This window comes from Nelusetta ayraudi, unplaced genomic scaffold (genome assembly GCF_046127955.1).
Source record: "Nelusetta ayraudi isolate G7.1 ecotype Tasmania unplaced genomic scaffold, CSIRO-AGI_Nayr_v1 ptg000070l, whole genome shotgun sequence".
NCBI lineage: Eukaryota > Metazoa > Chordata > Actinopteri > Tetraodontiformes > Monacanthidae > Nelusetta > Nelusetta ayraudi.
This window is the reverse complement of record NW_027466120.1, coordinates 4,305,405-4,560,140: the sequence shown is the minus strand read 5'-3', so window position 1 is coordinate 4,560,140 and position 254,736 is coordinate 4,305,405. Positions and strand designations below refer to the sequence as shown.

At 44.7% G+C, this 254,736-nt stretch overlaps 5 protein-coding genes and 1 long non-coding RNA gene across 12 annotated transcripts; 3 read left to right on the top strand and 3 right to left on the bottom strand.

Annotated features, from left to right (window-relative positions):
• Nucleotides 1–21,976: 21,976 nt before the first annotated feature.
• LOC142898708 (uncharacterized) lies at nt 21,977–25,290 on the top strand. Its single transcript, XR_012928629.1, has 2 exons — nt 21,977–24,551; nt 24,591–25,290. It is a non-coding gene; the product is annotated as an uncharacterized LOC142898708 (long non-coding RNA).
• On the bottom strand, nt 24,604–178,836 carry LOC142898699 (metabotropic glutamate receptor 4-like). Its single transcript, XM_076041800.1, has 11 exons — nt 178,265–178,836; nt 128,053–128,983; nt 67,151–67,367; nt 51,023–51,158; nt 47,222–47,376; nt 46,695–46,835; nt 39,988–40,188; nt 34,959–35,095; nt 33,021–33,956; nt 28,980–29,226; nt 24,604–26,024 (listed from the first exon to the last, which is right to left on the bottom strand). Exons 2-11 carry the CDS (start codon nt 128,554–128,556, stop codon nt 25,975–25,977), a joined length of 2,724 nt encoding a protein of 907 aa, XP_075897915.1. The 5' UTR covers nt 128,557–128,983; nt 178,265–178,836; the 3' UTR covers nt 24,604–25,974.
• Nucleotides 178,837–199,943: 21,107 nt separating this feature from the next.
• hmga1a (high mobility group AT-hook 1a) lies at nt 199,944–206,618 on the top strand. 2 transcript variants are annotated; one of them, XM_076041823.1, is made up of 5 exons: nt 199,944–200,106; nt 201,455–201,612; nt 203,069–203,149; nt 204,692–204,748; nt 205,674–206,618. In XM_076041823.1, exons 2-5 carry the CDS (start codon nt 201,514–201,516, stop codon nt 205,734–205,736), a joined length of 300 nt encoding a protein of 99 aa, XP_075897938.1. In that variant the 5' UTR covers nt 199,944–200,106; nt 201,455–201,513; the 3' UTR covers nt 205,737–206,618. The 2 variants fall into 2 exon arrangements, with proteins under 2 accessions (XP_075897938.1, XP_075897939.1); XM_076041824.1 differs by lacking the exon at nt 199,944–200,106 and adding an exon at nt 200,281–200,434.
• Nucleotides 206,619–207,653: 1,035 nt separating this feature from the next.
• smim29 (small integral membrane protein 29) lies at nt 207,654–211,809 on the bottom strand. Of its 2 annotated transcripts, XM_076041822.1 has the most exons (5): nt 211,447–211,809; nt 211,005–211,311; nt 210,841–210,866; nt 210,359–210,464; nt 207,654–209,383 (listed from the first exon to the last, which is right to left on the bottom strand). In XM_076041822.1, exons 2-5 carry the CDS (start codon nt 211,113–211,115, stop codon nt 209,315–209,317), a joined length of 312 nt encoding a protein of 103 aa, XP_075897937.1. In that variant the 5' UTR covers nt 211,116–211,311; nt 211,447–211,809; the 3' UTR covers nt 207,654–209,314. The 2 variants fall into 2 exon arrangements, with proteins under 2 accessions (XP_075897937.1, XP_075897936.1); XM_076041821.1 differs by lacking the exon at nt 211,447–211,809 and having other exon boundaries at nt 211,005–211,398.
• Nucleotides 211,810–213,567: 1,758 nt separating this feature from the next.
• On the top strand, nt 213,568–245,555 carry pacsin1a (protein kinase C and casein kinase substrate in neurons 1a). Of its 4 annotated transcripts, XM_076041888.1 has the most exons (12): nt 213,568–213,709; nt 214,213–214,423; nt 219,835–219,908; nt 232,960–233,089; nt 235,720–235,876; nt 236,287–236,522; nt 237,023–237,178; nt 237,396–237,571; nt 238,895–239,015; nt 239,101–239,207; nt 239,770–239,993; nt 242,862–245,555. In XM_076041888.1, the coding sequence occupies exons 4-12, from the start codon at nt 233,030–233,032 to the stop codon at nt 242,969–242,971; spliced, it is 1,347 nt and encodes a 448-aa protein (XP_075898003.1). In that variant the 5' UTR covers nt 213,568–213,709; nt 214,213–214,423; nt 219,835–219,908; nt 232,960–233,029; the 3' UTR covers nt 242,972–245,555. The 4 variants fall into 4 exon arrangements, with proteins under 4 accessions (XP_075898003.1, XP_075898005.1, XP_075898002.1 ...); XM_076041887.1 differs by lacking the exon at nt 213,568–213,709 and having other exon boundaries at nt 214,006–214,423; XM_076041889.1 differs by lacking the exons at nt 213,568–213,709; nt 214,213–214,423 and adding an exon at nt 218,268–218,286.
• Nucleotides 245,556–245,661: 106 nt separating this feature from the next.
• Nucleotides 245,662–254,097, bottom strand: LOC142898730 (SAM pointed domain-containing Ets transcription factor-like). Of its 2 annotated transcripts, none has more exons than XM_076041892.1 (6): nt 253,681–254,097; nt 250,293–250,692; nt 248,688–248,885; nt 248,482–248,526; nt 247,891–248,025; nt 245,662–247,278 (listed from the first exon to the last, which is right to left on the bottom strand). In XM_076041892.1, exons 2-6 carry the CDS (start codon nt 250,678–250,680, stop codon nt 247,100–247,102), a joined length of 945 nt encoding a protein of 314 aa, XP_075898007.1. In that variant the 5' UTR covers nt 250,681–250,692; nt 253,681–254,097; the 3' UTR covers nt 245,662–247,099. The 2 variants fall into 2 exon arrangements, with proteins under 2 accessions (XP_075898007.1, XP_075898006.1); XM_076041891.1 differs by having other exon boundaries at nt 247,891–248,028; nt 253,681–254,094.
• Between the last annotated feature and the right edge of the window lie 639 nt (nt 254,098–254,736).

The window sequence follows — 254,736 nt, the reverse complement described above, 5'->3', positions numbered from 1 at the left end:
GAAAATCTGTTCCATTGTTTGACTCCACTTCCTACCATCTCATCTGTTTCGGTCAGGGGTCGCAAGGACTGGCGCGATCTTAAACTTTCTAATCAAGCGGTCACCCTTTATCATCTCCTGCTGACAGTTTTAAGTAGCCATAAATAAGTGCGGCCAGACTTCTCATTTGTCATGTAAGGCACACCTCGCCATATATCTCCCCTCCTTCAGGGGCCGTAGGTCTTCTTTACAGCTCCTGCCTTAAGTAGGCAGTGCTGGGAAATGATGGCGGCAAATAATAATAACGGCGATAACAATACCCCCCTTCCCCCACACCCCCCAAAAAAACTGATGATGAAAGAAAGCCCCTCATAAAATTAACAGGATAGCCTTCATGGGCATCACAAAGTTTTTTGGTTTTCTTGGCAGGCCGTTGTAGTGAATTTATCACCTGCAAAAAAGAGAGACAGAAAATACACAGCATTATGTAGCCAGAGTCACCCAGTACTTTATGTTTTAGCCACATATTGCAACTTTAAAGGTCAGGAGGCTTTTGAAGAATCAAAAATGACTTTGTAGGAAAAACGCATTCATGTCATTGAATCCCTTTTCAGTTTTCGCAAAAAATGGTCTTGTCTTGTCAAAAGTGGTTTTCTCGTCACCAAAATAATCACGCTGCCATTGTATGGGGCCAATAAAACAAAACTTCATGGTTAGTTAAGCGTAGCTTTCATACTTAACGCTTCAGACCTGATGATTCCTACATTGTATACCAGGGAGAAACCTTGTGGTCTCCAGCCTGTTTTTACAGTTTCAATGAGAAGACAACATAGTTGTAGTTTAAAGTGCATATTTCATAAGAGACAAGAAAAGAGCAGTAACATTTGAAATCCCGCAAATCTGTGGAGAGCATCGGAATATTGAATCATCCATCTTTACCCTGGTACATCTTATCCTTACTTAGCCTCCACTGTGCAGAAACTGCAGGTTGTGAACTTGATTAAATATACATTGGATTAACCGGCATCTCACTGCTGCTCAGCAAAGGAGGCAGGCACCTTTTCTGGAATTGTTTAAAAGGCAGAAATAGCACGCAAGCGTTATAGAACAACTAGAAAAAGAATATTAGTTGAAAAACAGATTGTAGTTGTGTAAACTAACACAGCAACAGATGCTGTGTCCCTAACTCCAAACCTGTGTTATTACGCCTACTTTTTATGTCAAAGACATTGCCAAAACATTTTATCCCTCAACAACCAAAAACACATCATTGTCCACCAATGACGCGCTCCAGTGTGCTACTGAAGCGAAAACTTTTAGTAGTTTGCTGGTGCTACCATTACATTTAATGATGATGCCACTTCTGTTTTCAACACGCACTCAATAATTTTTGCATTGAAGGCACGGATTGTCCATGGTTCCACACACTGTTCTGATTGTGTGCATGTTGCACTGTATCTTCTCATTCCTCTCAGTGACTTCACTCTAATGCACTCAAAATAATAAGTATACAGCGCAGAAGTACCATCCTACAGTGCTATGCTGTGATTTAATTTTTTCACTGGAGCAATTTATCTTCCGACAAAAGTATCAAAGTAGTTGTTGGTAATTTGTTTTGGAGAGTGTTGGCCATTATTTCCATACATTGACTTTGGAGCACCACATGTAAGGTATGCAGGGTGATAAATCACCGATGGATACAGTGTGAGCGGGTAATTGTTGACTTCACACCTAATGGCTGTCTGAAAGACAGACTCCTGAGCGGAGGAGTTCTACTGTGTTAAATAAACAGCTATAATAGGAACCCTGACTGTATCTCATTCTGAAAATGGCATACTAAATTAGTTATAGGGCATAGTAAATCCAGGGGAAAAAAAAAACACCCTATGAGAGATCAAAATAATGCATCATCATGTTGAGTCATTCAAATTCAACAGCAGGATTTTCCTCCAGGAAAATCTCTTCTTTCAGCGAAGACGTGATGACTCCAAAACGTTTAAAGACAAATTTATTATTTACCAGTCTATGTCTCTAGACTGTCAATTTCCCCTGAACTGAGAAGGTGTGTCTTCTTTTCTTTTTTCTTTTTTTACTCGTTCTTGCCGTTCTGGGGAAAAGAGAGAAAAACAAGCAAGCAAGAAAACACCCCCAGCCTTTTGTGTGTCACAAAGGGCACTGCGACCTGATGGTTGCAACACTCCGAGCCGTGTGTTTGTTCTGCCATCTGACACGACCACCTTGTTTCCGTTCTTCCAGACATGTGGTGGGTACAACAAGGCATCACTTTCAGCAGGGGACAGTCATATGGAGCGCTGTAAACAAAGGGCTAAATATGCTGTTTTGACAACGACGTGCCTGAAAACATTTTGGTGCTGGTAATGCTGCAAAAAGAAATTCAATTCATGCAGTAATAATGTCTACTAAGATACATATTGATTAAACAGACAAATTTTCAAATTTGATGATTGCATTGATTTACGCATTGGATAAACGAATAAAAGTATAGCAAGTAAGCCTATAATTTATTAAAGACTATTTTTTAATCTCTGCCCCTGTACCTCCATATTTTCCCCTATAATCTTCACTTTATGCGATAACCCATCGTGGGGTTTTTGATAAGACATTTCCACACTTTTAAAACTGTACTGAAAAAGGAATGCAAAAAGGAAGAAAAAATATCTAATTCTCGGACAGCCTGAGGACTTTCAGAACTTCACATATCCCTTTTCTCAGTCAGAATAGCTCAACAGTCTGCAGAAATGATACTGAACTGAGCCCACAATGCTTCTGCATAATTCCCAGGAATTGCAGTTATATGCTGACAATACATCATAAAGTTGTATTAAAAATCCTCGTGGAAAAAAAGAAGCTGTGGCGCTCAAGACTGTAATTGATTTGTGGGTTAACCAGGTCTCCTTAAAGCATTGGAGGGGTCTCAAACTAGTCATGTCTTGTTAAAAGTGGAGTGAGAAATATTTGTTATTAGATAATTAGCAAATGTACCAATTATAATGAAAAATACATATTTTAAGGAGCTCTGCACAAAGTTCTTCCTGTGCTAGATGTTGTAACCAACAGTGCCTCTGACAGGTGGAGGCAGTGCAGCCTTTTAGTGTTAATGGTGCCAGGGTTGGCTGGTGCCGCTAGGCTACCAGACCAAATGATTGGCCAAACTGGTTAATTTAACCGCATTTGCAAGCTCACAAAGTACATGTTCAATTGTTTTTCTCCTTCCCATAGACTGACAGTTGTGGCAGTACAGACAGATGATTAAATATTATTGTCCTGGGGGCCATTCTGGTTTTATGAGGATTTTAAAAGAAAGCAGAAATCATCCGAGCCACCGCTACCACTCCACCAACTCTTGAAAGGCAATTTATGTTGTAAGTGGGTGTTCAGGTCTTGGCCCAATGCAAAACCATCTTCTGCATGCATTACTGATCATGGCTGAAAGTTTGAGTTAAGAGGGTGCACGGTGTGCAAAAGGCTGTATGTTGTTTGAACTGGTTGTGCAGCTCTTCATTCTCTAAACCTTTAGAACTGGGAAAGGTGGACATGAAGCACCTAAAATGTTCACATAATTGTAGGTCATTTAAGATAATTGGTTTCGATTGCGGTACATTCATGCTGACCTGGACATGGAGATAGAGAGATTATACATATTTACTGTCCCTTGACACAAAAATAGGGCAGAATATTGGCCAGCTGCTAGAGTGCCAGATTATTTTTTTCTTCCTTGCCATGCGTGATCCCCTGATAACAGTACTGATGGACAGAGGAGTATTAAAGTGTATGAGACTGGATGCATTAAGTGGTGGATGAACTCTGATCTCCAATATCTTGACTCAGAGAGTCTCTTATGAAGAAAGTTTTCCTGGATTTGGTTCCAATATCCAGTAATAAACCTTTATGACAGCAAAGACTGGAGGTTCGAAAACGAGACCAAATCCAAAAATGGTCGAGCAACACTGAACAGGGGTCGCCATTGAACTGTGCATGCCTTTGATTTTATCTTTTAAACAGTAAAAAGGGATGTGTTTGTCTTGACGTCGCAGTTTTTCTACCTTTTGTTTTGGCAGATAAAGAAGCGCGTCATGTTTTTGCTTTACGCACTTGCAACCTAGTGAGTACAGTGAGTATTGCTGTCAGAAAGAGGACATGGATTTATAAAACACAGTTTATTACTTTGCATTTAAATATAACTCTAATTAAAGACATGGCTGCTGTTTGGGCTAATGGGCTTTTAGTGACACTGAAGGTTTTGGTGCTTTTTTTTTTTTTTACTCAAAAGGCTTCGCCAAGTGTAATGGTGGCTGTTTTTGAGCGGAATGGTTTCTCTCTATTAACAGCAGTTACACACACTCTCCAGTGTGGCACTAAATACAGCAGAAATGAGCCCATCTCTGATTTTCATACTCATACACTTGATGTGCAGTGCTTCTCTGATGTTTACCAGATGGTGCCATTTAATAATAGAGTAATTGTTCCTCAATAATTCACAGTTACACCCAAAAATAAGTTTCTCTGCTTTTCTACAGAGGGCTCTGTGTGTGGTGTGCAAAGTCAAATGCAGACGTTGGTCCTCAAATTGTGAGTTTGATAACTCACATTAAACAAACATTTTCTTCATGTACAGCATCACTCTATATTGTTGTGCGTGTGTTAAAAAATGAATACAACATAATCCTGATTTAAGAATAGAACAATCCAATTTGTTGTGCGTAAATACGTACAACAATATGTTGTGTTTGTGTGTGTGCGTATGTGTAATTTATTAGGTTTTGCTTTGCTTTTTGCTACAATTGCAAATATGTGTGAGTTCTCAGGAAAAGGATGCTGTTAAATTTAATCTACCTCATGTAGAGAAATTAAAAAGAAACTGGCAAGATTTACGTCGACAGCCACAGATGACATTACACATTGCTGATAGTGGGACTAAAAGGGAGCTTTTGAAACAAACAGAGGAGGACCTGCTAGTCGCTGTCAATAGAGAATAATATGCATTCAGCCAAACCGAATGTGTGCAACATCTGCATGTGTTCCAACCTAATTTGTGTCCAAGCCAAGTTTGAGCTTAACATCTGCTCTGTATTTATGTCAACGAAACATTTGTTGACTTTTGCTTTGTTTGACTGATTAGCTGTTGTTGTTTTCTGAAAGCTCCAGCGATTGAGGCAGACCTCATTTCAGTAGCGATTGGCTGAGAGTGAAACAGTTGGAACCTATTCTGCACCCTGCTATTCCCTGTTTTAGCAGCCCTTCCCTTTTTCTCCCGATTCTTGGACACGGCCTTTGATTTTTGCTGAAATGGAGCAAGAGCTAACGGTAAAGTGCTTCACATTTCTTGGTCAGTGTTTATATAAAGTGTGAAGACACTTAAAAAAAGTTTCACAGCCCTGCAGCAGAAAACAGAATGTGTGAACTGCGACACCAGAAGCTTATACATTGTTTGAGAGGCTTCTGGAAATTGGTTGAACACAGACTCAGTCACGACATTTCACATATGCAGATTCTCTGCAGCCAACTTCAGTCTGGATGTGTTTGCAATGTTTGATGATTATTTGAAAAGTAACAAATATGACTTCTTTTCATTTTTTCTTTATTATCCAGTTTGACTTCACAAGAGCAGAAAAGGTGACTCCGGCATTCATTATCTTGTCTACAAAGCTGAAATTGGTCAATCGATGTTCCAGCTGGGGAAAATGGGTGTCAATAAGAACAACACAAGGCCCCATTGAATCGTTTAACGACTTTGAGTTGTGGACAATGATTGTGGGGTGTGAAACTGTGCCACTGGGAACCCACGTTGTCTAAGGGAATTTCATTATGGACTACGAGGACAGTAAAAAAGAAACCCCCAGGAGCACCGTAAGAAGTATAGAGTGGAAGGCAGTGGAAGAGAGGCTACAAAAGCAGAAACCTATTCATCGAGTCATTGAGTCACTGTCACCGAGGCAGCTCACTGTGCAGTGGCAGCATGTTTAAAACAAAACAAAACAAAACCAAAAAAACTGAAAAACTTTTTCCTGCATCCACTTAAACGTGCTAATCCTCTCACACATCGAGCGACGTTCAAACCTGTAATTGTAACAAACGTGTTTTCCCCGACAAACTTCCTTCCCCGTCGAAGGTCTATTATATTTTTAGAGGCGTGTGCTAATCTGCTTCACAGCACACTTTCGCTGCCTTTTGTCGGGCTAATTCCAATTGGAGATGACAACATCCACGCTTCTAATCCTGTTGTTGCGTGGAACATTAATTCATGAGTTGACTAAGCTCTTCTGATGTTCCCCTGGCACGTCACATCCTGTGCATCAACACGCACAGTGGACTGCTTGATGATGCCGTCAGTGCGCCAAGAGGGTTTAATCCACCCTGACATTAAATAACAGTTGTCGTTATTCAGAAAAAAAATGTAAATGTTTGGAGAACCTATGTCTTCAAGTGCAAAATGGAGTGGATTTTACATTTTACGCAGGATCTTGTCCACCTTACAAGGATGGTGTATGATAGAATGTGGATTTTGTCTTTTATATGTAAGAGGGAGGCATATTTCAGATTTGTTCTTCACTGACCAGTGGTGGCAGGGACAATGAGGTGGGCAGCGTACTGGTGTTGTCACTGTCGCCAGTGTCACTATGTGATTTTTGCGTTTTGCTGTCCTGTACCGTCACAACACCCACCAGTGTTGGTCTGCGCCCGCGCCTGCGGCTTTGCTTACCACGGCACACTCACGCAGGTAAAGCAAAGGACTGGCCACGTGGCGCTCCCGACCTGTTACATTTCATTGTAAGTTAGTCAGTGATTAAATGTATCCGAGGGTGTGTTCTGTCATATTACACAACGCTAACACTTTTGCCAGGGTCGACACAAAAACTTCAGCAAGATCTTTGTGCACACTGGAGTCAAGTTTTTAAAGCTTTGGCCATGGAAACCCTCCAATGATTGGTCAATTGGCTAATGGTTAATTAGCACATCTGTTTTTTCCCTCCATTTTGAGGATGTTCTGCTACATTTCCAATAAAGTGTGAGTGGATTGTCCTCTTGATAACTTTAACTTTGTGATACTAAAACTGAAAAAGAAAAGCACAGAAAACGACGTCCCTATTCAGAACATGGACTGCAGCAGATCAGTTTGAGGGCTGAGAATTAGAGTGTCATTGCAAGAAAACGTCATCAAATTTGCAGCATGGTGACGATGCTGTCGGCCTCAGGGCTGCCTTCTCTTGTGAGCTTCAGTAGGTTGATTGGAGCCTTACACCTTGTGTTTGCTGACAGATTGTTACCGCCCTCTGCCTTTATAGTGCTGACTGCAAATTCATTGGCAACGCTGCTGTTTCCATTGTTTACCAATTTCGTTGTTTTGGTCTCCATCATGCCCCTCACAAAATCTTTGGAAACGATAGATATGATTTTAATCTCGAAAACAATTTAGTAGGATGCAAAATTATTTCCAGCCAGAATTGAAAACCAGTAAAGGTAATTTTTCAAGGACACACTGGACTTGTGTTCTGTGTTTTCCATCTTGGAATACACATTATGCAACCGCAGTGTTTATATAAAACCTTAGGTCTCAGGAGCGAAGTTGATGTCCTGAAATATTGATTACAAGAGGGTTTTGGGTTCAACATTTATTCAGAGCTAAAGAAAAACCTTCTGTGTTTAGACAGCTTGTCGGAAACAAACTGGAGGGATTTAGACTCTTAAACCGATGCTGCAAACACTGAGTTTTAATATTTTAAAAAGCTGTGAAAGTCTGTGACAGTCTAACCAAAATCTCTCTCTTTAGCTCTTGTTTAACATAATAATTAGTCTTTTTCAAAAATGACAGTTTTTCAAGTCTTCAAATCAAATTAATGTGAACTAATCCATGTCAGTATGTAATTCTTTTAGTCATTCATTCATTTCATATTCATTATTAAAAATATTATTATTTAAAATGCCAAATAAACATATTCTAAAAAGTCTACTTTTAAAATACTTTTGCATGTATACTTGCTTGGGTGCAGTGCGGTTCTTGTCTCTGTTTCTAAATCTTCAGAGATCTGGAGCTGATGCATTATAGCAAAACAGAAGTGTGGCGGTGTGGATGTACAGCCCGGCTGCTGAGATGATATTAAAGGAGGCTTTGGAAAGCTGCAATGTTCAGGCCAGAGGAAATGTGGGTCCAAAGAGATACTTTTTTTTTTTTTAAATCCTGGCTGGTGGCCCTGTGCACCAGTGGGTTCATAATAACCATAATTAATAAGGGCTATGATATACTCCCAGCACTTTATTGGCAGGTCTTGGATTCTTTCCCTTTTAAAGGAACACCATTATTCAAACTGGAAGGAAGCCGTGGCTGCAAATAAGGGCTATCAAAACTGCTCTAGATGCTGCAGCTGGCTCAGAAAAGAGATCTTGGTCTCATGATACACCACAGGTGTTTTTTACATTCTTCTCTGAAAGAACCCCTTAGACTGTCTGGGTCTAAGGAGGTGGTCACCACAATCATTTGTTGCAATTCTACTGGACAACCCGTAACCAGGTGACAGAATATAACAGCGCAGGAACTGAGGCGAGAGACCTTCAAATGATATTGATTATGGAATGCACCTGTTGCATTGTCGGGACTAATTTTCAGTTTTGCATCGCACTGAAAACGAGCTCGCCACATTCCATCACCAGCAGAGCAGCCTGCAGCAACAGCATCTCGACATATCTGAAGAAAAGCTTAAGACCGGAGCTTGTGAAGATGAATTTGAAGAAAAATGAAGATATTTATCTCTATGATGGACTAAATCGGGCCACAGTTGTTTGTTGTCTGCTTGAGTTTGAATGATGAGGAGATCAGTTCTTTTGTGTGTTCAATGAGGTATATATCTATTCTTAACTTGCCTCTTAATCTGTGTGTTTGTGTGCTGAGCTTGATGTGACATGTGTTCTCGCCAGTTCTGCTCCGCTGTGTTGTCTTAAGCCCCAGGTGGGAGTCCTCCAGTGTGCCATTGTGGGATGTGTTTGATTTTACGACATGTGGTGAGACATTCCATCTTCTCATCTTTCCTGGAGTTTGGGGCTGCAACAGGCTTTGTAAACACAAACTAATCCAGCACCAGCTACACAATAGACTCCAAAGCTTCCTGATCCCTCTTAAATCCCTTTGAACAACAATGAAAATGAATTTTTTTCCAGACACCAGACACGGATTGCTAAAAAAACAAAAAACAAAACCCACATACCTTTTCACTTTATCATTTCTTCTCTTAACTAAAAGGTTGCTAATTTAAAAACAGAGAGCTTATTGGAGCTTTATTTTTGCTTAATTCTCACTTCAAGTGTTAAATATAAGTTTTTGTGCGTTCCAATGACAACTGCAAAAGATTACAGCAGTGATGGTTTTATTTGGACTACTTTAATTTTCACATGAAACAAAGAAAACATTTCATAAAACAATGGTGAAGGATAAAAGATGGTTTCTCTTCACTCCTAAATGGCTTTTGCAACTGCTTAACACAAGTCACCATAACAAAGGTGATTGGTCAATTTGAATGTAATAGACAGACGGTTTGGCCGCTCACTTTTGAACTTTTTTGGTCCGTGATTATGTTATTGTGTATGATATGTGCATGTTTATTTCATTTATTTGTATTTTTTAAACAGTTGGACACATGAGAGAAACTCAAGAGGAAATGAAAAGAAAGGTCAGGCAAAGTTCCATCTGGTGTGTCATGACACTCCATTTTTCATTTTAAACCTAACCATAAGTTGGCTTCATTGAGAGAGCTACAGCTTTTCTGCCATTGCCTTTTTAAGGTTAAAAGTTGCGCTTGCAGTGACCCATATTCAGCATGCAAAGAGGGCTTTCATATGATGAGAAAATCATATCTCTCTGAAACAGTTTAAAAGGATTAGGTTGCAGTTTATCAGCATGAAATTACAAGATGGAAGGAGATCTATTTCTCAGGCTTTGCTTTTGTCACTGCATGTAGTTTCAATATGTATTACTCAGATTGCATCACGCTGAGAAGCATCGGAACATTGCCGCTTCCTCTCTCCTGCTGGGTTTGCCTGTGGAGCGGTTACTATTTCCAAATCTGTCTGATAAATAAACTATAAATAGTTATAAAAGCAGATGGATTTTTCCGTGATCACTAAACTGTACTATTTTACTCTGTCCTGTAGAGTAAGTAATTGCCCATAATTGATGATACAGTGTGCTGTACCTACCTGATGATTTTGATTTAATTTTTAATAGAACAAAGTCACTAAAGACTCTGTGGATTTTTTAATCACTGCAAACTCTTTGGTCCGGTTACAGTTAATGACCTGCATCAGTTATAACTCTGTTGGCTTTTTGGCTCACTCTAAATGTGAATTCTGATAGGAGATTAATATGCGATGACTATCTTGTTAGGTAAATTTTTGTCAACAAGGAGCTGCCGGTCACTGCTTTGTCTGCGCGGACAAAGCGTGGTGATTACGCCAGTTTTAGTCTGTCCGCAGATGCCAAATTTCACAGGGGACTTATCTCTGGGACAAGCTCATATTCCTCTAATAAATATGTCAGCGTGGTGCAGATAGTGCAGGTGGTGGACCGGAATGCAAACTGTTTCACTGGATGGCAGCCATGTAACTTACATTCAAGCTGTTGCATACTGACTAAAAAATTGCCCCATACTAAGAATTATCATGGAGTGATACGGCAGCCCACTTAAGAGATGTTTCCCATATAGAGTTTCCACTATTCTCTTTGTTCCTTTTTCAATGTCTTGGCTAATTTATCCATTGGATTAAATTATTTTTGCCTCACTCTTGGAAAACCCGTGCCTTTGCCAATGAAAGGTTTGGACCATCTCCAGCTAACTCCTCAAAGAACATCACTCAGGAGAATGCCAAGTGGCCTTCCATGGTGGCAGATGCTCTATTTGTTGGATACGAGAGAGACGGAGAGAAGGCTAGTAGAACATCATAATTTCAAGGCAATCCAAAGCATTTTCGCATGGGTACAATGAACAATTTGAGCCTTGTACGTCACTTTGTAATGAATGGAGGGAGGGGGTCAGAGCCAATGACGTTCCCAACTGGTCCTTTGCAGTAACATTGTGCAAGGGACGCCTCCTAAACTTCCAGCAGAAAAGACTTGTTGGATTTTTCTCTTTCCAAAGGCCAGAAGCCTAAAATACAATCGGGCATGAATAAAATAGGGTGAAAGGGCTGCATGAACAGCTGAATGCATCAATGATTAATCAAAACTCCTTTGTTTCAATGCCCAGAGTTACATACAGGTACAAAACAGCTCGAGGTGGCTTCAAACACACATTTTGGAAATTGTTAGACTTCAGATTGATCAACTGTGGCAAACAGACAAAATCCTATTCTCTCTTTCCTATTTTTTTTTTTTTTAGAGGTTAGTCACTTGTGTGACAAATTCTGCACATTTCTGCCAGGCAGTGGGAACTGAGCCTGGGCTCACTCTGCTTTTTATCACTCAGTTTAAACTGTGACACAAATTTGTGTCATGTGGTTATAGTGGATTTACCTCTACACACACAGGGTTCTCCCCAAACCCAGTGATTTTTATGTAGTTCTGCTGTATGTTGGCTGAGTAGGACTTTGTTCTGACACAAACATGTACATTCACCGTGTGGTGACTTCTCAAGCGCTTTCATGAAAATAACAACCCTGAAAAATGAGCGTCAAAAATGAAGAGTGGGATCTTATATATTTTTATTTACGACCAATCCAAACCTGCAGCATTCAAAATATTTGTCATACCCTGGTTTGACCCAGCAGGTTCCGGCAGACAAGGACACAACAATGTTCTTTTTCATTTCTGATAGATTTGGCTGTTCAGCCGGTCCTCTACACTGCTTTATCCATATCTCTTTATGGCTTTTTGGCTTCAGGCGGGGAAAAAAAAATGTAATCCCAAGAACACCACTTTCGCATAAAAGCTACTGCTGAGAGCTTTGTAGGCAATGTACATAATTTCAGCCACTAACCAACTATTGGACAGCAACTTCTCTTGGATTCTCTCCAGTAGCACCACCTCATTTTACCTAACATTGCATTTCTGTTCCTTTTTTTTGCCAACACTATGTGAAAGGCCATGAGTGGCAGGGAAAATACTTATTGGAGGCAGAAAGGTGAGTATACTTGCTTTAAAAGCAGAAAAAATGGCAGTGTGCTGTGTATGTGATGTTTCCACTGCAGTCGGAGAAAGTGAAGTTGCCTTGTGCAACCTCGTTAAGTGTAACAAAGATGTGGTCAAAGTCAAGGGATGTGCAATATTAAAACAAAACAAAATATGTTTTTCCCCATCTTTATGATCTTTTGAAGGTCATTAATAAAATACCAACGTTTACAAACTAAAATCAGATGTTTTTGAATGATCAGTAAATTGCATGCCACTGCAAATGTATCTAACAATCACTGATTCTTTTATTTTTTTATTTTATTAAGATAACTGTCAGAGAAATGCTTTCATCTGCTGGAACAATTTGTTTTCCCTGATCAAAGCGCAGCTGCGGGAAATATGACAGATTGAAGTCAATGTGAGGAGGAAGTTTTTCCATACGCTGGTCTCTCTTGAAAAATATTATCCACTTCCCTCACGGACTCATATCTCACTGCACTCTTGCAGAGTATTGATGGTGTTGGACATGCATATTAGTTACACAAACAAAACAGAGCTCGGTTTTGCTCTGTAGACATTAAAGAGTGGCTATTCCAGACCTCATCATCGATTCAGACTGAGCACTGAGTGATTTGATGCCTATTTATAGGGAATTTATTGCCCACAGAAGTAGCTTTGCAGTCTGGCATGGGGATTTTTTTTTTGCTCAAAATATTTTAGCAGCTTTAAATATTTCACAGGGGTGAGATTTCATCACAATGTGTTACCTAATTTGAATCTTAATCGACACTTTGAACACTGTGGGAGTGTGTGAAACAGCCTGCTGATGGAGTTGTCTACTGAACCAAAAGGCCAGTAAACATAGATGAGTCAAATGCATTCAGATGTGTTTACCCATTATTACCCAACCTTTTGAATCAAACACCACTGAGACGTATGGTTTTCTCACACAACACTCCCATATATGTTTTAGGGTTCTATTTGAAACCGTTCTATGTATCTCTATGTAAAGATGATTGCTTCAAAATACAACCATTTGCACATTTCTGCAATGGATCAAATGAGACCTTTGCCATTTACACAGCACCCCCAGCTGGCCTGGTAGAGTGCAAATGAAATACATTGGTTGTCCAGTTATATTGGCTAATAGATAAGTATTTTTTCATGTGGCTAAAATTTGGGTTTCAAATTATTCGAAAGCGGTCGCAATCTTTAAAGTTTCCGTTCCGTTTTTATTTTGGTTTCCATCTGTATGGTTCTCCAGGTTGTGTTAGACTTTTCACTTACCACACAAAATTTGCTGGTCCACTGTGGCAGAAAATCCTTTTCAAAAAACTGTGTGGTAGAAAACCTTTATGATGACAGAATGCAATGGCTGCCGCACACTGAGCCGCTTTTGATGAGGACGGATTTCCTATTGCAAACAAAACCGTCTTGATGAATGGCAGGCTGCTTGTTTGCACCCCCCCCCCCTTTTTTTTTTTCAACATGTGAGCAAACGTCTCGTCGCCATCCTATCCACCCTCTCTGTCCACAGCTAAACTGAGATTGCGCGTCGGAAGGCGGGCAGCCATCGCGACTCTTGCAGTATGATTGAGGGACCACAACCGCGCTGTGATCCAAATGGTTGGGGGCTTCTCATTAATATAGATGGGGTTTTTATAGGAATGGCTGTTGGGTTAAATTATTCAGCGGGTTCAGGGAGACATATGGGCCGCCTCCTTCAGTGGCGGTGCTAGCTGAAAGCGTAAATACCTGCTGTGGGGCAGGTGAAGCAGAGCAATGAGCAGGGTGTCTGGCGTGTGCGAAGAAAAAAAAAAATGATGACATGGAATCGCGAGGGCCCTAAATCATCAGCTCTTAAAGTGTCGCCAAGGCAACGGCGTTCATTCGGCAGACATGCAAAAAAAAAAGAAGAAGAAGAAGAAAAAAAAGGCTTGGATGTTTGCTTTTCTTTCTCACTTTTGTCTTTCAATGCAATCTGACTTCAAAAGTGTGAAATGTGCCGTGTTTTGTCAGGTTTGGAATAAATGGCTGTAAAGATGTTGATGGGAGACACGTGCAGGAGGAGAGAGAATAGACGGCGGCCGAGAGGGGCTAAAAATAGCAGCGGGATCGCAGCTAAAGTCCTGTCAGGGCGTCTTCACGTGTGATCGACGGCTCCGTACAGACGAGACACGGCACAGCACACAACTCAATGCAAACGCAGCCCCCTGTGCCGTGTGTGTGTGTGTGTGTGTGTGTGTGTGCGTGCGTGCGTGCGTGCGCGTGTGCGCACCACCTGGTTTATTATAATGTGCCCGTCGTGCACACCAACGCACGCAGTCACTCACGAGCCCACATGCAAACTCGTGTTCACTCTCGCTAATAAATGAGGGGTTTCAGCCGCGGTTCAGGTCCATTAAGTCACGCCGTCGGCGTGGGCCGGACCTGTTATTATTGCGCCCAGAGTGACGGTAATGTGCGCATGATTCTGTCCGTGGCACGCGACGTGAAGGATGTGCACGCTCCGCGACACATTACGGTCGTGTGCAGCCCTGAGATCTGGCGGCGTGTTGGTGTTATTCTTCTTGGAGCAAACCAGCGAATGTTTTGTCCGCTTGATAACTTTGATTAGATGGGAACAGGAAGTTGATTCATAGACTTTCATTACCTTAGTGTCGCTTTCTTATGCATGCACTTACATGAACTTTATCACTTTATTTATTATTTTTTTTTATTTTTAAAAAAAGGTCCATGAAACAAGTTGGATTTATGCAGAGACGGCTGCAGAAGTGTTCAAGACCCTGATTAAAAATGAATACCACAAACTCTGAAACTCTGTGGCACTTCACACACTGCTGACTTTATTATTGATGCGGTTGTTATTGTGTGAAATGCCTCAGCACTGGCCCGCTCAAGCTCACTTCAATTCATGAAGTCGCAGTTAAAGAAATGCTAGAATCCGGGAAAACGTACATGTACTAATCCGGATTGAAAATGGCGATTAACAATCGCAGATCCTAATTGTTGTCATTCGACCTGTTGGTGTAATTTTAGATTGAAAACAGAAGCTTAACTACCTTTTTTTTTTTTTCTTTCTTCCTGTTAGCAGTGTAAAGTCGTGCCCACTGTTTGAAACTGTGGTTTAGTGGAAGGAACTCACGCTGGCTGATGGAATATTTATCTTTCCTCAAAAGGCTTCCATTAAGCTGTCACGCAGTTTGTAAAAATTACTTGAGGTCGAGGAAGAGGCTTCTATTATGCATAATGAGTTTCTTCCCACATGATTTAAATGTTTGTAGTAGATATGTGCTCATTTGAATTTCAATGATCAGATTTCAGTGCCACGACTTTATTTCTTCCCCCCCCGCCTCCGTCTAATTGTGTGATAGAGCGTGCCTGTGAATTTTTCCGCTTGTTAGGAACGATCACAATAAAATTGCTGTCTACACGCAGTGCGACACAATATCGCATTGCATCTTAAGATGGACCTGCAGTTAAATATTTATATCGAGGCAAACCAGTGCTCTTGTTTGAGCAAATTGGACTTCCTCCTATGAGGCATCACTTTGCATGTGCATACAGTGTGTTGATGGCTCTCCTTCTAAATTGGATTCATGAGACTCTGTATTTGTTGGAGGAATCTGCTGAGATGTTGCATGCTTGTGTCAGCAGCCGCACGCTGCCCCTGATTAATGTTTAATTCAGGGTGACAATATGATGACCGGATTAAATTTCATACTTTACAATCTAAACATAACGGTGCATACAAAGTAATTACTTAATATATAAGTGATATATCCAGATGTAACACATCTAAACTACGGCCGTGTACATATTTGTTCATTTCTGCTCATTTTGAATATCATTTTCAATGCCGCCACTAATATTGAATTCATCCCGCTATGTAAATTATTCAGTATTATTGTACTACAGCAGGTACGATCTTTAGATTTACAGACCATACTTTTTGTTTGTTTGTTTGTTTGTTTGTTTGTTTGTTTGTTTTTACGATGAGTCTGCAAACGTGGCTTCCTGTTACTGAATAATTCAGGCTCATGAAAATGAGGACTCCTCATACAGAGATGAATCAGAATAAGATGCGCTCCAAAAGCCTCTTTTGTGAGCACGCTTTCCTGTTGTGATGCTTTAAGGGTTGATTGTTGAACCTCGCAAGGCACATAGACTTCTGAGATTTCACTTTGAAAGATTCATTGTAGCTGGTAGCAACAGAAAGCAAGAAAGCAGGAAGTTTCCCCAATATGTCCTCCTCACTCATAGGAGGCCACTGAGAACTGCCCTCCACATTTGATGGACGAACAATAACACTTTTATAGTAGCTTCTTTTTTTTTTTTTATACGACTATTAAAGCCAAACCAAGATATTAGATACAAGCTTGTAAACACTATCAAGCATTAGCATGGATGCTGCACTATCTGCACCGTTCACACAAGTTGGCAACATTTTCTTCTGCAAAGAGGACAAAAGTGGGCATTGATGTTTTCTCCTTGTGGAAAGGGAAGGTTTCTCATATCTTCTCTTCATCTGATTGGTCCCCATGGATCGAGGCGGAACGCTTGTCCAGTCATAAACAAAAATGTATTTTCTTTTCTTTTCACTTTAACCTTGTCTACAAGTTGTTTCCCCGACTGATATACATTCCATGGATGTGTGAAACATTTCAGTTGGTGTGAAGGAATATTTTCCAAAAAAAAAATACTGTCAATATTGCCGCTCTGGTTCGGGGCGAAGCTCTGTAAGACATCCTGCTCCTTTTACTACTGCCTTTGCTTCTACAGAATAAAGGCGCATGATGCATTGCAGCAGTGTCCTGGTAATGCGATTGCAGTGCATCTCGTTCCTTTGCAAAACCATTTAAGCTGCTATGTTCTGTTCCATCGGCCTGGGTGGATGGACATATCTGTTGCTATTGATTTCAATGTGCAACATTTGCGGCACACACAGCACAGGAGCACTGGACCACCAGAGTCCAGAGCAGCTTTACCGTCCCTCCTACAGTCAGTTTGGGCGATGTAAAAGCGTTGTGTCACAGTTCAGTAATTTTAGTCTTGAAAACTGTTATTCTCCCTGGAGGGGAGGGACACGGCCGAGACACCTCGGAATAAACTCCTGCTAACAGATTACATGACACATTTTTGTGACTATTTAAGGGAGGTCCTCATAAAATTCCTGCTGCAAACCGGCTGTAATAGGCCACAAAACATTGTACAGGTTGTCACAATGATTTATTGTGCACCACAGGAAAATTCCCCCCTTGCAGTCTCGTGTATTTTATGTCCCTCTCCCTCCACACTGTGCGGCTCTTGCAGTCTGATAACTTTTCTGCCCCTCCCCTCCCCCCGCCACCAAACTGAGCAACATAAATTTTAGAAACTTGAGGGTGATGTCACATTTTGGAATAGGCTGCCTCTGCAATCATACACCAAAGTTAATGGCATACTACAATGTATTTCATTGGCATGTTACCAGTGTGCTCTGCATGTGCAATAACCAAGATGTAAAGTTTTGAAGGTAAACAAGAACCGTTCTATTAATGTGTGCAGGAAAAAAAAACAACTCTTAAGTGGCAATTTAGAATTACCCATTAGCTTAATGTGCATGATTTTAGACTGTGGGAGGGAGGCAGAGTATCTGGAAGGGGCCCATGCACACAGTGAAAACATGCACAGTAAGACCCTGAGTGGGAATCAAACTTGCAACCCTCGCTAGTCACAAAAAGTGAAATGTTTGGAAAATGTAAAACAAAGTTAGTGCTTAAAGATCACCTTCTACGTGCTCCATGCTTATAGTGCATTTTATTTGTGTTCTGAAATTTCATCCAAAAAGCTTGTACACTTTGTATGAGTATTCTATATTATCTGTACACACAGCAGTCCTCCACTCTAAAGAGGTTCTTCCAATTGGCCTAGTTTCATTCCTTTTGTTATTAGAGCTTAGCAGCCTTCAGGCTCCATCATTCACAGCAAACCCCTGCCTGGTGCCAGCATTAGTTGACAGAGGCTCCATCAATCACACAGAGTGAGACACGTGAATGGAGTTAAGATTAATGAAACATTGTGTATAGCCTCGGTAACCAACAGAGACTGTTTAGGTTAAAAAAAAAACAGGACAACCTCAGTGTGGTGGGCTATTGGAAGAGAACGTGTGATTTTTCGTTCCCCTAGTGGCCAAACAACTCCCCCCCTACTTTCCAAGGCCAAATATATTTCCAATCTGCCAGTCACAGCCGTATAGTGCAAATAATAAAATTACACAAAATGAAGGAAAGCATTTAGGGCAAAATGGGCTCACAAGTACTTGAAAGAAATGGATTTTCACAACAGGGTCGTCAGTTTAGTGATGTTACGATTAACAGGCAAATTCACAAGATGTGATGTTTTCTTTGTAATTTTGTGGGAATCATATTGACAGTGTGCAGTCTGTGTCGGTAAACCATGCGCAAAATATTGAACAGGAACATTCAATATAAAATCCAAGTGCGTTCCATTTGAACAGACAGTTGGGAGCCTACAGCAATAATAAAAAAAAAGAATTGTGTGTGTGTGTGGGGGGTGCGGGGGGTTACTGTGTGGCTGCCATTTAATCAGCACAGCCATCCATTTTCTATACCTGCTTAACATTTTACTTAAACTCCGATATACTGTACTGTGCGTCCGTTAGGCCACACAGGCCCTTGGCGACGTCGCAAAGGTTCTGCCGGGTAGAACTCTGATGTTTCAGCACACTTTCTGAACAAAAGTAAGACAACTAAGGGTGGACTTCTCATTTCTTTGGAGCTTTTAGTCAGGCTAGAAACACGTATTCACGTCATCACCATTAGACATTCTAACCCTATTGTTAAATAATTCATTGCTATATGGCTGGTTTCCTCAGTCCCAGTGGAATCCATCACTTTGCTTTTTTCTTTTTCTTTTAAGAAACCTTCTCCCATGTCTGTCTCACAGACGTAGAGAACGATATCATACATTATTAGGGAACATTATGTCGGGAAGTGTTGCCAGAAAAATGATCATTAAAAATTTCCTTTGACAATGTTCAACAAGCGACATGGCGTTAAGATAAATAACTCTTTCTTCGCAGCTTTCCTCTTAAGGACTTTTTTTTGCGACTGTGGAAGATCAACAACACCTGCTGTTAATTAGCGGGAGCTCCTTCCAGCACGCCAGGGAAGAAGGCAATTTAAATTTTTCACTTTTTTTTCTCATTTTCTTTTCAGGTATTTTGAATTAAACGCCATTCTCCTCTCATGTTAACACATTTTGGTTGCATTTTTCTCCAGGCAGGTACTTGTTCCAAACTTGCCATGCTAATCCCACAGAATAGAAATCTCCGCATTTGTAAGATCTGCTAATACAACTGCATAGTTTAAGCAAAAAAACAACAACAAACAGACCAAAAAAAAAACAAGAGTCTAGTATGAAGGACTCCAGTTGTTAATGCAGCTGCCTGTTGATGTTCATTGCAGGAGAGTCCTAATTAGAATTTGAAAGATGTCCGTTTCCTCCTCGGGAAGTCCCCGATGTATCACAGAGGAACCCACTAATGTGGTGTATATTGCTGTGTTGCTAATAGCGCCAGGCAGGGGTTTCACTCAGAAAAGAGAGGGCTTATGATAATGCTTCATCAGCGATCAAGCAGGTGGCCGTTTCATTCCTGCAACGAATCCCTCTAAACAATGCTCCACCAACTCCACTTGTCATTTGTGGGAGGTCAGAGCAGCGTTCAAATGAACAAATGCACATGCAAGAATACGCGAGTGTGTTGAGGGTTTTTCTCTGTGAATGTCTGTAGCTGCAAAAATATTTTTCAGTGCACGCACAAATACAGGGTTGCTCAATGCAATTACGATACACATGCAAATATTTCTGGATTCCTTGCTTCATTCCATCAAAAGCATTTTGAGTTTGGTGTGACACAAACTGTTGGAACCGCAATTACAAAATCCTTGTTGTTCGTCCACTTTGGTATCTCCTGTCTTTTTTTTTTTTTTTGTGCACGCAGAGAAATTTCACAATTTATTTGTGAACCCCCATGTGTGTATTTCATTTATTCTAAGACCATTCTGACACTTTTTCAAATCAGTGACCGCTTTGCATTTTCTCAATCTGTTCCAAGGTTTATACTACAGGTGGGGCTCAGCATATCAATCCTTTATCAACCCCAAGGTTGAGGCCGTGATTCCCTAATAGCAAATGAAATATGCATAGACATGCAGCAAGGCACAATCCATGTTTATTTGACTTCTTTACGTGTTTTACAGCTTTTGCACGGTCAAGACTGTCACACAGGGACTCAACAGGAGTCAATCTCACGTTGGCCATGAGATCTTTCGCCTTTCATTCCATTCTAATTTCTTTATTTATTTATGTATTTGGACTGACAGTGAAATCAATCTGTCTGCAACCCCCTTCTGACAGCTTCTCCTACGGCGAGCTGTGTACCTCTGCAACAGAAAAGGCAGAACACCCCTTTTGGACAAATGTCCTATGAACCAGTTGGGGGACACAAATCCCATCACTGAAGGAGGCTTATTATCTCGTGCAATTAAAAATCTATTAAAGAGTTCTGCCAAAGAGGCGTGCATGATTCATTGAAGCAGTGGCTGACTGACTTTCTGTTGTGCAGTAAAATAATATCAGAGAGCAAAACCAACGGAGAATACAAAGAGCCAAAATGACGCCTCATGGTTGTGGTTTCAGTTTGTTTTCTCGGGCAATCGAGAAAAAGAATTCAGCCATTCTAACGCCATCACTCTTTTGAATGCCATCAGCATGATAAAAGAATAGGCTTATAAATCTGTCTTTCCATGGTAAAGGGAACATGATTCATGTATGAGCCTCAGCTTATGCAGTGCATAATTCAAATGGGATGACATGCTTCGTGTGTCGCCTGTCAGCGCTGACTGTGGCTGACTTAATCAGATGCTCATTTGTGACCCTGTGTGTCTGGGAAGCTCTTAATGGTCAGTGGTGCCCCTTGGAGAATATGTTCTACAAAAGCGCTTTTGGACGAAAATCAGAAAACATGTTTGTGTTGTACCTTGTTGATAAAAAGACATAATGGATTGATAAGGATTCTTCTGTTGCTTTTGCTCCAAGTCCGTGTTTGCAATTTGTTTTCCCACTAAGATACCAATGATGGAGTTGTGGTAGGTTTTCTTTAATTATATCCAGTGAAAACCTTTGATGCCGACAGGTCGCGGCACCTCCGAAGCTCAACTCTCAGGTCAAGGGCTCTCAGGTAACATATCTCACAACATCACAACACAGCCAAGTTCAATGAATTAAGCTGGCTGTCTTTATTGTCATTGTACACAGCAAGTTTCCACTAATGTCACCTCACAGTTTCTACACAGCCCTGCTTGCCTTGGTCACAGAGCGGACCGTCCCATTTTTCTAAATACCAGTTGAACCATTTTAGCAGTAGCTTTATATTAATGGGAGTGGTGATATAAGACAGAAGCGCACGTCCCGTGGCAAGCAGCAGTGAGCTTGTGATCAACCAGTCAGGAAAAAGCAAAATAATTTCTTCGACTCAGAGAAGCCTTCACTTTTGTCTCTCTTTCAGATTCAGAAGAACTTTATTTATTTCCTGATTAGCTATATTAAGAGCACGAAGGTTCACTGTCATTTCTGCTGTTCACTTTGTCTTCTTCTGTGGTATCCAATGGCAGTAAATGGCAGTTGCTTCCTGCCTCTGTCGCAACCAAAAGGATGCTCACTGGAATTTTTAGATTAACTGAAAATGCTTTTGATTGGAAGTTAGCAAGATGGATGAATGATTATCAAATCTTGAAAATGCTCTTTTGACTGTGCTTGTTGTCGTGGGTGGATATGTTCATATAGCAATGCAAATGAAAGCAACCACAGCATTAGCAAAACCATCTTTTTATTAGAAACATCTTGTATAAAAATGAACATGCTCTACACATTTTTATTTTTTTCTCTATAGATGATTCATAAATATCCAGGCACTGTAAATCTTTTTTCATATTTCTTTTTTTTTTTTTTTTTTTTTTAAATAATTCGGTACATAAAGCAGACATGATCAATCCAATTGAATACGTACATTACTTGCCATTTAATTTCAGTCAGCACTTACATATTTTCTATTTTGTAACACAGAAAAAGTGTTTTTAGCCAAATCAAACAGGGTTGGGGGAGAGGAGGTGGTGGCAGAAAAAGCTCACAAACACAAACAATCCCACAAACAATACTTGATCAAAAGATGAGAAACCAACATTTGCAGCAACACTCTCAACTCCTCCCCTTGTACCCGGGAGCTCGGAGAATAATCAATTCAACCAAAATATTTTTTTTATTTGCTTCTTTATTTTGTAAGAACCCTCTGCAGTAGTTTTCCTTCTGGACTTGACACTTTTTACGTCAAATTGTTCGTTCACATAATATTTTTTTTCCCATGAGTTCTGACATGCAACATATATATTTTTGCATTTCTGAGGATAACATTGTAATGAGACAAACTCCAGAGTCACCGTTGTTCATGACAAATAGTTTGCAGACGGGGGAACGACAATGGAACTCTCACAGGCACGAGCGCGCGCGCGCGCACACACACACACACACACACACACACACACACACACACACACACACACACAGAAAGACACACACTGCTATAAATTATACAGGTCGTCGTCATTTTTGAACAAGAAGGATGCAACACAAAACACACGCCTTGAGCATCCACACAGAGCGGCAGAAGTGGTTTAATGGATATGAGGCACGCAATGAAGGCACTGGCCCTTATTTATCAAACACTCAGAAAATTGAAATGTAGAAAAAAAATAAAAAAAGTGAAAATATCGGTTGTCGCGGAACTTTGTTAATTTGACTGCAATGCAGAAGTGCAAGGCTGAATTGAAACTGGTTTTCTTTCTTTTTCGAAACGCCATTCTAGTTTGAGATCGGTTGTCATCGGGTATCAGATTAGCTGCGTCAAGGAATTCCACAATATTTCTATCCAGGATTCGTTCTCAGCATGGCTTGCTGATGAACTTGTTGAACTTAGATAGTACTTAAAATCACTGAGCTGATAGTTAATCATGTATTAGAATGCCTTCTTAGTGTCGTACTCCTACTGGTTCTACATTAAACGCAAAGCTCCCTTGTTATGCATATTTTTTATAGGTTTGTTTTTTTTTTTTTGACATCAGAAGCAGAAAAACACTCCAGATGTCCCTGAAACCAAACATTTGTCTGCATGATGAAGCCACAAAGCAATCAGGAGGAACATCTGTCTGGGGCTGTAGTCACAAGGGAGAGTTGTCAGTTCCCCTTGTGACATCATAGATTGGACAAATACTCTTTAGCACTTGATTTCTGAAAAGTATAGTGAGCAGAGGAGGTAATGATAGATACTTTTTCAATGTCTTTTTTTTTTTTTGCATGGTCGCTGAAAAGACAGACAGAGACACTGCTGTTGTTGGAAAATAAAATTGGATTGTATTTTGAATTTGAATTTCCATCCATCCATCCTATTTTTTTTTTTTCCCGTGGGGTCTACAGGGATAAATAGTCCAGTGTTTCAAAGTATCAAAACTGTGAATAATGGCTTTGTCCCTGTGTGACCCACAATATGGGAATATTAAAGGAGTCTCACGAACTTGGTGGCTAAAGTTAAGATAAACAGAAAAGAGAAACCTCTTCAAAAAAGACACGTCGTCCTTCCAAATAACTTTAAACACTGTTAGATGCCACTGGGCATGAAACTTTCTTGCTCATCATTCTCAATAGCTGCATGGGCGTACTGGTTCCCCGGAAATCGCCTTCCAAAGCCTCAAAATGTCTTTCCTGAAGGAAAAAGGGTAAAAACAAAACAAAACAAAACATATAAGCAAGAAACAGCTATTTCCGCTGCACTCAAAACACTTCTAAGAAAATGTTTTTATTTTATTTTCTACTGCAGCATCAGAATGAATCTTCAGGAAGAGACCCCAAACCCCAGGCAGCTCCAGTGTTACCGACATTAAAGGGGACTATCCAAAATCTGACGACAATCGCCATGGTGTTTCCATCCAAGTAAGTCTAATTTCACTTCTGATCAGTTCTGGTTCCGGTCTTACCCACCTTGAATCTGGTTGAATCTAATGTGTTTGATTTCAAACCAAGTTGTGGGCACATAAACCTTCAACCAAACTTGTTCAGTCTGGAAGCAGATGGCTGTTCCCATCCCTTTAATGAAACACTTGTCTTGCTTGTAATTGGCTTCAGTTCACTCACCAACCCTCAGAGGCCAGCATGGCTCTTATTCCTTCAGTTGCATATTAGTGTTTTTATGTAGACCTGCATGTTACATCTTATCTTTGCCCTTTTCACCTTGTGACAACAAGAGACCAACACAAAAACACAATTTAAGTCATGTTGCACGGCAATACTCTACAGAGCAATCCTAGCCAATTTTGAAGATGTGTATTGCTGGCAATACAACTAAGTAAGAACAGAAGGCAGATAAGTCACATAGAACAACAAGGTCCTGCGTGTAGTATTGGTTGTAACTAATTATCATCCTCTGGAGTTTGTTCAATCACAACAAGTCACATCCTCTCTGTCTCCGTCTTGAAACAAGACTGAAACATTTGCTGCTGTTATACTCACATTTTGCACTTTGAGTACCTGTTTCTTTTGTCTTTTCAGTCGAGATGAAAAGCAGGCTTTTTCTGTGGCTTATCGATAGATTAGCTTTGAACCTGAACAATGGTACAGTATTGAAATAACAGACTGTTGTGGAAGTTGTAACTCATCTTAAAAATATCACACACTCTTGCAAAGGTCCACACGTCTGCTTCTAATTACAAAGGTTGATAGATAAGGGCCAATAAATCAACAAATGTGGGTTTTGGAACCCCTGCCTGACACTGGCGGCGTGCATCGTGAGATAGTCGCACATGACGATTCGTTTTTAGCTTTGCTCCTCGAGTATCTGCAGAAATAGTCTTTGCTCGGCAGAGGGTTACTCAGCGGGTAATGATCCAAAATGACATCTCCACTGTGAATGACAACCATGACAAATGTTGCATTCCATAGACGTCGACGACACAGCACAGTACACGTGATGCTCCCACAAGCATGCTCTGGGACTGTACACTAGGTCTGCCAAGCGGACGGCATCACCATTTTCATGAAACACACACATTTTTTTTTGTCATAGAAAAGAAAAACAAAAAAAACAACAACCCGAGGGCGACCTGTTGCGTCATATTCCGGTGTTTTTTCTTTTTTTTTTTTCGATATGTAGGATACTGAATGTACTGTTGTAAGGCAGTTTGCAGAGCACTGCTGCTGTCAACCCCAAAACAAGTAAACAAAAATAATGACTATATCTCTATACAGATTCATCTTTTTACGGTGTTTGTCTGGAGCAAAAACGGAACACATTTTTTTTTCTCTCTCTCCCCCATTCCTGTTAGAATAAGACGACAGACTGAGCCGCAGCCAACGCTACGGTTGTGTGCTGTACACTTCAGAAGGGAAACATACTGTAGGTTCCAGGTGCTTCACTCAGCCTGCATCTGGAAACACCGACGCTCGCACTCGCACATCTCTCAGAAAGGGTGGGAAGAGGAAAATTAATTGTCCAATCTCCCTTTCGTCTCCAGTCTCCTTTCTCTAAAACTGCTTATTCCTCGTACGCTGGCCGCTCGAGCCGTGATCCCTGAATCTGTTCCAAAAATATGACATCCTCTCTGTTTGTGGAGCGACAAATTCCCTTCTTTCCACCCCCAGCCCTCTCTCTGCTGGAGCAGCCTGAAGTTGTCCAGTGTCCCCCCCGCCCCCCCGTTCCCCCCCCCACTCAGAATCAGGTGATATTTCCTCAGGCCGGCCCTCACTTCACTCCCAGGGTTTGTCTCTCTGGCTTAGATGGCGTGGTTGCTGTAGCTTATGTAAGTCTGCTTGGAGGCCAGCGCTGCAAGGGCGGCAGAGGGGTAGAAGAGGAGAGCGTTAAAAACACAGTCGGGGAGATACGAACAGGTGTAAAATGGACGGCTGGCAGAGCAAAGAACCCACTTTCATGTAAATTCAGTCAACTGCACGTGCCATGATCATCGTGTTTCAGCAGTGTTGTACAGATAACACTGTGGCTCATCTGATGTTGTTGTTGTTTGAAATGTGGTTGAAATGTGTCTGAAACCTGGACTTAGATGCCTTTGAAAATTAACCGGTCTATCTCAAGGGGCTACCTTTGAAATCAAGGATTGAAAAAAAGAGTTAAATATGAAAATGTGGATCTGTAATCTGTAATATATGGAAAAGCTATGTAATTGTCAATTAGTCAGCTACTTCCTTTATATATATGTTAGATTGGTCAATTAGGCAAATATCCCAATGAAAGAATATTTCTTTCCCACAAATAGATAGAAAACACCTGACATGTATGCATTAATGAAAAATAAATGAATTATAAATCAGTTAAATGCAATAAAAAAAAAAATCAACATTTTTTTGACTTAAAAACATTATCAGCCCAATTTAACACAAGCAACACAATCAAAACGTGTTCCCTGTTGATAAAGGCAGTGATGCATATAAGGAGCTAATGCAGTGGGCATCACATCCAAATAAGGACGTGAGGCGAGTCTGCCAGAACAAGAAGGGTCTCAAATGCATAAAGTGATTCTCAAGTTGCAGGTCTCTCACCTGCATGCAGAGACCTGAGATTCCTCTGTGCACCAAGCAACGCATGCAGCCAGTCAGTGAGCGGGCGACCATTCAAACCCGCTCTTCGTACTAGACGTCAAGTGCTCTTAGGGGAATGTGGTGTGACTCGCCCCCAGTGTCAATACTCATCATACTTCTCATGTCTGTTTTGTGTTTCATGGGATTTTCGATAAATAACACATGGACGATGGACTGCTGCCGGGCAGACCACTGTGATAACCTGACAAACGCCGGTGAGACGTGTCTGCGATACCGGACGGTACGTGCGTGCAGCGAACACACAGTGTCTCCCTTAACGCGTGTGTCACTGTTTAAAAAGTGGGGATCAGGCGCCTGCATGCTTTCTGCCAGTAATTGCACCACCAATCTGCCAATCTGCCCACAGCAGACTTGGCTGACTGAATATGTCAGGGGGGAATAAAATCCAATCAGAAGACAGCGAAGAGAGTTGGGGCGAAAGTGATGAAAAGCTTGTTGGGTGTGAGCGCGCATGTGTGTGTACATACACTACCAGTCAAAAGTTTGGGTACTCCTTCTCATTTGATCATTTTTCTTTCATTTTAATGACTATTTATACAGATTCTCACTGAAGGGATCAAAACAGTGAATGAATGAAACATATATGGTTTTATATAGTAAACAATGTAGAAAGGAGTAAAGATAAAGAAAAGTCCTTGCATGAAAAGGTGTGTCCAAAATTCTGACTGGTAGTGTATATGCACATATATGTGTGCCTGTACGTGAATGGTGGGCGTGATTCCCGCCACTTCATCCGAGGCATCGCCTGCAAGAGAAACACTGATAAATGAACCTTATTTGAATATTTATGAGCTGCAAGGCCAAGATAAAGAATAGATGGTCCAGAAAGAATTGGGGCTGGCAGAGCCATCTGTCTTTTTCCTGTTCACTCGTATTGTTGTTATTGTCCCATTACAGCAAATTCCTTCTTTTGTCAAATGTGGGAGGGGGGGGGGACAAATTACAGGGGACACGTGGCTATCGCTTGTCTGCTGCACTCGGCCAGAGTGGTGTCATCTTCCGACGTTAATAGGCTTTACCATGGTGATTGGCCACTTTAGAGAAACGCACACACACACACACACACACACACACACACACAAAAAAACAATTGCTTGTCCAAGTTAGTGTCTGTTGCTCAAGGGTGGTATTTTTTTTGAGGGGCGTGCACCGGTGCGTGTCATGGCCAGGGTGTGCAGCCAGGGAGGTTTGTGCATAGTAACGGCAGGTGCAAGTGCTCCACTGAACATGAGCAAAAGAAAAAAATATGCAACCACAAAAAAGGGGGGGAGGGAAAAAAAAGTTGGCCAAAGTCAATGTCTCATAATTAGGTTACCTGAGAGTCTATAGTCCCTCACAAGGCTCCCCTCCCTCAACACAGTCTGACACATAAGCACAAGAGGCACTTGTTAGATTCACAGTACATGCACAGGGTGAGAATCAACACCGGAGATGTGGGCTCCATAATTGGATAAGATATAACACTTCTTTCTCGGAGGTGATGAGCGTACATGCGAGCGTGGGCGTGAGCTTTTTAGCCCTAATACACGTGCTGCCACAGCGCGGCTCAGCCTGTCAGGGTGTAAAATCAAGACCTTCAGTAATCGGAACACGTTGGCCTGCCTGCTTGGGTTTTAATCCGGCCCCCACACATGGACTGCCTACACTGTATCCGGGTGATTGGAATATTCTCCGTTCCTTGCTAACACTCAGCCACCCGTCACTTTTGTCCCTTTCAAAATCAGACTGGCGTGGGCATCGTGTCACACCTCCCGGTTCGCAAATCCAGTGCGGCGCCAGAGTTTGTCAGAATGGAGCTACCCTTCCAGCCGGCTGATCTAAATTGCAGCCTTCTCCTGATGAAAAACACAAGTGACTTTCTCCCTCATCCAATCACTTATGCTTGTTCTTTTTCTTTTATTTTCTGCATTGGCTTATAGACATGTGAAGAAATACTGTATATAGTGACAGTATTGCGTGGTATCTTTTCCAGATAGCAGTCAGGCAGCTTAGGGCCAGGCTGTTTGTCCCTTCAATCAGTTTTCCTAATATTATCAACAACGCTTATGAAGAAAATGTTGTCATGTGAATAAAAGAGCCAAACTATTGTCCTAAAATCAACTTGCTGCCCTGAGGAAAACTTTTTATCCGCTCCAGTGACTCCTCAACCCGTTGTGATACCAACCTTGTGTTTCCAGACTTTCACAGAGCTCAGATTTTGCCTCTCCGTTGGGCCTCAGGCCACCTTTTGGGTTGAACTTGTTGGACATGGTGGCTGCGGTGACCACAGCCTTCAGGCTGCGCTTGCGCTTGGGCACGTTCTGCTCCGGATGAAAGAGCACCACGTACACTTTGGGCATGTAGAGCATTCCCAGAGAGACGGACGCGCTCAGGCTCACGGAGATGGTCAAGGTTGTGGTCTGGATGTACATCTGTTTGGTGAAGGAGATCAGGAGACGGAAAACAACTTGTTGAAGCTGCATGTGTTGATGTTCGGGTTACACTGTTTATATTCAATGCATTAGAGAACATATTAATCAAAGCAAAGATGTATCTCTATCATTTCTGTAATTCTACATTTAGGACACTGACTCCATTATTCTAAAAAACAAACAAAAACTCTACATGTTGTCGAGGTTGGTGCTTATGTATGAAACAGTCAACTGAAACATCAATGACAACATCACGTAGTCACAGTGACTTCTATTGCTCTTATCTGCTGGAGGGCCTGGCGATATATTCTGTCCGACAATTGATAAGAATCAATCATTTCCTAGTGGGCTGTGTCATTTATTTTGTAATTCCATCTAATCACAATGGCCTGAAGGGCATTGCCAGGCCAAATGGCGCACGGTAAACAGCAGAGCTCTATGAACAGATCGTAACAGGTAAAAGAGAAGAAAACAAACAAAACAAAAACAAGGCACAAAAGGAAATATTTAGGTTGCTGGAAATTGCTGGTATTCAGGATCCAAGAGTCATTACGTCTAACTTGGTTGGTCATACTAAACAGCTGAATGCCTAAGAAACATCTTTGTATATACATGAGCACGAAAGACATTATTGTGGGAAAATGAATCACAACAGATTTGCATTCGGTTGGCAAACTAAACCAAACTGTTACCTCCAATGATCTGAGGACACGTGAAAAAGGGAAGACATTCACAACAGGAGCAAAATGATTTGACGTTTGTTTTGAACAGAACTTAAATAGTTTGAAGATGTTTTTGAACATCAATTAGAGAAAATAGCGGCAACAACTGTCCTTGGCTAGACACCAGTATATAGTATGAGTTTAATCTCTTATGTTCCTGGAAAAAGTCTCTGTCTGTCGAGAAAAAGCACAAATCTCTAAATTGCTACAATTTTGCAGAAAAGTGCCAAATGAGTCATTCCTGAAATACCACATTTCATTATCGGGGAATATAATGATTCGCACCAATCTGCAAAATGTCGACTATAACGGCTGGCCCTTATGTACGTTCATCACTCCTGAGCTTCGCTTCCACTGGGGTGTTTGTTATTCTAACTGATAGAAGTGCCCTCCTGTGCTGCCTGCATACGGGATGTTTCCGCCTTGAGGTTTTAGACAGCGGCGTGCGGATTGTGTGCTGTCTGCCGCTGGTGACAGCTGCAACACACAGCTGGGCAGCAGATAAACAGTACAGCTACAGGCAGCAAGTGTGGAGTGAACAAGAACATCCTATAGCATATTAAAAAAAAAAAAATGCCTGCAAGTAATTTATTTATTCCGATTCAGAACCCAGACGTAGCCCACCTTTAATACATCAGTACCAGAGTCGCAAGTTCCTGCAGGCGCTGTGGGATTAAAATAGGTTAACTCCCATGTGTTTGCATTACTCATGCGTAAATGGCATTAGATTGGAATAACAGCGCACTGCGGTGGTGTTATTCCGTATGAGGAATTCAAATAAAAGAAAAAGAATCTGCAAAAAAGTCAGTTTTTAACTTTACTTTTAAAGCCGTCTCCAGATCACTTTACACTGCTGCGCTTTGAAAATATTCGCAAGTCATAAAATAATATAAAAAGGCAAAAAAGAAGGCAAGGAAAAATACAATGTCTCTGAGACGTGATGGTGGAGGTCCTCTGAGGTTGATGAGCACAGCGTAGAAGGCAAAGAGTGTGGAGCTGTTTCGCAGCTGGCAGACATCTTTCAGACAGATGCGCCCGAGGTTTCCTCTGACATTACATGTTAAGACATCACAAATGACTGAGTCGTTTGGCATTGGAATAGCCCCTCGGGCTGCTAAAACACAGGGATGTTTAGGGTTATGAATTAGGTTTCCCCCTCATGTGGTTATGAATTATGTTGTTTGTATGTAAGCCTATACGACATCTATCATCTTCCGGAGCGCGCGTCATTTATTTTTATCACTTCATAAGGCCTTAGGGGCAACACAGCTGCCCAAGATTTCTGTAAATGTCAAATTTAACATTTCTTTGTTAAAAATGTTTCCGTGTTACTAAAATGTATATGTTTGATTATATATCTTTGGCGTTACAATTATTTTGCAAATGACACCGAGGTACACTTTGTCCTCCTCATCCGTCCAGACAGATGTGATAATGCCAACGGGCATGTTTCCCTGCTTGTTCAGGAAACCTATGGAAAGACGCAAGCCACATAGGTCATGTGAGCTAAATGTTCACTATGTCAGTTACTTTGGCTCCAAAAAAACAAAGTAAAGAAACATGCCCATTGACTCTTAAACGAGTGCACCAACTTAAATGCAAATTGGTATTGGTAAATTCAAATTATGCCGCCTACACAATTTTCTCTTAATGCACCTTAAAAGGTTTTATAGAAATGCAAATTTTTCTTGCCTCCTCTTTAGAATTTTAAAGGTTTTAAAGGTATTGAGCTGAGTGACTCTTTACACACTTAAGGGTTGGAGGTTACTAGTAAAGTGTAAAAAACAAAAAAAACACAATGTGACTTTATAAATTCACCTGTCATCACGTTTTATGGTGACCTTGATACATATTGACAAGTTAAGTATTAAAGGCTCTGCACAAATTAAACCCCTGAAGCACATCCGTTAAGGAAAAGGATATCAGGACAAAATGGAAGTGATAGGGCATTGTATTCCATCATCGTGAGAGCAGAGAGGGAGCATTCCCTGCTGATGGAGGGGAGTGTTGTAATCTCTTGAGGAGATTACATGTGGCCTGGGGTTGAGTTCAGAACAATATTGCTCCCCCTCTGAAGTACAGTGAGGAGTCACTCTATGAGGGGTGCCGAGACCCTTTGTCCACTTCCATTGGCCGCGGTGACATAAATTCACCCTGACAAGCTGATCTGATTGTCAATCACCTCCATTGGCACGGTCTGGGGGACGAGACAGGAACCTTGAGACAGAACTAAGCTGCCCAAGCTGCCTTTGCCTCTCCCCTGCATAAATAACATAAGGGGCTGAGTTTGTTTTTCAAAAGTTCAAGTGAAATGTGGCATGACTTTGAATAATTGGCAAAATTGAACAATTTTTCCACCCCGAGATAGTCGTATAAAAGTGCCTGACAGTCATGGTATCCTTTCTATGACTCAAATACCACCTGACCCGTTGGCTTATGCTTTTTCCTTGCTTTATACAGTGTGGATGCATCGCCTCAGTTTGGTATTGCACAGTACTCTCATGCCGATGCTTATATTGCCAGAGATAGCTGTAATTGCTTGTAGGAGTCGGTAATTTGCTGTCGACTTTCTATTAACAAGAAGCATGAACAGCTGGAGTAGTTTTAATCTTACTTCACAAAGCCTGTGTCTTCTATGTATAAGCACCGGATGGGTACCTGCTATCTCCACTGAGACTGAGTCTGCCACCCATATTAAAACGGAACGAGAGGAAGCATGTTGGAGAATGTACCGGAGTTGAAAGAATTACCCTCACTGTGAGGCCAGTCAAATCCCCAAAGTGGAACACAAAGCCCATCATGTCGTGATGAATAGTGCCAGCACGAGAGACCAGTGCAAGACAACAGGCATCATTTGTTGGTCTGGTCCTTTTGTAAAATGGGACTGAATTTGCATTGAAAAGATGTCACATAGCACATCCAAATGAATTCATCTGACACGTGTCCCTGCTGCTCCTCATGAATGTATTAAAGTTGGGTAATGACAATTAACGATAGAAACAAGAGCCATGACATTCCAGAAAGATGGCTGGCGACTCTGTACCTCAGGTATGTTTTGAATGACACACTTGCCTTTTCTGCCGACTGCGAGGTCCCGAAGAAGATGGGGATGAAGGCGAGCCACACGATGCACGTGGTATACATGGTGAAGCCGATGGGCTTCGCCTCGTTGAACGTCTCTGGGACTCCTCTGGTCTTGATGGCATAAACTGTGCAGGTGACCATCAGCAGCATGCTGTAGCCCAGCAGGCAGATGAGGGACAGGTCCGATATGTCGCACTTCAGGACGCCCCGGGACATTTTGGGATTGGCCGTGCGCTGGTCCTCGTAGTCGACGATGGCTTGCGATGGGTCGACACCGAACCAGATGCATACTCCGAGGAGCTGCAGGGATATCAGACTAAACGTGATGACTAACTGGGAGGCGGGGGAGATGAACCGCGGAGCGCTGACCGACATCTTGCCCTGCTCAAAAATCCTGTAGATCCGATTTGTCTTCGTGAGCAGCGCTGCGTAGCTAATGCTCATCCCCAAGCCCAGGAAAATCCTCCGCAGGGAGCAAATAAACACGTCGGGGGTGGAGATCATGAGGAACGTCGTGGCATAGCACAGGAAGATGCCGGTCAGCAGCACGTAACTCAGCTCTCGGCCCGATGCCTTCACAATAGGCGTGTCGTTGTAGCGCACAAAGGTGACCACCACGAACAGAGTGGCCATGATGCCCAGGACGGCAATGAGGACGGGAATGACCGCCCACGGTGAGCTCCACTCCAGCTTGACGATGGGAATTCGGTCACACCCTGTGTGGTTCTGGTTGGGACGAAGGTCGAAGCGGCACATTTTGCACGTGTACGTGTCCGCCTGATACTGATAACCATCGCAGTTCTCGCAGTGCCAGCAACACGGAATCCCCTTCACGATCTTCTTGCGCTGCCCGGGACGGCAAGGTTGGCTGCAGATGGACAACGGGACTTCCTGCGTTCTGCCGGGCCACTGCATCTCGTTGGTCTGGAGGCGCAAGACACGGGCAGACATTATTGCCAAACATTGTTCTCACACATCGCAGAGGCACGCTGAATACTCTGGGAGTCATTATAGCAGGGATGTCAACAAGATTTACTACATATTGAGAAGAAAAAAAGTTACATGCTTAACAATGCACGGCATGCATGAGGAGGCAATTCAATTAACACTTGGGAGATTAGATTGTGCACACAGACAATGCTGGTCGAGTTAAAAAACATAAGCAGTTCTCCCGATGGAGCTTGCATCATGTGAAACGACATAATCAAGTCATCAGGAAGTAAGCTCACCGACTTATAACTGAACAGTGAACACCTTTTAATGTTTAATTACTGCAACAGACTGCCGTGCCTGCCGGAGACAAGACAATAGAGCCACACTCTGAGGTAGTGCAATCTCATAGCGGTGCGGTATTAAGCGCCTACAATGTTGCTTTAATGGGATTTTTTTTAACGAACACCTGAGAATTCTGTAAGCAAAACAAAATATGACCCTAAATATCACCTATATACTTAACATACACAAATGGGTACATTTATACGTAAACTGATGCATCCAAACTGCCAAACCAGCCTTCACACAGCTGCCTTAGTTTTCCTTCCGTCCAGGTCCTTTTGCCATGCAGGTGGTGCGTACAAGTTATTTTTGCTTACAGCAGCAATTTAGCATCGCGATGTGCTGAGTAATTCAATAACCCACCGAGAGTATGTGTGTCTGCAAAAAAGGGAATGCTCAAGGTCTTCATGTGATCGATGCTCAACAAAGCTCAAAATTCAAGCATGGCGCATTGATCCCACACAAGGATGGGTTCACCCACTCCATGCATTGAGGTAATGCTAGTGCTGTAATGGCGTTCAAGAGGAGGTGACTATTAAGAGAGAAGTACATGCATTTTGGTTTTTTTTTTCAAATCCATACCCGATGTCAGACATATACCTTACTTGGTGCACATATGTTATAACTAGAAAAAAAATTAAATATTCATACATCTAAGTGTAGCTGGTCTGTCCAGTGGCCGATGATCTTGTATTCTGTGGTGGTGTTGGTGATCTGGTACTGGTAGATTTCATAGCGGCCGGGTGCGTCGCCGTTCATGTTGAAGACCACAGGGGTGCCCGCTATTCCTAAAGAGAAGAAGAAAAAAAAAAAAGAAAAGCATTTTTTCTTGGGCAATTTTCTTCATATTTTTTCACACTTTTCCATTGCATTGCATGATGCTCAGAGAGGCAGTGAAGCAACAAGGGGATTTGGAGGGTGACGCTATTGTGGCATTTAATGATGGCAGCTAAATAGATGTGGGCAGCCATGTTGTTCCGGGTCCTTTGAGAAAGGCCAGGGCTGCTGTCTGTTCATGTTCCCATGTCATTTCACACTCCGTCATTCTGCTCATTGCCCTGCGCTTGTTATCCACAAGGTCCCCCACTCCGAGTGCTAACGAATGACAGCACTGATTCTGATTACCACTCTGAGCTTCTGCCTCACCCTGCCGCTCTCCTGTTTCTGTGCCAACCTACAGACCCCTCTCCAGCCTCCCAGCTTGTTATAAAATTGTAGTGCAGATTCAGTGACGAGAGCCCACCGCGGAGCTCCTGGAAGGAGATGACCGCTAATGGCGTCCTCATCTCTTGCAAATTTGCCTTTTTCTCCCCTCACTGCATTCCCCCTAATACTCAGCAGTTCTCTAACATTTTGAAGTAAGGGTTGAAAAGTACAAAATAAATGGTTAAGCTGAAGCTGAATACTGTTTTGGTTTGCCCGTGGCAACATTTGGATGTTATGTACAGTGAGCGCACTCTACATCACGATCGTCAGTTCTCCGCTAAGAGAAACGGAGGCAAGATTAAATTTAATCTATGGAATAGACTTGAACTATATACTTGACTGTCTATGTCAAGCATTATATTAATAATGCATTTGTGTCTCTACTATTTTTTTTATTATTATTATTATATTATTATTTATTATTCATTGCTTAATGCCTAGGTCAAGGTATTGACCGTGGTTTTGAATTTCCTATAGTCATACTAGTAAAAACTGAATATGTTCGAGTGGGTGTGTATATATGTCTGAAAAGTCGTATGGGATTCAATTGGCTCATCATCATTCTGCCACATCATCCGGAGGGCACAAGGAAGTGAGTGGGATTTGGTTTGACTTAACCGAGTTTCACCTTTTGCATGTATTTTGAGATATTTTTTAAATGCTAGTGTGAATGAGCCAGTGAAACAAACAGTGGCTGTCTGAGGAGAAGCTGGCATAAACGGGTATAAAAAGACAAAGGGTTTAAGAGAGTATGTAATGTAAATACAGATGCATCAAATATCAAAATATATTCAGTTAAAAGTCAGTTTTGTTGCTGTGCATCTGCGTTTGTCCAAATCCTCCCAGTAAATGGTTCTTGAAGTAAATCTCACTCGCTGCTCTAATTACTTTGTCTGTTTTTACAAAGGCCACAATATCAAGGGTGACAAAGGGTATGCTCGTTGCACTTTGTGAAAATAATTTGATAAAACAAATCTGCCTTCATTAGGGCGCCAGAGTCGCAGCTAAAAAAGAGCCTTCCGCCCCAGTTAAAAGCCATTAGCGGGAGCCAATGTGTTGACAAGTGTTCTAATAAAACTGTAAGTGGGATGCCGATTTGGGTGTTGAACTTTAGAAGTGCACTGGCGCCTTCGATGAACCTGCTTTGCCTCGATCCTTGTGAAACAAACAAGAGAGTCAGTCGAGCTGCCTTGGCAGCATGAACAGATGGAAGTTATCTCACGGGGATCCAGATTTAGAACTGGCAAAACTTGTGTTTCCAGTTTCAGCTGGTACTGCTCAAACCCAGTTATTAGTTTGGATAATGAATAATTATAGTTGGTGAATAAAAGGCCTCTGAGTTCAATGGCCAAATATGTTTGTTCATTTTATTGGAAACCAACATCATGACTACCTTGAAATGACTATATTGCACTGACCAGGTGTGTTGCTTAAGTAGATGTAGCACAAGTGCCTATTGTCTATTGGTTCTACAACTTCAAGATGAAACCAGTTTGATTTTACAGTAAACCATAAAGTTTCAAAAAATAAAGTTGTTTTCTTTTTTTTTTTTGTAAATATCACAGTTTTGTCATCTCGTCGGTTTCGGAGCCTGGGTGTATATTGCTGGAACAGGTTTTAGTTTGGCTTGAGAGGCCTGTGACCACGATGTGATAGTCAAGGACAAGTGCAATATCTTCCACATGTCTATCACCTGCTCCCTGTGACATAAGTGGGCCAAGTGGACGTTTTCACTGCTCGTCAGGTCAGTGTGAGTCTGTTGATTGCCAGGGGCAACAGGAGGTATGTGTCAGTGTTTTGTTGATCCGTGCCACCGTGTCTCCGCACAGATCTAAACCTTTGCAAAAGATGTTCCAGACTACCAGAATAGAGAAAAACCTTTGCCATTCACCTTGCTCTCTTTTCTGTGAGGTAATATCATGTGCCACTACTGACGCGTACCATAATCCGAACTTGTGATATATTCCTTTTTTTCTTTTGGTTACAAACCTACACATCTTGACCTGAACTTAGCCATCAGGTTCATGTGTATTTCCAATACTTTCCCAGGGAGAAAAAAAAAGTGTTTGTTTTTGAAAATAATTACCAGCAGAGGTTAGCGTTCGATATCAATGGCATCACAGCCTCCAGACTGTGCATCAATAACTGTTTTCATACCATGGTGGTTGTGCTTGGGTTTCCTCTGGTCAGCATGGATGTTTTAAGGCAGTTCCCAGAATGCATTGGCTTCACGTGGAGACTCTTGCTGTTTATCTTTTTTGTAGCCATCCCTGTTTGAAGCCCCGTGGCTTTGCTGCTATAGGACTTCCAGCAATATAACATATTGTGTAGAAGAATGTGTAAGTAGTTTCCCTATATCCTCGTGGTAATCGCATCTCGCTGTGTTCATGGCTTCCAGAGGAGACACAACAAACGCTTCCTCAGCATGAGACTTCTGCCCGAAAACCCAAGGACACAAACTCAAAAGACACAAGTATCCACTCATATATTTGCTCAGCTGTTGCAGATCAAACTGGTTTTATGTAAAAAAAATAAATAAATGAATAAAACAAAAAAAAAACTGTTCATGAAGCCTACTGCCGGGGCCAATAAGAAAAAGGGATGTGTAGTTTTTCCTAATGTTGCTGTGATAATTGATCTCCATTAATCCCTTGTAGCCCAAGTCAGAATACTCAAATACTCTTCTGTAACATTCTCCATTTTACATAAACAAGGGCTGGCCTGCTTGCATAGTAATAAGCACAGTCGAAGGCAGGTAAACAGTGCGCTGACTTTGATGATGAGGCAGAGAACAAGAGACTCCTGAGTGCTGCACAGTTTGCTTTCAGTATCCATTAGAGACATAAACCAACCGCTGCAGACAAAGGCCTCAAGTTAACCTTTATTATCTCAGCAAGAAAGGTTATATTGACTAAGAAACAATAGAATAATGCATATAGCCATACTGCATGTTTTCTCCGTCTCATTGCTGCATTCTTTTTCTACGTTTCCTGATCAATACATTTCAGGATGTGGTCTGAAGTGCATTTGCCAGCAAGTGAATAGCTTTTTAAAATCATTGGAAAGTGGAAAAAGACAAATTCATCTGGAATGAAAAGTGTATCCAAAATTCCTACATATAACCCTAACCCTCACATATAACTTCAAAACTGAACACCTTTCTGGGACGTGCCTGATGGTTTTTATTACCAGGGGCACTCAAACTTTGGCTTGTACAAAAGTTACTTTATTTTTTCCTTATTATTCACGTCATATTCTCATGGTGGCTGTGGGTTCTCTCCCACACACCCTGCCGTGTAATTGTGGAGCAGATAAATGTATCCATTACAGTATAATCATCTCTGGGGGTAAATTGGGTTTTAAATTGTTACAAACTGCTTGCAGTGCATCATGCTCGGCTGCCTGAACACGCTGACCCTCTTCTAATCGTACGTGTAATTAGCTAAAGTTGTTATAAGCCGCGACTCTGTCGCACCCTCTTCACAATCCTGCAGGTTATATGGACGCTTTTCCACCCGCCCCTTGTATCTTTTCCGGGTACATGGCTGGTAAGATGGTAGGCTGTAATAAGATTTCGTTTTTTTCAAAATAAATCTTTCCACTGGCACAACTGCTGGAAGAAGTACTATTCAACATTTTTTAGAGTGATTAATGAAGCACTGGGACACAATTAGCTTTATCCAACTTGTGGATATGGGCTACTTTTAAAATGACGTGATGCTTTCTGCCTTTACTTATTGACTAAATGAAACTTGTGAAAATGATTGCTAGTTTTTAAACTTGTACGTCACGTCAAATATCAAAAGCCACTTGAATAACAGTTTCTGAAAGCTGTTTTTCCTTTTTTGCACTTTATAAACAGAAAAATGAAGCGTTGTGGTCAGTTTCCCCAATATTTGTATCGCACAGTTTTCATGTAATTTCCAACGCTTCCCAAACGCCCCCTCTTCAAGTATTTAAGTGTCAGAAGGACAGCCAGTGCAGGACTAATAATGGTGGTGTTGCGTTAGCCGGCATCTAATTTATGTACACGGTTTGCCTCAGCCGGTTGACTTCACAAGTGAAGAAAATCTGTACGTGGGCAATTCACTGCTGACAAGATAAGGAGTAAAGCTGTTGTGCATCGTCCGCCATGATAACCCTCCCCACCACCACCACCACCACCACAAAAAAAAAACAGGCCGTTCTGCTACTGATTGTCTACCCTCCCACAACTCTCAGCCTCTCGTGTTGACTGTAGGTAATTTGCATGCACTAGCCTGATAATTGCACACCACCGCGCTCTCACAATGTCTTCGCATCAGCGTGCTGGTGAACCCGAAAATAGGTCACGCAGACGCCTCGGAGTTACCCAGTCCTCCAGGATCGCTTTGCACAAACTTTTATTTTTAACACTGAGATGAATGCCAACAATGTTCAGTTATGCATGACTCGCAGTTTTTCGACCTACCTCAGTGTCTGAAATGGCACCTACCCGTGAAGTTGACGTTGCGGATGTACTTCAGCAGCACCGTGCCGTTGATGGTGTCCATCTTGGAGCAGAGGCCGACTTTGCCGGGACACAGGTCCTTGTGCATGTTGTGCAGCGCGTGAGCCATGGCGTAGACCGCATCGATCACGAACTGGACCTTCCCCTCCTGTTCGTAGGACGAGTCCTTACCGATCCGCTCGTGGTCTGCGGGAAACATTGACAACGGACGCGATGTAACGAGTCATCCAGCTGGGCCCCGCAACTTGACTCACTTAATGACTTCGCTTAATACGGTCAGTAAGAGAACTTTATATTTTCACACTTCATATAAAGAGACTTGACCCAGGAGGAACTTTCTTAATGATACATGATGAGAGTGCTTAATACATCAAATAACTTCAAAGAAGAAAAAAACAAACAAACTGGAAATTACCTCATTAACCTTGCTGTGTATTTAGTTTTTGATGTGCCTTAAAACAAAGGCATGAACACATTGCACCCTTATTAGAGGTGCTCCTGTCAAATACCCTGAAATCATCACATTCACAACTTTTTCTTTTGTTTTGGTTCTAAATTATACTTTTTTTTTTTAAGGAGTTTTAGTGAATATCTTCACCAATTTTTTTTGGGTAATCATTGTAATCGCTTGTCTGTTTTTGTGATTGATGTATTTGGTTCAGTCTTACTCCCACTGGGCAGGGAGCAAGTGCAAGTGTCATTTGGAACCCATTTGGATCCTTACTGCATGCGCAACATGGTGCTTCTCACAGAATGGGGCCAAACTTAGCACCAATGCTATATCATTATGAACAATTGTAGAGAGCTGGTCAAATGAAATAAAAAATATATTTTTTCAAGAAAAGTGGGTAGAGAGGCCAGTGAAAATGTGGGCCTCACACTGTGAATGGCGACGTAGATTTGATGGCCTCAGCCACTCGTGCCACCTCACATCCATTTGTCAGAAAGCCAGGGTGATGGAGTGACAGAGGCAGAGTGGGCGACACGGCGAGGCAGGCCTAATCATTCTTCAGTATTAGTGTAATTAGCTTTGACAGGTGTATATTAATCAAAACTGGGCTTGTTCTCTCGTTCTGGAAACGTGTTAACTGGCTGGCAAGGTTTCAATTAGCCGCAAATTCCTTTTTATTAGCCACTTCGCTGGCGGAGAGGTTCAGCAGGGCGGCGGTCTACGTTTTGAGGCGAAAGGGGACAAATAAAGTAACCTTTAAGAGTGGGTTGGACTCAGCTCACATCAGGTCGGTGATGGTAGAAGTGGAACGCTGTGGCAAAATCATAGACTGGGGCTTAACCTCTCTGTGTTTTTTTTTCGTGGGAACAGTTGTCTGCATTGACTAAACAGAACCGTGGACAAAGGAAAATGAAAAAGCACAAACTACGCAAGAAATCAAAGTGAAGCCGCGACGGCAGCGGAAGGTAGTAATGACAAATGTCTAACGCTTTCTCCGAGGTCGCGTCCAAAGAGCGCAGTCAGAGAAGTGACACCGTGTAATAGAAGCCTGTCTGTGTCAGGCGGAGTAGGCGGGCTTTGTCGCTGCAGCTCTTTGTCTCGCAGTAATGAAAACGCTCCCACTCCTCCGCTCAGAGGAAAGTGACTGGCTGGTTTGTACTAAAGAAACCCATTTGGTTTAAACCACCTAGGACTGACCAGAATGAATGTGACTCTGCGCTGTGACACAGACGGTGTCAATAATACATCATTTGTAAAGTGGGGGGGGGGGGTGGCCTTAATCGGTTTGGACGACTAATGGGTGCGCTGTGGTCTAAATTGGCCAGCTGTGTTGACTAATTACTAAAAAGTTGCTTTTTGGGGGGAGAGGGGTTGTTTTGACAGCCTGTTATAGTTTTAAACAAATTAATAAATGGCTGAAATAATGTGCTCAGCTTCATCACCGGGTGATGATGAAGCTTTTCAGTGCAGCAAATGCTCTTTTCTTTTTCTCCATTTTCTAACACGAGCTTTGCGATGTGACGCGGCCGACACAAAATAGTGTAAAGAGCAGATCGCGATCAGATAAACAGCGAGAGAGACGGAGAGAAAAAAAAAATGGATTGTTTGATAAACCAGAAACGTGTTTTGTTTGCACGCCTTTGTAAGATGTCTTGCTGCCACTTGTTATCTCAGCAGTGGCACTTCATTTTAACAAGAGCATAGCTTTAAACAGATGAAGGTTTTTTTTTTTTTTGGTGTTTGTCTCGGTGTTATCTGCGCCTCTCCAGTCCTCGCTTGCTCAAAAGAGGCAATCCAATACCAGTGACAGGCCCCAATAAGTCGCTATTCTGAAGCGGTTAGCTACGAGCTAGCTAACACACAGGGGCGGTATGTGACCCTGAGTGGGATTCCCAGTCCTAATGTCACACGACATTCTGCCCAACGATATACTCATGAGAGCATCAAAACATTTTAGTGATATTTCAGAGGTTTTTCTAAGTTTAGGTGTTTCCATTATCAGTTTTTTATTGCAATATTTAGGTTTTGCGCAACTCTAGGGGTAGCGAAAACGCAGCTAATGGCATTGTTCTCACAGATTCGGTTGGGCGGCGTGATGCTGCGGTGAAACTGCAACGTTTCCCATCCGCTTTCAGCGTGGCCCCCCTGTGGTCCAGCTCAGCAGTTGTCAAAACAGCAGAAACAGATTGTTTATCTGTTTCTGTGTGTTAATGCATGAATGTTGATGCTGATGATGATGATGATGATGATGATGATGATGATGATGATGATGTTGATGTTGATGTTGATGATGATGATGATGATGATGGCGATGACAGTCATGGAGTGATGGACATGACATCAGCCATGTGACAATCAGGCAGCCAGTAAATATTATTGATTAACAGCATTGCTTTCAATATGCGCTGTAACTACAAACTGGGCCTTTAAACCAACAGTTTTGTTTTTATTTTTCTTCCTTCTAATTTCCTAATTCTTTCTTAAGCCATGGATCGCAAGTGATTTTCATTTTTCTATTTATTTATTTATTTATTTATTACCTACTTGAGATAAAACAGGATCGTGCGCATTCAAACATTTTCCTTTTTGGTTTTTCTCTCATTTGCTCTGCATGCTTGGAGAATCAAGGTCGAGGCGAACGTTGCACATTTGCACCTCGTGTCCTTGATGTTTTCACTGAATAGTGGACATCAGGCAGATGAGCAGGCGTGCACTCCTGCCTGCAGCCTTGATGACTCATGTCTGCGGGGAGGCAAGAAAGCCGCAGGAGTGAAAAACGAAAAATAAATAAATAAATAAAACAATACAACGTGCCCGACTCAAACGCGCTTCCTCTGCTTGTGCTTGGATGACGCCAATGAGACCCATTGCACCTGTGGAGGCTGTCATCCAACGACTGACAGTGAACACAGACTGGAAGTCTGAACCGCAGCAAAAGCGCGAGGGAGTGGCTTTGCTGCGTTCTCTGCTCTCTGAAATGTGTTACGACAGCAAGCAAATATGCATTTTCTTGTTTGCCTTTCAGGGTTTTTTTTTGTGAGATGTGAATGTCAACACTTTGTTTTGCGAGCTGACATAAGGAGAGAAAGGAGGTCCATTAACCAGGGTCAAGTCAATTATTGAGTGAAAGCACAACCCTGTTTTTCATTTTTTACCAGAATTGTTTGTGCATCTGATTGCTGGAAGGGAGTTGTTCCAAATTTTTTGCCAGGTTTTCCAAACCATGTTGTCTTGTTCATGCTGATCAGAAACTGCCAGTGTTACTCTACAAGCTTTTTGATATATAATTTTTTTTTTCTTGTTTTTTGTGAATTTCATAATTTACAATACTCAAGCTGGGTCGGTGGAGTTAATATTTGCCAAGCCCATTTTCACTAGGCATCCACTCCCTGCTTCAGTCAGGTTTTGCCTGCGGTGTTGTGGATTGTAACTACGCCTCAGCTCAACACCAACATCTCTGAATCTATTTAATTAATCTGAGAGTACATGCACTCCAATTCAAAGTACACAGCAACAGGTGGCCTGAGACCTGGCGCGATCTGCAAATCAAATCCAATTTCGGCATTTATTTATTCCGACTTTGTTTCATGCAAATCGACGAAATTACCTCCGAGGCCTTTGAGAGGAGTTAAACTGTGTCTACATCTTGGAGGCGGCGAGACTCAGAGGCACCACAAACCACGTCCTCCAAATCGATCATTAAATTAAAAAACAAAAAACAAATCCTGTTGGCTTTATGGCAGCACTACTCTAGTCTCCCATCTCATCTCATTAGTATTAACTGGTTTTCCCTTAACTGGCAACTGGGTGTATTTTAACAAGGGGAAATGGAAATAAGCAGCCGATAGCTAGTTTAGGTCGTCCTGGTTGTGTTTTTGGTTGCACTCTGGAGACGAGCGCTGAGGAGTGAAAAGGCTGCTGGTTTGTTCGGCGAAGTGATTTCAGTCCGAAGCGTCGAAGTAAATCTTGGCCTGTGGGCCAATGGGAACAAGAGGGGAAGGGGTCTCGCTGCAAATGGAACACGTGCGCCCCGCGGTGTTGTTTCCTCCAGCCCTGGGAGAATGGCCTCTTACGACCCTGCTTTTATGCTACATAAATCATTCACCAACCACTTGCACTGGTTGATTACAAGCTTTTGATATCATATTAAGCAAATAATTACATGCTCATCTAATCACGTTAGCACTTTAAGAACGTCATTGGGCAAACCACGATCGCTGATTAAAACGTTCCGCCGTAATTTCAGTTTTAAAACCTGGAAGTGTTTCTTCCAGCTAAAAAAAAAAAAAAAGCGCTTTGATTAAAATTCATTCCAACAGATGAGCTTTGACTTTTCATAGCCCCGGTTATTACGCAGCTTCAACGTGAAACACAAGTTGGAGGAAGAGGAAATGGCCTTGTGCAACAAAAGGCACACAAGATGAGGCCAGCGTCAGAGCTGGTGAAAAGCCTCAGAGTGCAATGATTATACCTCTTCCCCGTGGGGAGAAAAAAAAATTACTGTGCCCTGGAGGCTACTCAGAGAAAGAAAAGGGCCTGCAGCAATTTAGCTTAGAGCAGTCGCCATGACAGCTGATATAGAGACCTTAAAGAAATCATTGAAGATTACGCGTTCTCCTGAAAGCCAGCAGTATGGATTGACGTAAGCGTCGCTCTCTTTTGCAGAGAGACACGCCGTTGTTGGGGGGTGGGGGGAGGGGTGGGAAAAGGTAAATCTAGGATGTAATCCAGAAGAACTAGATGAGAAGGTAAAGACAAACAATTAGTTCGCCCTTGTCTCTTCACGTAGCCATCCATCCATCCAATTTAGTCAACCTCCCATCCTCCCATCATCATTGGTTATCTTATACCTTCTCTTCGCCGCTGCCAAGTGTCCAACATTAGCGTGTTTGAACAGGAATGTTCATAACCAGCACTCAAAAAAAAATCAAAGCATGGCAGTTGGTTGCAGGAATTGAACCGGTTTGTTCATAATCACTCCGTCCACCCTCATTCAGCATCTCAGATTTACTCAAGGTAGCGCTGTGAAACCAACCTCTTGGCTTCAGACCAACCAATAGGTGACGTCACAAATATAATATCTGTTCATTTTTATAGAACCATAAATGGTGAAGCCTCGGCTTCTAGTGTGTACTCTCGCTTATAGCTGCAGTACCACGGTGGGGGCAGTGTTGAGCTGCATAGCCCACAGTCTAAAGGCTAAGTGTGTAATGTTTGGAGATTTTTAGAAGAAATGGTGACATCAAGCGGTTTCATTTTAGATTGCAGCGCTCACCCTCTCACACTCCCTTGTACCCCATTGTTGGCTGGACTGTCCACGCCGGCCTCCTTTGAAATATGGCAAGATGGCAACTAACTGGGAGCAAGACCCTTGCTCCGTGTATATTCTTATTTACAAATAAGAACCTTTCTAAGGGTAAGAAAACCAAATGACTTTTATTGTACTGCGAGTATAAACTTTTATTAATAAGTAAATAAGTTAAGTATTTATGGGCAGTATATTAAGCTTTCACCAATATAAAAATCATAAATCAAGCCAAAGTTTTACACACTGGACCTTGTAAAGGAGACCGGCGGATGTTGGTTCCACCTGAAGTTTTTGCATGTTAATTCCAAATGTAAAGGACGCTGGAGATTATTTGGCCAGTGACAGTAATAATGTTCCTACACAGCCCCCATGGGTGGGAAGTCGACGGATCTTATATGGAAATGAGAAGGTGTTTCTCAGCTGTAGGTTTTCTCCGTAGCCCAACACTCTACACATCCAGACGGATGCAAATGTTTTGTGTGAGTCTTCCTCCGGTCTTCCAGCCTCCCACTGATGAGACGCGGTGTCGCACTGCACATTAGCATGGCAGACAGGCCCAGAGAGGCCGCTGATTTTAATGAGCTGAAGGCTTTGTTTATAATGTGCTGATTGGATTTGCCATTGATTATGTTTTTCGGCGCATGTTGCGCGGCGGTTTTTGTGATTGCCATTGTCGCCCGGCTCAAATTGGACTCGCCGAGGATCACTAATGGGAACATTCATTTCCCTCGCGGACGAAAATTAGCGACTCCCTTTCACTTATCTCCGGCCAGTGCATTTAACGCTCAGATTGTTGTTTGCCGCATTGACAAATACACGCGTCTACACAAGCAGGCGCAGAGTGCTCACAAGAGGCCAGGTGAGTAGATCTTGTCATTGAATTAGTCCCCTCATTTCGACGCGAGCTCTCACTGCCATTAAGGGAAGACTCACTTGTGCATTTTTTGATGCCGGATCCTTTTTTCACCGCGTGTCGGCTGAGCTTGCACTGAAAGTTGTTCTCCCAGAACTCGGCAAACCAGATGTTTCTTCTATTGTTCTCCAAGGTCCGGCTGATGAAGTAGCGGTCAAACCCTGAAAGGCAGACAGTTCCAGTGAAATGAAGGCAGCACTGTTTTTGCACGTGTTATGCTTATTCTGAAACATTTCAATTCAGTTTCAAAGAGGAGGGTGTCTAAGTTCAATTATAATATCATTAACATCTCAGACATCACAACAGACTGTGATCAGCAGCCAGCAAGTGAATGAAAACAACAGCTGGTACACATTGATGGCTGCTCAAAGCTCTGAAGTGGAAGCTAATCAATTAAATTATCTTCACACAATGTGGAAGGCGAAGATTTAATCTAAGAAAATGTAAAACAAACAAAAAAAAGTTGATACAATAATCAAGTTAGTGACTATCAATGCAACGTTTAATCCTGGTACTAACTAAGATAAAATCCATGTTCCTTCAGTACCTTTAATAGACTGTCGTTTGGGCAGGATGGTGACGGCGCCCTCTGCCATCTCTTCGTGGTTCAGTATGGGGGAGATTTTGGAGCCCCAGCTGTCCGAGCCGACCCAGATGAAATGCCCCGTTTGATTGGCCTTCTTCGCTGCCTGAAGGAGTCGCCTGTGTGTCAAGAGAGAGGGAAACGATTTGTAGAATTAACACGCGACCCTCTAAATGCTGCGAGTGGTTGACCCCGGGCCTCGCCGCGTCCATCCTGCAGTACACAAAAAGCGGACGCCTTTGCGCTCTTGTCAGCTCGCATTAGATCACCCCTCGTAACCTCAGACAGATTTGTCGCTCTTTAATCGCCAGTTATTCTGCTGCATGTAAGCTTCAAACTTTGTCCCTTACTGAAGACAGTATGCCAATGATTAAGTTATGCAAAGTCACTAAAAGTAAATCTCAAATGTTTTTGAATTTGGAAATCTTTAGCATTTCTGTTCACGTGAGGAGCCACATTTAGGCCATCTTGTATCACCGTGTGTGGTCCAGGATGCGGATGTGTTTGTGGTGTTGCGGGATCACAGGGGTCAACCGCAGATGAGGTGTGAAAGCAGAGGGGCCTCTCTCGGATGGAATTTTCCCTGTAGAGAAAAGTGTTGGGCAGCGTGGCAGTGCTGGTGGTTAGCACCGTCGCCTTACAGCCTCACAGGTTTGAGTTTGGACCCTAACAACAAAATGGAGATGGCTGATACTCTTATCTGTCTGGGGTAAAGTTAGACAGTGAACCACTTGAGGAGAATTTAAAAGCCAATGCAGACATTATATCTGTTCCTAGTGCGAAGAAGTTCTTCTTGGCTCTCAGAGAGTGGCACCCTCGTCACATTGTCCAGGCTAGATGCCAGTTGAAGTCAGCTTGGGGAGCTGTAAAACAAGCACCAGCCGGCCCTGTCGCAGCGGCATGCTTATATCAAGACAGCAGGAGCAGCGGCAACATCGCATTTAAACAGACACCTGGCATGTGATGCATAGTCAACCTTCCTGTCACCCCGCAGGTGCCAGAACAAAAGATAAATATCAAGCATCATATTGTACCGCAGACACCGTCAGCGTTTTCAATTTTTCAAGGACCAGGCTTTGTAACATCTCGTGCAGGCTTTGTTGCCGTATAAAGGAGGACGGGGTAACCTTAAGAGAATTGACTGCAGTCCTCCTGTGGATTGTGTGTCGAGGTGCTGAGCAGTGACTCATCCCACTAACTTTATGTTTCTTTACCTTAGCTTTATGACCCTGGATATGTAAAGTTGATTGATTGACTCTGGTTCGAGGAAGGTTATACAATGTAGTCGTTCTAAAATGCTGTTATGTGCTCAAAGAACAACTTTGTTTTCTCACCTGTCGTAGATTATGTAATGAAGTGGATACAAATGGAAGAGAGCAATCAAGTTGGAGCCATTTCTGTTTTTGTTGAAATTATTCTTATTCTTTCTACTACTACGACGACGACGACGACGACTACTACTACTAATGATAATAATAATAATAGTAATGATAATAATAATAATAAATAACTAACAGAGTTAGAAGGAACTCTACAAGAGCAACCAAAAAAAACAAACATTAAAAAAGAATGAAAAATTAAAGTTTAAAAAGCTGGAAAGTCTCTTGGAATAATTGCATATTTTGTAAAGAAGTGAACATTCCCTACATACACTTCTTAATTTGTGTTGAGTTCAAAACTTGTAAGTTAAATTCCACATCATTACAATTGAATATTTGCATATGTTAGAACAATGTTTATTACCGTTTTAAAGTGCAAAGCAGTGTGAAAGTGACCTGCCAGAAAAAGTTGACCCACATTATTCAGATTGATTTAATCAGTGGAATATTCAGACCAGGTACAAGATATATGTATATTTTTTCAGATTGGCCCTATATTTTTATATGCACACAGTTTTAGGTTCCTGTCAGGCTGCCAGCTTTAGTCTGCCCCGGTTCAAGGATAAAGTAGATGTGCAGCTCCTAAATCCCCGTGGCTTTCTGTAATTACTGTATATCCAGACTATTACCCGTTATCAGGACTGGATTAAGTCAATGAGCACTGGGACTTCTGCCCTGGTCATCATCAAGAGACTTCCCCCAATCACTGGCTCCCTCCACCAGGAATGCACCGCTGGCCTGTTATCTGGTTGCTGGGAAACACCTTCCCGCTCGAAGTCGCAATGCTGCTCCTTCTCTTTGTGCCCGTTAATTCAGCCATCAGCTCATTAATTCATTCCTCTGACTGTCCGCCGGCCTATTCGGATAACTTTTAATTGATACACTGGTGTCCTCGTAAGAAAAGCAGGGACGCCGTGAGCAGAGCGGTCGTCAGAGAGGGTGATGAAGCTCATGGAGGATAGAAACGCAGGCACACTTTTGACTTTGTGCGTACTCATTGGACACACAGGCGACGATGTAAATTGTGACATTCATAGCAAAGACTTTGTTTCTACGACCTCATTGTAAAATACTGCCACCTCGCAATGTCCGTCATAATGATAATGTTCCTTTATTTTTAGTAAACAATAGAATATGGTGCTTTGTAAAATCACTAGTTTCATCCACTGTGTTGCAGCCTGCAGTGCAGAACTGTCTCCCTCTATTGGCAGTTAGGATTAATGCACAAAGGCAAGGTATGGTTTTTTCCCATTGGTGCAGTGACGGTATTATATCAAAAGTAACAAGAGCAACTCAAGAGCTCGTATGAATATGCCTTGACGGAGGCCACAGTGGACAAAAATATATTTTATTCTGTTATATATTGTGTTTATAGTGCTAGCACTTTTCCTTTCTTTACGTGATAAGTTCTGGTTCATGACAGGCTTTAATTATATTGGCTCTGGTCGGAATTTTTACCCTCCATTAAACCACCAAATGGTTATTTGAATTGAAAAATGTCAACAAACATAGCAGTTAAAACACACACACACACACACACACACACAACCCAGAAAATCTCCAGCGTATTCAAAAGCCTGACTAATGTGCGTTAATAAGCTTTATATCTTTCATTACTGCATACATTGCAGAGTCACAACATCGGAGGAAGGAAAAATAACATTGGCCAAACTATCCAACATTAGTTAAATTCACCCAAGGAAACAATGCTTGGGTCTGACCCAGTTCTGCCAGTGCTCATTGGAGGGAGCACACATCATGGCGATTTATTTATTTGTTCATTCGTTCATTCATCCCAGTTTTGAACAAGCACGATGAAGACTTTTGACTGATGTCAAAAATGTTCCAATTCATTGCAACTCAAATACTTTTGTCCTCTAATGACAGTCTAAATCTTTCAAACAACACCACTTACAGACTTAAGATGGTCAGTGATGTTTTAGCCTGATTATAAGACCAAACTCTAGGTACATTTCACCATTATTATTATTACGACCAGTTAAAATAATGGAATTGATTCTCAAGTCCAACATTAGTTAGTGCAAGCTAGAGAGAGCAGACACAACGGAGGAAGATTTCACCCCTTAAGCTCATAAATAGAACCACAAATGTCGCACAGTGTAATTTACAAGGTCCAGGTAATCATATTTTTTGCGTGCGCAGGAGACAACTGACATTTTAATGCTAGCTGTAAAGGCAGCCCCAGGTTAACATTTCCAAACAACATTCATCATCCACATCATTCATCACAGAAATGGGTTGGCAGGTTTTGTAAAAATCTGAATATAATTAAGGAACAAAGGCAGTTATTGGTAATTGGGAAAGCATGAGGTGGTGATTCAAAGCTGACGAGGGTAGTTAGCATTGGCGCTCAACCGACGCTCACCTGATGTCGTCCTCGTTGGCGAAGATAATGACCACTCTGGCGTTGGGGTTCTCACTCAGCCTGCGGATGATCTTGTCGAACTCCCCTGGCTTGGGCTCTCGGGGTATTTTCACCGACTGGGAAATACACAGGTCACCTGAATTTGAAGACAAAAGCGGATGCGAAATGAAATGGACGATGAGTTGTCAATGGTTGACACCTTGTTTCATTTCTCCTGTTTTGTCCGTACCTGTTTTAGTGGACCATTGTGGAACATTCAGTGGCCCAGTTTGTTTAATTTAAAGGCCAAATGTGGAACATTTAAATGGATCAATTTGTGATAAATGGAGGAGATAGAACATATCTATTAAAGCAGAGCCAAACGTGTAAAGAACTTGTTTTATGATTTTACCCTGGAATTACAGCAGGAATAAAACTGATCTGAGATGAAGTGTGTCATCAGAAAACTCACGCTGCAAGAAGGGTTCTCTGAATGCTTTGCTTTGGGACTCGACACTCACAAAGCAAACCTTACCCACTGGACCTTCAATACAAAAAATGTTTGTTGCACTTTTTTCTTTTTTCTCAGAGCTTTGGATTTTTTATGGCACGTTCACCCTTAAATGTGTACAAGTGTGATATTCTGCAAAGTGAGTGATGTAAGGCATTAAAAAAAAAAGACCTTTTCCGAGACCACGAGAGGCTCCGCTGAGACACGACCGGCTATCAATTCAGTTTACGCCCCTGCCAGAGGGATCGGGCTCCCATTTGGCGATACATAAATTTTGTAATTGAAAAAGGCCTCCATTTGCCTTTGGATTCATTCATCCTGTTTCTTTCTTGCTGGGCTGCACTCTCTGCTAAATGCCGTCTGTAATTTCCCGGCCTCTGCCGGAGACCACGGCTATCTTTAAAGGGGAGCCAAATTAAAAGGTGCTAAAAGTATGTCCGGCAACATTGATTGCTTTCGGCTTGTTAGTCACCGACCATTAGCTACAGCTACCGTCGTCCTCACACAGCCACCACCCCTTTTGGAAACACTAGAGCGTTTTGTCTGGGAACGCGAATTTGAAGGCAGCAGGAAGCGTCGCGCGGTGACCAACAAGCTGCGGCATTTTTTTATATATATATAATTATCATCGCTGCTGGATAAGTCTGCTGTCATCCAGCCAAGACCCTGCAGAGATTTAAAAGGCACACTAAAGTATCTCCCTTCCGTGACAATGTACAAAGGAAGGACTGTGAGCAAAGGACAACACTGGTTCAGTTCAAGGCAGCCGGACTCGCACCGTAAAACAAAGCTTGGCCCCGGCTGAGAAACCAATCGCTTGGGAAACTGGAAATATGAGTGATGAGCAGAGGACGCCATTAAATTAACAATGATGTTGAGTCGCTTTGCTCACGGGTACAAAAAGTCACTTCCTGTTAAGTCCGTCCTGTTTGTGCGTTGCGGATGGATTTAATGATGCCTCTTTTTTTCGTCAAACTGGCGGTTTTGCTGCCTCACTCGTGCCGCTTTCCTTTCTTTTTTCTTTTTCCTGAAACGGCTTTGTGGAACGTGTAGCTTTCCTCCAGTCAGTCGTCGAGTCAAAGCGAGAGCACAGTCGTGGTTGTTTCACTCCAGTCACCAGTGGGAATAAGCAACTCGCTCTGAAGGAATAGACAAAGTCCTTGTGTGCACTCACACGTGGTCCTCAAGACCTGACCTGGTCTTGGAGAACGTGCTCTGAAAATACGGCAACTGTTTTGATCTTAAATTTGAATCTTTTTCTAGTACATTGATGGAACCATATAAACCAAAAAAAAAAAAAAGATTGTTACCACTGGCACCATTTTGTGTTTTAACACATTTTCAACCTCAAACCCGAGTCTGACAAGTCTATTGTGTTTTTTAGCACAGCCTGAGGTGAGAAAAATAAAGTGACAACTCTTTATAATATTTAAATGAATGTTGGGGATTCTTGCTGCGTTGAAATTAAGGAGCTTGTTGTCATCAGATGTCACAATGAATTCTGAGCCACAAGTGCTATTGGCAATGTTCTAGTTCTCGCTTGCATGTGAAATCGCAAACAGTTTACTGTGTACTACCACTTGTTAAAAACATTAAATACAATATACGGTATTTGGTATTTATTAAAATATAATAGTTTAAATGTCACTGGTGCACTTCTTTTACACAATGCTGACATGTGGAAACACAACCAATGTGACATTTAAAAAAATGCTTCTAGTTTTTTATTTTGCAACTTCTGTTTTTTTGTAAAAAAAAAAAAAAAAGAAGCCCAAACTAAATCATGTAAGCGAGTGTTTGTGCGCTTTTCTCCATTTTAGTGGCTCCTCAGTATCGAGGCGTAATCAGAGGAGGCGGTTTATCCATCTTCCTCGCTGCGTCATTACGCTTAAACTACCAAGACATGCACATGGGAAATTTGGCGGCAGCGGCACTCTGCTCCGAGACTCTATCAATCATTAGCTTCTACGTCTTTGCCTCGCTTGTATCCGGGTCCCCTGATCCCCCAACATCTGCTCGTCCCTCCTCTCTCTGCTCCTCTCTCAGCCCCCGGCAGCAGGCTGGAGCGCCGCCTCACCTCTGGAGAGAACACCAGCAGGGACGGGGGGGCGGGTGGGGTTGGGTAAGGGCCCGGCCGGTGGGAGCTGCGGTGTGCGTGATGGGGACCTCTACAGAAGCACTGTTGTAATTCTCCTGGTTCTGAGGGCAGACACTTGTTTTATTGCCACCGCTGTGTCGGTCCCTCTGCAGTCACAGCCTGGTCAGGGATGTGCTTCCATGATTCGAGGCGAGGGGGGGGGGAGCCATAAATCCACACATCTAATTCCCCAGATGAGTTCTCTGCTAATCTTCCACTTTCACCTCAACAGGGTTTTCCTTATTTATTTATTTTTACCCACAGACGAACACGGTGCACATCCCGACCCGTTCCTCCTTCAAAACGCACTTCATATCTCTGTGACTGTGGGGAGCTGCTTCAAATGGCCGTTTTAGTTTTTGCTCTTTTTAATTGAAGGATTTGCGCATTAATCATTTCCAGAAAATGTAACCAGGCGATTTCCAGGGGTCGGACGTTCGGTAAAAAACCTCAGGAGCTCATTTTCTCTCACGTCTCGCTGTGTGTCTGCTTGATTCCATCAAGAGGTTGAATGAAGAACATCTGATCTCTGTTGATGAGCGCCCGGTCCCACCGATACATTTAAGCATAAATTAATCTACACTTGCAGTCATTCTCCCACCTATTTCAGCCACAGAATCTCCACGGCATCCGGTTACAGCGTCAAATCTTCCCGGCAAATCACATTTTCACCTAAACCGCCATTAACAACCGAGACTCGTTTGTAAGGCAGCCCTAAAAATAACTTGCTGCGGAGGATATGGAGTGGCTCTGTCTTGTCTTCCGCCGTCAGCTGCAGCATCTCCTCTCCTAATGGTTGTGAACACTAATATTCCTTCTCATTTGACACTCCTGGGGGAGACGGCGCTGTCACAAACATTAAATATCCCCTGGCAATACGGCTGGGCGGGTGGGGAGTGGCAAATGTGCAGGGTGAGCAGTGCAAAAAAAGACTGAAACGCACACACCAGGTGGGCGTTGTGTTCAAGGTGCGTGTTCATTTACGAAGTCGGCGGTTGAGATTCCTTCACAAGCAGCTCCAGGTTTGCAGCTGGAGATCAGCAGGAAAAAAAAAAAAAACATTAAAAGTTAAAAATGGTTCTAAATTAGCGCTGGCTAATAAAGTGTCACAGATTCTGCAGTGCTGGATGAAAAGCCTGTTTTTTTCTTTCTTTCTCTCCGATTGCCTGCCAGCAAAGTATTTACTAGGCAGCGGGCACAATCACTCAATAATTAGAAAGCCGGTTTGATCTGCAGACAGCTTTGAATTCCCCATCTGCTCTGAGCGGCACTGTTGATCCATTTTGGGCTTGATCTGTTGATCGTTCCCTATATGGCGCCCGGCTTCGAGGCGCCGGTCTTATTTTTTTCGCGACAGCGCGGCTCGATCACAGCGGTTCCCTTCATTGGCATGAGATTAAAGGTGCGAGAGACGTCGGCGGCAAAACGGGGTGGCGCTCGGCGGGCCGCTAAATGCCGCCGCCCCCCCCCACCTTGAGTAAACATCTTTACAAAATGACTTTATGCAAATGGACGGGCTGGAGAGCTGCCTGCAAAACAAGCGACACGTGTTTTCTCTGCCTCGCCGGCCAACACCCTGCTGCTTCACACCGATGCCCCCCAGGAGGGGAGGAGGCCGGCTGGGTAGAAAGTCAATTGTTAAAAATGCAAAAAATAATAACGGTGAAGGCAAAATAAATTAAAAATAAATAAATCCCAGCAGTGTTACTACAGATGAACCAGGCAGAGACGTGCAGTGTTTTGATATTGGTGAAATCAGCAGCAGAGTGTGTTCTTCCACGGAAATGCAGTCGCAGGTTGGCGAGAATGAAAAAAAAACAAGTGGGTGGTGGTGTTGATGGGGCTTTGGGGGTGTAGCTGAAATCAGAAGGGGAGCTGATCCAACGCCAAGGGGTCGTGTTCAGCCCCCACCCCACCCTCCTCGGACCACCATCCATTCCAGCGTGTTAGCGTGACGCTAAATTCCTCCGCAGACCCCGAGGCCTCGTCCTGCCGCTCGCCTTGCTCTCACCTCGCCGTCAGTTTCTCCCCAGGGGATTAATTACTATGTAATATCCCATTATAATGATTACAGACTGCTGAGCCAATTCAGATACCCCACACCAGCAACGTTTTCCTTTTCTGGAACATTATAAGGATGGATTATTTAGGTTAAAAAAAAAAATATGCTGCTGCCAATTACATGGGTAGAAACCACACAAATTAAATGGAATGTCGTGTGAAGAACCTTGTAGTACTTTTCCTATAATATTGCATAGATTATGATTTGTGCGCACTGCATGACCTACAAGGCTCTTATTTCTCTGGGCAGAAAAACAAAGTCTGACTGTTTGCCCCTCCATTTGCGGCAGCACATTTATCTCGATCATCTTCTGTAATCTTGAGTGATCACCTCCATCAAGACGTTTCAGCACAGATCTGAAAACGGTTGATCCTATATTGGACACAAGAAGCCTTTGTTGATATTCTTGTGGATTTGTGGAAACAAAGTTTGCCGTCGTTGCAGCGCGCTATCAAAGCAGCGCGCGATGAAACAAAAGAATGGGAAGCGTTTTTCTTGCCTGCTGATTTCAAGCGTACTCCTGGGGAGGCGCTCTGATGTCTATGAAGACATCTGCATGGTGGCGCGTGATTGGAGGCTGGGTTAAAGGGAGGCGGCGAACGCTGAGGCCTCTTTGGATACGGAATGTGTCAATAAAAACAGCCCATTTTCTTAAAAAGCATAAAAAAGAATCACATACAGAACGTGCATCATGAAATCTACCAGTGATCATAAAGCCAACATCTATCTGTCTATCTATCTATCTATCTGTCTGTCTGTCTCTTTTTCTAACATCTGATGTTTTTACTTTCTAATTGACACCATAAAAAGGGATTCCCTTTTATTTCAGCAGCAGATTCCATCAGGAGCAGAAGCATGCATGTACTTATTCCTACCTTCCTACCGCCGCCGTCCCTACCTTCTGAAAGGAGACTGAGTAGGTGTCAGCGCTGAAGATGTGACGACGGCTGCATCGGTTTGCATGCGGCTCCATCGCCGAGCAGCGAGACAATAAAACTGACAGTATGTGCAACAAAGGCGCGCTCATTGTGTGGCAATCAAACGTTTTCACATTGTGCTCGTTGAAGTGCCTTTGTGGTAAACAATTGGCTGTTTGGCTCGGCAGCCCCCAATAAACCCTCAGCGCTCGGCTAACGGAGTTGAACAAAGTTCAACTCTGTGCAACTCGTCAGCGGCACACCCACCGCCGGTGTTTTTTGTGTTTTGAAAAATGCCAAGCGAGAGCCGAGGCAATTAATTTTGAGACCGACAACTCGATGGGGAGCCGCCGCAGCTGCGCACTGTTAACTATTAAATTGAGCGTTATGACCTGCACGGGACTAATCTTTGCTCTTTGACACAAAAGAATTAATCGCTCGCGCTTGTATTGATGAATCCGCTAATGGGCCGTGAAAGTGCATGTAAGGGCACCAGGCAGCGAGAGTGGACTTCCACTCCGCCCTTTTAGGGTTGATGGATCAACTGGAGGGCTTTGTTGGCACGGCTGCTTCCTTAAGCCAAGTGGCGACCGCTCGCGTTCTTACGTCTGTCAGCAACTCTGCTCGGCCTTATCAACAGCAGCAGCTGGAGGTCCTCCATGGATATAGACCTGCCCTGTGTTTATCCTCGCTGTGAAGGAGGCTCCTGGTGGGCCAGAGGGCACCGCCACGCCTCCGTCTGATCTGTCCGTGCTGCTCGTCCTGCGCTGTGCTCTGTTTCTCTCTCTCTCTCTCTACACTAATGCAGGGACATTCAGAGAGAATTTTGAAACATTTCATTGCATGCGTTTCATGTAGTGTTGAAGGCCCAACTGGTAGCCTCGTCATAGTCCCAAGAGATGACACGGTAATGTGTTCTCAGATTTGTGTCTTTCAAAAGCTAATTGAAAAAGGTTGCAGGCTGAGAACCAAATGTGTTGTCGCAACACAACCCCGCCCGTCACAAAGCGACCTCATTTGCTTCTTCTGCTTTTTTCAAAAAGTCTGGATCAAAACAGTCACTTCTGCAGCTCATCCCATTCCACTCCATTCCAAGCCACTGGTTTTATTTCTATTTTTAATTCAGTGTTTTCCATTTTTTCGTCCAACATTCGAAATACAAACCTGAACCTGAAAGTTGCGTGTTAGAGGGAAACACTTGGGAGAACCTGAGCCACCACCGAATCTTCCTGAGTGGGAAAATACGCAACGACAAAACGTACGGCTGCATTTACCAGAGCAAACTTTGAAAAAGTGCTGCAGCCCTCAGCATCGCTCCCATCATTGAGCGCTGTGACATCGCGGTACGAGCCGTTATTTCAGCTCAGTGAAGGAGGCACAAATGATCCGTCTGTGTCTGCGTGAGGCGGCGCCGACAGATCCGACGCTGCCCCCGTTTTCAGGCAGCCGCAAAGTTTTGTTGTTTTAAGAGCGTGATACGATTATTATTTTTTTGCTAAATTTCTGCAATTGCACCAGGGCATCCGCACATATCACATCTTTCACAGCCCAAAAAACTTCTTTTTTTTTACTCCAAAGAATAGACGCATTTAATATCACCAGGGGAGGATAAAAGACAAAGAAACTATAAATCACAATTCAGGATGAGCCGAGACCTCGGCGTTCCCGCGCTGCACTCCGATGACTCACCTGGCAAACGTTAAACTTTCTCCCTCAGCGGGAGGAATCCGCGCGGCAGAGCTCTGGAGATTAAAATGCCGTTAAGAATCCGGTCGAGTTTTGAATTAGGCTGCGCCTCCCCACGAGGCAAAGCAAAGCATTACCGCCGCTGTCTAATCGGGCGTGAGTGCAGGCGGCGGGAGGGTGGAGGGAGGGCGGAGGGAGGGCGGAGGGATGGAGGCAGCAGCCCTCCAGGTTGATGGTTCTCACGTTGTCCAGGCACTGCTGCAATCTTTTCTCCCGTAACCGCATCTGACGTTAGACTGTCAGGTTTGATATGTTGCGTCTGGATTCTTGCATTTTTTTTTTTTTTAACACGACTTTAAAAGAAAAGGGTGGGAAAAACTATGCAAGTAGCAAGTTTGGACGTGAATGTCAAATCGCTGTCTCCGGACGCATTTAGGGGGGGAAAAACAACAACAACAAAAAAAAACACTTTCACTCCTGCCTCTTTCCAGACACGTGCTGCACCATCGGCCTGCGCCGAGTCTTCACCGCCGGACCCCTGAGCTGCTGTCTGAAGGCTCGCCTTCTTTGTGATAAAGTGTCTCCTGCTTTAATATTGCCTCTGGCAGGCCCCGGAACTGCCTCATGCAGAGAACCAGACCGGCTCTACCGGCCATACAAATTATCCAGAACATAGTAAACAGCCCTCAGATAAATGTGACCTGTTTTTGTGTTGCGAAAATAGTGTTGATGTCAGCGTGGCCTCAAAGAAGACGGCCTGACTCCGTGTTTCCACAAACTGCTGGACGCTGCTGCTCTACAAAGGCAGCGGCAGAAATTATCTCGCCACGAAAAGGATACGTGTCTTATTTGAATTTTTCACAAGCGTACTCTGACCCTAATGATAACCAATATTATTTTCATAATCTCACACCATTGTCAGTCTGGTTCCAGTCATCGGTCTGGCGTCCAATATTGGTGTTTTGTTGACAATCCAAACAGTTCCAGCTTATATGCGGATAGATATTGGAATTTTTTTTGTGTTTGCTCGTGTGTGTGTGTGTCCGCGCCTGTGCGTTCATATTGAGTCGAAGCCTGTGTGAGGCAGTGGAAATGTGAGGCGCTGTCCGTGGTGCTGACCCCACTCTTTGCCGTGGACTTTTAAATAATTTTGTGACTCAAGGCCTCCAAATGATGACGTTTGTATTGTTTTTTTGCATTTTCTAAATAGCCAGATCTTTAAGCCCACACTTGGCGAGTGAAGGATGATAGTCCACTGTGGGTAATAATTGTGTTGTCGCTGTCTGCGGTCCTGATGCCACTCTTCAACGAATTCACTGTGGAGGTTTCTGGTGTTCACCAAATAGTCAAATCCTGCACCTTATCTCTTGCTTTTATTTCTTTTCTGAAATGTTTTTTTTTTTTTTTTTTTTTTATCTGTCTCACTCTTCCGTGCTGTGTTGTTTTTGCCATGTTCTTCTGACGTACCGCAATTCAAGTCAGCTCTAAATATGGATCGGATGGGCGTTGCTGATTAGAAAGTTTGAAATATTTTACCACGTCATTGCTGGCGTACGTCAGCAACATGATTAGATAAAGCTCATTATGCAAATAGATAATCTGTGGCTTTCTGTCTGCACGTACCTGCAGCAGAAAGCAGCACTGATTGTCAAAGCGTCTGAGGAAGCAGGTGTTGGAAACAATCTTGAATCCTCCCTTGCAACTGTGGCGGTGACAGTTTTACAGATTTGACAGCACTCGCAAAAAGCTGCAAAGAGCTAATCAAATCGGGGAGGGAACGGCGAACCAAAAAAAAAAAAGACTATTTCAAGGGGAGAGCAGGTTAACAATCAGTAGATGGAGGAGGAGTTCCCTGAGAGTTTTTGCTCTTTGAATTAGTGAATTGGCCTTCAAAGTCCTTCAAAAAGCATGTTTTTTTTTTGTTTTTTTTAATAATTTCTTGTGGGGAAAATAATATTCACGCCAGAGGGTTGCTCAAAATAGTTTTAAGTGGTTGGTAACACTGGGCCGGTCACCAATTCACACTAATTATCTGCATTTATTTTGTATAAGATATATTTTCATATACTGCAGCACTGTTAATTGGTGTTAGCACTGTCAAACTGTCAAGCTAAATCTGTTTGATTATATCATGTTGAGATGATGTCTCTCTCTGTTTCCACATCTTCCTGTCGTTCCTGTTTTTAAAATGATATTTATGGAAGTGTGTTGAGCGAGGCACTGAGGCACACTGTGAACGTCCGGTTGCTCTGAATGCCACTGTGAATAGAAGTGAGGAAACCTACCTGCATGCCACTGTCAGCTGCAAATAAAGTTGGACAAATAATCATTTTGTCATATAACCATATGTTTAATGATGCCTGACGATAAAAAACAAAAAAAAGATGAATTATAATTCGCTGCCAGGGCAAAAAAAACACAACAATCTTTCCACTCAACTCCACTGTTTTCTTTGACTTTTGAGATGAGCAAATGATACCCTCCGTCCGTGTGTGCGGTGGTGGTCGCCGTGCTGGCCGAGCGTGAACGACAGCGGCAGGCGAGCGGCGCCGCGGCCACAGCTCGCGTACAGGTGCTTCACACCGACGTCCCTTTTAACCCTCCCAGCCGTGACACGACATCCATCAGGAACCAATGAGGCCTGAAGCAGGAGGAGCAGCTGTGTGACAGCCTGCTGCTGCGGCCCGACACCGACGTCCCACTCAGGGGACATGAACCCCCCCACACCCTCACCCCACCCCAACACACCTCTGTCTTTCACCCCCTGCATCCTCTCCTCCCTCCTCTCAGCACAGAGAATCGCAACGAGATGGCGTTGACATTAAATTACGTTACAGCTTCAACTCTACATAATGCCAATATCTGGGATATTGGCTTGTCAGCCCTTTTTTTTTTTTTTTTCGACGAGAACGACGCGCACATGTCGTTCATCACAAGGGCGCCGGTGCTTTGTCTTGATCAGCGTAACTATAAGCTCACAGCTTCTGCTTCTGAAACTTCTGCCCTATCGGTATTGCCAATGGAAAGCAATGCACACACACACACACACACACACACACACACACACACACACACACACACACACACACACACACACACACGCGCACACACAGAAAACTCCGCTTGAGAGATTTTTGGCAAGATGCTGGAGGTTCACAATCATTCGCATCATTCCTCTTGACATCCTCCTCGACAAAAGGGTGCAGTGAACAGCCCTCAGTTCCAACATCTGCATAATTTGCTTGTCATCGCCGACACATCTGTGTAACTGAAATGTAAAAATTTCCGGCAGGCGTCACATTTAAATATCTGTTTGGGCACCTGACATGTTTGAATGAGGAATATTCCTAAAATGTAATTTAATGGGGGAAAAAAAGCACATGCCATGACAATTGAAACTGACTGAACACAAGAAACTGTAAAATCACACTGCTTTCCACAAGGTGAGACTGCGTGCTGTCTCAGCCGCCATCACTGCGGAGGTCTGCGCTCTCTAATAAGGACACCGGAGGCATGGCAGCCTTACAGAGGGGAGAATAAACAGAGAAAATCTGGTGAAGGAACAGACACTCGTGCGTCAAGGACAGTCTTGCATTTCAAAGTTCACTGCTGAAAACCTCTTTTTTTGTGATCATCTTCCACAACAGAGATCCAACTTTCGGCCCGAAGCGGTTTTAAGTGAATGTAAAACAGTTTGGTCTTTTGAGTGGGAAACAGTCTGGCTGAGATGGTTCCAAGTGATGATAGTGAAAGTGTGTCAGTGATGCTTCTCCAGCTTATATAAGTGGTTCAAGACTTTCCTAATGCTCCCCACCTGAGACTCTTTGGCTTCACTGCTGCCATCAGTGTCTGAAAGATCCTTGCAGCAGTGTTTCGTGGGAAGTATTTCAAATCTTAAATCTTTTTTGGGACTGCAGATCAGTCCAATAAAAAGTCTTTTAGCAACACATATGCTACATTTTCAAAGAACCTACAGCAAATTTTCATTGACGTAATTTAAAAATTATGATGAAAATATATATCTATAACACTGGCACCGCTATTCCATCAAGTGAAGCATGTTCATGTGAATACAAAAAGTATAGTTACGTCATATAATGGAGCTGTGCGTCAGTGAGTCTGAGGAACACTTTGGTCTCCTCATCCACGCAGGCAGATGTGTTAATGCTATGTTAATGCTAATGTTTTCCTTCTCATTGTAAAACCCAGGAAGCTGGAAGACTCAAACAGCACAGGTCACATGATCTGAACGTCACATGATCTGCAGTTCTGCAAACCTCTTCCCATAAAACATTGTGCGCTTTAGCTCTGATTGGAAACCACCTCCAGCGACTTTGTTGTAGATTTGAAGAAGTTATGAATTGGACCAGAAGATACAAAACTGCAGCTTACCAACGCCGCTTTTTTTGCTTTTCTCATTTCAAACAGCGCAACCTTGTGTTTAAACAAGTACCAACCCTCACCCTGCGGCAGCAACTGTTTCATTCACACACGAGCGTTACTTTATCCAAAGACAAACTTCAGGGTCAGTGAAATGAAAGGAATCCCAACAAAGCTTTGAAATGCAACACGGAAACAAAATACTGCCGACGGAAGGCGCTTAAAACTTGCGAGGGACACGTGTTGCTGTATTAGCATTCAGTTTGCCGCTAAAAAAAAAAAAAAAGGCTGCTGGAATCCAATTGATGAGCTTCAGGCTGTGACATTTTTTTTTTTTTTTTTTTTTAAATGAGCTCTCTACTGGAGTTTTTGTCAGACCCACAATCTGAACATCGAAACTGAGTCAAGCTTGTGTCCGCTACACATTCCACAGATGAACACAGACTTGCTGGATTGGACCTTTCACCAAGTCGGCAACCTGTTCCCCATCTCCTCCAAGAACAAGGTCACGTAGGCTCGCAACACCCAGTCCCCGTCGATATCCTTCATTATTCCCGCTCTGTTCAGCTAGCTGAAATGCTAAAGGTTATTTGTAAAAACACACCTCGGTGTTATCGACTGAACCCGTGTGTCAAACTGTTTCAACTCCGCGGTGTGAATATTCACGTCCAGCCGGGCTCATCGCATCACGAGCGCCAGTGTCCGCCCTGATTCTCTTCCGACTCGGGTGCCCTGTGAGCCTGGATCAAATCATATCAGTGGGATCGTGTGTGATTAGGCACATGTCAGCACCTACGCCAACACTCCCACACACTATCTGAAATGATCCAGAACGTTTCTGACCAGTAGGATTAGGTTGCGTTTTTTAAGTTCATAGTAATTTTGTTCACGGATGCTAACTTGTTTTATTCCATTTGCAAAGCTGGATGGGTCTGAATTGTCAGCTTTTCTTCCTCTGTGCAGTTTAAGAGTTAGCTGGAGCTGAGCTGGAATATATTTTTACTGTAATATACTTTACTGTAATTTGATCTCGCCATACAAGCTGTGGACTGAAGTGGAGCACCTAATGGTGTGGAATACTGACGAAACAGGATTTCAAGATGGGCCAACACAGCAGTTTTGGTCTCTGAGGCTGCGCTATCTCAGCTGCAGCCTCTTCAAGTCCAAAACCGGGCTTTGATCGCAAAAATGCAACTCTAAAAAATAAACACCTGTTTTTTTGTACCTCATGTAAAATATGTTAACCGATTCCGCGGCAGACTGTCGGGCTATTTTACATGGAAAAAACATGTCATTCCCCTCGTCAGCACGCCCACATTGGAGATTGAAGACAAGTCGAAACTGGTTTCCCTATTTTTTCCATGTATAGTATTTTTTCCTATCTTATTTTTTCCTGTGCAGTAGTGCAGATTGAAACTCACAGCAATGCTGCACTTAGTGGCAACGAGGCACTCAAATACTCTTAATGCTTTTAATGCCTGCTCTCTCCCAGAAGATTACATATTACCAATTCTGTTTACCAGCGTTTTAATTTCAAATAGTTGTGTTTCTTTTAATAATCAGACCTCTAGTCTTTTATTTAAGAAGTTCAGAAATAATTAAAAAAAAAAAAATGTGTTCTTTGGTTCCTGTGTTAAGTGCATGCTACAACACAAAGTTCTATAAATCAGCCCTTTGTGATGTCACAGGTCAGTGACATGCATTGTCATTGTGGTCATCGTGTGTTGCCAGCCGTCCGGCAGATCACAGATTCCCAAAGAAAGACCACGTTAAAAACATAGAAATAGCATCGTCCAACATCAATCAGTTCTCAGCAGGTTTGTGTGACCGAGCAAAGTCACGCAAACCTGCTTTGGCCTCGGTCAGAGGAGTCAGCCGCACAGCAAGGCCCCGGGGTCGGCCAATGAGAGAGAGGGAGCGTTTGGCCAGTTTTGACCTGCTCGTTCATTAGCTGTGCAGACGAAGACAGAAGCCATTAAGCAGCCAAATACCTGTGGCTGGCTTGTGCGAGCGTTTCCAGCGCACGCCGGAGGAGAAGTGGGAGTATTTTCATCCTCCGGGATGCAGCACAGGGCTTGTTAACGTTCCCTGACAGACTTCGGAGGATGTCACCGCCGTGACAGATGCTTGCCGAAATCGCTGTTAGACAGTTGTCAGGCGGTTAAAAAATATTAACTCACCTGTGTGTTTGACAGGTTGTTGTTTTTTTCCCCCTCCCCCAACGTGCTGCCCTTCGTTGCCAGTTGATTAAATAGAGGAGACATTTTCCTGCCGTTTGTTTACTTGCATTTTTCTGGAATAATATGAAAGGAAAAACCTTAAAAAGTATTTATCAGTGCTCATCCTCTTTCCGGGCTCTTTGTGTGTGCCTGATATCAACTTCACAGTCTGAAGGAGGAGTCCTGACGCTGCTTGTTTGAGGATCAACAGTATTAGCATATCGCCTCCAGCTCAACTGGTGCCAGTGGCGCAGGCTCAAAGGACTTGGCAGAGGAATGTTGGATGTATTGTTTAGAGATGTAGATGGTTTGATGTGCGGCGTAATGAGTGGGCCACATTGAGTCTGATCAGAAGCTGACAGTGCAGTGTGACTGACTTGTTCTTGTTGATGCACTCGGAAGGTTTCCAGCCGATTTGCAGGGGTAATCTGAGCGTTGAACGTAACGATGCAAAGACTCGGGCTTAACTGCAAAGAAGTGACTATGAAAGAGTCTAAAATCAAGATGCAGATGTCACAGCGAACAGTAGCCAAGTGCCAGTGATGTCCCGATTGTCAGTGTCCACTTTTTGGGACATGAGTGAGGGGCTGTATGGTCCTCAGCTGGAAGATTTTCCACCCCTACCCTTGGCAGTAAGTGCTGTGCCAGAATTCATTGTGTCACATCTGCTCATTTTGTTTAAAACACTGTGCGGAAGGATGCATGTGGAGCAACAAATTGAAATATTTTCCTTTTTAATACAGATCTAAAAATTTGGGAAACCAAATTGTATGTAGTTCAATGTCATTTATTGGTAATTTACCTCCATGCTGTAGGATAGCTATTTGTTTTGATGATCTTGAGACAATTGCCGAAAATCGTTTAGAAATGTTATTTGTCTTGTTGGTAATGTTCTCGTTAAGTTGTTTTATCAGGAGACAGTCACATTAAATGCTTTCCACAAACACACAGGTTTGTTATCATCTTTTATGGTAACTCAGTTTGGTTATCTGGTTGTATTAACACTTGTTTGTTTCACTGTCACCAAAGACAGTAGAACATGGTGACGTTCAGCTGAATATCTCTGCAAATAATCTCAAAAGACGGCCAAAGCCATTGACGTGCCAACACAGTTGCATTACAACGTTGTTGCTGGTCCTGCTGTCAGAAAAGACGTTGCCTCTTTTTAACGGCTACCAATGACATAACTGCCTTCTCTTTTTTTTTAAGGCGTGTCCCATTTCTAAGTTACAAGATGGACCATTAACACTTGATTTGAAGGGGAGTCAAGGGTGAGGGTTAAGGGAGGAATATGGATTGGGCCCCAGTATTTGTCAATGTCCTTAAATCCACCAGGATTTAGGAAGGACTTCAACTTAAACTAGAAAATTTAAGTCAGTGTCTTGAGCTGGAGTTGAATTACCATTAAAACACAAATATCTTCAAAACAACCTTGCCCCTTTAGAAAGAATTAGATTCAGTTTCATGGAAGAAGGGCTCAACCGAGGGGCTGGTGGTGGGGAGGGGTGGGGGTTTGAATCTCGTGTCAGGCCTCGAGTCGCCTTTGCATGGATAGTTGGGCTAATAGGCAGCCGGGCTGGACAGACTGGAGCGCTCTGCTCGGCTAATCTGCCGCTGGTTCCACTCCAGGACGGCCGATGACGCGAAGCAGCTTAGAGCTGGCGGGACAGAGAGGGACTCAGTGGCAGGGAGAGTACTGGACACGTCGCTAGTCATTACATTCTGCTTGAGACGGGGTCAGAGGTCAGACCCCGTCTCAAGCACGCTGCGCCAAACTGACTGTATCCCCAACACTGTACAAGGCCTGCTGCTGGAGTCCTGCAGGCTCCCTGTTAGATTTGAATATTCCATGGAGACCAAACACAGGGGCCTAATTTGGATATCATTTCATTAAGAGTTAACCACAAACCCAATGAACACTTTAAGATGCTGAGGTGCACTGATATGTTGATGGTAAATATCAAATCGATGACCCACTAATATTTTTTTCAACTCGCAGTTTTTTTTCCACACTTGAGGATTGATGCAAGTTCCCAAAATAATTTGCATGTAGTTTTCTCATACGAAGCTCATCCAAAATACACACACACACATGCTTTTTTGTTCACTCCCGAACAAAAAAAAAAAAGGTGCAAATTACTTATTCACTTGTTAATCAGTGGCACATCAGTCGTGATCTCCAGTACCACAGTCAGTTGGCAGAGGGACAGAACACCGTCTTCGCTTCCGGAACTCACCGTCCTCCCGCGACTTCTGAATGAACGCATCCACGCCGCTCTCGCCGTAGTTTCCCTCAGAAGCTACGGTGGACACGTAGTTCCAGCGCATGGCTTTGACGATGTCCACCATGGCCTGGGCCTGGTAGGTGTCCGGAGGAACAACTCTGGAGAAGAAGTCGTAGCGGGTGTTGTCGCTGAGCTCGGGAGCCGTGGAGGCGTAACTCACCTGAGGGATCTGTGAAACACGAAGGGGGACAAAAATAGAGACGTTTGAGTTGTCGTAGTTGCAGGGTTCTCGGAGGTTCCGGTGTAAAAGTAAGACAACGCCAGATACATTATGGCGCTGCACACGTGCCAAACCGTCACTGTTCACCCGTCACCCGCCAGAGCTGGCACACCGCTGCCTTAAGTAGCCTGGGTGATCACAGGCTTAGCAACATTATTCCCTGAGAAGTGTTTTTTCCATCCCAGTCAAGTGACGCTAATCTCTTCATGAATATACACTTGTCAGCAGCACCATGGGATATTTTTCTTTTTCTTTTTTTTTTTGTGCTGGGAGACACATAATCGACAAAACGATCAGCCTCCCGAGCTGCAGTGAAACCCCACGTTGTTGTCAGAAGTCACAAAGCAAATGTGTTTTTTTGGGGGGGGGGTTTTCGTCCTGAAAGGCTAAAGACTCTCCAATCCAGGCACACAACTAGAAGAAGGCGCATAGAAATATGCAAGGCTCTGTTTCTTTTCTCTTTTTTAAGAAAAGTTCCCTGAGAAGTTAGAAGAACCTAAATAAGGTCACATGCCTCCGTTCCAAAAGGTTTTCTCTTCCTTTGTTCTTAGGTTTCATAACGGAAGTCTTTGAGAATCTGCCTGCAGCAGGAATCTCTCACTTGCCGCTTAATCTCAACTTCTGCTTGCTCAAGTTGTCTGAGATTTGTGGCTCTGGTAGCTTTCTGTGATCTTCCTATGGCTTGGAGGCTGTAGCGCAGTGAGAGAGAGTTAAGTGACCATGGCTCTTTCATGGTCAGCTGGTGATTTAGGGGTAAAGTCCACACTTTTGATGCTGATGGCTTTTTCCTGTCTGTCTTTTCTTGATTTTAAATCCACCGGAACATTAAAAGTAAACAGAATGTACGTTTAATTATTGAAGTGTAGCTTAAACGACTTTGGAATGTGTCTTAAACTGTCTGACCTTGACAGTGTTCCCTTTGCGCCCTTTAAATACAGCTCATCTTCTCCAAGTACTGTTTGTCATGTGGCCTCATCGGCCTTCTGGGAATTTACACTGAGGTCCTTTTGGAGATTTATGGGTGTTTTTCGGAGGATAGTTGGATACGAGACTGTAAAACACTTGTGTGCGGTCAGAACAACACTCTTTCCTGAAGCTGAGAAGTTTTGACTTTATGTGTTGTCTTGATGTTATTGAATACCAAGAAATATGGCACTTGGTCACCTTCTCCCAAGGACTCGAGCAAACTTTTGATTTGGCACCTTCATAGCTGACAACAACTACAGTATGTTCAGCTTGGCTGCACACTTGAAACTAATCTGAATCCAACGATATACATGAAGTACATTTTGTCGACGGTTCACACTCTTAACATTTTTAATACGGGACTTTTTATTGCCTTTGCACAGGAAAAGTTATTTTTTTCAGCGTTGTTAATGGGCTACTTTAACGTGAACAGCTTAATGGCGTTCACATTTTTCTGCCTGAGTAAATCTGGACTGACAGCCTGAATTGTCTCTTCCAGGTCTTGTTTGAATATTTTGTATTGCGCTGTGGAGAAAAGGCCCTGATGAGCCGACACGTAGTCAGGGGGTTTATTAACGTTACTGCTGGAAGACCAAGTTTTTGAAATTTATTTTAATAAATCTTAGAGAGGTACATATCTGTGTGCATATTTACAACTTGCGAGGCTTCCCTTGTATTTTCTGAGCTGCAGTTTATTCTCACACTGTCACCCGTTGCCATTTTTAAAGCGTAATAAAATAACTATAATGCCATGCAAGTCTATGGGGTCAAAAGTCAACTTTGTCCTAGAGACATGGGGCCACTCGCAGGTTCATCGGGATCCCTCAAGACACAGCCACTTCAAATTTGGGGCTTCTAAAAAAAAATTCTTCCTCCAAGGTGGGGCATGACAGAGAAGGTTTGAGAACCACGGCTAAAAACTAAACTATAAGGCTTTATTTACTAGCGCTTTCCAGCACCTTCACGGTACCCCAAAGCACTTTGCGATGGCCTCTCATTCACCCATTCACTCACACACTCAGTTGGTGGCTGCTGCCATGCAAGGTGCTGCCAGTGAGGGCTGAAGAAAAAGAAAACCAACACCGTCTGCCCGACTCCATCGGACGCCTTATCCTGACTCAATTGTCCTCATATTGACTCTCAAGGCAGCGGTCACCCCGGTGGATCTGCACACTGCTGTCAAGTCTGTTCCTACCGACTGAAAGAAGCACTTAAATCCACCTATGTGACCTCAAAGGTCAACTTTAATCTCACAAATCTCTGGCACCGTTTCATTATTTGCTCTATAACTGCAGGCGGACGCTGTAGACTGGAAGAGTTCAGCTGCAGCTGGAGCCCCTGCTCGTCTCCTCAGCTCTGCGTTTCCAGGCGCAGCTGTTCAAATCTGCGAGCGCGACCTCAGAAGGTCCGGCGAGTCACGCAACTCCACACCGACTCCCGTCCCTACCCCAGAGGAGCCATCTGTTGTTCCGTCTTCGTCGGGAATGACGGGGCTAACGTGACAACTTATCGGCGGCCTTGTTGGTTTGATTCCCTTTTTTCCAAGAAGACAAAAGGCAGAAAAGGGGGATTTTTTTTTGTTGTGCGCGCTAATGGGGCATGGAGCATTTTGCACGTCAGCTAGCCGAAGCCTTTGTGCCGAGCCATCGCTCTGCTCCGCTCGGGTCTTCTCAGGCAATTGTGCATCGCTCATCTGCTTTTGAGGTCGGAAATCACATGTGCAAAGTAGTGCTGCCTCGCGAAGTGCGAGCGCCGACTAACATCGATGTTGAAGGCCAGAACCCCCCCGGGATGCACTTAGAGGCGAGCGTTCTGACACAGTGCGTTTGGTATCCGCACCCTGCAGACCAGCGGCAGTCAGCTGACCCCGCTCGCTGGTAACGGCAGGCGGTCTGAGGTGCACCTGACCCTGAAGCTGGTGTACCTTCTGCTCGCACTAACGGAAGGCGCAACCTTGTGCACCAGAGTTTTTTTTATTTTTTATTCCCACCCGTGAAAAAGCAGCAGGTGTTAATTGATCTTTTTTTCCCACACCGAGCTGACTAAAATTAACGGCTTTCGCGCGAAGGTGTTGGGAGGCAATAATGATTCCTCTTGTAAGGTGGAAAAAAGTGACGCTCACACATCTAGCTTTTTTTTTTTTATCCATTTAGTAAAGCTGCAAATGTCTCCCTCTTTTCTTCTGTCGTGCAACTTATTTTCACGTAGTTCCTTTTGTATTATAATTTTTTTTTTTTTTCAAATAAGGTATGACGCAATTGCCCATGTATCAGCAATGTGCGCTGCCTCATTTTTTTTTCCTGCAGTACCCATAGGCATTATGTAAACGCTCCTCCCATTGGGAGTTTTTGGAGCAGCAACAACATCATCAAGTTTTTTTTTCTTTTTTTTTTCTGCTGACAGAAGAGCAAATGCTGTGTCTGTAATAGCTTATAATAGCACTGCAAATAGCAGCTCAAACTCAAGACGGAGAAGCGGAAAATACTTTAATTCTAGTGTGTGTGTTTGTGTGGATCTTCAGTTCAGTTGGAAATAAAAAGGCCCTGAAGTCTCAAATCACATCCTGTGTGTGTGTGTGTGTGTGTGTGTGTGTGTGTAAAGTAAAATCCTTGGTGAGAATCATGTGAAAATGCAGTGTGCTGCTCTTGCATTCGAACGTAACGCCGAGCGCACAGCGCGCACCTAACAAGCAGCGTGCTAGATGAGGTTAGCGTCCGCTAGCGCGCAGCAGCACATTTCCATTCAGCCGTCAGCGTTGCGTCGCGTCTTCAGTGGCGCTTTCACCGTCTGTTCGCAATTTGCCGACGTCGGCGGTTAAAAATACTCTCGCCGCTTTCGTCACGTGTCAAATCCCGCTTTGTCCAAATGAAGCGGGAGCTGCGCGGTGGGACCGGCCTGTGCTGCAACGCCGTCTCACCTGAGGGATTTTCCACCGCAGCAACAATCGCACCACTTCAGCATTCTGTCAGGAGGCGCGACAGGCAGAGCTTATCATGTTTGTGTTGGCGAGATTCCTTGCTACAGCGATAGCCCTGAACAGCGAGTCCCCCCCCCACACCTCCACACCCCAACGACAGTAGGACACAGTCGCTTCCCCAGCGTGGACTCAAGAAATTAAATTCCGCGGCAAAGAACCCCCTCTGCTGCGCCTCCGGAGAATCAAAAGAAAGCGGAGCTGAAAAGGGACGCGGTGAAACTGGTGCTTCGTGGGAAAAGCGGCTCTCGCGTGCGTGAGAGAATACCCTGGCAGGCTCTGGAATGAGCCGCGCCTCTAAATTCATAAAGGCTGACTGTGCTAACAGGCAGATAGGGCCGTGAAAGATCTTAGGGAGGACGTTCGAAAAGCGTTTCTCGTGCCTCCGTGTTAGCGACGCTCCGTGCACTTCCCATCTGTCCCCGAAAAAGCAGCTGGGTTTCCTGTCCTCTGATGTCGGCCTTTTGTGACCTCGCCGTTCATGCACCGCCGGCGCCTTGACCTCCCACCCCACACCACCAAGCTAAAGACAACAAAAAACTAAAAGGAGTGAAAATCGCAGAAGCGCTTTAATCTGTGCCCCTTTAGCCGGAGCTATCCATTTAATTGCTAATGGGCTTGGGAAATGCGCTTAATTGCAGTGATGTGAATCTCGAGCAGATTTTTGATGCAGATTTAATGTTCGAATCGCTTGCCTTAAATAACTGTGCCTTTTTAAAAATTCAATGAGCTCATTTGGCACTGCATCAGTTCGGGGAGTAATGATGCTCATTAGGACTAACAGAAATATTATACATCTGCACTGTGTGCTGCAGGAGAGAAACGGAACGCTCTCCTCAGACCCTGGAAAGACTTTTAGCGCGTAACTTTTAATCTGTGTTTATCAAAAAGAAAAAAAAGAAAAAAAAACTCCTGCATTAGCTTAGTCGTGCGTCCGGGCGCCAGCTGTGTAGGACTGCTGTGACTGTGAAAGACTTGTTGGTCTTTCAATTACTGTAGATAATCGGTTTAGACTGTAACAAGACAGAGGCCATAATTTCCTTTAGCATGTTTTGCTCAGAGGCTAACTCAGTGGCTACATTTACACTATGGACTCAAGAATTCTGAGTCCAACTGTTTTGCCTCTGTGAGTGTTCGCAGTCATTCAGGTCTTTAAGAGTAGAACTGCAGGCAAGTGGACCTGGATCTTATCTCCTTGGATCTCCTTGTAGACGGTGGAGCTGATAACGCCTTGACAATCAAGCGCTTCAACCCTCACTTCTGTTGTCTGCACATCCACCAACTTCTTGTCTACTTTCAAGTTGCTTTGCCCGAAGGTTCATCGTTGTGTGCACTTTTCACAGATTTGATTTAAAAAATGTGATTTGAACACAAAGGTCTGCATTATCAACATGGAGCTGCTTATGAATCTGCTTTCATTAAGTGGACTGTTTTAGTAACGTCCCTGTTGCTAAAACACCACATCTTCTCATCAAGCAGGTGAAAATGGCAAAAAAGAAAATGGACTCTGCACTGATATGGAATTCCTCGGTGGGCTTTTACAGAGTTTTTAGTGTGTATCTCAATGTAATTTCTCCCATTGTTTAATTCCAAAATGAACTACACACTCTGCAGCGTTTAGCAAATGAGATAAATCAAAACGAGGAACTGAGGTTAATAAATTACAAACTGACAGGATTCGGGGCATCGTGAGATGAAAATCCACTTTTGCTCGATGTTAATTAAAAGCACGGTTTGAGGGATGATAGGAGGCTTTAGGCCTCCCACAGTGCAGCAATAATTAAGCACGCTGGGCTTAAACTGGGGGTCAGCCTCCCCACGCAGTGGCGCCATCATCAGTATCACTTATTAGGTTTTAATATTACACAGTTTTAGTGCTACGTGCCTCGACTCGACTGCAGTTGTTTTCTATAACGTTTGGCTGTCATCTCAACGTGGGCGGGGTCATCAGAGTGAACTGGCCTTTAAAGGTTCAAGGGACATTGTGTAAAATTCTGTCATCTAGTGGTCAGATTGTAGTTTGCTGCGCTCACCCTCTAACCCTCCCTCTCCCAGAAAGTTTCACACCAGATTTTCGCATTCAGTTAAGAGTAAATGTTGGAAGTGTGCCTCCTCCTTCCCCAGAGAGCCAAACGGCTCCAAAATCAAATGTATTTTTCCTCTGTCTTGTGGTATTCTTTTTTTCTCTCAAGCCTTGTCTCTCCTCCTCACTGGCTTCAACAAAAAGATTACTGAACCGGCTCCACTCACCGGCCACTTTATTGCTTGGTAACACAAACAGCTCATCGGCCAATCAGATAACAGCAACTCGAAGCATTTAAGCTTTGACGCGGTGAAGACGACTTGCCGAAGTTCCGACTGGGGAAGAAAAAGCAGATTTACTGCGAGTGACTCTGAATGTGGAATGGCTGCTGGTGCCAGACGGGCTGCTCCAGGTATTGCACAAACTGCTGATCTACTGGGATTTTCCTGCACAACCATCTCTGGGGTTTTCAGGGAATGGTCCCATAAAGACGGGGAGGAAAAAAAAAAAAAGTGGTGGTGAGCGGCAGTTGTGCGAAGGTGTGCAAGAATGTACCTCCTCTGTACACACAACACGTCCAACGTTGAAGCGGCGTGTTTGCATGTATTAAGTGGCCACTTCATTTTGGTATCTGTAACTTGCGAGGTGTGCCTGATAAAGTGGCCTGCGAGTGCAGCTGTAACAAAAACATTACCCGGGGGGGGGGGGGGGGGCGGCGGTAAGTTATGTTGCTGGTATTAGCTGGCTCAATTAGCGGAGAGGGTGGGTGGAGTCGCTTTCCACTGTAGATGTTATGAATCTGTCTGCTCGGTGCACAGCAAAAATATTTTTTTCTCTTTCCTGAAGTTCAGCCAGATGGTCAGAACCTCTTCAAGAAACTCCTCCCCTTTCTGTCTCTTCACTACAAATTGTTTCCCAGATTGATCATGCCAACTGAATTTAACTAATTTAGGAAAACTTCAATAGAAATCATGGATGAGCCGCAGTTTAACACACACACAGACACACACATAACCAGTATAGAGAATTAAATACAGCTACAAATCAGGGGGATAAAAATGCGTTTTTTATTTTCTTTCCCCCTCTTTTTTCAATTTTGGGAGCGAACTGTCTCTTGATTTAAAGCGTCTGCTTTGACAACCTTTTGGCTCGACACTGTGACTAACCGCACAGCCGAGCTGCTGAGTCACAACGCCGCCCGCCCAGATCACATAAAGCCCAGCTGCTGAGCTCAATAGTGGCGAGACTCCAGTGAAACAATGCGAGCGCCGCTCAGGGCGCCTCCTCTGCCTCTGTGTGAGATATCATTTCGTTTTCCCACATTTCCTGTTTACACGCCATTCAATTTTTTTTTTTCTTCCCCACTTCTGTCCTGTAGACACAAAGCATCGCGAATCCTTGTCAACCTCATTCACACTCCAAGTGCAGAAAACATCCGGGAGCGTGTTTCCCAGCCGTCCGTGCAGTTCCACCGGGCGTGTCTGTGAATGTGCGTCTTCCCACCGCCGCTTCTAAAGAGCGCATCGGTGACGCGACATGAGTGATGGATGCACAATGAAGCCGGCAAACAGATTTCCTTTGAGTTATTGGTGATCGATGTCATGACAACTGCGTTATCTAAGTCGTGATCTGACTAATGACTCTCCCTCCACACTGCTCTGCTCTGCCGCTCCAACCAGGTTTTAATTGGGTTCAGGGCCGCTAGCATGCCGCGCTAAAAATAATCACGCCGGAGCAACTGAAGCCTTGCAAGGTTTTGAGTCTCGCTGGAAGAAGGGCATGTTTATGCACTGCGGCGCCCTGTTCAACCTGCACAACAACCCGTCGCAAAGTGGATTTTTTTTTTTCTCTCTTCTTAATAGGACGGTAAAAATGAGTGTTTTGACAGAGGGCTTCTTAAAACCAGAAGCACATTTTGTTCCTTCCAAGGCAGAGGTTATCCATCTCGCTAATAGCATCGTGGTCGTGCAATTTAACTTTCTTTAGAAAAAAAAAAAGAAAGAAAGAAAGAATCAGCAGACTGAAAGGCCTGTGGAAGAGGGAAGCACTTCACAAATGTCTGATGTTTCTTGGAAGCAAAGCAGAGACATTTAGAACTGCACTTGTACAATTTGGCAAGTCAGATGTTTTTGCTGTTCAAATCCATTTGTTTTGGAAATCGCCCCATTCGTCTTCTTTTCCGTGCACTCTGGGCTCATGCACCACAGGCTTTCTGATACATAAAAGCTGTTTGTTTTTTGGAAAGCGCGGCAGCTCGGAGCGTCGACACCAGTGTTGTCAGTCGCTCAAGTGCCGCACTTACGATAACGGATGTGTTTTAGGTTCGCTTCTTATATAAAGTAAACATGGCAAAGAGCTTAATGAAATAAAATAAAAAAGACACCCATTCTGTAGGTATAATTTGAAACTTTTTTTTTTTTTTTCAATTTCCCTTCTCTTATATTGAAGTCAGTATGGATGATGTTTGCTTTTATTTTCTAATGGCATCAAATGGGCCGAAAGCTTGTATAAAAATACTGCACATCAAAAGACAAACAATTTTTTGATGAAGTGGAAACGTCATTATCACCTCTTCCCACCAAAGATGTCACTTAGAAGTGGCACCGCGGAAAGTAAATGCACTCACCCTGAAATTCCCTGTCTTTTCTAGGCTTGTGAACTCTTTTTGTTTCACTTTTTGACCGTTACACACACACACACACACACACACACACACACACACACGCAAAGAGTGCGGACAAAAATGTCATGCCGTTCCTGCTGTTTGCACGTTTTCTCATCTTTCGGCAGCTCAGCCGTCGCAGCAGTCGAGCGGCAGAGAGATGGAAGGAAGAAAAAAACAAAAAACAAGCGAATAAATAAATAAATAAATTCATTTGAACGAGCCAGAAATAAACGTGCTACCTCTCAACGACTCGGTGCTCCCTGCCTGTTGGCACCGGTGCCGCTCACATCCGCAAGTGTGACAGTCGTGTTTACAGGCGACGAGTCGTCGCAGATGTTCCCGCATGCTGTTTGATAAATACAGGTCTTAAATATCAAGGCGTCGGGTTTTTTTTTTTTATATCCGCCGGCATGGTGCCGTTCAGCCGCAGCGATTTTAAAGATAAGATGCATGGCGTGAAATCTCCACGCCTCTTGCCGTCGTTGCATGTGTTTGAACATAGCAGTTTGCGTGCTGCACGTGCGACTGGCATGAGGATTTCCTTTAAGGTGAAAAAAAAAAAAAAAAAAAGTGTAGCGGCTGCAGTTTCCACGCCGTGTTTATTCGCGGAGAGACTTGATCCGATTCACTCAGTAATTAGCGGGATATGAGATGTTTACAGCGTTACTTTAATCAAAAGTCAAGTAGCGGCTAATGTGTGCTTGGGAGACTGAGCCTTAATGGAAAGCCGGGAAGAGGAATGTGTTTACTGAACTCATTTACCTATTAATTCATACAGCAAAGTCTCCGTCCGTGTTTTGCAGTGTAATACAGTGTCGCGGAAAGTGTTTTCCGCTGGTCAGCCTCACTGTAACTTTTAACAATTAGTCGTTATTTATTGAACGTCGCATGAGTTAATGAGCCTAATTCAAGTCCATTTCCTCTCGTTTGCAATAAAGTTTGTACGCTGGCCTGAGGTTCCTTCTGTCCTTTAAAGCTGTTGGACGAAGGCTGGCCAAGTTGACTCTGACTTCGAGCCATCGTTCAGGTCATGTGACCCACAAGGCGCTTCCGTTGTCGACGCTAACAATGATCAAATGCGAGCGAACCTGAAAGAATAATGCCGACCCGGCCAGTTGACAGTGTATCTTCAGGTCTCCAGTCTTCTGCTGCTTTTGTTCACCTCTCCCTCTTTCAGCAGCAAAGTAGCAGCGTCCTGTGATGCCGCTGTGCTTTAGGAAAGCCTCGGCAATTCACACTGTCGCTTAATGGAACCTCCGCACTCCCGTTTATTTATTTTTTTTTTAATCAAAATATTAAAAGAGAAAACCCACTCTCTTAAAAGTTGCTTGACATTTTATGGAACTGCGCTGACTCATCAAACATCATGCAAAAAACAAAAAACTAAACAAAAGCTAATTGTCTCATGTAAAACCGTGTTTGATGTTGAGGTCAGGGGGATCCTGATAACGATCTCCTTTCAAAAAAGAGAAAGAAGCTGGCTTTTGTGGGTGCTGTTCATGGTTCTGGTGTTTGATGCACTCAAACAGCAGCTCTGCCTCACTTCATCCCAACCCTGTGTTTCAATCCTACAAAGCCCCTGATGTGTTGTTATGTACAAACTCCTCTAAATAACCACTTTTGTCATTGTTCATTTATTCAGGAGCGTACCCCCTGCACTCTCTCTCTCTCACACACACACACACACACACACATATTCAAATGCCAAAGCAAAATAGTAGCCGGCAGCCATTTCTGCCTTGCTCCACATTGCATAAATCTTTTTATCGGCTGAATAAGAGAACGGACAGACAATATATGATAAGAACGTGTTCCATCCAGTCATTCTCCTTCCCTTCCCGCCTCTCTGCCTCTCTGCCTCTCTCTGGTGGGCTCTTCTGTTTCACTTTTCAAACTTTGGATGACAATCCATTTTTTCCCACTTTGCCTGCCTCCCTGGGAATGAATGAATTAAGTGTTTGATGGGCCCTGTGTGTGTGTGCGTGCGTGCGTGCGTGTGTGTGTGTGTGTGTGTGTGTGTGTGTGTGTGTGTGTGTGTGTGTGTGTGTGTGTGAGTGTGTGTGTGTGCACGCGTGCGTGCACTATCCTGAGGGGTTCTCTGTGAGCACCGCTCCCCACTTGCATCTCTTATGCTGCTTGCTAAAGAGCAGCGTCGGCATTCAACTGTGCGCCGTGGCGACTGTGATTAATTGTCCCATTAGAATTTGAATTATTTGTGTCGTTCAACGTGCAAACAGATTGCAGCTTAAGGTCACAACTGCGGCGAGGTTTGCGAGAGAGCGGCATTTATAATTAATGAATCGCTGCACGGACCAAAGCTCGTGGACTTTTCCCGCCACGACAGTCTGAATGATTTTGGCGTTTGACCGGTCGGTCGCCTGGCGAGATGAATTGTACAGACTTGATTGTGTGATTGAAGGAAAAAACAACATATCTATTTATTTATTTATTGATGCGGGCATTTCTGTTTTTGATAAGAAATTCTCTCTTCTCGCCCCTTTATGTCAAATCAATCAAAGCCCATATATGAGGCCTCTTTGAGAGTGGCAGGGCTCTTTTTTTTCTTAAAGATGTGAGAAATGAATTCAAATGACCAGATGACTCTTTTGTTGGTTCTAGGACAGCTTATTTTTCAACTTTCACTGTTTGAAAAAAGGCATCAGCGGAGAAGAAAGGGCTTCTCGGCGGCGCCTTGGGTTGTGAAAGGGTTTAATATTTTTCCACCAAAGGTTTTGAGCGAAGGCCTGCACGCTGTGTCGGATTCCGACTGTTTCTCATCGATCCGGGCCAATCTCAAAAGTGACATAAATATCACGAGGGCAGTGGCCCACGCAAACCGTCTCGAGTAAATTGTGCCAGCCAGTTTGTGGAGGACGAGGGCGGCTGTCTGTCTGTCTGTCTGTCTGTCTGTCTGTTGGCGAGGAAGCTCATGGCACAGGCCGCTCGTTCTACCGCGATGCCAGTTCACAACCTCTGTGTGTGATTACAAGGCTGAGTCATCCTTCCTGTATCACCGATTCACGACCCGGAAAATAAATAAATAAATAAATAAATAAATAATAAATCCAATCTGCATTCAGATGCGCTTGGTTCTCCTGTCTGTTGCCCGTAGCCGTAAACGTCGTCATTACACTGGCATTTAATGACCGGTGATAACTCAACTGAGGTGAGGGGCGGAATTAGAAAATAATGAATTTGCAGCAGGTCGCATTTCCTTGAGCAAACAAGCACCTGCTTGATGGCAAATATGTTTCAAGATAAAGAAATGCATCATCTTACACTTTTTTTTAGACATTTGTTTATATACAATCCTATTTTGTGTTTGGAATAGTAAAAGGGCAAGAATGGATATTAATTTCTAATCAATGTCTGGGAAGCAGCAGCTCAGGACAATGAATAATGTTTGTTTTTCTCGCGGTAGAAAGCCCATAGAAAACAAATTGCAAAGTGGATGCAGAACTTGGAAACTGCTTCTGTCAGTCACTTTACAAATCAAACTTGTTCCAGGCAGTGTAACCAGGTCCCTCCAGCTCAAACATCAGCGGGTGAGGGCCGACACTAGCGCTGTGCTTCTGCTCTCTGGCTAACAGTGCCGTGTTTTTCACAAACCTCTTGTCAAAGCTTCTTGGGAGTGAAGTGAAGTCACGTTGCCCACTGCAGCAAGGTGATGCTTTTGTTTGTGATTTATTTTGAAAAGAGCAGCATCCGGGCTAATCCAGGCTAATAATATTAGCCCGAATGGCCAAGGTCGAGGGCACTAAGTCTATTTTCGAAGAACATTTGTCTTAGTCAGTTGTCATCTTTAAAGCCTGTCACAGCTCTGAATGTTATTTATTTTTCTGGCCGCTGCCCTCTTGTGGTTGATGACGACCGCATTGTGGCAGCCAGTTCAGCGCGTGATGTTTTCCCTCCCACTGATGGAATCTGTTAATGTGAAAAATGGAGCCCATGAATAATTCATGCTCTGACCTTGCATGTCAGAAATGACGGCATACATCTCACCCACTATGGGCGAAGACATCACCATCTGAACAGATTGCGAATCCAGAACAGTTCTCTGGGCAAAATCTTCTCGTTCTCATCGCCGAATCCATTTTCAGAGGAGACGTATAGCAACTCTCCCCTCTGTCTCTCCCGCCTTTCTCCCCACTTGACTCCTTCTGCTTCAGGATTCAAGTCAGGCAAGCTGGGGTTAAGTCAGACAGGGAGGAGAGATAAAGAGTTGGCTTATCTGCCTCGGCGCAAAGGAAGTCAGTTAATTATGCACTGGTGAGAAATCTCCGAAAGTGGCGTTTTATTCACAAAACTGTGCAGCGGGGCTGTTTTTTAATCCTCCTTCAAGTCGAACGTCTTCAAAGATTGGTGGAAATTTTCGGCTTAAGACTGAATTATCGACAGTAAAGTGGTGGAGTATCCCTAAGAAAACGATAAAACACACCATTGTTGTTGTTGTTGTTGTTGTTGTTTTAAGCCTCTGCAGCAGTAATAATTGAATCCATGAATATTGCCTTCAAGCACAAGCAAACAAAGCCTGTTTAGTTGGATGCAAAGGGGGGGAAAAAAGTTACATTTGTTCTCAACTGTAAAGAGTTAGAAGCCCGAGACCGAAAGGCGTTGCAGTAAATAGAGGTAAATGGTTCGGCACACAGTTCATATTGAAGAATAAAGGCAGGGCTGCTTGGTGTTCTCTTCTCTTCTCTTCACTTCTCTTCTTCTTTACTTCATGCAAACAGTCGGCTCAGCTAAGCTACGTAGGTCTAAAATAGACGCGTCCTCTGGAGGACTGCAGTAAGGGCTCTCACTACTGTACGGTTGTCATGAGATGGAAGACCTTGTGCAAACTTTAACTCAGTGTGTTTGTCATTCCCCCTCCAGCTGCCTCTTGATCACACGGAGACCCACTCAACCTTTATTTTACCTCCGTCAGGTGGCTGAGATGCACACTTGTGTTACGCCGCGGCTAGATTAACCATTCAGCAGCATCCTTTCATCAGTCATTTTCTTTTTACCACCTTAATTACCATGTAAACATGTAAAGTCTGTCAATAAGCCATTTCCTCTGAGGATTAAGGTGTCCGGAGGGGGTGTGTGTGTGTGTGTGTGTGTGTGTGTCTGTATGTGTGGTATAGTGCCTTATTTAAAGGAGGTGTGATGGTAAATAAAGGTCATGGATTCCAGTTGGGTCTGTAGAATACTTATCAGTTCAATTTCCTGTTCAGGTCATGACAATTAGAGGAGAGTGGAAAACCGAATTCAATTATTTCTAAGATTCTCTAAGATTATTAATTAAATGCATGATATTAAATAAAATAATTGGAAGGTATTTGCTTGTATACTCGACTTTTAGTAGAGTATTGTTGTGTATTTTACCGTCTTGATAATGCGCCTTAAAATAACAGGGAGGCATTGCGTTGACTTCAGACCAGGTTGACAATGCGCCTGACTACACCTTACTCCAAGACTGAGACACCCATGGGCGCACTGATGGGTGCAAGTGCTACTGCTATTCTAACAACGTGGGCGCTCGATGGGAAAATGACGACTGCGTCTGTCTTAAAATAGCACTTATTGTGCCTGAAGCCTCCACCTCATCCCATTGCCTGGTTTCATTTTCCTGTCTCGCCTGGTGTTCTCAACTGAAATAAGTTGGACCTAATGGCATTTGCTCCCTAGTTGAAGCCAACCCGTGTAGCTAACATTGTCATTGTTAGAAATTAGAAGAAAAAAAGCAATGTCCACTTTCGTTAAGCAGCAATGAAACAGAGAAAAACGCCCTCCAATTGCCAGCATCTTTTAGTGTTGAAAGAGCCTGGGGGGCCAGTGGGGGGGGGGGGGGGGTTGATGGTTTGTTCTGTTTTTTTATAACAACATACAAAGTGTTGTAATTCATGTGAAAACCTCGTGAGTAAACTTGCAGAATCGACCCGTCCTGGGGTCACATGTAACGGATGGGGGGTGAGTTGCTGTGATAATTTGTCGTCTCATCTCATCAAATGTTAATGCGGAGTATTTGCCTCGCGCTGCAACTTTTAAGTGGGCGAGGAACAAACGGCGCAGTTTTGATCCAATTTGCTTCCGTTAATGCGGGAACACTTAACCGCGGGCGACTTCTTTAAGCATCACATTAATTGTGTTTGTTTTGCACCACTTAATCTCAAAACCTTTTGCAAATTGGGAATTTGTTCAAGGGAGGTCTTTTTTTTTTCCCTCCTCCCTGCTTTTCCGTGCTCCACTCGGGTGCAGATGTTTTGTCAATCCCAATAGGATGGCGTGTTATTAAATATTAAAAGGGTATGCACTGCTTATTTTGTGTTCTCTATTATTCTATATTGTTCTGTCTATTATTGTAAACTTTGTGGTTTTGCACATTCAAATCCATGTATAAAAATTGGAACAGATGCGTACAGTTCATGATCCTCATACATGGAAACCGGGGACAACAAGTTCATTTCATTTAATGTAACATCGAGAATTGTTGCTACTGCAACGCTCCGCTCTTGTTTGTGCTCCAATGTCCCATGACCTCAAAGATAATACTAGTATAATAGTGGTTGAGCTATTATGGGTTTTGTGAGTCCCAGATAGTTGGATGTTGTCGTTGATATTGGAATTTTTCTTGGATTATTGCACTTCATCAGGGAGTTTTCTAATAGGCTGAAAGAGTTTTCTGTTATGGTGTGAAACTGATTTTGCCTTTTCGATTAAATTTGTGTGTGAATGAATGAATTAATTTTGATTCACACAACGAATGCAGCTATTTGGGATTTTTGTATATGTTTTACCTCACAATTATTATTTTCCCTTTAATGTGAAAGTTTGATTTTGGAAACAAAGGATTTTTTTTTTTTCTTTTTTTTTTAACACACATTTCCCTTCTCGTCTAACTTTATTGTTGCATCATGTGACTGTTTGAATGTTGTTACGCAACAGAGTGGAGATAGACAGAGAAGGTGTTTGACTGATTGACAATGGACTGTTTACTAATGCAGGTTAATGGAGGTAATTTAATGCATGGTAAATATTATTACTTAGGTATCCTTCCACACCTGCTTAATTGCAGTCTGGTTGATTAGTTAAAGGCCTTAAGGGCAAAAACAAGTCACGTCTCACTCTTTGATGGTGCTGGGTTCCTGGAGTCATTATAGACGGGTTCGGTATCATTCGCATAATTCTGTTAATTGTTGTCACAAAGTCAAATTGTCAGAAGCGCAAGGATCTGTTATTGTTAGGAACTCGAGAAGGAATCATTTGTTGTGAAAAATGACTGCTGGCAATGTGCAATCAGTCAACAGCGGAGCTCCTTTCCCTATTCAAACGCTCGGACCGATCAATGCTGGACAAATCAACAATGAAAAGATCTAAACACACTCGGAGCTGCTTCACACAAAGAGCCATTGACCAGCAGCCGCTGTAATGTGGCCCAAGATCCAATTGTGTGACTCAGCCAAATTATTATAAAGAGGCTAATTTATTCATTACGTGCTTCAGAAAAAAACAAAAAACAACAATTTAAATCGATTGACTCGTCAGAACAAGGTATCGCTTCCGTCCTCCCACTAGACTTCTCTTCCTCCTCCTCTTCTTCTTCTTCTCTTTTTTATGCGCCGCCCGCCCGCCTCAATTACATGCAAATCCCGGCAAGTGATGTATCTCTCTGCAGATGAACCATTCACACCTCCAGGGCTTTCCAATTCTGGGGAAAGTGCCTGAGCTCAGCAAAAAAGCAGCCGCGATATGGCTGTAAATAAGAAAGTGATGCAGGAGGCGGGGGGGGGGGGGGTAGAGAGGTGTGGTGGAGTGAGCGCCGACGGGGAGGCGCAACCTTTTCCCTCTGGCGGGACGGTTCATCGAGCGCCTCCCCGATCCGCACGGCTCAGTGTCTGAAATGAAAAGCTCGGCGGGGGGCCCTCCCGTGGGGGGTCAAGGGGTCAATCTGCCCGCCGAAGTAAACTGATAAATGCGGCGGCAGGAGCAGGGGAGTGCGCGGCCACACGCGAAGCGAAGCCGGGTTATCAGAGTCACCGACTGCATTACATCGGAAAACAGATAGTGCTTTATCTGCCAGTGGAAGACATCTGGTCCTCCGGCTCCTGCTGGCCCTTTCATTTTGTCGCCCTCTACCTTTATTTTACGACAACGGCAGAGAGTATTGATACTGTGGAGTGTTTGGGGGGGGCAACATGACGAGGTTTCTTTCAAGTGTTTTTGTTTTTTGCCAAAAACAAGAGCAATGTGGAGAGGGTGAACAAGCTTTACACGTTCGGGTAGAATCACATTTTATACAGTGTGATGCGCAATAAATCGTCGACCAGATCAGCACAGGCCCATATTAGTGTTTTTTTCATATCCACTACCGTTTTGTAAGGTTGGGGTCACTGACTCATTTCAGCATTGAACTCAATTAAAACCAGTTTTATGGAATAATGATCTTGAATACTCTGCGATCATTATGAGTGCACGGAAAATCAGTCAATATGTGCTTAACAAGTTTGGGAGCAGTTTAGTGTTTAATGAAAACCAGTGCCCAATTAAAAGTGATTGAGAGAATGCCAAGTGTGAAAAATTCCGTGTGAACACACTAAAAGTTTCAAAGAGCCAAAAATATAAGCTGTGGTGCTCTGTTGACTCTTTTATGGATTAGCACACACACCTAAGTGTGATAATAACACAAAGTTTTGTTTTAGAATTTTGTTTTTAGCAATTTTAAAGAATTCCACTTCTGTAACGATGGCCACGTATTACACACTTTGACATCAATTCTCTAATTAGACATTCAAATAAACTGTCAAAACCATCCCATATGTGTTCAACACATCTCAACTGATTTCCCTGCACTAGTTATGTTCTTCGAGAATTCCATTAGATTTTTTTAAAATAATTTCTCTAACCTTCCTCTTCTCTCTCTCTCTCTCTCTCTCTCTCTCTCTCCCTCTCTCTCTCTCTCTCTCTCTCAACCACACTAAGGGTGTTTCAGTTGTGCATAGAAGAGTCAAGTCATGCGGGTGCGCAAGTATTCTGGGACGGTGTGTAAACAGGAAATCACATCTGCAGTCTGGCAGTACTTTAATTTGTCCGTGGAAGACACACAGATTGATATGCAACAAAAGTTGAAACAAAAAAAAAGTTCTGAGAGGTGGATGCCATTCCGAACAGTGTGAACAGAATTTGAATACCGCAGCATATCACAGTCAGTAACCTTGGTTATCTGCAATATCAGAAATGTTGACACGGAGTGTTATTTTTGAAATATATTTTAATATTGCGCATTCCTGGTTTTATACTGTTAAGTTGGTAAGTGATAAATGAAATGCAAAAAAAACAAAAAAAAAACAGTGTCACTTTTGTGTTTTCACCTTCCACAGATGTGGAGGAAAACAAACAGTATGGCAGCATCTGCAGACTGACGAGGGAGTTTAAAACTTCAGGAAGTAGGTCGTAAAATTTCCTACCCACCTTATTTTTCTGCACTGGCATTAACACAAACAAATCTGTCAAGGACGAAACTTGCTGTTTGCTGGTATTTAACATGACGTGTGCTCGTGACGACGGATGGCAACGGTTCTGTCCTGTTTTCCCGGACCAGTCACACCTGAACTGTTACATCACCGCAAAGGCCGCTGTGGGATTTTCATGGCTGAAATTCCACGCACAAAAAACAGAGAGTCGTCACTGAATCCACATCACATGGTCTTTAATGGTCCTGCGCTACAACAGAGTCATTTAATGACTTTTGGCAAAGGACAATTCACAAGGCTGCAATTTCTGCTCCGGCAAACGTAGCAACGGCGAGATAAGCCGCCGCCCGCGTGTTCTGATGGACTTTTAGTGGGGCACCGCACTGGCAGAGAGGCAAATTAATGACCCCCCAGGAGAGAACCAGCAGTGTATGGGGAGCCTTATAAATAGAGTGATGGTGTGTCTGTGAAATCTGTAAAATATCTGCGTGAGACTCCCGTGACCCAGTAAGATGTCGGAACAAGAAAATACACGGTGGACCCTTCGGGTCTGTTTTCTTCCTCTTGGTATCGATCGCAGTCTGCGGTTTCAGTGGCAGGTGGCTGCTGCCGGAAACACCCCAGAAAGCTACTTGAATCAGTACTATTCAAAAAAAAAAAAATCAACAAATGGGTTGACCGTGCGTGACAGCTGATCAAGATCACGACCTTTTGTTCATTTGCATTTTCTAATTTTTCATTCAACGTCATAAACAAAGGTGTGGTGCGTAACAATAAGGCTATTTTATATATTAAGCCAATGAAAAAAAACTAAACAAATATGCTTACGTAATGCCTTATTTTATTGTCTACAGGTCCCCTTGGCCGGTGACTCAAAAAGTTAATTTCACACAACATTACAGCGCAGGCTGCGCCAGATAGACAATTTATCTTTGCTTTAATACTCAAAGCATATTTTGTCGACACGCCTCATATCCCAAACAAGAACAAGCGGCGCCTCCCTCCACCGGCAAACTTGCAAATAACCAAATAAAACTGACGGAAATCCAAAACCCCGGCGGCGTTAGCCCGGCGAGTGCCCTCGCCCGCCTCTCACCTCCGCCAGAGGGCGGACGATGAAGTCAAGAGCGACGGCGGTTAATAGAAAACAAAATGAGACTCTCCTTGAGGGCCGCGGCGAACAGGGTCAAATCGCTCCCAGCGAAGAGGTTGTCAACGTTTTTGTGTCTTCAAGAGTTTCCGCTAATATCCCCAGGCCATCATTAGCACGGGTCTGCTAATGCTGCGTATTCAGCTGCGTATTCATCAGACGGCCGCAGGTTTTTTATTTATTTATTTATTTATTTATTTATTATTATATATTTTTTTTTTTACAAAAGCGGTTCAATCGGGAGTCGCTGGATTTGCACGGCAGCGTCGCCGTTTCTCTCCTTTTGAGGCCTCTTTGCGCCAACCGAAGCAAATTAGGACTGGCCTCTCGAATGCTCTGACATGAGAATGTGTTCAAAATGTCGCCTCTAATTGGTGGCAAGGGGGGCTGAAAAAGAGCTGCGCAGTTATTTGTGGCTTCTTCCTGTTTCGCAATATTCCCCACATTCTGACTTCGCAGTTCTGCCCTCCTTTGTACTGAAGAGCCAGAGTTGGTCTCAGAGCGAGGCTTGGAGAGTGAAACGAGGGCTGTTTGTCTTGTATTCACAGAACACTAGTTTCACTGATGCATGTTCCGATTTTCTCAGGTTGCATCACTTGCGAGCTCCTGATTGTTGCCCACCAAAGGCAAAACTTTGCTTGCCCTGGACTTGCAGATGGAGCCGTTGCGCTGATGAAAAATGGAGTCGGTGTAATCGTAAAGTTTGTTCATCTGGAAAGCTCAACCTTTCCCCGGACTGGGAAAACTGCCGTATGCTGAGGAAATTTATTTTTGGGAAACGGCATTTAATCTTAGTTCATATTTTGGTTTATTAAAATGTTATTGCCACCAGCCAGTGGTACATACAGTGAGATGGGAGCTATTTTCCAGGTTGCCATTTCATTCAGCATCCAGAGAAAATTAGGGGGGGGGCAAAAAAGAAGTATGAGTTTATCTCACGAAACGGAATTCAATTTCCCAGATTCCTTTTTGCGTTTCTTTAGATGGATCAATCTGATTTGGCCCCTTTTCATTTTCATTTAGCAGCGCTCCGTCAGATATTCAGGAGCCTAATAGTAGAATGGATCAAGGCTCGAAGCACTTGCAAGTCATTAAACATGACCTTTCCTTTAAACCAGAATCAATCACCTCAAAGTCATAGCCCCTACCTCCCCTATACCCAAACCTAATGAAGTCAGCTCTCCGATGGTGAGTTTCAAAGGATTCCTGCTCGTCACCCGAAGAATCATTTAAAACACATCTTCATCCTGCCATAGTGCCAGGATGACGGACAAAGGTAGAGCTCCATCTGTGATCTGTAGGAGCTGAGATAGTGTCGGACACATTGTCCTCTCACGCCGCCCCAGATCTCTATTAATGATCTGCCACCAGAAGTCTTTTTTTTTTTTTTCCTTTTTAGGCACACTGAGCACACCGGGTGGATTTTAAATACCAGCTAGAAGCTGCGGCGGCTTGTTTACTTTAATGACTTTGGTTGGAGATACAGGTGATTTACCTTGGGTGGGACCTGCACGTTCTAATTACTGCACTGAAGAAGCAGGAAGTGGGCTGTTATCTGTAATTTCAACAGCGGGGTTATCGAGCCCTGAATGTGTTTCTTGAAAGCGAGCGCTGCCATTGTGTTGGGATTCAGCTTTGCAACGCACCCCGAGCCGCAAGCAGGAAACGTGCGGCGGCAATCAAAAGCAATAATCCCGGCAGTCTCCACTAACGCAGATCCTTAATGGAAAAGACCTTTATGTGAACCGGTGATCATTTTCATTCCCCCCCCGTTCAGTTCACACATTTACGCCCCTGTGAGTAATATCTCTTGATATGGAAATTGGCATTTGGTAAACACATTTTGTCACGCCGCAGCATTGGGGGGAAATTGCACTTTTAGGTAATCCTGCTCTTCGGATTCCATCGCAATGTTTGGCTTTCCCGGAGGAGAAACACAAGCGCCGGTCCACACTCTGAATTATGAGATGTGATGACAGTGACCACCGTTTTTCCTTCCTCTGCTGAAAAGCAGGGCTCCACCTGTGAGTGGAATAGCAATCTAAAAAAATAAATACCCGGGCAGCCTGTCGCTCGACTCCTCGAAAAAAGAAGCTCCTTCAATACGTCTTTTGATTGTCAGATGTGAGATGATAAATACAAACTGACAGTCTCTGCGTCGCTCCGACCTATAAATCATTTTGACTCCTTAAAACTCTCAAATTAGTGGCTTTTACCATTTTGTTTTCTTCGAAGTAAAAAACATGTTTTTAATATTTCCAGGAAGTGGGGGTGCTCTGTGATGACTCTTAATATTCACACCACAGCGCCGCCGCCTAATGTCTGAGTCATACTTCAGTGGCCGGCCAAGTCGTTGGACGAAAGAGGAAGTGACTGGTCTCAAATTAATTCCCCCACGGGAGCTTGTGCACTTCTCTACTTTAATACTCTTCTACCTCCAATTCTCAATGCAGCGTTTCTTGTGCATTCACTTATGTGCGGATGCCTGACACAAATGAATCATCACCCACTGTGATTAGCTTTCCTTCTCTTCTTTCTGCCCACAACATGCAGGGAGCGCATGGGACCCGTGCCACAGTTTGGATCTTTTTTCTTTCTTTTATTTTCTTTACGCGTGTTCTTCCTGTTTGGTGTGATACCGTCAGCTACTGCTTTGGCAAAGGCATTGCTTTGCTTGAAGCAGATTTTGTGGTTTCATGGGGATGGAGATAGTTTTTATCACACCGTTGTGGACAGGGCCTGTGTACACACGTACAGGTACTACCCGAAAAATTAGAATATCAAGTAAAAGTTGTTTCATTTTGGCAATTTAACATAAAAGATGAAACCAACAGATTTTATTGAGCCATTACTCGCAAATTGACATCTCAAGCAGTTCCTTGTTGTTACTTTGCTGATTAACATTTTCAGCTTATTAAAACCACAAACCCACAAACTAATTTTCTGAGGTTTTGAATTTGAGTTTTTTTTTTAAGCTGCAAGACCTGATCAGCAAAATCCAAAGAAATAAACACTTGAAATATATTGATTGGCATATTATTTGTTTATATAATATGTCAAATTCACCTTTTAAGTTGAATTGCAGAAATACAACAACCTTTTCAGGATATTCTAATTTTCTGGGTAGTACCTGTATATACATATACCTATATATATGCACACACACACACACACACACACACACATGCACACACACACACCAAGCAGAAATCTACTGTCATATGATCACAGTCAGTCATGAAGCTGATGTATGTGCAGGCAGCTCCACTCTGACTGAACTCTAGGTTATATAATATCTTGCGTGATGCTCTTGCCTGTTGATCTTGTGAAATACATTAGGTGACTTTAATTAGCTGTCAGTACAGCTATGAATGCTGGATGGCAGGCTGGACAGCTTCATGGCAGCAACAGACCTGCTCCTCCTTAGTTTCTGGAGAAAACTACAAACATCATCATGTGAAATTGATCCGGCAGCCTTTGATTTGAACGATGGGAAACATGGACATGGGCGTGTAAAGGCACTGCTCATGTTTAATTTGCTGCTGCTGTTTCCCACAGCAAAAAAAAAAAAAAAAAAAAAAAAAAAACGGTAAAAATCTGTCTTGATTTTCCTCGACAATTTCCTCCCCCTGCAGCCTACACTCCGACTACTGATTAAAGATCAACACAACCGAAGTGTGTCAGGTGTCGGGAGGCGGTTCTGGGGAAATCTCTTCTCTGCCTTCCGTTTCAGGCGCGTTGCTCCCATTCATGTGGTTGTTAAAACCAGCATCTGCTTCCAGTGTGCGACTCCCCCGCTGCCAGGCAGTTATAGCCGAGACCATTCAGCTGTGCATGAGGGGAGGGGAGGGCGCCCAACGGTCAGCGGTTTTTACGGCCGTCCGAAAAACACGGACGCCCGAGTGACGGCGTCGTTCTGGGGCCTCTGGTCAACAACATTGCAAGGGACATTTTCATCCCGATCGCAGCGTCTTCCAAATGGAAGGGGTTCGTTAATCAATACGACCTTGTTTCTGCACGCAAGATGCGACGTATGCTCGGGGTTGTGCAGAAGCAAACGACAGTCTGGCTCTTGTCTGCCAGGGCATGATGCCCTTGCTAATTTTATTATCGCAGCCATTGACGAGCCATATGTTCTGTAGCATTAGACGAGTGGGGAGCAGACCCTGTAGCGCTTCCTGTGTTGTTGCAGCCTCTGCTCCGTAAACCGTGTCTGCATGTTTTTCATTGAATGTCCTCATGGGTTACTGAATGGACGTGACATTAAACAGATGTTCTCTCTCATGTTTTTTTTATTTTTTTTTTTATTTTTTTATTCCAGACAAAAGAAGTCCAGGTAGTTGATGATAGGTATATGACGGCGTTACCCATCAGCCCAACAGTCTCTCTGGGCTTCACTTCGATACAGGTCTTTCAGTGTCAGTCATTGTGGTTTGCAGTCGCTGGTTTTTAAGCAGTTGTTCCCACTGGAACCCATTAGAGTTCTGTCCCAGCACAAGTCCAGATGGCGCTCTTTAGCTGATGTTCACCTACCGATACCGAATGTATACATTAGAATGTAGGGAGCAACAAATTTAGTCTTTGACACATCTTATCTTGACTATATTTGTTGCGTCTTGGCGCTTGCCTTGTTGTCACTTGTTGTGACCACATTCTTGATTGTGCAACACATCAAGATCAAGATGACTCTTTGTGCTATTGTGTCAAAATCCATTATCTTGCAATAAACCTGTGTAATTACCATGTAATGACATCATGCAGTTTCAACCAACAGCGTCTTGCTGTCAATCTGTCGTCTCCAATGCTTTCAGCAGAGGTTAGCCGAGCTGCAGCTGTTGGCTACAGACTGGTGTGTCCTCAGCAGTATGACACAAATGTACAGTGTCAGACGTGCCATTCAGGCTGACATTCAGGTGGATTTTTTTGTTCCGTTTACCAAAATGACAATTGTATATTCTTTAAACATTTGGCCTCTTTGTTTGCATTTGTCTCTAAGTGAACTTGTCACTTGTCTTTGGTGAGGATTTTTTTTGGCCAAACCTCAATGCTGGAAAAGTGAAACAAGCTTCCGGGCTTGTTTTAATTACTAGTGTTCAGAACATCATGGTTCCTTTTTTTTTTTTTTTCATTTTCTTTGCTTTGAGGGGATTGTCATTCGTCTTTGAGGACATTTCTGGCTTTCATTTCATTCCACGTGACTAAACCGCTCTGAATGCTGTCTTTGTTTAGTGAGATACGGCGGTGAGGGAGAGCGGCAGAGTAAAGGCGGGAGCGTCGCTCCGTGGTCACTGGGATCCCTCTGCGGCTACAAAGAGCGACGGCACCTTTGATTACATTTAGTGTGTTTGATTGTGTCCAGCGCAGCCCGAAACTGCCTTTGGAGAAAATGAGATTTTCCACTCCCAAAATGCATCTCCCAACATTCCCTCTTCCAAGCCATCCATCAAGGTTCCGTACAGTTTAGTTTTTATTTCTGCGTCGCTGCTCCACCTCACCTCCCCCACACACACCTTCTCGTCGGCCGCTGCGAACCGACGAGAAGGTGCGTAACATAATAACATAATGAAGACTGCGTTCCTTGAAAGTCGATGTCTCTCTTGAAGCGAGCGCGCGCTCTGATTACGCTTTGCATGTTTTCCAACGCTGCAGACCGCAGCCAGCTCTTGAATTATTCACCCAGAAACACAGATTGTGGAGGTAACGAGGGCCTGCGTGCACTTACAGCTTGGCAGCAAGCATGTTGATGGGTTCCGAGGTGGTGTGGCGGGGGTACTTTTCGTTTTTATCCTGTGTCGCATATAGCGAAAATGGCGTTGTACTGTCAAGGCCACAATATGCCACTCACGCCCACTGCTGGCTGTCATTAAGACGAGCAGGTACTGGGAAGAAAACAAGGCTTGCAACCTTGACTGTGCGTGTCTCATCTTTGTTGGTGAACCTTTGAACTCTGAAGTGAGGCGAGAAGAAAAAACCCGACAGAAATGCAAACATATAAGATAAATATTGCCTCTGATTGCGTCAGCCATTATACATGTGTTCTCAATCTGTCACCCTTGTTCCAGACACCCATCTATCTGTATGTCTGTCTGCATTCGCTTGGCTGCACATCACAAGGAACCTGTGTTAAAAAAAAAAAGAAACCGAGGTAAAGTTGTGTGCAAGTGACTGACGCCACCTCCCACCAGGCTCTTCCTATATTTTGACGTCGGGTTTGGCAGCGCACGTTGGTGACGCGTGGCAGGAGATTTTGAACTGCTGATTGTAGATAAAGAACAGCAGTGACTTTGAGGCGGGGAGCCAGGCGACGGTCCCAACAATGCAGGCGTCCTGCTCCCGGATCGATGTGGCCAACTTCCATCGTAATTGACAATCCCGGACAATAGCGGGAAAGTGTAGCGAGCGCCATGGAAGATGAATTGAGCGGATCGTATTGAGTTTTAACCACAGGCCCAAGGAATAGTTTCGCAAATGTTTTATACAAACAGACCATATGTCCTGGTTTCTGACAATCGAACAGTGTTTTCAACAGGGTTGTTCTTCACGTGGAATGGCTCGCCTAATTCTTACAAGATCTAATTGGCTCCGAATTAAAAGAGGGAAACATGAAAGTGCAGAGAACATCTTTAAAAAGCAGATCCCTCACTCTGTCATCAACTGAATACATTTTTTTTTTGTTATTATAATCATCAAGGTCTATTATTAACCTTGCACAGCAGCTAAGATTGCAAATCTGATATAATATGAAATCCTGCTAATTCATTTTACCAACAAGCAGCAGGCGGCCTTCATGGCGACTGGTTTTCACAGGAGCCTATAAACAATGAGCTTCCTTTGAGAATGAAAAGGCCGTTCAGTCACCTTGCAGGTTCTGTTCCCACTTCCTAAAAACTTTCTTTGGGGACTTTTCTTATGGATATATGAAACAAAATGAGTGTATTAGTAAATATTCCACCTCAATAATCCACACAGCAACATCATTGCAATGCCTTATTTGCGTTTGTGTCGTTCATACATTTGCTATTTTTGTTCTGTGTGATTGTCTTGGGAGGTGTCTTTGAGTACCATGAAATAAGTGCTTTATACGAAATAAAATATATATCTTTCGTTATTATTATTATCAATATTATTACTTTAAAACCAAAGGAAGACCTCGTGCAGGCGAAGCGTGTGGATCTTGTGCTGTGCCGTCGCTGGCCTGTTGCCATCCTTCCCCCTTCCCTGTTTTTTGTTCTGTTTGTGGTCTGATGTGTCTCCCTCCTCCCATTACACTGGGTGCAGTTGGTTACCTTGGCAGGAAGGACACTCATAAAACCACATGAAATCTGGCCGATGGGAGTCAGTTTTGCAGCATGTTGACATTTAGGTTGATGATGTTCTCGATAGATGGAAGCCTTTTTCCGCCGCCCTCGGCCTCAAACTGGGACCACGGGACGGCAAATACTGTCGGCAGCTCTTGCTCGGCCTCTTTACAAATGTAGCCCTACATTTTACCAATGTCGTCTTTGAATTTATTATCAATGCTGAGAGTCGGGTTTTTTTTCCCCCTCTGTCTCTCTCTCTCTCTCTCTCTCTCTCTCTCCCTTTCATGGACTCTTTTGGCCCCGCTGTTGACTGGTGAGTTTCTTAAAGTGCTTAGTGCAGCTCCTCTGCCTCCCTTACAGCAGCGCAGTTAGGATCTTTTGATCACGCCTGAGCCTCTGAAGATGCTCACAGATTGCCATCATCTCCCAACTCCCCCTGGACGACTTGAGCAGGGGATTTGATTAGATTATCATCTGCGAGTTGACTGCCGCGTGTCTTTGGGTGATTGTGCTGCACTGTGGCACAGCCAGGTGCTGCTCCATCCAACAACATCTCTGCCACTGCTGATTATATGATTTTTTTTATTATTTTTTTTTATTTCATTTTAGACTAATGCTACTACATTAAATCAACTGCCTTTGTGGGGAAACGGCACGGCCATTTCTCTCAACGTGTCTGTGTGAGATTGGAAAGAAAGCCCAGACCACACAAGGGTTCCCTTACAGGAGCAAACTCTTAGTGCAGCACCTCTGCTATTAATCATATCCAACTCCTGCTCTTTTCTTCCCCAGCGACAGCTCGACAGAGGCAAAATAGCTCACGCAAGAAAGGCACGGTAAACAAATGACTCCAAATTATGCAATTTGTCAAGGCGAGGTGCGAATGGAAATACCAACCTGTCAGAGCCAAATGAACGCCATTAGCTTCCCGCCATCGGAAATTTTCAATACCTCCAGCGTAGGCGAACCCGCTGGACTGAAATCAGAAGCTGATCTATTTATAACTGGCTGGCACCTGACAAAACCAGCGACAGCGACTAAGGTCAGGGAGCTTCCAGGTGTCCCCTGCTCATCGCTCATTCAGATGGTGATGAACATGATGCTGCTTCCAAAAACCAGAACCAGAACAGAGCATATATGCAAGGTATCTGCATACATTATTTACTATATTCAGAAAGGCATGAAAGAGCGAGTCTTGCTCATAGTGTGGATTTCAATTTATGGAGAATGTCAATATTTGCAATATTTATAATTAAACTTTGTTTGTTTTGCTGAAACATGCTGGCCATAACGCATTTTACCAAAAGTGTGAATTACGAGTGGGTCTTGACAAGCTTCAAAGCACGCAAAATTAAGAGTGTTTAATGTTTAATTTGTCAACACAAGTTTTTATGTGTATATAGTAATCGATTGAGTTGATTGTTTAGTCTAGCTGTATCTATTTGTTCACAAAACTGATCGTGAAGCATTTAACCCTGAAGATCCTCAACGTTGCGTTGCAAATACAGAAGAACAATGGTACAGTACACCCCCGAAGGGATTATTCGCCTGAAATCAAAAATACACATCACACTGAGTGAACGATCCCTTTAAACCGTTCCCAGCAACCTCCTCTACCAGTGAATGAGTTCCTGGCTGATACTGAAGTGTGCGCTCACTGAACATCCCTCACACTGCAATGCCATCCAGACGACGTCTAACTTTTGTTTTTGTTTTTTTTGGAACGCAAACATTTTGGAGAATAAGACAGGAAAACGGAGCGCGCTTGTTTTCGAGCAGGCGTTAATTAAAAAGTCTGCATGCCAAACGCCCATTTGAATCCCTCGGGGGGTATCGCGGCAAGCACCAACACCCCTCTCCCCCTCCCCCCTCCCCGAAATAACAGCCTCCCATCACCCAGATTTCATCCTGACTCTGTGTCTCCAGTGTCTCCGGGGCTTTGCTATTCAGTATCCAGTTCACCATTTTGAGCTCATCATCTAGCAGAGCTCTGAATTCCCCCCCCCCCCCCCACCCCCCCTTCACGTTGTTTGATTTAATTACGTTATCTATATTTGTCTTGTCTGGATTTTTGTGTGCGCAGCAAAAGATAGACTCTTTGTTAAAGTAGGGCACCTCTCTCATTAGATACTTCCGGAAGAAGGAACCAAAAAAAAAAGTGCAAGAGGGTTTTGCACCTCATTATCATTCTCACCAACAAGAAAGCACTCTTCTTCTTTCTTTTTTTCTCCTAAATGATTAAGCAGGTCCTCTCTGGCTCAGCGTATTTGAGCTGCAGCACTTTTACATCATTGTTTTGGAGCCATTAGCCGAGGGGGGTAACTCAGCATACTTGACTGCATCATGCCTTTTTCATGGGTGTCGACAGGGAAATTTCCAACAGCATCACTCTCTTACATTTAATTTAAAAGAACAAACCCGAGTGACGGCTTGTAATTGGCAGAAACACAGGATTCCATTCTGATATGCGGTTACTTATTCAAAAAACAATCCGTTGGCATGTACACAATAAGCACAGAGCCCTGTGAGTGTTTCTGAGACAAATTGAATGGAGGGACTTTGTTTAGTGATGAAAAGTACATTTTGATTTGTTTTTGTGAGAAACTAGCTGCTAGAAAAACTGGTAAATTGGCTGTACTGCTTCTCTCATTTCACTCGTCATTCAACCAAACCGTGGACAAAACACAATGGTGCAAAATCAAATGCATTTCATGAGTGACGTGAGACGTTTTGTTGTAATTTAAAAAACAACAACAAATCACTGTGTTGTGTGGCATAGCAGTGGGCACTTTGAGTGTGTGACAGTGACAATAATGGCCATTTTATGGAAGTCAGAATCAGAGTGGGATTGTCATTGTTCGATTCTCCTAAAATACATCTATTATGTCCAGTCAGTCACTGGATATTCTCTGTGGAGACAATTAATTGGTTATTTTCCCACCATCCATTAGCAGTTTGTTTAGCGGTGGCTGATGGCAGCTGTGTGGTGGCTCCAGCCAACAGTCCGATAATACTGTTGGGCAGAACATTGAGATAATTACAGACCTTATAACAAAAGATAAACAGAAATTTCAGCAGGATGAAGCTGGTTTAATTGTTGCCTTATTATGTTCTCTTTCTGTATGTTACATATGTATATACTGTATGTGTGTGTGTGTATATATGTATATTTACACACATATACATACATACATACATACATACATATGATGTGTGTGTGTTTTGTTTTTTTGTTCCGCAGACCTTGTCTTGTATAACAGTTTTGTTATTTGTAAAAGTTTGACGGACATTCCAATCCTAGAATTCCTCTAAAGAATTTGGCCTTTTGCTGGTGAAACATTGAGCCTCGGGGCAGTGAGGGAGAAGCTCCCACAGCCAGGGCCTCACAGTGGTTCCCTGGCTGGGTGGAGGGATGGATGGAGGGATGGATGGATGGATGGATATTCTGCTAAGCAGCGCCGGCGGCTACAGAGAAAGGCTGCAGGATGAAAGCAGCCACCGTGTCAGCTCGGGTTCTGGAACATTCAGCCCATCAGCCACGTAAACTGAGCAGCGCTCAGCAAACTTTTCAGACAAACTCGCTTGTTTGAAAACAACTTTGAAAACCTCAAGATAAAAAGCAAAGAGTCCGTCCAAGTGTTTCTGATCAGGATGATTATGTAACTGTGTTTTTTCTTCCATGAGCTGAATGTGTTCAACCACGACAAAAACACTCAACAAACAACAAACAAACTAACAAAACACTGAGTAGAATATGAAAAATACACAAAGTAATAAAACCAATGCACAAACACCACTGAAATGATGGATTATTAGTTCATACTGGAGTCATTTCTGTGTCGTGAACTGGGAACTGCAAAGTTCAGTCCACCAGGGTCCTCCACCAGTTGCCATATCTTAATAAATCTCTGCCCAGGAGATTTAAATGCGACGGCAACATGCTGAGTCAAAGCTCTGCTCGAGCAGCTCTAATCTTAACACTGGCGACGTTTAAAAAAAATAAATATAAAAATGTTCCTGCGATTTCATTCCCCGACACTTTTTTCTTTCTCATCACAGTGTGTATCATAAAGGTCTCTCGCAGAGCGTTTTTTTAGAGAGCAGCGCCCAGGGGCAGGCAAAATGAAGAGCGTGCGTTTGCTTCCTTTTGATGTGCTATCCCTTCGCCTATCTGAGTGTCAGACCCTGCAGTTAGAGAGGAAGTAGTGCGTGCGTACAAGAGCAATGTATGTGGAGAGACGTTATTGTAGAATGTCCCCATCCTCTCAGTAACACCCCGCTCAACTCATTTCCTCCGTATATCTTCACTCAGCATTGGATATTTCTGGGCACTGTCATCTGGCAGTTTGCTTGGGCAAAACTTCCGCTGTGAACAAAAACAAACTGCAACACGCATGGCAGCACAATCGCAGGAAAACAGGACATGAAACAGGTGAAAGTTAAAAGAAATTCCTTGCGTTGTTGCTCGCATGCTTTTTGCCACTCATGTCGAGAAATGATGGGATGAATGTAAATGGACTCTTCACAATCTCTTTCAATATATGCACTACTCATCTCTGTCTTGGAACACTCACTGCACGTATACCCGTTCTAGAAAGAAGGATCTCTCACTTCTTTTTCTCTGTTATGGGTTTCTCAAGTTTTTCCTTCCCTGTTCTGAGGGTCTTAGGATAGAGGATGTGGCTGCTGTCGAGAATGCAAAGCTCGTTGCAAATTCTTTTTGTCAACCTGGGCTGCATATATTTAAAGGTCCAGTGTGTAATAATTGGCCTAGCTTGGTTTCCCTACCCATAGAACGGTTCTTATTTATATGTAAGAATATACATAGAGCAAGGGTCTTGCTCCCAGTTAGCTGCCGTCTTGCACCATATTTCTAAGGAAGCCCTGTGTGGACAATCCTGCCCGCCTGGCAGCACATTTGTGTTTAGGGTAAATGCTCGCGTCCTCAGCATTTACCTCAGTTTGTGTGCGCAGGCCACCGTAGTTCACTGGCAGGCTCGGGAGAGGGTGAGCGCTGCAATCTAAAATGTAGCCACTTGGTGTTGCTGTTTCTTTCTGGAAATCTCCAAATATTACACACTTAAACATTAATTTGATTGATATGAAACTGGTTGAACTCTTCTCTGTCGATCGACACTGATGCTGTTTGACATGCTTGAAATAATGCGACTTGGTTAGGATGATTTCAATTAACGGACAGCTCGACCTCCTCTTGATAAAACTGTGGTACACCATCACTCCCAGTTTCCTGCAACTCTGCGGTTTTCAGTGTCTTTTCTGAAGCAGCTTTTGTAAGAAACCAAAACCGTTGTTGAATTCCCCTTCAACACACCAACACACACACATACACACACACGCACACACAGGCTAAGAGGTGGTGTGGCACCATTAAGGCTGACTCTGCCAGCCTGAAAACCCCTCTGAAAGCTGTCATGTTTGTCATTACAAGCGCTGTTTGGTGGCCCCTTGCACTTCTCTAAACATAATAATTACGCGTCTTCCCCTCAAATTAAGCTTTAAATGTACGGCACAATTACCTCGCGCAGAGCCGCACTAATGGTTAGGTCAAGTTATCGGCCGTTCCCTTTTGCGGTAGGCAGTAGAGTGATGGTGAAGTACTTTATTACGATACCGCTTCAACCCAAAAAAGTAAACAATACAACGGGCAAATTAAATAGATTTTTATGACATGCCGAGGGGTTTAGAAACAGAGTTTAGATACAGCACTTTTTAATGATATGATTTTGCCGAAAAGAAAACTGCTGCAGTCAGCGCCGACCCGAGATCCCCGCAAAACAAAATCCGAGCGCCCCGGCTGCATTTCTAGCGCGTCTTTTCTGTTTGCATTGCTGCACTAGCGAGGCGGCTCCTGGACGTGAGCATCATGAGAGTAAATCTGCCCCAAAAAAAGCGCATTCAAGCCTGAAGGGTCGTGGAACTCTGCGTTATCTGCTTCAAAATTCAAACCAACAGCTGGGCCGGCACAGTTTCACCGTTTGCAAACAGACTGCAAGTGTTGGAAGTGTTGGTTTTGGAAAGCGCCGTGACTAATGATGTGTGGCACAAAACTTTAATAGAACACTCATTGTTGATTTGTTTGTTTGTTTTTTGCCAGCGTCCATGCACCAGCCACTGTATTAGGAGAATTGCTTGTGACGTGTTGCTTATTGGGTGTGTGCAGTGTCAATTACTCTGAATTTCAAGAGCATTTTGACACGGGAAAAGCACCAAATTTATTTTTCTTTTGCGCACTGGCCACTTTATTTGGTGAAATAGATAATCAGCCAATCAATGTCATGGTAGCAAGTCATTGCATTTAGGCATGTAGACGTAGTGAAGTGATAATGGGGAAGGAGGGTTTGAAGTGATTCTAAACGTGGTTGTGGGTGACCAGACAGGCTGCTATGAAACTCTCACACACTGCTGCTGGTCTACTGGAACTCGCACAACCATCTCTAGGGTCTTACCCAAGATGGTCCAAGAAAGAGAAAATATCCAGTTAGCAGCAGTCGTGTGGGGAAAAAAAAATGCCTTCAGGGGTCAGAGGTCAACAATTGGCAGACTGATTGGAGACCAAAGAAAGGCAACAGGAGCTCAAACAAACCCTGGCTCCAATCAAAGTGCGCAGAAGACCATCTGTGAACATGCAACACCACCTTGAAGCAGTGCACAAATCGATGTAACCACACTCATTCAGGTTCTTCAGCAGACCTTGCAGCCTTAGAAAGAGTTGATTAGTGCAGCCATGTCCAATTTCAACCTCCTACTTTTTTTTTTTTTTTAACTTTTTTTGTGCACAGTCCCACATCACGTAGAGGCCCTTCAGTAGAGTGGGCCTTCCTCCAGCAAACTGCGGTTTAGTGTTTGATTAATTGATGTGGGTTAAAGCATCGTCTCTCTACCAGCTGGTAAATAGTGCACTGGGGAGGGGAGGTGTGGGGAAAAAACAAACAATAGCTCTGCTAATATTGCTGCAGAAAGGGCAGCGAGTATAAATCCTTTCCGTCGAATGCATGACTGTGCATATATCTCGAGTCATAAATCTGCCCGCTCTTGTTGCTGTGCGCTCATCAATAAGGACGACATTTATTTATGTAAATGATCTGATTTCCTGCGAGGGGAATAAATGTTTGTTGTGTTCCGGAAAACTGAGCCCTTCACCAGATTTTCTTTCTTGGTTTTTAAAGCACCCCAGGCAAGTCAAACCCTCAAAATAGAAGAAAACTCAATTACCAATGTAATTTAAAACTTTGCGTGTAACATTTGGCATCAATAGCATCGTGGCTCTTGGGTTTTCCGGCTGTCTTTTTAAGAGCTTTAACTTGGCTGGGGTCAGGCTAATTAGGGGCTCAATCCAGTCATGCAAAAACTGACACCAACACAGAAGCTTCAATGTCCGTGAACTGCAGTAGCAACAGTAGGTTAGGTTTTTAGCAGACCGTGGTGTTGCACAAATACTGCAGTGAAATCTGCAGTGCTCACTTCACCCTCGTCTGGTTCATCAGTTTTTGCACAATAAAGTAATGGCTTCAGCAAGACGGTTACGTCTAACACCTGGAGCTGGACCTCCACTCCCTCTACTTCAGCTGCTCCATCACAGGACATTGCATCGTCCTGATCTCAGGCACATGAAGACTGACTGATGAAAGGGAATGCTAATAAATCAAATGGTAAAGTTTAGCGAAGACACAATGTAAGTAACTGAAGTCAACTGCTTTGGTTATGAAGTTATTCCCAAGACTTTTATCTAGGAAGAAATCCTCCCCTGCACACACTGACTTCTAGATTTTGAAGACATCAACGTTGCCTTTTCAATTATTCTTTTTTTCTCACACTGTGATTTGAACTGGCTTTATCCTCTGTCTCCCAATCCATATAGCTGATTTGTTCACACTTGAGTACAACAAAGCAGTTTTCTCCATTATATCTGCATTTTCTTTTCTGTTCATGAGCCTGTTGCCACCACAATGTCTGCGGACTTCTTCCTCTGAATTTTTAAAGCTATTTTTTGCCCTAGGTGTGTAAACAGTGATGAAATTGTATCTAATTTGGTGAAATAAGTTTTGTGTCTTGCCCCACGGTGATGACGCACCCTCAGAAATACTGAGACCGCCATCTTAAAGCCTGTTCTGGCTAGCGGGCATTCGCACTTGAAGTTTTCACAGGCAGGAAACTTTGGTCGAGTCTTACATAGAAGGCTACAAAAATCTAAAATATTATGTCAGTGAAAAGTTATGGTTTTCTTTTTTGTCGAGGGAACACAGTGAGACTGATGCTTAGACAAACATCACTTGCAGGCACTACAAATGGATTTTCAGCCAATGTTTTTTCTCTCTCTCTCTCTCTCTCTCTCTCTCTCTCTCTCTCTCTCTCTCTCTCTCTCTCTCTCTCCAGCTCTTTCTCACAGATGCACGACAGGCAGTGAGCACCCGGCACTGAACACTGTGACAAAAAGTGTTTGCTGCTGTTTGAATAATGAGAACCAATCAGAGGAGCATATGCTCAGAATAAATCTGATTGTTTTACGCCGTAAACAGAAATCATGATGGTAATTCATTGTAATTCTCCCAACCCTAAACTGTATTAGAGATTTAAGGTAGTCAGCTGTATTCTGTAATGACACTGAGGTTTAAATTGGGACCAATGGTAGGAAATGAGCCAGATATAAGCACATTGTTCTTCAAGACATTTTCATGTTTGCATGCTGCTATTTCCTTTGGAAAATGAAGAAAGATTATTATTTTATTATTTTTTTCAAACTGCACTGAGATCAATTTGATCAGACTGGCAGGTCCCGCAATGAATTAAATTGAAGCTACATGACGTCTTGGCACATGTATTCTGCTGATTGCCATACATGTTAGCGCTATGCGGTATGCTAACCGTCGAGCTGTCACTTTGTTGCTGTGCTGACATCCCTTCAGGCCGTGATGTGATGTGGATGTTGACCCAAACGCTTGTTCTTTAGACTAAATATATCATGGTACAGTTCTCATGCGGTCCTCGACCCTTACGGGGACACACAAATGCAGAATTAGCAGACAGAAATTCCAGCGACTCCCCGCGCTTCTGCACCAAATGCTGCGGAACAAACAAACAAGAAAAAGAGTATGAAGCCCATTAAGTTGCATAGGCGCACCAATAAAAGCACAAGAAAACGAAAGCACTGACTTGCTAATGTTTGAAAAGATTCCCTGTGCGACAGGATTAATGAGCTCAGGACATGCAGACGTTTGCCTGAGCCCTGCCGCAGCAACAGATGTCCAGAGTCGAGGGCGAGTCTGAAATGTGGAGGAAGTCGCGTAGCCTCAAGAACGATGAATGAAAACACACCGGTACAAACGTGACAAAACACTTATTAATGAATTCCTCTGCAGTCGGTGCGCAGCTGTTGCCGTAGCGCCACCGGTCTTCTGCATTTGCAAATTAATAGGTCGGACGTTAATGTTGGCAATAAAAAAAAATATTCTTCTCCTTCTTCTAAGCCGGTGTTGCGTCATCTTCTCCACAGTCACAAGGATAATAAAACTCCATTAGACAATATGTCTACTGACAATGTGTTTAATTCAATGTTTACGCTCCAGTTGGCCGGCTCTCTTTCTCAGGGCCGGAGCTGCGCGCTCGCATCAAAAACAGTCACCAGCGACAAAAGCGGCGGTCGGCCGTTCGTTCTGGAGGCCGGGGGCGACGGGCTTCAGACGGCGGCGTCCGGGCCAACGCGAGCGAATTTCCTCCGCTAAACGGCATTAGAAATATGTCAAGCCATCAGTTTTATCATCGCGCCCGCAGTGCTGTTCGATTGACCCGCCCGCTGGCGACAAGCTGCCGCCGAGCAGCCATCGACCGCAGCCAACGCCGCGTCTTCTGAGGCGTTGGGTGTGAGCGTGCGGGGACCCTTCGTCACAGTCTTCACCCTTCTAGATAAACAAAATAACGAGTCTGGCACAGGCATGTTTTATTAATTTTAATAAAAACTCTTCACAGCTCGCGATTCATGACTAATGAGAAACTAAAGGCCGTTTACACGACAGTGTTATGCTATCTGTGTCATTAAGCGTAATAGTACTTCAAGTTGTTTTACTTCAAAATAGGTCAAATTTCAGCATTTTAATGGTTTGTTGTGTTTTTGTTTGTTGTTGTCGGTTCGTTTCTTTATGGATTTGCAAAAATAAAACTACCGCAATCCATGGCCTTTCCCACGCCACTCTGGCTCCTCTCCCCGATCCCTGCTTGTGCCTGAATCAAAATTAGCATTTGAATCGAATCATTTCACGTCCCTAAAATTGTCTCCTTCTGGGATTTAAAGACATATATTTTGTTTAGTAAGCATGTGAGTGATTTGAGTGCTTTGTGCCCAGTCTAAGAATAAGCCCCCATCATTTGTCAACAGGTTATGCCTTCCCTTTTTTTCGTGACTCAAAATTTGCAAATCTTCAGTGCGGGATTATCCCCATTTGCCCTGCATGATCATTCCAGCAAATCTCAAATTAACGACGACAGCAACAACAACAACAACAACAGAAATGTCTTTATACCACTGACATTCTCCTAAAACCCAGACAAGTGGAAGCAGAATCTCCATAAATTGTCTACCCACTGAAGAACAAGTCGAATCTTAAACACAATCTATTTTTCTCAAGAGAACCGTCATTTTATGCGCCATCCATAACACAACAGCGTAACAGCAAGTTTATTCAACCGGCAATTAGAGAAACGGCTTCAAAACAAAACCCATGCCAAGACAATATCTTCCTATTAATAATGGAATAATGTGCCTGAATGATGTGATTTGTGCTGTCTGCTGCTTGAACAAAAAAAAAAAAAAAGAAGAAGCCTCTGCATTGTCGCTAGAAAGAATGCTGTCGGTAATTGGAAGCAAAAGCCTCATTATACGCTGACGCCATTGGTGCGTTTTATTTTTATCGGCGTCCACAGCAAATTGATTCACAGCAAAGTCAAGTGCCTACACAATCCCCAGCTGTGAAGTGTCAGCGACTGGCAGATTAAAGAGGAGATTACCTAAAAGCTTTAAACGCCGTGAGTAAATAAGACGTCCTGTGTCCATATCAGAGCGCCGCGTGTTTGGCGTTTTACAGCAACAAGAAGTCTGTGAAAATAAAATCAATGACTCCCACTGCGATGGGGATGTGAATTATACACTGAGATGAGACGGCCTCTTGACTGCCGCTCAGCAGTCCCTCTGTTGCGGGGAGTGAATGCGGCAGCGTTGTATTAGCTTGACTGATCAGCGAGAACACAAGTCCACGTCGAGGACTCGCTGAGGGTGTTTTTTTTATGTTGTTTTTGTGTCTTTTTTTTAAATGCGACTGGGGGATGCAAGTGCTAATACTGATGGATTGCATGATTGTAGTCTTCCGCTTGAGCGACTGCAACGCTCCACTTCACGCAGAAACGCTGGAATTTGGCAGAAAGAGCGGCGCTCTCCAATATATCCCCCAATGAATCTGAGCAATAGTGTGAGAAAAATCTGTGGCAAGCACAGTGATTTCATTTATTCATTATTATGAAACCTCCCGCCTCCAACAGCGGAGCCGACGCCATCGACAGAGCGGGCCCGTACAGTCAGCCAGCGTGAGGAGACACACGTGTCTTCACTGGTCGTGGACACTTCAGGAGCGAACTGATTGGTGCTCGGCAAGCGAGCGAGGCAACTTCAAGAGATCACGTCACTACTAGTTGGCTTTCTTTAATACGAGTTTATCAGCTGTGCCATTTCCAAAACCAATGGTTTCAGAATCTAAACGGGCAATAACCGATGTCCCAATTCCTGTGGAGAGGAAGGAACGAGGTTGAATGTTACTGCTACATAGCTCTTAAGACAAAGATTTTTCAAGGGGTTAGAAGTGTTTCCCTTTTTTAAAGATATATTAAAGCCATATGCCAGTGTCTCACTCGCTATCTCACTGTTTGGCCAACAACTGAAGAGTGAAAACAGGAGATGGGATTAGACGGATGGTCTAAAGTGAATGACGACATACTCCCTGTTCTTGTTGAAAACCTAGTGCATGATTCAGTTATGAGTTGTTTTAAAATAACACTGTGCCAAACCAGCAAACATCCAATGCCTGCTTTAGGCACAAGAGTGATTTTGATCCCCAATAAATGTGGCAAAGGCAATTCTGTTCTCACGAGACTGGGAAATTGCGTTACTAGCATTAATTAATGTAGGGTACAGTGTCTTTGCATCTATTTATAGCACTGGATTATTTCACCCTGTGTTTTTAGCAAGCCCGCCCACAGAAGATTATCTTAATTCTTATTGCCTTGACTTTATTCCCAAGGTCTGCTTCTTTAAGATTTATCCTCCCAGTGGTTAATGAGACATAAGGAACAGTTTGCACTTCAATTGTTTTCCCTCTTTTGTCCGAGGAGACTCACAATAATGTGACAGAATATGCAAATGCATTTTTCCTATGCTTCTTAAATCATCTGCGAGCAAGCAAATCACATGACTGCGTCTTGTTTTCCATTTTCAAACGGGTTTTTAACTTTTAGCCTGTTCAAGGAAGTGGGTGCCTGCTCTTTTTATCAGGCAGTATTATTTAGTCTAAATGTAATTACCCATAAGTTTTATGTGCCCACCAGAGAACATAATAACAACAATAATACAATGACGCAGTAAAGTTTTATACTGTAGTGCGACCAAGTGTTGCTCAAAGACAAATAAACAACCTTGTCGCAGCTTGTCCCATTTCCCCGCAGCGACAAAATAATGAATTGTGGATATAAATCCCGCTTGAACATAAAATATATATTTAAAAACAAAAAACAAAAAAAAAAGAGTTTCCCTGTGTTTTTGTTTTGTATTTCCCCGACAGACTTGTATTGGATAACCCAGTGCATTAAATTTTCAAGGCCAACTGCATTATTTGATATTTATTTACAGTTTATTACTCCTCCTCTCTTCAGGCCCTTAAGTCCTTTTTGCTATAATAGATGCAATCAGGCTGGATGCGCTCATAAGGAAGATCTGTCTTCTTATTTTAACAAAACACTTCAATGCACCATCCTGCTCATTTTTGCTCATGTGGGTTTCGGTCTTTGATCCACAAAAATTGATGTGCATTGGAACTTTGTCCCATAGATCATGAGGGTGGGCATCTTGAAGGCTGCAGAACAATTGATGCCTCTCAGGGTTGCAGGAAGCATCGATGACAATAGGATGTCAGTAAGCATCTCATTACTGTTTCATCACTGTTCCATCCCTGCGTCTGTTCTCAGACATGAGGCCCTATTTTTAAACTGATGGCTGAAAGACGGCACTTGTCAATGCATGCACTTGACGAGACTGTTTATTAAGACGGGCCTGTTCTACAATTCCTGCGGATATGAGATGCAGGTTTGTTTGTTTTTCTTTTTTCTTTTAAATACCGCTGATGTGTAACTGAGAGACTCACCAAGCGAGACCTTTCAGTCTGCGAGCGACTGCAAAATTACTTAGTGATGAGCTCGTGATATGCGCTAGGTGTTTTTCTCTCTCTCCTTTCCCTCGGCAGCAACCTCCATAGCAGACAAAGAAAGCCCAAACAGGAAGTGCAGCTAAGCAGCAATATCTCAGGAGTCAAAATGAGGCCTCGGGTCGTCATAGCTGGGGAGCTTCAACTGCGGTGACTCAGGGTGGCTCCACAGTGCAGCGTTATTGCACCAAGTCGTTCTTCTTACTTAGCTGCTTATAGCATTAATTTACAGCATAATAAACCACCTAACGTAGTGTGAGCTGTATTTGTGGAAAACTTAAAGTGATCATTTTCTCAGCAAATGACCATACAAGAGATTCAAAGAAACTCACTACTAATTAAACTAAATTACTAACAGACCTAATCAATGGAGAAAGGCCAGGAGGTTCTTGGGGGGTGTTAATCCCCCAATGATCCCTGAGCGTGGCAGCGCTGCTGCTCGGCGCTCTCTGAGGGGATGGGTCAAAGGTCAAAGACAGAGGAAAAAATTTGCATCCTTTGGCACGTCACCGTCATTGCTGCTTTAACTTAACCACGTCTGCTATTTTCATTTAATGGACGATGAGGCATTGTAGTAATCAGTAATCAGCAATTAAAATGTCATTTCTCCAGCCTGCTGCACTTTGCTTCCTTTACCTACGGCCTGTCATCGTGGCCGTGGCTTCACACCAACCTGTTGGTGGCGTCAGCTTCACATTGTCGTGCGTGATGGTTCCTGCAAATTACCCAACACTACTTTGCCAAAAAAATAAGTAAATGCATGCAAATCTTTCGACAAATGTTGGTGTTATGAACTAGGTAGTGGTAGTGAAGTCTGCACTGCAGGTGATCACTTATTGCCACATTACCTGGCTGCAGCTCTATGCAAAACAAACTTCTTTTTTTTTGTCCTGTGGCCAAAAAGGCTAATGTTTAATCGTCCCTCGCCAGCCTTCTACTCTCCTGTTTTTTCCCCCCCGGGTTGCCAGTGTTGTTGCACTGAATTATACTCACACTGGACTTCCATGCCAAGGGGCATATCAGCAACACTTTAACTCACCAGCGAAACACACAGACCTCGCAGAGAGAGGAGAGTAAAAAAATAAAAAGTCTAAAATATGCATTTCTTTCTCAAGCATGATATCTTTGGCACCACTGCTCTAATCCATTACCCCAGACGCCTACACTGGAAGGGATCTGTGGATGCCTGATAAACACAAACGGAAACAAAGCCCAAAAGACTCTGCCCACATTTACTGTATGTTTCCTCTGCCAGTATAGCTCAGCGGGCGAGTAGAAGGTGGTACAATACACGCCGCTCAATGCAATCTCCCCCCTGCAAAACAATTCTGGGGTTGCGCCGCTCACAGGAAGCCATTTCCACACACTGCTTTAGTATTGAGTGTCGGCACTCAGAGGTCAGGTGGTAAGAATTGCACTCCTGAGTCTCCTGCCGGACCACTCTGACGTCTATCTCGTGAAATCCATTCAGCCTCATCTCACCTTATTCATGGCATTTTATTGGAAATGATTTCGCTGCAAACCGATGGTCCCAGAGAGACGCCCCTCAAGCAAGCGGCGATTGAGAAGGTAGTCCTTTCCTCCAGGGCTCCCAATTATCCAGCCTGTTTGTAACTGGTCAAGAGCCATCATGGATCGAGAAAGTGAAAGTTGATAATTGGTGTCAGGAAATGAGGTCTGGTTATGGTAGGGCTGGGGTTAAAAAAAAAAAAAAAAAAAACACCAGGTCGGAGTTTCCGGCGAAGGAGCGGAAGATAATTACACCCAGCCTCCCCCAGCTTTGGCGGAAAAGACAGAGCCTCTCTCACATTTGGAATAAATGGGAACAGGTGTTGAGCAGAGCTGAGTGCATCTTCTGCTGTAATCTTCTGGGAGCATTTTTATCAAAGAAATGTGTTCCAGTGTGACACTAATTCTGTGGCAGCAGTGCCCCAGTCCCTCAGAGTACTGCTTGACTGGAGCCGCAACAAACCGCCCGACGCACATTTTCAAGGTGGGGATTTTCTTTGGTTGCTTTATGTTCAGTCATCCTCCCAAGTTTCCAGGAGTTCCGGAGAGACTTGACGTGAGTGGTTGCTGTTTGTCTCGGGTAGAGGAAGAGACCACCAAGTAGGATTTGATTCAAAACCCGGCGTCATCTTTCACAGGAAGTCACTCGGCATCTGCTGCTGAGGATGTTTCATTACTGAGGTGTTACTGCTGCCGCATCCCTTCATTTACTCCCTGACACGAGCCTCAGTGGGGGGGAAGGTCTGTCTTGTTTCAGCGCTGGATATTGCACGCGGTGGAATATACAATTTCACACAGTTGCCATGTCGCTTAATTCAGCGTGAGTGGTAGATCTGGAAGCACTCGCTTGTGCGAGCGTAGAAATTTTTAGCTCCATGTGCATTACCGTGAAAGGAAAGTGGGAAAAAAATAAATGTTTTCATCCCGCTCTCGTGTTCTCGCTGCCAGTGACGTTTGCTGGCTTCAAAAACATGAGAGAAAACACAGAGTCTAAGCCGACTAATCACATCCTGAGTGGAAACAGCCTGCGAGTCTGTTTGAGTTGTTAAATCGAAAAGTGCGCAATGGGGAAATCACTCAGTCATAAATTATGGGGAATATCACCTTTTTTTTTTTTCTTCCTTCAAGTACATATTTTCTCTTATATGCTTTAGATTTGTATTTTCCTCATTCATTAGGAACTTGAATGTATTATTTGAAATCCGGTGCAGCCATCGCTACCTCTCAGGTTTGTTTGAAAATGCAAAACTTTCAACCTATTTAATTTCACCTTAATCCAATTTTGTTTCCCCCGCTTCAACAACTGACTGCTTCACCTCTCCCATTTTTTCCGCTTTGGAGAAATGGGAATTTTAGTCATGGCAAGAACTAAATGTGCCAAGGAAATTAATGCTCTCATAAATTTTACTGTCTCTGCATCTATTAGGTATTTTGTCCTCGTCTTAAAAAAAAAAAAAAAAAAAAAAAAAAAAGTTGTCTTTGAATATTTGAGTTTCACAATACAAACCTGGATTTCTAGTTGAATTGGAAATGAAAGGCTTCTTTGTCCCCTTAATGTTCACTCTAAAATCTTTTTAAACATTCACAGATGTAATGGACAGACATTACCACTTTAAATTCAAAACCAGCCAATTACTATTCTATCAGAGAGTAAAATACCATCATTTCTTACTTAAAAAAAACTCTGATGCTAACCTCTGTCCTAATGCATAAATACATAAGTTTGAAGGAGGGGTGAGTCGTGAATATTTCCAACAGCAGCCGCATGAGCCTGTTTACTACTTCAAATGGAATGGTGTCTTATGGCAGTCAACCACAGTGTTCGCAACCACCCCCCCCACCCCCCACCCCCCAAGATGGCAGTAAATGCTTTTTTGCTTTATCTACAGCGTGCTAATGGAGCCTCTGCTAGCATGTGAGCTAATTTAAGCCTTTTCATATCTTAACGCCCCCTGATCCACCCCTTGGGTTTCTGCTGGCGCTGCCCATTTGTTCGGCGCGGCACTCCACTCAGGCCGAACCGTGTGTTAATGCATATGTGCGCGCAGCGTGTGCTGACAGGCGCAGATGGTACCATTAGATGCGACGTTTCCGTGTGTCCTTTCATTCACATTTTAATAAGGTTTGGGCAAATTCGCACGCAACTGCATGACAGTCGAAGGTGTGTTCGAGCTCTTACAGCACAACAATTCATATCCGCCAATGTACCTACGTTGTCCGTTTTCTACCATTTTGCAGCACTTTGCTATTATTTTAAGATTACGTGTGTTTTTGTAAGTACATATTTATTTGTTCATCATCATTTACAATAAAGCACAAGGTTATTATCATTATCGCTAATAAAGTTAGATTTAAGTATATTTTTAGGACACGTTAATCTCACTTTGTGCTCTGCTCAGCCATATTGAGGTCATCCCTCCATCAATTCATAATGATGACTGGTGCTAGTTCACACGATCTGGCATTACTAGCACTGCTCCTGATTACTGATACATGTGACCTGGTACCACAAAGAGTATGTAATATGTTGTGCAGGTCATCTTAGTGCAGAAGGGTTCCGTTGAGGCAACTGCACTGATTTAGGTGTTGTGAAAACTGTTGCGCCTCTTGTTCGAAACATTGCCTTGATAGTGTGGTGTCTGAAGCTTTGGCCCCTGCTCCCTTCAGGCTTCTTGCCTGATAAGATGAACAGACCCCTCGTTAGTGCAGCACCTGCATTAGGTTACTTCCCTTGGAAGGCTTCATCTCAACTCCCGAGGAAGACTGTGCAGATAACACACATTCCAACTCTAGCCGGTAACGTTTCGCCTGCTGTTTTACAATTGTCTCTTTGTCCTCCTTATATGGAAATGTGCATGATGACGAGACCTGTGTATAAGGAGGTGATGTTCTAACTGCTCTCAGAGAGGTTGTGAGAGCTTCTGCGCATGTGGACACACAACCTCCTCAGGCGCCTGTTTGATACCTGACTTCTTTGTAATAAACCTGTTTTTATACAATCAAGTCGGTGTCCACGAGGATTCCTTCAACGTCCACACTTCACTGCTGCAGTCTGAAGAATCCACCATAATAGCACAACCAGTCCAGTTGCCCGAACTTACTCAGTACCACCAAGAGTCACATAGATGGAATTCCTGGCAAGACCTGCACGGCCTCACGCATTACACAGCATAGGGTTCTACAACTTTGCTTGTTAGCGTGAATGGTGTCCTTGGTCTAGCAAGTGTTTGGGTAACAATCACACGCACACTCAGGAAAGAGTCAACATTTTCCAGGAGAGCAGGGCCCAGAGCATCAACATTTTTTTGTGTTTGTGTTCTCTTTCTGCCCGCTCGTCTTTCCCCCCACAGTGCATCTCAGCACACACACATCTTTTTGCGAGTAGGTCGCTCACCCTTTTTCCACTTTCTTTGGTCGACGCTGTGCAGCCCAGTAGGCATGAAACTGCGACGCTCTATTGTTATTAGGTCCATCATATTTTTCTTTCTATTACAGAAACGGCGTGGCTACACAGCCTTGCCTGTCTTCATCCTGGCTAACAACTAACCACAACGGCTGTTAATGTTGTCATAAACAGACAATCTAGTTAGGCCTTGCTGTCCTGCACCACGTCTTGGCACGGGTCATATTTCTGTCATCACACCTCTGGCCATTATTTTTTCTTCACCTCGCACATCAACTTGAGGGAGGGAAAAAAAACACCTCTATTTGCCACCATTTATTTCCCGTCTCCTGACAGGTGACATTGTAATTGGATCAACGCATCATATCAGCTGTTAGAGACCATCATGTGTTGGCTGACTGGGAGTGCATTGTATGTCGTGAGAGTGGGGAAGAGAGTGGGGAAATGTGTTCATGCTCCCTTAATTGTGTTAGGTTTGTTTGTTTCCCCAAAGAAATATGTAGAATTATGCCATAGTTTGATTGCATGGATCTTGGCGTTACTTTAACTGCAGCTGCTAACCTGAGACAGATGAAAACTGATGGAAGGAGGATGTCTGCGCGCTCTTGATATTTCACATCTTGTCTGCTGCATTTTCGAATGTGGCTGTGTAAACAATCCAGTCAGCACTAAACGAAACGGACAAATCCACTGAATAATTCAGAGCACTCTGCCACCCATTCATCCTGCCAGCTTTTAAAGCCTCTGACTGCACTTATTGATCTGTTTGCTTTGGCCGTACCCCATCAGGTGTGTGCTGAATGGCCACGAGCAAACGAACGAGTCTGTTCGAAAACACATTGTTTTCCCAAACTCATACGGGCGGATAGCATCTGGTCAGGCAAATTTTTCGGGCGAACAAAACTTCTGTGGGCCGATTCCGGTGTCACACTGTGACTCAAAATGGAAACTAGACTGCTTTTCATGTGGGATTTAGGTCCCTTTTCCAGATCCCTAGAGTATATAAAAGCAAGTGATCAGTACCCTTTCATTGTCTATTACAAAGCCTTTAAGTCTATTCATTCCAAAATCAAAATGCGTTGGTTATTTCTTTCTGTCACTGACTATGGGATGAAGAAAAGATTTCCTTAAGGTCCGACAGAACCTTTTAGTTAATCTGTGCCAAGTCATTTAGATGACAAAATTTCACGGCTTTATAAACTGAGCGCTGCAAAGGTATCTGAATGTCAAGATTCATAGATAAACGTGTGAAGGGTTGTTGTTTGTCCCACCTTTATATGTAACAATGTGAGAATCACATTACATCATAACACCTCAGTAACAAGTCCATGATTTTTCAACTCTGCGTGCAAGATGGAAGGACTGGTTACATTATGGAAGAAGTCTTTCATACCCCTCCTGTGCAATCTGTGTTGAAATTAGCAGGCACCGGGACAGCGCTGCCTTCTTATCTGTAGAGTGGATAGGAAGGGAACATCGAAAACATGGACGGATGCAGCTGACAACTGACGGCTCCAAAAGGAACAGCAGAAACACGGACAACATCGACAGCAACCAAACATCTACCAAACAACCTTCCAGCAGTGTTTGGTAGCGTTCATATGGAAAAATTGTATACAAAATAGAACATCATTGTGTGTGTGTGTGAGAGAGAGAGAGAGAGAAAGAGAGAGAGAGAGAGAGAGAGAGAGAGAGAGAGAGAGAGAGAGAGAGAGAGAGAGAGAGAGAGAGAGAGAGAGTGGTTGTCTGGTCAATAGTTGGAAGATGGTTTTCTCAGGGTTTATTTGTTTGTTTTGAAAATGGAGAAGATTCAATAGTTTCAACCAAGCCAGAGGAAGTTGAGTTGGGACCACTGAGAGCAGGACTACAGTTTTTTTTTACTGTTGCTGCTCATCCAGCTATAATGGGGCCAGAAAAACTGATGCTGATGATGCTGAGGTGATAGTCCTGATAGTAATCAGAGGTCAGAGTTAAAAGGTGGGATGGTAGGAAGTCTGAAACAGATGAGGACGGGTCTCTTGTAGGTAAAGTACAACATCATCAGCATAAACGTTTTTCTTATGGTTCCCCAATTTCCCTTTTGGATACCTTTTAATATCATCCTTATGCCCAGTAGCAGTAGCAGCGTGTGGCTCAGTGATTATGAATGAAGGGGAGGGAAGGCGAGGACAAACCTGCCTGACTCCCCTTTGCAGACTGAAGATCGCAGAAACCCCCAAATTCTTTATTGTTGCAAATAAAGCATTGCAATTCACCCCATCAAAAAAACATTTTTTTTCACCTCTAATGCAGTGGCCCTAAATTATCCACCCTCATTTCTTCACAAGGGGACCAGAAAAACCTCCAACAAGTCAGATCTAAAACTCACTGGAGCGTCCGCTATTTCACAGACACTGTTCCTGGCTTCTCCCTGAGCATTTCTGTAGCGTCCACGGCTACCCTGTGTAAACGAGTGGTTGATGAAGGATGATGTGTAAGTGGAAGCCACTTTCCTCCGGCAGCTGATAAAACTCTTTTTTTTTTTTGAAACACTCGTACATGAGAATCATCGAGAGAGTTCTGTCACTGAAATATCAAAAAAGCCAATATGATGCTCTGCCATCCCTATTGGCCCAGTTTTCTTTCAATTGTTTACAATTCTCTTTTCTGAAGCCACTTTCTTAGTGGGAGACGCATCCGAGTTAAGCCTGCACCTGCAGTTTTTCTCAGACTCAGAGGGGGAGAGAGGCACTCCTCTACAAACCCCAATTGCTGGATTTTAAATATTTCATCAACCCTCTTTTCAGCTTAACTTGCAGAACCAGGAGACGGGCTGGCGAGGGGGGGAGAAGAAAAAAAAAAGCATTGATAGCACGTGTAACGTGCAGCAGTTATGAGACAACAGAGTCCAGTCTCTCCTGCTCACAATCACCCAGAGTCTGCAAGCGCCGCAGACCCACCAACTGAGTGTTTTTAATCTAGTCACTCCTGACAGTGATGCCGAAAGACGGGCAACTTCCCCGTGTGTAAGCAAACCGGTCTTTTCACCTGAGGCGGATCTTTGAAGTTCGCAGCCTGCGAATGGACTCAGCAAAAGTCTTGATGTGGCTTTTACAAAGACTGATGGCAGGCTGAAATAAAAGAGCGAGTCCACTGGAATAAAAATAAAAATACTGTAGCCGTGCCTGCACTTGCTTTAAGGCTACAGACAATTAATATCAACGCAACTGTGGTCACAGTTACTTTGATATCTAACTTCTGATATCAGCCAATCACACTCTATCCTCTATGTATATGCTCTATGTATTTATCACAGGAGCAGCATTATAAATGTATGAGTGTTTTTTTTTGTTTTTTTTTTAAAGAGTCGTGCAGCTCTGACATCCTTCAAAGTTGCGGCTTATAAACTCGTGCACTTACTTTCCAGTTTTTTCCTCTAAGGCTAAAACATAGAAGAATTGTTGTATAATTTGTAGCTACAGTCAACACAACACTTAAAAACCATTCCCTTCAGCAACCGGGAGGAAAAGACTTCATATCAAACATTTACAAGTGTCAGCAGTGCTCACAGACTCGGAAAAGAACCTCTGGATAAACATTACAGCAGGGTTTTTTTTTTTCTTTCTTTCTTTTTTCTTCGGGAGATCACATTTGGGGAGATTCACAAAGCCCACTGAGCAGGTGATTTGTCCTGCAGACTTGAAATTCCATCTGATAACATGTGGGTCACAGCTACTTTTGGGTTACGTTGACCTTGCGAGGCCACTCGATCTGACAACATCGCAGATTTGGAAGTTTTAAAACCTCCCACCTGATTGTGATTTGGCTGGATGAGTGAGTTTCAGTGAGGAGAAGACCAACCAAAGACAGAATAACAGATAACTGGTGTGAAAATACATTGTCCTTTTTTTGAATATCCACTGTGTCCTGCTGGAAGCAATTGGCCCAACCACAAAAGAAAACCCATTGACTCATATCTAAGGTTTCCTCACACATCAGCTTGGAGACCTTGCGAGACCTCCTGGTGCTAACTTTTATTTTTCTTGTGAAAGGAAGTTTCACTCTCACACTGGGCATAATTATCTGCCTTCTTTAATCGACTGTAATTAACCAACTCTTCCTCGCCCAACGCCGCTTAATTGCATTCAGAGAGCTAAAGGTTATTTTCCAAGACCTGTTGATTTTTATCTACAGCAAAAATATGTTCTGACAAAATGTTGGTTTGGGAGCCGGAAAGTACAGAGAAGGAAAGGGGCCTTTGTGAAATGCTCCTTCTTGATGTTTAACAATGAAATATGTGCTAAAACATTATATTATAAAAAAAAAAACAACCTGGCTCTTCAACACAAGTGTTGACACAAATCAACACTTGGATCTGTATTTTCCCCACTTTGCGGCGCAGAGAGTTTAAATAGCCTCATTTCAACACCTTTGGATGACTTTGGAATAAGTCCATCCCATCACAGTATTCATCCATATGTCAACGCTGCGCTGCTTTGCAGTAATGGTCATGCTCCAGCAGGGCTCTTGTGGGTTTACCATCTGTACCATTGAGTTCTTTATGCCACTGGGACGCATAATATAGTAAATCTGGGGGTCAAAGAAAAGGCAGGAACTTACATTAAGAAAAGAAGTAGATCTTCTCTCTTTTTCTTTTAATTCACATAGGACAAGGATGGGGAATGTGACACTGTTGACGTGATGGAACCGCAGCACATATAATGTAAATGAAGCGGTGGATTGTGATTGATTCACAGAGCTGTTGTCACCCAGCAGTGGTAATGTTACGGTGCCTATATGCACTGTAAGTAGCTTAAGAGTTGGAACTTCATCAAAAGCTGCTGCAGTCATGTCTAGGCAAGGCATTAAATGGAAAATACATATGTTCCATGGGATCAAGCCCCTGACAATATGTTTGGCTAAAAATAACAATTTCTATTCACATAAAGGTGCATTTGCATGGAGGAGGACACATTTTAGGACACAGAGCTCCACCCACTCTCAGAGAAACTGGCTGATTTGACTGATTGGTTCATCTTGTGTGCGGGGCCGGGCTACTGTGAGTGAGTGACTGAGTGATTTGTTCGTTCAGAGCTCATTTTCACAGCAGGTAGGGAGAGGGGAGGCTGAGCTAAAGTGAGAAAACAGAGCCGCTGCTTTTCCCACTTGGCTAACACAGCCATGAACTTGATATAGTTGGAATAGCAGCGACATGTTGTCTTTCCAGGTGGCTAGCTAGCTAGCGGTAGCAGCGACGAATCAATGAACAAGTAAATAAAGACTGAGAGTCACGACACATGGGTCGGTAATCTGACCATAGACGTGTGAATGATCGTTCAGGACCCGTCTCTCGTGCTTACGGTTGTTTGCTGCAGTAATGTGAGCAAGCAAGACAAGACATAGTGTTTGTTTTGCACAACGCCGATGTCAGACGCCGGAATGGAAACCTTGTCTTAGCTTCGCGTTAAGATGCGGGTTGACACGCTCATCTAAAGCTTAACGCAAACGCGTCACCTCTCTCGAGTAGAATCAATAACGAGACCTTCCAGTTGTGTGTCGGAATACGTTCGGGTGAGGCCAAACGCAAGGGAGCAAAGCATCATCGCCACACCGGACTGAAACCACTGGGTCAAAAAGCGTCCACTTCTAATGGGGAGTGTTGAAGTGTGAGTGTTGAAGTGTGAGAGAGCTTAACGATCACAGGTTAGAGAAACAAGCTGAGGCGGCGGTGACAAACGGACGCTTAGTCCTCCAGGATTTATAGTTTTTTGCCAAGTGAGGGTGCTGCGGAGTCGATAATTAGCCAATAAATGAGAATCGATCCTGTTGCAGCAGCCGGTAATGTGAGTGTGTACAAATATTTAAGGAGCATGTGTGATTCTCCTCTGTACCGTGTCGATTTATTAGACGGCGATCTCGGAGGACGTCAACTCCTTGATCAACTGTAGTACCGCCAAGTCTTAATAGTGGCTGTGCTTTGAATGAAAATCTAATGCATGTACACAAATTCACGGGACGCTCTGGACCATCTGGGGTATGGGAGCATGAGAATATGAAAGGATGCATGTATGAATGTGTAAACCGCCATCCAGCGCCGTCGAGTGTATTATTTAGCACAACAAATCTGAATATGTGGATGGCACACATATGGCGGCATGTTAGAATGCATAAATAGCAAAGGAGCCGCATCGTTTGATTCTGTGTTTTTGTGTGTCAACACGTTCACAGAAAGTGTGCCTTTGGTGGATGTTAAAGAAATGCAAATGGTATCGAGCTGAAGCTTCCTGCACGGATCGGCACCAGTAAAATCAGCAAAGGCACGTCTCCGGAGCTGCTTTAAAATGCATTTATCACACTGTTGGGGGAGATTAGTTTTGTCACTTTCAGATGTTTAAAGCCAAGTAAATCGATAAAGGGAATTAGAAATAAATTGTTAGACACTCCAGTGACGTCCCCCTGCAGGTTTTCAGAGTGCCACGCATCGCTGTTGCGTGCTGGGTGAAAATCACACCGTTAAAAAAAAACTGAGTGCAATGGATACGAGTTTATGGCTCATTGGAGTCCATTTAAAAGTTGTGTTCAGAGTTTGAGTGTTTTTAGGAAATCTTTATCTTCTTTTCTTCTTTTCTTCTTTTTGCAGTGTCACAGATCTCAATCTGTTTACAGTCAAGGGACATTCTTGTCAAAAAATAAAGGACTGGAGGGAGTCCAGTGACATGAAGTGAATTTTCCTCTAGTTCTGACATGAAGGCCAAACTCATGCCTTCACCTTTCGTCTTAGCCTTTACATCAACTCTCTATGCCCATTCCCACAAACCTGGTACGCTAACATGCTAATCAAGAACATTCACTGTTCCCATATTGTCGCCCATACAAAATGACCTGACAAAGGCTTGTAACATTTGGCAAGAGTGACCACGAAAAACAACATGTTTTCCAAATGTGCTGAACCTAGCGGAGCACATACAGCTCGACTTGGCTCGGCCTTATTTGTTTCCAAATTACAATTTGAATGCTGTTTTTTTCTTCTTCTTGTTGTTCTTCTTTTTTTTTGAACCATCGAATCACAACTGGCCGTGACCGGGGAGCGAGTCTGTGTGTGACACAGCAGTGACTCACCATGGGCCTCGGCGTTGTCTCGAGTGCTGGAAGGCTGGATGATGTCCAAGCTGCTTAGCCTGAAGGTGGCCAAACCCCCCCCCCCCCCAGACAGTCCACCACCGAGGAGGAGTGGGCTGTGGGCTCAGGCTATCAGCTGGCATTGTGCTGACGAAACAATCCCTTTAAGAAGTCGGCCAAGTATTTCCGCGGTTGATTTTACTTTTTATTACGCTGAGCTGCTTTTGCCGGATTCCCTTTATTTCTTCTTTTTATTATTATTATTTATTTTTTTAAGGAGCAGACAAAGGCAAGACGTGACAAGAGACCGAATGGCTGCTCTCTCTGTTCATCGCTGACACAGACACTTTGATGGCTCAAGTTGAAAAATATAAGTCACCGCCCCACACCCCCCACCCCTCACCACCCGAAATCAATATGGAAGCTGTCACGGCGCCATTGATTGCTTCCAATTTGGAGCGGTTCGAGTCGCCCACAGCTCTCTGTTGTCCCTTCCTCGTGGCGCCGGGGCCTTTTGTTTGAGTCCGAGTACATTTTAGGCAGCGCCGCCTCTCGCAGCGCAACTGTGATGGATTGGTGGGTTGATGGTTGGATTATGCAGGTGAGATTGCCACCGAGTTTCTTTCTTTCTTTCATTTTTTTGTTAATAATGCAGCCTTTTCCACAGGAATGTCCGGGCGGCTGCACCGGGCCTCTTACGTCATGTTCGATGAGAGGGATTTATTTTATTTTATTTTAGTTCTCCCTGTGCCAGTTCAGTCGCATGCAGTGGAACCTCTGGAGCGACAGTTCCAAGCTGAGTCATGTTGTACTTTTATTTAAAGGTCCAGTGTGTAAAATTGGGCCTGCTTTATGATTTTTATATTGGTAAAAGCTCAATATATTGTCCATAAATAATTAATTAAAATTAATAAAAGTGTATATTCTCAGTACAATAAAAGAGCTGTTCTTATTTGTGTACATATATACATAGATAGATAGATGGATAGATATTGCACTGCCAAATTCTTAAGGAAGTCAGTGTGGACAATCTAGCAGCACATTTCCAGCACATTTTGTATTTAGGCTGAATGCTCACATGAAGGTGGGCAAAGTATCCAGGGTTATGTGTGTGTGTGTGTGTGCACTGGCCACTGTAGCTCACTGGCAAGCTTGGGAGAGGGAGGGTAAAGCGAAAGAGCGCTGCAATCTGAAATGTAAACACTTGACATCGCTGTTTCTTTTTGAAATATGGGAAATAAAACACCTAACCTGCAACATACTCTGAGTCACAAAATAAAAATGTTCAACAGATTGCAGACAGAAAAAAACGAGAAAAGTTGGAGAAATCCCCACTTCCCCCCTCGCCAGGCGCGGTTCCCACTAATTAAATACCAGAAATGAATTTTGAGCGAGCGTGCACAGGAGGAGACAAAACCGTCCCCCTGTTTTTTCACTTTGCTTGCTGATTAGTGGCGGCTCGCGATGCCCGCAGAAGGATTTGGAGGCGGCAGGAGGACGAGGATACGATGGTGCCAAGAACGAAATGCAGGGTTCCAGTGGGGAACCCGGCCATCGCTCACGACTTATCCTGAGAATTGACCGCCTGGGTTCGGGCGGCCAAAGGGAGCCGAGTCGGAACTAATCCCGAACTAAAGGAGGCGTCGGCAGCAGCCGGAGCGTGCCAGACGGGGGAGACGCCTGCAGTCGGGGGCTGAGAGAGGACCGACTCTTGGATTTGCTCCGTTGTAAAACCTCCTGTCGACCTCCAGCTGCGGATGAGAAAAAAAACGCCCAGTGGGGCCCTGCAGACATAGCGGAACCAATTCCCTGCTGCTCATTTCTCTCTTTTTTTTAAGGAATTTGTTTGCTTGTTTGCTCACGCTGGTTGGAGGCTGCAGACTTGAGCCGAGCGCCCGGGTCTCGCTGACCGGCTGTGTTGGGCGGGCCGGCGTTCGGCTGAACGGGAAGGTTGAGTGAACCGATGTGGACTGAATTACACTTTGCGGAGACAGAGGCCGCACTCTGTCAAGGTCATTTACCCCCGTCGCCACCAGTCACTCTTCAATTACCACCCGCTTTGAGCGAGGTGAGGCCCTGTGGAGGTGGCGCTGGAAAACTTCACCCACTCTTGAAGTGCAGTCGCGCTCCGAGTAAAACCGCTAAGCAAGGAAAGATTCCTGAGCCTTGTTATAGTGGTTATAATAAGGAAAGAAAAGTTCACTCGACACCGTGTGCGTGTGCGTGTGTGTGTGGCTTTGACATTAGTTGTAAGTGTAGGTAACAAATTTCACGATTTCTATGGTGTTTATCGAACAGTGACTTGTGGTCAAAACTACACGGTTCATGTAAAACAGTGGACAGTAAAAGATAAAATATTGCAGCTTTTTTACGTTTGTTGCCCAAAAAAATATATTTTCTGGCTTTTCTTCCCATCTCTTTTTCCTTAAGGAACGTTGACTGGTCGTGGAACACATGACCTGGAGGTCGGCAACATGGATGAGCCAGATTTTGAGTCAGAAGTCTGCAGTCCTGCTGCTGTGTAAGACAGTCTTGAGAAATTTAATGGTAATCTTTGAAAAATAATTGAAAGATGAACAATTTTGTCTTTCAAACAGGTTGTACTTGTCATTCTATTTTTTTGCACTGCTTAACTTTCATTGAGGTCTGATCTGATTGCCGTTTGTAGAAAGCTTTTTTTTTTTTTTTTTTGCTACGTGAATGGACCATTGTAAAAAAAAAAAAAAAGCGTATGTGTGCATATTTTTCCTAGCGTGCAAAGCTCTCAGCGCATCCGGGCTAGCAGGCTGAACCAATGAGAGGTCTGTCTCAACGTAGCGCTGAGGGGGGTGGGGGGGGGGGGGGGGGGGTACTGAGATCCTGCCTGCCTGCCTGCCTGAGGGTCTCCATCTCTAATGAGCGAGGAGAGAGAGAGAGAGGGAGAGAGACGGACGCAAGCCCCTCACAACAGGTCAGTAGTTAGCAGTGCGACTGCACCTGCCCACCAGCCCTGCTCCCTTCGACTTCCTCCTGCAGACTGGCTGAGCCTAATTTGAGGAGCTGTTGCGTGCAAGTTCCCCAGGCTACCCCCTCTCCCCCGCCTCCCATCCCATCCCAGCCCCTCCCCCACACCCCCACCCTCCCATCCTCTCACTCTGGCAGTTTATGATTGTCTCAGCAAGTCCAACTTCAACACCAAACGCGACGCGTCCCTCAAAGCCGCGTCGGCTCGCTCTTTCCCACAAGGCTTTTTTTGTGTGAGAGACGCAGTAAAAAAAAAACAAAAAAAAAAACACCCCCGCCGCTTTAATTACACTCTGTCTGTCTTGAGTACCATAAGCAAGGCGGCCACTAATTACCCTCAAGTTGCGGCGCACGTTGCTCACCGCTAATACAGCAAGTGTAACAGAAAGAACCTGGCTGATGAGAACAAACCAGGCGCTGGACCCAGTGATGAGGGGGATGCAGAGTGGGAGCTTTCAACTTCAGTCTCTGGGCATAAATTACGTAACAATATAGTAAAATATTCATGGGAACCACCACGGGGACCGAAGCCTTCCTGCTCTAAAGCGCTGAGCAAACACTTCGGGCCGCCGCCAATCTGTGATGGCGAGCGGCGGGCGCATGAGGGGCAAAGAGCCCAAAAGTGAAAGGTGAAAAAGAATTGCGGGCTTGAGGCTAATTACTGTCACGAGAAAGAGAAAGAGAGGAAACATTTTTAAATCCAATTTTTTTTTTTCTCCCCCTCTCTCCCGAGAATGGCATTGTCAGTTCCTGTTACGCCTGTCATGCTTAGGCCGTGCGCCCTCATGCGTGTGCTCTTTGTGTGCGTGTTAAATAAACATGAAAACTGAATAGTGCTTGACTATTTTAGGGCGGGAGGGAAAAATAAAAACACTCAGCAAAAAGAAACAATCAAGGAGAAGGCAGCGCAAAGTGCCTGCCGCTCAGTGAGAGGCTGCGGGGCAAACCAGGCCCTTCCACCGACAACTTTATATAAAAGTTAACATCCTCACGAAACTGAAGGAAAGGAGTTCGTCCCCGAGTGGGTTCTCGCGTTAAGCACGTGTGTGTGTGTGTGTGTGTGTGTGTGTGTGTGTGTGTGTGTGTGTGTGTGTGTGTGGAGGGGGAATGGGGTGAAATGAGCTGTAGCAGCCTTCTGAAGTCATTAGAGGGGAACAGCAAGCAGTGAAACCCTTCCTGCCACTCAAGGGAGCCCTACTTATGGTGTGTTATGTGACCTTAATGATGGTGGAAGGAGCCGGAAACCTGCTCAGTCGTAGCACATAAGAGTACAGTCTGGGCTTTACAGGATGACGATTGCGCTCGCTCGTTTTACCTTCGGAAATGGAAAAAAAAAAAAGAAAATATGAACATAGCTCGATATTGAAGCTGTTGAAGCCAAAAGTCTTTGTTCTTTGTTGCTGCTTCTTTCTTTTTCTTCTCTATATTTGAGCCATTATTGAGCCAGCTTATTTTTTGTTTCAGTTTATTTTTTCATTAACCATAATTTAACCTCATTTATTTACCACGTTGAAGTCCGATTGTCTACGTAATCAGATTATGTGAAAGCGGAGTCTCCAAGTTGTTTGTCTCTTTGATTTGCAACGGCGAGACATTTCATTGCAGCGCCGGCCCCTCCAGGAAAATATTTCCACTGATGTATTTTTTTTTTCCACCTGCTCAATACGTTCAATGCGGGGCACGTCATCTGTCAATTACGCAATCAACACCCAAAAGAACGCCGATGGACAAACTGTCTGCGCGCTTAAATTGAATGGAAACAAAGCAGATTTATAAATAATGTAGGAACGTGGAAGCGTCTGAGGGAGGAGGGAGGAGGGAGAGCACTGGGAACGTTTTCAACAACTCGTTTACATTATTGAATCATGTCGAAATACTGAAGGGAAATTCGGAGAAACGAGGGACAAATTAAAGCTAAATCAAAGAGTGATAGGCATCTGCTTTATGCAGAAAATTGAATTACAAGCGCGGGATCGCTCTCTCTCCCTCTCTCCCAGTATCTTCTCGTGACCCCACGCAGTAACATTATTAGGCATTAAACCCAGTGTAATCCTTTTACACCTGAGGCCACATCAGGATCCCACACAAATCACATTTTCCACGGCTCGGTGCTCAGCATATAAAACAGTTCCACCTGTCGGCTTTAACAACAGATAACGCGGTGAAAAGCCTTAAATCTTCCCCAGTCTTGACAACTTCTATCTGAAGTAGCGCAGAGATGCTTATCTATGGAATTATTATCTGTTTTTTGTTGTTGAAGGAACGAGTGTTCGAGTGTTCCGTCTGCTGTCATCCTTTTTTTGTGTGTGTCTGCGTGGGAGGAACTGATTCTTGTGTGTAGGCGGCCGCTGGTGGAGGGACACTCTGTTGTGTCTTTCACTGATAATGCTTTTAGCTCAGTGACACTGCAGGTCTCCCAGACAGGGTTAATGAAGCGTTTGACAGTCACGCATTAGCTGCATGATCATATTCACCGTTCATTTAGCAGAGGGGAGAGATGTTCCAGAGTGTGTGGGGGCGGGAGGAGTAAACAGTCACAAACATTCTGGGCCCCCCCCCCAAAAAAAAAAATGTTTTCAGCCACCCTCTGCTGGCGAGGACTGTCTAACCAACATTTATCTACATGTTTTTTTCTCTTTTGCTTTGCATTTCCATTTTAAATCATCATAGTTGCAGGACTGTGCACGTGCGTGTGTGTTTTGTGATTTGTAAAGACGAAGGTGAAGGTGGACTTGCGTGGGTGGTCTGGGCAACTCTGTTTGCAGCATTGGTTCAAAAAAGCATATTGAAATGTGGAAATATTTCCATGTAAAGTTTCTTTGTGATGTCAGACAAATCTACGATTGGTGGCTTAAAAAAATGAAAATAAAAGCATGAGTGCAGTGTTTCTATTCAGCTCACCTGAGCTGTGTGTCCTCTGCATTAGAGTTTATTCATCAAAACCTTTTACCCTTTTCCATTCAACATTATCTGTTTTGTAAAAAGGGAAAAGCCGGGTCGGGCAAGTGTACAAGGTAAATGTTCTGCACTTGCGTGGCGCTTTTCTGCACCTCCATGGTTCCCCTTTACAAAAGCCTCCCATTCACCCGCTCAGACGCGCACACACACACAGAATGGTCGGCTGCTGCCTTGCAAAGCGCTGCCGGGCCTTGAGGGAGCAGTTTAGGGTTCAGCGTCTTGCCCAAAGGCACTCCGACATGCAAACACTTGGAGCCGGGATTCAAACCGCTGTTGTTGGACGACCCGCTCCGCCGAATTAGCACTTTTCTCGCATTGTTATTCTTCAAAATGCACATAAAAACTGCACTCTTGGTCCGGCTGTCGGCGCCCCTCCCTCTGAATGACTCCCAGCATCCCCTTTGAACGGCACATTTATTCTGTTCACACCTCCCTGTTGTAATTCTACACATTCTGTTAAAGGAAGCCACAGTGACCAATCTGACTGTCTGGCTGTTCTGATATTCTATTTTTTTTTTTTTTTTTTAACTTGGAAAAGTGGCATCACAACCAGACGTCCTGGTAGCGATAAGAGCGGAAATGTGCGGAAAAAATCTTCCGTGAGGTGAAAGCATTTTGCAGAGAAGGCTGCTCGAAAGGCTCCTCAGCGCCTTCCTTTTCCTTTCACGCGAGCCCGCTAACGATCCTGCAGAGTCAGGCAGAAGCGGTTATTCTGCGGCACGCCTGTTATAGTATGCAGAACATGTTCGGTTAATGGCTGGTCTTAACAACGCTCCGTGTTTGCATCATGCAAAGGCCAGCGAAATATTCCCCCCTGAAGAGTCCCAGGTCTGGAGAAAGTGAGGCGTGAGCCCCACAAGGTTTGGCTTGTTTTGCTAAAGACCTCTGCATCGGAGTCCGATTTTTAGATGAAGTGTCGTTTGAGCGTCAACATTTTTCCCATTGTCCACTGTTTTCCCTCAGTGGGATTTGTGTGTTGTGCTCGGTGCTCTGGCCAAACAGGCTGTCCGTGGCACCGGGTCTGCACCTCTTCGTGGTCATTGTCCATCGGAAAAAAGGTTTTTTTGTGTGCTGTGACCTGAACCCAGAGGGTGAATAATTTGTGTGGCCTTTCATTCCATCTGAGCCGGTCCAGCAGACAGAATCACAGAATCACGCACAACTCATTTTTTTGCCCCCTAAAAAAAGTCTCAGAGGAGCCTAATGGCTCTGAGAGACGGATAAAAAGTTTCAAAAGAAGGAGAGAAGCTACATCACTTGTCCCTGTGGGCTTTTGCCGTGTTATTTGGGACCTGCAAAAACTCCTGGCCAGATAGAGACGTGCCAATTAGTTGTAAGAAGACGTTGCACAGGCTTGTCAGTGGACATGCTCTCCTCCGGCCATTCAGGTGCCCTCACCGAGCAGCTGGACCTTTGTGTGCTTGTGTGTGTTTGCGAGGATTGGACGCTCATCTGAGCCTTGGTGCATGAGTTGGACTTGATGCACACAGTGCGTGTCCTGTACAGCAGTGGTTCTCAAATGGTGGAGTCTCAGGATTATATATTTATATATGTACAGCTTTCTGGACATAAAAAGTCCAGTCCAGAGAGCTGTTTTGACTCCGCCCCTGCCCCCTCCTTTAGAGTGGCGGCAGCTCGGACAGCGCTGAGCAGGTACGGGGTTGTTCAGGATCAGCTCTCATTTAGTCAGTGCGACTGACTCCGCCGAGACTCAACCCCTCAGCAGCTGTAACATTCAGTGGCGGCACAATGAACCCATGGTGCCATGCATGACTGCCCTGAATTAATTAGGAGGAGGAAACACTGAGTAATCTCTGGCAAATTAGTGTCACCAGGGAGGAGCCGTTGGCTGCAATGATCAGTGCTCAGCTGTCTGGACACTTTGGGCTCCATGCATATATACGTGTGTGTGTGTGTGTGTGTGTGTGTGTGTGTGTGTGTGTGTGCAGACTAGCCGTTCAAAACTTTGAACACATTTTCTCATTTGATGCTTTTTCTTTCGTTGTCATAGCTATTTATGTTGTAGATTCTCACTGAAGGGATCAAAACGATGAATGAACACATGTGGAATGATGTCGTTAAAAAAAAAATAAGGGTGAAATAACTAAAACATGTTTCATATTTTTTTTAGATTCTTCAAAATAGCCATCCTTCATATTGAACATATTTAGTTAGAACTAAGTTATATTTTGTTATTTAACAATGAATTATTTGCTACATAAAACCATATATCTTGCTCATATATGTATATATAAATACATATGTGTGTGTATATATGTGTCTGTATATATTTATACCTATATTTGTCTGTGTGTGTGTGTGTGCACATGGGCAAATGTGATTTCAGGTTTGGAAAATATGGAAATACGTGAGGTCAACAAAAGGGTGAAGAGACAAAATTTCATTCTTGAGCAAATCGAATTAAACTTTGCTCTCTGTGCTGCCGAGTTCAGACTTTTGTTTACATCATTCCTAAAGAGAAGCTCCGACCTTGAGTGAGTCATAACGCAGCCTTAACGCTGTGGGGATCTTTATAATGAAGCCGTGCACTCTTCACCCTGTGGCCGAGCGCCGGGGAGGCGGCGGGGAGAAGTAAACTCCAAAAAGTAAAAGAGAAAAAAAAACCAAAGGGTCGGGCTTTGACGACTGACCTTGAAGAGACGCAGTATGTTGGCCACCATGATGGACACGGAGCTGGCGGAGGCGCCGATCACTCCCACCACTCGCTCCGGCTTGGTGATGATGGGCGGCCCGCCGCTCAGACACTTGACGTCCGTCGAGTCCTTCTCGATCAGGGCCTGGACGAAGGTGAGCGACTGCTCCAGGGCGTGGGTGTCCCGCGAGCACGTGTCCAGGATGCGCGCGCCCAGCGTGATGTTGGGCAGCAGCTCGTTGTCGTTGTTGATGCGGTCCAGGGCGAACAGCATGGCCTCCAGCCGGTGGATCCCCTTCTCCTTCTTCAGCTCGCCGCACGCCTTGCCGTCGTTGCCCCGGGCGTGCACCGGGAACAGGCCGCCCAGGGAGACGTCGCCGTCGATGCGGATGGAGTTGAGGTGGGTGTGGCCGGGCGCCTTGGGCTTGGCCGCCGAGGCCGCCAGCAGGCAGCAGCAGCAGGCCAGCAGGACGGGCGAGGAGGAGGCTCCTCGCCGACTCATGACGGAGAGCAGAGACGAGATCCGCGTTCAAATTCCAGTCCTGTGGAGACGGACGAGGGGCGCTCGCATACGTGCAGCGGTCGTCACAGGCCTCCCCTCATGGTTCCCGGCCCCCGGCTGCTGAAGCTGTAACGCTAATTACGCAGTCCCGCTCTTTCTTGGAATCTTTCACTCTGCTCTCCGCTTTGAATTTCAATTTTTTTTTTTCTTTCTCTCTCTCTCTGTCCCTCTTCGTTCTATACTAACGAAGCAGAGCCAAGTGAGATGGGGGGGGGGGAGACCACAGAGGACTTCCTTGGGCAAGAACAAAGGTGCTGAGTTTAAGGCTCCCCAAATCTCCCGAGTGCGTTTAAGCGTTCCAACTCCGGTCCTTCATCCGGGGGTGGAAACTCACAGGAGGGGCTTCTTGGGCTGCCACGGCAGGCTCCTGCAAAGAAAGGACAAGAAATCAGTTGGACGATAAGTAAACCTGTTTGCCTTGTAGTAGGCCTTTTTTTGTCTTCTTCGGAATCTCCCACAAAAGCTCTATTTTTAAGTCACTTGACTGCGCGCCACACTCTCGGTCTCCAGCGGACGGAGGCTGACGGAGTTCCCAGTCTCCCTCCCGCCCGGATCCGGCAATTCGAGCGGAAAAGAAAGCCGGCACCCGGGAAGAAATCTGTTTCCGTGTCGTCGTAGTCGTGGACTCGGCCGCCTCCGGAGCGCTCGCCATGAATTATTTCTGCGCTCCGTGAGCAGTCGCTGATTCGCCGCTTGCCCGGCACACTTCCACAGACATCCCAACCTCGTGCGACGGAGATCCCCGCCGGAGCGTTTTAACCAGGAAGAGGGTTACGAAATGCGCGGCGGCTAAATTAAAAGAGCACGCGATCCTCGTGATCAAAGGCACGGTTGTGTGTGTGTGTGTGTGTGTGTGTGTGTGTGTGTGTGTGTGTGTGTGTGTGTGTGTGTGTGTGTGTGTGTCGGGATGACTTCCCCCACTGTGGCAGATCAGCGGAGCAGCATCTCTTTCGCTCCCTGCACATGCACTCAGAGGAATCACACACACACACACACACACACACACACACACACACACACACACAGTCATCGTGTGTGCCGGGCTCCACTCCACTCCACGCTGACTTTTGTGTGCCGACATGTAGCTTCCCTTCGCAGTAACAAGCGATACAAATGCTAAACATGCATTGTTAATCAGCGTTGTCAGCCCCGGAGCCGCGCCGCACAGCACAGCACTTTTGATTTGAATACTTTTGGGTTCCTCTGTTTTCACCTCTGAGTGTCTGGTGCAGGACGAGGAAGAGTTCTGAACTCTCTCTCCTTTTGCGCAGGTGTGAGGAAAGTTGGCTGAATTTGTGAGTTGAAGGCTCCCATTTGCCGGGTGTGGCAAGCGCTTGTGCCGGCGCGCAGCCTCGGCTTTCCTTTTGTTTTTCGCTTTTGCACATCGAATCAAATAATAAACATGCCTTGTTCTCGTGCCACACTGCACCGTGTGCTTCTCTCATCCTGCCGGGAACCAAAAGGAGATATTTATATCATCCCGGCACACATCATCCCCCTAAAACACAGCATCCATAATGGATGAAGGTCTAGCCGTCACCGCGAGACCCCTCGTTCAAGTGGGGGGGAAGCCTGGAAGTGAAGCCAGGAGTTTGCAGCGCTGGCTTGGCCTTTTGTTTGCAAATTGAAGAACAAACTGTGAGGATGGAGGAGGAGGGCTGGACAAATAGACAAATTGTTTTTTGCATGAACCAATTTCTGCTAAGCCTTTACATATAAGCGATTTCCAGCGTCAACGACCAGCAATGCTTTTTTTTCTCGAATTTGATAGTTTAATTTCTCTTGGCTGTGACAGCAGCAATGTTCTATTCACTTATTCATTTTTACCTTTCCATTAAAGTCTAAATTCCTCTTTGCAAAAGTGAGTCGAGCCAGCCCAGACAGGCAGCACAATGTAGTCACACAATCCAAGTACAATGGTTTAGTCGAAACAAACATTTATCACTGCTTGACTGAAGGCCGAGGCCTCATTCCACAAAGAGGAACTAGAGACTCATCAAGACAATCATCAAGAGCAAGGATCCATCCTGGGAACAATGGCTGGAGCTATTCCAGCATTTTTTTTTTCCTGTATTAGATCACTGGAGCAAAGCAAAGCAAAGTGAAGAAAATCTTTGCGGCTGTTCGCTTCAGCGCCTCGATTCATATGCATGTTTAGCCCGGTTTTTACGTGTGATGCCGTCCCTGACAACCATTGTATCTATTCCAGTCAAGGGGGAGAATTTTTTTTTTGTTTGTTTGTTTTTTGGTTAAACCTGGAACTCAAGGCCCCCAGCCTCACACTCTAGACTCTGAAGCCACGGTCGCGAAGGAAGTAAAACCGCCAAGAGGACTGAAGACAATTTCCGTCTCAATACAAAAGCTGCTCTTCCTCCATCGACGTCGCAGCCGTTGCAGGAGGTGATTCTCTGCAAGCCTCTGAGATGAAGCCCTGCCTCCCTCTGGAGATCTTTCTGAGCCCCGTCACTGTCATTTCAGCGTAGCGACGAGCAGATGTTTAGTCTTAAACGCCCAGATGGGCGCAGCAGATAAGGACTGGCAGTCTGCAGAGGAAGAGACTTTAGGGCTTGGAGAGATGTGGAGGGGTGGGGGGGGGATCCACACTGCAAGCGTGTCTCCTCACTGGAAAGATCATTGGGGAGTGGGGCAGAAGTCTGACTGCCTCTCCGCTCGGCCGATGTCCCCCAGTGCCGACGGAGCGGGCGGAGCCACGGGTTTCCCCCCCGGCCGAGCGTCGCACGCAAATGGAATTGCACAACGTAATGGAATCAAGCCCTAGTTAAGTATTTATCAGAGCCAGTCAAGAATTTATGACACGGAGGTGCCTCTTTTGTCGGCATCTGCGCTCTCGTTCAGGCGCCCGAGTGGGCGGGACGCACTCATCAAAGGTAAATTAATCACAGTTGGAATCTGTTTGTTTTTACGTCGCGAGGCAATTTAATGAGATTTGCCAAGTGAGCAGCCAATTAAGCCCTCTCACTGGTGGGAATCTGACAAATGTTCACTCATTGTAAAAAAAAATAAATATAGAAATTAAAAAAATAAAATTACCCTGCTCTGTGGGGAATCAGTGTTTATAATTTTTCAACCCCTTTGTTAAAAAGTCGGAATTATCAAGGAATATATTGTCGTCTCTGATTCAGTTAGATACAGATACAGTACATTTACATCTACAACGTTTCAATATTTCTAAAAAGCCAACAGGTTCTTTGTGAGCCCCACTTTCCTCTTTTCTATTTTTTTGTCTCCCTCTAAATTAAAAGCTCCAGCTCCGCTGCCACACTTTTAATATTAAGCGCTGCACTTTGATTGGTGGTGAGTTTAGAAGAGTTAGAATCCCATTTGGGAGCCACTCTTGGGTAATGAAGTATTGGAGAGCTGGGAAAAGTTTGGAGACAGTTTTGGAAAGTCCTTTCTTTGCCGAATGATTTAGGAAATTGCCTGTGGCGGTTCTCAAATCTGAGTCTCCCGAGGCACCATGAAGACTGAGCGGCAACTAGGGAAGGTCGCACTCTCGAGATTTAGTGTTGTTACATTTTTAAATACTCCATTGGAGTATTTAAAAATGTTATCATTGTCTCGTCTCCTTTGCTGAGATTTTCACTTCAGTGGCTGCTATTCAAGCAACATATGGCCATGCTGCCTGGATGGAGTCTGGTGATGAGGTGTTCAGGGCCAAAAGACTCATCATGACAGGCATTGTCTGGAATTCCTCCAGCTGGTTGAATGCTAGCTAACACGACTAGCCAGCTTTGTGTCTGGAGGATGATGCGAAATTGTCTCTGCAAAATGTGATTCTGAACTCTTTTCCAAGTTGCTGTCCAGTTTACTTAGATTAGTGACTAACTGAGTTGATGAGTGAGTCATCGGGAAGACCGGTCGTGGTTCCTTCTTACACATCCAATTGCAGCTTTACACCCCGAAAGCGCAGCAGGTAGCAGCTAAACACAGACGCTACAACATGATTTAGCAGCTGTTGAGGATCTTCAGTCAGGTAGGACGTACTTTTTAAATCCAAAAATAATGTCCACTGGAGCTCACGTCTCGTCAAAGTCACTAGAGGCAAGTTTAAGGTCCCTGTCCCTGCACACACACAGGTGTTGTTCAGCTTCCCTCAACAAAACATTTGGTCACTGTCTTGTGTTTCCCGCTTTGTGAGAAAGAGTATTTGCACTCAGTAAAAAGTCTCCCGATCTCTTGGTTTGATCGAGTAGAGCAACAGCACAAAACATCAGGATAATCAACACAGACAAGCTGTTCTGCCACTAAAGTGCATGATTGCACTTTTTTCAAGCTTAAACTGTATCATCATTTCACATTCAATTCTCTTGCGCTCAAAAATTGCAGACCACCCCCCCCCCCCCTCTCTCTCTTTCTCTCTGTTGTTTTTTTTTTTTTTGTCGTTGTTTGTTTTTTTTTCACCACCGTTGCCGAAAAAAACCTGCTAATAGCTCTGTCAGACTGTGGCTGGGACCGCCTGACAGTGATGTCCTAATCTGACAGGGAACTGCTGTTTGGCCCGTCATGCTTCAGCAGAGGAGATACTTAGGCCCAAAAGACCAATACGATGACAGTGGAGAAGGGAGATAAAGTCGTCAGCACAGAGAAGTGACACACTGGCGGCGAGTCCGTCCGCCTGCTGGTCTGCTGAAATGGCTCTTCCCGTTGTTCCGTCAATGTAAAGTCACGCAGGAGCGACACCAGAGGGCGACCCAGTATGTGGGTAACTGGGAGCGTAGAGTCACCGTACACAGCAAACAATATCCTCCCAGTCGTCACTGGCATCCGCATGAGAATGACTGAATGAAGGGGGGCAGTTTGGAGAAAAGCAAATCAGGGGTGGCGCAGAGAAGTAGAAAATATTGAATTCACTGTGATTCATGGAGACTTGTTTTCCACTTTAGCGTCATGCAAACAGAAACAATGCCATCAAGCTCCTCCACATATCACCCTGATCAGTGGAAATAGAACAGAACTGTCACAATCATATTAACAGGGAAGCTGAACGCCTCGCTGAAAAGTGGCTGTGTTTGCGTGCAGGGTGGCAGCAATGTTTCTGTCGAAGGCAAAATAAATAGGCCGCTAGACCATGAAAAAGGTTAATAATGTCCTTTCTTTTTTGAGGCTCTCATTATTCTCCTTGTCCTTGAGCGACTGGAAAGCAAACAACCCTCTGCAGTTTCCTCGCTGCTCTTCAAGTCAACAGACACGATGAGGCTCCGTCCGATTGGCTTTGCTCAAAGTGTCAAATTAGCCCTTCCTGCTCTCGGCCCAAAGAATGATAAATACTGACATAAATATATATCTAAGAAAAACAAGACTTAAGACATTTCATTTATTTATTTGTTTGTTTGTTTGTTTGTTTTTTGCTGATCATGGACAATGTTAATGGAATTGGGGCGAAGTTATGGTTGTCAAGCTTATCTGTGGTGCTTTTTGTTCTATTTTATCTCTTCGCTGCAGTGTGTTTGCCTCCTGTCTCTTCCACTTAAACTCCACTGCAGCACGCACACAGTTCAAAAAACCCTTGTGCAAGTCTACATGGATATATATATCTATATATATAGATAGATAGATATATATACATATATAATGTATTTCGATATTTGCTTTTTACTCAGAGAGTCGGGAATCAGGTTTGTCACAAAGTCCTACACAAATCACTGCGATGCTGCGTCCTGCTTTGAGTCGGTGTCACATTGCGAAACGCTGCGCTGCGTGGCGAGTCAGAGCCGAGGTAGCGAGGACGTTCTAGACCTTCTCTGATGTGCAAAAGGTGAGGAGGGGCCACGGGAAGTACCTGGGAGAAATGGAACGCAAGTGGGGAGTAACTGTGAGCCCCCTGCACTCTGCCGGCACCGTTGTGTGGTGCAGTGTTGCCTCACATTAAGAAGGTTGCGGGCTCGATACCCGGGCCTGTGGCCTTTCTGGGTGGAGTTTGCATGAGTCTGTGTGGGTTCTCACCGGCTTCCTTCCACAGTCAAAAGACATGCGCGTGAGGTGAATTGGGGAATTTAAAATTGTCTGTAGGTGTGTGTGTGTGTGTGTGTGTGTGTGTGTGTGTGTCCTAGGAGTCGCTAGATTATGTCATCACTTCATTGACCATGCGTTTAGGGGCGTTGCAAAGATTAGAAACGGTCCATCCGGTACACCAGGACACCGCATTGTGAGAAATACTTCGTAACGATGTTCTTGTCGTGTGCGTGGAGCGCGGCGCTCAGACCTGTGAGCCTGTCGGAGTGGAGAGTCGGTGCGGGAGCAGCGGCGGCTCAGTGGCCCCTCCATGCAGATTGCGTGAAGCGTGACACCCTTTCAACCACACGCCGTCTTTTTTCTTCTTCTTCTTCTTTCCATTCACCACCGACCGCATGGGTGGATGTACAGAGTGAATAATTCATCTGAGAATCCTTCCAGGTTTCTGCCAGCAGATGCACAATTACAGGTGGAGGCATCACCGACGGCGCCATTGGGTTTTTTTTTTTTTTTTCCCCCTTCGAGTCAAGATGGGATTCAGATTCTGTTTCTTGGCTCGCACAAGAGCTGTGGCACGATGCGTTCAATTTGTTACGTGTGTCCCACGCCTCATACGCAACCATGTGATCAACCCTGACAGTCGCCCAACGTCCTGATCTCAACTTTGACAAGAAACCAGTCACAAGCTCCGGTATGGATTTTTTCTTGTACCCAGCTGCATTAGATTTTCCCCCTGCGTGTGCCATTTTCACTCGCCGGAGTTCCCCGCAAAGTCCGCCTGAATGCCGCTGATTGAACGGATTGATTCGGCTGCCGCATGACGCTGAGTGAAGAACAGAAAGGATCAGAGAGGTGGGATCCATCACGTGTGCGCTTTTTTTTTTTTCTTTTTTTGGGCGGGTTGGTGGTGGGGAGGTTGAACTTCCTTGGAATCCACCAAATCCCCCCCAACAGGGCGGCGCCCTCGCAGTCACGTCACAGCCTTTCAGAGGGTTCCGCGAGGCAGAGATGTTTTTGTCGCCTGGTTCGGATGGCCGGGGGGGGGCCTCTGTGACAATTGGGGGGGGCAGCAAAGATGCGTTTTGAGGGGAATCACATATTTCAAATCGCACGTCGGGCATACTCTAAGTATAGCTGCGTTTTGTTGTTTTTTTTCATCCGCACTCCTGGAGCCATGAATACTGCATCCCCTCCCACTGCTGTCAAAGAGGGTTTCAATGTTGAGGCAACGCATGAATGGGTAAAGTGGAATTCTTCATCCCGAGAACGGCGCCGCTCACTTCCTCCCCCCTGTTATTCCTTTGCCAAACGTACGTGGGCTGCGGCGTTGGGAGGGGGGGGGGGGGGGCGCTGCTCCTGGAGGACTCAAAGGCAATATTATGTTCGGGGAGATAAAAGATAAAGGAGGAGCAGGCACCTTAAAGGCCCCCCTAAATCTTTCCTCCCCTCCACCCTAACTCTCTCCCGTAAAGCCAGCACAGCACTGGGTGATGTATTGTGTCCGGCAGAGTCTTTTGAAAACAAGTTCCAAGTGTTCGACGAGAGAATCGGGGCAGGAGGAAGTAACTGTGTCTGCTGCCTCAGATGCCAGAACTCTTGTGTTTACTTCTTGTTTTCTTTTGGGGTTTTTTTTCTGCCTCTGGAAGGATTTTCTTCCGAGCCCTTGTAAACAAACCTGTTTCCATCCTCTCGCAGTGTACAATTGCCCAGCAGTGGCCTGCGCAGATTTCCCCCACCGCTTTTTCATTCTCTCCTGCTTCTGCGCTGGCACGGTGGCTCTGCACCGCCACCGGCCAGAATAAATAAAATTGGAACTTCTGCTGCGCACGTTCACGTGACGACGGCCGGCGCTCTCACCTTCGCTCTCACTGGGGGGGGGGGGGCGTGAAAGTCGTGCTCTCGCTCTCCCTTGCCAAAGTCGTCCGATAGCGGTGCCGGGCAGCTTTACACTGCGGGTAAATTAAACCCCTGGGCCTTGATAAAACGTCAATATGTGACGTGCTGGGCATGAGAATGTGCCGGCGAAACAAGCGAGCGGCTCACTATGAAGTTCAATCGATCGAGGGAGGGGAAGCCTCGCTTCTCTGCACCACTGCCAAATTTCAAGGTGTGGAACACCTGGGCCTCATTTTCAGTGACGCTGCTACATAATACATCACTGCATCTGTTTAATAGTGTCACCAGCAAATACATCTGTATATATGACATAGTAAAGGCTGCTTTCTAGAACTGAGTGTTGTAAAGCGAGTAAAAGAAGTTAAGGATGGACTTTTGTATATATATGTGTGTGTGTGTGTGTGTGTGTGTGTGTGTGTATTAGAGGTGTCAGCATTAACGCAATAATGGCACTGAGATTAAATACAAGGTATAACGCTCTAATTTCTTTAATGGCATTTTAATCGCAAGCCTTCTGTCCGTCCCATTCACCTGCAGTCCGGTCCTCAATGCGTCGCACTGTGTTTCCACGCTGCATCCTGCGTCCAGGATTTGTGTACGTGCCATTGGTACACAAGACAGCCTAGCTCGTGTGCTGCTCCGACCCAGCGCATATTTTAACTTTCACTTTCATGTTTTTGGAGCAGATTGCATATGATGCCTGAATCAGCTTAGGACAGGAAAAAAAAAAAACAACATTCTCTTCTTCCATGAGGTTCTTTGTGTTTATATTTAAAAAAAAAAAAAGAAAAGTGTTCTTGACGTCCTTCTGACATATCCGTTTCAGATTGATGACGGAGGTAATATTTTGTTTCATTCAAGTTCATTCAACAAAATGCATCTTTAATAAACGGGTCCACTGGTGCACTGTTTAGAAAGAAAATAACAATACAAAAGATCAAACTCAATTATTTTAATTGCGATAAAAATAAGGAATCGTCTGACGTCCCTAATATGTCTATACACATATATATCGATGAGCAGCCCATTGATTTGTGCCAGGAGGATGTGCTCTCACTGTTTTGTACTCTGGAAATGGAAATGGGCCCGATGCCCACCGCTGCAGAGGTGCAGCTTTAACGTCTTCGCCTGATATTTAATGCAACTTGTCACTCCCCGAGAAGGACTCTGCAGCCTCTGGCCTCGCAGCCGGCCGCCGCCGCCGCTGCTTCATCATATTGTTTGAATCCCAGCCCGTAGGGACTCTTGTCACATACCTGATATTTGCAGTGCAGCGGCGTCGCCCGGCCCTGTCACAACACAACACGTGGCACAGTGGCGAGGCCAAGCAGAGCACACCGAGTGATTCCAATGGGTGTCAGGAGGTCACAGCGACAGGGCCTTAACAACATGCGTTCCTCTCGCTCTCTCTCTCTCCCTCTCTCTCTCCCTCTCTCTCCCTCTCTCTCTCTCCCTCTCTCTCTCTCCCTCCACACAAAGCCAAACGCTGACAGCCACGGCTCATTTGTTTTCTGCTTGAGAGCTCAGCTCTGGGGATTTTAAACTCTGTGGTCCTGGGTCTGTGGGATCTGTTTATACAACGTCTTGGCTTCACGTGATCTGACTTCCAGTGACTTTTGCTGTTTATGCATCTTTATATGCTGCCTTGTGGAGCAGACCAGCTCTCTCGTTGCCATCCTGTTCATCACACAGTTTTTCTCTTTTTTTTTCATGAAAGATGATTTGTTCTTTTCTCTTTATCCAGAATATGTCCAAATATTAAGCTTAAGCTCTTCTTACATTTATTCCACTTTTTGACATCCAATATTATACGAATCTCAGTTTTTCAGCAACTTTCAAGACACTGACGACTCTCACAGGTTGGTCTCGGCATCGCCAGCCAGGAATTCATACCATGAGATTCCTTCAGGCTGCATTGTTGTTGTGACCTTAGAGTGGCAGTGGTGGTAGAAGGAACCACAAAGCATCAGTTTTACCAGGAAAGTAATACTGCATTTTTGGTTTTCTGATTGAATAATTATTTGTTATTTTCAGCTTTTTAGTGCGAGGCTGTGAACAGATGGCTAACTCTGCAGCTTATTTTTCACGGGGGTGGCTTACTCTTCCCGTGCTCTCCCATTAGAAATGTAGTAATGTAAATGAAGAACCTTTAGGCAAAAAATGTATTCAAATTTGTGGGTTTATTAACACAATCAATCACGGTAAAACTGTCGGTCAATTAGTTTTTAGTCAGCAACACTAGCGAGCGAGTGAGCGAGTGAGTCACTCTTGGATGGTAAAGTCGTTATTAGGACTAAATGTTTAATAAATCTCATCAGTCCTGTATCAGTGTTCTAGTCTCTGAATTTATTTGGCATGCATGCGCGAGTGACATTAAAGAAGAAAATGTAGGGGGTAAATTTAAATGTTTTTCATCTAATTTTATTCAAATGAGGTGAATCGCTCTTGCACTCGCAGCTAAAAGGAAAAAGAAAAGGAGTAAACACGCTCAGGCTTTTGGGCTTTCTGCTGTTTCTGGTCAGTGTTACAAATGGTAAATCAAAGGGAGAAACACACAGCGGCAGCCTCAGTCCCTTGCTACCTGATGCTATGAGCCCCATGACACACACAATTGTGCGCATACCCTCATATGCACGGCTGAAATGTTTTCCGTCGGCACGCTGGGCGCACGAGTCAAAGCACTAGATTAAGAAAGCAGGGGGTTGGGGAGAGATGAAGGGCTGAGCTTGAAAGAGGTGTGTTTAAAGAAGAGAAAGCCAGGAGGAAAGTGCAGTAGAATTACAGATACAATACAGGAATAAACAATAGCTGAATAATAAGCATTTACATTTTACAGTGGAGAACCCTCAGGGCCTTCTACGCCTTCAGGGAAGGACGAAAAAAGTTTCTGGACCATAAAAATAGGAGTAAAAAACACAATTCTTCTTTTAAAAAATTCAATTTAATCCAATATAATAACCCTTCTGCATGTTCTCTCATCTACATGAAGTCCACGTCAGTAATGAAAGCGTCACTGTCCTGAAAACATATTATCCAATCAGAATCGTCGGACTCTACCAAGACCCGGTTAGCTGACTCATTCATTGGTTTGGACGTCATGAGTCCAGGAGAAGGCCAAGCTGTGTGTCTGTCTGTGTGTCTGTCTGTGTGCCAGAGCGAGGGGTGAATTGACCAATTGCGGCTTGATCTTCGGGTGGACGGGACAAACGGAAAACGATTGTCGGGATTCGCAAAGTCGTAACTTCGCTGCCTCCGATGCAGCAGTGGTGAGAGAACGAGAGAGGGAGCTAGAGAGCAATGTGACGGAAGACGATAGCGATGTGTAAATTGTGGCATATTGTGCGTTTGACACAGAAGTTGACATAGTAAGTACATCATACTGCAAGGAAGAGGACGGCCCTCTCGGTATTTTCTTTCTTTTTTCTGTAAACTCTGATTTAGACTTCTATTGTTAGTGAACTATGTTGCTATTAGCATCAAGTGGAGCGTGTTCCACTATTTGTTGTTTATTGACACAGTGTGGAGAGCAGGACCAGTGCTCCAGCCATTAAAAAAAGAAGATGTACACACACAGCACAGCGTGTGTGTGACATATGTTTCGTCTTGTCATGTCATTAGTTGTGTATGTAGCATGTACATAGTGTTTTTCTCAAGTGTTGAAGGCAGGGTTTTGTATTTTGCATCTGATTTTAATGCTGCTTTTTGCCGTAGAGTGTTAGTTGTATTTATTTGCTTCCATTCGCCTCTGAGCTGGGGGGGCGGGGGGGAAAGCCACTGTTGTGCATTCCAGAAATCATGGTTTGTGTTGCAGTAACATGTCCTCAGGTGAAAACCATCATGTGGTCTATAAATCTAAGAAAAACAGGGCTGAAATGAAATACTGGCACCCGAAGGTTTGTTTTTCATAAGGAAAAAAAAAACAAAACAACAACATCAGCAATCTTTGTTTAACCAGAATTGCTTAACATTTGTGCCAGTGCAAAGGGTGTTTGCAGAGATTGCAGAACCACAGTTACTGTGGTGCAGGAACAACATACTCGGCTGTGGTAGTCAATAGCAGATTGATGCAGAGCCCTTGCAGCACCGAGCCACTCTTGGCCCTCAAATCAAAGAGCGCCGTCGACATCGCAACCAGCAGCCTTTCATACACACTCACTTCCTGGCGCTGTCATCTTATCCTTTTTGGTGGTATCATTACTAAATAACCCGAGAACAGAGCCCATCTTGTTTCATGCTATCTGCCAACACTGAAATCTCTCCTTTTTTTTTGCCATTCATCCCTTCTTAAAGGGGATCTATCCAGCTTCAAAGGGTACAGTCAGTCTTTGGTCTGATGACATGGATTTAATCCCCAGAATAAAGATTTTCCTTTTTTTTTTATGTAAGAGTGATTGCTTTTTCTTTACCATCATGTCACATGTACTCTGAGCAACTGGAACATAGTTGGAATAGGCATGTCATTAGTATGCCAAGAGGAATGCAGCGGAGTTAATGCGCGAGGACAAACAGTGCATTAAAGGCCAGTAGGTTGCAGGCTTTGCATCCTGTTTAATTGGGTTTCCAGCAAAGTCTTATTAAAGATCTGCCAATTTCCTTTTTACTCATTGCAGGCTGGAATTCTGTGAAGCCTGGTGAAGTGTGTCTGACAAGTACAGTAAACGGCTACAGTAGCATCTCATGAAATGCTTGGTGCAGCCACTCAGAAACTGCAGCCTGGTTTCCATTACAAATTTGCACAGATGCAAAATGGCTGCGTTTCCACTGGGTGGAATTAGACATAAAATATGTGCTTTTGAGTCATTTGCAAGGTTATGTGATGTGAGAAGTTTTAGAAGTTACTTCACGCTGACATAAGAACTTATTAAAGAAATATATGCGGGCTATGGAATGCCTGTATTGCAGGATGAAGCAAGTCACTTTTACATGTGGGAGGGGTCATGTTCAGGAATTTCAAAAATTTGAAAGTCTGAAATTTCACAGAATAATGTGATGCCAAAATCTCTTCGACTTTGCAATGGTATCAACATTTGCATGGGTTGATTTGCATGTGACTTCATGGTTCCTCTGGACCCTGTTGCATGGGTGCTGCGACTTCCTTCTGCAGTCCGGTGACATTAGACTGGCGACTTTAAATTGTCTCTCGGAGCAAAGGGCTGTTTTTCTCAATTCGGAGGCGTAACTCTGCCTCCGTCCTAACACAGCTCAGATGGGCCCCAGCAAACCCCTGCAACTCTGACTGCGGGAGAGGCGATAATAGAAAATGGACGGATGGATCTCACTTTCCTCGATCGTCTACATATACCGCACACTCTTTGATAATGTCATGTGACCTTTAAATGTAATAAAAAGCTTTCCCTTGACATTTTTTGATGTATGCCTCTTCCCAGCTACCCTAAATACTAGTTTGTTGGAGCATAGAAGCCTTACTCAATCACATACGATGGTTTTTCATCTTTTGCTTGTTTTTTTTCCTCGACGGATGTGTTTGTATGAGCCGTCCGTTTGCATTTTCCATTTTGCGCAATATCAACGTGATAAAACACGTGTTCAATACAGTCTTGCATCCAAGGCCATGTGGAGAATGGTGATGCTGCATTACTGTCAACCCTCCACTTGGAACCTCCCTTTCTTTACACTTCCAGTCCCTACTGGGGTTTCTGTAGCAGCAATTCCTTCCTGCATGTACGTGGCTCGTCTACCTTTTGACTGTGGAGCCTATCCAGGCAGTGATAATGACTAGAGCCTTTGCACACACACCTCATTAGACTTTTTGATGGCAGCGTCTTCAATTTGACCTCACTTTCCTGAAGCTTTTCCAGGCGAATAGGCACTAGAGTCAGCCGCGCCGCAAACATTTCTCACAGCGCGTCCACCACGCTGCTGTCCGACGACGGCTGTGAGCTGAGGCCACAGGGCCTGTCTGCTCCGCTTCGGTAGCGTTCAGCGGCCCCAGACCCGCTCCAAAGTTGATGTGTTGGAGCTGAGGAGTGACTGGCCACAGAGGAGCTCCTTTCGGGGAATGTTGAAGCAGCCGCAGTGAGCTGCAGGCAACCATCGCAGCTAATGACCGAATGAAGTCGCCCAGCGGCCAGTCCCACCACAGTGAAGCGTTTGAGCTGTGGCACAAGCATAAGCTAATAAGGGACTAGCCCTTCACGCTGATCACACATGGCAGTAACATGATACGATGGATGGATGGATGGACGTCCACACAGGAGCGCAGCCAGGATGCTTTCCTTGTCTGTGAAAAGGTGTTGTTAAACACCGCAAGAAGTTAGAGCGAACTAAAAGGTAGCAGGGTCTTGTGAGTCCACTGGCAAGAAACAGAGAAAGTATATTTAATTTAGTGCTGGGCAACGATTAAAATTGTAATTTCGTAATTAATCGCATAAATCACATTTTTAGGCTCAAATTTACATAATGCATTTAGTCCTCAAAACTTTCTCCATTTTCTTTCCCTGAAGTTCTTTACTTTTCTGGGTCATGCGCCAAAACAAATGCTCTGATTGGTTGAGACGCCAGTATTGCCCCCTTTGCAGCCCCACCCCTCCACCAGCCTCCTCAGTTGGTCTGGCCTGTCACAAAGCCGGTGATTAAAATGAGAACCTTCCAGTACATAAATAAAAATCCCCGCAGGTATCCCAGGTTGGTATTAAGGTTAATAAATAACTGTGAGTTCTATGTGTCGCATTGGTGTCGTTTGTAGTCCTTTCCAACAAACGTCATTGTGGCACACCAGATGGAGAGTTTGCTAAATATGTTGGATTTATCCCATGCATACAGCTGCTAAAGAGTCCATTAGGCAACTCTGTCCCACACATTCAAGAGGACCAATCAGAGTCGTGCAACATTAGCCACATGTTGCACCCTATGGCTGGCAGCTGTGTGTAGCTGTGTTGAACAGAACTCTTATCTGAGGTTAAGCGAGTCAGTCTGGTCCACTGGGGAAAGCCTTAATTGTGGTTTTTATGTTCTTTTACTGTGAAAATGCCACCCAGTTCTAATGAAAATGCCACTACTGAAGGATCCACGCTAATCTCTTTAGCACATGCACCTTGTAGCTTTGGTTGTCCTGATTTCCTCTCGTGGGTTTTCGGACTGGTTACTTCTTGCTTTGATATCATCCCCTTGGGACATGATTGATTATAAATATTTATGACCAATTTCAAAATGCTGTCTATGGAAGGTTGTCAAGATGAATGAGTATGATTTCAGAGTGAAAATCTGTGCAGTCCAGCTGCCAAGCAGTATTACGTTTTTCAGTCAGAAAAGATTATACGTCTTAGCAGACGTATATTAAAAAGGGCCAAGCAGCAACAAACACATTGACAATCATAAATCATCAAATCTGTCAGGGAAACGGTTTTGAATCAACACCGTGACTAATATTGAAGACTAATTCACTAAATCTTTTCCCTGGGATTTTTTTTTTAGTATTATTATTATTTATTTTTATTTTTTTAAATAATAACCACAAAAAGACTGTTACATTGAGACATTTGAGCCAGGGATGAGTCATCGCCCTCCTTAGTCGACAAGTCTATGCCTGTTTTCCTTGCAGGCATAGAGTAAAAGAAGACACTTTGGGCCTGGCCTTGTGCGTCCTTTGTGGAAACGCATTTGATCCCAGGGTTCTTCAAGTTGTGTCCCACAGTTGTTATCAATCCTTGTGCCTAAACGTCAAGGTCTTTGACTCACAAACACTATTTCCACACAGATGAAAAGGAGGCCTTCAGATCAGGGTCCTTTGACAAACCTGGATGGTTGAAATTTCACGGTTTTCTTCCTTCCTCTCTCGCCCGGCCTTCTATCTATGTCCCAACAGTGTCCATATTTACATGCTCACTGTGTGCATCTTGGCTCTTTACAATTGAATACAAGCCATTAATTATTCACCCTCGCCTGCTCTATCGCAGCCTCCCGAGTCCTCTTTATCTCTCCCCTCAGTGTCTTTGGTTGAGTTCTCCTCAGTGCATCGTGGATGATTGAAAAGCTTTCTTTGTAGCACAGCTTAGCACAAAGCAGACAAACTTTGTCTGCGCCAGCGGTCTATACAGAGCGTGAGACCCGCTAATTTTTCCTTTCATCTGTCTTGTTAAGGTTGGAATCAAAAGAGAAGAGGCAGAGCGCAGACGGCACATTGATCGCTAACCACAGCTAAGAGTTGACTAGATTAGCCACAAACTACTGCCGTTTGCGGACAGAGATCAAGGCAAGATCAGTGCAAGTTTCTAGGTCTTGCGTGTCCCTCTGCAGTCACACCCTATTGCTGAATTAAAAATTTTTGTTCCAGTAATTGTGCTTAAAAATTAATGCAGGTTTTGAGAGCCGCTCTACTGCTAGCATTCATCACTTTCTGACAGCTTCCCCTGAAGATTAAGCATTCGCCCTCAACGCCGGAGGAAAATAGGGAGGAGTCCAAATGAGAAACAGGGTCATTAACTCGGGGCTTCTCGGTGGAAATAGGTGTCTCGTTGAGCAATTGTGATTTTCTGAGGAGAAAGCTTTCGGGGGGGGGGGGGACTTTGATCCATAAAAGGATCATGTAAAAGATTTGTAGGAGTGTATTTGGGAAAAATGTGACAGCTGGATACCAGGTCGCGCTGTGTGGATGACTCTACTGTAGTGTCATTTTTCATGCGGTGATACTGTACACTGATCCTTTCGCTCAGAATTAGAAAACAAAAAGGCCATCAGTAAACCCATCGGGTGCTGTCAAGGTAGTAATCTAAGATGCTCTGGAATAGATTTATTACTCAGCAGCTTATTAGTCTAGTTGCAGACCTAAGCTAAGTTATTCAGGGGATAAGCTGTTGAAGAGAAAAGCAATGACACCTGAAATGAGTCTGAATTGCGTCCCACTCAGGAGGAGATCGGTTTTCAAATGACGCTGGGCTTCACCGTCGGAACTTTCTTTTCGACAGTTTCTCCTCGTCCTTGTTCCCAAATCACTGTCACTGTCACTGTCACTGCCTTGCCAAGAAACACTCACCTGTTCTCTTGACAGGGATGGCAGTATGTCCTTATAACAAAATCTATAAAGCTACAGTACCTGTGAGCCATAAAATGAAAAACACATTTCTTCTTCTATCGTAATTTGCAAGAAATAACTGTGGCTGCCATTTTACACCCACACAGAGAAGGCCATTTAAAACTAATGACGGCAAGGAATTACTCACCAGGCAAACCCAACAAGCTAAAAACAAAAGTCCGAACCTCTATAAATTTGCTTTGAGTTTTAAACCCCTCCTGGTCCCTACGATAGGAATGTCAAAAGCAGTTCATTTGAAAAAAACAAATCACTAGAATTAGTTCACAAAAAAGATTTGTTCAAAAGATTCATTCATCGAATCATTCAGTACTTGGTAGAACCCTTGTCTGCGTAGTGCAACAGCTGGACCTTGTTTCCAGTACTGAACTGATATGCAGTATATGGCTGCAGCATGGAACTTTTATTAAGAAATAGATGACGTTAACTCGCCAAAGGGGAGGATGCAACACTAGACGTCACCATTTAGCTTTGCAAGTTGTCCAAAACAAACCGGCTCTCTGCACGTCCTCACTAGTCCCTGGCTGAGCGCTGAAGGAGTGAGGAAAGGGTAAAATGCAAGCGTCATTGTTTTGTGCACAATAAAAGCATTTCCATAAAATGTCAAGTGAAAAATTTGCTTTAAAACAAAAGAATAAAAGCACGAGAGCAGCGTTTCCATTAGAAATGTGACTAACACGAACACATGGCCAGCACGGCGAATAAACAAGCAGCAGGAAAACAGCACACTCGGAGGCCGTGTGACATCACTGTCAAGATGGACATATGAAATATATCTTCTCACTCCATCTTCATGCTCAGGCTACTTGCACGTCCACGCACACCCACAAGCTGCTGAGTCATGAAATGATATACAGTAAACAACAACAAGTCTTACTTAGCTTAGCTTACAAGCCATGTGATGTCTTACTTAATACAAGGCCGGTAACATCAGGCAGGTTTCAGGTCGGTTCAGATAGAAAAAGGACTGAGTCAACGTTTTACAGAAACCTTGTCTTTGTTTCTCCCTAATGCATTTACAATGTGTGTCTTGTCACTAATAAAGGTCCAGTCAAGCTCTGTCTTAGTTTGCCGGGGGGGCACGGGTGCTGTTTTGCTGTGCCAGTGCATAATTGTACCGGTCTCCCTTGTCAGCTCTCTAAGCTCCTTGGGCCTGACATGAGGCTTCACAGCAAGAGAACAAGGGTCACATGCAGTAGACGTATCATTAATCACAGAATCTGGAGGGGTTTAGCCTTGGATTATCCGTCCCTTGGGGTTCTGAGTCAGTTATGGAGTCGGCCTGCAGGTGCAACGGCGAGAGGGGAGCGCCTGTCAGCTGCTGCCTGATAGACTCCTGTGGTGACTGGGAGAGGGGCGGATGGGCCGGAGCATCGATTTGAAGGAGGAGGGAGGGAAGAGGAAAAACAGCGAGCGGGCGGAGCCTTCAAACCAGCACTCTGTCCTCTGGCGATAGTTAGCTAGGACGGAGCAAGTCAAGATGGTTCAAGCCACCTTCTTCATACGATTCCTGTTCAGCAGTGAAGTGAGTGGACACAATCTAATGGATTATGCATAGAAATGTGTTCGATGACGCAGAGGACCTGGACTGTCTTGTCAGTGACAAGAATATATGCATTCAGGAGGAATTAAGAATTAAACTCTGTGCCATTCACACGCCGGTGTTTTCTCCAAGGTGCTTTAGTTTCCAAGTCAGCGCTGCACGGCTTAGAGGGAGATACCGGAACGCCGTGTCATGTTTAAATTCCCTCCGATCCCCAAATGCGCTCCATCCACTGTTACGTCATTCTGTTTGGGGCCAAGCAGGTGCATTCCGTGAGTCTCGCTGATGACACACGCGCAAAAACAAAAAAACCCAAGGAAAAATAAAAACACGAGGTGCTGAGTTCCGGTGGCCAAAAAGAACCAGGCCACGAGAGAGGGGTCAAGCGCCCCCAAGGCTGTTGTCTTAACCTGCGTGATTAATGGTGCATTAACGAGATGGCAGGTCTTTGAGCACATCACGGCTCTCACATAGCCTCTGAATTATTAATGGGAGCACAAAGAGCCTGTTTAATGAGCCAGAGCTCTCTCAGTGGATGTTGATTAGGCATGCACGGGGTGTAAAGGCTTGCCCCTTCCCAATGTATCTACGTTCCAAGGCTTCGCTTAGTTATTTAACAGATTTGTTTAAATTTGACGGATGGAATGGTTTCATTTGAACACCAACTTGCCTGTAACAGCATTTGGACTTCTGACTTTATATTTCACACCTCGTCACGTCTGATGCTGCATCAAAACCCAGAAGGGTCATCGGGAGGAGGGCATCAAGTAATTAAAGGAACCGGACGCACTGCGTGACATTTACATGTGAGGTTTGCTGTGTTGGCGCTGGTGCCCGTCGCTGGGAGACCAGCCACACTGTGACACAACCTGCGGCAACCAAAAACCGTTTTGACCGTCTTATTACCTGCCACTGCACCACTGGGGGCCTCTCTGAAAATGCTGAAACGCAGGGTTTGGTAGACACCCAGGGTTTGCACTCACTAATTGTCGAACAGGTTGTGGTTGTACAGGAGATAAATTATTCAAATATCACACGAATCAAAAGCTCTCTTTTTCCTGTCGCTGTCAATGTGGCCTAGTGGAGCGCGATCCCTTGTGCCAGTGTCACTCCAGTGAGGATATTCAGCTGCAACTGCACTCCTCGTGTGGTACTGCCTAATTATATGCAGGTGGTGTAAATGCAGTGAAAGCAAAAAAAAAAAAAGGAGTTTTGGGCAGAAAAAGCTCTTCATTTTGTTGCTGAGGTTGTCGATTTCAGGTGGGCGAGGAACTAATTGGCCGACTGCAGAGAGTGTTACGAGGCAGAACAGCTAGGCTATCTTTGAACTTTGAACTTTCCCTCGGAGAGTTGGGCTAAAGTCCCCTGACTCTGGCTTCAGCAGACATAGCACATGTCTTCCAACTGCTGTCAGCACCAGTATAATGTAGGATAATGACCCTCCTGTCAACAACGGTAAACAGGTCTGCACTTATGAAGCGCTTTTCGAGTCTACTGACCAGTCAAAGCACTTTACACTGCAGATCGCACTCACCCCAATCATGCAGTGATGCAGTGGATGTTAGGTGCAGCCTGGGAAACCAACCACATTCATGTGATGATGAGCACAAGCCATCAGTCAGGAGCAATTGTCAAGTATTGTGCCCACGGACACATCCACCTGTGGACTGGAGGGACCAGGAATCAAACCCCCAACCTTACAATTTATGGGCGACGCAGTTTACCACTAAGCTGCCAAACTTTCTGTTATTGTTTTTTTTTTTTTTTTACTTCTGACCTGCAGGATTCCAGCAGTACAAAATCTGTCTTCTGCATAGATGATGCTGTGATTCGGCCCTCACCACACAGAGAAGTCAGGAGGGGGTTCACAGGCAAAACCAGCCATGGCCATTGTCTATGACATTAATATGGTATATTGATTTCCAGTTTCAGTTTTTCGAGACAGTGACACGGTGGAAAAGACCAAGCTGCGGAGAGCGGACATTAAAATGCAGAGCTTCTCTTTGAGTAGTGATCAAGATCAGGAGTTAGTCCATCAGAGGGACAAGGCATGCTTGATGTTTGGAGATAAAGTCGTAGAGGAAAGACTGAGATGGTTTTGGACATTTACAGAGGAGGGGCGGTGATAATCAGGCGAGAAGGATGCTGAGGTTGGAACTGGCAGACAAGGAGACCTCGAGCAAGAGCAAAGAAGATATTTAGAGATGTAGTGAGAGAGGACGTGAAGTCAGTTGGTATGAGCGAAGATGACAGGGTTAGATGGAGGCTGATGACTGGCTGTGGCCAACCCTGACAGGATCAGCCCCCCAAAAAGAGGATTAATTTCATGTTTCAGGAGGCAACGTCCAGATCTCCTTCAGGAAGGGAGTAGGTTTTGCCAAAGCCTGTGAACTCATTTTTGTCATTCTACATAATTCCGCAGCATCTGTGCAGGGACACCACAGCTTTTAAATGCAGAATAATAACCAGTTTCTTGGGGGAGTTGGATGTGGGGGAAGGGGGTAGGGGGGGTGATGGGCATTCCGGAACAATTGAACAAATGAATTCATAAAGCAACAATTACTCTGACCAGCTGTTATTATCCTTTCAAGCAGCAGCGGCAGCAATGTTGCGACAAAGGTAGCAATTAGGAAACGTTCTGCTTAAAGACTATGCTACATTTCTGAAGAGCGCTAATTACTGCAGAGAATAAACTTGTACTATCTGCAACGCTCCCATTAAGGTCTATGATGTTGTAACCGCTGCGAGGGCAGAAGAGAGGTTTTTCACATTACAGTAATCGCTTTAATTTCTTACATAATCAGGGTTATCACAGTTTTTCCCCTTCGCGCGACAGCTGAAGATGTAACACTTAGTCACTTACACGTAAGTACTACACGGGAGGGTGCAGAGGGGGAAAAAAATGGTAGACAAACAGAGAATACAAAGTGTTAAAATATTTTAATTTATACCAGGCTACTTCCGCAACGTGCCCCCTGATCCTCCATCTGTAGGAACGTTGCTCCCTGTATTGTTCCCTGGCGTTTTATTAATGGCGTACCGATGGTGCTGGAAGTCTGAGACAAGATGGGGCGTGATGACAAAGGAGAAAAAGCCCCAAGCGTCATTGTTCATCTCTTTGAAGTGAGGTTGCCGGGTAATTCTCGCCTCCTAATGGTTTCTCCGCTCCTTAAACATACGGGCCGCAGTCATTTTTTCTGCTCCGTTGTCACCTTCCAGTGGATGGTGGAATCGCACCATCAGTCTCGGTGACTGCTGCAGCAGATGGATGGAGCGTCACAAACAAAAGACACCAAAAAATGAAACGCTTGCCCAGTCGGCCAGCACACCCGATGGAAATCCGGCTTTTGCGCGTGCGATTCTGTGTGCGTGTGTCTGTCTCTGACTTCAATATGAAGCAAAGCAAACCGAAGGAAACAACAGAGGCAATACGTACTGATTCGATTGGCCGCAGTCGACACTATTGTCGCTCTCTGGCTCTCCAGACAGAATCATCTGAGCTGACTGTCAGGGTTCCATAACTGACGTGTGCTCAGCATATGAATACTCTTTAATTGCCTTTCCTCCTCTAATTAAAACTGGGCTCATATCAAAAATTAATTTCCTTCCATCTTTAGGTAAAATATTTGAGTAGTTGGTGCCCTTGTCCTTACTAGGATTATCAGAAGAAGCGGCGTAAAAGCTGTCAGCGATCAGTGGATGATCCATCAAGTGGTCCGTCTAACTAAACGGTTAATCGCTCGTGCTTTCTTGCACTGTATTGTACAATTATGATTTTCTTTATCTTTCTAAATTGCCATGCATAGAGGCTGTCAAAATGAATTGCCCATTCATTCATTCATTCATTCGTCTTCTACACGCGCTTATTCTTATTCAGGGTCACGGGGGTCTGCTGGAGCCTATCCCAGCTGTCTTAGGGTGAAGGCAGGGTGACACCCTGGACAAGTCGCCAGTTCATCGCAGGGCCACATGAATTGCCCATTTTGGGGTAAATTAAAGATATTTTATATAAAATATGTAATCCCAAACATTATTTCATCTGGCAAATTTGTAAGAATTCAGACGCATTTCAATATATATGTTTTGTTTTGAGTTTTTTAATCATTATGCAGTGTTTCCCACTGCAGCTATAAGGTTTCAATACTTTAGGACTTTTGGGAGATGGACAGAGTTGCATTGCAAGATTGTTTTGACAGCAGGATAATCTATTTTTCAAAAACACAAATTTGAGTTTGTTGTTGTTTTCATAGGAGAGGATTTTGTTCTGTGAATGCATAGAACGTCAAACTTTGCAAACTTTAGGATTTGTGCTTTGACACATCGTGAATCACTCTGCCCAAAAATGTTTTTCTCACACTGCAATTTGTCATTTGTGTGTGCAAAAGGTGTTCAAGAACATTTTCTCAATCGTCTTTGGGCACGCTGTGAAAATCCACCCCAGGCATTTAATCTAGAGATTTAAGATGGAGCAGTTTGTTGCCATTTCATTGAAAAACACTGATTGGAGTCTATTCATGTGATCAACACTACACTAAAAACAACTGAATACTGCAAAGGCTGTGCATGCCAGTGAACGACAGTGGTCACGATGCTAAAAAGAATGTCCTAATTTCACATCTTACGTAACGGGAATCTTTCAAGAATGACGGAAAGTTCAGCCATGACATGAGTTGAATTCCTCTCCATTCCGGCTTTCAGAGAGATTCACTGTTTTTTGCCATGGAACTTACATTCAGCCTCTGCTCCATCTCCACAGAGACCACAAAGCCTCTGTGAAACTTTAATGTTTCATCAGATCCTATCTGCTGTGTAGCATGTGCAGAGTAGGCACGCGAAGGAACTGCAGGCCCCACGACGGGGACGTCTGCAGAGGACACACGCACGCTCGGCACTGTGCACAGACCTTTGCATGGCATGATTACGAGGGAGCGGTTTTCTGATGATCAGCACGGTGATGTTTGACAGGAGGTGGTTGGAGAGCAGGGAGCTAATGTGCCGCACTCTGACATTTCCCCGTGGGCCGGTTACAGGACCCCCTCGTCACCCCTGCTTGCATTTCTCATCTTTAAGAGTGCCGCTGGAATGAGGGTCAGGTGACTTCTTCACTATCTGTCATCGAGACACGAGAGGATGGAAATTGGCAAATGAGAGAAGTATTCTCTAGGTGTTTCCAGCATGCTGTTGTTGGAAGTGTTTACAAATAGCTCTTTAAGAGGCAGACGTACTGCTGAGAGACATGCGCGAAAGGCAGTTTCTCAAACAGTATTAGTATCAACGCTGACATGGAAAACAGAATTTTATCATACCTCTGATTAGCATCAGTAGTGGTAGGAGTATCAGTGCTCTCTGTAGTAGTAGTAGTAGTAGAATTCCAACTGCTACAGAGTGGTGTCTATAGTAGTCAGTATCAGTAATCAGTAATAGTAGCAGAACCAGTGGCAGTTTTAAGTATTAAAGCCCATCTAGGTTCCTGCAAGGCCAGAGACTTTGACCCACAGTTTGTTCCATGTGACTCTCTTTGAATGACATCACAGCTTGGTTTCACATCACGATCCCCACATAGCTCCAGAATTGTGCCAGTTTCATTTTATCGCTCGCCACGTCAAGAGATGTGCCAGTGACTTCATTTCAAAACAAAACGTGTATTCAAAGAAATTCTCACACAAATCATGTTTAAAACTAGATCAAGTCAAGTCAGTGCACGTGTGCATTCTAGCCGATGTTTGACCATGAAAGGGAGTAAACAGAAAAAATGTATTCAGCAGTGAGGAGGTGTGAGTCTCTGTCGTCTAAGTGATGGCTAGGGCCGATTTCTCCTCCGCTTCTCACTCGATGAGACTAATGCATCTCAGTAGGATGTGCACCATGTGAGTCAGTGAAGCTGAACCAATGGATCCAGCAGGCTTTGGGTTTTTTTGTTTTTTTTTATTTGTTTGTTTGTTTGTTTTTTTTCACTGTTCTGCGTCATAAGGCGATGAGGAACTGTAAACAAGCGCATGTTGGCTCGCCTCGGGGCGTGATACCAGGCTGTCGGATTGGTGATTCATCTCCACGTAAAAGCACTACGTACGACGGAGGACGCGCACTGTGCACCTTTATTAGCGTCAGGACACTCACCGAAGAACATTTTCACCTTGGGCGTAAATTGTGAGACGTGGCAGAGATTGGCAACAGAGACATTAACTCTTTGCTGCAGATTGGTCACTCCAGTGTCATTTTCTATCACGTGAATGGGTCCTGCTGGCCGAGTCGCTCTTGTTCCAACTCATTGGAGGCCGCAGCGTCAGCCCGAACACTGCCATCCAGTAGCCAGACGTCTGAACTGCAACTTCATTTTGTCGACAAGCGACTTGGCTGACAACACTGACAAGAGAAGTTTAAAAATATCTTGACAATACTTGCCAAGACAAACATATATCGTCGAACATATACGGCCCAATAATGAACCATTTACAACAACAAAAAATGTGTTTTGTCGTCACGCAAGAGGCAGTCTGACATTTGATAGATGACTGCAACAGTTTGGCACTGCAGGAGGGATGGTCTGAGAGCTGAAGGCTACAAGTGTTTTGAACAAGATTTGTTCAAGATTTGATTTGTTTTGTCATTTCTTCCTTTATCTGAAACCGTTATTATATCAGATGTAATTTTGTCTTTGTTTCTATTTGTATTTATAAAAATGCTGAAGGGTTGCTTGATCTGCCATAGATCTGTAATATAAGCATCTGCTTCTGCCTGTTCCTTCTCAGTCAATGTTTTTTCTCTTGGATGACACTGTTAAAAATGGCATCGTGTGTTATTTCTTGTTTGTGTGACTGAATAAAACTCAACTCCATTCAGGGACATTGCTCAGGCTTTCCATCTAATTGGCAAAGAAGGTTCTTTAACAAATGCCAAGCACAAATGCTTATTCACTGTCATTAAATGGTAATTTGGTCATATTTTGGGATTCATGCGATCCAGTTTGCTTCCCTCAGACTTGCCTGCTGGGTGCGTCTGCCTCACCCCCTCCGCCTCGGCTCAGCTCTGCAGCCGTGACTGCCGGCGAGAGCAAATTGTCCACTTACGGCTGTTTACAGATACAGTTCAGACATAAGAGGCGTAATGGAGCTGGAATGAGCGGACGCACGCAGCGGCAGCCCCCCAGCCGCGGTCCGCAAGGTGTCGTCGCTCGCCACTCTGTGTCGCTCTGATCTTCGCCCACGCCGATCATTCAGAGGTTGAGCTAATTAGGGATCAGATAAACACCTCGGTGGCCTCGGCGCTTTTAGTGTGGTGTCACATGTGGTGAAGACGGTTCATTTAAAAAAATAATAATAATAATGCATTCGTAAGTCAGAGAGGAATAGAGGCTGATTTCTGTTTAGTTTCTTTGTGTCACAGCGGAAAACAATGCAAGTCACAGCGCACCGACTCGGAAGGAGTCAATGTTTGTGGCTGTTTTGAAAGGTGTGTGTTTGTGTTTAGGTGCCAGTTTCTCTTCTCTTCTCCAACTCTGGATATATTTTCTGTATTTTCAGTTTTTGTCAGTGGAATGAGCCAAGGGTTTCCAATTAAAATCATATTTTATCACAGTTGAACATCACCCTCAATTCAAAATATCCTTCCGTCCCGTCGGTACAGTTTCATGTTTCTGTCAGTTTGAGAATAGGCAAGTATTTTATTGTTTCCCTGACTGATTGGAGAAAATGAACATTTTCACGGTGCTCATGGAAAATCTGAATTTATTAGCTTCGTTTTTTTAACATCAAATATTATTTCTAAGCCGCTGCTGCTTCAGGAAGTCAGGAAAAAGTGAACTTCTCTTAAGGAATGGAATCTTTGGTGGTTTCAGTCTGTTGGAGAATAATATATCGGACAGGATAAACCGCACAGAAAACTCTTTTTCCGTGTTACTGCGAGTATTTCAACGCAACTCCTGCACATTGTAGCCACAAATGCATGAAAGGCATGATTTTGAGACTTCTCTTTTCAGAGTTCCACCGTCAAACTTGTAAAGTTTGTCACAAACTCGCAAAGATTAAAAGTACAAAAGAAGGAGAAGAAGAAGAAGTTCGCTCTCTGGCAAACTTTCCCAAATCATCCCTAAGCTGGAGCGCTCGCGCTAAAGAGCTCACTGACGGAGAACGCAGTCCCAAATGATTTGACCAATTACTTCCTCATCTCCTCATCCTCTCGGAGAGATCAGCAGGTATAATAATCTGCCATATGCTTTGACACGCCGGGATTACACTCTTTGTCATGGCGTGTCGAGCTGCTGGCACGGTTGAAAGAAGTGGGGAGAAGATCCCGAGAGGGGGAGGAGAGTGGGGAGAGTGGGGAGGGTGGGGGGGGGTTTCGACGGGAGTCGGAGTGCTTTGCATTTTGAACGCCACGCAACGCTTTTCTGGTGGCGTGCCGCGCTGCGCGAGCGGAGACGCTGTTACTTCAATATTTGATGTATCCTGCGGGGTCCGCTGCGTGACGATCAAAGATGAAGACAACCTTGAAATGTCTCTCTCGATTTACACGCGGAGGGTATCAATGAGAGGAAGTAGGTTGGGATGAGGTGGCAGCGGCAGCGGGTAGAACAACTCTGCGAGGGAAGACGCTAGGAGCGGGAGGCCGAGGAATCGTGTCATCGTTGGTAAAGAGACGAGGGGGGGCTCACAATCTCTGCAGCTAATTAAAGCTGTGAGGTCTTTTGATTTCCTGCCTGTGAGTTGCGTCGTACATGGCGAGGAAGAGTGTTGTGCATTGGCGTGGGACCCAATTTCAAAGGCGTGTTCTTCTTATATATATATATATATATATATATATATACATATATATATATATATATATATATATATATATATATATATATATATATATATATACATATATATATAAATATATAAAATACCTCACCAGAGACACTTCACAACCTCCTATTGTTAACTCGAGGGTCCAAGCCTAAATTCACAAGGGGGCAGCTCATTGACATCTCTCCCTAGTTAGTGACGACACCCGAGGCCAGCGCCCCCTGGCGGCCCTCACTTTGAAAACCACTGGAATAGAAAGGAACGTGAAGCAGCTTTCGTCAATCTGCCATAGGTCTTGTTCTGTTGGTTTAAAACATATATTAAACCTCTTAGCAGCCCTGACACACCTCTGTGTTGCAAACTCAAACAAAGCAAATGCTTGACATGGAAGCAAAGGTTTTGCTGAACTCGCTTCGTGTAAACAGCGAGGCAGGACGTTCGTTCACTTGTTCATTCATGCAGCTGGAATGAACATTTAATCAGAGCTGTAAGAATAAAAACGGCCTCGTTAGTTCCACTTTCGCTCTGAATGTATATTTAAATTTTCTTTTTTTAAAAAAATCGGCTTTCGCAGACTGATCTGACACAAGAGGAACCTTGCTAAAATTGGCTTATCCACGGCGATTCCTGAGCTTATCAAATGCAAATGCTATTTTTCTTTGAACATGTGGAAGGGCGCTTGAGGGAGGAATGTGATTGTCAGGTGGACGAGACTCAGCAGCATTTAATCTCAGGCTGAATTCCTCCTCCTCCCACTCGTCGGTCTGCACCGGAGGTTCAGCTGAGATAACTGCGCTATTCAGAGTGGCCACGGTGTCTGTCAGACAGGAGGCAGACGCCACCATGCTTTGTAATAAGGTGTTCGGCGTCCGCAAGCCTGTGATTATTAAAAGCATATCCTCTGCAGCGAGCGGCCGGATCACTGATCACATTTCAAGTCTGGAACGTCCGTGTGCTTCTCACTCGGCCCGATTCTCTGCTCATTCGTTCTTCTTTTTTTTTTTTCTTCTTCTTCTCAAAAGTGCGTTATTATAAAGCAAGCAAAAAAAAAAAAAAAAAAAAACCCACGACTTGGCAGGTCCCTCTTTGTACCTTGACATCACCGGGGCAAAAAAAAGAAAAGAAATCACGGATTGGCTTGCTGCAGCGAGGAGCTGAAAAGTTCCACTGACATTCGGGCAGATAAACATGTTTCCTAGATGTGAAGCAGTCAAGTGAATAAAACTGCGAGTGGAGGAATATCTGAGGGCTGCTCTGTCAAACAGCGGGTTCAGAAAGTTACCAACATTTCCCCCCAAACTTATTTCCAAGAATTTACTCACGAGGGTAAAAAATATTCCTGTGCCTATCTGCAGCTTCAGCCTAAAAGATGATTTATTCAAATCAGGCTGATGCCGTTGTGTGTGTAATCATGGTTTTGTTTGTTTTTTTATCATTTTATTTCAGAGGATTTGCAAAAATCTCCGGGAGTAAAAAAAAAAAAAAAGAAAAGTTGCTGCAGTGGAAAGCAGGGCTATTGACAAGCTGTCTTTTGTATTTCAAGGCCATTGACCACATCCATTGTGTTTCCGCTACAGCTGAACCGTTCCTGGATTTCAATGAACTCCACCTGAGACTTCTTCCTCTTCCCAGATAGTATGAATGTTTCAGTCACAGCCCAACTGTTGTGTCCATAAGTCTCCAGTTAAAACTGAGAGAAATACAGTATGACCTGGGTCAAGCACCCTGGCAGATCCTTTGTATGAAAACCTCCAACCTGAATCATTTAAAAGCTGGGATATGTCCAGACCAATCAGTGGGATAAAAAGGCAGCAATGGGCGGGGTTTATTCGTGCAGACCAATGAGGACCTATACCCAGTCCGGCCCCTCGCTCCATCAGGAAACCTCTGGCGTTCTTACTCACTGGTTCCACTGGTATTGAGATAGAGAGCTCTCTTTTAAAGAGAACCCGACTGGAAGGTTCACCTCAGTCACTTCTCAAGTGTCTTTGTTTTTGGGTGTTTGAAACATCTGGTCATCTGGTCAGCTTGAGATATACGTTGCACCGGGGAGAAACTCAGAAGTCTGTTCCTCTTTTTTTTTCTGTTTTTCTTAGTGTCGTAAATGCCGGGGCGGCCTCGGCGGAGTTGCGCAAGATCTTATAAAGTTTCCTTGTAAAGAATAAAAAGCCTCCAGCCGGTGGTGGAGGTGGGGTTTCGTCTTTGCACTCTGCATCTCAAAGCATCTCATAAAGGTTTGATGGAGCCGTGTTTGTGGAGTTCGCGGAAGCTGTTTGACTCCACACCCATGGAGGCACTGCGGAATTTGTTTAGCAATGGTCATAATCACTGATTATGGGAGGAGGAAAGAGAGGAAGGAGCATACCAGGCATTGATCCGTCAAACCCCTCACGCTGTCTGGCAGTGGTGGCAGTCGCAGCTCCGCGGTTTATCAGTGTTTGCCAACATCCTAATGAGTGTTTTTTTTCCCACTGTTCGTGATCCAAGTTGTTCACAGGACATGTTATCAATTTGGCGGTTTCCACACGGCTGCATACATGCAAACATGTGGAGAGTGGCTTTAATTTCAGGCTCTGTGAGCTGCTGATTGCCCATTGAAGTTCAACTGGGGAGTTCACGCTCCTCCTGTTGGCACAGTTCGGTATTTCTGAAGAAATTCACAAAGGTCGCAGTCAAATCTGTGTAGTCACATCTGATTTGGACTCAGTCCACACGGATCAAAGTTTTGTTCACAGTTGTAACAAATTTTGTCACTGCATCCTAGTAAGACAAGCCGTGTGCTCACAAAGCAACTTAGGAAAAGCACTTTCTAATTCATAAATGCTTTGTTTTGGTTTGTTTTGTTTTTTTTGTTTTTTTTAATAATTAAAACAAAAAACAATGAAAGAAAATGCAAAATGCCCAGCTGTGCAATTGCGGTGCAAAACAGAAGACAAAAGAGAGAAAAAGGAAAAGTAGTCAAACAAAAGCATTACTCAACCTCTCTGCTCTAAAAAGGAGTGAATGTTCTCTGTTCATTTAAGCCGTGTGCGTGTACGTGTGTGTGTGTTTGTGTGTGTTTGTGTGTGTTTGTGTGCGTGTCTGACTGACAATCCTCCCTGCTGTAAGTTTTGCTTGAAACTACAATTACCACAGTGACGTCGTCCAGATTGACACGTTGGCGCCCATTTCTGACTCGTCCTCCCGGCGTCATTTAATATTTTCTCCTTGCCCCTCACAGTTTTTGTTTTAATGAGTTCACCCTCGGCTTCTCGATTGCGATCGCAATAAAACTCTGTGATCGGACGTTCATTCTGGAGTTGTCACAACGGTTCCTCCAACCTGCAGTGAGAACCGGTGGCAAATGGCAGCGGCCGCCGTGGCGCCTCGCAGTCGCTCCGTTAGAACAGAGACGTGAATTCATGTTTTCCAAAGAGAGCCTGACAGGCTTCATGTGCTAATCTCAGCCACGTTTTACGGATTTGCTGTCGAAGTGAGTGACAGGCGCGGTGTTTTCAGATTCCTTTCTTGTTTAATTTATTTCAAAGTGGCGCGATCTCACGGCCCGAATGTTAAAAATATTTTTTTTTTTTAAAAAGCAGCGGATAACAGAAGTGGAGGAGACAGGCTGGAGATACAGTCCGTCAGCCTCTCGTCTCTCTCTCTCTCTCGCTCTCTGGGTAAACAGTAATCTCTGTGGCCCCTCTGAGGAGCCAAGCTTGATCCATTAAACTGGCAGCTGGATGAACTTTAAACAGCTCCAAGATCTTCAAAGCAAAAGATACATCCTGATGCTCCCTGGAGGTGTTGATCCCTGCTGCAGAGGAGAAGAGAGGAGAGGAGGAGAGCTGCTTCTTACCCAGCGAGACCTCATGCAGCCTGCGCGCTCAGATGTCCAACGTGCAAAGAATCCAAGACCCCCACTCCCCCAACACCCCCCGCCCCCCCACCCCCACCCCCGTACCTCAGCCTCCCGATCTGGAAATTAATGGGGATTAATGTATTCCGTGTGTGAAGGGTGAACCGCGACTCCGCGAAGGTCAGGCGGGCGGCGCTGTGGTCAGCGTGGGGTTTTCTTTTATCGCAGTCGATGTTTTGGCATCTGGTGAAAAAACAGAACTGGGGTTTTTATTCACTGAGTGTGACAGATTGGCCTCGCAGGTCGGCAACGGCGTGAAACGTCCCTGGGAAATTAAAATAAAATTAAGGTTGCACAATCCCGCTGTTAGTGTCGCATCTCTCGACATTAATCTCAAAGGCAATACAATGCGCTTCTGCACTATGGGTTTTGTTTTGTGTTTTGTTCCTCTGTTTCGTTTGTGTCTTGTTTTGTTATGTTTTGTTTTGGAGGGCACCGCGGGGGGGGGGGGTGGGGGGGGTCCGCCCAAAGCCTGTATATGTTGAGGGCTGAAGTGAAAATGGTGGTCCGCAGGTGGCTGTTGAATGGAGACGAATGAAGGCAGAAGTTTCAAAGTTTCGCTGCGTCTGAAAATATGGGATGGGACATAGCTGTGGCAGCTCAGCGATGTCGCTTTTTGAAGTTTAACAATTGAGTTTACAACTAAAAACAGCTACGGTTACGGATGTGGTTCAATAGGGAATGAGAACGGGTCCCTATCAAGCCCAATTTCCATGTTCTAATGCTGTTTTTCACAATAGTATTTATGCAAAATGTAGAAAGTTCATACCAAAATAACATTGCCTTACAGAAGTAGGGCATTTAAAGAGAGGCGTGCAATGGTGATTTCCTCATCTCAAATAATCAGTCGAAGCAAAAGCGGCATCTGTTGTCAGCTTCGTTAACTTGTCGTGACGTCTTCTCATGGTGTCAAGATGTGAGCAGGACGAACCACCGAATGGAAAATCTGGAGGGGGGGGGAAAGAGGCAAGCCGAGCAGAAGAGGTGCAAATGCAAAAAGCCCTCTAGAGCTGAGCCTTGTTCTGAAGTTCTGAAACGCTGACCTGTTGGGCATGGGAGTGTAAAAGTGTAGAGAAGGTCAGCTTAAGATCATCCGTAAAGGTTGCGGTGCTTTGTAGGCAAATTCTAAAATTCCATCCCTCACTTTTTATAGTGTACACGATGCCAAATGTAACATTTAAAGTGAGGTTCAACACACTCACCATGGCGGCTCCTCGTCCGCCCGCCCCCTCCCCTATTTGACGGCGTGTCCCAGTTGATTGGTTTCATGCTGCTCGCTGTGACACGAGGTGAACCTACGCTGGCGGCGGTGCAGCCGAGATGACCCGATAGCGAGCGGGGGCACCTTGCGTTCGGGGCCTTAACGCCGCTGCCATTTTTAATCGCTGCGGCTTTGGCTCACTCTGCCCCCCGTCGCCGCTCCCAGCAAACCAGTGGAGATGACAAGTGTCACTGTGACACGCTGATATCCTCCCACGCCCCCTCACCCCACCTCCTCTCTGAAGAAAAGTCGAGCCGCCGCTGCGACGCTGACCCTGTTATTGCTGCGGGCTCCCAACCGTAAAGGTCAGCGGAGACGCGAGAACGGAGGGGCCGGGCCTTCGCATCGGCCCCCGGAGCTCCTCTCAGACCTGCGGTGCCCAGCCGCAGCTCCTCGGCCAAACAAAAGGGAGCTCGGCGCCGCTATCTCCAAGCCTCCTGCATTCACTCTTGATCACTCGGTCTCACAGAAAGCCGGTGGGACTTCCAGAGTGGGCGTTTTTACGCTGGTTCCCTCCTCCTTCTCCTCTTCCTCCTCCTCCTCATAACCCCAGGTTTTCTTTCCTGGCACTTACTCAGAGACGAGAGCAAGCTCCCTTGTGTCAGCACAACCCCTGGCGACAAAGTCTGATTGCATAACTCCCAGCGCAGGCTGAAATATGCAGCGCGTCGACAAAAGCGAGAGCAGGAGATAACGCCGGCGTGAATTGATGGCGTTTGATGCGCCGGGCACCGCGCGTCACACTTAAAAATGACAACGTTGCGGAAGATGTGCCTTAAAACTGGCCGGGGATGTGATATAGTTGCGTCATTTAGGTCAACCCCGATCACTCCGGGAAGCTTTATTGTACTCTTTGTCTCCATGAGACGCGCCGCTTAACGCCCGAGTTAAAAATGCTGCGCTGTGTTTGTGAGGGAATTGACAGGGTTTTTTTGGTTTTTCACGTCCTGTAAATCATCCAGGCAGCGGTTCACGATGACGGCCGCCGGAGCGATGATGTGTTGTTTCTCCAGCGTCGTTACGGCCCACACATACGTCCAGATAAGAAGAGAAACTCATTGGAAGTGTAAAGGGATATCTATCGATCAATCTATTGATCAGTCAGTCCATCAGTTGGCAACAGTGCAGTCAAATGTGAGTTGTGCACAATCCTGTTTATCCACTTGTTTTTTTCCAGTTTTGAACAATCAAACAACTTCTAGGTTCTGACTTATACTGTTGAAAAGGTGCTCTGGTTTTGTTGAAAAAAAAAACCAATTATATCAATTAAGTGATTTATCTACGGCAAGCTGCTGGTTTTCCGCCTGCATTATGGTGTGAAATTAATCGGATGCAATCAGAGACATGCGTTGATGTGTTTTTGTAACGTGGATAATCGAACACTTGCAGATGCGGCGCCGGCTTCTATACTAATGGGATCAAACGCAGGTTCGCATGCGGACTAAATTAGCAACCTGTTCATCTGAAAGTGAGATGAAAGTTTCCGGATCAAGGAGGAAGAAGAAGTGGGGTGGAAATGTCGACTCACAGGCGCCCGCACGACCCTTTTTCCTCTGCCTTTCTTCCCGGAGCGCCATGCGTGAACCCGTGCACAATGGAGAGCTGCAGCTGCAGCTTTGAGTCACATCTCGAGTAAAATGAACTCTTACCAGGGAGGTTATGCAAAAATAATGAAGCTCCCTTTTCAGAATGCTGTTCCTTGTCTGTGGAGAATCCATTTTAGCTGCGGCGGATGAGTAATAGCTGAAAAACAAGGCTTATAGGGCAACCTGTCATGATGGCAGGGGACTAAATCTAATACTGTATCCCAGTGTCTCAAACTGTGCAGAAGAGGGTTTTTTGTTTTCATATGAAAAGGAAAAGGACCAATGAGTGACACGACAACTAGTGCATTTGAATTTCATTCATTCATTCATCTTCTGTACCCGCTTATTCCTCTTCAGGGTCACGGGGGTCTGCTGGAGCCTATCCCAGCTGTCTTAGGGCGAAGGCAGGGTGACACCCTGGACAAGTCGCCAGCAGTTCATCGCAGGCATTTGAATTTGACTGGACAATTCATCAGCATCTTCATCACCGACAGAACGGAACAGAGCGCAAATGACACGTCTGGTAACCTGTCCGCAATTTCTTCCCTCAATCGTCAGACATGATGTGAGTACCCGTGTGCTTGCTTGATCCTGGCAACCAGCACCTTCCTGCAGTTTGCATTGCTCTGTTTTCAAGAAGGGAAACTCTGCTGGGATATACTCGCTCCTGTGCGCGCCCCGCCAATACGATGCCGGCGTCTTTCATACGACTGCTGTCACCATCGGAAGGCAGTCAAGGCGCGTCAGTCACTCCACAGTTACCACCACCTCCACAGTTACCACCATTTGTAGCAGTTTTGTAGCGGAGCTGAAGGAGTCAGTGCAGGTTTCAGGTGTGAGTGGTAAAACTTCATAATGCTTCATGTTCTTCAAAAAAAACATCTCTTAAACAAATCTTTGTATTATAATCACACTAAAATAGTTAACACAGCATCAGGGTTTATATTTTAGGCTCTTCAAAACAGCCTATTTTTGGGGATTTTTTGGTTTTCATTAACACTAAAATGTTCCTGTACTTCTGAAGCACACCTTCTGAAGCATATACTTCTAAAATATAAGTTTCTATATCGAATAACATTCACACCTCAGCAGCTCTTCTGAGAGGGGAGAGCGGCTCTGATGCCAGAAACAGGCGCTGTTTGCGTTTGTCAAACTACGTGCGGAAGTCAGTGCAAAGTCTCTGGGGATAAGGTGCTGTCTGTGGGATGGGACGCTTTCTCTTTTTTTTTGTTATCCTATTTGCATGGGGTGTTCTGCCACAAAAGCCGGCTAATCGCTTTGTGAATATGGCTCCAAGTGTTACTGCCTCTGCAGCTGAGACAAGGAACGTTAAAGAGCAAAATGTTGAGAAAAAAGGGAAAGATAAAGACCATCTCGTGCGACGGGCTGATGAGCGATGGATGGAGGGAATTGGAGGCAGATGAATGGCGCCGGCTTTCTCTTTTCTCCTCATGCAGCTGGGAAGAGCGCGGCGCCGTCAGGGGCGGGGCCTAATGGTCTACATTGAGACTCATGGGGGCGATCACGGTGACCTGTCACCGGTAGTTTGCGCGGCTGATTAAGGCTTTTCATCCTCGGCCGGGCTGAGCTGTGGGCCCCCGCGCGCACTTTGTCTTGTGACATGTGTAATTTCCTCCTTACAGTCTCCCCATCTTGATAGCGCTCTAATAGAAACTCTTTGCAGATCCGCTCCTAATGAAGACAGATCCTCAGATGGCCGAGCAATCTCATTTATATTACCAGTCTATCAGCTTGTTTTAAGTAGATTAAGGCCTCGCGCCGTGTGACGCGCTGGAGAGCCGGGCCGCGCGGACGCCTGCACAGAAATATTTCACGGAGGGATTTTGCGCTTGGAATTATGTTGGTTTAAGCCGTGTCATGAGCCGCCGCCGCAGCCGCCGCAGCCGCCGAGAGCGCGTTTGATCCGGAGACAATGAGGAGATGAGAGGACTGTCAGCGGTGAAAAATGTGATCAGATTCTTGTAGATTCTGCAGCTTGCGAGCTGTCGGCACTGTGGCGGGAAGTTGAGATTATTTCCCAACTCTGGCTTTTCTCTTTTTCTTTCTTCCTACAACCTGTCAGACGGTTGTTTACACTTCTGAGGACATTGTTTTGTTGACAAAAAGCTCGCTTTGAATATAAAAAGCCCAAACATGTTTCAACATGCTTAACTAATGTCCGCCGGTACATTTTTTTAAAGCCACAATTTGCACAGGATTTCGAAATGGTCAACAGGTCATCCCAGAAGCTACTGACTGATTTTGCATGAAAACTATTTTGAACCTCATTGGCTGTTTATAAAGAAAAATAAGAATATATATTTGTGGTCGTCAAACATTCTCCACTCCACAAGTGTCATGTTTGAAAGTGTCCCTGTAAATATTTACATCTGTAAATATCCGATGGCTGTCGTATCTTCACTAATTAAGGCTTTTGATCAAAAGGTTGGTACCATTAATGAAATAATAATATAAAATAGATGACAGGATTTTTAGGGGGCTGCTTTGCATCAGGTCACCCTCAGACAGACAAGATGCTAAAAAGAAAATCCTCGCCTCATTGCCACGTTCACGCTCTTCCAGCTGCAAGTACAAAGCAGAAATCCTCCATGACTTACCTCTAAGCTTGCCATGTCCTCCTTTTGAGGTTGTATGTTTTCATTACCCTCAACCAGACTGACATTAGCCTCTAATGATCCGCCGCTTCCCACTCAATGAGCTCGGGGGAGCAGACAACTCTCTCTCTCTCCCTCTCTCCCCCTGCCTCTGGTCAATGGAGTTTGTTAACCAGCATCGTCTTTAAAAATGCATTGTAATATTTCCGAAGGTAAATATTTGGAAACAATGAATGCAGTGTATCTCTCAGAGGTGAATTTTCTGTTTTGTTTTTAACGTCCACTGTCCACTGAAAACCATCTACAGCTCCAGACGAAGATGTTGTGGACATCTCACACAGAGCTGCTGCTTTTAGAACAGAGCAAGAACACAATATTCATTAGACACCGGAATGCAAGGCACTGCAATGCTAATGTCAAATTAAATATATATTAAAAAAAAAAAAAAAGAAAGAAAAGAAATAAAGAGAGAGAGAAAGAAAGAAAAAGGATCTGGGGCCACTGAAAGAGACAGAAGAGAACACCAAGTGTTAAAATCACACCTGTTTGATTCTGAAAATATCGACATCTCAACTAATCTACTTCACGGGTTGGCGGCCTGGAATTGATTCATATCTAGAATAAAATATAGATTTATTTTAATGGACTAAGGCCACCAGCTGCCCTCGCGAGTGCTTTTGATCTCTGTGCGGCTGTCAGTCGTGTCGGAGTGAGCTGTGTGTGTTCAATGGACTGGGGACTATTCATAAGAAAGAGAGGCCTCCGGCTCGTTGCCATGAATTTTTCAATGATCAACGGCTGAGCAGGATATGAAAAATGTTTGACCTCATTAGTTCGGCCGGACTTTCATTATGTTGCTCTTTATTAACCATGAGTGCCGGAAGACTGCGATGTAAACAACAGGCTTCATTGTGCCTCTCTGGAACACAATTACCAAAACAATTGGCTCTGATGAGATTTCCATATCCAATGCAGGTACCATTCAAAGTCTAACCCTAAGGCAAATATCCTGCTCAACTAACAGGGGTTAGAGTTTTCATTATATGCCATATTATATAATATTCTATGATTTCTTTTTTCCATCATTGAACAGAAGGTCTGGGCTGTTTAATGTATATACATTCAATAAGCAAAAATCTCACAAGGTATACAAAATGGAAACTTCGTCTTAAAAGACGAGAAGCCTCTTTTTACTTTTACTTTTACATTAATTCTTGTTCTTATGTAATTTTCATACTGTTCTGTGCATTTTTCAGATTCCGCATTTCTATGCTGCAACCGTGGTCGATGTGGATTTATCATCAGGCTGCAAGGTCAAATAGTCTCCACCGTGGCTATCACATCACCCCGCGGAGCCGTGAGAGGATTAATGAGGTAGGAGCGCCATCAAAAATTAAGCTGTGCTGCACAAATTTATCTTTTAAAAGGCCTCTCTTAAATTTTTACTTGGGCCATGAACTGAATTGTGCATTTCGACAGATTGTGAAGCAACACATTTGGTGAATCAAGTATGGATTGTTTGTTTGTTTTTTCATGCGCGTACAATTGATGTTTATTTTGAAATTTCAAATATTCTTCAGCAAAAAACACAGAGAAACAGCCGAACAACTGCGAGTTCTCGATAAGCTGGGGTTTGCAGACTCAAACTTTTTGGTCCCCTCAAGTTGTCATAGTGGATGTTCCAAAAGGCAGTAAACTTGTAATTTATTTTGCTGCCCATGGGCAAATACAGTGATCTAAATTCCAATAAACATCTAAGATGTGCCATTACATGCAACCCTGCCACTCTGGTGGGGGAGATTATCCCAGAATTTCCGCCTCGGGCCGATTGTGTGGAAGTGCGACTTTAGAGGAAGGGTGTTGCAGCTGGACTGGGCGGATGCTAAAGCCTACAAACACATTATCATCAAAGGACATCCAAAAAAATATACATAAAAATGCATCAGCTTGCCTGTTTATGGTGGGAGAAGGAGACGAAGGGAGGCCAACGTGTGAGATGGAAAAAAGAAAAAAATCACAGTGGAAGTAATCTCAGACTCCTTGAAAAAAAAAATCCATAAAAAGGAAAGCCGGGCTATGACTTCCTGATGGAGCCTCTGCAACGGCTCCCCTGCTTCCCATAATTGAAACAATGGTGCGCGATGCCAGAAGTCAAGGAGGCACATAATGCATACCAGAGCTACGAATGTACGACGTTCAATAGATCGTAAAATGGCAGACTGATGACAGAGATGGAGCATTTCATTAGGAAGCCTGAATAGGAGCCTGTATGGGTGGCTGCTGTTCCACTGTAATACGCAGTGATGAAAGACTGTCGGTCCCCCCGCAGCATACCTGCAAGGATGGCCTTTTCCTGAACTCCTAATTAGACGTCGGAGAGCCCAGCACTATTTCAGATCCACAGTTGTTTTAAAAATAAATATCTCACTTGTTAAGCCTCTGGTTCAAGGAAAAAAAAAAAAATCTCCAGAATCTTTAACTTTCTCATTAGCACGGTAAGGTGTGCTAATCATTAGAAGAAGCCATTCGTCCAAATGTCTAATTGTCGCAGTTCATTCTCAGGGCAAACGGGGAAGGACAGGAACGCAGACACTATTGAACGCTTTCAATTAACGTCAAATACAATTGATGGCTGAGAAAAGGGCTAATGATTTGCAGAAGAATAATAAATAAATAAATAAATCAAAAATGAAAGGCAGACCAGGCAGGGTTCTAAATATGACAGCAACAGAGGCGTGAGATGCTCACAGGAATGCAGGAACAGAGAAACCACCCGGCAAGCTGGAACACACAGAAACATACCCAACGGAGCATGGTGTAAATGTCAGCGGTAGTCACGCACTAAAAAAGAACATTCTGGGCAGCTTCTCCCATAGAAACCCACAAACTGGCAGTATGCTGCACATAAGTATATTTCAATATTTATCTTTCAACCTGGCTTGACATTCGGCCTGAATCGTTTGAATGTCTCACATTTTCAGATATTAAACAGCCTATTAAACAGCTCCATTAAACAGCCAATGCGAAGTGTGTTAAAAGCAGAAGTTGTTTTCCGAAAGCTGTTTGTGGAAATCTTTCACATTCCAGTAGTGTTGCCAACTTTCATTCAGAAAAATAAAGGACGCCTCAGCCAGCAGTGCCATGACCACCACAGGCCAGTGGCTCGCCAACAGTGGTAAATCATAACTTAAAATAGGGCCGCTGCTTATTTAGCCACGTAGCTCCGACTTAAAGCATCCTATCGATGCAGGGAGTGACATTAGCCGCGTGTGACTGCCAGGAAGCTAGTGGCTGTGAGCCGCAGCATTTCTACGTTCCTCTTGGCCGAAACACACTGAGTGAAAACAATGTTGTCAAGTATGAAAGGCTTTAGTGGTGTTTTTGGTTTTTCTTCTTCTTTCTTCTGTTTGTCATCCAAGTCTGACACAACTGCCAAATTGCAGCAACCTTGCTAATCTCTTTAGTAGCAGCGAGTCTCATAGTTGTGTTTTTTCTTTTATTGTGTTTGTGCTTCCCGAGTTCCGACATCATACTGCTGTTCAGATTTATATTTTTCATCCTTTAGTCCAAGGGAGGTTTGCACAATAACCCCGCTAAAGATATATACATACAGTAGATATAGATATATATCTATATCTACTGTATGTATGTATGTATATATATACTGTATATATATATATATTTTTTTTTTTTTAAAAAAACACTGTCAATGTTCATAAGTTAGATAGCTTTCTGCCATCAGAAGGAAACTTGGGTGTTAACACCAACCTGAGAGATATGTCAATTAGGTATATGTGCCTTTTGTGACAGATATATATATACACATACACATATATGTTTGATCTGCAAACTTCGCACCTCAGTGAGGCAGGTGACGCACGGAGCCGCAGATGTTTTGAGCAGGTGGCTCAGAACATCTCGCACCTCACTGAAATATTTCCTTCTAGTTATTCATCCAATAGAGCTGAAGAGCAGGAACCTTCTCTCCTCTGTGAGAGTGAACATCTGAGTGATGCAGCTGTCTTGCAAGGATTGAATAATTAAACGTTTAATTATTTTCTCCCTTGTATGCATTATTAGCATACGTATCTAATAAGAACAGTTGAGCTTTACGTTGGACTACTACAAGCCTGTTTCAAGAAAATGCCTGCAAGCCAAAAGTTACCCCCGACTCGTGCAGAAAATGTACAGAAGTGTTCCACGTCACCATGTTTCAGCAGCATAGCTTCCGAGGACCAAAGTGGTACCAATTCAAATATTTGTCCTCAATCTTGCATTTTAATGAAGCAGCCACATATTAATATCCTTAAGCCTACAGCATGTTGGTGGTACAAGCAGTGCTAAATCCAGTGGAACGTCCCAATATATCAAAAGCACTCTATGCCATGTACGGATAAGACATGCAGAGAAGAGCAGCCTAAGGCTTTCAAACAGAGACGCTCTGTGTGTGCGGGTGTGCGTGCGTGTGCATGCGCAAGTGCGTGCACATTGCCGCCGCGATGTGAACCAGTCGGCATCCCGGACAGTGTTTGTATTGACTGAGGAAATTCTACCGAGACCCCGTTACAGCCACACTGTAAACAAAGACACGACACGCCGGCTAAGTCAGACAGGAAGTGCCAGGTCTCTTGAATCACAAAACAAACGCGGTTCACAGGAGCTCATTAAAGATTCTGCCCACGTCCGCCTGGGTTCACGCTGCAAATCTGAAGTAAATTCCTCAAGTCAACAGTGTATTTCCGACAGGGCAAAGTTTTCAACTTGCAACTTTCCAGACGCTGGTCGTAATTTATCGACTTGGCGCAGAAATGTTTCTTTACAATCAATTCAAACAATTAAAGCCTTGAAATTTAAAAAAGCAAAAGCAAAGTCGTGTTTCAGTCAAATAAGAAAAATACCCTATGAAGCAATACAGAGTAAATTTAAACTTAGATTACTCAAAATGTGCAAAGTTTTTTGTTTTGTTTTTAACAAGATGAGAAGTCTGTTTTCACTGCAATAGACTCTAAATCATAATGTTATGTTAATGTTGTATTTTCTCTGGACCAGGCTGGTAGAGGCTTCATATTTAGCACAGTGACATGCAAGACGTTTGAATGCAGTGTCAGCCAGTAGCTGATGTCATAATAACAGTAATATGACAGCAACAACGCTGCCAGGTTAAGACGGAAAATATTGACTTACTTGAAACTGTGAGTTTAAGTGGATGGTGTTAACTCTCTCTGCAAGAAACCTGGTGCACAAGATGTACTGCCTCCTAAATCCTTTGGACGGAATTTGCACATCCATGTGAGCTAAAGCCAATGGATACAATTTGCAAATTGGAGACCAACTTGGAAAAGTGATTAAAAGGCGCTTAAACTCACTTTTTGTCACAATAAAGTAGACCAGTCTGATTTATTTTTCTCTTGTTACAAGGTAAGACCGGCTCAAGGCTTCCTATTGTTGCAAAGGACATGGTTAAAATCCTTTCAATACTGTGTGAGCGACAATGTGACAATGTTCATTGTTGTGAAAAAGCTCAAGGTTGGAGGTTGGCAAGACGGATGAGCAAGATTTCAGACTTGAAATCTGCATCCAGCAGCAACCCAGTGGCTTTGGAGGTTGCTGCGCGCTCAAATCTCTGAAATCTCCGTCTGTTCTTCTTCAAGGGATTGTGACTGATATCTGTGCCCATGTGAAGTGATAAACAGAAATTGGTGAATTCACCCAGTGACTACCGAGCAGGGCACCGCTGTGGCTCACCGCTCCCTCTGGGGATGGTTCGGATGCAGAGGACAAATTTCGCATCACGCGGGATGTGACGATCAGCGGGTCTTTAACTTTTATAGTCTATATTTAGAGCTGGTTATGTTTGTAGAGCTGCATGCGTTCACTTGTGGTGTAGTGTCCCCGATCGCATCAGTGATGGACCCCAGACAAACAGCCGACACTTATGCCAGTGCTAATGGATGAGGCAGAGGAGTCAGTGCTAACAGCCGTCTGATGTTTCACAAACAAATCTGGAGCTGTTCAAACACACAGTGCAAACCCCCCCCAAAAAAAAGAAAAGGGAAAAGAAACGGGTGCAGTTTTGCCGTTGAAACCACGATTTTCCTTCAAATTCAGCCATTCCAGCTAATTGGTGGAAGCTTCACAGCCATCTGCCACCGCCGGAGCCGATAGACTTTGCTGCCAATTAATTAGCTGCGCTAAAAAGGATGCCTTTACTTTTGCAGCATTCACCACAGACCTCTGTCTTTATGTGGCCTCGTTGCAAAAGGCTAGTCCTCCCAGTCTGAACCTGATATACACTCACCAGCCGCTTTACTCAAGGCGTGTTGAAATGCTTGGAAAGCAAAAGAGCTGCATTATTCAGCCAATCACGCGGCAGCAACTCAGTGCATCTCACATGCATGCAGACGTGGCGGAGATGACTTGCTAAGGTTCAAAGCCAGCGTCAGAATGAGGAAGAATGACTTTGAACTTGGTGAACATGGTGGTTGATGCCAGGAGGACTTGAGTGTTTCACAAACGGCTGAGCTACCGGGAATCTCACACTGGCACAAGCCGCCTCGTGGGTTTCCAGAGGACGGCCCCTAAAAGAGGAAAGATCCAGTGAGCGAGCAGCAGTTGTGTGGAGGGAAAGGCCTCCTTGATGTGATAGGTTCGAATGGGCCAGACTGGTTGGAGACCATGGAGAGGCAGCAGGAACCACTGGGAACAACCAAGATCTGCAGAATAGCTTCTGCGAATGCACAACACATGCAACCTTGACTGTCTGTAAACACACACACACACACACACACATAAGTGTATATATGCATACATATATATGTGTATACACTCACTCAGCAGCCACTTTCTTAGGTACCAAGAATGTGCAAAGTGTCTCTGTAAATTGATTGGTGAATGTGCATGTTGAATGTAATCAGTCTGTATCAGAGTCTGCCCGTCTTCCCCACCTGCAGCCAGTACGTACGTTCTATTTAGGCCCTCATTCAACACAGAACGGTATTTATTTGTCGCTCCGGGAGAGCGGCTGCCACTCGGGCCGCGTGTTTGCATGCAGCCTTTAATTCCCCACTTACAAGATGTCAGACATGAAAGCAGGGAGTGGCAGACGCGCCATCCCATTTCGCCTCCTCTGCATTAGTAATCTTGGAGTAAAATACAGGCATTTCGTTACCGGAGGGAGGGAGCTGAGGTGCGACGCAGGAAGGAAGGAAGGAAGGGCGAAGGGCAACGACGAGGATTCTCAGAGTCATGAGTGCGAACAGATCGGGAGAGCATTTAAGCCGGACCTGCGGTGCTTCGCCGAAGCCCCGAATTCCCCCGTTAAAAAGGCTAAACAGCAGCGTCCCAGACACCCAAAACCTGTAACGGCTGTACGCAGAGTGACGCTGCTGAACGCAGCTCAGTGTAAGCAACCGTGGAGCGCATTCGGGTTGCGTCGCTTCACGAAGAGCGCGGCAGAGGCTGGGCGAACGTGGACCTGCATGTTTTCCTCTGATAATCATTTGCATGCGTTGCCCGCGTAAGCTAATTTGTGCCGGCCAATCAGCAGCGCTCAGAGGTGATGTGCCTCACGCTGGGAGTGGAGGGAGGCGGCGGTGGGGGGGTCGATGCGTTCTGCTTTTCCGCCGGAGAGCAGCGACGCCGCGCTTCCGTTTATTTGTCCTCCGCTTCCTCCCGAGCTTTGTCCAGGTTCGATTGTGGTTGTGGGGCAAAACAAGAAGAGCGTGAGATTGCAATTAATCATGTCGGCCGCCTGCCAGTGGTGATACCTCCACTGGCCTTTGAACAATGGTAGTGCAGAGCTCGGGCACTTTTGTTTCTTTCGTTCTTTCTTTTTTTCATCCATCTTTGTTTAAGGCAGTGGAGGACTAATGAGAAAATTGAACGTAGGCGTTGGATCTATAAGGATCCGCTGCAGAGTGAGAGTGGATTTGCTTTGCTTTTCCCCAAAAATTAAAAACCTGAGCTGACCTCGTGGAGGACGTGTTCCAGTTTGGCAAGGCTCATTTTTAATTACTGTTTTCACCACGGCAAACAAAAACCTTTTCCGCCGTGAGCGTGCATGTGTGCATATCACTGAACGTTTCCATATGGTCCCGTTCTGGACTGTAATCGGGGGAGAGAGGGGCGGCAACGCTGAGCGCTGGGTGGGATTTTTTTTTTTTTTTTTGACGGCAGAATTTGGGGACTCGGCTGTGGCTTCCCCCTGCTGCTGGCAGGAGATTTCTGCCAGACGCTGGTGTGCAGAACAAGAACTAATCTGGAGTGGCCTGTTGCAGCGGAAAAGAACTGGCCCCCCCGAAGCCGCGCATTAGGAGGAAAAGAGGGGATAATTATTCCCACTCATTTCTGCAATTTTCTGCCGCACATTATTGAGCACCTCGGCCTGTGTTTTTTTCCGTTTTCCGACGCGGTTTTGAGATGTTCACATCTATGCGTTATTATTGCTGTTTTGGTTTTTTTTTGGCAATGAAAACAAAGATCACGCAGATGCCGCTGTTCATTTTGAACTCACCGAGGCGTGATTTTCTCCGACAACTTCGTTTTGGGAAGCGTTTCGGGGAGATCGCGAGAGGGCGCGCGGATACACTCATGCATATCCATGAGTGGTCAGCCGACCTTAACGCTGACAACTGACGTGGGAAAAGGTTTCGACTGACTTGCCGGGAATATCAATGACAGACGCGAAGGAGCCCCCCTCCACGCCCCCCTTTCACATTTACCTCTGTGTCCTCTTTAAAGGACAGGAAAATGGAGAATGTTGCCAGTAATGAACAGCAGTTTGTCTTTTTGCATTCCCCAAGCGCCGCTGTTGAATAACAGCCGTGTGTGGTGTCGAATGCAACAACAAAACACAATACTTCTCATTCATTGTCAGTGAAAAACCCCCTGTGGTCCACTTGAGCCGAGCTTTGAGCTTTAGCCGCCACCAGCCGCTGCAGCCGCCAACATCTCTGTGCTACACACCAGCGCAGTAGAGCGAATGATGCAACTCAGCCTCACCTAGTGGGTGTTCTTATTATTATGCTTACGTATTGTGGTGCGCTGCCAGGTTTTGGTCAGATTTTGTGTTCACAGAGTCAAACAGCACTTGAACTTTTAACTTGGTGTATCGCTGCAGCTCAGGGACGCTGCAATCGCTTAAGCGCTCCAATTCCCACCAGCGCCGCATAGGAACGTTGTTGTGCATAATTAAGACTTAAGATTAAGCGGTAATAACAAGACTGTGACCACTGTGGGTTGAGTTGTCCACATTGGATCAGGGACGGCAGAGTGATGCAAACTGCATTGTCCAAAAGGTAGAAACAGATTTAGACGGAAGTCTCTGAGGTGGAGTCCAAATGGAAACAATGCAAAGAAGAAGAAGTCTTGATTTTTGCTGCCAGCTTGACCAGAGGTCGAGTCGGTCAGAATAGCCAGATAAGACTTTCAGTCCATTTAATTTGCACTTTTTGTTTTCGCAAAAACAACAACAGAGGATTACATAAACTAGTCGACAGTAGAGCGATATTGCACACATTTTATTGCTATGGCTCCAATTTGTGTTTTCAAATGCTTAAAAATATCCCCCAAGAGGAAATGCCATGATGAGTCACTTACTTTTCTTAAAATGAAATGAAAGAGAAAACAGTGTCTCCGTAATTCCGCGCTCAAGACGTCCCATTAAAACCACTGGCTCCTGTCTTTTGCCCAAAACTTTGACAACATGCACTCCCTGGTTTGAGCTCCGTCAACCAGCGTGTAAATAAAAGTCATTGATCCATCGTCTAATTTGCCCGTCAACGGGGACACATTACTCAAAATATATAGCGAGGCCAGTTTTGCTGAGGGCAGCAATGCTTTGGAGGAACCTTTTCTAAGAACCTAGATTAATGTGACACCTTGTCAAACGTGTTGCTATTATGGGAAGCTCACTCGCTGGGATGGAGAGATTATTTGCTCCATTGTTTGTGTTGTGAATCTTGTAAATTAACCGGAGCACTGGATGTCATTTCAGATTAGTGTCAGCCGGCACTCTAATGATGATGTTCAACCTGTGGGCGTCTAATACGCTCTCTGCAAAAATAAAGGAGAGTCTATTTACGGCATGTTGATTCGTTTTTTGTTTTTTTTTTTAAAAACTTGCAATGGAATTCTTCTTTTCTATGAAAATGTCTCACACAGAAAGATGGAAAAAAAAAATGGGGAAAAAATTTGGCGAGAAGAAGAATCAGCAGTTTGGAAAATCGCTTTGAGCCGCGAGTGTGAGAAATGGATCCACAGTTGTTTTTGGAGATCATCAGACTGTGGTCGGCCGCGGCGAGGCCGCACAGACGGTCCCTCAGATGAACAGATGGGCAGCCAGGAGGAGAAAGCAGAGGTGCTGATCCAGAATGTGGACGCGCCATTATCAAGGAGCAGTGAACGGGAACTGTGAAGGAATGAACACTTAAAACTGCGGCGACACATTCAGAAAAATGAGTCTGCCTGCCTGCCTGCCTGCCTGCCTGCCTGCCTGCCTGCCTGCCTGTCTGTCTGCCTGTCTGCCTGCCTGCACCGTACGTCTCCACGATGGCGTATACGCTCTCGCTCACAGCGAGACTGTAAGGGAGACAAGTCAAGAGCGTCAGGCTGTGACGGAGGGAGAGAAGAAAAGAAAATGCATCCTCCCCATCGCCCCCCCGCCCTCATCTTCTAGTGTCACAGCAACTCGTGGCAGCGTGAAAAATGAATTGCGTCAGAAGGTAAAGTGACATGAAGGTGCGCTGGATGATTTTTCCAGGTGTATGGAAGGGAAGGATATCAGCCTCACCGAACAAGGGGAACTCATTTGGATAGAAAGGTTAAGAGTGGCGAGCTTTGTGCTGACAGTCTGTCTGTCGGAGCCTCTCCGGGCTTTGCATCTTAATGAGACACTTGTGGGGAGGGACGCTTTTAAGAGACGAAGAAATCAAAAAGCCTCATACCATACTCATACTCACATCCTCATACTGTTCAAATGCAGGTATCCACTTTGGTTAGGGACAATTTGCATGGATGGTTTGTTTTTTGCTGTTTTGTTTTTTTCAAATGGTGCAACGTTTTGTGAGCTGATTCCAATGCATTTTGCCCCCACAAACTCCCCCACTTCCCCAAACTGGGCCTCCGGGGCAGCACTCACTCCCACGTTGGCAACAAATCCCACCTCCCATCGGCAGACCCTAAGCTGAACTATAACCTGCACCTCTAACCTCCGCAGCTCCTGCCAAACAACATTGTTGGGTTGTTTTGGGACGGTGCAAAAGCTCAATGCAGGAGCGAATCAGAAATAAAAATCAACATCTCATTACTTTACATAAATTGCACCTTAAGAGCATCTCAACCAATGTGTTTAACACATATTGATTTCTTGTTTAAGAGCGGCAGAGCCGAAAATATAGGAGGCAGACGCTGTACAGCACACATGCAGCAGGATAAATCAGGTAAAGTAAGATGAAAAGTGCCATTTAGCGAACTGATCATCTGCTTTATTGCTGACGTGAAACAAAAAAGAAAACCCGCCGCCATCTTCACACTCCGATCGATTTGTCTACAGTGGTGCATTTAAAAAAAAAAAAAAACGTCTGGAAAGGCTCGGGAAGCATTCTCCCTCCCCCATATCATGTCTAACGTTCACACACTGTGACTGTCGATGGTGATCTGCACTCCAGACTGCAGAAGCTTTAGACTGGCTGCAGAATTAGATTCCCTCAACTTGATCCGACTCAAGGGGGAAAGGGGAGGAATGGGGACAAGTTTTAAACGGTACATTTGAAAACCATGTGGTTTTGTCTTTGGGACGCCTTGTTCTTCTCTCTCTGGGTTATCGAAAAAAAATCATTGTGTCTTGCTGTGTGGCAGGTGGGGAAATGGCGCGAGTTAATTTGGAGAGGCTGTGTTTTGAAGATGGGGATCAGACTTTGAAGACCTGCGAGCGTCAAACATCTGCTGTGTTGTGGGTGGCGTTGATTTATTTATGTCTTATTCTTTTACTTGTTTTGCCATCGCTTGCATTCGCAATGAGGATGAGGAAGTTGCTCTGGAAAGCACAGGGGCGCCTTGAAAATGAAATCTGTCTTTTTCGCTGTTTTTGTTTGTTTGGTTTGGTTTTCGTCTCTGAAAACAAAAGACTCGTCCATCCACTAGAAACACAAAAACCCTCCTGGAATATTTCAGCGTCGCAAAAACTGGCGGCTCGCACAGGCAGCAGCCAAATGAGCAGCGATGATTTCCTTCCCCGTGAGTCAGTGATGCGTAGACAAGCGAGGTGTCACCAAATCACATGACCCGCGGGGTCGTCATGTCTCACTTGGAGGATTATGATTAAATTGTTAAATGCGCGGGGAGACCGAGCGCCTGCCGTTCACCCACCACATGCACATCCATCCGCTGCATTGGTTGAATATAAATGACCCCCTCACCACCACCACCACCACCACCCCCCCTCTGCCTTCGCCTTCATGTGTGCATTGATTAAACCTATGGAGCCCTCGCGTTTGCTTGTGTGAGGCTCACCAGCCAAAGCCAAGCGGACCGGAAAGAGGAGAGGGGCTTGCAGGAGGGAGGAGGGGGTTGGGGGGCGGGGGGCACCCCATAGACAAGGCTGATGAAGGGATTCATTGTATTGCCAAGACCCCCCCACCACCTCCACCCCCACCCCACTCCCCATTCGGCAGTCCAGCCCCCCCCCTCCTTTCAGCTTATCCGTCACTGAAGGTGATTCATCTGTTGAGTGTGAGTGACAGACAGCACAGAGCCTCCACAACAGACGCATCCAGGCCAGTTCAGAAGTGGGGGGGGGGCACTGACTTCTAGCGCTCCCCCTCACCCCACCACCACCCCTCGCCCAAAGGGGGGACGCAACTGTCCCCCTGCGCCGCGTTTCCCAAAAGCAACGCCAACTCTGACTTTCCAGCCTCTCTGCAAAAAAAATAAAAAAATACCTTCGCAACACTGGCACAGACAGGCGCGAGCGGCGGCGTATATTGTAACACTGACTGTGGCAGCGGCTCCCATCGCGCGCGCGGCTCCGGCCGGAAGCACTCTTACCTTGAAATCTTTGCGATGCGAGCGAGCCCCCCCAAAAAAAGTGGAGAGACGCAACTTCGGCCCCCTCGTCCTCCTTCGACCGCCTCCGCTTCGGCTTCCTTCCTTCCTTCCTCCCTCCCTCTGCGCCTTCTCCTCCAGCGCTCGGCTCCCTGTGCCAAACGCGCGACGCCCTCCCCCTCCAAAAAAAAATTAAAAAAAATAAAAAATCAAAGACGCAGCGCACAGATGCGCGCGAGTCAAAAAAAAAGGAAGGAAGAAAGAAAAATGCTGTCAGTTGTGAAGAGGAAAAGCTGGTGTTCGGGTCAGACGCGGCGATAGTCCCAGACCCAGTCGGACCTCCTGCTCCTCCGCCGCTGTCCAATAGCGAGTGGTGCTGAACGCCGCCTCTGCGCGAATCCCCTACTTTTTCCCTCTCTTCTTCTTCCTCCTCCTCTCCTTCTTCTTCTTCTTCTCCTTCTTGCTCCCCCCGCCGCACAGATGTCCCCTCCCACCGCGCACAGATCGCAGATGATACTTCCTTTATTTATCAACCGGGGGGAGGCCACTGTCAGATCGCCAGCTGAGAGGGGGAAGCTGCGTCTGAAAAGCACCGCTGCATTCCACAACAACGGTATGATAGGAGGAGGAGGAGGAGGAGGAGGAGGAGGAGGAGTTGATGGTGAGGCAGGGGGTGTCGGAGCAGGAACTGACTGCGTAAAATCGATGCTGGCAAAATTGCATCGAAATGAGCTTCTTATTTGACATTCGGATCAATGGGTTAACCCCCCGCGCGCCCCTCCTTCTCCAAGGGTCGAGGTAGATGATCGATTAATTGGAATCAGAGGGGAAATTGCGAGCAGATTTTAGTTTTGGTTTTGGAGATGACGCCAAACCAGGCTGGAGAGTCATCGGAGAGTTTTTAGTGGAGGAGGATCTGCATGGAGTATCGGTGCCTCCTCGGGCAGATCCACGGCTGCGCTTGCTGAATAAAAACAGATGTTTTAGAATGTAACGTTGGTGTCATTATTACTGGTGGATGCAACAAAGAGGGATTTCTCAATGAATTCACGGGGGGGGGCTTAGAGGGTCATATGGATGTTTGTTTCCACAACATCAGCAAACTGTGTGCGCGTGATGTCGTCTGAGCCTGGCGGTTCTGATGTAGTTTCTGTGTGCGAGGATTTCCCCAAGTTTAACCAAGCGCGCCGGGGGAGGGCTGGAGATGTGCGGTGTGGTCCGAATCCGACCACGGCACGCCGCCTCCCCGCTGCATTAAAATTTTCACTCTCCAGGCGCCGCCTAGCGTTCTCGTGGCGTCACCGCAGCCGTGCTTGTCAGCTGCCAGGGAGAAATCGCGCGCATTGGCGAGGACGCAGCACCAGCAGTGATTGCGCTGGGGCACACATCCCCCCACTCCCACCCTCGGGGTAAATCGGACGTGTTCATTGCAATCGCTTCCCCTTATATGTTTATCATTAGCGCGCTGATTACACTTATTGATTCATCGGTCTGATCTGCGGCGCAGCGCTGGCGCCGTAATGAATGAGAGGAGCCGCTCCAGCCTGCATCCACCTGCACGCACTCACTCACTCACTACTTCGGTACCCGGCTTTGACTCTTTACTCCATCGCTGAGACTGATTGACTGTCGGCCCGCTTTTGTGAAGCCGCTTCACATTAGATCTGCTTATCATTGTTTATCAGGCGCGCAGCCAGTTGGTGATGATTGGTGCACAACAACAACCCATCTTGCGATTAATAATATTCATAGCGAGGGAATAGCGCGTTTTTCAAGGTAGTATGAACATTTTCTACATTGATTTTTTTTTTTTTTTTTTTTTTTTTTTTAATCACCAGGTTTCCTTTATTTAAAATAAATAAATAAATGTGCTTCATTTTGTTTATTGTTTGGGTATTTTAATTTTACTTTCCATTCGGCTTCTAAAATTAGGCGTATTTTCCTTCCCCAGGGTATTCAATTCTTGTTTTACTTGTCAACATACTTTTTAAAGTTCCCGTTCTTGAACGATAACATTAGTAATCAGCACAAGTGCATGTGTGACTGCAAAAATGAACAACCGCACGTGTTTATTTTTGCCTCCTGATAATCATTGTATTGCATGTGCAGATGAGTCTTTTAATACTCATTGTTACCTGTGTAGCATGTTGAGCGGCTTTTATTATGCAGATGAAACAGCAGAATGGCGATTATTCATGAAGGGGCGGCCTGTGATATTGCCTCTTGTCCTTGAGCTGCATCCTTTGTATACATGCATGGGAACGTCCTTTCAATCCCACAGCTCATGGTAAAATTGTGCCCAAGGTGTAACATTGCCTGAGGTCAATTGGTATAAAATATGGGGGGGAAATATATGAAATAGTAAACAAACTCATCTGCTGGCCAGGTCAGTCAGTACAGCATTCATAAAAGCTTTTTTTGTTTGTTTTGTTTTGTAAGATCTTGCAAAATACATTCCCAACTACTATAAGATTAATCTTTAAAAAAAATGTATCTTAAATAAAATCTCACAAGGCACCTTAAAGTAAGTAATATCTTGAAACAAGTGAGGCTGCACAGTTAGTTAAGTAAAACACTTTGATCAGCATAATACAAGAAAAGTTTTTTTTTCTTTAAGAAAATATTGAAGTTGTTGATGAGTAAAGCTAAAAACGAGTTTGCAAGAAAGTAAAACCCATCCATCCATTTCCTGCTGCTTATACTGCACCTGCGGCCAGAGCCCTCTGGAGTCTATGTGTTGGGCTGGCACCCTGAACAAGTTGAGTCAATTAATTGCTTGACCACTTATAGAGACAAATAACCATCCAGACTCGGCTTCACTCCTGCAGCAGCCGGACTGTGAAAGTAGATAGGACAAATGCAAGACGCCACACAGGAAGACCGTCAGCCCCGGGATCGAACCTGCGACCTTCTTGCTGTGAGATGACACACGTAAACACTGCATTGCCACGTCAGAGTGTCAGATAGGTATCATGTTTACATTTTAAGCTGCATTTGCACATTAAAATTGGATTTTATTTTTATTTTTTTGAAAGATTTACCAATTGAGCGAGATCAGAGTTCACATCAAATAACCCTGGCGGGTGCTTTATCCATAGTAAATGCTGACTCAAGCAGTTTCTTAAACCTCTAAAACAAGCTGCAGCACAAGAGCTCAGAGTCAACTCCAGTTTGTTCTGTCCCTGTTTTGTGGTCCCCTCGAGGCTTGCCTCGTTGTTCTTCTCCTCCTCCCCCCCCCCGAAAAAAAAAATACAAGGGTAAGAAAAAAAGAGAAAAACAGCGGTGTGCCGCAGATTGAAATTCAATACCATCAGAGAAAAAGAGCAATCAAGCCATCACAGGTGGCTGATGATGACTGTCTTCATCGCTGAAGTGACGTCTTTATTTCTGCCTTTGTAGCCAAACGCTGCAATAAGGATTTCTACTCACCATCAGCACAATTTTCGGCCCCGTCTCTGGGTCCTTTTTTACAGGCTGTTGGGCTGAAAGTATGATGGTTGGATAGAGTTATTGTTTTTGAGCTTTGGCCTCCTTCTCTCGACAGCGCGACGCTAAATTATGCATGCGGACAGCGTTGTCGAAAAGTTGTTCCGGTGGTCTACACATGTGGTCTAACTTTTTATCATCTAGGTCAAGGAGCTGGAAGTTTAGGTGCTTCCAAGATAGACAGACAGACAGACAGACAGACAGACAGACAGACAGACAGATAGATAGATAGAGGGTGAGTTGATCAGCATGTCCTTCTGTGCTGTGTTACTTTCAAAGCTGATATTACGACAATTTTCCTGTTTTCCTGCAAGATTGTAGCTCTAATGTCACAGAACAGAGATTTAAAAAATAATAATAATAATAATTACAAGAATCCCAATGGAACAAACACCCACGTTTTCATTGATGAAGCTTGTAAAGATGATTTCACAAAATATTTGTTTCTGCATTCCTCGCCTGCAGCAATATACAGTCAGCCGATTGCACTCTGCGTCAACAAAGACAGGTTTTAAGCTTAGAATATCACACAATCAGTCCACTGGAGAACTCTTTATTTATTTTTTTTCACACATTTCCCAGCGCAAAAATCTAAGCCTGTCCTCAAACACTCCCTCGTCTCAATTATTAAATTGATGTGGGTGGCAGCTGAATTAATAAATCATATGGGTTGTAACAAAAGTACACCTATTCCCGTCCTGGGCCAGTCACATGATCTCCCACCATGAATAATTCCGCTCTCTGCCGGAACCGCCCAGGTCGAGGTGAGCAGCAGGATTTTATGAGCGCTCCTCTCAAGGGCTCCCCTTCTGGATGCCGGGAAGTGATTCAGTCCCCCGACGCGGCGGAGTCCCGGCTCTTGTTTAAAAAGCAGGGAAACAAATAAATCACCATGAATTGTGCTCCAGCACGACTTTAAAATGAGACGGGGTAATTACCTGGCGCAGGCTTTGCGACGCTCCCCGCAGCCGCTGGCGAGCTCGGATGACGCGCAGTTATGTGTGGCCGCTCGTATTTCACGGCCGCGCCATATCTCCCGGCAGAGCGGCGAGGGAGCGCCGGCTGCGGCGCTAACAGGGACTCCTAATGAAAGCGCAGAGCGCGGCGAGTCAGCACCAGCACAAACAAGATAGAGACCTAATATGACAAGTGCCGCTCGGCGCTCTGAACCCCACGGACGTGTCCGCGAGGCCCGCCTTTAAATCACACGCTCGGATGCAGAGCTGCATGCGGTCTCAGCAGGTTCACAACCGGTTCTGAAAGGAAAAGGAAAATCCCCTCTCTTCACCCCCCCCCCCCCCTTCCCCACCCCCCAGCAGTTCCAGCAACATCATCCAACTGCACGTGATGCATCCGACATGTTTTCACTTCTTGTAATGCCAATATGTTTGAAATGAACCTGAATGGTTGTTACGGATGATCATTATTGTAAATCTAATTATCCAGTCACATTTATCTGTACACACTGGAGCCGAGGGGAGCAATAGCTTATGGATTTTTAATTGAAGAGAGGTATATTCAAGGAGTTCTGCTTGATGCTGTTCGGTCATAACACCTTCGCCTGGCATTTCTGATCCTTTGGGTGTATCCCACATACCTTTTTGGTTAAAAAATAAATAAATAAGTAAATAAAGCCATTGGAAGGTGTTTGGAGAGGAGAGTCAAACCTCAGAGGGTGATTGCCTGGACAGTCTTTTTGTCTCCATTTGTGCAAACCAGATTGATCAGATTGATTTGTTGCCGCTTGGCTTTCTCCAGGGGGCAACATTAGTTGCACATGACAGGCCCTGAAGCTACGGTCCCATGTTTCTCGGTTTTGCCCGGAGTAGAACGAAGCCGATTGGTTTGCGGAACCCTAAAAACCAATTGATTTACGCAGACGACATTGGATTTAGATCTCCTCGGACCAGCGGCCGACAAGATGGACGAGCGAGGTTATCAGAAACGCAGCGACCCGGCTGCTGGGCAGGTTAGGGCGAGGAGGTGCAGCGGGGTTAATTGAGGTCCAATAAGAGTTGCTGCAGCTTGGAGCGGAAAGAAGATTCAACAAGGTGAATCGTGTCATTTTGTCAGATGTAAGTCTGTGGCTTTTACGTTTAGGTTCGCTGAGCTTCATCGTAGCCGACAGCTTATGATCTTATGGGCTTTTTTTAAAAAAAAAGGGAGGGGGGAATTTGTCGGACCTGAAATGTTTTGGTTCGCTTTAAATTAATTATTAAGCCGAGTTTCTGAAGTACATGAGAAAAGCCTTGCATCTCCCTGCATCAAATGTGCATGCCTTTGCTCTCTCCCTTGGTTGTGTTTAACCAGACTTGAACTGAGGCGCTAGAGTGATGAGTTCAAGATGAAAAGGCATAAATAACTCTGTAAACAACATGGGATGAGAGCCCTGTGTGTGTGTGTGTGGCCGCGCCGTGCTGCGTTCGTAAGGGGACTTGGGAACGTGTTAACTAACCCTCAAAGTCAGCAAGCGAGCAAATGAGCTGGAGGAGAGATACTGGAAAAGTGGGCTCGGGGTGGGACAGTATGTCAGTTCTGCATTAGTTGCTCCATGAGGGAGCCAGGGTGAGACAGGTGGTCGGAGCCCCCGGGGCAGAGCTGCGGCCATCTGGGCAGCGGGCCAGCAGTCCGCCTGGTACCCGAACCCTGCCTCCGCCCCCGACCCTGCAGCTTTCCATGAACATAAATTCATTAGTGCTGGTGGCCTCCGCTGCATCGCGCATTGCTGAACAATGACGGAACATCTCTGGTGTCACAGACGGGCCCATCCATTCAGGTCTGTGTGTGTGTGTGTGTGTGTGTGTGTGTGTGTGTGTGTGTGTGTGTGTTGGCGTATTCCATTCTGCCACAATATCCCATCTCTGTTTATTTCTTTTTGACAAAATCCAGCAGGGTTGCTGGTTGCGAGAGCCTTTTTAGCCGTTTCCAAACAACGCGGAGTCCCATATCGATTCATATTTGCATGTCAAGTGTGGCATTGCACTGCTGCTGTTTGCCCAGGAAATAACACTTAAGACCATCCTGCTGCTTCCACACAGTGCCGGGGTGGAGCTTGTTGAATTCTGTCAGCATAAAAGTTAAAGAAAATGTTCCCTGTTCTCCAGCAGGGGAATTGTTCAGGCTAAAACTCAGCAGATCAGTGATGAGCTGTGCACTTTGATTCCAAGATCATGATCTCAACATCATAAAAAATTGAGATTGTCACGAGGTGGTCTGTGGGATTGTCCTGACTTTTTTTTTTTTTTTTTTACTATAACTGCTGCAGAGCTAACAATGCTGAAAATGCTCTTACACTAACATTATTGTCTAGAAAGAGACAGGGGGAGGGTGTAACACTAAGGAGCTGCACTCAATAAATGACTGTGGCTCACTCTTGGGAATGTCGTATATAAGTCAAACGTAACCGAGGAATGTGTGATTTCAGCCTTCGAGAGCTGCCAGTCTGCCAAATCAGGATGATTTCATCACAAAACCCAACATGTCAGCATCTCAAATGAAAAAATCACACAAAAATATAAAAATCATGATAATTGAGATAGCTTTGCCCTATGACAGCAGGGATAGGGTCCATGGATCTTTATTTTAAAAATGTCTTAAGTCTTATTAATAATAAAAAGTCAAGAGAATTATCTTTTAAGAAGTTGTGAAAAAGCCTAAACCCTCTGTTTACATAAGTACGTTTGTGTGTGTGTGTGTGTGTGTGTGTGTGTGTGTGTGTGTGTGTGTGTGCGCGCGCGCGCGCACTTATGCATCTGTAGATATATGCATATGTATGTACTGTATGGATGGATGGATGGGTGGATAGATAAATATGTATGTACAAGTGTGTTATTCTCATCTTGCCTCCAAAAGTGCTCCATAGCCACTTGTGGGATAGCAGACAGCTGTGAAAGTACTGCAGTCGTCTGAAAGTAGAAATAACAAAGTTCTGACGACACTTTCAATTATGCAAATGAAAGTTTCTCTCCCAGCTGACCGAACAGCAAAACGCGAAAGTTAAACTAACCTAGCAGGGAGGAGCTGGTCCACCTAAATTATATTCAGGCCATTTGGGAATCCAAGTTTTCAGGCTTAAAATTTGCTTCGCTCTTTTGCGGCACAGGCTAACCTTCACTTATGCGCAGAGGCTGATCGCAAGGGTCTTAATGCGTTATAATATATTAATGTGGATTCTTGTCCTCGAATATAACAAAAAAAAAAAGAAAGAATGTGAGACCTTGGCTAAACTTTGATAAACCTCCAAACTTTCAGGTCTTGCCTGTGGTTAGCAAGGATGGTGGTAAAACATTGATGACGATCCAGCAGCGAAAGAAAGTTCTACATTTGAAAAGCAAACAAAAGCTCCATTTAACATTTAAGTACCTGAGGTTATTGTGCCAGTCTATATTCTATTTTTTGAAATGCCTGGTATCCTGCAGAACGTTGCATGAGAAGAATTAGATTTTCTGTCACCCCAAAGCATGTTGGCACCAGATCAACTTTGGCCTTGACTTAAGGTAAAGCTACCTTCCAGCAGCATAAAGTTCACACATTCTAAAGTTCTATATCATTTCTTTGATCGTTGAATTAAATAAATAAATGAATGAATGAATAAAAAAAAGCTCTAGGCCTTTGCTGGGCTAAGTCGTCTTATCAGTGGATGCACAATGAACACGCTCTTCCCAAAATATCCGACTCTTGTTTCAGCGCCCTTAAAGCTTCGCCGACTTTCCCGATGAACTGTCACTTTCGTCCCTCGGAGGGAGAACACCCAGCCATCCACTCCCACCCTTTCCTCCTCGCGCCGGCGCAGTTTATCTGCGACAAGAACGTCGCCCCGCGCACATTGTGCCAATGTAATCCAATTCAAAGAAACGTTTGCAGCCGGAACCAAGAGTCATTGTTAATACACCGAGGCTCCCTATCTGCAGAGGAGCCGCCGAGCCGCCTTTACAATCGTTTGCATGCAGGATAAGTCGCGTTGAGTTTTTAATCCCCGAGAGGAAGCTGCAGCCGGAGCGCGGCCACAATGCATGTTGCTGCAGATGAACCTGCATCGGCTGTGTGGGCGAGGAAGGAGCACAGCCTGAGATGAACCCTGGCAGAAAAAAAATATTTACACATGAAAATGAGGTTTATTCAAAAGGATTATCAATGGCCCAGCACCAGACTGGGAGCCTTTGAGGTTATATTAGCAAAAGAAAAATATATAATATATATATATATATATATATATATATATATATATATATATATATATATATATATATATACATATATATATATATATACATATATATATAAAGATTTAGCTACTGTTGGAATGCAAATGTAGGTGCAGGAGCAGCAGCCCGTCACCATGCAGAGATGTACACTCATGGCCACAAAGGAATTTTTAATAGGGTTGCCGCTCGGCCCGAACATGCAATAAGTACACTGAGCATTCTGGCTTATCTTAATTGCTTTTGCCTGTGATATTCTTCCCCGGTCGGTCAATACCAAAGTGAGTTTACAGTCGCTGCGCCGGGATAACTTACTTTGTGTTCCTGTGTCACAGTGACTTTCGAGGATTAAAACCCGGTCGGGGACGCGTTCGGTCTCGCGGCCGATAATTTGGCGGACGTCCACAGATAGGAGCGAGGTAAGCCTGCAAAACATTTACCCACGAAAAACACTGATTTAGATTGTTCGTCGCCCACAGCAACAGCAAGGCAGTCTAATCTGTGGCCTCTCTCGGCCTTGATGTTTTTGGTTTAGTTTAGTTTTTTTTACCCAAGGATTTATAAAGAGGTCACGCTGGCTTGTATCCATTGGAGGTAAGCAGCCGCCCTTGCAAAGTTGCATCGGAATAAATGAATAACAGATGAGTGGAAACCCCAAAAAAGAACTCCTGTGAAGTCATCTGCTGCGCACAGTTGTCAGCGTGTGTTTCACATGTTGTCCTCTCTGCGTCAGACACTCATGTTTGTCTTTCCTGACAACGACTCGTTTGCACTTTTGATTTGCACACCTCTTTTCGGTAGATGTGATTGATCTGTTATAAGTGGAGCGTGTTTACATCTGGCTGTTGTCTGTTGCAGTCCAGGGGTGCAGTAAAGGGAGGTTGAGCATCCTGCAGGTGTTATTTCACTTGCTGTCAACCTTTTCATCCTAATGATGTTTTTATGCATTTTTAAGGTCACTCAACTTATTATACCCATGTGCACATCTTTGTTTGTTATTCTCGACATGAACAGAATAGTGTAAGGCCAATTCTTTATCCAAAATAGAATTCTACATGTAAAACAGAAAAATAAAATTAACCCTCTGTTTTCAGCACTCTGCAAAAATGCTTGGTCTTAGATTTCTGCTAAACTGATCTAGGACACAAACAAGGCAGTGGTCACATTTGGTAAGGACCAAATCAAACAAGCAGCGTCTTCCATTCATCCAGCATGCTTCTGTCATCCAACTACAACAAACACCACTGAGTTGTCTGAAGTTGAGCCTGGATCAAGCTTTGGCTCTCAGCAGTCACCAGCGTCACACTGTCAGTCACGTGTCATGTGACCGGCATGCATTTCACGCCCAGGCCTTCAGTTACGTCAGTGCTTAGTAATACCATGCAAATGACACCACGACTAGATCATCGATATAGAATCACACTTTGACATGACATCATCTTAATAAAGGCAAGTCAAGCAACAGCATTTAAAATCAATAAACTCAAATTCACACTACAGAGTAGGAAACTAAGACCACAAATAACTGTCAAATCTTTAAAATAAAAGTTTAGCAATTTTAACACATTAGTCCACAAAGTTTTGATAGTCTGCCAAAAGTGCACTCTGTGAGCTTAAAAAAGTTGTCCAATAACCTGTTTTATTGCCATTTCATATATGACACCAAGGAGACGACAACAAAATAAACTACTAATTTAAATAAAAGTAAACAGATGAATTGCATTTGTTTTTGAGAAAATGCAACAGCGAACCGACTGAGTAATTTTGCGCAGCTGCTGCTTCAATCCACCACATCATTTACATAATGAATTGCAGATGATTCGGCAACCAAATCTTTATCTTCTCCTTCGGCCATTGTGGGTTCGTAGTGTTGGCTGACGATTCCCCAGGTTTAGTTAAGTCGTTCAGGCTCTCGTGCTGTCTGCGTTCAACGTAAGACCCTCCAGCTGGCCTTGGCATTGCAGACTCAAGATCTGGTTGGCTCTTGCAGCTGACTGTTTTCTCACTTACAGCATGCAGGAGGCTGCTCTGTTGATTCTGAAGGCCTCAGGCAAATTTCATAGAACTTGACAACGCAAAAACAGCTAGCTGAAATATGATTGGATAAAAACTCTCCCATAATGTACAACTCTAGCAGCAGCACAACCAAGTGGATATGATATGACATGAACAGACTATGAAGAATAATTTTGTTTACGTAATTATAAAAAAAAAAAACACTTTTCTGAGTATGTTTCGGCCAGCAGAGGAGGGTCCAATTGCTGTTGCTTTCTCTGCTCCCAGGATACATCTGTTTTTCCATCTGCCAGTGTTAGGCCGTAAACCCAAACTGTTAAAAAAAAAAAAGTAAAAGCCTTCTAGCTCAGTTTTAAATTTTAATTATGGGACATATAGTTTTACAGCAGTTTGGAACTATGCCAAAGTATGACTTATGACAAGTTTGCCCAGTTGCCCTAGTCAACATTGTGATCAGGATGTATTGGAGTAGAAATTACATCGAGTAAAAATAATGTGAAGACGGTCCAAAGGTTTGAGTACCTTTTAAACACAGCAAAAGTGACGTCTCTGCCTTAGATTCTTATCAAACACTGTGCGATATAATTTTTTTTTTTTTTTAAATTACAATCTATGTGCCGATATGAACAGCTCCAGAGCAAACAGTGGACAGCGGGCGTTTCTCCCACTGACCAGGCCTTTATCCAATTACTTCCTTGTCTCGTCTTTCCTCTATTCTCATTCGTTACATCTTCTATGACCTTTCTATTGGCCACGGCAGCAGTCAAACGTCAGGCCGGGTATATCAGTGATGGAGGTTATTACCAGCGGTTGTCTCGGAGAGAGCTCTAATCCCCCAGAAAAGCAAGGCTGGGCCCCGTCACCAGAGTTGACGTAATTACTGAATGAATCTAATTGGCTCCTTGTATGGGCCGTGATGAAAGCAGTATGTGACACTTAAGGCAAGACTTCTTGCGCCGTCTGCCCTTTGTGTCAGTCCCATTAACCTTTACGCTCCACCTTCTCCTCTGCCTTTTTATGTTCAATTAAAAGCCACCATTCAAATGAGCCGGAGTAGCGACGCTAAAGGCGTTTGGCACGTGATCGGCAGCGAAACTGCGACACGGCGATACGCTATTGTTTTCCCGCTGGGAGATCAGAGGGAACCTCGCTGATATGCAAGTCTGCTCGTCTTCCATCAACGTTCAATTTAATTTTTGGATTTAATTACCCCGCCGTGTATCGAATGGGATAAAGGCTGTGCGCGGTCGTAGCCGCAAGCGACACGTCGCATCAGAGACGGCGTGAAGCGACGGGAAAACACCTTGTTGTTCACTACCTGTTGCCAAAACACACTGTTGGGAATGTTTACAGGCCATATTGCCTGCTCTGACAGGACAAACAGCTTAGGATAGTTGATGAATCTAGCTAAATCTACAGCTAACACGTAGCTGTAGTAATCACGTGGTGCTAAACATAAGCTGTGACAGGGTCATAGAATAATGAATAAAAACAGTTTGTTTTACAGTTTCTGCACACTTCCACCTTCACCCCAGACACCAATGGAGCTTCCTCACATCATCAGTTATTCCAAAAGTGTTTTTTAGAACCAGCATATTTAGCCTTTGCTGCAGCAAGAAACGCTACGCTCACTTCCGGCTAAACCTGGCTCTGTGTCGGCAGCAGCCAGTTTCAGGTCTCAGAGGTTACTGACATCTCAGGGTGTTACTAGCCAGGCTGGAGGTATCAGCGTCCTCTGTGACATCAGAAAGATATTTTGGCACACACTTTCTATAGTGTTTCTAAAAATCAAAATAAAGTAAATAAAGAAGTCTAGTGCATTTGCTTATAGTGGAATTACTGCAATGCTTCTGAGCAGAGGCAGTACATACTTTACAGTAATAATGCCATATTTCCCACTCTGCATTTCGCCTCTGTGAGCTCTTCCTTGCAGAAAAGTCCATATTTCTTATCACCTGAAAGCAGCCTCGTGGCTTTGTAATGGGCTTCAATAATTGCTCCCTCAATTACTGCTAAAGGCCAACTTGCCCAGTGTTAATTAAATTTTATTTAGTTTTTCAATATGAGGAGCAGGCCGGCACGGTTGAAGTCCCTGCACGCGTGTGATGTCACAGAAACCTGCCTGCCGGTGGCGTCACACCGGCTGTGGATTAAGCATTTTATTAGCAGCCATCAATAAAAACATTTAAAAAGAAGAGCGAGAGAAAGAAAAGTCCATTACAAACTGAAATAATTCAAAGGTATCACTTCTAAAAGGGGCTTAAAACCTGCACGCCGTTTGCCCTTTAGGATATTGTGAGCTTTGGCGTGCATTGTCAGTGCCGCGTAATTAATCACGGCACCTGAATGCATTCGCAGGGTCCCCTTTGGTTAATTGGACTGCAGCTGCAAAATGGACTTTGCGATGATTTATTCAGCCGGCAGGTGGAACGGCAACCTGCGCTCCCCTCCCATCGTCTTCTTCTTCTTCTTCTTCTTCTTCTTCTCCTCCTTCTCCTCCTCCTCCTCCTCCTTCTTCTTCTTCTTCTCCTTCTCCTTCTCCTTCTCCTCCTCCTTCTTCTTCTTCTTCTCCTCCTCCTTTTCCTAGGTACCCAGGATAGATGGTTGCTTGCTGCGCCCAGCCCTCCCCTGCTCTCCTCCATCCCTCAGGCCAATCGACTCTGAGGGGACATTTACAAGATGAGCTCAGGGGGTGATAAAAAAAAATAGGAAGGGGGTAGGAAAAGGGTACAGTGAAATCAATTTTCTCCCCTCTCGGTCATGATACTCCAGACTTAAAGTGGTGAAAGAAGAAGTGCTGCGGAAGATGTCGGCAGTGAAGAAAGTTTAACGAGTGCAACTTTGCAGAAAAAATGGAAAGCAAAAACAGCAGAGGCAGCCAGAGGTGGCGACCGAGAGACACTTGCTGACCTCCCTCCTTCACAGTGGCTTCCTTTCATTCACCGGAGCATGTTGTGAGACAGACCCGGTGGTGGGTATGGTGCATCATTTCAGACTTTGCCAGGCTCTGTTGCAACACCTTTGCGTGAGGTCGGAATGATTTGTTCTCCAGAGAGAGTGAAGACAAATCCGAACACGTGCGCCCGCTCGTGTTAGCTAAAGACAGAACCGTCGTCGACAGATGGATGGAGTAGCCGACTGTGAAGAGTCTTAATTGGATTGTTTAGTAAACCAGGAGCAATAGCCGGCAGCGTTTAGCACTTTGACTTTGGCTCCTTTGAAAACCCTCCTCACGTGAAACTAAAAGGTGCCTTTACTTTCTAATATACCGGAGCACGTTGCCAGCTTTCGCTGTTTTGATTAATTTTCCTGCTCAACAGTATGTGACATTTCGCAGATAATCAGTGTGACTGGAGAGCGGGGTCTTTTGTAATTTGCAGAAGCAGGTCCCATGCATCAACACTGGGCTCGGCCCACCTCTTTTCTCAAGTTTGTTTCAGGGCTCCTGGCACAGCCATTACCCCTCAGATAACCACGCTTTAATAGTTAATGCCGCTGTGGGCCTCCCTCTGCATCACAAATCGGCCCATCCGTCTCGCCGGGGCCCCCCAGGGGCGCAAGGCGTGCAGTCCATCTTCAGCAATTATAATCATTCATCAATAGACAGCTATCCGACACCGCACCCAGCACTCTGATGTGGTCAAGTCCCGAGACGGACGTCCTGGTGACAGGAAGGCGATCTGTCAGCCGATATTACACCAGACATCACTTGGGGAATTCCCACTTCCAACAGCTGGGCGACAGGCTCCACGTTGCAATTTGCTTATCTGAGATCTGCCCTTTCGCCTCACCTGTCGAGACGGTGACGGACGATGAACTTGTGTTATTTGCCAGATAAATGTGTGCCAGGATTTGTTGACAGGTTTCCTTTTAGTGTTCACGGCGAAAGACGGTCATAAGCAGAGGGGGCAAAAGTATTCACTTTCTGTATATAAGTTAAATATGGATACTTCTGTAAAAAAAAAAATATATATATATATATACATACATATATATATATATATATATATATATATATATATATATACATATATACTGTTGTAAAAGTAAAAGTACTAATTCAACGCCTGATTCAAGTGAAAGTAAGAATATTAAGGTTCTGAAATGTGCTGAAGTAAAAAGTAAGAATGATATTTTTTGCCATTAATGAAACAAATTTTACAAAAATTAAAAAGTTGTGATGAAATAATCTGGACTGGACTGACCAGAGTGACCTCAAAGTTGACATATTCAAAAATAGTCTCCCTCTAAAATATGATCCACTTTTATATTGAAATACAGCAACAACATAGTTCAAATAGCTATGCTTCAAGCAACAACAACACAATACCTTGAACAGGTTGTCACTTTTAAACACAAAAGTAACAAGCATTTTTTTTTCCCAATGCAACAATTACAACATCCAGATATGTGTGTGCAAATCTAGGGAGTAGAAGTAAAAAGTTGTCAGAAAAAGAAATACTTGTGAAGTACAGATACCTAAAAAAAAAAAAATCCACTTAAGTTCAGCAGCAAAGTATTTGTACTTTGTTAGTTCCTAGTTCCTAGCCCATTGGATTCCAGTCATTTATGCAAAAAGAGGCAGAGCAAATGAAAGGGGACAGGTGAGATCTGAAAGGGAAGACATGGAAGGCATGACTAAGACTGTTTAAGTTGCAAACTATGTTTGCACTGATGCTTCAATAACAGGTGTTTAACTAGGACTGGATGGTGTTTTCTCAACAACAAGACAGCGACTGAAAACCTGTTTCTCACCGGCCACGTTTGCCTCAATGTCTGGCTGTATACTTCTGGTTACCACCTTGCAAATTGCTGCCAACCATAGGATGGTCCAATGCAGCTCACGTCTTGCCAAGAGGAATCTTTGAGTGGCAGTGACTTGGCTAAAGTGGCAAGAACAAATTTGATTGGTCTATTTGAACGCAGTGACAGTTTGGCTAAGGCTGACCAAGGCTTTAAGCATTGTTCCACTTGGCATGCCTTGGCATGACTAGACTAGAAACTCTGAAAATCTGAAAATAAAATGCAATTTGCAGATCCGTTTGCACTACAAATATTTTTATCTAATTGTAAGCTAATTTGAAGTCACTAGCTTGGCGTTGTTGTGTCTTCCCATCAGCTCAGTGAATAATGCAGGCCTACGGGTATGTCAGTTCACATGCATTGTATTCAAGTCCCTATCCATTGCCTTATAGAGGCTATAATATGCATTCTGGACAAATGTTCACCTTTATATAATAAAATGCACTAATTGTCATAATTTTTTCCACCATTCTTTCTTTCTACCCAAGGCTTGCTGAGGTTTCGATAACACTGCAGACATTGTGACATGCTGGAAGCTGTTGTATTCATCCGTGCAGACTGTGTTTACCGCAGTCGGGAGGCTCAGAATGCCAGTCAAAATGTGATCAATAGGACGAATTGTGAAGTGACTCAGCGCTGCAGCTGTGCCCTGCACCTGCTCCCGCGAAGAACTTTGTTAACCCTTAATTTGTAGCTGTAAAGCCAAGCTGTTGTTTGATCTTGCGGTCACCCCGTCGCCACTCTGCCAGCAGAATAGGCTCTCGGCTCCCGGTGGAAATAAAAGAAAAACTGCACACAGATTGTCTCAATAAGTAACCGGCACAAATGAAGCCTTGGACCAGCTGCTTTCCCTGGAGATTGCATCTGCCACACGGGGACGTGATAGGTCCCCGGAATAGGCGGGCGGGCCCCTTCCCTTTTGATCAATCAGGTGAGACAGGGTACGTGGTAGCATGAATTCCCAAACTCCAGATGCACCTCCACCAAGGTGACTCCCATCCGTTATCCCTCCCCACCGCTCCGCACACACGCTCATCTGTCAGAGTGACAAGACTTTCGCTTCCTTCGACTCCGTTGGCTTGAGACCTGATTAGGGCAACTTGATTTTAGTGGTCACTTAATTCCGCCGCCTCTGACTGCCATTTGTGGATGGCAGGTTTAAAAATATCTCTACTCTGTTTCTAATGAAATTTTCTTTGAATGTAAAGCTTTTTTGAAAATGACACTTGATTGATTAATTCATATTTACTGCATTGTTTTTTTGTTGTTTTTTTTCCCCCAGCAGTGATACTTGGAGTACTTCAGGGCCACCTGGGGAAAAAAAAACTGCAAATGTGCGTCTTTTTCAAAGGCAAGACTTCCCTCTGCTGGACAATCCCTTTAATGGGTTTGGCGCCAACACAGACGAAGTACACTGTATTCAACAGACGAGGAGGTATGTATACACTAATGTGACAATACGGTAAAGTCACTAATGTGTTCATGTTTGGTGGTGAAAATTTGGGGAAGAGAAAGGATTGGCCCTGATTTTTGTAAATATTGTAAAGGATTTATTTTCCACTCAATTCTCATGCTTGCACGGTTTTAGTGTATAAAATCTACCTACCACACGGTGGCAGTAGTTCTCAAAGATGACGTACAGCTCTGTCCAACAAATGCTAGTCTCTGACTGCCATCTGCTGGAAGAGACAGCACACTACTCACTATTTACCATGACTACAGAGCATAGTGTAGCATCACGGCAAAGAGCTTCTATAAACTAAAGTAAGTATAAATAAAACATATCTTCAATGTATTTAATTATAAATGAAAGTTTTGAAGCCGTGCTTGTTTTTTTTCCTTGCTTACGTGCCATTGAAATAACGGCCACCAACTTGAGGAGTGGTGCACTGCAGCTGACCCTGACCCCTGACCTCCTTGAAAAGGCACCAAGCGAGAAGCTTTTTGCCTACAGGGATCAACAGTGCAGTGATGGCAGTCCAGCTAAAGTGCCAAATAATATATAAGTGTTTTTTCAAATACATAGTGCTCACTGTATGTAACATTATCCACACATCTTACTGGGCTAAATGTGATTTAAATATTTTTATTTGAGCACATTTAGCAAGAGTTTTTTTTGTTGTTGTTGTTTGTTTGGTTTTTAGGTGAGCCAGTCACTCAAATAGGACAACAAATAACTCACAGAGACCGAGTGGAATTTTTGTGCTGTCGCTGCCAAAGGAAGTTTCAAATATGGCACTGTTTTCTCTCATAAATTTCACTGGCTTGACTCACAGTATGACTGATGCACCACTGCTCCTCGGTCCAAAAATCTCAGGATGTGGATATGAAACTATTTGAAGGGAAAAAAAAAGTGAGAGTGCAATAGCGTTGACTCACCGACCGACAAGCGGAGGTGAATTAGCCCGTGTAAGAACTTCTATTATGCCGCCCTCCCTCCCCTCCCCGCCATCTCTTAGGAGTATCACATAAATACAGCACTGTGTTCACTAAACAGGCAGCACGCGCTACTTCCTGTGTTTGTGTGAGTCAGATACTACTCATGAGCAGACTGAATCAGCCGGGGCCCCATCCCCCGCCCACTAACCTCCATCCGCCCCCTCGCAGAAGTATAAAAGACACCCACACACATATTCCCATCTCCGCCCACCTTGCCTTTCAACTGCTCCCACACTTTTCCTCTCCCCTCCCGCAGGATTTTTTTTTCCCTCTCTCCCTGTCCCTCTCTCGTGCTCCTTTATTTTTTTCCCCCTTCATCTCCCCTTTGGAGGAGGAGGTGTGTGTGTGTGTGTGTGTGTGTGTGTGTGTGTGTGTGTGTGTGTGTGTGTGTGTGTGTGTTAGTCATGTTCAGGCTCATCCAGGGCCAACAGCAGCACAGGCAGGGGGAAACCCAGGCGCAGGCAGGAATAGGATGTTTTGTCCACATCTGTTCGTCGGTTTGGCTGCACCACTCTTGCGGTTTACGCAGTACCTAAAAATGGACCGCCTTGAATGAGCGAGGGAGCGCGCTGGAGGCGAAGACGGATGAGCATGTGGGGGGTGGGAGACGGGGGTGGTGGGGGAGGACACAGGGCAGGAGGATGTAAGTGGGGGGATGGGCGAGCATGCCAAAGTGGGCCAAGACCCCCCCGGTGGTTAATAGGATTCAGTCTGCCCTGAGCCGCTGCAGAGTTCACGGGTTGGGAGACGGCTCCGCAGAGGGCGTCTGATGTGGACGAGGCCGTCTCCTGATTTGATTAGCAGTTCTGTTCAAACGTTTGGGACGCACCAATTTCCATTGACGCTTCGTTGTTGGGCCCGAGCTTAACAGTTTGCTGGTTTAATCGTGTGTCACAAACATTTGCTTATTGTTTTGTTTTTTGTATGCATCTAGCCATTCACTATCACCTCTTATCCTGCACTCAGGGTCGCAGCGGGTACTGGAGCCTCTCACCAGCTATCCTAGGGCAAAGGCAGGACCAATAGGAAGAGAATAAAAAGCATTTGTTCATTTTGAATCTAATTCTTGAATTCTGATCCCAGATTCAAAGGCATACAATCAGAGTGGAATCAAAGGGAAAATTCAAAAAGGGATTTCTTTCAATTGATTTGACTTTCCGTCAGAGATGCTTCTCTGCTTGCTTGGATCCCGTAAAAATCCAATCAAATGATGAAGAAAAATAAATTGCTGTGAGACATTTGCATGGGTTCAAATTTAAAGCCGATGCTCTTTACGCAATATAGGATTAGAATTTTTTTCTGTTCCTTTTTTCCCTTAAAAAAAATACCTTTTTCAGCTTTGTACATTAACATAAAAGACCATCATCTGTCTTGTCTCAGTTGCTGATCAGTCACATTATCCAGTCCCCTCATCGGTCTCCAGGTGGTGCCAGTGGTTGAGAAGGGCGACATTCCTCAAACACACACACACACACACACACACACACACACACACACACACACACACACACACACACACACAGATACATACAGAGTGGACCTTCTTCCCCAGTCTCCATCCACATACTGAGGGGCCGGGTATATAGCAAACATGTATGAGGCAGTGGGGGATGGGGCTGAGTTGGTTGAAGATAGAGAGGAAGGAAGTGAATAGAGTGAGAAATGGGGAGGGACAAGGGTGGCATGCAAGGCAAGCACATGCTGAGCAGAACATTGGACTCATTGAGAAAAGCGCTCTCTCCATTCATGGCCATTCCAACAGTCTTTTTACACCAAGGTCCCGCTCTCCTCCTCACGTACTTACAGTGCGCTGATACCGATCTGCCTTCTGCACATTGCTTCAGCTTTATATGCTGGTACATGTTTTTAATTTGAAAAAAAAAATAAAAAATCTAGCCTGAATTTCCTTGATGGATCAAGCAGCCACACACAGCTGCTCCTGTGGCCATTCTGCAATTGCAGTATGTTTTTAATTGCACTGGTGGAGGAGCCATCAACTGCAGATGCACAGGTCATTAGCATCAGAAACCCTTGTGTGAAAGTACCACGGTTGGTGTTCATGCAGCACATTTTGGAGTGCCACTACACAATCTCTCCCCGGGACACAACACACTGCTGAAATAGACATTAAGGTGCTGATTTCAAATGCAAAAATCCTCTACGAGGTGAATGAAACCCAATTAAGAAAAATAAAAATATAAACTGAACTGATAGAAGGAAAAAAAAAACATTTAAAAGACCAAGTAAAGACAGACACTTTACTGTATGTTCATGTACAGAATTTATTTACCTTTTATGAATAAATTAACAACCTTTTTTCTTATCAAATGTTCACAGCCAGACAATGCATGACTCAAGCCATCCTAAAATTTAAACTAATTTAACAGACTTCTTAATTGAACAGTTGAAAAAAATCTAGATTTTTCAGGTTCTTTGGGTACTGTTTAAAGAATGTATACATATATATATATATATATATATATATATATATATAGATATAGATATATATATATATATCTATATATATATATATCTATATATATATATATATATATATATATATATATATATATATATATATATATGTATATTTCTAATTAAAAAAAACTTTTTTCTTTTATCAATAAGTATATAATTAATTTAAATACTTGTATATTTAGGGAAGTAGCTCTAGTGATTAAACAACCGGATATCTGGAGAAGAGTTGTAAAAAAATAATCTCAAACACAGTAGGAGAGATGACAGGACTCAAAAGGACATAGGAAGTGAATAAAATGTTTTAAAAGAACATTATTGATCCAATATTTGCAACTACTGTTTGTTTATTTGGAGAACTTTAGACTCAGTATATTACTGAACTGAAATAATATTTAAATCTTGTTTTAACCTTTTTTTTTTGCCTGTGCATGTTTTTATTGTCTAAACAACATTTATTGCAAGCGGTGACTTTAGTCAAATGAACTTAATGAAGACTTCATAAAAACTTTCTAAATTATTGCAGCAGCTGCACACCTACAAGCAGTAATTACAGGTTCTGTGTGGCTTCTTTTATCAATTAAAAAAACAACAACAATAAAATAGAATAAAAACACCACATTGTACGGCTCATTTCCAGGTATTCTTCCCTACATTCAGAACTGAAAATTTGCACTTTTGATGCACATCACCCTTCGGTAACTGCTGCAAAAACAGATTTAAAATTAGCCCAGGATTTTGTTGAACAATTTGATGAAACCTGAAACCTCCTTCCTCGGGGGTACTTTTCTGAATGCTTCTCTCTAATGGGGAAGGAACACTTTCGCATTTTTGGCACTTGTGCGTATAACAGGTTTGTGAATACCTCTTCATGGGATTCCTGGAGGGTGCGTTTCAGGTTTGCGGATCTGGCTGCTGTTTACATTGCGGAGGGAGGTCATAGTTCAGCCGTCATCGTTGAAGGGAAGAATGTGGAATGCCCTGTGCCGCAAAAAGCGTCCGGCGCCCAGAGCAGGAATTTGACTGAAATCATACTTTCGGTGCGGCTGCTTGTGGCGCGCTTGACGACTGTGAACGCCGCGATTTTTGCAGTTTTTTTTTTTTTTTGTGATCAAACCTGGTGAATGATGCCGTTTTGAGGGCGGTTGGGACGGGACGGGAGTAGAAATGGGGATGGAATAGGATGGAATGGGATGGGGGGTGGGCGGCAGCAGGGCGGGGAGGGGTCTGGGCTTCTCCAAGTGCCGTTGGTGGCCCATTTATCATATCCCCGCCCTCCAGTGTTTCTGCTCCCATGAGGGCGGCTCTTTAAAATGCCCCAAAACTGCTTCTGGCTGGCGCCTTTTTTCCCTCTTATCCGTTGGAGACGAGACACACGAGACACACGTGCTATTTATAGGACGGCATAGGGGCAAACTCCTGCTGGTAAGTGTTTTTTTTTTTTTTTTTTTTTAAACAAACATTTATATATTTATATACATGTCCGTGTTTATATTTCCCTCTATTCCAAACAAAAATATTGCGCCACGCCGTTTTTCGTTTTGTTCGGTGATTCTGTTTTTTTAAAAACGCTGCACTAGCTGGGATTGGGAAGGGGCGGGCTGTGTGTTTGCCTGACGAATAAAAGCTGCTGCAGCCTATAGATCGACACGGGGCTTTTTAACCGGGTTCAACCAGCAAGGCTTAGAGGAAACATTTCCCCCCCCCGCCCCCCTTCCAATTTAGACCATAGCTTATCGACGCTCGGTACGAGGTGAGTGCAATATTCGTGTTTTATTTTATTTTGTAATCGTATTTTTTTATTTAAAATTCAAACGCTTGAAAAGTTTGCACGCGCTATTTTTTTTTCTTCCTCTCCCCTCCTCCGTCGCTCGGTGCAGTATCTCGAGGAGGCGGCTCGAGGAGAGGGGGAGGCTCGTGCATGCTTTAAACGTGGAGCTCCGTCTTTTGTTGCTCCGGCCCGGGCTTTTCACCGCCACCGCCGCCGCCGCCACCACCGAGTCCTCCGCCGGTGATTGAAACCGTCTCCGTCGCTTACAATTGTAAAAAAAAAAAAAAAAAAATAGTATTTTTTTTTTTCTTCCAAATTCGCCTTGATAGCAGGCTGCATACAGCTAGCATGTAAATCCCAGCGAGCGCACGCACCCGCCATTGTGTTCGTGTGTGTATGTGTGTGCGTGTGTGCTATGGACGTCGGTCTGTGCACGACCCCGGCCGACCGGCCGGCATGTCGAGAGATAGCGCCGTGCAAGGCCCCGCTTTATTTGCGAACACAACGGAGGCCCGACAACACGGTCCGCTCCCGGCGGCGGCGGTGGTGGGAGGGGGAATCCGTTAGTTCTTTAGCCGAGCTGCGCGGCCTCTCTGCCGGCCGCGCCGCGGCGAGACGACGGGAGCCGGTTTCACGTCGATCTCTTATTATTGGTGAGACGCGGCGGTCTGTGCAACGGCGGGTTGAGGGGAGCACACGCTCGACCGAAAATGGACCGTGGAAATAAATGCGGATTAATTGAGCCAAACGTACTACCGGTGCGCGGTGAAAGGCCGGTCATCTGCGGTTTGCTGCTGCGGTCACTGAGTTCAGTTGCTGTAGTATTTTTTTTTCTTTCTTTTTTCTCCCCTCCCCTCGTGTGTGTGTGTGTGTGTGTGTGTGTGTGTGTGTGTGTGTGTGTGTGTGTGTGTGTGTGTGTGTGTGTGTGTGTGTGTGTGTGTGTGTGTGTGTGTGTTGCATCCAGTCTGACTGCTGCTGCTGTGACTCCTTCCTCCACACCAGGTCCACCAGAGGAAATAGAAAGGAAGGACGAAAAAAACCCGAGAGAGCGATAAGCAAACATGAGCGACAAGGGGACCGTCTCACCGAAGGAGAAGGAGGGGGCCGAGAAGAGGGGGCGTGGAAGACCCCGTAAGCAGCCCCAGGTGAAGACCCCTGAAGTAAGTCCCGCCAGTTCTTCTCCCCCTGCTCCGGAGCACTTAGCCTGCTAGCCTAGCTGTGTGGGTCTGCTGGGTGCATTTTGTTTGTGGTTCTGATTGTTGACGCTCATGGAGGTATGTGCAGGTGAGCCATGCTCGTGCACACCCAGGCCTCTGCTAGTGTGTGTGTTTAGGTGGTGGTGGGGGGGGGTGTCTCCTTGTGACCATTTGCTCACCCTTGAAGTGTAAACCAAGCCACCACCACCCCCCCCCCACCCCCACCCCCATTACGTAGACTCACACATTTCCCTTGTGCGAGTGTCACCAGCCCCGTGAGCAACCTGTAACCCTACACCTTTTCTTAAGCTTATCCACCACCACCACCTCCACCCCCCACTCATCCCTCCCTCCCACCCCGGATCCCCTCCCCCTTCCACCCACCTTTGCTGGTCCCGCGAGAGCAGGATGACACGGCAGAGGGTGGGAGCGGCGAGTGGCCCTCGGGGCTGTCAGTCACTCGCTCGCCCCGACCTGTTGCTATGAGCTGCGGTTGTAAACACTCTAGAAATGCAACAGGAGACGGGTGGGTGGTGGTGGGGTGCTACGGTGCAAGAGTGCGACCGCAAGTTCTCGCAGGAGCAGGTTCGGCTTCATGCTGCTCTTCCTTGACATTAAAGCTCCCAGCGTGTGTGCATTATTTTTTTGCGTAGCACAGTTTGTCTGTGACGTGACGAGCCCATCAACGTGTTTTTTTTTGTTTTTGTTTTTTTTATTTTTTTAAATCTAATTTGCAATAAAGTTGTTTTTTTTTTAGTCTTAGAAGACGGAAATGCAGGTGACATAATGTGTGATATCCCAGCAACAACTGATGCTGATGGATATTTATCTTCTTTTTTTTTTTTTTCTCGGCCCACATCAACATTACGGGCGGGGGGGGGGGCTAATGTAAACCTGTAGTGGAGCCAACATGGCTGCCTCATGGCAAGTTTACCTGCTCATTCTGTAAAGTGTAAAGTCCAGAATGGCTGTAAGGAAGTGCAACAGCAGGGTTTGTTAGTTTGTTTCCTGTTTTTCATCTAATACTATCTCCTTTATACAATGGAGCCTCTGAGATGTTGCACGTCTTGGCCTTGAGCGCGACTGGTCTGACTAGATTTTCTCTTTAGCGGCGTCAAACCGCGTTTTATGATCTCTGTCGCTTCTGTAATCATTTGATGAGCAGCGCAGGTGTCGCAACAGCTCGTTTGCGTGCCGGTTTGGAGACTCAGTGCACCTGTTGGCAACGCTGATAGTGGCAATAACGCGGTATTGTCAGCGAGTGTGGGAGTTGAACCTTCGCCAGGATCAGTGCGCGCAACGCTGATACACACCCAAGACGTCACACGTTTGTTTTGTTTTTGAGTGTCAAAAATCGTCGACTTTTTTTTTTTTTTTTCAGCGTGTTTAACGTCACCTCTCAACCATCTCACCTTGACAGGAGCCCAGTGGGTCCCCGGTTCCAAAGAGGTCCAGAGGACGGCCGAAGGGCAGCAAAAACAAGTCTACCGGCAAGGGCAAAGTAAGTGGACGGCGTGGGACAGAAGCTGCGGTGCCATTGCTCCTAGAATTGTGCAAAAATTAAATATTGCAATAAAAAAAAACTAGAACTGGAGACGCCGAAACTTAAAAAAAACAAACTCTCAAATATGACTGAAGGGTTTTGACGCTCTCATGAGGTGGATTTTCAGACGGGTCAATATAGAAGTACATTGCATGTCAGCATTTACATGTCACCGGACGTGGCGTACGGGGGTCACGTGACCATTTCACTTCACGCTAGAATGGCGCGCGAATATTTTTTTTACAAGGAATCGAAGAGAAAAATGGAACGACCGTTCTTGACAGCAAACAAACGAAAGCAAACGTAATTCTCGTCAAGTCTCGTCCCGTGAGATTTGGTGAGAATTACGGCTTCACACCATTCAATGGAAACGCCTGCAAATTCCTATCGCACTTTGTCAAAATTTCAGACGTATTGCTTTTGTTTTGCGAAAAACTGTAATGGAAACGCAGCTAGAGACGACATCCAGCGGCTGGCGCGTTGGTTCGCACCCAGAGCTACAGATGTGTGTTATGCAAAGGAAAAAAAAAAGTGCTCCCCCCCCCCACACAATCCCCTTTTGGTTTGACGGTCATTTCAACGGTAGCTCCTCACCTCGCTCTCCCGAAAGGATGTCCTGTTGTTAGTTGTGACATATTGACAACCCCTCCCCCCCCTACACACACACACACACAACCCTCCATGGTGTCAAAAATAGCCCCTGCGAGGGTTTTCCCATTGTAAAGACCCCACCTCATTTGAAACCATTTGTTTTGTTTTTTTTATCCCCTCTTTTCTCTCAAAGTGATGCACAGTCTTCACTTCCTGACGACTTGCAGGTGCAGCCGCCGCAAAAGATCGTTTCCAAGCTGACACTGAGCACCTCCCCCCCCCCTTCCTCCACCACCTCCACCCCCGCCCAGCACACAGCCCTACTTCTTCTCTGCCTGTCGTCGCCATAGCAACAACTGATTTTTCTCCCCCGCCCCAACACCCCCCCCCCTCCTCCCGCGCTCTGTCTTTGCTGCGCCGTGCTGAGAGAGGGAGGGAGGGGGGTTGAGAGGAGGAGGAGAGGAAGGGAAAAAGGGGAGAGAGAGACAGAGAGGGAGTGGATTGAGCGTGCGCGTACGTGCACGCTATAGGTTGAGCTGTGGTGGTGGCGAGGGCCCCGGCCGGGCCGCCGAGGCCTGGTGTCTCCTCTCGGCCCCACCAGCTGTCTCCGAGCCTCGGACCAGGTGGCCGGCGAACTGGAGTGCCCCGTGTGCAGTTCCTGTTGGCCTTCCAGATAATAGCCAATGAACCCGATGCCCCCTCCCTATCGCTCCCATTGCAGATGTATCACTGCCATCTGCAGGCGGAGAGCGGCAGAGTCGCCCCTGCAGATGCGACCCAGAAGAGATCGCTGCTGCAGAAGTTCTTGCTTGTTTGGGTTTTTTTGTTTTTTGTCGGAAAAGCTTGCAGTGAGGACAAAGTATTTTTTTCCTTCAAATATTCACGCAACCGTCTTTGTTTTTTCCGCAGAGGCCTTCGGCAGCCCAGTCTGAGGGTGTAAAGCGCAGAGGAAGACCTAAGAAGGAGGTAAGAGTCTCGGTGCGGAAGCGCGTCTGAAACGCTCCCCCAATTGAATTATGATCGGTATGAGCGTCCACAAGGGTGAAATTGCATTTTCCCCTGCACTCCTCCCCGTCCCGTACCGTCCCAGTCGTCCGCCTCCCTCCCTCCCTCGCTCTCTCCCAGACAACCTTTTTATTTTCTTTTTTTTTTTTACTCATCAGAGCTATTTTGGTTGCAGTTCGGAGATGTTTCGGATCCGCACCACCCGAGTTTTCCCTGAGTTTGACTTCCTGCGGAAACAAGCCGCCGCGCTGTCTCTCACAAGTGGCATTTTAAAAGAAAAAGAAAAAGGGGAAAAAAAATAAAACCTTGGACGACATTGCGGTCTTGTAGTAACACTCTGTCATGTGCCTGAGCGGCGAGGGCGTGCTCCCAAAAACGCAGCCTGGATGGAATTAGTCACAGAGGGACTGACCCAAAGTCATCCCCCCCCCCCCAAACCCCTCCCACCACCCGAAAACATCCCCTGAATGTTTTTATGAATGAACGTCGCAGGAGCTGAGGAGCGTGATGGCTGCAGCCAGAGCAGGATGCCTCACTGTGACTCACTCTCGCTGTGTATGAGTCACTTTTCACTACCGATGGCTCACCCTTCCTCCCCCCTGATGCCCCACCCCCACCCCCACCCATGCTGCCGCAGGTCCATCAAAGACACCTTAGAACAACATTATTTTTTTGTTGTAATTCCACGCCGGCCGCTGCCAAACTAGTGGCGCTCATGTCTAGGCATGAATCACAGAGAGCCATTTGTTATAGGTTGATGGCACCCCAAGGCATTTTTTTTCCCCCCCTGCCCCTCGTGGGTGTAGTTGAAACTTGAACCGGGCCAACTTTTCTTTTTATTTCTCCTCCTTCTTCTTTTCCCCCCTCTTCTTCACTCTTGTCACAGGAGAAGGAAGAGAAGGCATCCCAGGAATCATCCGAGGAGGAGGAGGAGGAAGACGACCAGTAATTCCCAACGCATGCTACCTCACTCAACATACTGACTTACTGTTAAAGCAGAACTGGGCTGTATCTCAGACACCAGTGCCACCACATGACCACTGTTCACGACAATGCCCTCCTCGGCCGCCCAAAAACAGAGAAGGGTTCAAACACAGTACAACTATCATGAAACCGCACTGGATAGAACGATGGACTGCTTGCTCAAGCGTAGATCTAAAGAATTTACACTCAAAATAAGCAAACAAACAAACGAAAAAACAAGGTGTCAGCCCTTCTCCGCGACATGTCAAGGTATCGCAAGTCTTTTATACTGGACAAAAACAACAAAAAAGGCGTGATCCAAGGAGCCTGGACGTTTCCATTTTCTCCTCTAAAGGTCATCTGTAGGACATTCTTCTCTGCTTAATGTTACTCACTTGTTGTACCCGCATCTGAGATGGTAGGGCATACAGATTTCTCATATTTTGTACTGGACAAAGGTGAATTTTACCGATACCTACTTCTTTTTTTTGTGTGTGTGTGTGTGTGTGCGCATTTGTGTGAAGTGGTTAACCAGAATCCTTTTTTGCATTATAGATGGAGTTGAGCTTCAGCTTTTAGGACGAGAATAGATAACTGACAGTAGATGTTTTTTTTTGTTTGTTTGTTTCGTTTTTTTTCTTTTCTTTTCCATTTCTAACCTGTATTACTGATTTGATCCCTCTTTCTTTTTTTTTTTTGGTCATCGCCTTTACTCCCTCTGCTCCTTTTAGGACAACTTAGATCTTGCTCGCGCTTCTCCGCCGGCCCTTTGCTGTCCCCAGTGGGAAGAAAAGGGGTGGGAGATGCGCGCCGGTAGTAATCGGATTAGTCCGATCTCGGTGACATACATTAAAAAAAAACAAAGAAACGACAAAAAAAAAAAACATGAGTGTGCTGCTTGTCATGTGATGAGACAAACTTCTTTTTCAGTTTAACGTGTTTTTAATTCTAGACGTGACAGATTTCTAGGCTGAGGGCATCAGTGGCGTTTCTTCAGGGAGCTTTTTACAAATGCTGTTACATCGCTCGTCTTTGTCTCCACGCAGCCCAACCCCTCACCCCTCACCCCTCCCCGACTTCCGAGCGCTCGCTGTGGTCACTCGCTTGAACCCCACCCCCGCCCCCCGCAGGTAGTCAGAGAGCTTGATTGTAACGGAGGATAGTTGACGGCACTGCTATCCAAACAGGGCTTTTTTTTGTTTTGTCCCCCCCCCCTCCCCGTCTTTATATTTTTTCCATATTTGTCTTCATTCCATCTAGCTCTCACTCTTCCCACCTCGCCCTCTGTCCTCACTTAGTACCGTAATATACTCTTAAGACTCTTTTGTTTTGTTTTTGAAGATGTGTGTGTCGTATGCTGTCTGCCTACAGGAAAAAAAGAAAAATAGACAAGGTGTTTTGTGTTATGTTCTAAGTGTCAGGGAACTCGCAGTCACAGTCCACTTAACTGGGTTTTTCCACACACCTAAGCTGCTACAACCTCAGTTACGAAACCCGGAAAACTGCAAGCGGGCGACGCAACGCCTGGAAGTTCATACCTCACTCAACAGCTTACTTTACCATTTTAATTGCATTTAACTGTTTGTTTTTTCTCTTTTTTTTGTAATGTAACCTCTGGCATGAGTGGGCAAAACGTCTTTATTGCAAAGTATGTTTTTTTTTTTTTTGTTTCGTTCTTCAAACCTGACTTTGATGAGGTATCCAAGATATCACGTTTGTGTGCGTTCCGCAGCACGTCATTCATAAAGAAAACCCGGAGCTTGCAGACAGGTTGTAATAAATGTGTTAAGTCAGGGAGACCTGTCATCTTGACAACTGTGTTCGCTGACTGTGGTAGATTAGCTAAGTGTGTTTTTATCCATTTAAAAGAATTTCTTCTGGTGCACTGAAATATTGGTTCAGATTATGTCTTTTTTTTTTCATGGACAAGTGTTTTTGTGTGTTGTGATAGAATGGGCGCTCTTTCCACTTTACTGTTCCGTTCTGCCTCGGTGCGTTTCAGTCATAATCGCACAACCGACATCAGTTTTTTTTTCTCTCTCTCGGACGACATACAACTCTGGACAGTTCATTTCACATAGCAACGCCTTGCATTCATTCATTCATGTACCGTCACCTCAACAGGATGGGATCATTCTTTTTAATGTACACCGTATATAAATGTACAATGTCTATATTTCTATGGTGCCCTACAACAATTTGTATCAGAAATGGTCAATAAAGAGAATTTTTCTTTGTCAAATTCACGTTGCTTTATTTAAGGCATGTCTCAACATTGTCCCACCCGTGCACGTCCGCAGCAGTGATCGCCACTGCACTCTGCTTTGAGCGACTTAAACTGCAAAAAAAAAGCAAACAATCTAAGTCAAAGTAACTTTTTTTTCATATAAATAGCTGTTGGATTTTATTTCAGTAACAAAACGCCGTCACAGTGTGACGGCAAAATCATTGGTGATGCCACAGGATTCACAAAGAATGCTCCATAAATCAGATATTTCTTCAGTGCATCTACCAGTTCACATAGCAAACACATGCTAATTAATTAGCATTTCACATCATAATTTGAAAGGAAAAGATTTAAAGAGGCGGTTCAGCTGCGTTTAGCAGACTGTTCGTACCTTTCGACGGTACCTGATGAGATCAACTGCATCTAAAAACACTTCACTGTTGGACTGAGCATACATTCATAAATTCAAGGCAGCAGAAGAGCTGCGATTCATCAAGGGGAGAGGGAAAAAAAAGTGAGCTTTCCTGAGTGCCTGACACAGTCAGACGTATGGCATTCATGCGAGCAGACTCCAGCTTGAGGTAAATGAGCGCGGGTGCCGCCATGCCTCACAGACAGGACGTATTTAGGGCACTAGTCACCACTCATTTTAGGGATGAAGAAGGGTTGGTGTTATTTACTTCAGTATCTGGCACTTCATGTCTTTAGTAAGAGTCACAGGATTTGGCTAAACCACAAAAAGATCTGGATTGTACGGCTATTTGTTGAATCCTGAGGGGAAATTAAAACCAAAGAGAGACTGTGTGTGTGTGTCCTCCTGACTCAAACTGAAACTGAAAACAGCTACGTCTGCCTTTATCGACTTTGGATTTGAAATAAAAAATAACTATTTGGAATTGGAACTGCATGATGACTCTGGCTGGTACACGGCTGATGCACCGTATTCAACGCCAGGGATCACAAGCTCATGACTTCAAACCAGTGCAGAGCGCCCATCTGTCACCGCACTGCGAACACAGTGACGGAATCACAGACGGCGAGAGTCCCGGCAACAAGCCACAGGAACCCGACTGCCTGCCGAGCGTCGGCCACAACAAAACTAAATGTAAACAGAGTCAACCAACAGTAACTTCAGTCATGACAAAAAGTAAACCTACTGCGGAATCCCAGTCAAGTACCCGACTAAGTAACAATGACCCTCAAATAACTGGGTTTGGTATCAGAAGCTAAGTTACATGAACAATGAGATGAAGAAGTGGGGGGTTCGGGGGGGGCACCAGTGCAGATGAAGACATTTGTGTTGATGCTCGTCTCCACTCTGATAGTGTTCACTGCCGTCATACGTTGACGCCTTTGGACAGTAGAGGGCGTCGCTGTTGATAACCTCTCGCCCAACCTTGAACAACCTGGGGACATAATGCAGAAAGTGAAGAAGTTTACTCGTGTGGCGGGTGCAGTGGAGGGTAAATGTTGTGATATCGCCGTTTCTATTCTGTGACCTGCGAATGTTTATTGTGAATGTAAAGTGGAAACTATTGTCCTTTAAATTATTTATAAAAATAATAATTAAAAAAAAGAGAGAACCTCAAAACTACCAATTTAAGAATCTAAAACACTGAATATGAACACTCCACATGTATTGAACTGGCAAATGAGTGCTGTCTAGCTGCACACAGTTCAGAACAAATCCAGTTGAAAAAAAAATGTGTTCATGTGGCGCTGTTAGGAGCGTTGTCTCTGGTCAATATTGCCACCTAGTGTAAAAAAGGGCTCATTACATGGTCTCGCAGTAATCAAACGGGCTCCTATGTACTGTCCAGGTTATTCTACCGCCAGTTAATCTGTTCTGCTCCGCTTGTAACGCCCGTTTTATGGGAGGTAGGTCATTGATTCTATGTTTTGGATTGAACAGCGGTCATACAGTGAAATTAAAAATAATGGAATGCTGTTCAAAATTCCTTTTTTGTCACCTGAAATGGACCAAAGCTAGTACATTTCTGCTTTTGTGGTGTACAAGGCTTGTGCTCTTTTGACCTTTCTCTTTCACAAAACTGCAGCTGCCAGTGATATTTTCCTGCACACACTCTGTGGCTTAGTTTCTGTGTGGGGAAGGAAGTCAGTTACTGTTCGGGGAACTGTTGTGCTATCAGAGTGAGAGGCCAAATGTGTACAGCAACAGAATTAGGAAATGCAGTCTGAGGACAACAGCAACGGCAGAACGGCCTTCACTAAAAAAAAAAATTAGATCTGGTGGAAATAACATGAACCTCACCTCTTCAAAAAAGAAACTTGTTTTTTTTTTTGTTTTTTTTCTTTTAGAAAAACTCTTGACTGGTAATTGCAAAAACTCCTACATTTAACAGGCCAGTAGTGCGTCATACCCTTGTGTCCTCCTTTTTCCATAATATCTCTTGCTCCGCTTCACTGAGCTCCTCCGCAGGATCATATGTGTAAACTGGCAACAGCTGATGCCGGAGTCTGTCAATTCTGAGAGGCAGAAAATAAACAAAATTGGAAAAACTTTCACAGTGACACAATTAAAACAGGGTTACATTCAATAATTGACTTTGTACTGTCAGAATAGAGGTCACAGGAATGAGAAAAGCCCATCCTTTACTTTGTTCACTTCTGGAAATTAGCCCAGTTGTGATGCCACAAAGAGTGAAAGTCTTGTTTCTCCCCATCCTAACACATACGAGGTAAAACAAAGCAAATTGTTTTTTTGGTTTTTTTTTTTGGCTGTTTTGTTGTTGTTGTTTTTTAACAACAACGACAAGATTTTACGATCCATTGTGGGGGACAGGGATCATTTACTTGTTAGAGCTGCTTCACGAGAGTCACGGATGAAACGTAAATATCTTACCTGCGCTTCCTGCGTATGTACATGACCTGAAACAGATAACAAATGAGGAACTTTGTTATGGTGTCCTTTTACATGCATCATGTTGTCTTCAAACTTAACATGTGCTTCACCCCCCCCCCCTCCCGTAGATCCCATCACACCAAGCAACCCTGATGACAACTCACCGCGGCTGCAGCAATCCCAATCACAGTGATGAGAAGGAGCGGAATCAAAACGTAGCCCACCGCCACTTCCCCATCCGGTGTGGTCGGAGATGGAGTGGTGCTGCTGTTCATCGCACACGTTCACTCAGCAGGTACAGTGAGTGTGAGTGTGAGTGTGGTGGGGTGGGGGGTGCTTCCTGCTGAGCCTCCTCTCTCTGGAGCAGCAGAGAGACTGGCTCTCCTCAAGCAGCCCGCTTGTTTACGCTTCATCCCAGTCGTTCATGTGACTTCCACATGGTGTCACCGCCCTCCCTAATCAGTGCAAAATCTGCGGGGGGGAAACGGGGCAAAGGAACGAGCAAATAAGGAGCAGCGCAGCTAAAGCTAAGCAAAAAAAAAAAAAAACGAAGAATAGCTCGCCTTCCGCCCGACAAACACGTACGGAGAGAAGTGGTGGACAAACCGCAGTGTTTTGCTGCTGCTGCTGCTGCGCGCAGCCGCTTTGCTGCCACTTCCAGTTTGTGCCCGGCTAACCAGAGACAGTCGTTTGTAATCGCATCAAATCTGCCCCCTTCCTAACAAAACGACTGAAACGTGTAGCTGTCAGTGAGCACTCCTGTAAAGACTCAGAGCACGAAAATAACCATTAGCCTGGAGGCTTACTAGCTCCTGAATGCAGCTAACGTCATTAACGTCGCAAAAACTGCGCTAGGAGTTGACGCTTACGATATGAGAATCCACGAACGGAATTAAACAAGTTCTAAGCAGATCAAAGAGGCAAGAATTTAGTTGTCAACGTACTTTATATTGTGAAAAAAATATATACAAATATAAATTTGACTCACTTTGTTGTTAATAAAGCTCTTTTCAGATGACGCCGTGTTGCGTTACGCCGGTCGGCCGGGCTATTTGGCTTAAACAACTCACTTCCTGTTTGGCTCTTACACAATAAAAGAGGCATTGAGCCACTAAAGCTCTATGACGTAAGATTCCCTTGTGTGCAATATTATTTGCGTCATAATGTCATTTTCCTTCATTTCCTACTGTCTGAGTCTCTGTTTCAGGGTGTGCCTTTTTATTTTCTTTTATATTGTACGTATTTACACTGTATTGAATAAGGATAATTGAATTCCCGCTTACTTTTCATTTATACATGAAATATCGTCAACGATCTGTACGTATTGTATTGTCAGAATACCAACACAAGCTAATATTAGTATTAGCAGGTGCGGAATTAATTTTATTTTGCTGTTTGTTTTTTTTTGTTTTAGAATTAAGCCACTAGATGTCACCAAATACTTTTGGGTGGGTGCACAACAATAAAGCCCCGTTATTTTATCTTTCATTGTTATGATGATGATGATGATGATGATGATGATGATGATGATGATGATGATGATGATGATGATGATTGGTTCATTCTTTCATTAACGTATTGATTAGTTCATTGATTGATTGAATTGATTGATTGAATTATCTGCCAGTCAACGGAACAAACCATTTATCACGTACAGCACAACCTCAAACAACCGCAGCTTGCGGCTCCAACACTATCTGATATGATATCTATTCTGCTAATCATTTGGCTGTAGTTTCTCTGGACACAACTTTTTTTTATTATTATTATTAAATCCTCTGTGTGTTAAAAAAAAAAAAAAAAAAAAAAAAAAGTTTAACAAAAGGAATCGGCCAGATGGTTGAGAGTGTCGTGCGCGCTTTGTGACAGTACTTTGACAACGGTGCTCGAGTCTGATAATGAATACTAATGTGGTACTGTGTGGTTAGTGTGATCGAATGAACTACCATTTCCACTAAAGGCAGTGTAGTTACATCACTGCTCCTTTGAGCCTAACCCAAACCAGGATCCTTTGATCTGCTTTAGGGCATATCGCAACCTCAACTCCTCAGAGCAGTTTGGGACGTCCTCTCTTCACCTGGGTTGGGTTGGATGTTGAGAGGCTTTGGCAGGCTGCTTTGCTCTAGTAAAAGAGTTGAACAGACCATTTTCTTGTTTTGTTCTCTCCACCTTTCTGAAAAATGTGACAAACATGCACACAGGTCTATTTAGGGTTTTGTGAATCATGTCAAAACGCCCAAACTGAAGTCCATTGTGTAAAATGAATGTTTAATGGCTTTGCAAGGGGGAAAGCTAATTGGAATTATGTAAAACCAAAAGCTGCAGATTGTTGAACTGCAACTGGCTTCTGCCAGCACAGTAGTATTCCAGTAGAACGCCACTGCCCAAAAGAAGTGACAATCATGTTAATATTCCATAGTTTCCATTCCAAGGTATGTTTTTGGGGAACTTTTCAATTAAGTCGTTTTTTCCCGATAACTTTTAGCGAGACAGTCTAAACACCTCGCACTGTAAAAACAAAGAAAATAAAATAAATAAATAATCTATTGATGCTAAAAGAATTGATTATCTAAGTCCTGTTTTACATGTCTAATAGAAAAGTATTATTTCTGACAAAAAAAAAATCTTAAAACTATATATTTTATGTATATATATATGTAAATGTATGACCGATCAGTCTGATGTATCCTTTTATTCGAGTTGTGGCTCCAAAATCTCCATTTTGACCTCATCGTAGCGTGACCACAATGGCTTCTGTCCCTCAGTTCATGGTCGCTTGGTCACTTTTCAGCCTTCTCTCAGTGGCAGCCGCGAGTAGCCGCCGTGTTATCCATGGAACATTGTTGCGCATTATCATAAAAACCTGCAGGTGAGTTAGCACGAATGCTCTCCGACACACGGGATGCAGTGGATGGATGGTCAGAGTGGTTTGGCCGCTGAAGGACAACAACAGCTCTTCCTCCGCCCCGCCCCGCCCCCTCCTTGCAGTGTAGTGCATTGTGGGCGTGATTGACAAGCCTGGGGGCAACGCCTCCGTCCACTGTCCTCTCTTCTGATTGGTTGAAAAGTGGAAGTCACACTCGGGGCTCTCCCCATTCCAAATAATCACTGAGATATTATTTTTACAATTCCAAATAGAATGCAAGTAGATGTAAAAAGACGGATATAAAACCTTCATGATCACGAAATATGACACATTTTTCCCCCCCCAACTGTCCACTCCCATCGCGAATGGTGATATCGTGGCAAATCATTTTTTTTTCTCAAATTCAACGCTGCGCAGCCCCCTCAAAGCATTTCGAAACACGTCGGTAAATGAGACGTTTGCTCCGTCCGCTTCCACGCTTCCGTCATCTTGTCGTCCATTGACAGGAAATCGCTGGGCCATCCCTCCCGGACGCGCGCCTGTGCTGTGGAGCTCCCCCTTGCTGCGCGCATCGTGATCTAGTGGATGCAGCGGAGTCTCGCAGGCAGGGTCACCTTCTGTCACCGCAAGGGGAAATACTAAATCAGCAGCAGCAGCAGCAGCAGCAGCAGAGGCTGTTGAGCTTGTGGTGCACCTCGGCTGCAGGCAGCGTCTCTGGTAAGTCAGCCCTTGTGTGTGTGTGTGTGTGGTTGTGTGGTTGTGTTGTGCGCCTGTTCTGCTTCGATGCCAAAATCGCTGCACGGGCAAGAGGAGGCGAGCATCCTCCCTCTGTGTTTTTCTCTCTCTCCTAAGCTAAGGGCGAAGGAATGATGTAGGAATCTCGCATTGTTTCCCATCGAGTGCATCGCATCGTATTTCTCCTCTTTCTGCTCCTGCACACGAGAGCACTGCAGGTTTCAGCAGCAATACTACAGCCGCATCAATTGTTAAACATGCATGCGTCATTTTTTTTTTTAAGATTGTGTGTGTGTGTGTGTGTGTGTGTGTGTGTGTGTGTGTGTGTGTGTGTGTGTGTGTGTGTGTGTGTGTGCGTGCGCGCGTGCCGTTGTTTGGCGAGTACACACAATGGTGAAAGAGAGCATCTTGCATCATCTCGGGTTACAGTTGGACAATCTGCTTCCCACCGAATCGCATTCCCGACGCACCGTTTCGTTATTTCCCGCAATGTGCCTCAGTGTTTTCACTTCCAGCGGAATCACAGCCCGCTGCTGGTGTTGTTGTTGTTGTTGTTGTTGTTAATTCTGCAGGTCGTTCCCTTGCCCTTCGGATCCCCGGAAGCAAACAGATTTGACCTCGGTATCCAACAGAACGCAACGACTATCTGCGAAATCGTCGTTCAGTCGACCGGTTTCACCCCAAACGTGATGCGAGTGGCTGTTGTCGTGTCAGGTGCACCGCGGCGGATGAGCCCTGGGACTGGAGCGCTATGCCATGCCCCCCTTTTTTGCATGCGTCAAACAGGCAAACAAGATTGTGGAGCTAGTGGATGAAACGCAACTCAATCTGTCTGTCTGCCCGCTTGGCTGGGTGATGGGCTGCGAACGCTGGAGGAGAGAGTGGAGGGTCTGGCTCATGGTGGAGGGTTTCTCGTCGGTGAAAATGGACGCGAATGTTAATGAGAGCACTCCACTCTGACGTTATGTAATTGGTCACGGCGCAGCGAGGGTCCATCTCTCTCCTCCTCCCTCCCCTCCCCCCTTCCTCCCTCTTTCTCTAGCGTCATTGTTTTCCCTCTCTGTCAACACACAACTCTCCCACAGAGGAGGGGCATCCTGCCTCCTAACATGGGATTAAGGGTGCATGTGGTCGTTTAATCATTCATTATATCTACTCACCGAGCTGAAATGCACCCAGGATCCCCGGGTGAGTGTAACGCCACATGCCTGCGGTGCAGGCAGGCAGGCAGGCAGGCTGCAGGTTCTGCCTTCCTCGCACCCCAAAAGAGCCCTGAAGGCATCAACCTACAGAGGCTGCGTTGGCAGTTCGGAGGGCTGTGTGTTGTGTCTCTGCCCCCCTCACAGCATCCGCACCACTACCACCACTACCAGTCCTCACCCCAACCTCCCCCAATACCCTCCATCATCACACACTGCAGCTGACGGTGACGCAGCAGATGACAGGCGTCCGCCACGGTTTGCCGCGGAGCTGTCCGCGGTGCTGAATCCGCTATTTTGCTGGAGTGCGTGTCTGTCATCAGTCAAGGTGCCCCCAAGAGAGCCGGCCGAGAGGAGATGGTGATACTGGCAAGTGGGAGATGGAAGGGGGTAATCCAATTGTCTGGCCCCAAGGAGAAGTTAAAAAATAACTGCTATTCATCAGCAAAGTCACCAAATGTCAATGTCAATGTCTGTCTGTCTGTCTGTCTGTCTGTCTGTCTGTCAATTAATACTAATTTGCCGCTATGTTGGTGTATTACGACAATTTTACATCCATTTTTCCTAGTTTATGAGCTTCCGAATGTAATGAGAGATGTAAGATGATGTAACAAACTGGAGGGCCTTTTTGTTGAATATTGCACCCCCTCCCCCTTCAGAACGTAGTTATTTTCAAGTATGCCCATTTGTGTTTTTTCTGTTTGTAAATTACCCGAACATTATCTTCAGATTTAGCCACAGGAGCACACTGAGCTCGAGCTAAAATGACTTTTTGGAGCTCTGTCGGTGAGGTTGTTGTCATCTGACTGTTAGTTCTTCGATTAAAAGTGAGAATTCAAAAAAGAAATGTGCAGATGGAGGAGTGATGGATGAAAGTTGCACGTTTAAACCCGAGTTTGATTGTAAACATATGTGAAATCCCACATATGTCTCTCTGTCTATGTCTCACTGCAGTGCGTTCATATTAGAAATAAGAAAGAATAAGAAATATAATTAAATAGCAGAATCTGGACTTGTGTTAATCAATTTTGGACGCAGGAGATTGTGCAATTTGCAGGAAACATTTCACAGGGTGCGAAATGTCTCAGCGACCTTTTTGCTGCTGATGCATCACATTGTCAGGCCTTCAGTTTTATGGCCGTTCTCGAGACATCATGTGTGAGGGAGCAAGGGCAAGGCGTGAAGTGTGCCCGCGTGCCTGTGTGTGCGTGTGAGGGGCGTTTTGTTTGCGTCCGCTCCAGCGTGGCCCGTCGACGAAGGGTTTAAAAGCTGCTGTTGTTCCCTCAAAGCAGGACACGGTGGTGTCTGACAGGGTGTGAAATCAGAGGCAGCGTCGGAACAGGAGGGTCTGAGGGGCGGCTGGAGTGTCTCATTTTTCTCAGCGCAGAGGAGAACACACACACAGAGCGGGCGCGAGAGAGAGAGAAAGAGTGAGCGAGAGAGTGAGACAGAGCGACTGCTCTTGGCGCCACCTGAGATTATCAAGCGATAGTTGGTGTGCGTGAACTGTGTGAAGACAGCGCACAACAGGACGGACGTGTTTGTTTCAAGCAAGTTTTCTATTAAAAAATAATAAAGACCCAGACGTCTTAATAAAGACCCAGACATCTTAATAAAGACCCAGTCTTTATAATGTGTTGTCCAGCCAGACTGTGGACAACACCTCTCTATCTGACACCAGTGGTTATGAATCTTCATTGTCTCCTGCTGTTCACCAGACTCCTGCTTCCTGCCGTCATTCTCACCCAGCGCCATCACAGCACCTCACCGTGTCGGCCGCACACACGGCCGGAGGGTCTGGTCGATACTGGTGGGGCCTGTTCAAAGTGTCGGCAACCAGCGTGGGTTTTCTTTTTTGTGAATTGTTCAGCAAAGCCTCTGCAGACGGCGGCGGCAGCTGCTTCAGGTTGTCGCTTTGAACACTAGAGGGTGTGTTCCTCATGGGCATGTTCCAACGAAGGGAGTGGGGGAGGAGAGAGTGGTGTTGGGGGCAGATGAGTCAGTCAGTGTTGTTTTCTCCTGTGTAAAGCAAAAGCACTTGGTCATGCTGCTGCTGCTGCAAGTGGCAAACAACTCAGCAGAAAGTGTTGGGCTGCAGCTGACTGTTAACCGTCTAACTCGTTTATGGTTTCTAAAAACATCGTCCGGTTATCGTTTTGTTTTTTGTTTTTTAATGAGAAAAGAGATAATCAGTTGCTTTCTTGAAAAGTGATGACGGTCATTTCAGTAATTTTGCTGAAAACGATAGGAGGAAATAATCGCTAATTATTTTTAAACTGCTGCGGGCTGAAAAAAAAAATTAATCCATGCGGGCTTTTTCCTAATCGAGGAGACTGCAGAAGAAAACCACCAGCGGCGTGAGGCAGCCATGACTCAGCATTCTAATGGGAATTTGTGGCACTTGTGTTGCTGTCAGATGCTCCGCGTTTCCCACGAGTGGCTCTGCTGGATCGGCCGACCTACTTGCAAATGAAGTTTTTGGTCCCTGCATCCAGATACAGGCAGTGCAGTTATCATAACCTCACCTAATATGGGGCACTGTTTGGCTGTCACTGAGCTCACACTGGCTCCCTGGTTGTACGCTCAAGGTGCTGAATGTTAATTTGGAAGCATGTACTAGAGCCGTGTGAGCTTTCTCCAGTGTGGGTGAGCAGCGTGTGCTTAATTTTGTGCGCTTGTGTGGGCAGCGCACCATTAAAATGTGGTGGGTCTAAGCAAAAAGGTTGCGCTTTGAAAAAAACAAAAATCAAGGCTGCGCAAGAGGCATTAATAATCAGCCATCATCCACAGAATCCCGACCATCTCACCACACTATGTGCTGTGGTTCTGTTCAGACACCACAGTACACGACTGCACTGCCTAAAACAGGAGTCACCACCTTTTTTGGCACTGAGAGCTCCTTCATGGGTCCTGAGCCGTATGAAGGGCTACCAGTTTGCTAGATTCTCCAGAAATAACAAACTCTCTGAGTTATATATTATTATTAATTATAATTATCTATGTGAAGACACTTATCAAGCTCGTGAGTTCTCAATAATTATCAAAAATTGACTTAACAAGGTTGGATAAAATTGAATTTTAGACGCAGCTCAACGAGCTGTGCAATTTTTCGAACAGGTCTGCGGGCTACTCATGAGGTCCTTGGGGGCGACCTGGTGCCCACAGGCACCACGTTGGTCACCCCTGTCCTAGAGACATGGGGCCACTTTCTTTTTCATCAGGAGCCCCTAAGAGACACCCATGTCAAATTTGGGGCTCCTAGTGCATGAGGAACCTTGAAACCCTAACCCTAATTTCAGCCTTAAACGTAACCCTGACCCTAATTTCAGCCTTAACCGTAACCCTAATGCCATTCAAGTCTATGAGGGTCAAAAGTCAACTTTGTCCTAGAGACATGGGGCCACTTTCTTTTTCATCAGGATCCCCTAAGAGACACCCATGTCAAATTTGGGGCTCCTAGTGCATGAGGAACCCTGAAACTCTAACCCTAATTTCAGCCTTAACCCTAACCCTAACCCTAATTCCAGCCTTATCGTTAACCCTAATGCCATACAAGTGAATGGGGTCAAAGGTCAACTTTTTCCTAGAGCCATGGGGCCACTTGCTGCTTCATCAAGATGCCTTACGACAGACTCACGCCAAATTTGGGGCTTCTAGCCCATGAGGAACCCCGAAACCCTTACCCTAATTTCAGCAGTAACCCTAATTTCAGCCATGCAAGTCTATGAGGGTCAAAAGTCAATTTTGTCCTAGAGACATGGGGTCACTTTCTTTTTCATCAGGAGCACCTAAGAGACACCCACGTGAAATTTGGGGCTCCTAGCGCATGAGGAACCCCAAAACCCTAACTCTAATTTCAGCCTTAACCCTAACCCTAATGCCATGTAAGTCTATGAGGGTGAAAAGTCAAGTTTGTCCTAAAAGAACAGCCCAGGCTTCATATTTCTGACAGCCTCTATGTTGTAAACTGGATGTTGTATCAGTTGAGGCTGGGTTAATAAATTACACTGTGGCCGCTGTGCTGGAGAGATGTCTGATCCCCAAAAGTTGCCAACATCTCAGAATCACCAAGTTTATTACATTTCTTTCACTTGGTTTCATTCCTTTTGTTCTTGCATCTTCTGCCGTGTACAGCTGAGCAGCAGCGCAAACAAACTCCCGGTGACCCAATGTTCTCGTTCTCTCCTCGCACAGGTGACCTCCTACAGGTGACTGGCAACTCCTCCCGTCGACGTTTATGGAAACCTGACCTCCTGTTGGTGGAGTAGGTGAGTCCGGCCTTGTTTGCTCAATGCTACCGCAGTTAGCGGAAGCTTTGCAAGCGTTCTGTGAGCAAAACAAAGGTGCTTCTGCACGGAATCTCCTGTGAGGTGGCAGAAGTATGCACACTCTGTGCTTCTCTACATAAAAGTATGGATAATATATTTATAACTCAGCTGCTCTAAAATAATCTCCCTCGAAAATATGATCCAGTTTTACATTTAACAACACAACAGCATCGTTCAAATAGAAAAGTATAGCATTGAGTGAATTACTTTTAACAGAATTTGTATCTTTTAATGGTACAGTGTGTAAAATTCTGCCATCTAGTGGCTACAGTATTTTGGGTTTTTTGCCTCCTGCTGTTTGTGCTGCGCCCCTCTGGGGAATATTAACGCCAACCCCCTTGGTAATGGAGCCGTTGTCGCGTGGCCTCCAGTGGAGCCGGCTCCAGCGCCGCCAGGCTCAGATGTTGCCGTCTCACCGGCAGGAAGGATAAATCAGGGCTTATCGATCCCCTCCTGTGATCACTTTGTTCCACGCGGGCGTCACGGCACGGCGCTCGCCGTGGTGCTCACCGTGGTGCTGAGGTTAAACAGCTGCTGGACGCCGATGTGACAGAACGTCTCATCGGAACGCTCGCTGTAAATCGGGACCCGTGGAGGCAGCCGGGCGGGATCCATCTGCTGCGGGACAGAAGCTCTTTGGATGTGTCGCTCGGGATCAATCTGGTTCAGCGTTCAAAGTTACTGCGGACAACTTTTCAATTGAATTTAATGATGTATTGAATGTTACTTATAACCGCAGATAAGAGCCAAACCAAGTAAATCAAGTACTGCAAAATCATGTTTTTATCTATTGAAAAGGTCCATCATCATTGGATAAAAGTGAGAGTTTTTATTGTTATTATAATAATAAGTTGTTAATTGGTTCTGATAGGAAAAGCCATGAATTTGTCAAAACGCAAAATGCAGAGGAAGCCCATGATTTGCCGAAGAACATGAAAGTTACACACAGGGCTGGAACTGAATTCAGTAAAAGCATTTAAGGCAGGTCTCTTCGCTGCCTGAACCGCAACAGCGGCGCGTCAAAATATCACCAAGCAGAATCACCAGTCACATGTTCAGACGGTTTCGTTCACCGCTGCCTCCTCCTACAAGCTGGTTTTGCCGCCTGGGCGTCGTGGCTTGTTTACGCCTCCTTTGTGGTTCGCCGAGAAAAAAAAAAGAAAAAAAGACAAAAACCCCAAAAAACATTTACTCAGTCCAGACTTATTTATTTTCACTCCCTCTCAATTCAACTCCGCTGCTCGTTTGGCTCTTGATTACACACATCCGTCACTCCATTCTCCAAGAAGAATTGGCAACATCCATTCTCAAGGCGGCCTCGAATAAACACTGCGAGAGTGCCATCTCGCAGCCTGATAAGGAGACAAGTGAAAGTTTGACAGATTTCTTTTTCAGTCTTGTTGCGGGGGAGGGGTGCTCCTGCTGATCAGGGTCTTCTGCCATTAAGACGTCATTTAAAGGTCCAGTGTGTAAAATTTGGATCGATTTATGATTTGTATATTGGTAAAAGCTTAACACACTGCCCATTAATGCATCAACAAAAGTGTACACTCGCAGTACAACACAAGTAATTTGGTTTTCCTACCTTAGAACAGTTGTTATATATACAGTATAAGAATACACATAGAGCAATAAGGGTCTTGCCCCCAGTTAGTTGCCATCGTGCACTGCCATTTTTTAAGGAAGTCCCACCTGACAGTGTCCTAAATAAGAAACGCACTGTCAGGTGGGCTTCCTTAAATACTGGGCTTCCTAAACATTTTTACGCACTGGACCTTTTAACTCTGTGTTTGTACCTTTGTTCATGGCCACTCTAGATTTCTATGGGAAACTAGTTTTGTGGGTCAGACGGAGTGGAAATCCACCTGATACATACCTGGCATCATATGAGATCCTTAGGTTATTATGTAGTTTGATCTTAACAGTATTATTGGTATCATAACCTCTGCACAGTAATACGTAGATTTTGAAAATTGTTTCCACATTCATCTGTTTTCATTTTGTGTTAGCAGCATTTGTTTTTTCATCTTTGTGTTTTGGAGACTTGGAAACTGGCTGAAACAAGGAATTTTACAAAGTTAGGAAATGCAAATTGCCATGGCGCAATGAAAACTTGAATATCCTTGCTTTTGTTGGGCCCCAGTTTCCTTTCTTTTCCATCGCTCCCTCTTCTCCTCTTCCTGTCAAACGCAAGGCCTGACTCAGCAAATGGAGCATGTGGGGATTATTACTGTTAAGTCTGTCCGTCTAGGAATGAACCCTGGGAAGACGTTTGGAAACTAGAGGCAATACTAGGACAAACCCTCTGTCTGTGTCATGTGTTGCTGCTAGTTTAGCAACGTGGCAAAAGCTAAGTTTTGGTGCGAGGGGCGACATTAGCATGGTCATGTTAACGTATGTGAAGTCAGTTCTGATAAAACAGTTATTGCAACACGGATACTAATATTTTTAGTGGAATACCAATGTTTCTTCAGCTTCCTCGGTTGTCTTTAAGGACAGCTGGCAGCTGTTTGAGTAAAAAATTTGTTCTGCTCTTGTGTGGTTGTAGCACTTCACCTTGGAGGCATACCACAGTAAACAATTTCAATTAACATCCCGTAAGTTTTAAACCATTTTCAGGGATTCAAAAGTCAATCACTAAACACTTAAAGACCTAATTTGAAAGTGGTGTGCAAAGTGGAGTGTGTAACCCTGTGAATTGTGTAAAAATACGCTGTGCTGCTTGCACACTAAACATGGTGGGACAATATACAGTTTCCTGACATAATTGTGTTAGTGGGCTAGCTGACATTAGCATCTGCTGGTTAGCTAATAGCTAATTATAGCACATTTTAATCAAACGTGTGTGCAGCCTTTGGCTTAGATGCAATAGTTTGACGTCTTTTCGTTCCTCATCATCTGTTCACAATTCAGTGTCTGCAGTGTTACTGCCAGAAAGCAATATTGTGCAGTTTGATACAACGCTGGAATTCACACCACGCATTGAATAGAAATGTGCAATGTTCAATTCGAGTATTTACAAATTATTCATCAGTATTTAAAGGAATGAACCGTATGTTTAAAAGAGGAGTACGTGCGCTGTCTTATGTACAACAAGGGAAAACGGTGCAGACTGCAGCTACGATTTACACACTAACACATTTTTATTCTCTTTCACCGGATGCATTGGGATCTAAAGGGAAGGATGCACAGCTCTCTCCTGCTCGTTTGCTCCTCCTCCTCCCACTCTTCGCAGTCCTCACCAATTCACATTCACACATGCCCGGGCCGCGCGTCGTCTGAAGGCGGCCCCATCAGTATTCAGCGCAGCATCAGGCCGCTAAATGATAAGAAGGCAGGAGGCTGGTTGGCTGGAGGAGAGATATTCCCAGACCGACTATTGGTTTCCTCACGTCGACTCCCTGCCTGCTTGCCTGCCTGCCTGCCTGCCTGCCTGCCTGCCTGCCTGCCTGCCTGCCTGCGCCGCCTCCATGCAGCCGGGCTGCAGGAAGAGCTGGACTGGAACTGGAGGCTCCGTCCTCCTCCCGACTTCCACCTCACCTCCACTGCTGCGTGTCCTCGGTTAATTCCCCTCCAACGCCGCCAATCATCATCATCAGTCCCCCCCCCCCCCCCCCACTCCTCCATCGCTGCCTCTGTGGTCCTTCTTTACCCTGGTACTCCCCTACCCCTCCCCCTCTTTCTCCCCCACCGCCGCCTCCTTCCGCCGCGCTGTCACCAGGAGCCTTGTGGCAAGAGACTGAATGGTTACGTAACTGCTGCTGCTGCTGCTGCTGCTACTGCAGCGCTCGGGATGCTGTTAAATCACTCCTCAGTCATGTACTGTGAGTGCGCGTGCTCTCGTGTGTGCAAGGGAGTGGTTGTGAGTCTAGTGCAGTACTGTGTGTTTATTTTTTGCCCAGCAAGCCACATTCTCCCCGCTCCTCCGTTTTGCTCCCTGGTGCTTATCTCATTCTAAATATTGCTGTTTGCCATTTACGTTTTTACCTGGTGTGAACGATTCTGTTGATTCACTGAATAAGCTTTTAAGTGGTTCAGTGGGCCCAGCTGCAAGACACTGTTGTCCTTGATAGACTGTGCAGCTAAACTGTGAGCTTTCATCAGTCTTTATTACAAGAAAAAGGAAAAGCTGTCACCCATGCCCCCAGGAGCTGTGAGGCGGCTTCTCATCAATTTAAAGGCCACCCAAAAATGAAAACAAGAAGAAAGGAAAGTTCAGCAAAGCCGCGGAAACCAGCGCAGTTAGCCCTCTGTTTACAGCCTCAGGCCAAAACACTCGGTTTTGTCGCCCCACTTGAAAAAAGGATGCTTTGTTGTGCATGTTTAGAGGCGATGAATACAAGCTGCAGCTGCGAGGCGGCCTCAGGGAAGCAACACATGGCTGGGGGTGAAGCCGCTATCTTGGGAGAGCTACCCTGACCCTTTGTGATGTCACCGGGGGCAGATTACTGACATCATTCTTGCACCAAGCAAATGAAGTCAAAGATTAACTTCACTCATCTTTGGGATTTCACTGCCAGGCCAGAGACGAAGTGCTAACAATTTGAATTTAATTTGAATTTACATACTGCATACTTTAAGATGAACAGTAGCATGCTCACATGCTCATGTTTACACTAATGTTACAGACAGTGAGGTTTTGGGATCACTGGCAAGTGTAAAACGAACGACTCCTCTATTTTTCTGTTACAATTTGAACACTGTGTCCAATAAGTTGACAGTTTGTGTTCACACAAAGCACGCAGGCACGCACACACACACACTTAGTGTTAGGATGCAAGTTTCTAGATTTTTAGAGTGTATTTTTCTATTAATGATGGTATAATAACTTCCGCAGATGTCCTCAATTTGTCTTTTTGCTTCCTTGTAAAATTGTAATATGAGGATCTGATTGGCCTACATTGAGGATCATTCCATTACGTTTCTAATTGAGTGGATAAAAACCGACTGGACCGGCTTCATCCCATTATACCTAAGAGCCCATCTCATAATGCTGAACCACCATTCAGTGTGTGACACAGTGGTAGTCCTTGAATCAAACCAGATACCAACAGTTTAATGAGCTGTCAGACAACAGACAGGCCGCGTCCAGCCTTCCCCTGTGTGTCCTTTCTCACTCCGAGGCTGTCTATTCATGATTTCGATGCTATTTGTTCCCTCCAAGTTTGCAAACAAGTGCCAATGAATAATTGTGTGGTGCTTTGTCCTGGGAGCGATAGTTCACCTGGCTGACTCACGGCGATGCCGGCCGACGCGGAATCTTGATTGTGTGCGGCAAACTGGAGCAACTCCGGAGACGGTCATGGTCATTGAAGCTGAGTCATCGCCCACACACGCTCCCCTGAAATCTTGACCCGCAATATCTGCATCGAAATGAGTCCTTGATCAGAGAAAAAAACAGGCGTGTTTGGCAGGCGTTGCTTGTACAGCCCCTCCCACCGCTAGTCACTTGTGCACGTAGTCATTATCGCTTTAAGGTGCAGTGTGTAAAATTCTGCCATTTAGTGGTCGTTTTTTAGATGAAGGCACTCTTTCGCTCAGCCTCCCTCTCCCAAGCTTGCCAGGAAACTACAGTGGCCTGCGCACACAAACCTGGATACCTCATCCATCTTCTTCTTCTCCGTTGGTTTGTTTGAAGACTTGTGCATTCACACCTGACAGCAAGTTTCATATTGTCCACACCGGGCTCCCTTAGAAATATGGCGGTGCAAGATGGCAACTATCTGGGAGCAAAACCCTTGCCATATCTGTTTTCTATTAGATATATAAGAACCATTCTATAGGTACGCAAACCAGACTACTTTTATTGTACTGCAAGTAAACACTTGTATCACTGTGTTTATGGGCAGTATATTAACTTTTTACCAATATAAAAAAAATTCAATTTAAGCCAGATTTTACACACTGGACCTTTAAAATAGTTTTCCCACTTTGCTCTGCTGCAGCACATTTGTGAATGAAATACTGTCTTGTCGCTTCATTGAGCACTGTAGTAAAAAACATTCTTTTTGGCTATGCTGCTTAGCATCAACATGTCAATCAGAATACCTCTGACTACAGCACCAGCACCATTTGATGTTTGAGTCTTGAAGGAATTGCTCAAAACTTGTGCTTCATTTTTACCGACATGTCAACTGTGAGTGAAGCACTCGCTCTTGCAGTCGCCATCCCCAGTCACAAGAGGAGGGAAAACCCTGCCTAGAGAGAGAGAGAGAGAGAGAGAGAGAGAGAGAGAGAGAGAGAGAGAGAGAGTGAGAGGGAGAGAGTGAGAGAGAGAGAGAGAGAGAGAGAGGGAGAGAGTTTCTCTTTAGACAATTGTTGAGCTTTCACTGTTTCCACACTCACATCGACCACTTTTCCATTTCGGTGGCATGAATCAGTGGGTAAACTCTGGGCGGCTGCCTCAGATGACTCAAAAACCTGCTTCTTTTTGATGAGTGACTCATTTATACTCAGTCAGTGAAAAGAATTGCCTTCCCCATGGCTGCTGTCGGAAATTTTCAATTTTGTCTTGCTTTGCGCTACAGCCGTTGAACAAACTTCCAATTAGTTGTTGGCAGGTGATTTGTACTCAAAAGTTTTGCAAAAATGAACAACTTTGTTAACGTACAGTCGTAAAACTATTTTTATCGACTGATGAATTCAGCTGAGAAATGCCACCACCAGCGCTGCTCTCAGTGCGCCTCTTTACCAAGCAGTGCCATGATCACGGGGCTTCCGACTCCTCAACCGAGCTGTTTTTACCAAGACAAGAGCGGCACTCGTGGCCTCGCTCACTTAAGTGTTTTGCTTTTGCACAGTTCTGTCTCTCCACTGGGTTCAGAAACAGAGACGTGAGACCCGGCGATGTTTGAAGGGCTTTCTCTCTGTTTTCCTTGCGAGCAGCCAGCCAGCCAGAGAGTAGATGTAGTGGCGCTGGCTCTCCGTCTGGATCAACGCGTCGGTTGAGCTTCGCATGTTTTGCCTCGTGAACGCGATAACAAGGCCTTCGCCCGCACGTCTTCCCGCCTTTCATTTATCTCCGATTTCTGACTCACATCACCAGTTGGAGATGTCGTCTGTTTTTTGTGGCGTCCCTCCGGCGTCTCGCTCTTGTAAAAATTTGTCATTATCATTTCCGGCTTCGTGACGAGCGTCGGCTGTTACGGCGAATGTGAGGTGCACAAGGCAGCTGTGTCTCCTGGCAACATGCTGCGGCCGCCACCCCGGGATGAATCACTCTCCTGTCCCGGTGTGTCCGGACTGCCGCTCCGTCTCTCCCGTCTGCACGCCTCTCGGGATCGGCCTCGGCTAATGTCTCATCACTTCCTGCTTCCTGTCTCCATCTTAATCTTGTCCCCCGTCCATCCCAACCTCACCCCTTAGCCTTACTTAATGAAACGTGTCCGTCATTGCCTCTTCCTATGGCTCTTTGCCACGCCAACGGTCCCATGCAGTGGTGTGGTGCAGGGTATACACGGGTTTATAGAGTATACCCACTTGTTTTGCTGTCAGCATTGCGTATACCCACAGGACCGTCAAATTAAGAACAAACAGATTTCACTTTCTATCCAACAGCAATTAGCCACTCTCAATTCCACAAACAAATACCCCTAGCACAACACATATAAGTATATAGTAACTGAATTGTGCATTAACAATGACAAAGTGAATGGTGTTTTTTTTTTTATTGTATTTTTGACAGAGAAAAGTGTTTGTGTTGCTTGTTTTTATTGTTGTAGTTTTAATTTTAAGTTTCTTTTAGCGTAATGGTGATGCACTGTTAGTGTTTACAGCACTAACAGTGTTTGCACAAATGGTACGTTGCACTGTTGTTGGAGCCCTAAAAGGATTTATTCACTCTTGGTGCACGGCAGCAGCGCTTCGGTCAGCATCTGTGAACCTCTATCAAACAGAACGCACAAACTGGGAAGTGTGCTGAGGTAAAGTTAGTTCATCTCTCTTAAATCTTCTTACCGTAACAAGCTTACACATTTGTTGTGGCCCCCATTCAGCGCTGCGAAGGCCCGGCGGACGCTGGGCCTTGTGACAGCGACAGGACTGTTTGTCTCGCGCGGATCAGGGTCCCGCTGCACAACGTCAAGTTCGTCGTTGGCCTGCGTCCCCTCATTTGTCTGTTGCTGCACCGAGCCCTGTGTCAGATGTGTGCACTTTTTGATGAACCTCCTCACATTCCTATGCACAAAAAACAAAAAAAGACCCCAAAACACGACAGTCTTGTCAGCACCTGCTGTAATTCCTCGCTGCACCTCTCGCCCTGCTGTCTCAATGGTCCTATCTGCTTCTTCGCTCATCTTTCCCCGGCGAGCACCCTCCCCCCACCAAAGCTATTCAAGTGGCACACTGCAGGATTATCCCTCAGCCTCTGAGACACTCTGCTGTGGTCAGACTTATCGTCCTCTCTGGGCTCGATTTGACCACAGGGGTCAGAGCTGCAAAAAGAAAATTTGCAAAACAATCTCCGTAGAACAGCAGGAAAGGACATAATTGGACGACAGATTCGCACATCCTCAGGAGGCGGTGTTGGTTTTTATGACATTCAGGATTGTTTTTTTTTCTTTTCAACATGGAGACAACCATGGTGAGTGTGGCTAAGAATGTTTGTAGAGCATTAGAACTGACAATTATTTTTTTTACCCCGGAATGAAAACGGACTCCTAGACATTAAAAGTAGCTGTAAAGCAAATAATACTGGACTGCATCTAACAGGGCCTTCATAATCTTCTATCTCTGCGTAATGAGGAGCGTGTTAACAGCAATCCTGAGTTGGATTGACCCTAATAACATTAGTGAGAGCTTGTTCCTATAGTGTCTAAGAAATAACACTTTTTAAAGTGATTTTTTTTTTTAACTCACAATCATAATGTAAAGTTTTGAAATTATTCACTGTTGAATAACTGTTGGTTTTTTTTCTGTCCTCGCTGATGGAAAGTGTTTGGCACCTTCGAAATAACGGCGTTAATTATAAGCTACCGCGAGAGCTTTGTTAAGCTTCAGGCCACATTGGAGTTTTGTTTTGTTTTTTTCATTCCTTTTGTGCGAGCTGGTATTTTGGCAGCGTCCCAGAGTTTAAACGGCTTTGGTGGCACTGCAGGGGATGGCGCTGCGGCCGTGGATGCGCAGGCTAATTGGAAGAATGGGAGAATAAGCAGGTAGCCGCCACTCCAGTGGATTCGCTTTGTTGCTTCGCTTAAGATGGTCTAAGTGAGATCTGCTTAGCCGTCTGGAGCCTTTTGTGCAAGTCTTAATGTCCGTCTTACTAAACCTGTTGTGAATATGAACGGCGTTGTTTGGCCCACCAGTTATGGATCTGAGGCCGGCTGATCTCGCTGTGCGAGCAGGCGACGCAGAGCCCCTCGGTGCTGCCGGGACGGACAGAAACAGGCTGTGTCCCCATTTTTGAGAAGAGGGTTGCAGTGGGGTGGGAGTTGAGGGGGGGTTCTGTTCGCCGATGTGGAGTCACTCTAACTGGGAGGAAGAAAACAAGATGGACGCCCATGCTGAGCTTCAGAATTCAGTAGCCCAGACAAGAAGCTGTGATGTTTGTCTGCAAGTCAGAGGGGGAAAAGGCTTCTACAGGAGCTTTGAGAAGTTTCCCGTGGAGGCCTGACGCCTGATGGTCTTCATACATAACCAAGCAATGGCTGAGATTTCAATCCCGAGACCCCTCGCATCCGTCTTGCCAAGCTCTGATCGACTGCCTTTTCAGCCTCGGCGTGCCATGACCAGTCAGTGTCTGTTTTAGTCGCGATAAAAACAGGAAGTAACTATAGAAACAGTCAGTGAAGGAAGGAACTGAAGGTTTGGCCTTCGTCCAGCCTGGCTTAGTGAAGCCCAGCAGTCAAGTGTGCCTCTCTCTCCCAGCAAGAGGACTTGTAAAACAAAAACAAAATTAAAACAGGTCTGATTGATCCACTTTGAGTTTGATGGAAGGCAGTTTCATCCAGTTGGTACTTTTTTTTTTTATTTTAAAAAAAGGCCTCCCATTTGCAAGTGCCTTCAATGGGCTCTTTCACCAATGGGCACGTGAAATAAATCCAATAAGATTAAGGGAATGTTCCATCCGACTTGCGTACTGCCCTAAAGAAAATCATATTGACTTTTAAAGCCCCATGTTAAACCGAATGGAAAAAAAAGTTCCTTTCATTTAACCAAACCTTTCTAATTGTTAAAAGGAACCATTCTAAAAGATCGAAACCTGGCACCAAGATACATAAAAGGACCGCTTTTCATGAAATGCAATGTTTGTTGACTTGCAAAAACATATTTTAATGTCTAAAAGAAATAAGAAATTATTACTTGGTAAGCGTTGAAAAAGAACACCTCGTCTGAAACCCTGACAGAATCAGAACTTAAAGCTATCTTGTTGTCGGAGCGTCTATGTTGACGACTCAGTTGGAGCCCAGCGGGCCGGTGTGGCGTCTGAGGACGGTCGCTGAAGCATTTTAGTGAAACACGGCTCGCCCGAGCAGTTGAACGCTCGGCGGAGACGCTGTCTGGGTGCCCGCTGTGCCGCTGAAACCGGAGCACTCGTGGTAGAAACATTGAGAAGACCCCCCCGCAGTGTGAAAAGCGAACTGCGGCTGGAGCAGCCGCAGCTAAAAATACCTTCCCTCAAGCCGACCTTGCAGTTCGTGCCCGCCACCCCCTCCCGCACAAGGACAATGGGGGGTTTGGAGGGTCATCATTTCACGTATAAGTAAAGTGAGGTCAGGCGAGTTTGGATTGAGCCTGATGCAGAAAGTCATTTTTTTCATGAGTCACTCCAGGGAGGACGGACGTGGCAGGAATTAGTTTGCGCTCCACAGAAGAAGAGGGAGCTCCGAGGACGAAGGCCACCGGTGATATTTGACTAACGTCTTCCAGAGAGCACGCACGGGCCACAATCTCAAACGGCCGACGGGGCTCATCTTTCATCTGCAAGGACCCACAACCATCGTGCTGCCCCCCCATAAAAATGCATGTAAAAAATAGAATCCAGTCAGTTGGTGAACGTTAACGCTTGCAGCGTCAGCGTTGCTTTGTCAAAACAGAAAGCTGAGCTGCGACAATCGAGCGCACGTGATGTACCGCGTTGTCATGGCGGGTTGCGCCGCAAAGGAGAGGTCTCAGTCAGCCGAGAGCCATTAGTCATGTTCGCGCAAGGGATGAGGCCGCGGAGCGGAGTTCAATAGCAATATAGTGTGTCTGTTTTAAGCGGGGTGGGAAAATATCGACCGCCCGTCAAAGAGATAAATACAAATGGCCTTAACTTGTGGAGGGAATCCTGCGGGAACGACGTTGACGCAGGTTTCACCAAGTAAGAGGGGATTAAGCCACATTATTACACAGGCAGGTATTTAAAATATATGTGTTCTAGAGCCTGAGTGCAGGACAAGTGGGTATTGAGGATGGACGGATGGTTGTGTTCCAGACACTTAGGAGCGGAAACAACGTATCAATATTCTCACAGTATATTGTTTATTGTTTCGTTGCGTGTGCTGAAGGTGTGATGGTAGGATTTATGATCGTACAATGGAGTTTAATATTGGCCTCTACACTCATCACTGTGCACAATCACCTTCACGTCGTCACTGCTGGGTTTTTGTTTGCTTAAAACCAGCCGTTTGTTTTGTCCTTGACGTCGTCTCTTTTCAAGGAGCCGCCGTGTTTCTACTGAAGCCCGGAGAGGACAAACAGCAGTGTACCCTGCTGATGAATGGACTCTAATGAGATTAGACATGATGCATTTCTGTGGGTGACGTCACATCCTGTACACAGAACCAGGACCAAGCAAAAAAAAAGGAAGTGAGAGGCCAGTGCCTGTTTCTCATCTTTTGTGCAGTTGTGAAAATGTTGGACCACACATTCTTCAACACACAAGTAGGAGTGTGTGTGTGAAGCAAATACAGGAGAGGAGGAGGCCTCACGTATCAATGTTGCTTCTGATGACAACGAGCTGACAACACTGTCTGCTGTCATCACTCTCCAGCCAAAAGTGTAGACGATTCAAAAACTGAATTATTCACCCAAAATATATCTCAGTACAAAAAAATGTGGACAGAAATCATGGAAAGCTTTGTTGACTGGACGTCCATGTTCTTTGCTCTCATTCTGCTTTAAATGGTTACAATGTAACCGTAATATGTCACTGGCTGCAAAACCTAAATATCGCGATAAATACCGGTAAGGAAACACCTAAACGTAAAAAAACAAAACTCTCAAATATGGCGGAAAGGTTTTGACGCTCTCATGAGGTGGTTTGTCAGACGTATCCATATAGAAGTATATTGCACTAGTGTCATGGAAACACTATTTAAACACTAGATTTAAAAACACTAGACTATTTAAACCTGAGATTACAGCTTATGCACTTCACACCGTTCAATTGAAACACCTGCAAATCGCAATTGCACTCGCTTTTATTTTGTGAAAAACTGTAATGGAAATGCAACTACTAACTCTAAGTACATCTAATGAAGGCTTCAAAAATACAACCACATGGTTATACGTCGATACACATGGCACAGTATTAGTGACTGCTATTCACTTGTGTGTGTGTGTGTGTGTGTGTGTGTGTCTTTGTAACATGTCTCGGGTGGGATGTGTCAAAAGAATGAGTAGTGGAGGGATTCCGGGTCAGCGCTGTGTGATGGCGGCCGTGCTCCACTCTCCTCCTCTCGCTGACGTCTTTTTCTGGGACACGCCAGTATAAGATGCCCCCTCTCACTCCTCAGGGCACGGCGCTATATGCAGGGACTATTTTTACAGCATTGTAATAGAAATCCTCACACCGAAAGGTTCCTTCCGCTTGCAAGGCAAAAAAAAAAAAAAAAAAAAAAAAAAGAATATGCAGAGCTAATTTTTACTCCTTCCTCCACAGCAAGGCCACGGTCGAGTCCTTCACTGCCGCTAACGCTGCTCTTCTGTCTGTGTCATGATGTCTGTCTCTCAACTTCTCTTCTCCTTTTTGTCTCCTGTCTCTTTTTTCTTTTTATGTTTTACCCTCCAGTGCATGAGGAACCCCGCTCTGCTGCAGAGGACAGGTCTAGTCTTTAGAGTGTTTTGCCACATCCAGGAAAATGTCTGGCTCCTACGATGAAAGTGCAGGTGCTGACGACACCATGGACAGCTTCTGGGAGGTACGCACACGCCCCCTCACCGTCAGCTGGCATTTCCAGGACACAAACACCAGCGACATGGCCGGCTTCACTATAGATTTAGATTCAGAAAGTGGACCTAGAGACACTTAAAGCACATTTTGTTTTGATTTAGCCATAAGACAAAGTAAGAAAAACTAAACAAGCCTGATGTTATACTCTAAAGATAGCGTGCTTTCTGAAGGGTTTACTCTCAAATGTGCTTTTTATATATGCTAAGCTATGCGAATATTGACGATAATGTATTCAGTTTCCTTTTAATTTCATTTTTGATAGCACAAACTTGCTATTGCGCTAAACTGGTTGATTTAAAAATCTGTGTTTCTCATCTTGGGGAATTTTATTAGACTTGCGCCTATTAATCATAATACAGTATGTCAAGACGATGAACTTTAGAGTTACATGATGAGAAAGTTCATCAACTTCCTTTTATTTAGAGGGTTGCATCCTTTTAAAGCTAAATGCTGAACTGCTTCCCTTGTGTTTTTCTGAATTGTATCCTCTCTTCTCTCAAAACACACATGAAAGAGTGGAGCGATAGCCTTTCAAAATGGGACCTCAAAACTTGGCTGACGGAATCCTGGTCATTAAAGATGTGCTCTCACCACTACATGCACACTGTCACGCATATTGACATTTCATTCAACATTTTATCCATTTAAAGTTGGATCATTAATAGTATTTCAACTTCTGTTTACACAATCTGTTTAAAGTCAGATTTGATGCAAAGCGTGTCTTTGAAACAACAGTGAATCTCGCGAGCATCGTCCAAGATCTCCAGCCGTAGTGCTGTGTGTGTGTGTGTGTGTGTGTGTGTGAGTGTGTGTGAGTGTGTGGACAGAGTTGGCATTAATTAATCCCCTCAGCACAGAGTCCTCATTGTATCTCCGCGGACAAAGAGGCCCAGTCATCGGCCGCGCTGAGGCGGCCTTTCACCACATGCACCTGCCTGCTGCAGCATCTGTGCACGAGCAACAAAGCCACGCTCGCGATGCTCAGCTCATGGGTTTTTTTTTTTTTTCCCAACAACCACCGCATGAACGCCGCTGCACTCCTCACATTTCACCAGAAAGATTAAGCGGCGAGATAAGAAGAACGGCCGCCGCGTCCACTGCGAGTCATTTCAGTGTTGCAGGACAAACACTGCGTGTGTTTCCACTCGTCCAGCTGGTCCACCTGTGTGCTGTGGGTTTTGTGTCGTGTGTGTCGGTGTGACTTGGCAAAAGCTGCAACGCGAGCCAAAACACATATGGACACACACACACACACACACACACACACACACACACACACACACACACACACACACCTGTCCTGTTGCCTCCCTGCAGCTCTCTCATTCCCGCCTCCCTGTCAGCAAACACACACACACACACACACGCACACACGTGCTCGTGCGGGAACCAATCGCAGCGCAGCTCTGCAGCCAGCGAGTCTGAGCGGACCGGAGCAGATAGGCGCCTCACGTAGGCTGTGTGTATGTACGTGTGGTTGTCGTGTGTATGAATGACTGCATGACTGCATGACCGCATGTGCGTGTGTGCGCGCGCACGTGCGGGTCTGCGGATTCCGTGTATTTTGGTCTCGCTGCGTCCTCTATCCCTGAGAATCTGTCTGCCTGCATTACACCGCTCAAGAGGATTAAAGCGGGCACGGCGCGCGCGCGCGCGCACCCGCGCAAACACACACACACACACAGTACGTACACACAAACGCATGTCATTGCATAACTACACATGCGCAGGCACGAGCGTCCCCCTCCCTCCGTTCCGTCGCTACTCATCATGCACCATGAGCTCACGCCCCCTGCAGGCACTATAGAGGCGGAGACTCGCAGCAGCAGCAGCAGCAGCAGCAGCGTTCTGCCGTCGTCTCATTTATTAAAGGTGGTCTCGCTTAAGGTTGCGAGGTCGAAGAGGAAAATGCGATAATGGTGTCAAATAATTGTTCAAATATATTTTGTTAATGGCGAACTGATTGATGCTTATTTAAAAGAAAAAATATAAATAATCGCATATGTTAAATGCAGACATAATTAGTCCCAATCAGTGACTGTGTTTTCTACCTTGAATGATGATTTTCAAGTCATTTGTAATGATTTAGAGGTAATTTATCAACATAGAAAAGAATAACAACCCGTCAGGCAGGAAGTGGTTTCATCCATCCTTCCATTTTCAACAATCGCTTCTTCCGGAGCTCAGGGCCTCGAGGGTCTGCTGGAGCCTCTCCCAGCTGTCATAGGGCGAAGGCAGGGTGACACCCTGGACAAGTGGCTTCATGCTCACTCAAAATATAATAATGCCCCCAAATTGTTTTCCGCATTATTTTTTTTCTTTTTCTTTTTCTTGGATCACTTCGATCATTTCTCGTCACATTTGGGCTCCATCACTGCCAGCACAGCCCAGCAAATGACGTCGGCTGATGTGACTTGTCAGTAAATAATGGAATTTGTTCTGTGCTAGCAACCACATCTCGAAGGCATCTGATGCATGTTTGGCTCCAGACACCCGTTTTGTGTTTATCGAACCTCGGCGTTTCGTTGCAAAGGGCAGCTCGTGTTTTGTGCTCGTGAAAGGTCTCCAGGCTGTTTTTTTCTCCCCTCTCGTTCTCAGGTGGGGAACTACAAGCGCGCCGTCAAGAGATTTGATGACGGCCACCGGCTCTGCAACGACCTCATGGGCTGCCTGCAGGAACGTGCCAAGATAGAGAAGGCCTACGGCGACCAGCTGACTGCGTGGTCCAAGAGGTGGAGGCAGCTCATTGAGAAAGGTCAGAGCCATTCCTGTAGCCGTGGCAGGGCCGGAGCTACGTTGTGGCCACCCGAGGAGGCTGGGGGGGACGCAAGTCTTGGTTTCCTGATGTGTCTATAGGTTTATTTTATCATTAATGTAAACCTTGGTGAAGATTTGCTGTCCTCTAATTCATAGGAATGGTGACAGGCCAATTGTTATAAAGTTGCACTGAAAAAAAAACTATAATACCAAAGAACTACAGTAACAATTTGAAGAATAATAGTCATGTAGTCATTGTAGGTATCTGCTTATTGCCACCCCTATGAGAGGCATGATCTCACCCTGTGGCCACCCCAAGGAAACATTTACTCTTCTGCAACTGAGCAGCGGCACCACCGCCACCATCAGCTGGGGCCAGTCTGACAGCGGCCGACTCTCCGTCTCCAGGTCCGCAGTACGGCTCCGTGGAGAGGGCCTGGCTGGCTGTGATGACCGAGGCTGACAAGGTGAGCGAGCTGCACCAGGACGTGAAGAACAACCTGCAGAACGACGACGTGGAGAAGGTGAAGAACTGGCAGAAGGAGGCCTACCACAAGCAGATGATCGGAGGCTTCAAGGAGGCCAAGGAGGCGGAAGAAGGCTTCAAGAAGGCCCAGAAGCCTTGGGCCAAGAAGCTGAAGGAGGTGAGGGCTCCCAGGCTCGGAGGTGGCATCCACCTTTTTTTCTGTTTTAAGTGTAAGATGTACAGTAGCTGATTTCTTTTTTCTTTTTTTTTTCTTGTTGTTTTATTATACATTATACATTATATAAAATTGAATGGCCAGTTATTTATCTATTTACCTTTTCTTGACAAGCGCATCAGAAAATACAATGAAAAGGGTGTCTCCATACGTAGCATGTACAGCATATACAGCCCTGTGTTTACAGCCTCCTGCAAAAAAGGGTGCAAATCAACGCTAAGCAGTACTGTCCACATGTTTGGAAGAGGGACGTAAACGAAGTGGTTGCGAAAAGACCACAGAGGACGGAACAAACTCCTGGGGGAGACATCAGTTCTCTTCAGATTTCATCTTTTCTTAATAGCAGTGCAATTTATTATGTATGAAGACCTTTGATTCCATTGCTCCAAGCAGCCGCCATAATACAAGGCCCGTGTTGTGCTGTGTGTGTCGGTGACATACAGATGGAGGCAGCTAAGAAAACGTACCACATGGCCTGCAAGGAGGAGAAGTTGGCCGTGACCCGCGAGGCCAACGGCAAGACGGAGGCTTCTGTCACACCAGACCAGCAGAAGAAGCTGCACGAGAAGGTGGACAAATGCAAACAGGACGTCCAGAAGGTGAGGAGGGGGAGCGGAATGCTGACTGGTAGGTCGAGTGGATCAAAACGACAGGATTGCAAGCAGAATGCACTTCCTGACGCTTCTGAGGCTAAAGTATTTGAAGTCAAGCATTTACTGAGCTGCTTTTCTTTCTATATTCCATGTTCGGTGTGTTCTGAACTTGTTTTTTTGCATGTGACCCGCTGATGTGGCCTTTTCTCGCCACCTCTCTTAGGCCAAAGAGAAGTATGAGAAGTCCCTGGAGGAGCTGAACAAGTGCACCCCGCAGTACATGGAGTGCATGGAGCAGGTGTTCGACCAGTGCCAGCAGCACGAAGTCAAGAGACTGACCTTCCTCAAGGAGGCCTTGCTGGACATCAAGCGCCATCTCAACCTCACAGAGAACCAAAGGTTGGCCTGGCCGCCCTCACGCACTCTCAGTTGCTTTTTCATTTAGTCTTTTTTTATTTTTTTTATTTACTATTTTATCATTTTCAAGACCTGCTTCCTGACGGTTCCTGGCATTTGTCATGTTCAGGTGTGAGCGTCAGCGTCCCTGATTGTTTGGTACCTTCGATTTCACTTTAACGTGCACAGCAGTTTGCTTCAGATTGATTCATCTCAGCCGGCGCCTCTCGTCAGTGTGAGAGAGTCACGACACTAATTAAGGGATGACTCACTCTGTGACGTGACTGCCAAACTGAATTTGGTGCAAAGTAAACTTTTGACATATGCCAAACGGCCGTGCTCTGAAAAGTTTTGCGTGATAATTACACCTCATCACCCAGTAAAAAAAAAAAAACAACGTTTTGATTGAGCTATTATAAAACTCACAGCGTGTTTAGCCCGCTGTTTACCCCCTGCAGGGACTTTTTTTTTGCTGGAGCTTCCACGCGCTTGTTGGGAGACAATAAGAGGAGAATGTGAGGTGGCGTTAGTGGGCAGAAACAACTCCAGGCTGAGGGTGTTTTCACCGAGCTGTGGAGAAACTGTGCCCCTTATGACATCACAAAGGGCCATGATGATTTGGTTTTAGCACAAATTTTGTGAACAAAAACATAAATTCAGCACAAAGTGAACTGGTAGAGTCAGACTTAGACGTAGCAAATCTGTGTCCTCTTACATATAATTCAACGTGTTGATTTTGCTCAATTTTGTGCAACATGATAAAAATGAGCTGGTATTGGCTCCAGCAGACCCCGGCAGACCCCGTGGGTATCAGAAATAAATGGAGGATAAAAATGTAAAACGTCAAACTTTGGACGCAGTTCTTGGATGTAGGAAGACTGGTCAGCTCCCAGGACACTGGACATGGTTAAAAGTCATCCGAGATTCCTAAATATAGCTGCTGATAGCTGAAGCCCACGCATCAAGAGGGAATTTCTGTTTTCTCTGTTTCGGCATGATGCACGAGAGATTAGAAAAGAACTGTGCAGTTGTTGAATAATTAAATTACGATGTGAACCAGATGGGGCAACTTTTGCACCGTAACATCCGTCAGTGTGGGGAATTATTAGAAATCATACAGATTATTATTGAGGTTGTTATTCAGATTATTCTCACCACATGCTTCAGCCTCAGCAGAGGAGCTCAGGGAGGTTCTGGAGTCTTGTCGCGACCCGTGATCGGATCATCGTTGAGCTGCACTCTCAACGCTGTGGTTCTGTGGCCAGATTGGCATCGAAAACCCCCCGAATCTCTGCTGGCAGCTTCACTCTCGCTTCCTTTCCTCAGCTACGGCACAATATACAGAGAGCTGGAGCGCACGATTCTGGGCGCAAACACACAAGAGGACCTGAAGTGGTTCAGCAACAACCACGGCCCCGGAATGCATATGAACTGGCCCGCGTTCGAGGTACAGCGCCGAGCCTCGACACAAGGCCTCCTTCTCTCTGTGGATTTCGCCCTCTTTAACCCGTCTCGCACTCCCCATCCCCCAGGAATACAACCCAGACCAGGCCAGCGCTCCTCCAAAGAAGAAGAAGCCAGACGGCGCCCCACCCACCCCCAGCACCGACCACGTGGCGCCACCTGGTGACCGTAGCAGGTCAGTTCAACTCATATTTAAGTGTCAGTCAAACCTTTAAAAGTCGAGTGTGTGAAATTTTTAAGGAAGCCAATCTGACAGCGTGCTTCTGCTTTGTATTCAGGGATTCCTTAAAAAATTGCTTGTTGCTCTATGTATATTCTTATATATATATGAGAACCGTTGTAAGGGGAGGAAAACCAAATGACTTGTATTGTACTGCGAGTATACGCTTTTATAAATGTATTTACGGCCAGTTATGTAAAGCTTGACACAGGCAGAAGAGGCAGGATGCAGATCTGGGTGTAGCAGGCATTAAGATATGATGAGGAGTCCATCAGTGGGACAGGGGATGTTCGGTGTTTTGGAGAGAGGACATAATGTTCAGAGTTCAGAGGAGGGACAGTGAATAACAGTAGAAGTAGAAGGATGCAGAGCTTCAAACTGACCTGGAGGAGGAGCAAGGAGGATTTTTTTTTTATGGATGCAGTGTAAGAGGATGTGAAGTCAGTCGGAGGAAAACCTGTATCTGACTTTGTCTCATTCCCGTCTCCCTTCCCTGCGTTCTGCGTGGCCCCCTCAGCGTGAGCAGCTACGACAAAAACCAAGCCTACTCCACCGAGTGGTCCGACGACGAGCAGCCCGCTGCCTACTCCGGCAACGAGAACGGCGGCAACGGCGCCAACAGCGGCAACGGCGGCAACGGCAACTCGTTTGAAGATGACTCCAGCACCGGCAAAGGGGTCCGCGTGCGTGCGCTCTACGACTACGACGGCCAGGAACAGGACGAGCTCTCCTTCAAAGCAGGTACTCACCGGGGAGCGCCGAGCGCACGTGCAGGGTGCTTTCAGAAACACCCCCCCCCCCTCTCTCTCTCTCTGCTCCGACTCCTGCTCTTAAAGCTGCGTCCAATAGCAGTGATTAGCAAATAGCAGCGGCGCTAAAAAACAAATTACAGGCCGTTATCACCAATTAACACAAGCTGTTTGGGAAACGCGGTGGGGCGAAGTCCTATAGACGGCGTGACTCACAACTTAAACACAAGCTTGAAGGGCACATTTAAAATAGACTCTTTTTTTTTTTTTTTTTTAAGTAAATACTTTGAAGGAGCCACAGATGTGCATCTTCATCTCAAGTCTCTGCCACAGATCCAGAGTTTATTTTTAACCGCTCAGACCTTAAGTGTTTGTAAAAATCTGCCAAGGTTAAAAAACATTTTTGGTATTTCTGAGTCTAGAATTTGCAATCTTTCGTGGCGTTACAAGGTGAGAAGATTGCTGCACAAACTTTGGCTGGTATCTTAGATACGACATGCCCCATCTCATGAGATTCCTCCTCTTCTGCAGTTTACAAGGGCAGTTTGCGCAGCACAAAGATTAAAGAAAATTCTTGCTGACGCTTATTCTTTTACCACCCACATGTGAATTCCACCAGCTTTCGCTTCTCACTTCTTGATTCATTTTATCCTTTGTGGTTTATGATTAACCCTTCACATGGAACTCAGTGAAACATTTAGATATAAACACACACACACACACACACACACACACACACACACACACACAGCTTCTCGTGTCTGACTTCACACATCTAAACACGTTATTGTTGTTGTTGTTGTTGTTGTTCAGCTCTTGCTGACCACACAGACTCTCTGTGTTTCATTTTCATTGGTGGGTGGTTCTTCAATGCCCCATTGCTTCTGATTGGCCCATGTTTGTGCTGTACTCAATACAGTAGAATATAAAGGCTTGAACACAATGTACCTTTGTAATAACGGCTAATGGCTGCTGCTGCTGCTGCTGTTACTACTACTACTGCTGCTGCTAACCCTTGTCAATACGGTTTATAATGCAAATAAACCCACAAGTTAGCTACTTTAGCTAAATCTAGTTGCTAAATGTGATCAAAAGGTGTCACGTTCATCAACACAATTGCTGGTTTTATTAAGGGCCTCATTCACCAAGATTCCAAACACAGAGGGTCCCACTGAATTGTGCGTGCACTTGTTGCCGTACGTTGGTGCGAGTCGCCTACTCAGGACAATTGCGAGGCTGACGGGTTTTTCAGAGATTGAGCAGGGCAAACACCACACGGAACGGAGAGCAACACACCAAACAGAGTCGCCAACTGCAAACAATAAAACAGTAATAGGAAGGCAAATATGGATTTAACTGGATTTACCTCTCTTCAGGCTACGGTGGATGTGCACGTTGTGCTTTGCGAGCTGCTGTGCCATAGAAATTGGCCTCATAATGCTTTCTTTGCCAGCTCTTCCGTGTTATTTTCACGCTCCACCAGCGGCCCCGATGTGGCTGCATTAACTGCATGCACTATACGGTAGTTTGGCAGCTGCCTCTGCACCTCGCCCCCCAAAACAGCAGCCAGCAGTGCATAATGCTGGGCAGTTCACTGCCTCCCTTTCATCCGAGTTCAATACAGGCACAAACTGCAGTCAGTGAAATCGGCTTCAGCTTTCGGTAGAAGTGCATTTCCTCCTCCGCGTTTAGCCCATGAAAAAAAGCACCATGTTGCATATTCACCAAGGGAGGGGTGTTAAATCGGCGGTGTGGGAAGGTCAGTGTGCGCATGTGCGTGCATATGATGTGAATTGTGTACAGGTTTATTCTTTTGGTTTTCCAAGCAGGCATATCTTCAAATCCAGGCCTTTAATGGACAAGTTCACACAGTGGGACCCCTGCTGGTCATGTTTGTAACTACATTTTGCATCTCTGAAGCCAATCAGATGCAGCTCAACATCGAATGAGCTTCGCTCGACACACCAGTCAAGTGCACACCAAGCATCGGAGTGTTTGTTTGCAATGGTTACGCATGTGTAACTACACAGGCTATTTGCAGTATTGACAGCAGTGACAGTTGGTAGCAGTAGCAGCAGTTGCTCTTACAGGCGCAGAGGTGCAGTGTGTGTGTTGAGATGGGCTTTTATTTTGTGGAGCACAGGCAACCGTTAGCCGCCGCCCACATGTGAAAATGAAACGCTGCGGTAATATTGTGTTGACAGCAAGAATGGTAAATCAAGCTGAACTGAACCGGACACATCATTCACTGCACACATGGTTCCGAGCCTAAATCCATTTAGCGCGCGCTGTGCAGGACTAGAGTCACGTTAGACAATCACATCTTCTCTTCGTTGGGGCGGCCCTAAGGCGATGATTCATGGAGGGGAGTGATTTATATATCGATCGAAGGGACAACTTTACAGCCAATCAGGTTGCTTTCGTCTTCTGATTGGTTTCATCTCCGTCCGCTTGAGTGCAGAGGCAGTTTTGTCTGTGTCGGTCGCTAACGCCAGGGAAACAAAACAATCCATTCTCAGCTCTGAGTAATGGGGTGGTCTGTCCAGGCTTACAAACTCAGGCCAATTTCGTATCTAAACTTTCAGCAGACATTTCTCTACCTGTGAACTGACTGAATACAAACAAACAACAAAAAAAGTAAAAGGTCCAGTAGCCTAAGTAGGTGCAAGTGTACACTTTTATGGATGTATTTATTGACAGTATATTAAGCTTTTACCAACGTAAAAATTATCAATAAAGGGAAATTTTACACTCTGGACCTTAGAGCTTATCAGTAAATAACCTCAGATAACCGCGCTCCCCCTCCCTTGACTTTTGGCACACAACCAGGTGATGACTAACAGCCGGTGTCTCTTCACAGGCGACGAACTGACCAAGACTGAAGACGAGGACGAGCAGGGCTGGTGTAGAGGTCGTTTGGACACCGGCCGAGAGGGACTGTACCCGGCCAATTACGTCGAGCCAATCTAGGCACGTTAAGCGGACAAGGACGCGCCATTGGAGGCGGCTTGAACTGTCCCCGTCCAATCGCACCGCACATAGCCAGAGACTTAAGAGCAACACATCCCTTGCCCAAAAACGCGCCAAGCAGGCTTGCCTAAATAAGAAAGAAAGAAAGAAAAAAACAACTTAGTAACCTAAAAGACAATATATCAGTATAATATATTTTATCCAGCAGTGGGGGTGGTGGACTTACACATTGAAAAAAAAAAAAAACAAAAAAAAACAGGTGCAGCAGTTATTCCAGTATATATACACTCCAGTACAACGACAAAACAGTGCAGGAACACATTGCTTCTCCGTGTGGCTGTATTTAAATTGCAACGCAGCTTCTCCAAACTTGCAGCACACTGTCGGTCAGTTCTATCGCGAAAACGGGAAGGAAATCTAACCGGTGGCGCCCATTCGACCAAGACGAGCTTTTCTAACCTGCATTGTGTATATATACGGTGTGACGCCATTTTGTGTAGCATTTCTCAATGCTGTGCGTGGTCAGTCGTCATCCTTACATCAGGAATGCTGTGTAGTGTTTAAAGTACCACAGACAGTATCCTCTGTTTTTTGTTTTTTTTTCTTTTTTTTTTTGTTTGTTTGTTTTGTTTTTTTTCTTTGTGATTTGGTCCGACCTCTTTACCAGTGTGTGCAGTGCTATGTGTTTTTTAACTGTTTCTGAACGTGCATAGCAGCATGTGCTACGCGAGCAAACGTGCATTCCCTCGAACCCTGCGGCCCGCCGTTCCGCTGCTGCGACCTGATGCAACATTTCGACTTACAAATGCAGAGCTGATCCTCTTAAATGCATCGCACCCCCCCGCCGAAACGGAGGCTCCTCCGTGACTTTCGCGTTTTGCGTTGATTTTTTTGTTTTTGTTCGATTTCTTACGTGGGTTTGGTCGCCCATCTCATCGCAAGTCCTCGGGCGTTGCGGCTCTCGCAAGGAGCTTTCCTTCTCGGTTCGGCATTCAGGTGAGCCACTGTACCGGGGCAAAACACGGGTGATAAACTCCCTCGAGAGAGATTTTTCAGGGGTTGCCACTGTAGTACGATTGCGAGGGGGGCATCCGCAGCAGAGGAGTCACGTCAGCCTCACGCCTCTCCGTCAAGGTCAACTAGACACTGTTGTCTCCTAGAGTCAGACTGTGTGGCAAACAAAAAAAGCTAAGAGTTTGGTGGCCCGTTTTCCCTGCTGAGCCAAAGAATGACACGCAACCATCGACTCTCGTCATCTTCTCCATGTGCAATAGTGTCACACACACACACACACACACACACACACACACACACACAGCTTTAGTGCAGATCGACTTGTAGCTGCCCCCCCCGCTTCGCTCCAAACTGCCCCGCACGACACTCACAGCGACGAGGACCACGTGAAGCCACCCCTGCCGCGCTAGTTTACCCTAGGTGGCTCTACACTGTGCACGCTTCATTCGTCCCCATTGGAATTTATATCATAAAACCACATTATATCGGATGTCCAATCGCAAGTCACGTTGCTAACAAGTTGCGACTAAATCTCCAATCCGATGAGGGGGATGAAGATGTTCTCAGCAGCTCAGTGGTCCTGGGTTCTTTTTGTTTGTTTTTCCGTATTTCAGCAGTCAGATGTGTTAAAGCTCTGTGTCAGGAACAGGAAGTGACAGGCTTTGGGGTCTCACAAGCAAAGGAGGAACGCGTCACCAGCTCACAAGTTGTGTCTTAGAGTCAGCTGTCCAGCATCGCAAAAAGGTACTCCGACTACCAAACTGCTCCCCATCCGTCGACACGCATTATGCAAACACACGCACAGAGACGCGCACGTTCAACACACGATACAACACACACAACCACACGTGACAAGACATTCCACAACAGCAGGCAAGTATTTTTAGGGGGGCTACAACATAATCATCCAGTGTGTATGAGTTGTGTAAATGTAACAAAAAAAATGTTGAAAAAAAAAATGCAAGTGATTGACTATTAAGACAAAATGTAGTGTTATACATGTAAATGTGTTTCATTAAAATAACAGCAATGGAAAACATATTAAGTAATAGGTATCATATCGTATGAATTTCATTGCAATGGAATTGTCAGTGTATCATAAAAGCGTGACGTTATCCCACGCTGTCAGATTTGTATATGATGATGTAATTTAAAGATTATATTATATTGTAACTGTACAACTGTGTTGAGTTGGAAAAATGAGACCTAACCACGTCGAGGCAGTATAAAGGTGTACATGTAAATGCTTTTTTTTAAATGTCGATGATCTCTTCCTTATGCACATAGGGGACTTGCAGCTCACACTGTGGAGAACCTATACTAGCGGTCTAGAAGATGTATGTTCATAGTTAGTGATGTACTTTTATCTCCTAACTGGTGTAGTGCCTGTTCATCTTGATGTAACAAGACGTTCATTTAAATATGCATAAAGATAATGATCACAGATTAATAACGACGGTAGTAAATGAGAAAAGAAAAAAAAACAACCCAGACTCAGATTTGTTGTGATGGTGTCAATACTGCGATATTGGTTTGCAAGGGAAACAAATTTGTTGAAAGAAAAACGAAAGGCAGAGTCCGTGTGGTTCTTTTGTTCTGATCTTCGCAATGGATGAAGAGCGACTGCGGATTCCACAGTGATGATTCCATCCACCGGTTACACTTTGAAGCAGACATTCAGACATGTATCAGTCTTTGTTTTATTGTTGGTGGTAAACAGAGACACAGGTGGCAATATAAAAAAAAGGGAATCCACAAAGGCTGGCGGTTATGCACTGATACAGTTTGCAGCCGCCGTATAGTAACCAAGAAGACGAAGAAGATAGAATTCATAAAATATAACGTATAGCTCCTGCAGCAGGGGTGGCAACCCTTTTGACTGGTGGGCCACAATGGGTTCTAAAATTTGACAGAGGGGCCTATAAAAATGTATGAGGGATAGCTTTAATGTCTATTGAAAATGAACAAAAGCAAAGTTACAATAAAATATGTGTCTTTGAAGCCCCACAGTATTTAGCTCTTTATTGAAATGACTCTTAAAACACTGAAAACATAGATGCAATATAGCTTTTTCATGACTTACTCACTATTGATATCATTTCTTAAAGTTCGGCGGGCCGGTTTAAAAAGTTTAATCCGTATGGACCCCTGGCCGTAGTTTGCCCATGCCTGTCCTACAATGCATTGCTCTGCAACTTTGACAGATTTTAGCACTTGAATAAAAACCCAAGCATGAAAAAATGAAATGCCAGCGTGAAAGAATAATAAGAAAAGGCAAATTTCTAAAGAGGATAATTTGCTCTATTGTGAAGCAGATTAGCAGATTAAGGAGTCCCATGTTGTCAAAATGATCATTTCAAAATCATTTTTATGAGTCTTGGAACCAGAGAGGTTGGTGCCCCTGCTACTCTGACTGGCCTGTCAAGGACTTTGTACAGTATGTATTTGCTTGCCCTCACTCTTCTGTTTTTTTTCCTCTGACAGTGACTCCTTTGGTTGACTTGGTACCTTCGCCATTTCAAACATAGAAAAAAAAACATTTCAAGGAAAACTACAACCGCTTCAACATGGAGGGAGAGTTGGAAGGCTGTTTGCCGACCTCAGGGAGGCCTGGCCGGCTTGCGACTCAGCTAGAACAGCAAAGCATGTAGCCAAGAGTTTTCACACCTGCCAGTTTCTACCTGTTTCAGTTAACAGTTGACTTCAGCTACTGCAACCGTGTCAGTCCTCTCATATCATATCATCACAACGAGGCTTAAATGTTCATAGTTGTTACTGTTGAAAATGAAAATGTGATAACACGACATTTATTGTAGGAAAGCAAACAACACACACACACACACACCCAGAAAGACGTGAACAAAGTTGTTGTAGTGCCGAAAGACTGTTCTAAAGAACACAGCGAGCTTGCCGATGTCTGAAGTCAAGGACAACAAGGGGCGAAACATCTTCAAGCGCAATTAGGTACAATGACATTGTGATAGGCAGGAGCGCATATGCTTCGCTAGGCAGTCAACACAAATGAAGACAGTGTTTCATAGTGTTTTTGTTACTTCCTCTGTACAGTACGTCCAGCATATCTTTTGGTGCCGAGTTCTCCTCAGGTCGTCTTCATCACACGGGGTTGACAAACTGGTAAACCAGTCGGCGCGACACGTCAGGCTTCCGGATGATGCCTTTCTTGTAGTACTGGCGTATGGAGCGACTCAGTTTGTCATAGTTCATAGCTGGCCGGTTCTTCCTGATGCCCCATAGCCTTGCCACATGAGCCGAATCTTCAATTTTGAAAATGCCTTTGGGGCAGAATAAACAGAAATTAGTACTTACTTAATGAGAGTGATGCAGGCAAAGGAAGCTCCCAGTCAAACCAAACACTTCTTCCAGGCTTTGCCGAGCTGAGCTAAACGGTGATTATTTTGTTTACATCTTCAGCCTGTCAGTAATAGGAGGAGGTGGCAATTCAATTAATGAAACAACAAATTGGTTGATAAGTTGAGGCACTCTAAAACAATCTTCCTGCACAAGACGACAAGTCTTATATTCATATACACAACAGCAGGAGTTCAAAATCTCATGCACTTCAGGCAAATGTAACTATAATATATAATGAGTAAATTACTCTGAACAGAATTTGTATCTTTTAAGAACAAAGGTAACAAGCAGTTTTTTCCAAATGGAAGGAGTCGAAAGTTAAGATGTTTGCGTATTAACCATAGCCATTTTACCTTGAGCATATTGAGTCTGCAGGTGTCTCTTTTCTGTCTAAAAGAATCTAGTGATAGCACAGTAGCGCTAATACATTGATCAGTTACACCTTTAGCCACACAAAATCCCTTCTCTTCCATAAGGGTGTACGTATAAAGTCTATAGCAGTGTATCAGTGTGTTAATGCTTACGGAGCTCACCTTTCTCCTTGTTCAGCCAGCGGATGCAGCGGCTGTAGTTGTGCGGCTTGAGGAGCAGCTCCCGGAGGAACTGCCACAGGTGGATGGGCTGGCTGGGGTAGCTGCACATCACCTCCGACCACGAGTCTTCATCAGCTGCTGAGAGGTGATCGTGCAACAAACCATGTTGTTTTCTTTCTGTTCCGCCTCTCTCTCTCTCTCTCTCTCTATACATATATGTGTGTGTGTGTGTGTGTATGTATATATATATATATATACATACACACACACACACACACGACCAGTCAAAGGTTTGTACACACCTTATTAATTCATTGTCTTTTCTTTCATATTGACATTGCAGTTTCTTACTGAAGGCATCAAAACTTTGCATGAACACACATGGAATTATGTAGAAAACAATAAAAGTGTAAAATGTTTTCATTTTTCTTTGCTGCATAATGACATATATCTTGCTCATACATTTAATGTCTTCAGTATCTATCTGCAGTGTAGAAAGTTGTAAAGATGTGTCCAAACTTTTGACTGGTAGTGTGTGTCTTGCACTTGGTCCTATATGCGTCGAGGATCCTGTCATTGACAGGAACTCACCTGACTTGCTGTCTTCAGGCGGGCAGCGCTCCTTCATTGCTGCAGCTAAGCAGATGAGAGTAAAAAAAAAAAAAATCACAATCACAATTCTATCCCCTGCTCTGAGCACTCAAAGCCAGGTGTTACATCTGCTCTCTGTCACGCCACATTTGCTTCACAGTCAGCCGTTTCCCCGCCTGACGGCATGATGTTCCTGTTGTTCTCACCAGATCTCCAGATGTCGAGATGAGCGTAGAGCACGTCGCCAAACTGCAGGGAGCGTTGTCTGAAGTCCGCCTCCGTCATGGAGCACAGGTCCCGGCCGCTCAGGCCCTGGAACATGGTGTTGACCGGCGTCAGCCGGTACAGGTGCTCGGTCCACAGGAGCCACTTCTGGACGTGCACGCAGCTCCAATCCAAGGGGTCTGAAAAAAAAAAGGCAGGGTTTTTTTTACCATTACAGTTTCCGTTTCTAAAGGTGGGAACCTGTCAAGCGAAGATCGGATCGAAGTTGAAAGGTATTTGAGCACCACGACACAGCGCCGGGTCGACAGGCCACTCGTGAAATGAAGTCGGCACACCATTCCGTTTCACCCTCTCCAGGTTGGGTAATGAACCTGAGTCAAGGTCCAGTCGAGCTGACAGGGTGGGTCAAACTGGAGTCACCCTTTCATTCAAGGAAACAAAAAGCAGGACACGTCCTTCCCAGCTGCCTTAATGTAAATCCCTTTCTCTCCGACAAGAAGTGGGAATTCTGCCAATTCGCAAATGGCTGCGAGTCCCAAAGACGAATCTTGTTTGCAGAGTCATTACAGAATCACAAATCAGGAGCTTCCAATTCGGACTGACCTTGATGTTGTTTGGTAAAAGCAATTATACAGTCACTTTTCTCCGAGCACATTTAACGTGAATATGAAATGTCACCAGTGTGTGAAATACCCATCAACATTCAGGAGGGTCCCTGATTGTTACACACAGGACCGGTTGGCTCTGCTTGGCATAAACATTTGTGAATAATATTTTCAAAAAAAATAATATTAGACAAGATCTGTAAGGCATTTTATAGTGGCTACTAGTGGCAATGATATATAATTTTATTCGCTTTTTAAAAAAATATGAGACCTCCTTAAAATTATACTTTGAGGCTGTATTTCGCGCACACTGAAGCTCACCATCCCTCATTCAGACCAATTAACTACCGCCACGTTCCAAGATGAAAGGTGGAAAAACTGCCCTTCAAATGTTTCAATTAGTGATGCAGTCAATTGGTTTAAAGGGCCACAGTTTTTAAGACAGCACAGCTTGGCCTGTTAAGGTTTTGTGAAAGACTTCCGTGAATGAATGTGAAACTTCGGGGGGCGGTTGGAACGCCACCGGCAGCACCGCGCCTGAGCTGACATTTACGAGCCAGCATAAAAATTTGCACGCTGCAAGCATTGTTCGGCGCCCACCGCAGACGTGCCTCTCGCTGTTTGAGTTGCTGAAATGCAAATACACCGTTATGATTTTAAGACTCCCGATTAAAAGTCGTCTGTGAAAGACGTCAGGCAAATCTGTCAACAGAGACGTTTGCACAGGGTGGACCGGCCCCCCGCGTGTGTCACCGGCGATGTTGATCTGAGGGCAAACAAACAGGCAAAGATCTCTGAAGTCACGTTTCATTTAGACTCCAATGCCATCTTGACATTTAAAGACATGACATTAAAAGGAAACTCCCTTCTTCCATTGTTTTCCATTGATAGTTGTTTCAAATTATCAACGTATGTATTGTTTCATTAATGGCAAAAAAAAACAAAACACGTGAATTCTTTTGCCACCTCAGCCATCCCTACCTGACGCAATGTTGAGCAGCTTGCACGCCGTGTCCACGTCCTTCAGCACCTCCCCCACCACCATGGACTGGACCTGCTCCAGGCAGCGCTCCTCCACCTGGCCCTCCATCCCAGAGGGGGCGTCCTGGTTCTGGCTGAGCTTGCCGGGGACGGGCTCCAGAGTCCTGGAGGGCGGCAGTGGCTGAGGGGAGGCGTCGCTCACCCGGACCATCCAGGGGTTCTCCTCCAGGGCCAGCCTGTCGCAGCAGGGCAGGTAGACCCCAGGCCAGCCCAGCTCAGGCAGCCCCAGCAGGCTGCGTGGCGGTTTGACGTCCTCCCCCAACCAAGGGTGGTGGGGCTGGTTGACGTAGAGGGGCGAGCGTACGTCGCAGCCCGGACTCCCCATCATCAGGTGGCACCGCTGTGGTGGGGGGGAGTGGGGTGGGTGGTGAGAGAAGAAGGAATAGTTACCTCTTGTCTTGCCTTTTTTTTCTTTGTTATTTTCTGGTTTGAAAGATGTATTCTGGTTGGAGGTTTTGCCTCTTTGTATTTTCTTTTCATCCTAAAGGTCCACGTTTTTCTGGAGGTTTTTAGGTTTTTAAGCAGGTCTGACAGCACGTTTCATATTTAGGTGACTGTCAGGTGACTGTCAGGCTTCTTGGACCCCAAGAAGAAGAGCTGGTTCTGCTGTGCTAATGGGGACCCTAATAAACTCAAACCTCAAAGGGCTGCTGTCACGTCGGTCATGACAGACAAATGCCCAGCGTGATATTTGCCACCGCAGTGGCAGAGTTCCATAACCCAACCACCTCCATGGGACTCAATATTTAGAGAGTATAAATCCAAGAGCAAACCTGACATTTGCGCTGTGGTATTTACTTTTGTTCTGAAGTGAGGGATCTGTCATCTCTGCCTTTGTGGCAGTTTGAAGTCACTGGGTCCATTGTTGAGTCTTATGGGCCAATTTGTCAGCTCATGTTTTTCACATACGTCTATAATTGAAACACTGGCCGGAGTGAAGAAGAAGAAGAAGAAGAAGAAGAAGAAAGTACATCAAAATGTGAGTAACGTTACAAAGCACCGTGCCAGGTTGGGCAAAGTCGATAAAGTCGGTTGCTGGAGTTCGACGAGTGTGACCGAAACAAAGGGAAGGAGGTGTTTTGTGTGGTTTGGAGGATGAGGAGCTGCAGGGTATTCAGCGCCAGTATGAGTAAGAGTTACAGCTCACCAAAAATGGGAGGGGCGATGTGCCAAAATTAAAAATGAGGCGAATAAAGTACATCATGCATGCATTAATGCCTTCGTGTGTGCTTTGACTCATTCAGTTCCAAAGGGAAAAGAGATAAGGAACCAGGACGGCCGGCAGCATCAGGACTGCACTGCAGGATGTGAGACGGGATAGACGCAAGAGGCTGAAGCTGTGCCAAGCTTTGCCAAAGCACAGAACAGTGACATGTTTATCAAGGTAACGCGAAACACTGTGGACTCCAGTAGCTGGAAGGGAAAGAGATTTAAATCGGCGTACACGCTTTTCATTGTGTTTTGTGCGTCTTGTTGCTTAACATATAGTTTATTGACTATATGGCTTCAAATGTTGATATCCATTCAACATGGTGTAAAGCCCACAGAGAAACAGCTTTAGAAGGCAAGGACACTTCTTTGTTTCTTTGAAGACTATTTCCTTGTAAACACTTCACGTCACAAAATCATGGCAGTATGTTTACAACACAGTTTCTGACAAGTCCTTCACTAAATCTAGAACGACAACGGAGCGAAAGGGCCTTCCTTATATTTGGAATTGCAGTCCACGTCTCTTCAGTCTTTTTTCTTTGCCTCAAGCCATCAGCAGTTTAAACTTTCACAGCAGCAGCAAAAACCAGCTTTTCTGGATTATCAAATGTTTCCTCTGGTGCAGGTCTTCCATGTCACTGTGTGTGTGTGTGTGTGTGTGTGTGTGTGTGTGTGTGTGTGAGGGAGAGAGGGATAATGTGTGTTTAAAATCAGCAGTCAAGTCATATTATTTTTACTCAAATTGGCATGGAAATGTGTTGTCAGAGTGACTAAACGGCACTGTGACCGTTCGACTCATTCGTCCTCATTTGACTGTTCCTTTGCCAGAAACGTTTTAAATATGCCCTAATAATCATTTTAGTGTGCCTTTTAAAATCAATAGCAGGTGTTATTTAAAAAACAAAAAAAACAAACAAACCTGTAGATCTTATCAGGAGCAACATGGAATCATGAAATCAAACAATTTTTTGTTTTGTTTTTTGCACACAATGTGTGTGAGCGTTAATTCATTTTTGATGTCTGCGTACTTTGTCAGGGAGAAACAGCAGGGAGAGAAATAACTTGTTGTTTAAGGCCCGCCCTGGCCGCTGGTTTTATCCACTTCATTCTTTGAAACCCATTTATTTTTAATGTCAGTGCTGGACACACATGTGAATCAGTCAAACAGCTGCGGCAGAATTTCACAGCCATGTTTGGGTGAAGAAACATAAAACCAAGCAAGTCAGTTTGTTTACAAGCAGGGTCTTTTCTGTGTGGAACTCGCATGCTCTGCCTGTGCAGGCACCTGTGTGAATTTTCTCACTCAGGTTGGATAAACCGGTGGTTCTAAATGCTGCACATGGTGCAAATGTGGATGGGGTGTTTGATCGATAAACTGGGCTCTTTATCTACTTTATGTTGGCACTCTTGTCATGGATCCAACACGTCTGTGACCCTGAAGCGGATGGATAGACTTTAAGCTGAGCATCTAAAAGTCATCCGCCAGTTCAGACATTGGCCTTAGACTCCAGCAGGGACCTCAATCAGTTGTTCAGGTCGCTCAAACGCTGTGTTTAGCAACGTATCACTGAAACAGTGACAGCGCGACTCTTAAACGTGTTTCTCTGATGGCCAAGAAATAATTGCTGGTACCTCATGACACAGAAGCAAAACTGAATCACTTTAAAATATGTATTGGAAGATTATTTTTAAAAGAGAAAAATTGGACAGATCACAATCTGCACTTTATTACTGCACTTTTAATTACTGTACGGAAAGGTAGTGAGAGACACAAACAGTCATACTTGTTATTTAGCTGTAAAAACAAAGAACAAGCTTGACTGTTTATTCACTTTGTGATTGTGATTAAAAAAAGAAGTCTTATACTTTGACTAGAACAGGCCTCAAATACTGGAATTCATGTAATTTGGAGTTAAACTGACAGAGAAAGACGCATTCCTTGTTTCTTTAAACATTCCATCTCTCACTGGGACAGCGTTGCTGCCTCACCTGCCTCACAGTGGGCAGGTGAGGCAGCGGCGCCACCAGTGGGCAGGTGAGGCAGCGGCGCCACCAGTGGGCAGACAGCGTCATTGTGGTGGTAGAAGTGCTCATGCTGAGCGAGTTGAGGCCTTCTTACCTTATTTCGCCGCTGACGAACGTGCGTTTGCTTCCTTCCTTTCGGGGGAAACTCTCTCCACTCTCTCCTTCCTCCGTTCGCTCGGGACAGATGTCGGGCAGCGGCTGGAAAACCCCGGCGTCCCCCCCACCACCACCACCACCACCGAGAGTGTGTCCCTGTCCAGCCAGATCACCTCTGCCCTCTCCGGCCTGCTGCCACTCGCTGTGCTCAGCACCGCCTGCGACACCTTCAGCTCCCTACCTGTGTGTCACATCAGTTGTGGAGAGCAGGGTGTGTCTTAGTGAGGGAGGCTGCCACACAATAATGACTCGGGGCTGTGCTGAGATGAAAAGTTCCTTGGGTAAACACGCTTGCTTAATTCTCAACAGCCTGGGGAGAAGCTGCGATGAGAGCTTTTTACCATAGTCGTCTCTCGCACTCTTTCTTTTCCTTTTTTCTCAAACCAGAGTGGCAGTTTGAGGGATAATATTCAATTCTTTGTGAGCACAACCTACAAAACTACAAGGAAAACAACGGCAGGGGAGTAATACAATGCAACAAGTTTGCATAGACTGCTCTGATCCATCCTTTCCATCCCCAAGGATCTGTGTCAGAGGTTGGCGCTCTGTGAAAAGTGAGGAATATCTTGGTGCGGGTCCGAGTCAGAAATTTTCAGTCTCACGTTGTCACCGACGTGGTCTCGATGCCTTTTTGTCGAGTTTTGCCTCTTGTTGGGAAAAAAACCAGACTAGTCTGAGGCAAACTCGGGGCAAATTTGAAAGAGGGGTGACTTGATGGATGGTGTTTGGTTGGGTGGGGGGAGTGGTGGGGGGGTCCCCATATCGCTGAGCTTTATCTGCTGCTTTCACACTTTAAATCTATGATACGTGTGCGCATCCATTTCAAAGTTCAATTCCAGTCGTGACGTGTCTACAGCCAATAGGCGCTTCTCTCATACGCGACACCAGATGTGTGTGCGCACACGCAGCACGATGTCCAGGGAGATGTCCCCAGTTGTTTTCAGAGAGCTGCTGCACAGCTGCTACAGTGAAAAGTTGAATAACTGGTACGCTG

What these genes read in the sequence shown, in the direction of transcription:
- LOC142898730 (XM_076041891.1), bottom strand. Translation starts at nt 250,680, where the DNA reads ATGATGGGGAGTCCGGGCTGCGACGTACGCTCGCCCCTCTACGTCAAC. An exon ending in GCTGCTCAACATTGCGTCAG is followed by an intron (nt 248,886 to 250,292) that starts GTAGGGATGGCT and finishes TTTTTTTTTCAG; the next exon opens with ACCCCTTGGATTGGAGCTGC. An exon ending in GCCTGAAGACAGCAAGTCAG is followed by an intron (nt 248,029 to 248,481) that starts GTGAGTTCCTGT and finishes ATCACCTCTCAG; the next exon opens with CAGCTGATGAAGACTCGTGG.
- smim29 (XM_076041822.1), bottom strand. Translation starts at nt 211,115, where the DNA reads ATGAACAGCAGCACCACTCCATCTCCGACCACACCGGATGGGGAAGTG. An exon ending in TACATACGCAGGAAGCGCAG is followed by an intron (nt 210,465 to 210,840) that starts GTAAGATATTTA and finishes TCTGCCTCTCAG; the next exon opens with AATTGACAGACTCCGGCATC. An exon ending in GGAAAAAGGAGGACACAAGG is followed by an intron (nt 209,384 to 210,358) that starts GTATGACGCACT and finishes TTATGTCCCCAG; the next exon opens with GTTGTTCAAGGTTGGGCGAG.
- hmga1a (XM_076041823.1), top strand. Translation starts at nt 201,514, where the DNA reads ATGAGCGACAAGGGGACCGTCTCACCGAAGGAGAAGGAGGGGGCCGAG. An exon ending in CCCAGGTGAAGACCCCTGAA is followed by an intron (nt 201,613 to 203,068) that starts GTAAGTCCCGCC and finishes TCACCTTGACAG; the next exon opens with GAGCCCAGTGGGTCCCCGGT. An exon ending in GAGGAAGACCTAAGAAGGAG is followed by an intron (nt 204,749 to 205,673) that starts GTAAGAGTCTCG and finishes CTCTTGTCACAG; the next exon opens with GAGAAGGAAGAGAAGGCATC.
- pacsin1a (XM_076041888.1), top strand. Translation starts at nt 233,030, where the DNA reads ATGTCTGGCTCCTACGATGAAAGTGCAGGTGCTGACGACACCATGGAC. An exon ending in GGGCCAAGAAGCTGAAGGAG is followed by an intron (nt 236,523 to 237,022) that starts GTGAGGGCTCCC and finishes GGTGACATACAG; the next exon opens with ATGGAGGCAGCTAAGAAAAC. An exon ending in GCAAACAGGACGTCCAGAAG is followed by an intron (nt 237,179 to 237,395) that starts GTGAGGAGGGGG and finishes CACCTCTCTTAG; the next exon opens with GCCAAAGAGAAGTATGAGAA.
- LOC142898699 (XM_076041800.1), bottom strand. Translation starts at nt 128,556, where the DNA reads ATGAGTCGGCGAGGAGCCTCCTCCTCGCCCGTCCTGCTGGCCTGCTGC. An exon ending in GCCAACGAGGACGACATCAG is followed by an intron (nt 47,377 to 51,022) that starts GTGAGCGTCGGT and finishes CTTGACACACAG; the next exon opens with GCGACTCCTTCAGGCAGCGA. An exon ending in TGAAAGTCTGGAAACACAAG is followed by an intron (nt 26,025 to 28,979) that starts GTTGGTATCACA and finishes CCGCCCTTGCAG; the next exon opens with CGCTGGCCTCCAAGCAGACT.